The sequence below is a fragment of the Hyla sarda genome, chromosome 7 (assembly GCF_029499605.1).
Source record: "Hyla sarda isolate aHylSar1 chromosome 7, aHylSar1.hap1, whole genome shotgun sequence".
Taxonomy (NCBI): domain Eukaryota; kingdom Metazoa; phylum Chordata; class Amphibia; order Anura; family Hylidae; genus Hyla; species Hyla sarda.
This window is the reverse complement of record NC_079195.1, coordinates 175867930-176156287: the sequence shown is the minus strand read 5'-3', so window position 1 is coordinate 176156287 and position 288358 is coordinate 175867930. Positions and strand designations below refer to the sequence as shown.

At 43.6% G+C, this 288358-nt stretch overlaps 1 protein-coding gene and 1 long non-coding RNA gene across 3 annotated transcripts; one reads left to right on the top strand and one right to left on the bottom strand.

Annotated features, from left to right (window-relative positions):
- Positions 1–67032: 67032 nt before the first annotated feature.
- Positions 67033–219292, top strand: ZCCHC24 (zinc finger CCHC-type containing 24). 2 transcript variants are annotated; one of them, XR_008846522.1, is made up of 5 exons: positions 67033–67453; positions 109257–109457; positions 191191–191355; positions 211912–212148; positions 213542–219292. XR_008846522.1 is itself a non-coding variant. In XM_056531388.1 (4 exons), exons 1-4 carry the CDS (start codon positions 67214–67216, stop codon positions 212023–212025), a joined length of 720 nt encoding a protein of 239 aa, XP_056387363.1. In that variant the 5' UTR covers positions 67033–67213; the 3' UTR covers positions 212026–219292. The 2 variants fall into 2 exon arrangements, 1 of the variants encoding a protein (XP_056387363.1); XM_056531388.1 differs by having other exon boundaries at positions 211912–219292.
- On the bottom strand, positions 69255–86744 carry LOC130282759 (uncharacterized). Its single transcript, XR_008846523.1, has 3 exons — positions 86680–86744; positions 80610–80833; positions 69255–69493 (listed from the first exon to the last, which is right to left on the bottom strand). It is a non-coding gene; the product is annotated as an uncharacterized LOC130282759 (long non-coding RNA).
- Positions 219293–288358: the final 69066 nt, after the last annotated feature.

The following is a 288358-nucleotide window of genomic DNA, read 5'->3' as shown; positions in this document are numbered from 1 at the left end:
TGTTTTTTTAACATGAGAGTCAATGGGAACCGTACAGAATTGTATGTGCGTAGGATTCCATCCGGATTTAACCATACGGTTTTTGACTTTGCACAGTTTCTTTCTTGGTATTTCAATCAAACAAGTGAAACTTTATTTATATAGTGTAAAAAGTAAAAAACATATATGTTTTTTTCTTTAAACATTTATGCAACCGGACATCATTTTTCAAATCGTATACAGATTAAAATTTGCACACACATTTTGATATAGTTTAGTCCGATTTTGAGGAATCCGTTTTTTATCAAAAACCTGATATGGGAACTGTATTGCAAAAACGTGGTGTGAACCCAGCCTTAGCCATGACATCTAAATAGTAAAAAAAGTGGAATAATAATTATATAATATCATTATTGCTATTACTATTTTTGATATTACTTATTTACTGTGTGTGTGTATTTACTTAAATGACTCGGATACATTTACTTATGCTAAAAACTGTTGCTGGTATATGCCATACAGCACAATCAGTTTTGCATTGACTTACATCATTTAAAATCACTGGCTATAACAAATCAATTTTTTTGGCGCACACAATAGAGTGTTTGACCACATCTTTGCATGCAAATTTAAATAGACTGTTATGGAAACAATGAAATGGAGACAAATACCTGGTGTGAACCTAGCCTTAGTGACAAACTTAAAGGGGTACTCCGGCGCTAAGACATCTTATCCCCTATCCAAAAGATAGGGGATAAGATGTCTGATCGCGTGGGTCCCGACGCTGGGGTCCCCAGCAATCTGTCATGCAGCACCCACCTGTGTCAGCAGCACAGAGCGATGATCGCTCCGTGTCTGAAGGGTCACATCTCCAGGGCCGGAGTATAGTGATATCACGACTCCGCCCCCTTATGATGTCACGTCCCGCCCCATCAATGCAAGCCTATGGGAGGGGGCGTGAAGGCAGTGGGTGCTGCATGACAGATTGCTGGGGTCCTTTGGATAGGGGATAAGATGTCTTAGGGTCGGAGTACCCCTTTAACTGTTATTGTAGGTCTTCTGAACTGAAGGTTTCACAGATATCTATCATTCAGATCTATGATGGTGTAAGTTCAGGTCATTAGTCCCGCAGTCAGAATGGTTCCTTATGCCATAATACAGATTCAGAAATGCAGTCATTACACTTGTGTAGCGGTGTACCTATGGAAGGCGTCAGGTGATGAAGTGCTGCATTTAGCTTACGGTTAATTTTGTTCTGAAAAGCAGATGGTAAGCCAAATAAACTTGGGAAACTCTTTTTGGAGTGTGGGACCCTGTGATCTTGAGAATGGGGTCTCAAGCCATTTGGTGGAATTAATCTTGGTTCTCAAGGTTACAGGGTGTCAGTGTTATTGGCTGGAATTCCCCTTTAACTAAAAAAAAATATTAAAAAGAGGAGACAGTAAGAAAAATGTAGTAGCTTAATGATAATGAGATGCTCCAGAAGGTCTTGGCTCCTCTCTTTAATGCTATACTTTGCATAGTTAAAGGGGTACTCCGGCGGGGGAAAAAATGTCACATCAACTGGTTCCAGAAAGTTAAACAGATTTGTAAATTCCTTCTATTAAAAAATCTTAATTCTTCCAATACTTATCAGCTGCTGTATATTCCAGAGGAAGTTGAGTTGTTCTATTCAGTCTGACCACAGTGCTCTCTACTGACACCTCTGTCTGTATCAGGAACTTTCCAGAGTAGGAGCAAACCTCTCCTTCTCTGGACAGTTCCTGACATGGACAGAGGTGTTAGCAGAGAGCACTGTGGTCAAACTGAAAAGAACTTCCTCTGGAGCATACAGCAACTAATAAGTACTGGAAGGATTAAGATTTTTTTAACAGAAGGAATTTACAAATCTGTTTAACTTTCTGGAACCAGTTTATTTGATAAACATTGTATTCCACTGAAGTACGCCTTTAAGGAGTTTTGTACAAAGGTGTAGCCTCTGTGTAAAGGAACAGCAGGACTCTGCCTTCCATGGTAAACACATGGTCCTATTTCACACCTAGGGAAATCCTTGATGAAGACAAATGAAAAAATACAGTCCTTATCAGTAAACATCTCATCTAAGTGTATATTTCCCGTCATTCTCTAAATCAAAGAAATAATGCATTCTGCTAGGCGTTAAGGCCACAGCCAGAATCTGAAAATGATCAAGCCTCTAGTTGTTTGTGTCACAATCCCACTTCAGCAGATTACTTAGTATTGTCTTTCAAACATTTGGTTTATGATTTAGAAATTGAGACCTACAGTATTATAAGGACCAAAACAACCAAATGTTTATAGGTTAGCATCAAAGCCTAAGGCTATGTTCACACGGTGCAATGTCCGTGCGTAATTCCACATGGACATTTTTCTGCAGCAGAGTTTCATTGATTTAAATAGGATTCTGCAGCACTGTGCACAGGGCAAAATTTCCCCGGGAGATGTTTCTGCCGCAGAAATCTTGATTCTGATGTCCGCAGAATGAATAGACTTGTCTATTCTTTCTGCAGACTCCATTCGGAAATGCATTGCTTTCTATGAGACACTATGAGGCACATTTCCCAGCGGTCCTGAGCTATCCGAATCTGACAAATCCAAATTCATTACGAATTTCCTGAAAAATTTGATTCCTAACAAATCCGAATATCGCCACGATTCTATAAAACGAATCGCTTCGTTAAACTCCATTTAGTGCAGTCCAGGCTCCAGGGCATCTAAAATGGCGGCTCCATGTGTGAGGACATGGGGCAAGGAACTCTGGGAAGGCGGGTAGGCGGGATCACCCTGAATGACATGCAGCATGTTGCCAATCAGCAGCCAGCCCTGTGATGTCACAGCCCAATATAATCGGCATCCATTGCTGCAGCAAGTCATTTCAGCGTTTTATTACAGAGAGAGTAGTGTGTGTGTTCCACAGAAAAACAGCTCTACAGCAGAGATTCACCACAAGCCAAAATCACTGCAGAAAAGCAGTGACAGGGAAGGGAGAGAGAAAGTACACTTTTGGGTATATTACACAGCAACTCTGTACTGCTGCACTGGGGTGTACAACAACTCTAAAGCTAATAGTGGCCAGTAAGGGTGAGCACTGAAAGCCATAGTCACCTGCTTTTAGTGCCTAATAATACTGTACTACACAGCGACTCTGTACTGCAGCACTGGTGTGTACTACAACTCTAAAGCTAATAGAGCCAGTTAGGGTGAGCACTAAAAGCCAAAGTCACCTGCTTTTAGTGCCTAATACAGGTAGGGGAGTTGTGGAAAGTATTGTCCTCCTCTCATAAGTGTAAACTGTACGAACATCTACGTGGTGTACATTTTTTTTTCTTTTTAACCCCTTAACCTCTTCAGGACACAGGGCGTATGGATACGCCCTGCATTCCGAGTCCTTAAGGACCGAGGGCGTATCCATACGCCTGTGGGAAATCCGGTCCCCACCGCTAGCCGGTTGGGGACCGGAGCCGGATGCCTGCTGAAATCATTCAGCAGGCACCCTGGCACATCGCCCAGGGGGGTCCTGAGACCCCCCCCATGTCGGCGATCGGAGAAAATCGCATGTCAATTCAGACATGCGATTTTCTCCAATTCCGGGCTGATCGGGTCTCTGGTGACCCGATCACCCGGAAAATAGGGCTGATCGGAGTTGTCAGCAACAGCCCCGATCAGCCTAAAGGATAGGAGTGAGGTCGCAAAGCTGCGATCTACTCCTATCCCCTGGCATTAGTCAGAACAGAGTTCTGACCAATGGCAGCGCAGGACAGGGGGTTGCCATGGCCACCTCCCGTTCTGCCCGCCCCTGGATGTCGAGGGGCTCTGGAAAGAAGATGGAGGCCGTACCTGCAGGAGAAGACGCCTGGGGACCTGGGATCTTCGCTGGAGCCTGCAGGATCCTGATCAGGTAGGGAATCGACAGTGGGGGGGAGGGGGGATTGAAAGTGAAAGTAAATCGTTCTTTACTGTGGCAACCACTAGGGGGGCCAAACTGCAACTCCCAGCATGCCCAGAGAGCCAAAGGCTGTCTGGGCATGCTGGGAGTTGTAGTTTTGCAACATCTGGAGGGTCACAGTATGGAGACCACTGTTACAGTGGTGCCCAAACAGTAGCCCTCCAGATGTTGCCAAACTACAACTCTCAGCATGCCTTGACTGCCCAGGCATGCTGGGAGTTGTAGTTCTGTAACATCTGTCCCTTCAGATTTAGCAATTTTCATGACATTTTTGAAAATTGCTGCTCTACTTTGAAGCCCTTTAATTTTTTCAAAAAGCAAAAGTATGTCCATTTTATGATGCCAACATAAAGTGGACATATTGTGTTTGTGAAGAAAAATAAAATTTATTTGGAATATCCATTTTCCTTACAATTAGAGAGCTTCAAAGTTAGAAAAATGCAAAATTTTCTAAATTTTCATGAAATTTGGGGATTTTTCACCAAAAAAGGATGCAATTAACGCCGAAAATTTACCACCAAAATAAAGTAGAATATGTCACCAAAAAACAATCTCAGAATCAGAATATTCGGTGAAAGCGTTTTCGCGTTATTAATTTGTAAAGTGACGGTGGTCATAATTGCGAAAAAGGGCTCAGTCCTTAAGGTGAAAAAGGGCTGCGTCCTTAAGAGGTTAAGGACGCAGGACGTAAATGTACGTCCTGGTGCGGTGGTACTTAACGCACCAGGACGTACATTTACGTCCTGTACATAACCGCTGGCATCGGAGTGATGCCCATGTCATGCACGGCTGATCCCGGCTGCTGATGGCAGCCAGGGACCCGCCGGCAATGGCTGACGCCCGCGATCTCGTTTGCGAAATGGGTGGTTTTAATAGTCATCTGACAGGAGAAGAGGAGCAGGAGCAGCCTGAGAAGCTGCAGGGTGATGAGGAAGACGAGACAGAGGACCCAGACACACCGTGGCATTATGCAGTGGAGATGGAGGCAGGGAGTCCCTTCGAGTCACTTGCACAAATGGCACGATGCATGCTCACTTGCTTGCGTAGTGACCGCCGAATTGTCACCATTCGGCAGTGGGATCACTTTTGGCTCTCCCCCTTGTTGGACCCTCTCTACCAGCACAAAAAAGGGGGCCTTTTTTTTTTTACACCCACTGAGACGGAGGACAAAGTGACCTACTACAGAAACATCCTACGTAGTCAGTGGGCCAATGCCTATCTGTGCCATCATCCATCCTCTTGCAGGTCTAACTCGGGGGGCCCTTTGCGTTCACATTCCACTATTGCTGCTGGAGAGGGGTGGGGTGGCAGGAGCAGTAGCAGCTCCATCAGCAGCAGCCTGAGTCTACAGTCACTGATAAGTAGCTTTCTTCACCCGCACAGTGAAGCAACTCATCAGCAGCAGGTAGAACTGAAGCAGGACCTGAACCAGCAGGTGGTGGCATACCTTGACATGACCCTGCCAACACACTTTGAAGATGGATTTGTGGCCGCAACTAGCAGAGTTTGCCCTTGAAAAGCTGTCCTACCCGGCCAGTAGTGTGCCATCAGAGCTGGTGTTTAGTGTGGAAGGGGCGCCATAGTAACCTCAAGGAGAACTTGTCTGTCCACTAAAAACACTGCCATTTCCCTGGGTTTTTAGGTGGAAATAGGGAGAGGCTCCTGTGGGGGGCCGCCCTTTTTAGGGCGAGTAATACTTGCCGAGAAGGGAATTAACAGGGCGAGAGTAGGGCTTACAGGGGAAGTTTTTACAACCACCTGTTACAATGGACCATACATTGTTCCCTTCCACCTTTTTGAGGTCTTTGCATCACATCAATATTTGGTGGTGTAGGTGGCACATGGTGTTTTTTGCACACCTTTCCTTTTGTTTGATTTAAAAAAAAAATTTGGGTCCATATATTTTATCCTAAGAATAATATTAAAAGTTAAGTTTTACATAATGCATATCCTCAATACTTACTTGTGCACACCAACACTGACAAAAGAGACCATTTTCTTCTGCCTACCTACCTCAACTACTATTCTGATCCTGCCACCCACCTTCATCACTGGGTACTGGTATTGCCACCCACCGCCCCACTCTGTCACCGGGTCACCTTCAGGACTCCTGATGCTGCTAATGCCACCTCCAAGCTGTGTCATTCTGCCACTCTATGGTCTCCTCATGCTGCCGCCACCTCCTGGCTGCGTCATTCAGCCACTATATGGTCTCCTCATGCTGCAGCCACCTTCAGGCTGTGTCATTCTGCCACAATGTGGTCTCCTCATGCTGCTGGCACATTAAATTAAAATGTTTATGTCCATCATCTATTTAACATCTTCAATTGACATTTAAAAAAATATCTTTAATCTTTTCAATTGTGAGGCCCTATGGTCTCGTCAGGCTGCTGCCACCTCTAGGCTCTGTCATTGTGCCGCCATGTGATCTTGTTATATTGATCTTGTAGTGGTAATTAGACACTATTGGAGCTGGAATTACTGCGACTGCTGCTGCCACCTCTAGGCTCTGTCATTGTGCCACCATGTGATCTTGTTATATTGATCTTGTAGTAGTAATTATACACTATTGGAGCTTGAATTACTGTGACTGCTGCTGCCACCTCTAGGCTTGGCCCTATGGTCTCGTCAGGCTGCTGCCACCTCTAGGCTCTGTCATTGTGCCACCATGTGATCTTGTTATATTGATCTTGTAGTAGTAATTATACACTATTAGAGCTGGAACTCTTTTTATTATAAAATACCAAAACTTATACAATACAGAAAACAAAATGAAACAAGCGTAACCAGCTATAACATAATTACAAGAACAAAAACCCTGCCTAACCGGCCAGCCCAGCTTTACTGAAGTGCTAAACTAATCCTACTTTCCTAACCAAACTATCAACTTATCAAATCAACACGCCCAAACATACTGAAAAAGAACATAAAAATAGCCCAACTTGGCTTATGTAAACATAAAAGCTAGCTTTACCGGCTTTAACTGAAAAAAAAAAAAAATTTATAAAAACAACTCACAGAAACCTAACAAAAACATAACACACCACTACAAACTTCTCTTTTTTTTTTTTTATTATATATTTGTATATGTAACTAAAATAAAATTTTGCACTGCCCAGCTATAACTCATACCATAAATACTAGGAAAAAGACAAAAAATAAAAAAATAAAAAAATAAATAACAACATAATAACATACAAAACCACACACACGTAACGAAAGTACCAACCAAAACATGACAGATCCTGGACAAACAAAAGTATAACAGATAATCATAAAAATATTTGTGACACCGCACACACACACATATTAACTTAACATCAGGCCCGAGTGCCTTATCTACTATAATGTATAACATACAAAACAAAATATACATATTAATATTTTTTTCCTTCCTCTACAATATAACATAAATATAATATAAATGTATTTATAAATATAGTATAATATATACAGCAGAAACTTACAAAACAATAGAAAACCCATAGAAAAACCCTACACTAAAACTGTCCCCTCCCCCCCACACCTCCTGTACATGGTTCAGAGTCCATAGTGTCCATACAGTTCACATAAACCCATGTCAGGTCGCTCAACTGCACACAAATACACCCACCCCACCTAGCACTCCTCCCAACCAACTTATACACAAACTTAAACACAAAAACACAACCCACTTTAGGCCCAATTTTGGTTGCCTGTAAGTCCTTCATACCATGTCAACCTAAAACAAAACAAAAAGCTAGCGTGTGCATGCACTAGCCCACCACCAGGAAGAAGGATGGCAGACTTGATAAATAAAATATGAACTCTTCCCCTCATTTTCCCCTACAATTGTCCCTAATTCTATCCCTCCATTAAAACTAACCCTGCTCTCACCCTATCTCTATCCCTATAACACTGCCCCTAACCAAAATAAAGGTACTCTACCCAAAAGGTCTAGTACCTAGGGCACATCCAAAGAAAATCCTCTCCATAGGAGAGATGACCTACTGGTACCAAGTCTGCCATAGACCTGATCTTCCCAAGGTCACCAGTGATGTTCCTACACACCTCCACCTCGGAGAGGACCTTCTGCTGAGTAGACACTAGACACCGTGCATTCCACGTGTAGTACCTAACCACTAAACTGACTAGAAACAAAGTGCACCAATCTCGCCACCCAGGTTTTTGAATGCCCCATAAGCCCACTTAGAATAAACAAGGCCGGCAAGTTGACTGCAGCCGATGGAAGCGCCCACCCGGTTGTAAACCCCTATATTAAAGGGACAATGAAGCAGGAAGTGGTCCATGCTTTCCAGCGTGCCCCTACACTCTTCTCGGGGACAATCCCGGTCATCAGAGTTCCTGTACTTAAAGTTGTCCCTCACATATAGTTTCCCCTGAAAGCAGTGCCAGGCCAAGTCCCAAAACTTCAGGGGGATCCTTTTCATGTTTAAAAGATACAACCCTACCTCTAGATCCAGACTTGGGCAGTCCCTGAGCGCCAGAGGCTTATGGAAGTGGGTCAACAGAACTCGTTTGTCAAGGAATTGCCTTGACTGAGTCCTAATCTCCCACACTCCCAGACCCCACCGACATAACACCTTCAGAGTCAGGGTAGCATAAGCCGGTAGATGCCCATGGGGCATACGGAGGTCCTTCACTCGCCCTCCTGTCTCCCATTCCTGGAAGAAAGGCCAAAATCATTCCCTGCAGGAGAGTACCTACGGAGGAGCCCTCTCTGACCAGAGGTGAGAGATGTTAGCTTTCAAAAAGGTGTTCAATAAGAACACCACAGGGTTTACCATAGATAAACCCCCTAGTCTCCTCGTGCGGTACGTAACCTCCCTCTTGAGTAGGTTCATCCTGTTCCCCCATAACAGTTGGAAAAACAGGCTGTAGATCCTAGTATAGTAAGCCTCTGGCAAAATACATACACTGCCCAGATAGATAAACAAAGGGAGCCGGTACGATTTGATCAGGTGTACCCTTTCCCTGAGGGTCAAAGACCAACCCTTCCACTGGTTGACCCTCTGAGCGGCATCCTTAAGCTTACCATCCCAGTTTTTGGAGCGATAATCATCCTGGCCAAAAGTGATGCCCAGAATTTTTGCTGAGTCCTGGGGCTCTGGAAGGGTGTCCGGGAGATCAAACGTGGGATCCCCCCTCCCAGCCAGAGACTTTCACACTTATCCCGGTTGATCTTAGACCAGGAAGCCTCCGAGTAGCGCTACACCTCCGACATCACCACATCGACATCCTCTCTCGAGGACACGAAAATGGTGACATCATCAGCGTATGCCACCACTCTCCGGGCGACACTCGGCTCCGCCAAACTCATCCTGACTCCCGCCAACGGACCGCGATCTACCCTCCGGACGAAGGGATCGACACGTATAAAAGCGGGCTCAAAGGACAACCCTGACGGACTCCGGACCCCACCTCAAAAGAGCGGCCAGACCATCCGTTCACAAGCGGGAAACTCTCTGCCACTGCATATAAAGTCACAAGCCAATTCACAGAGGTACCCGGTAAGCCATATCTCAGAAGGACAGACCAGAGGTACTCATGGTTCACCTGATCAAATGCTTTGGCCTGATCCAAGGACAGCATGTACCCCTTCCAAAGGCCAGCCATACCCCGCTCCACTGCTTCCCGGACACCGAGAACAGCACTTAAGGTGCTACGGCCTGGAATGGAGCAGTGCTGAGCCCCCGAAAGGAGCCGGGGTGCAAACTTGACCAACCGATTAAACAGTATTTTGGCCAGAAGCTTCCTATCCGCATTGAGAAGAGCTATGGGCCTCCAGTTCTCAATACGGCTCGGATCTTTACCCTTTGACAGAAGAATGAGGGCTGACCTCCTCATTGACTTTGGCAGAGTAGCCGAGGAAAGACACTCATTAAAGACCTCGGTTAAGAGGGGAGCTAAAGACTCCTTAAAGGTCCTGTACCACTCAGATGTTAAGCCATCTGGACCTGGCAACTTCTTAGGGGCAAGCCCCTCGATCGCCAGTCTCACTTCCTCTTCCCTGATTTCCTCAACCAAAACGCCAAGAGAGGAGTCTACCCCTGGCTCAGGAACGGTTTCAGTCAGGAAAGCCGACATCCTGTCTCGATTTAGATTCTTCCTTCCCAAGAGGTGTGAGTAGAAGGATCTGTCAACCTCCAAGATCCCTGATCTGGACCAATTCAAGGATCCTGTACTATCAACCAGTCCCGGAATGAACTTACTACTCACTGACATCTTGCAGTTTCTGTAAGGGTCGGGCGAGCGGTACCTCCCAAAATCCCTCTCAAAAACCAAAGATGTGTGCCTATCATAATGACACTTCATCAGCAAGGATTTCACTCTGGAGATATCCTCCTGGCTACCTCCAGTCGAGACAAGGAGCTCGAGTTTCCTCCTCAGACCCCGATACAGCCGGTACCTGTTCAGGGACCTGAGGCTCGAGAGCTGGCGGAAGAACCCCGCAACTCGATTCTTGAACATCTCCCACCACTCCAGCTTATTACTACAAAGGCCCAGCAAAGGTACCTGACTCTGAAGAAAATCCTCAAAGGACTGTCTTATCTCTGCTTCCTCCAGGAGAGAGACGAATTAAGCTTCCAGTAACCTTTGCCAATCCGAGGAGTTTCTGAAACATTCAAAGAAAAAGAAATCAAACAGTGGTCGGAAGATTCTACCTCAACTGCGGACACTGTAGAAGAGACAGCTTCCTCCTTTAAATAAAACCTGTCTATTCTAGACCTGCAGCTACCTCGATGATAGGTGAAACCTGCGTGACCTGAGGGACTCCGGATGTGGGCATCCTCTAGGCGAGCTTCCCTAACTATACTATTGAGAGCTATGCTATCATAAGCCAACCGATCATTGGAGCCTCTCCTATCTTGGGATCTCGTGACATTATTGAAATCCCCTCCAAAGATCACCTGTCGGCTCGTAAAAAGGAAGGGCTTAATCCTCATAAAGAGATCCTGTCGCCCCCACTTTGTCCCTTCATGAGGACATCCAAGATCAGGCACCTCCCCATTTCTAACTCAATAACCCGTCGGCATTCAGCCGCTGCGGAAAAAAGGACCGCCACCCCACTATACGGGTCAGCCGCAAGAGACCAGTGGGAGGGACCGCACCTCCACTCTCTCCTGGCTTTAACCAGGGAGGCAAGATCTGACAACCTGGTCTCTTGTAAAAAGGAAATGTCGGCTTCAACACAGCCGAGAAAATCAAAGGCTGCAAATCTAGCCGTATCAAACTTAATACTGGCGCAATTAATGGACGCCAGCATCAGTGGGGTGAGTGCCGCCATCATTGGTGATTGAGTTAGACGGCCTTAACCCCCTCATTTTTGCCTTTTCTTGGCCCCTTCATCCCCAGACAAAGAGGCCTCCTTGTTTTTGGCCCTTTTTTTGGATTCTGTTTGATCCATTTTCGGGTCCCTGTCTATGCCTGGCTCCAGGTTTGCCCCACCCCCAGGGGAAACCCCCCCCTGCAGGACAGGGCCCAGTTCCCCCCAGAGGCTCCCCCACTACAGGCACCCCATCCCCGCCCCCCCCCCCCTCCAAGGAGGGGGAGGAGATGTTTTCAAGGACGGAATACCGGTTAGAGAGGCCAATCAGAGGGGGGCGGTAGGCTTCCGCTCGGGACCCGGTCTGCAGCATAGGGCTTTACAGAGGACACAGACCTCTTCTTCCCCTTCTTCCCCTTTTTATTGCCCTTCACTTTTGGCCTCTCCTCCCTCTCCTCATCCACACTTTCATAGTGGGAGGAATCAGAAAGAACGGCCCCACCACCTTCCTCATTGGAAATTCTCCTCATCTCCTCATCCAGAACGTCATCCTCCAGAGCCTCAGCGATTACAGGACTAACCTCAGGAGCAGGACCAGGAGCCGCCTCTGGTTCTTCACCCCTTTTACGGCTATCCTCCTGCCTTGGCTTAGCGGGATCTTTCCTCCTCACTGACCCTGTTGTGTACTCGAGCCCTCCCCAGCCGGGGCAACATTAACGCTCTCCCCGGCCAAGGCGACCGTCGCATGGGAAAAGGCGCTAGGACAACGACTGAACGGGTGCCCTAAGACACCACACAGGTGGCAGCTGATCTGCCTACAAGATGCGGCAAGATGACCTACCCCACCACACAGTGCACAGACCTGTACAGTACAGGCCGCACTAAAGGGGGTGGGGCTGCCACACCTGTGACAGACCTTGGGCTGCCCCTGGTAGAAGACCTGGATCCTGTCTTTCCCAAGAAAAGCAGCCGAAGGGATGTGGGCAACAGTGCTCCCCGAACACTTTAATTTGACAGAAAACGTCCAGGCCCCAGACCAGATCCCATACTCATTTAAATTATTTTTAGGCATGTCCGTCACATCGCCGTACCTCCCAAGCCAGGTCATGATATCATAACAAGAAAGCGACTCGTTACGAGTCAAAACGGTCACTTTCTTGACTAGGGTCTGGCGCGAAACCACCTTTACGGCAAAATCACGCCAGCCGGGCTCACTCTTCACCGCCAGCCCCTCCGGCCAAATGAAGCTGATATCGAACTCGGAGGTACCATAGAGGTGAATCAGGGCAAAGATGTCATTTGCCCTGAATTCCATCTTGAGGAGGAGCTCAACCACCTTACCCCTAGGTGGGCACACATCTTTGCCCCTCCAAAACAAGCGGACCTACGACCACTCTCTGGCCCGGGTGTCGGGAGGGACCAGACCACCTCCCCATTCTGCTCTCGGAAGGCCCCCAACCCGTGTCTCTCTATCCAGAAAGACAGGTCAACCGAACCCCTCCCCTCTACCTTGATTGACCTATCTCCCCTACGCAGAGCCTCTAGGAGGCGCTGTTGCAACTGACCGTTCCCAGAGCCAGATGAAGACGGGGACCCCCCAGATCCCCCGGCAGCGACGCTGGCATAGCTTCTTGGAGAAGCAGACGCCACCGGGGGGCAGTCGTACCAGACCCCAAACCTGCAAACGCATCAAAAGCCTCGCTAACCATTTTCTTGTCTTTGGCATCACAAACACCCCTCTCATTCACTCCACTAACACCCCTCTCATTCGCTCTACTAGCGCCCCTCTCATTCACTCCACTAGCACCCCTCTCATTCACTCCACTAGCACCCCTCTCATTCACGCCACTTGCACCCCTCTCATTCACGCCACCAGCACCCCTCTCATTCACTCCACCAGCACCCCTCTCATTCACTCCACCAGCACCCCTCTAATTCACTCCACCAGCACCCCTCTCATTTGATCCACTAGCACTCCTGTTATCCATACTGCTGGCACCCATTATTTGCAAACTGCAATCACTCCTTCTACTCCCAGTGGCCATTTTCCCTTTATTAGATTCACTGCTCTTATTTACACTTTCACCTTTGTTAGCTGGGCCGTCCTCCGTCCTCATCTGTTTAGATGCAGCAGGCCTATTAGGCCTATTTTCCTTCCTTTTTTCTTTCTCTTCTTTCCAGTCTTGTCAGGACCCATTTCATCACCAAAGGTAAAGTTCTCAAACCGAGAGGGGGACTCCTGCATGACAATGGCACGGAGCACCCCACCCTCCAGGAGACCGCTGCTACTATCTGACTCATATTCACTCTCATCCGAGGAAGGCAGGGCGACCCTCTGGGCTGCGTCCAGGTGATCCTCACTGAGGGGAAAACTGGGGGTTGGGGTGACACAGGCACCAACAGGCACAGCATCAACAGTCACTGCTGAACCCCCCTTACTAACCCCAGCCACTTCACCACCTTCTCCACCTTTACTGCCATTATCTTCACTGGGGGGAAAAGCAGGGATGGGGGTGACACAGACACCAGCAGCCACACTATCGCTAGCCACTGTATTAGCTTCTGCACCCCCCTCACTTCCCCCAGCCACTTCACCATCTTCTCTGCCATAACTATCTTCCATAGCCTCCACCTGCTCCTTCACCGACAGCACTTCATCTTCACCACCACTACTCTCCCCATCATCCTCCACCACAACCTCCTTACCTGGGGTTTTCATGGTGGCGAATCTGTTTTCGTTTAGCAGCTTCTCCTTGAAGATACCACTGCCTTCCACCAGTTCTTGCCTCCTCTCCTCCAGCTTTTTAATTTCTAGCTTTAAAGAGTCCATGCGTTTTTTTTTTAAATCTGACCCCTTCTTTTTGGATCCAGTGTTATGGAGGTTAATTACCAGCTTCAGGTCTTCTCTTGCTGCATGAAGCTCTTTACCGCAGGCTTCGTATTCCTTGAACCTCGCTGTCGTACGGGAACAGAAGGTGTCCGTTGATTCCCTGGGCCCTCTGTTCCCCCACATCTCCACATCAGCCACAGTTTTCTTGCTTTGCTTTTTCTTTGCCATTGCCTGGGAAGCAGAGCCTGTATTGCTACAGACTCTGCTAGATCTTCTCCCACAGGCCGGAATGTTGGCTGTAGCAGGCTGCTCTCCACCCCCCGCCAGCCTAGAACGGGGAGTGGAGGCCAGGCATTCCATGCAGGAAGCTCTCCCAGAGAGGCTGCCACACTCCTGGAAGATGCTAGTTGGAAACTCTGCTGGCTTTGGCCTAGTTCCTGGAAATCTGGAGATCTGGTAACACACAACCTCCCTCTAGCTGTTGGAGCTGGAATTACCGCGGCTGCTTGCACCAGACTTGCCCTACAATGGGTCCTCAAAAACGGATTTAAAGTTTGCTCATTCCAATTACCAAGCTCTGTCATTGTGCAGCTGTGCGGCAGGGATTCTAATAGCGATGCCTGTAATCTGCATGTCATACTGAATAACAGTATTATTTCACTAACACAGCGCACTCCCTATGCGTGTTCTGACAAGGTAAAGTGTTCTACACCCCTATTGAGGCTCTCTGTAGCCCGGAAATAGCCATATTTAATAGCAATTTGCCGCAAATAAATTTGGATCAAAACAAATTTTTTCGGAAAATTTGGCGAATCGACCAAATCGAATTCTTCAAAAATCGCTCATCTCTAGTCCTAGTGCGTGATGGATCATTCAAATTTTCCAGGTGGACATTCTGCATATTTTCAGCCATGTTAACCCAGCATTTATTGGCAGATTCCTCAATCCTGTCTAAAACACCATTAACCATTATAGTTTAGCTTTCATAATACCTGATCAGAAGAAAAAATGAAAGTTGCTCTTTAGCTTAAAAAGTTAGGGTATGTTTACACCGCATAATGAGGCACTGATTTCTAAAGTGTTTTTAATTTTGAAGGTGTTTTATTTTGTGCATTTTGATATATAGTTTATACACATGTATCAATAAATTTGTATGAAATTTTTATAGAAATGAATAAAGACTTTTGACTGAAGACAATATACATGAGAGCAGATCTCTAAAATGTTCCTACTTGGAACAGCGGTGGGTTAAAAATGTTGTACCATTTGACATTTAAATATTAGGACATATGGTTTAGGCTTCCAGTAGTATAATAGAGCAATATCTGTCACTTTTCCTACCTTTTAATGATGATGAGATGACTCTGCTGAAACCGTCCCAATCTACAAAGCAAAGCTGAAAATATAGGTACAGAAATTTTTAAGATTACAGTGTAAGATCCAGTGGCTAGTGTCAGAGTTCTTGAAGCATCTTGAAAGTAAACTGAAAAATGGGAAAACTACATGACTATACAAACTTCTGGTGTGGTGAAAGTGTCCTGCCCTAGGGTGAACAGCTCTGGTGAAAGGATGAACCAGGTTTGCCTCAATGCTTGAATGAGCCATCCACAGGTATCAGATGATCCCCACACCACTACATCACTCCCCTTGCCTAAACTGTTGTCATCTGACAGAAAGGATTTATCGATACATGCTACTTGCCCCACATTCTGACCCTCCCATCAATGGGGTGCAACAGAAATCTGGATTCATTTGACCAGGCAGTGTTTTTTTATTGCTCCATGATCAATTTTGCACTCTTTTGCTGGATGGAGTCTTGTCTTTCTGTTTCCCTTAAACAGTAATATCACACAAAATGGTCATCTGCTCTTATAGCCTATTTGTGCTAAGGGACAATGAGATGTGCACCCTGACACGTTCATCAGCAACAGCATTGTAGCCAGCCGCAAGTTTCTTGACTGTGCAACCCCTGCTAGAATAATTTTTGATATCTTCTATAGTGATATCTTCTATAGTGCATTGCCCATATTAAAATTAGCGATATTTCGCAAATATATAGACGAATATTCGCATATTCCTGTAGTCGAGGAAACAAACAGTGAGGGGGTGGGCAACTTTACTATTGGTTGCTAGGGATGTTGTTGATAACCTCTGACAAGTGTATTTGCATCATTTTAGTTGTCCCACAAGTCAAAAGAAGAAATATGCGAATATTTGCTTATGCGAATATTCACATATGCGAATATTCACATATGCAGGAAAAAGTAAATATTCATAATTTCAAATATACAATAAATTTGAAATGCGAATATTCGCACCCAACACTATTGAGTGGGTGTAAGCTGCATGCGTATTACTATATCAATTCTTGGTTACCAGCTTGGTCATCTATTATTAATTCTACTTGCACTATTATTTATATTATCTACTCAGTGTTCCCCCACTGTGCTATTTTTTTTTATCTTGTCTGAGTGTTATGTGTTTTTTATGGGGGTTTATTTGTTGTCATATTGATTATAGATATTTAATAAAGATAATATATTTTTTGATACCATATGTGTATATTTATTCTTCAAAGATCTATTCTATATTTTTGCTTTTCATTTTTTGTATTGGCCTTTTGCCTGGCCTTTCACAGTACTGTATTTATCAGCGTATAACACGCACTGGCATATAACACGCACCCCCATTTTAACAGGGAAATTTAAGTTAAAAAAATAAAATGTTAAATAAATGACTTAGACTAAATGCCACATCATCCCCCCAACTTCGTTTTCTTCTGCACCTCAGTTTGGTCCCGTCCCCTCCAGTGCCACATGATTCCTTCCCTTTTATCAGTCCCTGTGCCACATTTACCCTTCTCATCGCCACCCCCCATGTCTCATCATCCCCCCATGTCTCATCATTTCCCCCTGTCATAGACCACCACTAGCCATACAGACTTTAAGCATTTAGTGCCTCCCCCCACCATCATTTCCCCCTGTCTCATCATGTCCCCCATTATTCCCCCCTCATCATCCCCCCACCCTGTCTCATCATCCCCCCACCCTGTCTCATCATGTCCCTCATCATTCCCCCTCATCATCCCCCCACCCTGTCTCATCATGTCCCTCATCATTCCCCCCTCATCATCCTCCACCCTGTCTTATCATGTCCCCCATCATTCCCCCCTCATCATCCCCCACCCTGTCTCATCATGTCCCCCTCATTCCCCCTCATCATTCCCCACCCTGTCTCATCATGTCCCTCATCATTCCCCCCTCATCATCCCCCCACCCTGTCTCATCATGTCCCTCATCATTCCCCCCCCTCATCATCCCCCCACCCTGTCTCATCATGTCCCCCATAATTCCCCCTCATCATCCCCCCCACCCTGTCTCATCATCCCCCCACCCTGTCTCATCATGTCTCCCATCATTCCCCCTCATCATCCCCCCCACCCTGTCTCATCATCCCCCATCCTGTCTCATCATGTCCCCCATCATTCCCCCTCATCATCCCCCCCACTCTGTCTCATCATCCCCCCATCCTGTCTCATCATGTCCCCCATCATTCCCCCTCATCATCCCCCCACCCTGTCTCATCATCCCCCCACCCTGTCTCATCATGTCCCCCATCATTCCCCGTCATCATCCCCCCACCCTGTCTCATCATACCCCACCCTGTCTCATCATGTCCCCCATCATCCCCCTACCCTGTCTCATCATCCCCCCACCCTGTCTCATCATGTCCCTCATCATTCCCCCCTCATCATCCCCCCACCCTGTCTCGTCATGTCCCCCCATCATTCCCCCCTCATCATCCCCCCACCCTGTCTCATCATGTCCCCATCATTCCCCCCTCATCATCCCCCACCCTGTTTCATCATGTCCCCCATCATTCCCCCTTATCATCCCCCACCCTGTCTCATCATGTCCCCCATCCTTCCCCCCTCATCATCCCCCCACCCTGTCTCATCATGTCCCCCATCATTCCCCCTCATCATCCCCCCCACCCTGTCTCATCATCCCCCCACCCTGTCTCATCATCCCCCCATCCTGTCTCATCATGTCCCCCATCATTCCCCCTCATCATCCCCCCCACCCTGTCTCATCATCCCCCCACCCTGTCTCATCATCCCCCACCCTGTCTCATCATGTCCCCCATCATCCCCCCACCCTGTCTCATCATCCCCCCACCCTGTCTCATCATGTCCCTCATCATTCCCCCCTCATCATCCCCCCACCCTGTCTCGTCATGTCCCCCCATCATTCCCCCCTCATCATCCCCCCACCCTGTCTCATCATGTCCCCATCATTCCCCCCTCATCATCCCCCACCCTGTCTCATCATGTCCCCATCATTCCCCCTTATCATCCCCCACCCTGTCTCATCATGTCCCCATCATTCCCCCCCCTCATCATCCCCCCACCCTGTCTCATCATGTCCCCCATCATTCCCCCCCTCATCATCCCCCCACCCTGTCTCATCATGCCTCCCATCATTCCCCCTCTCATCATCCCCCCACCCTGTCTCGTCATGTCCCCCCATCATTCCCCCCCTCATCATCCCCCACCCTGTCTCATCATGTCCCTCATCATTCCCCCCTCATCATTTCCCCCGATCTCATCCCTCCTCATCATTTCCCCCTGTCTCATCCCCCCCTCATCATTTCCCCCTGTCTCATCCCCCCATCATCATTTCCCCGTCTCATCCCCCCCTCATCATTTCCCCCTGTCTCATCCCCCCATCAACCCCCCCCCCATCATTTCCCCCTGTCTCATCATCCCCCCATCATGTTCCTCCTATGGCATCCAGTGGTCTTCAACCTGTGGACCTCCAGATGTTGCAAAACTACAACTCCCAGCATGCCCGGACAGCCTACTGCTGTCCGGGCATGCTGGGAGTTGTAGTTTTGCAACATCTGGAGGTCCGCAGGTTGAAGACCACTCTTCCCCTTTCCTTACTTGTCTGTGCTTTGGCTGTCTTGCGGGGTCAGTGAAGCAGATGAGTTACGTCCTCTCCCGGCTTCTCTGTGCTGCATCACGGATGTCACTTTTCGGCGGGTGACTACAGGAAGTGAAGTGATGCCGCACAGAGAAGCACGTAACTCATCTGCTTCACTGACCCCGTAAGACCCCATTTTTCCGTTTTTGCATTTTCATTTTTTCCTCATCACCTTCTAAAAATCATAACGCTTTCAATTTTGCACATAAAATTAATTCCATATGATGGCTTATTTCTTGCGCCACCAACACTACTTTGCAGTGACATTAGTCATTTTACCCAAAAATCCAAAGCGAAACGGAAAAAAAATTCATTGTGCGACAAAATTGAAGAAAAAATGACATTTTTTAATTTTGGGGGCTTCCGTTTCTACGCAGTACATTTTTCTGTAAAAATAACACCTTATCTTTATTCTGTAGGTCCACACGGTTAAAATGATACCCTACTTATATAGGTTGGATATTGTCATACTTTGGAAAAAAAATCATAACTGCATGCAGGAAAATTTATATGTTAAAAATTCTCATCTTCTAACCCCTATAACTTTTTAATTTTTCCACTTACCGGCCGGTATGAGGACTCATTTTTTGCGCTGTGTTCTGAAATTTTTTTTTAGTACCATTTTTGTGTTGATCGGACTTTTTGATCGCTTTTTATTCATTTTTTCATGATGTAAAAAGTGACCAAAAATAAGCTATTTTGGACTTTTTTGTGCGTACGCCATTGACCGTGCGATTTAATTAATGATATATTTTTATATTTTGGACACTTCCGCATGCGGCGATACCACATATGTTTATTTTTATTTACGCAGTTTTTTTTTAATGGGAAAAGGGGGGTGATTCAAACTTTTATTAGGGAAGGGGTTAAATGACCTTTGTTTACTTTTTTTTTCCACTTTTTTTTGCAGTGCTATAGCTCCCATAGGGGGCTATAGCACTGCACACACTGATCTCTTATGCTGATCCCTGCAAAGCCATAGCTTTGCATGGATCAGCGGGATAGGGGCTCGATGGCTCAAGCCTGTAGCTCCAGCTTGGAGCAATCAAACCCCAATCGGGCAAGAAAAAGGAGACCTTATATCCTATTGCGCACAGTGGCTGATAGATACCTTTGGCTCCCAAAATTTCTCACAAAATTTTGCTTTTGAGCATGCCCATAAGATTCCCACAAAACCCCTTCTACCTGCCATGCCCCTAAGGACAGTATTGGTCACATTTTTGTGCTCACAGGACAGAGACTTATTATTGAGGAAATCAAGAGAACAAGGGGAAATCCCTTTGAATAACAACAAAATCTCTATATATCCTGATTTCTCTAAAGAGACTCAGAAGATAAGGGCCTCTTTCAAAGACTGTAAATGTCGTAAGGGTGCTGCAGGGATACGTTTCTCCCTGCTGTTCCTATCCATGTTAAGATGCGTACATAAGGATAAAGTGTTCTTTTTCAATACTGCGCCGGAAGCTGCGGCATGGTTAGATAGTGAGGGCTTATAATATTTAGTACTATAATTGATCTGTTATGGGGTGGTGGATGGGATGGGAGGGTTTAGTTGTGGTGCAAGTAGAGGTTAGTGGAATGCACTTCTTCTATCCAGTTAAGGGGAGGGGGGGGGGGGAGTGGAAGGGAGGTATGGGTGGAAGTGGGGTCAGACTGGGGCTTTTTTTTCCTTTTTTTTCTCTCTCCCTTAGTTGGTTATGCACATTCTCTTTTGGAAAGTAAGAGGTTTGGGGGTCCGACTTAATAGGTGCGCAGTGTTTGACTCCATTTCTAGATCCCTTCCTGACATAATTTGTTTAGCAGAGAGGCATGTTGGTCCAGAAACTGTTTCCAGGATCAAAAGAAGATGGGCTGGGTCCGAATATCTTTCTTTTTTTTCCCCCACATTTTTCTGCAGAAGTTTCTCTTTACGTTCTTAGGTATATTAATTTCACTGAAAAAGAAGGTCGTCATCGACCCGCTAGGCAGGTATATTTTTGCCTCTTATTAGTTAATCAACATGAAATGATCTTAGCCTTCTTTTATGTCACTCCCCCCCCCCCCCCCTTCAAGAGCTGAAGGGACTGGAGGGCCTCCCATTATATGTAATGGGAGACTTTAACTGCCCCATGGATCTGGTCAGGGACAAGCGGAGCGGGGAGGCCTCTCAAAATTTACCACAAGGCAAACAATCTCAGCTTAGTCGTATTGTCACAGAATTAAACTGGATGGATATTTGGAGGGAACTCCATCCAGAGGACACGATAAACCTAGTGCTTCTTAGGCTAGGTTCAGACTACGGAATCTTCGAGCAGAAAATTTCTGCACGGAGATTCCGAGTGTGGCCAGCGCTGACTGAATCAGTCGGCGCTAGGACCGCGCGGACACTGCAGTCTCCAATAGACTGCAATGTGTTCTGCACGGGCTTCCACCTGAAGAAAGGGCAACACCATTCTTCAGGCAGAAATTTCCATGTGGATTTTCTGTTCACAAATTCCACTTCTCAAATTCCGAAGTGTGAATTTGTGAATGGAAACCCATTCACTACACTATACATTTTAGCAAGCGGAATTTCCGCCTGCAATTTCGAAGTGGAATTGCAGGCGGAAATAGAGCTGCCTCACGGATCGATGTGGCATTCTGTAACTTATTGGCATTCAAATTTATAAAGAAAAAAAAAATCTTGTACGGTAGTAGAACAGTATCCGACCATGTTCCATTGCTGATTGATATCCAAGTGGAGGAGAGGTCAAGCACTAGAAAAGCCTTTCGACTGAATCCCCATTGGCTCTCAATCATTGATGGTAAGGAGCAAATTTTAAAGGAACTAAGGGTATTTTTTGAAAACAACACTGACTCAGCAACACCCAAAATAATTTGGGACACGTGTAAAGCTGTCTTGAGGGTCCTTCTTATCCGTGAAATTTCATATAAAAAAAATTTAGGCAGGAGGAAGAAGGCTTAAGACAGAAGGCTGGGAAAGCGGAGCACGTGTTGGACCCTGGGCCAGATACATTGAATATAATGAAAGAATCTTATGATAAACTTTCTAATTTTTTGACTAAAAGGTCCAACACAGGCTCTTCTTCTAGGGGCAGAAATAGCTCTGTGAAGGGGGTCGCCCGGCTAAGCTCTTAGAGAAGGTTATCAAGACACAACAAAATAAGACTTATATAGGGGCCCTTCGTACTGAGAGAGGAGAGGTCACTAATAAACAAGAGCAGATTGAACAAATAATCAAGACCTATTTAAGGATTTATACATCTCTGAGGTCCTGGGGAACAGGTCTCTTATAAATTATTTTCTCAGTTTTTTCTACAGGACCTGTCCCTCCCTAAGCTGAGTCATGCCCAAGCCGAGGTGTTGGATTCCCCGTTTACCCTGGAGGAGGTAGGGCAGGCTATTACGGATCTTCCTCATGGCAAGACCCCACGTTTAGACGGGTTAGTTGGAGATTGGTATGGGATGAACAGGGAGCGCTTGTCGCCTATGCTCCTTCAATAGTTTAAATCGGTCGCTGAGGATGACTCTCTTCTGGATTCTATGAGGGAAGCACTGATAGTGGTACTCCCTAAGCCTGGGAAGGATCCTCTGCTACACGATTCTTACAGGCCTATCTCTCTCTTGAATGTTGATATTAAGATCTTTGCAAAAGTTCTGGCTACTCGCCTGTGTGGGGTTATTGGCTCTGTCGTTCACCCTGACCAAACCGGGTTTATGCCAGGTAGGGCTACTGATGTTAATTTAAAGCCCCTGCAGTTGAATGTTGTGGCAGTGGGGGAAGGCTTCCCTTCAGGGGTAGTGGTTAGTCTTGATGTCTATAAGGCTTTTGATTCAGTCCTGTGGCCATATCTTTGGGAGGTCTTGGGAGTGTTTGGGTTTGGCCCTAGGTTTTGTGCCTGGGCAGTGGCGTTGCTAGGGTTGGTGTCACCCGGTGCGGTAGAAAATGGTGTCACCCCATACCCCCCCCCTCCACATAATAAAGTTTTTAGCCTGTTGCGACGGATACTACTAGTGTAGCGCATTGTGAGAAATTCCAGTATAATAATTAAATATACCAATTGCCACAGAATGGAAAAGCGCTAAAGAGGTTTTCACCATTTAAAACTACAACTCCCAGAATTGCTTAAATGGGTACTCCACTGGAAATGATTTTCTTTGTAATCAACTGGTGCCAGGAAGTTAAAATCTGAATCCTTCAAGTAAGTAATTTACAAACCTGTTTAACTTTCTGGCACCAGTTGATTCAAAAGAAAATGTTTTGCAGCTGAGTACCCCTTTCAGCAGTGGTGAGGTTATGCTGGGAGTTAAGTTTCACTCATCTTAACTGCAGAACTTACAAGTGACTACAGCTCTGATAGGACATAGTGAGGAGAATACACAATGATATCAGTGATTACAGGTGACGTCTTCTCTATAGTGAGGAGAATACACAATGATATCAGTGACTACAGGTGCCGTCTTCTCTATAGTGAGGAGAATACACAATGATATCAGTGATTACAGGTGACGTCTTCTCTATAGTGAGGAGAATACACAATGATATCAGTGACTACAGGTGACGTCTTCTCTATAGTGAGGAGAATACACAATGATATCAGTGACTACAGGTGACGTCTTCTCTATAGTGAGGAGAATACACTGATATCAGTGACTACAGGTGACGTCTTCTCTATAGTGAGGAGAATACACAATGATATCAGTGACTACAGGTGACGTCTTCTCTATAGTGAGGAGAATACACAATGATATCAGTGACTACAGGTGACGTCTTCTCTATAGTGAGGAGAATACACAATGATATCAGTGACTACAGGTGACGTCTTCTCTATAGTGAGGAGAATACAGAATGATATCAGTGACTACAGGTGACGTCTTCTCTATAGTGAGGAGAATACACAATGATATCAGTGACTACAGGTGACGTCTTCTCTATAGTGAGGAGAATACAGAATGATATCAGTGACTACAGGTGACGTCTTCTCTATAGTGAGGAGAATACACAATGATATCAGTGACTACAGGTGACGTCTTCTCTATAGTGAGGAGAATACACAATGATATCAGTGACTACAGGTGACGTCGTCTCTATAGTGAGGAGAATACACAATGATATCAGTGACTACAGGTGACGTCTTCTCTATAGTGAGGAGAATACACAATGATATCAGTGACTACAGGTGACGTCTTCTCTATAGTGAGGAGAATACAGAATGATATCAGTGACTACAGGTGACGTCTTCTCTATAGTGAGGAGAATACACAATGATATCAGTGACTACAGGTGACGTCTTCTCTATAGTGAGGAGAATACAGAATGATATCAGTGACTACAGGTGACGTCTTCTCTATAGTGAGGAGAATACACAATGATATCAGTGACTACAGGTGACGTCTTCTCTATAGTGAGGAGAATACACAATGATATCAGTGACTACAGGTGACGTCTTCTCTATAGTGAGGAGAATACACAATGATATCAGTGACTACAGGTGACGTCTTCTCTATAGTGAGGAGAATACACAATGATATCAGTGACTACAGGTGACGTCTTCTCTATAGTGAGGAGAATACAGAATGATATCAGTGACTACAGGTGACGTCTTCTCTATAGTCTTTCCTTATCTAATTCAGATGTAACATACTGTTACGCCGAGCGCTCCAGGTCCCCGCTCCTCCCCGGAGCGCTCGCAACATCCTCGCAATGGCAGCGCCCCGGTCAGATCTGCTGACCGGGTGCGCTGCGATACCTCTCCCAGCCGGGATGCGATTCGCGATGCGAGTGGCGCCCGCTCGCGATGCGCACCCCGGCTCCCGTACCTGACTCGCTCTCCGTCGGTCCTGTCCTGGTGCGCGCGGCCCCGCTCCTTAGGGCGCGCGCGCGCCGGGTCTCTGCGATTTAAAGGGCCACTGCGCCACTGATTGGCACAGTTGGCTTAATCAGTGTGTTCACCTGTGCACTCCCTATTTATACCTCACTTCCCCTGCACTCCCTCGCCGGATCTTGTTGCCATTGTGCCAGTGAAAGCGTTTCCTTGTGTGTTCCTAGCCTGTGTTCCAGACCTCCTGCCATTGCCCCTGACTACGATCCTTGCTGCCTGCCCCGACCTTCTGCTACGTCCGACCTTGCTCTTGTCTACTCCCTTGTACCGCGCCTATCTTCAGCAGTCAGAGAGGTTGAGCCGTTGCTAGTGGATACGACCTGGTTGCTACCGCCGCTGCAAGACCATCCCGCTTTGCGGCGGGCTCTGGTGAATACCAGTAGCAACTTAGAACCGGTCCACTAGCACGGTCCACGCCAATCCCTCTCTGGCACAGAGGATCCACCTCCTGCCAGCCGAATCGTGACAGTAGATCCGGCCATGGATCCCGCTGAAGTTCCACTGCCAGTTGTCGCCGACCTCACCACGGTGGTCGCCCAGCAGTCGCAACAGATAGCGCAACAAGGCCACCAGCTGTCTCAACTGACCGTGATGCTACAGCAGCTACTACCACAGCTTCAGCAATCATCTCCTCCGCCAGCTCCTGCACCTCCTCCGCAGCGAGTGGCCGCTTCCGGCCTACGACTATCCTTGCCGGATAAATTTGATGGGGACTCTAAGGTTTGCCGTGGCTTTCTTTCACAATGTTCCCTGCACTTGGAGATGATGTCGGACCAGTTTCCTACTGAAAGGTCTAAGGTGGCTTTCGTAGTCAGCCTTCTGTCTGGGAAAGCTCTGTCATGGGCCACACCGCTCTGGGACCGCAATGACCCCGTCACTGCCTCTGTACACTCCTTCTTCTCGGAAATTCGAAGTGTCTTTGAGGAACCTGCCCGAGCCTCTTCTGCTGAGACTGCCCTGCTGAACCTGGTCCAGGGTAATTCTTCCGTTGGCGAGTACGCCATCCAATTCCGTACTCTTGCTTCCGAATTATCCTGGAATAATGAGGCCCTCTGCGCGACCTTTAAAAAAGGCCTATCCAGCAACATTAAAGATGTTCTGGCCGCACGAGAAATTCCTGCTAACCTGCATGAACTTATTCATCTAGCCACTCGCATTGACATGCGTTTTTCCGAAAGGCGTCAGGAGCTCCGCCAGGATATGGACTTTGTTCGCACGAGGCGTTTTTTCTCCCCGGCTCCTCTCTCCTCTGGTCCTTTGCAATCCGTTCCTGTGCCTCCCGCCGTGGAGGCTATGCAAGTTGACCGGTCTCGCTTGACACCTCAAGAGAGGACACGACGCCGCATGGAGAATCTTTGCCTGTACTGTGCCGGTACCGAACACTTCCTGAAGGATTGTCCTATCCATCCTCCCCGCCTGGAAAGACGTACGCTGACTCCGCACAAAGGTGAGACAGTTCTTGATGTCAACTCTGCTTCTCCACGCCTTACTGTGCCTGTGCGGATATCTGCCTCTACCTTCTCCTTCTCTACTATGGCCTTCTTGGATTCCGGATCTGCAGGAAATTTTATTTTGGCCTCTCTCATCAACAGGTTCAACATCCCGGTGACTAGTCTCGCCAGACCCCTCTACATCAATTGTGTTAACAATGAAAGATTGGACTGTACCGTGCGTTACCGCACGGAACCCCTCCTAATGTGCATCGGACCTCATCACGAAAAAATTGAGTTTTTGGTCCTCTCCAATTGCACTTCCGAAATTCTCCTTGGATTACCGTGGCTTCAACGCCATTCCCCAACCCTTGATTGGTCCACAGGAGAGATCAAGAGCTGGGGTACTTCTTGTTTCAAGGACTGTCTTAAACCGGTTCCCAGTACTCCCTGCCGTGACCCTGTGGTTCCCCCTGTAACCGGTCTCCCTAAGGCTTATATGGACTATGCTGACGTGCTTTGCAAAAAGCAAGCTGAGACTTTACCTCCTCACAGGCCTTATGACTGTCCTATTGACCTCCTCCCGGGCACTACTCCACCCCGGGGCAGAATTTATCCTCTGTCCGCCCCAGAGACTCTTGCTATGTCTGAATACATCCAGGAAAATTTAAAAAAAGGGTTTATCCGCAAATCCTCCTCTCCTGCCGGAGCTGGATTTTTTTTTGTGTCCAAAAAAGATGGCTCCCTACGTCCTTGCATTGATTACCGCGGACTTAATAAAATCACGGTAAAAAACCGCTACCCCCTACCCCTTATCTCAGAACTCTTTGATCGCCTTCAAGGTGCCCACATCTTTACCAAACTGGACTTAAGAGGTGCTTATAATCTCATCCGCATCAGGGAGGGGGACGAATGGAAAACTGCATTTAACACCAGAGATGGACACTTTGAGTATCTGGTCATGCCCTTTGGCCTGTGCAACGCCCCTGCCGTCTTCCAAGACTTTGTTAATGAAATTTTTCGTGATCTCTTGTATTCCTGTGTTGTTGTGTATCTGGACGATATTCAGATTTTTTCTGCCAACTTAGAAGAACACCGCCAGCATGTCCGCATGGTTCTTCAGAGACTTCGAGACAATCAACTTTATGCCAAAATGGAGAAATGTCTGTTTGAATGTCAATCTCTTCCTTTCCTAGGATACTTGGTCTCTGGTCAGGGATTACAAATGGACCCGGATAAACTCTCTGCCGTCTTAGATTGGCCACGCCCCTCCGGACTCCGTGCTATCCAACGTTTTTTGGGGTTCGCCAATTATTACAGACAATTTATTCCACACTTTTCCACTATTGTGGCTCCTATCGTGGCTTTAACCAAGAAGAATGCCAATCCCAAGTCCTGGTCTCCCGAAGCGGAAGACGCATTTAAACGGCTCAAGTCTGCCTTTTCTTCTGCTCCCGTGCTCTCCAGACCTGACCCATCTAAACCCTTCCTATTGGAGGTTGATGCCTCCTCAGTGGGAGCTGGAGCGATCCTTCTACAAAAAAATTCTTCCGGGCATGCTGTTACTTGTGGTTTTTTTTCTAGGACCTTCTCTCCGGCGGAGAGAAACTACTCCATCGGGGATCGAGAACTACTGGCCATTAAATTGGCACTTGAGGAATGGAGGCATCTGCTGGAGGGATCAAAATTTCCAGTTATCATTTACACCGATCACAAGAATCTCTCCTATCTCCAGTCTGCCCAACGGCTGAACCCTCGCCAGGCCAGGTGGTCGTTGTTCTTTGCCCGTTTTAACTTTGAAATTCATTTTCGCCCTGCCGACAAGAACATTAGGGCCGATGCTCTCTCTCGTTCCTCGGATGCCTCGGAAGTAGAGGTCTCTCCGCAACACATCATTCCTCCTGACTGTCTGATCTCCACTTCTCCAGCCTCCATCAGGCAAACTCCTCCAGGGAAGACCTTCGTTTCTCCACGCCAACGTCTCGGGATTCTCAAATGGGGTCACTCCTCCCACCTCGCAGGCCATGCGGGCATCAAAAAGTCCTTGCAACTCATCTCTCGTTTCTATTGGTGGCCGACTCTGGAGACGGATGTTGTTGATTTTGTGCGGGCCTGTACTGTCTGTGCCCGGGATAAGACTCCTCGCCAGAAGCCTGCTGGTCTCCTTCATCCTCTGCCTGTCCCCGAACAGCCTTGGTCTCTGATTGGTATGGACTTTATTACAGACCTACCCCCATCCCGTGGCAACACTGTTGTTTGGGTGGTCGTTGATCGATTTTCCAAGATGGCTGTTACGCCTAGCGCTCCGGGTCCCCGCTCCTCCCCGGAGCGCCCACGGCGTCTCTTTCCCTGCAGCTCCCCGGTCAGTCCCGCTGACCGGGAGCGCTGCTCTGTCATGGCCGTTGGGGATGCGATTCGCACAGCGGGACGCGCCCGCTCGCGAATCGCATCCCAGGTCACTTACCCGTTCCCGTCCCCTGCTGTCATGTGCTGGCGCGCGCGGCTCCGCTCTCTAGGGCGCGCGCGCGCCAGCTCCCTGAGACTTAAAGGGCCAGTGCACCAATGATTGGTGCCTGGCCCAATTAGCTTAATTTGTTCCCACCTGTTCCCTGGCTATATCTAGTCTCCTCCCTTGCACTCCCTTGCCGGATCTTGTTGCCTTAGTGCCAGTGAAAGCGTTCTTTGTGTGTTTATACCCTGTGTACCAGTACCTTTGCTATCTCCCTTGATTACGAACCTTGCCGCCTGCCCCCGACCTTCTGCTACGTCCGACCTTGCTACTGCCTACTCCCTTGTACCTCGCCTATCTTCTGTATCTTCAGCAGCCAGAGAGGTGAGCCGTTGCTAGTGGATACGACCTGGTCACTACCGCCGCAGCAAGACCATCCCGCTTTGCGGCGGGCTCTGGTGAAAACCTGTAGTGTCTTAGAACCGGTCCACTAGCACGGTCCTCGCTATCCCTCTCTGGCACAGAGGATCCACCTCCTGCCAGCCGGCATCGTGACAGTAGATCCGGCCATGGATCCCGCTGAGGTTCCCCTGCCAGTTGCCTCTGATATCACCACGGTGGTCGCCCAGCAAGCCCGACAGATCGCCCATCTAACCCACCAGATGTCAGAAATGTCCACCATTGTGCACCAACTTCAGTCGCAACTTCTTCAGCAATCATCTCCTCCGCCAGCTCCTGCACCCCTTCCGCAGCGAGTGGCCACTCCTAGCCTCCGCCTGTCTTTGCCGGACAAATTTAATGGGGACTCTAAGTTTTGCCGTGGCTTCCTTTCGCAATGTTCTCTGCACTTGGAGATGATGTCGGACCTGTTTCCTACTGAAAGGTCTAAGGTGGCTTTCGTAGTCAGCCTTCTGTCTGGAAAAGCCCTGTCATGGGCCACACCGCTCTGGGACCGCAATGACCCCGTCACTGCCTCTGTTCACTCCTTCTTCTCGGAAATTCGAAGTGTCTTTGAGGAACCTGCCCGAGCCTCTTCTGCTGAGACTGCCCTGCTGAACCTGGTCCAGGGTAATTCCTCCGTTGGCGAGTACGCTATACAATTCCGTACTCTTGCTTCTGAACTTTCCTGGAATAATGAGGCTCTCTGCGCGACCTTTAAAAAAGGCCTATCCAGCAACATTAAAGATGTTCTGGCCGCACGAGAGACTCCTGCTAGCCTGCATGAACTCATTCATCTAGCCACTCGCATTGACATGCGTTTTTCTGAGAGGCATCAAGAGCTCCGCCAGGAAAAAGACTTAGATCTCTGGCCACCTCTCCCACAGTCTCCACTGCAATCTGCGCCTAGGCCTCCCGCCGAGGAGGCCATGCAAGTGGATCGGTCTCGCCTGACCCTGGAAGAGAGGAATCGCCGTAAGGAAGAGAATCTTTGTCTGTACTGTGCCAGTACTGAACATTTTCTGGTGGATTGCCCAATCCGTCCTCCACGTCTGGGAAACGCACGCTCGCACTCAGCTCTCGTGGGTGTGGCGTCTCTTGATGCCAAGTCGGCTTCTCCACGTCTCACGGTACCTGTTCGGATTTCCACTTCAGCCAGCTCTCCCCTCTCAGCCGTGGCCTGCCTGGACTCTGGAGCTTCTGGGAATTTTATTCGGGACTCCTTTGTGAATAAATTCCGTATTCCGGTGACCCGTCTTGTCAAGCCACTCCACATTTCCGCGGTCAACGGAGCCAGGTTGGACTGTACCATACGTTTCCGCACGGAGCCCCTTCTTATGAGCATCGGATCTCACCACGAGAGGATTGAACTTTTGGTCCTCCCCAATTGCACCTCGGAAATTCTCCTTGGACTTCCCTGGCTTCAACTTCATTCCCCAACCCTGGATTGGTCCACTGGGGAGATCAAGAGTTGGGGGTCCTCTTGTTCCAAGAACTGTCTAAAACCGGTTCCCAGTAACCCTTGCCGTAACTCTGTGGTTCCTCCTGTATCTGGTCCCCCTAAGGTCATTAAGGACTCTGCCTGCCACAGGAAATGCCCCTCCCCCCCTCCCAGTTCCATCAGGCAAGCTTCTGTGTCCCCTCATGGCCCTCGTCCTGGTGTCACACTGCCCCGTGCCAGGTCCCGCCCTCTGCCCTCTCTCCCCATTCCTACTCCTGCGGTTCTGCCTGCCGTTGAGGAATCCCTCCATCCTTTCCCGGTGTCCTCATCCCAGGGGAGGCAGTTACCCGATAAAGAGAAGGGGAGACCTAAGGGGGGGGGTACTGTTACGCCTAGCGCTCCGGGTCCCCGCTCCTCCCCGGAGCGCCCACGGCGTCTCTTTCCCTGCAGCTCCCCGTTCAGTCCCGCTGACCGGGAGCGCTGCTCTGTCATGGCCGTTGGGGATGCGATTCGCACAGCGGGACGCGCCCGCTCGCGAATCGCATCCCAGGTCACTTACCCGTTCCCGTCCCCTGCTGTCATGTGCTGGCGCGCGCGGCTCCGCTCTCTAGGGCGCGCGCGCGCCAGCTCCCTGAGACTTAAAGGGCCAGTGCACCAATGATTGGTGCCTGGCCCAATTAGCTTAATTTGTTCCCACCTGTTCCCTGGCTATATCTAGTCTCCTCCCTTGCACTCCCTTGCCGGATCTTGTTGCCTTAGTGCCAGTGAAAGCGTTCTTTGTGTGTTTATACCCTGTGTACCAGTACCTTTGCTATCTCCCTTGATTACGAACCTTGCCGCCTGCCCCCGACCTTCTGCTACGTCCGACCTTGCTACTGCCTACTCCCTTGTACCTCGCCTATCTTCTGTATCTTCAGCAGCCAGAGAGGTGAGCCGTTGCTAGTGGATACGACCTGGTCACTACCGCCGCAGCAAGACCATCCCGCTTTGCGGCGGGCTCTGGTGAAAACCTGTAGTGTCTTAGAACCGGTCCACTAGCACGGTCCTCGCTATCCCTCTCTGGCACAGAGGATCCACCTCCTGCCAGCCGGCATCGTGACAATGGCACATTTTATTCCTCTTCCTGGTCTTCCTTCAGCGCCTCAGTTGGCAAAACAATTTTTTGTACACATTTTTCGTCTTCACGGTTTGCCCACGCAGATCGTCTCGGATAGAGGCGTCCAATTCGTGTCTAAATTCTGGAGGGCTCTCTGCAAACAACTCAAGATTAAATTAAACTTCTCTTCTGCTTATCATCCTCAATCCAATGGGCAAGTAGAAAGAATTAACCAGGTCCTGGGTGACTATTTACGGCATTTTGTTTCCTCCCGCCAGGATGACTGGGCAGATCTTCTACCATGGGCCGAATTCTCATACAACTTCAGAGTCTCTGAATCTTCTGCTAAATCCCCATTTTTCGTGGTGTACGGCCGTCACCCTCTTCCCCCCCTCCCTACTCCCTTGCCCTCTGGTTTGCCCGCTGTGGATGAAGTGACTCGTGATCTTTCCACCATATGGAAAGAGACCCAAAATTCTCTTTTACAGGCTTCATCCCGCATGAAAAGGTTTGCCGATAAGAAAAGAAGAACTCCCCCCATTTTTGCTCCCGGAGACAAGGTATGGCTCTCCGCTAAATATGTCCGCTTTCGTGTCCCCAGTTACAAACTGGGACCACGCTATCTTGGTCCTTTCAAAGTCTTGTGCCAGATTAATCCTGTCTCTTACAAACTTCTTCTTCCTCCTTCTCTTCGTATTCCCAATGCCTTCCATGTCTCTCTCCTTAAACCACTCATCATCAACCGTTTCTCTCCCAAACTTGTTTCTCCCACTCCTGTTTCCGGTTCTTCTGACATCTTCTCCGTGAAGGAGATATTGGCCTCCAAGACGGTCAAAGGAAAAAGATTTTTCTTGGTAGATTGGGAGGGCTGTGGTCCAGAAGAGAGATCCTAGGAACCTGAGGACAACATCCTAGACAAAAGTCTGGTCCTCAGGTTCTCAGGCTCCAAGAAGAGGGGGAGACCCAAGGGGGGGGGGGTACTGTTACGCCGAGCGCTCCGGGTCCCCGCTCCTCCCCGGAGCGCTCGCAACATCCTCGCAATGGCAGCGCCCCGGTCAGATCTGCTGACCGGGTGCGCTGCGATACCTCTCCCAGCCGGGATGCGATTCGCGATGCGAGTGGCGCCCGCTCGCGATGCGCACCCCGGCTCCCGTACCTGACTCGCTCTCCGTCGGTCCTGTCCCGGCGCGCGCGGCCCCGCTCCTTAGGGCGCGCGCGCGCCGGGTCTCTGCGATTTAAAGGGCCACTGCGCCACTGATTGGCGCAGTTGGCTTAATCAGTGTGTTCACCTGTGCACTCCCTATTTATACCTCACTTCCCCTGCACTCCCTCGCCGGATCTTGTTGCCATTGTGCCAGTGAAAGCGTTTCCTTGTGTGTTCCTAGCCTGTGTTCCAGACCTCCTGCCGTTGCCCCTGACTACGATCCTTGCTGCCTGCCCCGACCTTCTGCTACGTCCGACCTTGCTCTTGTCTACTCCCTTGTACCGCGCCTATCTTCAGCAGTCAGAGAGGTTGAGCCGTTGCTAGTGGATACGACCTGGTTGCTACCGCCGCTGCAAGACCATCCCGCTTTGCGGCGGGCTCTGGTGAATACCAGTAGCAACTTAGAACCGGTCCACTAGCACGGTCCACGCCAATCCCTCTCTGGCACAGAGGATCCACCTCCTGCCAGCCGAATCGTGACACATACCACCAGGTCCAGCTAAATGTTCTCTCTGCAGAACGTGACGCCCAGACGGCTCCTCACTATGTCAGCGCATTCTCATCCTCTATATGAAAATAATTATTATTATTATAAACCTGCCAGACACTGTATCCTCTAAATATAATAAACTAGTATACACTAGGGCTGCACGATATATCGCAAAAACAATCGAATCGCGATTTTTTGCCATATATCGATATGACCCCCGGGAAAATTTGCGATTATCTGCCCGGGCGGATCCCGTGTGTGGCTGCAGCGCGGGCCGGCCAGGGCAGATAAAAACAAATTTAAATATTAAAAGTCTGTGTTTCCCATCCAGGGTGCCTCCAGCTGTTATGAAACTACAACTTCCAGCATGCCCGGACAGCCAAAAGCTGTCCGGGCATGCTGGGAGTTGTAGTTTCACAACAGCTGGAGGCACCCTGGTAGAGAAACACTGATCTAAGTAAAGGGCGCAGGGATAAAAAATATTAAAAACATTATGCTCACCTCTTCCCGATCCCTGCATCTGTGCACCTCCGTGCGGTTCCGGTGTCTCTATACAAGCTGTAGGACCTTTACCTTCAGCCAATCACTAGCCGCAGCGGTGTCACATGTCAAGCCAGTGATTGGCTAAAAGGTAAAAGTCCTCAAAGGTCTGCAAACACACACATACCTAGCGTGTGTGCTGCCGGGGAGGAGGAATGTGACGGGAATATGTGACAAGGGGTGGAGGGGGCAGAATGTTAAAGGGGGGGAAAGGGGGAATGTGACAGGGTGGCAGATTGTGATGGGGGGGCAGAATGTGACAAGGGGGGGAATATGTGACAGGGGGAGCAGAATGTGACAAGGGGGGGGGGAATATGTAACAAGGGGGGGATATGTAACAAAGGGGGGGCAGAATGTGACAAGGGGGGGAATATGTGACAAGGGGGGGGGAATATGTGACAAGGGGGGAGGGTGAATATGTGACAAGGGGGGGAGGGGGAATATGTGACAAGGGGGGGGAATATGCGATAAGGGGGGGGAATATGCAATAAGGGGGAGGGGGAATATGTGACAAGGGGGAGGGGGAATATGTAACAAGGGGGAGCAGAATGTGACAAGGGGGGGGAGATGTGAAATGGGCGGTGGGCATAAAATGGGTGAATAGTTGTAAAATTTAGGAGATTGAACATGACATAAGGGGATTTCACTATTTATTTATTACATTGCATCACATATCGAAATCACAATATTTAGGCCATAATCGCAATCGCACATTTTTCCCATATCGTGCAGCCCTAGTATACACTACACTCTATGAATATAAACCTCACACACCGTGCCCCCAGCAGTAGCACCCCCATCATCCACCAGCTGATGCTATTACCACAGAACAGGGGGATAGGGGGAATGGGGGGCGGGGGTGCCCTGGCAACACCCCCCAGCAGTAGCACCCCATCATCCACCAACACCCCCCCATTCCCCCTATGGTAATAGAATCAGCTGCTGGATTATGGGGGTACTACTGCTGGGGGAGGGTGCTGGTGGATGATGGGGGTGTTACTGCTGGGGGGGCGGGTGCTGGTGCATGATGGTGGTGCTACTGATGGGGGGGGGTGCTGGTGGATGATGGGGTGCAGCCTCATCATCCACCAGCAACACCTCCTCCCCCAGAAATAGCACCCCCATCATCCACCATGATCAGCAATACCTCCCCCCAGAAATAGCACCCCCATCATCCACCAGCACCCCCCCTGCTGGATGATGGTGGTGCTACTGCTGGGGGGGGGTGCTGGTGTATGATGGGGTGCAGCCTCATCATCCACCAGCAACCCCCCCCCCCCCCAGAAATAGCACGCCCATCATCCACCAGCAACCCCCCCCCCCCATTCCCCCTATGGTAATAGAATCAGCTGCCGGATTATGGGGGTGCTACTGCTGGGGGAGGGTGCTGGTGGATGATGGGGGTGTTACTTCTGGGGGGTGGTACTGCTGGGGGGTGCTGGTTGATGATAGGAGTGCTACTGCTGGTGCACGATGGTGGTGCTACTACTGGGGGGTGCTAGTGGATGATGGGGTGCAGCCTCATCATCCACCAGCAACACCTCCCCCCAGAAATAGCACCCCCATCATCCACCAGCACCCCCCCCTTTCTGGTTGATGGTGGTGCTACTGCTGGAGGGGGTGCTGGTGTATGATGGGGTGCAGCCTCATAATCCACTAGCAACAACCCCCCAGAACTCCCACAGCACCCCTTTTTCTCTCTACCTGGCTGACTGGTGCAGACTGGTTGCTGGCTCGGCTGCTCCAGCTGTCCCCGGGCTCACTAGTGTGGGCGGCGGCGCGTCATGTTAGCGCCGTCCATCTATCTCCGCCCGCTGACGTCCCGTCACAAGCCGGGACGTGTGCCGGAGCTAGGGTGGGGGTGGAGTTTGGTGCTGTCAGCGGCTGAGGATCGGGGGGGGGGGATGGTGCTGTCAGCGGCTGAGGACCCGGGGGGGGGGTGCTGTCAGCGGCTGAGGACGGGGGGGGTGCTGTCAGCGGCTGAGTGAGGACTGGGGGGGGGGTGCTGTCAGCGGCTGAGGACCGGGGGGGGGGAGGCTAGGTGCTGTCAGCGGCTGAGGACCGGGGAGGGGGGCTGGCAGAGTGGTGTCACCCCATCAGCCTGGTGTCACCCGTTGCGGTCCGCACCCCGGTCGCAACGCCACTGCTGCCTGGGTCCATTTGTTGTTTGATTGCCCAAGGGCCCGTATTCGTACCAATCTAGATGTTTCTGCCCCTTTTCTGCTGGGTCGGGGGTCTAGACAGTGCCCCCTTTCACCCTTCCTCTTTGCGCTGGCGATTGAGCCCTTAGCAGCGCCTATACGTAGAGATCCCACTATCTGCGGCATCCCTAGGGGATCCATTGTGGAGAAGGTTTCTCTCTATGCAGATGACAAACTAGTGTATTTGGTGGATACTGGGGGTTCCTAGGTCTCTCTGATTGACCTTCTGGGTTTAGCTCTATCTTGGGCCTGGGGGCTAATTGGGGTAAATCCTCTCTCATGGCTTTCTCACCTGACATTTTACTTCCCTCTCCTCTTCCCGCGGGAGTGCAAGTGGTTTCCCGATTTAGATATCTGGGGGTTGAGATTACTGCGTCTGTATCAGACTACATGTCCCTGAATTTAGACCCACTTTTGAATTCCACATCAGATAGATTACATGCCTGGTCTTCCCTACCTCTCTCCCTTTATCTTTAAAATTATTTATCTGCCTAAATTCTTTTATCTATTCCATCTGGCTCCCGTGGTCCCCCCTAGGAAATACTTTAATACATTGTGTGGTGCTCTGGGATCCTTCTATTGGCAGGGGGAAGTCTCCCAGACTTGGTCAGGCTCTCCTCCAGGGTTCAAAAAGACATGGTGGCTTAGCTGCTCCAGATCTCTATAACTATTTTCTTGCCTCTTATTTGGTCTATGCAGCATGGTGGATCGACCTGGATCTGTCGAATTGGCTTGGCTGGAGCGCTTATGGGTTCGTATGAAGCTCTTACTAACTCACTCTACAGGTATCATTCTCGCTCCTCTTATCCTCTTCCTTTGCAAACTATAGCTAAGGTGTGGTCCGTGGTGTCAAGCAGGTTTCCGCAACCGTTGGTATCTCCTGGGGCACCCCTGTGGGGGAATGTCCATTTTCCTCGCCTACAAGGGTTACAGGAGGCCGGGTTCTGGGGTTCTCACGGAGTCAAGTTTGTGATTCACTTGTTCCGGGAGGATCAGGTTTTCCTCTCCTTTGCGGAAATTAAAGAAAGATATGATATCCCTGGCAGTGCCTTTATAGATATCTCCAGCTTCGCCATGCGGTCCAAATGCAGTTTGGCTCCCTGACATTTACTCCTGTGTTTTCTGAAGTGGAGATTCTCCTGGGCACCGCGGACCTCAGTAAACCTCTCACCCAGTCCTATGCTCTAACGCTTATAATAAATGGGTGGCCAATATACCTGACCTGTCCGAGGGCCAATGGAAGGAGGTTGAGGGCTCCTATTATTCCTCTGTGTTGAGTAGTAGGGACATGCTGATTCAGTCACGGTTTTAAGGTTATATTATACGCCTGCTAAGCTGAAGCTTATAGGGGTGTCTTCCTCGGATTTATGTTTCCGTTGTTCTGTGGAGGTAGGTACTTTTCTACATGTGGTTTGGGAGTGTCCTGTTATAGCCTCTTTTTGAAGGGAGGTGATGAGGTTCTTGGTGGAGTCATTGGGATGTGTGGTAGTGTGCATGTATGCTTGTTTGTTATTGTGGGGCCTCCCTGGATGGTGCTGAGGATGCTTCCTTCCATGATAGAATGCTACTATGACATACTCCTCCTGTTGATGTGAGGGCGTCGACTTATGGACCTACAGGGGTACTGGTTGTGGGTTGCACTTTTCTGTGCTGTTTGTTTATTTTATGCAAAATTAATAAATAAATACTTTTAAAAAAATGATTTTCTTTCAAAATGTGATGTACAAAATTTAGATCCAGAAGAGATTGCAGCCATAAATAGCCCTATCACTATCCAGGAAGTTTAGAAGGCCCTGGCTACTATGTCGAAGGATGGCCTTCCTTTTGGGGTATATGTAGAATTCAGAGTGGTGCTCCTGCCATCTCTCTTAAAAGTGTTCAATGAATCCTGTATTAGTAAGTCTCTCCCATTGACTGTGTGTGAAGCAAACATAATTCTGCTGTTAAAAAAGGGAAAGGACCCTCTTTCAGCTGATTCATATAGACCCATCTCTCTATTAAATTCAGATGCCAAAACTATTGCCAAGGTTTTGGCAATGAGATTGGCCAAGGTTTGTAACAAAATTATTGCTACTGACCAAACCGGCTTTGTACCGAGCCGAAATATTCATGATAATTTGATTAAGTTGTTTTCTAATATTCATATGCCGGAGGAGGGGCTCCGATCTATCCTGTCGATAGATGCCATGAAGGCCTTCGACAGGGTAGATTCTAGCTACCTCAGGCAGGCGATGGAGAGGTTTCGGTTGGGTGGCAGATTTTCGGAATGGGTCAGGGTCCTGTATGATCAACCTTCAGCTCAGGTTATAGTCAATGGGAACTATACAGAAACATTTAGTTTGGAGAGAGGGACTAGACAGGGGTGCCCCCTGTCCCCCTTCTATTTCTTTTATACATTGAACCCCTTGTAATGGAGGAGATAGGGGGGGTTTGGTATTTACGGTAAGGATAGTAAACTCTTGCTCTATGCAGACTATCTACTTCTTACGCTTCAAAATTCTGAAAAATCTATCCCGAAAGCTATGCAGACAATTGAATGTTTTGGGAATTTTTCTGGATTGAAGGTTAATTGGTCCAAGTTGAGCCTACTACTGTTTGATATAGTTAGTAGTTGAGTTGGGGTCGGGCTGAAAGTCTTGGAGCCTGACAATACTATTGAGTATCTTGGGATATCAGTTAGAATTAACCCAGGCCTTTTTCCTGAACAAAATGTATCCCCTTTAATAAATAAAATTAAAAATTAAATTGATACATGGCTTAGACTTCCCTTTGCAATGGCAGACAGGGCCTCTATCATCAAGATGATATTACTCCCACAGATTCTTTATATGGTAAGGTATGTCTTTTTGCTGATTACACAAAGATATGTAACAGGGTTGATGTTCCTGGAGGGATACGCCAAATGGAATAGGATTTAGGGAAACTAGAAGAATGGTCAGAACTCTGGCAACTGAAATTTTATGTGGCTAAGTGCAAGACAATGCACCTGGGGTGTAAAAACCCTCGGGCAGAATATAGAATATTTGACACAGTCCTGACCTCAGTATTTGTGGAAAGGGATTAAAGGGGTATTCCATGAAAAAACTTTTTTTTTATATATCAACTTGCTCCAGAAAGTTAAACAGATTTGTAAATTACTTCTATTAAAAAATCTTAATCCTTTCAATAATTATCAACTGCTGAAGTTGAGTTGTTGTTTTCTGTCTGGCAACAGTGTGCAGTTCCCGAGACAAGCAGAGATGTCAGCAGAGAGCAGAGTAGAAGAGGTTTGCTATGGGGATTTGCTTCTAAACTGGGCGGTTCCCGAGACACGTGTCATCAGAGAGCACTTAGACAGAAAAAAACTGCTCAATTTCAGCAGCTCATAAGTACTGAAAGGATTAAGATTTTTTAATAGAAGTAATTTAAAAATCTGTTTAACTTTCTGGAGCCAGTTGATATATAAAAAAAAGTTTTTTCCTGGATAACCCCTTTAAGGAGAAATTATTTCAGAAGACTTAAAGGTAGGAAGACAATTTAATAGAGCAGCAGGAAATGCTAGCAGAATGTTTGGATGTATAGGGAGAGGTATAAGCAGTAGAAAGAGAGAAGTGCTCATGCCGCTGTACAGAACACTGGTGAGACCTCACTTGGAGTATTGTGCGCAGTACTGGAGGCCGTATCTCCAAAAGGATATAGATACTCTAGAGAGAGTTCAAAGAGCTACTAAACTAGTACATGGATTGCAGGATAAAACTTACCAGAAAAGGTTAAAGGACCTTAACATGTATAGCTTGGAAGAAAGAAGAGACAGAGGGGATATGATAGAGACTTTTAAATACATAAAGGGAATCAACACGGTAAAGGAGGAGAGCATATTTAACCCCTTAACGACCGGGGGGTTTTCCGTTTTTGCATTTTCGTTTTTTGCTCCTTGCCTCTAAAAAATCATAACTCTTTCAATTTTGCACCTAAAAATCCATATGATGGCTTATTTTTTGCGCCACCAATTCTACTTTGTAATGACGCCAGTCATTTTGCCCAAACATCTACAGTGAAACGGAAAAAAAAATCATTGTGCGATAAAATTGAAAAAAAAACGCCGTTTTGTAAATTTTGGGGGCTTCCGTTTCTACGTAGTACATTTTTCGGTAAAAATGACACCTTATCTTTATTCTGTAGGTCCATACGATTAAAATGATACCCTACTTATATAGGTTTGATTTTGTCGGACTTCTGGAAAAAATCATAACTACATGCAGGAAAATTTCTAAGTTTAAAATTGTCATCTTCTGGCCCCTATAACTTTTTTATTTTTCCGTGTATGGGGCGGTATGAGGGCTCATTTTTTGAACCGTGATCTGAAGTTTTTAACGGTACCATTTTTGCATTGATAGGACTTATTGATCGCTTTTTATTCATTTTTAAATGATATAAAAAGTGACCAAAAATGCACTATTTTGGTCTTTGGAATTTTTTTGCGCGCACGCCATTGACCGAGCGGTTTAATTAATGATATATTTTTATAATTCGGACATTTATGCACGCGGTGATACCATATATGTTTATTTTTATTTTTATTTACACTGTGTTTTTTTTTTTATTGGAAAAGGGGGGTGATTCAAACTTTTAATAGGGGAGGAGTTAAATGATCTTTATTCACTTTTTTTCCACTTTTTTTTTTGCAGTGTTATAGGTCCCATAGGGACCTATAACACTGCACACACTGATCTCCTATGCTGATCACTGGTTTCTCATAAGAAACCAGTGATCAACGATTCTGCCGCATGACTGCTCATGCCTGGATCTCAGGCACTGAGCAGTCATTCGGCGATCAGACAGCGAGGAGGCAGGTAGGGGCCCTCCCGCTGTCCTGTCAGCTGTTCGGGATGCCGCGATTAGCCGCGGATATCCCGAACAGCCCGACTGAGCTAGCCGGCAACTTTCACTTTTAGCCGCGCGGCTCAGCTCTGAGCGCGCGGCTAAAGGGGTTAATAGCGCGCGGCGCCGCGATCGGCGCTGCGCGCTATTAGAGGCGGGTCCCGGCTTCACCATGACGCCGGGCCCGCCGTGATATGACGCTGGGTTACTGTGTAACCCCGCGTTGTATCGGGAGAGCAGGACCAAGGACGTACCGGTACGTCCTTGGTCCTTAAGGGGTTAAAAGAAGAAAAACTACCACAAGGGGACAGTTTTAAATTAGAGGGGCAAAGGTTTCTGCAGTAATATCAGGAAGTATTACTTTACTGAGAGAGTAGTGGATGCATGGAATAGCCTTCCTACAGAAGTGGTAGCTACAAATACAGTGAAGGAGTTTAAACATGCATGGGATAAGCATAAGGCTATCCTTCATATAAGATAGGGCCAGGGACTATTGATAGGATTCAGATTATTGGGACTAGATAGGCCAAATGGTTCTTATCTGCCGACACATTCTATGTTTCTATACTAAATGCATCTCCTGCGACAAAATCGGAAAAAAAACGCCATTTTGTAACTTTTGGGGGCTTCCGTTTCTACGCAGTGCATATTTCGGTAAAAATGACACCTTATCTTTATTCTGTAGGTCCATACGGTTAAAATGATACCCTACTTATATAGGTTTGATTTTGTCGCACTTCTGGAAAAAATCATAACTGCATGCAGGAAAATTTATATGTTTAAAAAATGTCATCTTCTGACCCCTATAACTTTTTTATTTTTCCATGTACAGGGCGGTATGAGGACTCATTTTTTGCGCCGTGATCTGAAGTTTTTATCGGTATGATTTTTGTTTTGATTAGACTTTTTGATCACTTTTTATTCATTTTTTTAATGGTATAAAAAGTGAACAAAATACGCTTTTTTGGACTTTGGAATTTTTTTGCGTGTACGCCATTGACCGTGCAGTTTAATTAATTATATATTTTTATAGCTCGAACATTTACGCACGCGGCGATACCACATATGTTTATTTATTTATTTTTTTACACTGTTTTATTTTTTTTATGGGAAAAGGGGGGTGATTCAAACTTTTATTAGGGAAGGGGTTAAATAACCTTTATTAACACTTTTTTTTTTACATTTTTTTTGCAGTGTTATAGGTCCCACAGGGACCTATAACACTGCACACACTGATCTCCTATGCTGATCACTGGCGTGTATTAACACGCCTGTGATCAACATTATCGGCGCTTGACTGCTCCTGCCTGGATCTCAGGCACGGAGCAGTCATTCGTCGATCGGACACCGAGGAGGCAGGTAAGGGCCCTCCCGGTGTCCGGTCAGCTGTTCGGGACGCCGCGATTTCACCGCGGCGGTCCCGAACAGCCCGACTGAGCAGCCGTGTCACTTTCAGTTTCACTTTAGAAGCGGCGGTCAGCTTTGACCGCCGCTTCTAAAGGGTTAATACCGCACATCGCCGCGATCGGCGATGTGTGGTTTTAGCCGCGGGTCCCGGCCGTTGATGAGCGCCGGGACCGACGCGATATGATGCAGGATCGCGGCGCGATCCCGCTTCATATCGCGGGAGCCGGCGCAGGACGTAAATATACGTCCTGCGTCGTTAAGGGGTTAAAGGGGTTATCTAGGCAAAACCTTTTTTTTATATATATCAACCATCTCCGGAAAGTTAAACAGATTTGTAAATTACTTCTTTAAAAAAAATCTTAATCCTTCCAATAGTTATTAGCTTCTGAAGTTTTCTGTCTAACTGCTCAATGATGATGTCATGTCCCGGGAGCTGTGCATGATGGGAGAATATCCCCATAGGAGCTGGACAGCTCCCGGGACGTGAGTCATCAGAGAGCAGTTAGACAGAAAACAACAACTCAACTTCAGAAGCTAATAACTATTGGAAGGATTAAGATTTTTTAATAGAAGTAATTTACAAATCTGTTTAACTTTCCGGAGCCAGTTGATATATAAAAAAAGTTTTGGCCTGGAATACCCCTTCAAATCACTACTTTGGGGCAGGAAACGCACGAGAATGAAATATGTTTCTTTAACGTTAGCTGAGCACGATGTGGGTTCGGCACTTCCATTTTTTTTATTTTTAGGTACTTTTTAGCACTAAAATTGCAGAATATTTTGAGAAGGAGGGAAAACATAGTCCTATTTTTTTTCTCTAATGGGTCGTTATAAGGATAGTTTTGAGATTTTGGAAGCTGGGATACTCACTACACCCATGCATATCTATATATTAAAGTGGGTGGAACTTAAATAATGTTTTAAAATCACATGGGGGGAGATTTATCAAAACCTGTGCAGAGGAAAACTTGCCCAGTTGCCCATAGCAACCAATCAGCTTTCTGCTTTCATTTTTATGAAGGCCTGTGAAAAATGAAAGAAGCAATCTGATTGGTTGCTATGGGCAACTGGGCAAGTTTTCCTCTGCACAGGTTTTGAGAAATCTCCCCCATGGAGTTTTGACTTTACTCCATTATGGTCGAATAAAGCACTCAAAGAATTCCTTAAAATTAAAGATTCACACTTTTGGGTGAAAAGGGGGCTTATTTATGTAAATCAATTATACGCTTTAGGTCAAATAAAGTCGTTTGAAGAGATAGCCCATAAGTGTGGGTAGCATAAAATCAGAAACATTGTTTTTTTACAAATAAGTAACGCAGATTATAAATCAATAAAAGGAGAGTTGAGGACAGTACATTCACATCCCCTTGTTGAATTAATGAGAGGGCCCCCTGTCCCTAAACCCATGACAAAAATGTATAAAATGTTGATGCTATGAAGGTTAGATGGGAAAGGGACTTGGGGGGGTTTACATTCAGATTCATGAGGCAGGGCCATTGTAAACTTGAAATTTACATCATATAATAAGGCCCATGTAATGGTACTGTTACGCCGAGCGCTCCGGGTCCCCGCTCCTCCCCGGAGCGCTCGCTACACTCTCCCCACTGCAGCGCTCCGGTCAGTTCCACTGACCCGGGGCGCTGCGATTCCGCTTCCAGCCGGGATGCGATTCGCGATGCGGGTAGCGCCCGCTCGCGATGCGCACCCCGGCTCCCGTACCTGACTCGCTCTCCCTCGGTCCTGTCCCGGCGCGCGCGGCCCCGCTCCCTAGGGCGCGCGCGCGCCGGGTCTTTGCGATTTAAAGGGCCACTGCGCCGCTGATTGGCGCAGTGATTCCAATTAGTGTGTTCACCTGTGCACTTCCCTATATCACCTCACTTCCCCTGCACTCCCTTGCCGGATCTTGTTGCCATTGTGCCAGTGAAAGCGTTTCCTTGTGTGTTCCTAGCCTGTGTTCCAGACCTCCTGCCGTTGCCCCTGACTACGATCCTTGCTGCCTGCCCCGACCTTCTGCTACGTCCGACCTTGCTTCTGTCTACTCCCTTGTACCGCGCCTATCTTCAGCAGCCAGAGAGGTTGAGCCGTTGCTAGTGGATACGACCTGGTCACTACCGCCGCAGCAAGACCATCCCGCTTTGCGGCGGGCTCTGGTGAAAACCAGTAGTGACTTAGAACCGATCCACTAGCACGGTCCACGCCAATCCCTCTCCGGCACAGAGGATCCACTACCTGCCAGCCGGCATCGTGACAGGTACAGTCTAAGATTTTGTATAGGATGTATTATACTACATAGAGATTGAAGCGTATGGGCCTCAGACAGGATGCAAGCTGTCCAAAATGACAAATGGAGGATGCTAACTTTCTGTATCTTGTATGGAATTATTCCTATATTCATACATTTTGGAATCATCAGTGTTATTAAAAAAAGGTATAACATTAAGATCGAACGAGACCCTTAGAGGCTTATCCTTGGAGATGTCTGGGATTCTATATTTAAGAAAAGTTTAAATAGACTATTTCTTTATGCAAAGTTTCTGTCCGGGCATGCTGGGAGTTGTGGCTTTGCAGCGGTTGGGGGTTCACAGCTTGGAGACCACTGCTATAGAGGGTGCAAATGTATCTGAGCCCTGGAACTCAAATAATGTGAAATATGAGATGGTCAAAATGGAGCTGCTGCACTAATTACTTGGGTTCTGGGGTCTGTAAGGTCTATAGTAGAAAAATCTGGTTATGTCCATAGCAGATACTAAATCATGGCAGCTCAAGAAACAAGCAGTCATTGTGACATGTGATGTCATAGACAGCTAGAGGCCTGACATCCCACTGACAGCTGTCCTAGCCTTCAGTCTGTAGATTGTTACAGTGAGATTAGCATCTTCTTCTTGTCTGAGATGGTGATCAAAGGTTTGGGGTTCGTCCCCCTCCTGTTGGCGTTTTGGTGTGCGGCTTGGCTTGCCACCAACTACATCGTGACGGTCGTCCTCGGCCATGCCACCTCACCACTGATGCAAATCAGGTAAGATGGACGAGCACAAGATTCTTATTTCATGGGTTGGGAGTGAGGAAATATCCATAATAACATTGGTCTCTTTTCCTTCACAGTGACGTGGGAAATTTCTTTCCTGAAAACATATTATTGAGAATTGGATTCATAGGGACATCAATTCGAACTTTGGGACTAACCCTTCTTGTTTTTAAGTATATAGTAATGCATACTGAAGAGTTCAGGGGTCATCAGGTCCTGATCCAAACGATCCTGCTGGCCATTGTGTGGGCCTCCTGTTTTGGCACAGCTGTCATGCATGTATTTTCCCCCAAAGAATATCCCAGGATACACTTTGTCAGCACGATCATTTCAATTACATGTGAAGCCTTATACTACCTTGGGCAATCCATCCAGATGTATAAATTACCAGGAGCAAAAAAAGTCATTCGCCATTGTAGATGCACGTGCTGTGGCCTGACTTTTGTCTGCACAATTTTCTATTTTGGATATAAAACATTAACCCCTTAAGGACGCAGGAAATGTACATCCTGGTGCGTTGGTACTTAATGCACCAGGACGTACATTTACGTCCTGTGCATAACCGCGGGCATCGGAGCGATGCCCGTGTCATGCGCAGCTGATCGCGGCTGCTGATCGCAGCCAGGGACCCGCCGGCAATGGCCGACGCCCGCGACATCGCGGGCGTCCGCCATTAACCCCTCAGGTGCCGGGATCAATACAGATCCCGGCATCTGCGGCAGTGCGCAATTTCAATGAATGATCGGATTGCCCGCAGCGCTGCTGCGGGGATCCGATCATTCAGAACACTGCACGGAGGTCCCCTCACCATCCTCCTTCCGGCTCCCGGCGTCTTCTGCTCTGGTCTGAGATCGAGCAGACCAGAACAGAAGATGACCGATAACACTGATCTGTTCTATGTCCTATACATAGAACAGATCAGTATTAGCAATCATGGTATTGCTATGAATATTCAAGTGTAAAAAAAATTTTTTTTAAATGTAAAAGTAAAAAAAAAGTGAAAAATCCCCTCCTCCAATAAAAAAGTAAAACGTCAGTTTTTTCCTATTTTACCCCCAAAAAGCGTAAAAAATTAATTTTATAGACATATTTGGTATCGCCGCGTGCGTTAATGATCCCGTACGGTGAACGGCGTGAACGGAAAAAAAAAAGTCCAAAATTGCTACTTTTTTAATACATTTTATTAAAAAAATTATAAAAAATTTATTAAAAGTTTTTTATATGCAAATGTGGTATAAAAAAAAAAGTACAGCTCATGGCGCAAAAAATGAGCCCTCATACCGCCACTTATACGGAAAAATAAAAAAGTTATAGGTCATCAAAATAAAGGGATTATAAACGTACTGTCACGATGCCGGCTGGCAGGAGGTGGATCCTCTGTGCCAGAGAGGGATTGGCGTGGACCGTGCTAGTGGACCGGTTCTAGGTCACTACTGGTGTTCACCAGAGCCCGCCGCAAAGCGGGATGGTCTTGCTGCGGCGGTAGTAACCAGGTCGTATCCACTAGCAACGGCTCAACCTCTCTGACTGCTGAAGATAGGCGCGGTACAAGGGAGTAGACAAAAGCAAGGTCGGACGTAGCAGAAGGTCGGGGCAGGCAGCAAGGATCGTAGTCAGGGGCAACGGCAGGAGGTCTGGAACACAGGCTAGGAACACACAAGGAAACGCTTTCACTGGCACGATGGCAACAAGATCCGGCGAGGGAGTGCAGGGGAAGTGAGGTATACATAGGGAGTGCACAGGTGAACACACTAATTAGAACCACTGCGCCAATCAGCGGCGCAGTGGCCCTTTAAATCGCAGAGACCCGGCGCGCGCGCGCCCTAGGGAGCGGGGCCGCGCGCGCCGGGACAGGACCGACGGAGAGCGAGTCAGGTACGGGAGCCGGGGTGCGCATCGCGAGCGGGCGCCACCCGCATCGCGAATCGCATCCCGGCTGGAGGCGGTATCGCAGCGCACCCGGTCAGTGGATCTGACCGGGGCGCTGCAGGAGCGAGAGTGTAGCGAGCGCTCCGGGGAGGAGCGGGGACCCGGAGCGCTCGGCGTAACACGTACTAATTTGGTTGAAAAGTTTGTGATTAAATTGTCTGAGTCCTTAAGGCCAAAATGGGCTGAGTCCTTAAGGGGTTAAAGGAATTATTCTATAATGATGAAGACTGGGACCAGATCCGTGAAATCACCACCATAATCATCGAGTGGGTGATGCTTCTACTGATCCTGATAAACATCGTGACCTATTATTCCACCATGCAGAGGTTATTGTTAACCGTCTCCAGAAACAGCTGCACACTCTCTCTTAGAGTAAAAATTGATGACTTCGGGGTGTAGACCACCATGTGATTCCAAGTATGTTCGGTCGGCACTTGGATCGGTGCGGGTGCCAGGGATAAGAGATCCAGTAAGAGTATAAAAGAATCCCGGCACACCAGTCTTTGATGCAAATAGTTTTCCTTTTTATTAAGGCATAAGTTAACGCAGCACGCATTCCGGCCTATACAGCCTTTTTCAACTGCATAATAATACAATGAACAGTGGCGCTATTTAAAGGCGCCAAATATTACAAATACACGTCATAGCATTAATCAACGAATCCCCAGACAGAACGTGGACACCTCCCCCTGTGGCGTCATATTCCCACGTGGAGCAACAAATTAAAACAAACAATGCGTTTTCATGAATGAGAGCATAGTAAAGAGGAGGTGCTTCAAGTTGGGCGTTGTAGCTATAGAGAGAGAGAGCGAGAGAAACAAATCAGTTAATCTGTATATACAATGTGATCAGTACAAAAGACTTGACAATTCATACTCGCGATTTAAATAGCGCCACTGTTCATTGTATTATTATGCAGTTGAAAAAGTCTGTATAGGCCGGAACGCGTGCTGCGTTAACTTATGCCTTAATAAAAAGGAAAACTATTTGCATCAAAGACTGGTGTGCCGGGATTCTTTTATACTCTTACTGAATCTCTTATCCCTGGCACCCGCACCGATAGCAGAAGGTCGGGGCAGGCAGCAAGGATCGTAGTCAGGGGCAACGGCAGGAGGTCTGGAACACAGGCTAGGAACACACAAGGAAACGCTTTCACTGGCACGATGGCAACAAGATCCGGCGAGGGAGTGCAGGGGAAGTGAGGTATACATAGGGAGTGCACAGGTGAACACACTAATTAGAACCACTGCGCCAATCAGCGGCGCAGTGGCCCTTTAAATCGCAGAGACCCGGCGCGCGCGCGCCCTAGGGAGCGGGGCCGCGCGCGCCGGGACAGGACCGACGGAGAGCGAGTCAGGTACGGGAGCCGGGGTGCGCATCGAGGGGGCCGCCATCATCGGCGAACCAGGGGGACCAGTTCTAACCAGGTCACAGGTAGGACCGACTCTTTAGTTATTAACATATCATCTAGATGTCTGTCTCCAGTGGAGATTGCAGTACTCCAGAAAGGCCTCTCATTTAGCCCTACACAGAAGTTAGATACGTTTCAACTAGATTTAGATCTATAGAGACTGTTTCGTTTAGTCCGTCTTAAAACACATTTTTCGAGAGGAGAATCAATATCTGAGACTGCAACCTCCACATATGAGAATACTGGGGAGAACAAAATGACTTTGGAGAGCTTGAACCTACGACTCAGGAGTAGGTACAATCCTCCAAAATTGTACCATCCTGTCGAGACTTTTGTTAATCTTGTTAAGAAAGATGTGGAATCACTTACCAGAGAAATTGAACGTGGAAAATACCCTGTATATAACAACCTATTGTTACGCCGAGCGCTCCGGGTCCCCGCATCCTCTCATTCGCAGCGCCCCGGTCAGACCTGCTGACCGGGTGCGCTGCAATATCACTCCCAGCCGGGATGCGATTCGCGATGCGGGAGGCGCCCGCTCGCGATGCGCATCCCGGCTCCCGTACCTGACCCGTTCTCCGTCTGTCTTGTCCCAGCGCGCGCGGCCCCGCTCCTTAGGGCGCGCGCGCGCCTGGTCTCTGCAATTTAAAGGGCCACTGCGCCACTGATTGGCGCAGCAGGCTTAATCAGTATGTTCACCTGTGCACTCCCTACTTATACCTCACTTCCCCTGCACTCCCTCGCCGGATCTTGTTGCCATTGTGCCAGTGAAAGCGTTTCCTTGTGTGTTCCTAGCCTGTGTTCCAGACCTCCTGCCGTTGCCCCTGACTACGATCCTTGCTGCCTGCCCTGACCTTCTGCTACGTCCGACCTTGCTCTTGTCTACCTTGTACCGCGCTTATCTTCAGCAGTCAGAGAGGTTGAGCCGTTGCTGGTGGATACGACCTGGTTGCTACCGCCGCTGCAAGACCATCCCGCTTTGCGGCGGGCTCTGGTGAATACCAGTAGCAACTTAGAACCGGTCCACCAACACGGTCCACGTCAATCCCTCTCTGGCACAGAGGATCCACCTCCAGCCAGCCGAATCGTGACACCTATCCACCCTTGAAAAACGAGCTCTCGATTTACGGTCCGCCGATAAGATTACAATTAAACCGGCCGATAAGGGCGGATCCATAGTTATTATGGACACGGTTAAGTATCAAAAAGAGATCCTAAGACAATTGGCGGACAGTGAAACGTATCAAAGTGTTGATAAGGATCCCCTACCATATATCCAGAAGCTTATCTCCACAACAATTGAGAAATATAGGGAAATGGAAGTGATTGATGAAAAGTTAGCTATCTACTTACAAAAACAGCACCCCATCACCCCGGTATTTTACATCTTGCCAAAAGTACATAAAGGGTTAACAGACCCCCCGGGCCGTCCAATAGTCGCCTCAACGGAGTCGGTCCTTTCCCCCCTATCGATAACACTGGAGAAATCACTTACCCCATTGGTTAAGGAAACCCCTGCATTCCTTTTGGACACCTCTGATTTTCTTCGGATTATAGGATCAATCCGAGAGATCACGAGTGAGACACTGCTGGTGACAATAGACGTGGTGAGTCTTTACACGTCTATTGATCACGATAAAGGGATTGAGGCCACTAAATGGCTACTTGATAAAAGTGACTTTACCACCCACCAAAAACAATTTCTGGAAGATATATTGAACATCGTATTAAGGGAGAACAATTTTCTATACGAAGATTCTTTTTACCAGCAACGGAGAGGTTCGGCGATGGGGGCGAATGTGGCCCCCCCCGTATGCTAATGCATACATGGCTTTTTTTGAACATCAATTTGTATACCAGAACCCCCTTTTCTTGAGACACTCCAGACTATGGCATCGTTATATTGACGACATTGTATGCATATGGGAGGGGCCACAGTCGTCACTACTGGAATTTTTTGACCACCTTAATACCATCCGCCCGGAACTTAAATTTACACTGACCTATGACAAAAGAAGTGTAAGCTTCTTGGACACACAGCTATTAAAAAATGAGGAAGGTGGACTCACCACAGACCTCTTAAGGAAATCAACCGATAGGAATAGCTTGCTACACTTTTCAAGTGCCCACCCACCCTCCGTAAAAAAGTTGATTCCCCAATCACAGAGACAGCGCATCACTAGGATCGTGCAAGATCCTACGTTACGGACTAAAAGACTCCAAGAACTAGATGACAAATTCAGGGAAAGGGGTTACCCTGAAAGTACTCTTGGGACTGCATCAGAGATAAGAAGTTCATCCACATGTAGAACACAACCCAAAAAAAATTCCCTTTGTCCGCACCTACCACCCGCTTAGTTTTAAGGTTGACAAGATTGTCAGACAGCACTGGGACATACTGAAGAAATCCTACCCTGGGGTGGAAGAATTTAATGACCCCCCCCCCCTCATCTGTAACAAGAGAGCCCCAAACATTAAAGATAAGGTGGTACGGGCGGACGTGGGCAGCAAAATAAAAAAAAAGCAGACAATCTTTTCTCTGTACCCAGAAGACAGGTACATACCCCTGTTTGAACTGTGCACAGTGTTCCAATGTGATGCGGTCCAATAAAATTACTCACCCCCATTCCGGCAAAACGTTCCCGATCAATAAATTTTTTACTTGCCAATCAAAAAATGTCATATATCTAATAAAATGCCCGTGCGGTCTCCTATACGTTGGGGAAACTACCCAACGTGTGGGGTACCGCATCAACCGTCATAAATCTACAATCCGTTGCAAAAATCTCCTCTTTCCAATCCCTAATAATTTTCACAAACAGAGCCATAATATCTCTCAACTGCAGTTTCAGGTTATTGACGAGGTGATTCCACCACGACGAGGTGGTGATATCAAAAAACTACTTGCCCGAAAAGAAGCTTATTGGATACATAAGCTCGATACATTGGAACCTCGCGGCCTTAATCGCGAGTATGAACTGTCAAGTCTTTTGTACTGATTACATTGTATATACAGATTAACTGATTTGTTTCTCTCGCTCTCTCTCTATAGCTACAACGCCCAACTTGAAGCACCTCCTCCTTACTATGCTCTCATTCATGAAAACGCATTGTTTATTTTGCTTTGTTGCTCCACGTGGGAATATGACGCCACAGGGGGAGGTGTCCACGTTCTGTCTGGGGATTCGTTGATTAATGCTATGACGTGTATTTGTAATATTTTGCACCTTTAAATAGCGCCACTGTTCATTGTATTATTATGCAGTTGAAAAAGGCTGTATAGGCCGGAACGCGTGCTGCGTTAACTTATGCCTTAATAAAAAGGAAAACTATTTGCATCAAAGACTGGTGTGCCGGGATTCTTTTATACTCTTACTAGACCACCATGTGGGCCATCAAGTGAACTTCTGGGAGAAATACTGCACAGGGCATGGAAAAACCATCTAAAGAAGAATAACTGGGGGACTACATATGGTGCCAGCAATCAAAGTGAATTTACCTATACAAAAAAAAAAAATATTGGTGTGTGAAGTGTAATACCTAGTTAGAAAAACAGAATCAAATTCATCAATATAGCCACCCTCTGCATTACCCTGTTTATTATTTTTCAAGCAAGCACTTTGTTCTAATTCGTCCACTCTCTGATGTTCTTGTTACGCCGAGCGCTCTGGGTCCCTGCTCCTCCCCGGAGCGCTCGCGGCGTTCTCCTCTCTGCAGCGCACCGGTTAGACCCGCTGACCGGGAGCGCTGCACTGACACTGCAGACGGGGATGCGATTCGCATAGCGGAACGCGCCCGCTCGCGGATCGCATCCCAATCCACTTACCTGTCCCGGTCCCCGGCTGTCACGTCCTGGCACGCGCGGCTCCGCTCTCTAGGGCGCGCGCGTGCCAGCTCTCTAAGATTTAAAGGGCCAGTGCACCACTAATTGGTTCCAAAAAATAATAATAAAATAGCAACAAAGTATCGGGGTATAAATGTATCAATGAGGCATATACTATGTCTAAAGCACATCCCCGGTACAAAAGGGCTTCATATATGGCCTCCAAAAATTGTTAAACAAAACACCAAGAGAACTGAGTCATTTAAATAGAATTAAAACATGATTGCTTTTATTAGTTACATAAAAACATGGAAATGGGGGAAGGACAAACTAACTGCGGGAGGAAAGACAAAAAGGGGCGACACTACCTGCTCATGTGCATAGACAATTTAGTTCAATAAAGGTGCATGGTGCATTAGATAAAGTGCATACATCAAAGGGTCGGGAAAAGACCTCTATAAAGTGCACATAGCTAAAAATACAGACATGCATACCACTCGTAAGAGGTGATTGATAATACCAGCAGCAGAGCAGGAGCGACGCCACCCCTACAGGTTAGCAAAAAAATAAAAAATAGGATGGTGGGAACTACCCTTTAACCCCTTAAGGACACATGACGTACTGGAACGTCATGTGTCCACTCCCGATCTATAACGCGGGGCCACGGCGTGGCCCCGCGTCATAGCGGTTCGGGCCCGGCCTCTAACAACGGCCGGGACCCGTGGCTAATAGCGCGCGGCATTGATCGCTGTGCCGCGCGCTATTAACCCTTTAGACGCGGCGTTCAAAGTTGAACGCCGCGTCTAAAGTGAAACCGAAAGCATGCCGGCTAGCTCAGTGGGCTGTTCGGGATAGCCGCGGTGAAATCGCGGCATCCCGAACAGCTGACAGGACAGCGGGAGGGCCCCTACCTGCCTCCTCGCTGTCCGATCGCCAAATGACAGCTCAGTGCCTGAGATCCAGGCATGAGCAGTCATCCGGCAGAATCATCGATCACTGGTTTCTTATGAGAAACCAGTGATCAATGTAAAAGATCAGTGTGTGCAGTGTGATAGGTCCCTATGGGACCTATAACACTGCAAAAAAAAAGTGCAAAAAAAAAGTGAATAAACATCATTTAACCCCTTCCCTATTAAAAGTTTGAATCACCCCCCTTTTCCCATAAAAGAAAAAACACAGTGTAAATAAAAATAAAAATAAACATAAATGGTATCGCCGCGTGCGGAAATGTCCGAATTATAAAAATATATCGTTAATTAAACCGCACGGTCAATGGCGTGCGCGCAAAAAAATTCCAAAGTCCAAAATAGTGCATTTTTGGTCACTTTTTATATCATGAAAAAATGAATAAAAAGCGATCAATAAGTCCTATCAATGCAAAAATGGTACCGTTAAAAACCTCAGATCACGGCGCAAAAAATGAGCCCTCATACCGCCCCATACACGGAAAAATAAAAAAGTTATAGGGGTCAGAAGATGACAATTTTAAACGTATACATTTTTCTGCATGAAGTTATGATTTTTTCCAGAAGTGCGACAAATTCAAACCTGTATAAGTAGGGTATCATTTTAATCATATGGACCTACAGAATAAAGGTAAGGTGTCATTTTTACCGAAAAATTTACTACGTAGAAACGGAAGCCCCCAAAAGTTACAAAATGGCGTTTTTTTTCTCAATTTTGTCTCACAATGATTTTTTTTCCCGTTTCACCGTAGATTTTTGGGCACAATGACTGACGTCATTACAAAGTAGAATTGGTGGTGCAAAAAATAAGCCATCATATGGATTTTTAGGTGCAAAATTGAAAGAGTTATGATTTTTTAAAGGCAAGGAGCAAAAAACGAAAATGCAAAAACGGAAAAAACCCCGGTCCTTAAGGGGTTAAGGACTTTTTTGCACATCTGACCACTTTAACTTTAAGCATTAATAACTCTGGGATGCTTTTACTTTTCATTCTGATGCCGGGATTGTTTTTTCGTGACAAATTCTACTTCATGTTAGTGGTAAATTTTTGTCGATACTTGCATCATTTCTTGGTGAAAAATGCAAAAATTTGATGAAAAAAATGAAAATTTAGCATTTTTCTAACTTTGAAGCTCTCTGCTTGTAACGAAAACAGACATTCCAAATAAATGATATATTGATTCACAAATACAATATGTCTACTTTATATTTTCATCATAAAGTTGCCATGTTTTTACTTTTGGAAGACATCAGAGGGCTTCAAAGTTCAGCATCAATTTTCCAATTTTTCACAACATTTTCTAAATCAGAATTTTTCAGGGACCAGTTCAGTTTTGAAGGGGATTTGAAGGGCCTTCATATTAGAAATACCCCACAAATGACCCCATTATAAAAACTGCACCCCTCAAAGTATCCAAAATGACATTCAGTAAGTGTTTTAACCCTTTAGGTGTTTCACAGGAATAGCAGCAATTTGAAGGAGGAAATTCAAAATCTCATTTTTTTACACTCGCATGTTCTTGTAGACCCAGTTTTTGAATTTTTACAAGGGGTAATAGGAGAAAAAGACCCCCAAAATTTGTAACCCAATTTTTCTAGAGTAAGGAAATACCTCATATGTGTATGTCAAGTGTTCGGCGGGCACAGTAGAGGGCTCAGAAGGGAAGGAGCAACAATGGGATTTTAGAGAGTGAATTTTGCTGAAATGGTTTTTGGGGGGCATGTCACATTTAGGAAGCCCCTATATTGAAAACCCCTACATGGCATACCATTTTGGAAACTACACCTCTCAAGTCACGTAACAAGAGGTCCAGTAAGCCTTAACACCCCACAGGTGTTTGACGAGTTTTTGTTAAAGTCGGATGTGTAAATGAAAAAAAAAATTTTTTTTCACTAAAGTGCAGTTTTTCCCCCCAAGTTTACCATTTTTAAAAAGGGTAATGGGAGAAAATGCCCCCCAAAATTTGTAACCCCATCTTTTCTGAGTATGGAAATACCCCATTTTAGGACATAAAATTCATTGCGGGCGAACTACAGAAGAGACGGAGTCACATTTGGCTTTTGGTAAGCAAATTTTGCTGAAATGGTTTTTGGGGGGCATGTCACATTTAGGAAGCCCCTGATGTGCCAAAACAGCAAAAAAAGCACATGGCATACTATTTTGCAAACTACACCCCTTAAATAACGTAACAAGGGGTACAGCGAGCCTTAACACCCCACAGGTGTTTGACGACTTTTTGTTAAAGTTGGATGTGTAAATAAAGAAAAAATGTTCACTAAAATGCTGTTTTTGCCCAAATTTTACATTTTTACAAGGGGTGATAGGAGAAAATTACCCCCAAAATTTGTAACCCCATTTCTTATGAGTATGGAAATACCCCATGTGTGGACGTCAAGTGCTCTGCTGGCGCACTACAATGCTCAGAAGAGGAGGAGCGCCATTGAGCTTTTGGAAAGAGAATTTGTTTGGAATGGAAGTCAGGGGCCATGTGCTTTTACAAAGCCCCTCGTGGTGCCAGAACAGTGGACCCCCTCACAGAATTTAATAAGGGGTGCAGTGAGTATTTACACCCCACTGGCGTTTGACAGATCTTTGGAACAGTGGGCTGTGCAAATGAAAAATAAATGTTTTCATTTTCCCGGACCACTGTTCCAAACATCTGTCAGACACCTGTGGGGCGTGAATGCTCACTGTACCCCTTATTACATTACATGACATGAGGGGTGTAGTTTCCAAAATGGGGTCACATGTGGGGGGGTCCATTGTTCTGGCACTATGGGGGCTTTGTAAACACACGTGGCCTTCAATTCCGACACATTTTCTCTTCAATGTAGTGCACCCGCAGAGCACTTTACATCCACATATGCAATATTTATATACTCAGAAGAAATGGGGTTATAAATTTTGGGGGGCATTTTTCCTATTTTACCTTGTGTAAATGAAAAATTTTGGGTAACACCAGCATTTTAGTGAAATTTTTTTTTTTTTTTCATTTTCCCATCCAAATGTAACGAATATTTGTGAAACACCGGTGGGGTGTTAAAGCTCACTATACCCCTTGTTACATTCCGTGAGGGGTGTAGTTTCCAAAATGGGGTCACATGTGGGTATTTATTTTTTTTCCGTTATGTCAGAACCGCTTTAAAATCAGCCACCCCTGTGCAAATCACCAATTTAGGCCTAAAATGCACATGGTGCGCTCTCACTTCTGAGCCTTGTTGTGTGCCCGCAGAGCACTTTACGCCCACATATGGGGTATTGCGTTACAAATTTTGGGGGTCTTTTTTTGCTTTTACCACTTGTGAAAATAAAAGGTATGGGGTAACAAAAGCATGTTAATGTAAAAATTTACATTTGTTTACACTAACAGGCTGGTGTAGCCCCCAACTTTTCCTTTTCATAAGGGGTAAAAGGAGATAAAGCCCCCCAAAATTTGTAGTGCAATTTCTCCCGAGTACGGAAATACCCCATATGTGGCCCTAAACTGTTTCTTTGAAATACGACAGGGCTCCGAAGTGAGAGAGCGCTGTGCGCATTTGAGGACTACATTAGGGATTGCATAGGGGTGGACATAGGGGTATTCTACGCCAGTGATTACCAAACAGGGTGCCTCCAGCTGTTGCTAAACTCCCAGCATGCGTGGACAGTCAGTGGCTGTCCGGAAGTACTGGGAGTTGCTGTTTTGCAACAGCTGGAGGCTCCATTTTGGAAACACTGCCGTACGATACGTTTTTCATTTTTATTGGGTGGGACAGTGTAAGGGGGTGTATATGTAGTGTTTTACCCTTTATTATGTGTAGTGTTTTTAGGGTACATTCCCACTGGCGAGTTTCCGGCTAGGAGTTTGCGCTGCGGCGTAGAATTGGCCACAGCCCAAACTTGAAGCAGAAAACTCACTGTAAACTCGCCCGTGTGAATGTATCCTGTACATTCACATGGGGAGGGGGGGGGGGCAAACCTCCAGCTGTTTAAAAGCTACAACTCCCGGCATGCACTGACAGACCGTGCATGCTGGGAGTTGTACTTTTGCAACTGCTGGAGGCACACTGGTTGGAAAAGCCTCAGTTAGGTTCTGTTACCTAACTCAGTATTTTTGAACCAGTGTGCCTCCAGCTGTTGCAAAAGTACAACTCCCAGCATGTACTGATCGCCGGGAGATGTAGTTATGCAACAGCTGGAGGTACACAACTACAACTCCCAGCATGCTGAAACAGCTGTTTGCTGTTTGGGCATGCTGGAATTTACAGTTTTGCAACATCTGGAGGGCTACAGTTTAGAGACCACTGCACAGTGATCTCCAAACTGTGGCCCTCCAGATGTTGCAAAACTACAAATCCCAGCATGCCCACACAGCAAACAGCTGTCTGGGCATGCTGGGAGTTGTAGTTTTGCAACATCTGGAGGGCTACAGTTTAGAGACCACTGTATTGTGGTCTCAGACTGTAGCCCTCCAGATGTTGCTAGGCAACTCACCGGCTTCTGTAGGATCCAGGGAGCCGCATCGCCGTCCTCTTCTTCTGTCGATCCCCTCCACCGATCGCTGCCTGCTGCCGCCGCTGATGGGTGAGAGGACTTTGGCGCCAGTCCTCTGTCGGTTTCCACATTCTGCCCAGCCTATTGTCGGTGGGCAGAGTGGGGAAACTGAAAGTTAACCCTTCCGCCCCCAATCTGCTATTGGTCATCGCTTCTTGACGTCCAATAGCAGGGATAGGAGGGGTGGCACCCCTGCCTCCGCACTCCTATCCCTTTAGGGGGATCGTGGGTGCCTTGGACAACCGCGATCCCCCTTATATTCAGGGTCACCATAGACCCGTATGACCCGGAATCGGCTCAAATCGTCGTTGTGATTTCACCGGCAATTTGCGGCGATTGCCGACATGGGGGAGTCTGATGACCCCCCTGGGCAGTTGCGGTACCCGCCCGACGGGGAGCGAAATTCCCACAGTATGCCCTGGGTCCTTAAGTACCAGGGAGCGAAGGCGTACCTGTATGCCCTGGGTCCCTATGTGGTTAATGACAATTAATAAACATATTTGGTATTGCCAAAATTGCTGCATTTTTGTCACATTTTATTCCCAAAAAATTTATAAAAAATAAATAAAAAGTAAAACCTAAGCAAAAGTTGTACCAATAAAAACTAAAGATCACAGTGCCAAAAATGAGCCCTCATACCGCCTCGTATACGGAAAAATTTTAAAGTTATAGGTGGTCAAAATAGGGCAATTTCAAATATGCTAATTTTTTTTTTAAATAGTTTTCGATTTTTTTTAAGTGGTACAATTATAGAAAAGCATATACCATGGGTATCATTTTAATCGTATTAACCCACAGAATAAAGCATGAAAACATGCCATTTTTAGTGATGAGCAGCATAGGACATATTCGAATTCGCGATATTTCGCGAATATATCGACGAATATTCGTCATATGTTTTCAAAATTCGCATATTCGTTGGTTTTTTTATGCGCATATATGAAAATGTACTAGCCCATGAGTTCCCTATACCAGTAAAGAAAGGTGGTCTCAATGTTCGCGAATATGCGCATATGCGCATATATTTGCGCATATGCGCATACATTTTCATATATGCGCATATTCGCAAACATTGAGACCACCTTTCTTTACTGGTATAGGGAACTCATGGGCTAGTGCATTAACTCTGTGATTTTTTTGCCTGTTGAAACCAATAGGCCAATTGTGGTCTATGGGGATCTCACAGTATGTAAAACTGTAAAATAAGCAGGAGGGTCTCTGCAGTACAGTGGATGGGAGACCCTGGTGGTGGTTTGAGTCCCAGGGTGGGACTGAGTGTTACAGTCTTGTGATTAAACTTTATTCGTGATTGACAAATGTAGGTCAATTGGTAATTAAGAAAGCCTTTGAACCATGGGAACTAGGTCAATTTGCAATTAACTGAGTGTTTGAACCATGGGAGCTAGGTTAATGTAATGGGGTACCAAATATGGGTATTGGGGTTAATTGAAACTGGATTTAATGTTTAAGGCTGGGTATGAATGAATGGGAGGTTAAGGAACATAGGGGGAGATTTATCAAAACCTGTGCAAAGGAAAAGTTGCCCATAGCAACCAATCAGATCACTTCTTTCATTTTTAACAAGGCCTCTGCAAAATGAGTGATCTGATTGGTTGCTATGGGCAACTGGGCAACTCTTCCTTTGGACAGGTTTTGATAAATCTCCCCCTATGTTCCTTAACCTCCCATTCATTCATTCATACCCAGCCTTACACATTACATCCAGTTTCAATTAACTCCAATACAAATTATTTGGTACCCCATGAACCTAGTTCCCACGGTTCAAACACTCAGTTAATTTCTCTAAAGAGAGCGAGCTAGCTCCACCCAGGGCTTATATGGGGACCCATTGGTCACTCTTGGGGTCACCTGGTCACTGATACCTCCTGGGTAACAATCACATGACATATCACATGGTACAACTCTTAAAGCAACAAGAAATGTTATAATACATTACAATGCAGAACATATGTACAGGGGGGGGAAACAAGGACAAGGGATCCCAGAGGACACTGAAGGGAGGCTGCCGGACAGGGCAGCAAGGATACGGGGTAATACCTCCACTACTGGGCCACCACATTTTGGAACCTGACATGTCAAACTGTCACTCATCTAATCGCTGGCCACAGATATATCCCACCTTGGCTGGTGATTGGCTGGATGCAGGGGTGGAATAGGTGCTCCGACACTTTGGACACTGTCCGAGATCCTAGACTTAGTAAGGGCCTGCCTCCCGCCAGCCGTCATCAGGGCAGTACTAGCTGTTAAGGGCCTTGGCCATGTGACACACAGAAAGGGGTCATGCTACAGGCTCTGTCATCCACCTGCAGTATTCCACTCACCACTGTGTATATGCTGTATGTGTGTGTTAGTACTGTGGTTGTATATGTTCAATCTCCAAATGTGGATCAGTATGAAATATGTGTGTATATAATGTGCTTGTAAGGTGTACAGTGTTGTAAGTGTGAAGTATGTATTTTCAATGGAAAAAATATGCTTGGCACAACTCTTTTAAAGGGGTACTCCAGATTTCAAATTTTTTTTAAAATCAACTGGTGCCAGAAAGTTAATTATTTTTTATAATGTTAAGCCTTTTAGTATTTATCGTTTTTATGTTCTAGACAAAGTAGTTCTTTCTAGTCTGACCACAGAGCTCTCTGCTGCCTCATCTGCCTGTGTCAGGAACTGTCTGGAGCAGGAGCAAATTTCCATAACAAACCTTTCCTGCTCTGGACAGGCTCTGATGTGGTTAGCGGTAGCAGCAGAGAGCAGTGTGGTCAGACTGGAAGGAACTACACAACTTTCCCTTAAATGGGCACTCTCATTAAAACAAATTTTTGCTATTGCACTCCTTATGGTAAATAAAAAAGATTTCTAATATACCTTGTTTTAAAAAAAAAATATGAAATTTACTATGTTTTATTTGTGCTTAAAAAAGCTCAAGAGCACATTTTCCCCCATCTTATACACATACTTAGGACCAAAGCCCAAACACAGGAAGTGCAGCCTGGAGTGCTGAGGGGGGGGGGGGGGGTCCAACCAACAGCATATTGCAGTTAAGAGTGAGAGGAGCTATGATTGGATGAGCCTGGACCCCCCCCCCCCCCCTTCAGCACTCCAGGCTGCACTTTCTGTGTTTGGACCTCGGTCCTAAGTTTGTGTATAAGATGGGGGAAAATGTGCTCTTGAGCTTTTTTAAGCACAAATAAGACATAGAAAACTTCATTTTTTATAAACAAAGAATATTATAAATATTTTTTATTTACCATTATTTACCACGGAGTGCAATAGCAAAAATTAATTTTAATGAGAGTTACCCTTTAAGCATACAGCAGCGGTGGTGCTCTGCTCCGTCAAGCACAGTAGATTAATCTCATTAAATAAGAAGACATTGATAGGGGCACTCAGCATGGAAGACTTCTTTAGCTTTATTTCATAGGTGCAGATAAAGACATGCAATGAGTAGCAGCAGACAAAGGGGGCGATACCTGGCAACAGCTGTTTCGTGTGTTAGAAAACACTTCTCTTAACAATATTTAGCTGGTTAAAGGAAGTGCATGTTGATGAATGAAACAGCCGTCACCAGGTAGTGCCCCCCTTCGTCTGTCTGCAGCTTGACGCTATATATGAGTATCTGCATCTATGGAATAAGGCTCAAGAAGTCTTCCACACATGGTGAGCGCCATTTGTAGTTGGGGATCTGCATAGTAAAGGTAGTTCTTGACCCCGGGCAGAGGCGGACTGAGCGGTCGGGCACTTCTTGCCAAAGGAAGCGGTAAAGAGGTGAGGTCAGGGAGTCGCACAGAGAGCCCATGCTTAATTTTGTCTAAGGGCTCTAAGTGATGTCTGTCTGCCCCTGGAAAAGCAGCAGTTTGATGTATCTGGCCCAGGCACCAATAAGAAGACTGGAGCCGGGCCCAATAAATCACACTGCCACTCACCCAATCACTGGCTAAGGCGGAACATGACTGCGGCCAGCGATTAGCTCAGTGCGCTGTGTGTTGTGTCGGTGTGTGTGTTAGTGTGATGTGTCGGACCCTAAAAGCAGGAAGAAAAGACCACACCAGAGGACGGGAGAACGATTCCTGTGTCACCAGGGAAGCGGTGTAAAGTACGACAATGTTTATTTTATGAATTGCAGCAGCCCGGGCATAATCAGACAATATAACATTTTTCCGGAGTACCCCTTAAAGTCAGGTACAGGTACGCCCTGGAATGGTAAGTAACTTTGAAATGAGTGCAGGAGCTGCTGCGATCTCTTCAAAGAGGTGAGTGTCGGCTATTATCAGTAGCCAGACATCCATCCCGGCTTGCTCAGGGCGCTCATTAGACCCCCGCAACATTGGTTCGATTATATAAAATGGTGGCGGAGGGTCCCTGGGTCCCCTTACCTGCCTCCCCCCACCTGCTTGTCTCTCCAGTGATGCTGCCTTAGCTGTATCAGTGGAGCACTAATCTCACTGTCCAATGCTATACTAGAGGCACAGCATATGAGAACTTAAGCATAGTTTAAAAATAAAAGGCGTAAACGTAAAAGAATAGCAAACAGCAAAAATACAGATTTTTGATCTCATCATATATCAGAAAAAAATGTAAAAAAGCGATCAAAATATCCCGTCAAAACAAAAATGGTACAATAAAAACTACAGATGAGCTCTTGTACAGCCCTGTATATGAAAAAATTATACAGTTATAGGGGTCAGAGAAGGACAATTTTTGGCATACAAATTTTGTTTAAAAAAAAGTTTGACTATTTTTAAAAGTAGTACAAAAATAGAAAAATTATATGAATTGGCTATCGTTTTAAAAAAAGATAACGTCATTTTTACCATTGCAGTGCGTAAAAACAAACCCCCAAAAATGTTGAAAAATTGTAGGTTTTCTTATAATTTCCCCTCACAAATAATAATATTTTTGGTTTCACTGTACATTTTATGGTGAACTAAAGGTGACATTACAAAGTGTAACTGGTCATACAAAAAACGAGCCCTCATGTGGTTCTGTGGATGGAAAAATAAAAGTAATGTCTCTTAAAAGAGGAGGAGGAAAAAACAAAAACGCAAAAATGAAAATTGGCTTCAAGTAGGGTTGCCACCTTTCTAGCAAAAAAATGACCGGCCATGCTAATTTGCATAATTAATTATATATGCGTCACATAACAGGATACACATATGTGGAGGAAATTTTGTCCTATAATAACTTTTTTATTTCTCCTTATAGCAGCCAGTATGAGGGCTAATTTTGTGCGCTGCGATCAGTAGTTCTTAACAGTACCATTTTTTATTACTTTTTTAGGAAATTAGCAAATTCAGGAGTTGCAGTTAGCTACTAAATACAATGCCACAAATGAAAACTACAACTCCCAGCATGTTGGACTATATAGTAGTTTATAGTATAGGTCAGGGTTTTCCAACCAGGGGTGCCTCCAGCTGTTGCAAATCTACAACTCCCAGCATGCCCGGACAGCCAACGGCTGTCCGGGCATGCTGGGAGTTGTAGTTTTGCAACAGCTGGAGGCGCTCTGGTTGGGAAACCCTGGCATAGCATATGGTGCAACATTCTGGGAGTTGGAGGATTGGTTGGATAAATACCGGCAATTGCATTGCCGGTATTTTTATTATAAAAATACCAGCAGGGTTGCCAAAGTACCAGCTGTGCTGGTGAAATACGGGCCAGGTGGCAACCCTAGCTTCAAGAGGTTAAAGGAGAACTCCAGAATATAAAAATTGTACCCTATACTGCCGGCAGTAAAAAAAATTAAGATGTACATACCTTCCTCTGCTCCCCCGGGGCCTCCGGTAACCGTCTCCGGTCTCCACCGCGATCCTCTTCCTGGTTGCCGGAGGTCGGCGAGTCATACTGCACTCAGCCAATCACCGGCTGCAGTGAAGTATACGACTCGGCCGGCGATAGGCTGAGCGGCAGTGTGAGAACGCTTCAGGACACAAAATTCTTCAGTACGCTGGCTCCTGCTGCCGGGGCCAATAACGTCACATTGCCGCTCAGCCTATCGCCGGCCGAGCCGGGATTTCACTGTAGCCGGTGATTGGCTGAGTGCAGTATGACTCGCCGATCCCTCCGGCAACCAGGAAGAGGATCACGGTGGAGACCGGAGCCGGTTACTGGAGGCCCTGGGGGAGCGGAGGAAGGTATGTACATCTTTATTTTTTTACTGCAGGCAGTATGGGGGACAATTTTTATATTCTGGAATTCTCCTTTAATAAAGTATTGAAACCTTTCTTAAAGGAGTCTCCGTTCCATCAGGAGCTTGAATTAAGGAAAAGGACCCTTAACCGGTTGCCGTTTAAGGACGAGCCGGCTCGTCCTGAGACGGCAACCGTTGTTTGGCGCGGGCTCCCGACTCGAGCCCGCGTCATACCAGCCGGCCCCAGCTTATTCCTGTAGCTGAGGGCTGGCGTTAATAGCCGACATGCGGCGATTGCCGTGGCCGGCTATTAACCCTTTAGATCGTCGAGGTCAAAGTTGACAAGCAGTGTCTTTAAACCATCCCTGGTGGTCCCCCCTGCAGCACGATCGCATGGGGGGGGGGGTCGGGTCGATTCACTGCTGAGGTAGGCGGAGGGCTTACCTCTCCTTCTGTGCTGGCTGCTCCACTTTGAATGATAAAGCCTGGCAGGACCAGGCTTTATCAATCGAGCGCAGAGCACACAGAACAATGTGGTTCTACGAAACCACATTGATCTGTATGAGGAATCTAATGATTCCTCCTAAAAGTAATTCCGCCATTATTAAAGTTTAAATCACTTCCCTTTTCCCAAATTTCATATAAAAAATATGTAACCATAATAAAAATAAACATATGTGGTATCGCCGCGTGCGTAAATGTCCGAAATATAAAGATTTATCATTAATTAAACCGCATGGTCAATGGCGTACGCAAAAAAATTCCAAAGTCCAAAATAGCATATTTTTGGTCACTTTTTACATCATGAAAAAATGAATAAAAAGTGATCAAAAAGTTCAATCAATACAAAAATGGTATCACTAAAAACTTCAGATCACGAGGCAAAAAATGAGCCCTCATACTGCCCTGTACACAAAAAATTTAAAAGTTATAGGGGTCAGAAGATTTTCCTGCATGTAGTTATGATTTTTTACAGAAGTACGACAAAATCAAACCTATATAAGTAGGGTATCCTTTTAATTGTATGGACCTACAGAATAAAGAAAGACAAGGTGTCATTTTTTACCGAAAAATGTACTGCGTAGAAACGGTAGCCACCAAAAGTTACAAAATGGTGGGTTTTTTTCTTCAATTTTGCCGCACAATTATTATAATTTTTTTTTTTTTGCCGTAGATTTTTGGGTAAAATGACTGATGTCATGACAGAGTAGAATTGGTTGTGCAAAAAATAAGCCATCATCTAGATTTTTAGGTGCAAAACTGAATGGGTTCTAATTTTTAAAAGGTAAGGAGGAAAAAGCAAAAGTGCAAAAACGGAAAAACGCTTGGTCCTTAAGGGGTTAAAGAAGTACTCCGGTAAAAAACAATTTTTAATTATTTATTTATTTTTAAATCAACTGGTTCCAGAAAGTTAAACAGATTTGTGAATTACTTCTATTTAAAAAATCTTAATCCTTCCAGTACTTATCAGCTGCTGTATGCTCCAGCAGCTTGAGTTGTTAAATTCTGTCTGACCACAGTGCTCTATGCTGACACCTCTGTCCACATCAGGAACTGTCCAGAGTAGGAGCAAATCCCCATAGCAAAACACGCCTGCTCTGGACAGTTCCTGACATGGACAGAGGTGTCAGAAAAGAGCACTGTGGTCAGAGTGAAAAAAAACGATTCAACTTCCTCTGGAGCATATATACTATAATAGAAGTCATTTACAAATTTGTTTCACTTTCTGGCATCAATTGATTTGAAAAAAAATATTTTTCCACCAGAGTAGTACATGAAACCTCCTTTAATGCAGACAGACATCAGTATAAGAATATATGTACAGTAACCTCTCAACTTACAAAGGCCTCAACATACAATAGTTTCAACATACAATGGTCCTTTCTGGATCATTGTAACTTGAAACCAGACTCAACATACAATGCTATGGAATCTACGAAACGTGTCAAGGGCTGGAAGAACTGATCAATCAGAATGGACATTTCACTGGTAAAACCCCCATATTCCTAAAGTGTATGCACTGACTGGTGTCTGGTAGCGCCCCCTACAGTACAGAGAGGTATTACATGTTCTGTACTCTTTACCTGTACCAGGGTTAGCTGCTCCTTTGGACACCAGGTGAGGGCGGCTCCATTTTCCTTTTTTTAGGACACTGCGTGTACTGTACAGAATCCTGAAGAAGCTTCTGTCCTCTACATAGACCAGTGTTTCCCAAAGAGGGTGCCTCCAGCTGTCGCAAAACTACAACTCCCAGCATGCCCGGACAGCCGAAGGCAACAGCTGGAGGCACCCTCTTTGGGAAAAACTGAAATAGACAGTGATTTACAGCTCCCAGCAGATCTTTCTTACTTTTATATGTAAGGATTTGCTTTATCTATATTAGTTATCTACTTATTTTTCTTTAATTCTTTTCTTTAATTCACATTTTCCTATTTTTGGAAGACATTTTGGGGCTTCAGAACCAATTACCAGGTTCCCATAGAGTTCTGGTCTCAACATACAATGGTTTCAACATACAATGGTCATCCTGAAACCAATTAATATTGTAACTTGAGGGACCACTGTATATGAGAACAAGTGACTCCTGGTTACTCATTGAGAATTCCTAGAAAAGAGAGAGAGAGAGAGAGAGGGTGACACCACAGGAAGAAAGCTGTCTGTCCTGGATATGCAGATGAGCTGCCGGCTCTGGCCAATCACAGCAGGGGGTGGGAGGGGCAGCAGAGTCACATAGCGGATTGCAGTGAATAAGGGAAAAGTTGAGCAGAAAGAAGTTTGCAGCAGCAATGCCCTTACTGAGCCCTCTGCCAGATCCCTATAGGAAGGAAAGATAGGGGGCAGGAAGAAGGGAAGGAGAGGAGGAAGAAGAGAGTGCAGAAGAGAAGCACAGGAGGGGGCTGGAGGCTGCAGGGGATCCCTCTTGTAACTGGGGGGGCAAGATGAGCCTGTTGTCAGCCATAGACACAACTGCTTCAGTATACCAGCCTGCCCAGCTCCTCAATTGGGTCTACCTATCCCTGCAAGACACACACCAGCCAAGTGCCTTTGATGCCTTCAGACCAGAGTCCAGTTCTGCCTCCCATCATGAGCTCAACAACTACTCCAAGAGCCCCTCAGATCTGAACAACTCCATCCACTCCAGCTATCTCAGCAGCTTCCTGCAGCTCCAAAGGACTGAGGTGTGTCCCTCACTTCCCAAAATCCCCCCTCTTCCTTCTGTCTGTCATAGCTGTAGCCACTGTACATTGTGCCCTCTGTTGTCTCTTTTACTTCGTGCCTGTCTCTTGTATCAGATTCACTTGCCTTCCAGGAATGTTTACAGCTGTTTATAGAACATTTCAGAACATGATTGTTGTTATTTATTTATTTATGTTTATTTATTTATTTTTGTTTGTTCATTTATTTATTTTTGTTTATTTATTTATTTTTGTTTATTTATTTGTTTGTTTAGATGAAGCGTGTCTTTTTGTTTCCTAAATCACACTTTGTTAACGTTGTTAGTGTTTCCCAACCAGGGTGCCTCCAGCTGTTGCAAAACTACAACCCCCAGCATGCCCGGACAGCCGAAGGCTGTCCGGGCATGCTGGGAGTTGTAGTTTTGCAACAGCTGGCGGGACCCTGGTTGCGAAACAGTGACTTAGTTTAGCCCTTCAGGCATGTAGTGAGAACTGCATTGTGGTCAGATGCTATTAAAGGGGTACTCCAGTGGAAAACTATTTTTTTTTCTAATCAACTGGTGCCAGAAAGTTAAACAGATATGTAAATTACTTCTATTTAAAAATCCTAACCCCAAAAAAGTAAAAAAAAAAAAAAAAAAACTAGAGACAATGAATGCATTTATCGCTGTGTCACGATAGGTGACTGGGCTTTTTATTTCCCTTCAATATAGCCTTTAAATAAAAAAAAACTACACAGGCAAGCACACGACTATTTAGGAATCTATACATTAAAGGGGTACTCCGGTGGAAAAAAAATTTTTTCTAATCAACTGGTGCCAGAAAGTTAAACAGATTTGTAAATGACTTCTATTTAAAAATCTTAATCCTTTCAGTACTTATCAGCTGCTGTATGTTCCACAGGAAGTTGTGTACTTCTTTCCAGTCTGACCACAGTGCTCTCTGCTGACACCTCTGTCGATGACAGGTACTGTCCAGAGTAGGGACAAATCCCCATAGCAAACAATCCTGCTTTGGACAGTTCCTGACGTGGACAGAGGTTACAGCAGAGAGCACTGTGGTCAGACTGGAAAGAACTACACAACAGCAGCTGATAAGTACTGGAAGGATTAAGATTTTTAAAAAGAAGTAATTTACAAATTTCTTTAACTTTCTGGCGCCAGTTGATTAGAATTTTTTTTTCTTCCACCGGAGTACCCCTTTAATGTATAGATTCCTAAATAGTTGTGTGCTTGCCTGTGTAGTTTTTTTTATTTAAAGGCTATATTGTAGGGAAATAAAAAAGCCCATTCCCCTATCATGACACAGCGATAAATGCATTCATTGTCTCTTTGTTTTTTTTTTTTGTTTTTTTTGGGTTAAAGTTTTGGAGGTTACTTAAAATGTCCATAATTCTTCTGAAAAGTGATATAAAAAAAAAAAAAATGAAAGAAAAAAGTCTTTATGCTTTTGCCGAGCAAGTATCATTTAAGGGCATCTGGAATTGCTCTGTGCAAAAAAAAAAAAAAATTCCTTTATTTGCTTTAGATCTGCATGAGTCCAGGGAAGTGTAAGGATACTATTGTTGACAGTGCGATTAACCCAATCACTGCCGACTTGTCTGAATCCGACATATCTAACAAACCACTGCCCCCCTACACGGCGGCAGCTGCTGCAGACAAATGGTTACACAAATTTGCCTTTGAGTGATCCCAGACTGTAATATCTATCCAGGCCCAGCCGTAAAGAGAAGAAGAAAAAAAGAAGAAAAAAAAAAAAAAAAAGAAAGGACTAAAATTCCATAAGCTGTATCCAAGTGCTCTATAACAGTTTTAATAACAATTTCAGAATACATATTTGTCTCGGTGCACTTCAAAGTATCCCTGGAAAAGAATCTTCCAAGCCACAATTTAATAACACTAAAATTTCCATCCAAAATCTGTTCGGAACATTGAATATGTAGGGCAGCAGTGCACGTAGAGGTCAGCTGGGCCTCCCATGGCAGACATTTTTCCCATACTGTCATTCGTCATGGGGTTGGTGGGATGGCGTCACCGTGTTATCCTAAAAAGTACACAATAAATAAACTAGTAAATGGCCTCTTGGAGATTGTCACATAGAATGATACTGATAAAGTTATTTTCTGCTTTGCTCGTGTGTACGTAGATGTATTATTCAATCATTTGAATAATGAAATAAAACATCTATGCGCCTATGTAGCGTTCATCCAGATTAAAGGGGTACTCCACTGGAAAACCTTTTCTTTTAAATCAACTGGTGCCAGAAAGTTAAACAGATTTGTAAATTGCTTCTATTAAAAAATATTGACCCTTCCAGTACTTATCAGCTGCTTTATGATACAGAGGAAGTTATTTTCTTTTTTAATTTCTTTTCTGTCTGACCACAGTGCTCTCTGCTGACACCTCTCTCCGTGTCAGGAACTGTCCAGAGCAGGATAGGGTTGCTATGGGGATTTGCTCCTACTCTGGTAGGACAGACAGAAAGGAAATTCAAAAAGAAAAGAACTTCCTATGGAGCATACAGCAGCTGATAAGTACTGGAAGGATTAAGATTTTTAAATAGAAGTAATTTACAAATCTGTTAAATTTTCTGGCACCAGTTGATTTAAAAATAAATAAATAAATAAAAAGTTTGCCAGTGGAGTACCCCTTTAAGGCATCAGGCCTTCATGTCGGTAGTCATTTTATGGCAGACATCAGCCTGTGGCTTACTGTCGCAAAACTACAACTTCCAGCATGCACTGAGAGCCGCAGGCCGACAGGGCATGCTGGTATTCGTTTTGCAACAGCTGGAGGACCACAGGTTGGAGAATACTGATCTGGTATATTGTAAATTAAGCCTATTAGACTATATCGTAGGGGATGATGTATTAGTATATAAAGTAATGTTTATGACATTTAGGTTTTTAATCAAACGACCATTTTTATACTCTCTCATACTACAGGTCTCAGCATGCCCTGACAGCGGCATGCTGGGTCTTGTAGTCACCAAGTAAAGATACAATACATTGGCATATGCCATTTGGCAGGAAGATACTGTGCTGGATTTTTGCGTTCGGTTAAACTATAAAAGCCTTGTGTATTTTATGTATGCCGGAAATGTCGTCTCTGTTCAATCCTACACACAGCTCATTGTATGCTTCCAGTATTGTAGACTTTACTTACTTTAGATGAGTGTTTCTCAACTAGTGTGCCTCCAGCTGTTGCAAAATTACAACTTCAAGCATGCCCGGACAGCTTTTGGCTGTCCGGGCATGCTGAAAGTTGTAGTTTTGCTACAGCTGGAGGCACACTGGTTGGGAAACACTGCTGTAGATAGAATGCTTCCAGTATTGTAAACTTTACTTACTTTAGATGAGTGTTTCTCAACCAGTGTGCCTCCAGCTGTTGCAAAACTACAACTTCCAGCATTCCCAGACATGCTGAAAGTTGTAGTTTTGCTACAGCTGGAGGCACGCTGGTTGGGAAACACTGCTGTAGATAATATTCCAAATAGCTCAAATGTTGCTTCCAACTAGTGTCAACAAAGTTAACTGCAAACCACCCATATCAGATTTGTTACAGAAACAGCAGAGCTGACTTTGTGGTTTTTAACTTTTTCGGGCCACATTGTTCTTTGGGAATGGAAACTCTCTGAATTAAGAGGATTCATTTCTGCAGTCCTGTGTAAAACCACACAAGGAGCTGCGCCAAGTTTTGCTACATCTAGATGTTTTTTTCTTACTTTGTAGCACGTTACCCAATACAACACTGTGTAATATTGTATCCAATCACCCACTCACACATAGGCGCTTCTCTCAAAGCTGATCCTGTCCTGCTATACAAATAATGGCTGCTACACATCAATCGGCTGATAGGAACCTAGGGTTAAATTTGGGTCTTTGTCTACAGTCAATAGCAATAGTGGCACCCACTGCATTCGGAGCTGGATTTCATGAAAACCTATCTAAATAAGAGTGAATGGAGCATACACATTGATAACTCCTCTTTAACACAACTCATGATGCTGTCAGAATACAAATGGCCCTTAACAGTTAAACTATTCAGTATTCCTAGTGTGCTGGAGAGTGGGGAGTGCACAGAGCTGGCCCTAATGATACAGAAGGGGGGATGGTTGGCATTTTATGTGCTGGGGGACTTTTGTACGTGGTTTAATGTGGGCCTGAAAGAATCAGACTCCTTCCACCCACTTTAACGCCTTCAAGACTTGAGCTCTTGAGGTTGGTTGTGCAGCTGACTCTTGCTTAGCAGGTATTTGCGAAGCCATGTAAACGATAATGGACTCATGAAGTGTCACCTCCAAATAACATAAAGAGGTCAATAGAAGTGCCCGTCCAAAGCAAACTGAGCATGGTAACAGGGTAATAATCTTGTCTATGACGGTATTTGGATGCGTCCATTATTGTCATGTGTATTGGTTGTAAAGCGTTGTTGACAGTGTTAATAGCCCTTGTGTATCAATAAATGAGAGACCACGACCGTACATTGTCACCGTAATGCCTAATCCCGGATGGCTCAGACATGGAAGGATTAATATAATTCTGTTTTGTTACTAGAGGACTTGTTGACGTGGTCTGTGCATTTTCTTTTTCGGGCTTGTGGGGTTGTGGGGGGGGGGGGGGGGGGGACTGTATGATCAGAGGCAAAGTTTTTCTTCTTCTTCGGAGGAAGTTAGTTTGTAGATGAGCCCTTGGTTTTAGTATATTGTGTTAAAGGGGTACTCCGGTGGAAAACTTTTTTATTTTTTTTTAAATCAACTGGTGCCAGAAAGTTAAAGTGTACCTGTCGTCAACAAAAACTTTTTATATAACGGAGAGAATACCATTATATGTATATTTGGAATGTACATTGGTTAAAAAATGTGCATATTTTTGTCCCTGCTTCTATTGCCTGTGTGTCTCTATGAGGAGTCCAAATACAGGAAGTGATGGTGGACAAGTAGGATTCTGTGCACTAAGGAAAAGCAGGACAGTGAGCACTGAGGCTCTATAACATGTTCCCAGCTCATATATCAGGATGACTGATAAGCCAAGAGTCTGCACAGAGCCCTGCTTGTCCTACTCTTACTTCCTGTATTTGGACTCCTCATAGAGACACAGACAATAGCTGCAGGGACAGCACTTTTCCACCAAAAAATATACACAATTTTTTACCAATGTATATTACAAATATACATATAATAGTTTTATCTACATTATATAAAAAGTTTTTGTTGACAACAGGTACACATTAAACAGATTTGTAAATTACTTCTATTAAAAAATCTTTACCCTTCCAGTACTTTTAAGCAGCTGTATGCTACAGAGGAAATTCTTTTCTTTTTGAATTAGCTGCTAAAAAGTACTGGCAGGGTAAAGATTTTTTTAATAGAAGTAATTTACAAATCTGTCTAACTTTCTAGCACCAGTTGATTTAAATAAAAAATGTTTTCCACCGAAGTACCATCTATCTTCGAAAACTGTTGTTCGGTAATGTTCCTATTTATCAGCAAGACAGAGCTTTGTCAAACTAGGAGAGCCTGTAGAAATTGGAGAGATCGGGGTCTCTGCTGACACTATTCCTCTTTGTAAGCGATTGTTTAGGAGTCTTTCAGATTTTGGATATTGTTGACCCAAATACAGTGACATCTACATGTTCAATAAACAGGCTGGTGGCAGAATACCAGGAGCTTGGTGGCCAGTGCCCAAAAATCTGTCACTCATGCTGAACTTTTAAGGTTATTTTCTATTGAAGACTATGGAAGTTCTTTTTGCTGGCCACCAACAAGAAGCCAAATTGGCTCCAGGAGTGATCTGTTTCCTCCAGTGCAACTGCTATCTAGGTCATGTAAATCTATTTACCATGGCTTTTTAGTTTCAGGCAGTGCTGCTCAACCAAAGGGTCAAGCACAAGGTTTCCATTATTTTTATTTTTTTTATAGTAATTTGTGAAATCCCAGCATATTCTGCAACAAATCACATATCACATTGTAGAATCTGTAGAGAAAAGAAAAGAAAGGACCGACGGACGGCGCCTCGTGTATTTACCCTCAATAGATCGGGTGGTGGGTGGGGGGGGAACCCCACGGGGCTTATAGATGGCCGCTCACCTTGAGATCTATGCAAAAAAGCATATCACCCACGATATAATCTGGGTACTGTAGTACGAGTCGCTGCTATGCCGATGGGTTGCAGGAGGAAACAAGTCGTCCTGGGAGTCAATATTAGAAGTAGAGCAGGAAAAAACCCTCAGGTATGGCGCTGCAGACTCTTGTAGACAGATGAGGCGGATGCCAAAGGTAATAGGAAAGTCCTCAGCAGGACATTTTATTAAAAAAACAATAAAATGGACAAGATTACGCGTTTCGGGAGGATCCCTCCCTTCCTCAGATCAGGATCTGATCTGAGGAAGGGAGGGATCCTCCCGAAACGCGTAATCTTGTCCGTTTTATTGTTTTTTTAATAAAATGTCCTGCTGAGGACTTTCCTATTACCTTTGGCATCCGCCTCATCTGTCTACAAGAGTCTGCAGCGCCATACCTGAGGGTTTTTTCCTGCTCTACTTCTAATATCACATTGTAGTCCTTCACTTTACTTGTCTTACTGTATTGGATTTACTGCAAGGTTTACAAGGGTACACAGATTTTCGGCTCCATAAGACATCATGTGTTTTTGTGATGTTCCAGTACGGGATATAGTCCCGTACAGTACTTAGGCCCTGTCAGGTTGAGGCCCTCTGTGTCCTAGGGGCTCTCCTGCAGTGTCTCCCCCATAGTGATATATATATATAATGTATAGTGTTATGGGTGTTATGTATAAAGGACCTTTAAGGACCTTTGAGTTGTCACATGATAATGTGTTCACATGATGTGTTTGTTACCCAGAGAGCACCAGCTAACCAGGTTACCTGCAGCTTGATCTATGGGCTTCGGGCTCAGCCCCCTTTATAAGAGGGGGAGCCATTACAATCTCTCTCTTATCACTTCTGCTGAGGAACAGTTAAGACCAGACGTCTCAGAGCCAGTGTCCAGCATATCTGGAGGCCTCAAGCCACCTACAGCCACATTCCAGTAAGTCAAGTCTACGTCTGCTGTCACTATCTACAACCCAGTCCAGTCTAATGTCAAGCCTAAAGCCAAGTCTATTATAGTCTACGTGGCTGAACTAAAGTCTATCAAAGTCACCACAAGTCCTGGCCTAGCTGTAAAGACTTTCCCTCTGTCTACCTCAGTAAAGCTACTGTTAACCCTTACCTGGTCTTGGACTATTATTGCCCTGCCTAACATTGGGATAGCGGTACTACTGTTCGGGTGGTAACCGGGAAAACCATCCCCTGGCATCACGAACATTTAGGGATGGACTACAAATGTCCATGGATGAATATAGCTATGTGCCTTCCCCTTCTCAAGAATGCAACCAAAAATGTAAATAGGTGATATTTGCTATTTATGGAGTAAGGTCTGTTTGAAAAATGATGATATATCTTAGCTTACAGTATAACCACCTAGTGATCACTATGTTGTGCCTCTAACATAGTGTTTGCCAACCAGGGTGCCTCCAGCTGTTGCAAAACTACAACTCCCAGCATGCTGGGACAGCCTTAGGCTGTCCGGGCATGCTGTAAGTTGTAGTTTTGCAACAGCTGGAGGCACCCTGGTTGGGAAACACTGCTCTAATAATTGTGCAACCATTGTTGACTTTTCAGGCTTTATAACTGTGTATGGGGTTGTGACAATGAAGACACCCAGCTGACAGTGTATAATTGAGAGGTGACCTCGCATCGCCCAAAATAGAAACAGATTAATAACTGATTGCGTTGCAAGCTTCAAAAATACTCCGGCTTTGGATGGGGAGTGTTCATATCTCATACAGTGAAGCCTTCATTATTCACATTCCGCTTGTTTAAACGTATTTGAGCACATGTTACAGGATTACTGTTTTATTTTTTTAGGTTTTTTTTGGGGGGCATTAAATGTTTTAGATTTTAATACCATGATTTTTAAAACTAAAATTAAGCGTTTGTATGAACATTTAACACAGATCTGGCAGTTATGTTATTATAGATGGCTGCAATATTTAGGACTTGAAAAGAAAATCTTCTGGATATTCATGCTGTTTAACATGATCATCAGGGGCACTTTTTTAAGGAACAAGTCCAAAGATTGCATATAAAAATTAATTTGTATTTTCACACGTAGTTTTCAGCTTTTTTCCCCATTGGAATCATTGGGGGAAAAAATGCAAATATCCTGGCTCAGAAGGGCCGCTACCTCCGCCTTTGTGCAAGGAGGAGCACTGCCAGAGCCCTGCAAAATGACCTCCAGCAGGCCACAAATGTGCATGTGTCCACTCAAAGGTCAGAAACCGACTCCATGAGGGTGGGGGTTGTGCTTACAGCCCAACACCGTGCAGGACTTTTGGTATTTGCCAGAGAACACCAAGATTGGCAAATTCGCCACTGGCGCCCTGTGCTCTTCACAGATGAAAGCAGGTTCACACTGAGCACATGTGACAGACGTGACAGAGTCTGGAGATGCCGTGGAGAATGTTCTGCTGCCTGCAACATCCTCCAGCATGACCGGTTTGACGGTGGGTCAGTAATGGTGTGGGGTGGCATTTCTTTGGGGGGCCGCACAGCTCTCCATGTGCTTGCCAGAGGTAGCCTGACTGCCATTACGTACCGATATGAGATCCTCCGACCCCTTGTGAGACCATATGCTGGTGCGGTTGGCCCTGGGTTCCTCATAATGCAAGACAATGCTAGACCTCATGTGGCTGGAGTGTGTCAGCAGTTCCTGCAAGAGGAAGGCATTGATGCTATGGACTGGCCCGACCGTTCCCCAGACCTTAATCTGGGACATCATGTCTCGCTCCATCCATCAACGCCACTTTGCACAGCAGACTGTTAAGGAGTTGGTGGATGCTTTAGTCCACCTCACCAGGAGCATGCCCAGGCGTTGTATCGAGGTCATACGGGCACGTGGAGGCCACAAACACTTCTGAGCCTCATTTTGACTTGTTTTAAGGACATTATATCAAAGTCGGATCAGCCTGTAGTGTGGTTTTCCACTTTGATTTTGAGTGTGACTCCATATCCAGACCTCCATGGGTTTATAAATTTGATTTCCATTGATAATTTTTGTGTGATTTTGTTGTCCGCACATTCAACTATGTAAAGACGAAAGTATTTCATACGATAAGTTCATTCATTCAGATCTAGGATGTGTTATCTTAGTGTTCTCTTTATGTTTTTTAGCAGTGTAATTTGAAATCAATCAAACAAGTTACAACCCATAATCACAGTACTTTTTATCACTAAAAATGGCCATTAATGGAATCCTGTCATCACTTTTATATTGCCTGAACCACAAGTCATTGGGGTGGTCCCCAGCAGCTTCTACCTACCACACTGTCCTTGATTGATAGCATTCTCCCTGTTTGGGTATAGGGAGAGATTTATCAATCAAGGCTGGTAGGGCAGGTAATAATTTATGTTGGGGACCACCCCAATGACTTGTGATAGTGATGACCAACAAAATAACTTGTGAAAGTGATGTCCACCTCAATGACTTGTGATAGTGATGACCTCCCCAGTGACTTGTGAAGGTGATGACCTCTTCAATGACTTGTGAAAGTGGAGACAAGTTCCCTTTAAATTATAATTTTATAGTAACGTTTTTGAAATAGAGCAATTTTTACCAAACCAGTGACAAATACATTTGAACATAAACTAGAGGTAGAAAACTAGGGACAGCCATCAGTCTAATCCTTGAGATGACAGTCTGGTCACATTCATACTAAGCCAAAGTAATTATATTATTTCTCCTTCTCTTGTCCAATTCTTTCCTTTATATCACTTTCTGGTTGGTTTCAGATTAGCAAATACAGTGGGGACCATGACCCAACCTGGAAACTTATTTGATCTTTGATCACAATTATGTTGTTAGTATAGGTCAATAAACCAGTGGTTGGGCCAGGATGTGCAGCCATATTAGCGGACACAAAAAATGACTGTATTATGCCCATTTGTTATTTTGAAAAGGGCCCATTTATCTTATCATGGTACATCCTAAAGTCTTACTATTTTCAATCCAAACCTTTTAATTCACAATATATGTGAATTTGGCGTGTTTACATTTATATTAACAGCATATGTGTACAAGATACCACATGCTGGTTAAAAAAAAAAAAAAAACAGAAAGCCCTAAATAACACATGTTACATAGTATATGACCTATAGGGGAGCAGCAATGTATTGCTGAAAGAAAACATATGTAACACAATGCAAAATGGGAAGGCTCCTAAAGATTATTGCTGTGTATTAATATATCAGGATTAACCTAATAATAACTTCCAGGAGAGACGCTCAGATTTCTTACAGCTACTCTGCTACCTATTTTCAGAGGGTTGAATACTAGTATCTTATCCAGATATTCAGTAATGTCTTAAAAAATAAAAGGGCCATTTTATAGCGTATAGCGTAAGGACCCCTTCATGTCTATGGGGGCAATCACGCCCCCTCCCACAGACATGAATGGAGGGGGCATGGCGTGACATCACTAGGGGAATGACTGTGACGTCACGTTCCCGTCTCGGAAGCAGCGCCCGTCACAGAATGCCGGGGGCAAGTATAAGGATGGAAATCCTTAAAGGAGTACTCCGGTGGAAAACTTTTATTTATTTATTTATTTTTTAAATCAACTGATGCCAGAAAGTTAAACAGATTTGTAAATTACTTCTATTAAAAAATCTTAATCCTTCCAGTACTTATTAGTGGCTGTATACTACAGAGGAAATTCTTTTCTTTTTGGATTTCTTTTCTGTCATGACCACAGTGCTCTCTGCTGACACCTCTGTCCATGTCAGGAACTGTCCAGAGCAGGAGAAAATCCCCATAGAAAACCTATACTGCTCTGGACAGTTCCTGACATGGACAGAGGGGTCAGCAGAGAGCACTGTGATCAGACAGAAAATACATTAAAAAGAAAAGAATTTCCTCTGTAGTATACAGCCGCTATTAAGTTCTGTAAGGATTAAGAATTTTTTATAGAAGTCATTTACAAATCTGTTTGACTTTCTGGCACCAGTTGATTAAAAAAAATAAAAAGTTTTCCACCGGAGTACCCCTTTAAGGCTAGACAACTGGGTCAGAGCATCTACAAAATGACAGGTCTTGTGGGGCATTCCTAATAGGAAGTGATTAGTACCTACTAATCACTTCCTAAAAGTGGCCCAAATAAAGGTAAACCAGTGGACGAACGAGCAACCAACGTATAGGCAGCCAAGGCTCAATGATGTGCATAGGTTGCTAAGCTGAGGCCTTCTGGTTAGATCCCATAGAGCTATTGTAGCTCAGATTGTTTAAAATGTTCATTCTTGCTACAATAGAAAGTTGTCAGAACACAAAGTGAATGTATAGACTAGCATAGCCACAGACTAGTCAGAGACAAGGGTCTGAGTCAGCCCATGCTGATCTTTGTCCACTGCCAAAAATGCTTACAAAAGAATAGAACTTGACATGTAGCAATGGAAGAAGATGGCCTGGTCTGATGAGCCACATTGTATATTACATGATGTGGACACACAGTGTCAGGCGTATCTCTAACCTGGAGACGAGGTGGCGGATCCATGCTTTTAGCAGTGTTCTTCTAGAAAGTATTAAGTCCTGGAATTCATTTTGATATGACTTTGACACATACCATATTTTTCGCCATATAAGACGCTCCGGCATATAAGACGCACCCAATTTTAAAGGGTGAAAATCTAGAAAAAAAGATTCTGAACCTTCAACCTTCGGACCTCCAGATGTTGCAAAACTACAACTCCTAGCATGCCAGGAGTTGTAGTTTTGCAACATCTGGAGGTCCGCAGATTGAAGACCACTGGTATAGGAGGTAATACTCACGTGTCCCCGCCGCTCCGGACCCATCACCGCTGCCCGGGATGTCGCCCTCCATCGCTGTCGCCGTGTCCCCGGGGTGTCCCCGTCGCTCCGGAATGTCTCTGCTGCCGGGTATCCTCTCTGTCAGGATTCGGCAGGCTGTTGGTGGATCCTCTGTGTCAGTGAGGGATTTGCGTGGACCGTACCGGAGGACCGGTTCTAAGTTGCTACTGGTTCTCACCAGAGCCCGCCGCAAAGCAGGATGGTCTTGCTGCGGCGGTAGCAACCAGGTCGTGTCCACCGGTAGCGGCTCAACCTCACTGACTGCTGAGACTGGCGAGGTACAGGAGGACTAGACAGAGGCGAGGTCAGACGTAGCAGAAGGTCAGGGCAGGTGGCAAGGTTCGTAGTCAAGGGCAACGGCAGAAGGTCTGGAAACACTGGTAAGGGCAAATACAAAACACTTTCACTAGGCACAAGGCAACAAGATCCGGCAAGGACAGGAAGGGGAAGTGAGTTTATATACACATGAGCAGGGAAGCTAATTGACACAGATTGGGCCAGGCACCAATTAGTGGTGCACTGGCCCTTTAAATCTTAGAGAGCCGTCGCGCGCGCGCCCTAGAGAGCGGGGCCGCGTGCGCCGGGACTGAGCAGACAGAGGACGGCGCAGGTGAGGAGATTGGGATGCGACCCGTGGGCGGGCACGTCCCGCTACGCGGATCGCATCCCCGCCGGTGACACTAGTGCAGTGCTCCCGGTCAGCGGGTCTGACCGGGGCGCTGCACGGAGACGAACACTGCGAGCGCTCCAGGGAGGAGCAGGGACCCGGAGCGCTCGGCATAACACTCGCTCTCCGTCGCCGCCATCACGTCGCTACGCACGCCGCTCCTATTGGATGACGGGACGATGTGCACGACGACGTGATGACAACGGAGAGCGCCGGCCATGTAGGGGATCCCGGCACGGAGCAGACACCGAGGAGGCAGGTAAGGTCCCTCCTGGTGTCCTGTAAGCTGTTTCACCACAGCGGTCCCGAACAGCCCGACTGAGCAGCCGGGTTAGTGTCACTTTTGCTTCAGGCGCGGCGGTCAGCTTTGATCGCCGCATCTATAGGGTTAATACAGGGCATCACCACGATCGGTGATGTCCTGTATTAGCTGCGGGTCCCGGCCGTTGATGGCCACGATAGGACAGGTTTTAATGTGTATTGCCGTATAAGATGCACCAACTCCCCCCCCCCCCCCCCCCCCAGTTTTGGAGAAGAAAAAGTGCGTCTTATACAGCGAAAAATACGGTACCTGAAAATATTTTTCCAGACCAGGTATGCTCCTTCATGGCAACAGCATTGGCAGGGGTTCTCTTTCAGCAGGCTAATGCACCCTGCCTTAGTGCGAAAATTATTTAGAATTTAGAATAGTTTGTGCAATGTGAGGCCATTGGGCCCCAAGAAGAATCAAAAACCTGGGACCGCCTCCACCAGCTTGTTCCTTAGATGGTCAGGCCTCAGTGGTTTTTCTATGGTCTAGGGGCAAACAAGACATGCGTTATACTGTATGAATTATATTTCTACCTCTAAATAGTCGTCATACAGTTTCCAAATAATACTTATATACAAGGAATAAATATTATCACCATACTGTTACAGAGAAAAAAAACAGTATACTAAAGCAAAAATGACCAATATTGACAGACATTTATCAAGTGGTTTAGTTAAATTTTTTTTACTAAAAATGTTGCACAAATGTCGCACCTGCGACTACGCGATTTTCCATGCGACATTTTGACTGGAAAGCGAGAAAAGCAAGTTTTCCAAAACTTAACTACATAGTAATAATTTTAAAATGGACTACGGGTAGTCTGGTATTTATTAACTGCGACAGTCGCAACTGCGCAAAAAAAGTCGCAACAAGGTTAAAAATTATCTAAATTTACTCCGGCTCAAACATGGAGCAGAAAAAGCTACTACCAAAGTAAAAAAGAAGAAATTGCTTACGTGAAAGAAAATTATCAACAGGCTGAAACCAGTTGATAAATAAGTCACACATAAGCAAAAAAAAAAGTAAGGAAAAAATTACTAAAAAAAAGGAAGACATAAGCAAACACTGATAATTGTCCCTCATTATCACTATGCAAAGTAAAAAAAAGACTACAGCATCATGACCACATATTATTACCACAAACTTGTTTTATAGTTGTCCATAGCATCCAATCAGAGCTTCTTTTTCATTTCTTATATTGCTTTGGTAAAATGTAATTTAACCCCTTAAGGACTCAGGGTTTTTCCGTTTTTGCACTTTCGTTTTTTCCTCCTTACCTTTTAAAAATCATAACCCTTTCAATTTTCCACCTAAAAATCCATATTATGGCTTATTTTTTGAGTCGCCAATTCTACTTTGCAGTGACATTAGTCATTTTACCCAAAAATGCACGGCGAAACGGAAAAAAAAATCATTGTGCGACAAAATCGAAAAAAAACGCCATTTTGTAACTTTTGGGGGCTTCCGTTTCTACGCAGTGCATATTTTGGTAAAAATTACACCTGATCATTATTCTGTAGGTCCATACGGTTAAAATGATACCCTACTTATATAGGTTTGATTTTGTCGCACTTCTGGAAAAAATCATAACTACATGCAGGAAAATTTATACGTTTAAAAATGTCCTCTTCTGACCCCTATAACTTTTTTATTTTTCCACGTACAGGGCGGTATGAGGACTCATTTTTTGCGCCGTGATCTGAAGTTTTTATCGGTATGATTTTTGTTTTGATCGGACTTTTTGATCACTTTTTATAAATTTTTTTAATGGTATATAAAGTGACCAAAATACGCTTTTTTGGACTTTGGAATTTTTTTTTTTTGCACGTACACCATTGACCATGCGGTTTAATTAATGATATATTTTTATAGTTCGGACATTTACGCACGCGGCGATACCACATATGTTTATTTATTTATTTTTTTACACTGTTTTATTTTTTTTTATGGGAAAAGGGGGGTGATTCAAACTTTTATTAGGGAAGGGGTTAAATGACCTTTATTAACACATTTAAAAAAAAAAATGTTTTGCAGTGTTATAGGTCCCATAGGGACCTATAACACTGCACACACTGATCTCCTATGCTGATCACTGGCGTGTATTAACACGCCTGTGATCAGCATTATCGGCACTTGACTGCTCCTGCCTGGATCTCAGGCACGGAGCAGTCATTCGTCGATCGGACACCGAGGAGGCAGGTAAGGGCCCTCCCGGTGTCCGATCAGCTGTTCGGGACGCCGCGGCGGTCCCGAACAGCCCGACTGAGCAGCCGGGATACTTTCAGTTTCACTTTAGAAGCGGCGGTCAGCTTTGACCGCCGCTTCTAAAGGGTTAATACCGCACATCGCCTCGATCGGCGATGTGTGGTATTAGCCGCGGGTCCCGGCCGTTGATGATCGCCAGGACCGAAGCGATATGATGCAGGATCGCGCCGCGATCCCGCTTCATATCGCGGGAGTCGGCGCAGGACGTAAATATACGTCCTGCGTCGTTAAAGGGGTTATCCAGGAAAAAACTTTTTTTTTTTATATATATCAACTGGCTCCAGAAAGTTAAACAGATTTGTAAATTACTTCTATTAAAAAATCTGAATCCTTTCAGTACTTATGAGCTTCTGAAGTTTAGGTTGTTCTTTTCTCTCTAAGTAATCTCTGATGACACGTGTCTCGGGAAACGCCCAGTTTAGAAGAGGTTTGCTATGGGAATTTGCTTCTAAACTGGGCGTTTCCCGAGACACGTGTCATCAGAGATTGCTTAGACAGAAAAGAACAACCTTAACTTCAGAAGCTCATAAGTACTGAAAGGATTAAGATTTTTTAATAGAAGTAATTTACAAATCTGAATTCGAGTAGAATACAGACATAGCGCACATCTACAATCTTGTATAATGATCTGGTTGCTTCTCAGCATAATATCAAAAACTAACAGGTTGTTAGTATACATTTTTGATCAAAAAGTACAAGCCCACTCGCCACGTCAAGGCCACCTATTCAGAGTGGGTCCCTAACGTCCCTAGCATAAAATGGCGTAGCACCGGGCGGCGACCACCACCGCCGCGACACAGATGCCCACGGGGGGGGGGGAGCGACCCACTGGCAGAGCGGCCCCAATGCCTCTCAAACCAGTCTATGGGCCGCACCCGCCCGCAGACACAGCGCCACGGCAGCAACGGACGCCACCCCGCACCACACCAGTGTGAACAAGGTGTAAAGGCTCACTTACCTTGCTCTCCCAGTCTGACTGGGAGGCTGCTAGGAGTGAAATGGCCCTAGTGTGGCTAATTACCACCTATATAGGTTTGGGCTGAGGGGGTGGGGAAGAGTGCAGCACATGTAAAAAAAATAAAAATAAAGAAAGGATAGAAATCACAATATGAATTCGAGTAGAATACAGACATGGTGCACATCTACAATCTTGTATAATGATCTGATTGCTTCTCAGCACAATATCAAAAACTAACAGGTTGTTAGTATACAGATTTACAAATCTGTTTAACTTTCTGGAACCAGTTGATATATAAAAAAAAGTTTTTTCCTGGAATACCCCTTTAAGCTCAGATTGGTTGCTATTGGCAAAAAAGAGAGTCTTGTATATTGTTATGAATCATGAAGTGTAGCGGCAGTATGTGGTGATATCACTCCCAATATTTGTCAGCATCAAGCCATTGAGTTCGTATCATGTCTTTAAGTGTTTTTCACCTCCTGTAACCTTACCACAGATGTAACCCCACCAAAAAAGTAAAAATTCCAATAGATTCTATTACGATAGATTCTACATATAAATGGTAGTTAGTGGGTTTACCTTCCCCTTGAACAGATAACTATTTTCCTTTTTAAACATTGGAGCAAACACGTATTGGTAACATGGAGTGGCCAAAACACTTAATGGTTACACTGAGTGGTTCAATAAGCTTTGTGGTTGCAGGTCACTTTTTTTCTCTGTTGCAGAAGTTAAATGGGCACTGTCAGATTAAAAAACGTTTTATATGTTGTACATCTTGGCAAAACATTAAACTTTCTAATATACTTCATAAGAAAATTGGATTTTCTTTTTATAGAAATCATGGCTTATAAAGTCATGCCTTTGTCTAAGCTGAAGCACAGGCATTGACAAAGTCCAGTAAGTGAGGGTGGGCTAGTACTCCTCTGTGCTCTCTCCTGTCTGATAGGACTCCTCTGTGCTCTCTCCTGTCTGATAGCACTCTTCTGTGCTCTCTCCTGTCTGATAGCACTCTTCTGTGCTCTCTCCTGTCTGATAGCACTCTTCTGTGCTCTCTCCTGTCTGATAGCACTCTTCTGTGCTCTCACCTGTCTGATAGCACTCCTCTGTGCTCTCTCCTGTCTGATAGCACTCCTCTGTGCTCTCTCCTGTCTGATAGCACTCCTCTGTGCTCTCTCCTGTCTGATAGCACTCCTCTGTGCTCTCTCCTGTCTGATAGCACTCTTCTGTGCTCTCTCCTGTCTGATAGCACTCTTCTGTGCTCTCTCCTGTCTGATAGCACTCTTCTGTGCTCTCTCCTGTCTGATAGCACTCTTCTGTGCTCTCACCTGTCTGATAGTACTCCTCAGTGCTCTCTCCTGTCTGATAGCACTCCTCTGTGCTCTCTCCTGTCTGATAGTACTCCTCTGTGCTCTCTCATGTCTGATAGCACTCCTCTGTGCTCTCTCCTGTCTGATAGTACTCCTCCGTGCTCTCTCCTGTCTGATAGCACTCCTCTCTGCTCTACGATTTCTATAAAAATGAAATAGAATTTTCTTTATGAAGTATATTAGAAAGGTTGATGTTTTGCCAAGATTTACAACATATAAAAAGTTTTTGAATATGACAGTGCCCATTTGACTTTTATGTCCTCTTCTATCATGTACATTACTGTGCATGGTTAGTCAGCCTTCACAAGACTACCTTTACAGGCTTTTTGTTTGCCTCCGTCCCACCAATCTTCCAGTATACAAACTTTGGAATTTTTACTCTGACCATAATTATTACAGAAATGAAAAACAAAATAGAGCATGTGGTAGTCAATCTCTCTCTATATCCACTGGTCAGCAACATTCCTACCCAGTTCAACGGAGTCCACATTGGCCCAGCTATGATTTCCCTCATGGCTGAACCCTTACACATCCAACAATCCAGTCTACAAGACAGTGTCCTAAGTCATCTTACAGTCTTTGTCACAGCACCCATACTTTACTGCGCTTTATTACTCTGGAACTTCAGAACCTTTGGGTCTCTGTATTGACTTCAGTAGACCCACTGCACAGTTTCCATCCCATTGGATCGCTGCTATCTCAGATTTTTAACAGGTCCGCTTAGCACCTCATGTGGTCTCTATGCACATTCCCCCTCTGTCAGCAAAGATTTCTCCTAAAGAGACTTTCTATTGACCCTCTCATATCAGCAATGTGGTTTAAAGCTTCAGCAGCACAAACACACACACCTATGATAGCAGTCAATTCTATGTGGGCCTGCACTAAAATCATCTTTTTAGTTCTTAGCCAAGTATCAAGGAAGTAGGGTCGAGCAGCTCAAGTGTCAATGCCTGGCACATCTCCCCCTTTCCCCCCACCTACTAAACATGTTCTTTTTTTCTAATATGTTTTTATTTTATGTTTGTAAATTTTATCTATTTAATTTTTATGTACATTATTGTGGGGTGGCCATGTTTCCTGAGCTTCTGCTCTACGCATTTATACCATTTGGAGTTTTTTTATTTTTAGGTATGCTCTGTGACCTGTGTAGAGGTCAGTGTGTGGGGAGGCGAGGTAATTTGAGCTGTGACATCACCTATTGTGAATGGTTTGATCCATTCTTATCTAGATACTGATATCACCTTTCACTGTAATGCTGTCTGTGATGACAATTAGGAGACTGCTGAATAGTTTTCTCTATAGAAAAGGAAGTGTCCGCTCATTATTAGTATTAATGGGAAGTCTGAAAGTGCAAGTGCAAGATTTCAGAACTGTGTTGCTAGTAAAGATCTCCAAGCCTGCCATGTTAATTCTCCTGTCACACACTGCCACAGGCCCTACTTTTAAAAGTAGAAGAACATAACACGATAAGTCAATTTAGTGTCATTATAGCACAGTTGCGCTGTTAAAACGAACATATTTTTTCATTCCACGCCTCAAATAATCTTTTAAAAGTTTCTCAAGAAATTTTTGTAAGTTAAATTGTACCATTAGAGTGTATTCTGCAAAAATCAACAGTGTATACAACAGAGGTGGCTATGATAGCATGACACCATACTATTCACCAATAAATAATAAATAAAAGATGCCTGACACATTAAATTGGATAAATATACTCTGAATGGGGGAGATATATCAAAACCTGTGCAGAGGAAAACTTGCCCAGTTGCCCATAGCAACCAATCAGATGGCTTCTTTCATTTTTCACAGGCCTTCATAAAAATGAAAGAAGCAAGCTGATTGGTTGCTATGGGCAACTGGGCAAGTTTTCCTCTGCACAGGTTATGATAAATCTCCCCCAATGTTGTTTAAAGACTGGATTCACACACCTATATTTTATGTTGATGGATATCATATTGAGTGAACCTGGCCTTATGATAACTGTAATACAATGTTATAAATAATAGAGTAATAATAATATAAAGACTAATTGCATAACCTTTTTTTTTTTATCAACAATCACTTAAAGAGAATAGATTATCTAGACTTTTATTGATTAGACCTCCTCTAGGCTCCAGGGCCACCATGCCTCTGTCCCTCACACCTGCTCCCCCTATCGATTGACTCCACGCATGCGCCATCAATGAGAGGGCATGACGTAAGCGTTGCATCCCCAGACAATAGAGGACCCTGGAGCGACACCACTCCAACGCGGCGTTTCAGCAGAAAGCTTTAATGAGCCTTTAAAGGCTTTCTGCCGAAACGCCACGTTGGAGTGGTGTCACTCCAGTGTCCTCTTGCCTCGTGACTGATGTATGGTGATGTAGTAGAGCCTTAGTATATTGTATGCTGTAACCTTTATACATGTGATTCTGCCTTTATGCACTTGCACTTTTGAATAGTCTATGGTCTTGTAGGTGCTACAGTATACAGTGCTCCCTCAAGTTACAATATTAATTGGTTCCAGGAAGACCATTGTATGTTGAAACCATTGTATGTTGAAACCATAACTCTATGGAAACCTGGTAATTGGTTCTGAAGCCCCAAAAAGCCATCCAAAAATAGGAAAAAGTGAGGATTAAAGAAAAAGTAGATAACTAATATATATAAAGCAAATCCTTACATATAAAAGTAAGAAATATCTGCTGGGAGCTGTAATCCCTGTCTATGTCAGTGTTTCCCAGCCAGGGTGCCTCCAGCTGTTGCAAAACTACAACTCCCAGCATGCCCGGACAGCCTTCGGCTGTCTGGGCATGCTGGGAATTGTAGTTTTGCAACAGTTGGAGGCACCCTCTTTTGGAAACACTGCTCTATGTAGAGGACAGAAGCTGTACAGAACACACAATGTCCTAAAAAAAAAAAATTGTAAAATGGAGCCGCCTTCACCTGGTGTCCATAGGAGCAGCAAACCCTGGGACAGGTAATGAGTACTGAACATGTAATACCTCCCTGTACTGTAGGGGGCACTACCAGACACCAGTCAGTGCATGCACTTCAATAATACAGGTAAAGAGTAGTACAGAACATGTAATACCTCACTGTACTGTAGGGGCCGCTACTAGATACCAGTCAGTGCATGCACTTCAGTAATACAGGTAAAAAGAGTAGTACAGAACATGTAATACCTCCCTGTACTGTAGGGGGTGCTACCAGACACCAGTCAGTGCATATACTTCAGTAATACAGGGGTTTTACCAGTGAATGCCCATTCTGATTGGTCGATTCTTCCAGCCATTGACACGTTTCGCAGATTCCATAGCATTGTATGTTGAGTCTGGTTTCAAGTTACAATGGTCCAGAAAAGATCATTGTTTGTTGAAACTATTGTATGTTGAGGCCATTGTAAGTTGAGGGATCACTGTATATGTTTGTATAGGCATATAAAGACGCTGGAGTGACACTTGTTCATTTGTTTTTTCCTGCATCTGGGGAAGAGTTCCACCATTTTTTAAATATTTTTAATAAAGATTATTATTATTCACAACATGGCCGACATTTATCATTGTCTTTAGACTGTTTTTTTGTGTCTAGAAAAGGCGCAAAAAAGGCGCCAGCAGGGTTTATTTGCGCCTTTTGGTTTACACATTTCTGATAATTTTGAGTTGCAATCCACTGATTTTGGCAATACACATGATATGGAAGAGTTTTATGAATTGCACCTTTTTGTGAAAATTCACCAAAAAAAATGCCTCAAAGCCACTGAAAAGTCTCTAAAACTACACCGGCCCAGACTTGGCTTAGCTTTTTGGTGTATGTGAAGAGAGAAATTTCAGAAAATGTGACCTGCACAAAATTTATCAAATGCTCTGTGACCATTTAATAAATTTGGCGCTCGTACACATTACCAGCACACAAAAAAAAGTGTAGAAAAATGCTTCACTTACACCTACAATGATAAATGCTTCACTTACACCTACAATTATAAATGCTTCACTTACAGCTATAATGATAAATGCCGGTCCTTATCTTTGGAATGACTTAATTTTTTCTCAATTTTTTTGTGTATCTTTTTGGAGGTCATATAGCATTATAATTGTATGGGGGGGGGGGGGTTGGACACAGATGTGTGCTGATTGGACACTATTGAGGAGATATTCCTTATACCCCACAAGTCTGAGACTGTTTGTTTGTGTCTCCTGCACATAGTACCGTATATACTCGAGTATAAGCCGACCCGAATATAAGCCGAGGCCCCTAATTTCACCCCAAAATCCCAGGAAAAGTTATTGACTCGAGTATAAGCCTAGGGTGGGAAATACATCATCCCCCCCTGTCATTAACAACCTCATCATTATCACCCTGTCATCATCCCCCCTTCATCATCACCGCCTGTCATCATCCCCTTGACATCATCCCACACCCCCCTTCATCATCCCCTTGTCATCATCCCACCCCCCTTCATCATCCCCTTGTCATCATCCCACACACCCCTTCATCATCCCACTGTCATCATCCCACACCCCCCTTCATCATCCCCTTGTCATCATCCCACACACCCCTTCATCATCCCACTGTCATCATCCCACACCCCCCTTCATCATCCCCTTGTCATCATCCCACACCCCCCCTTCATCATCCCCTTGTCATCATCCCACACCCCCCTTCATCATCTCCTTGTCATCATCCCACACCCCCCTTCATCATCCCCTTGTCATCATCCCACACCTCCCCTTCATCATCCCCTTGTCATGATCCCACCCCCCCTTCATCATCCCCTTGTCATCATCCCACCCCCCTTCATCATCCCCTTGTCATCATCCCACAAACCCCCTTCATCATCCCCTTGTCATCATCCCACACCCCCCTTCATTATCCCCTTGTCATCATCCCACCTCCCCCTTCATCATCCCCTTGTCATCATCCCCTTGTCATCATCACCACATGTCATACTCCCCCCTTTATCATCATCGCTTGTCAATGTCTGATACAGTGGTCTTCAACCTGCGGACCTCCAGATGTTTCAAAACTACAACTCCCAGCAAGCCCGGGCAGCCATAGGCTGTCCGGGCTTGCTGGGAGTTGTAGTTTTGAAACATCTGGAGGTCCGCAGGTTGAAGACCACTGCGGCCTTCGACATCATACAGCCCCCCCCCCCCACCCCCACCCTCTCACACCCTTTAGTTTTGTACTCACCTTCGCTCGGCGGGATGTTAGGGTGCGCTGGTCCAGTGCTTCAGGACAGTCCGGTGGGGAGGTCGTCCGGTGGGATAGTTGTTCTGGGCTGTCCATCTTCACCGGGGGGCCTCTTCTCCGCGCTTCGGGCCCTGTAATAGAGGCGTTGCCTTGACGACGACGCAGAGAGACGTTGCTAATGAACGTCCCTGTGCGTCGTCGTCAAGGCAACGTGACTATTTCGGGGCCGGGCCTGAAGCGCGGAGAAGAGACCCCCCGGTGAAGATGGACAGCCCGGAACGACTATCCCACTGGACGACCTCCCCACCGGACAGTCCTGCAGCACCGGACCAGCGCACCCTAACGTCCCGCCGAGCGGAGGTGAGTACAAAACTAAAGGGGGTGGGGGGGTCTGGATGATGTTGAAGGCCGCAGTGGTCTTCAACCTGCGGACCTCCAGAGGTTTCAAAACTACAACTCCCAGCAAGCCCGAACAGCCGATGGCTGCCCGGGCTTGCTGGGAGTTGTAGTTTTGAAACATCTGAAGGTCCGCAGGTTGAAGACCACTGAGGGCGGAGAGTTCACTCGAGTATAAGCCGAGGAGGGTGTTTTCAGCACGAAAAATCGTGCTGAAAACTCGGCTTATACTTGAGTATATACGGTACATACTAAGGCCAGCCCCCATCTTGTTACTAGAGACAGATTGATATTAACAACAGACAATGGATAGCAGTTTGCAGGGAAGTGAGACACCTAGTGTCAAAGATTTTAGAGCTAGATTTCTTGGGTAAGGAGTCATTTTTGGTAAATGAAGATATTTACGAATATTTTATAGCTCACATAGGCTATCACATGAAGGGAAGTTGCTTTAAATGACAGTGACCATATGCTTAGCAAATGTCATGGTATTGGAGCTCTTGTATGCATAGTATCAGAGAAATGCATAAAAAGCCATTTAATAAACATTATTAAAACATTTGTAGATCTGTGATTTTTTGGGCTCTAATAGCATACAGAATGCTAAAAACTATTAGTTTACAGTGTGCAGCCATGGTAGATTTAAAAGTTGCCCTGAAGTATTCTAGCATAACTTCTGCTTCTGTTGGGAGACATTCCATCAATAACATTATGTCTTTGCAGTACCCTCTTATTTTATCTCAAGAACTTTCATGCCAGAGGTGCTGTTTAATAACATGACTGGTGCAGCAAACAAACTGTATTGGTTTTGATGAGTAGGTTGTTGGTTTGGATTCTTGAATCAGAAGCAGAGGATGTGGCTTATACAAGGAGGATTGAGAGAATTATGAAATGAAAAATGGAAATGAGAAGAGTGGAGTGAGAAGAAACAGGGAAATGAAAACCAGGAGGAATATGAGACTACAGAAGTGAGCAGGAGAAGGCTGCTAGCTGCCGGCCTCCTTCCTGTACAATGAGAGCCTTTTGGAAAAGTACGAAACAGAAAACAGCTGTTTGTGTAGGCCAGCTGTTTCCCTGTGCAAACTCCCTTTGTGCCCTGAAACATGTTAGAATACAAGCCTCATCTGTAAGGGAACAAAGGCACAGAGTGTGTCCAGTGTCAGCTCAGGAGAACTCATAGCTCCGAACAATTTGTTCTTGCAAGTTGGGGTTTAACCATTTCACTCCACCTATTTAAAGATGCATTGACAAGTCGTAAAAGAGTCAAGTGTTGCAACAGCATGGTCACAGTATGTTCCAATATGGTGATCATTGTTATACGACACCTTTTGTAGGTGTTAGGTATACATTTGCCTATATGAAGACGTGTTTGAAGTTTAATAAATGACACCTTTTAGATGGGGCTTTATTTTCCACTAGGTACTGGAGGGATATCTAATGCTTAGAGAAAAAAGTAAGAAAGGTGTCAGAACCCGTAGGGTTAATCGGTTCTGAGGTTTCTTTTGTTTTGTTTGGGCTACGCCCAGCTGCCTGGTCTGGTCAGCTGACCTTGATGAGAGCACCTGGTCTGGGCCTATTTAAGCTGGCAGTTTGCTCTCATTCCTCGCCTGCGAAAGAGCTCTTACTCCTAGCTAGTATCTGTATTGTATCTTGTATTGTTGGCATATTTGACCCGTTGGCTCCGCTCTCTGACTCTTCTCCTGTTTCTGGGATTTGGCATTTCTGTAATCTCTTGGTATTGGCTTGTGGACTGTGATTTATTGTGTGTGTGTATGTTTAGTTATTTAGTTAGTGTGTGTGTTTCCATACAGTTTCCCGACCTCTGTCTGTATTATAGTTTATTTTGTTGATGTTAGACTCCCTGCACTCATTCAGGCAGGGACGGTCACCATGGTTGTGGACCCATTGCTTAGAGCTGGTACGCAAGTAGGCAGGGCGGGTGGGAGCGGGTGAGTTTAGGGCTTCACTCTTCCCTTCCCATATGTGACAGAAGGACAGCCTTTTCAGCATATTATTTTGCCCAGACAGCCAGCTACCTACCTCTTCCCTGTAATGAGGAGTTTTCTCATTTCTTAGGGCAGCAGGAGCTATAAATACAGTCCTGCTTGTAGAAGTCAGTATTACAGTCAGTCTGATTTCAGCATTGGCTTTGCACCAGCACTCAGTCTGGTTTTGCACTATTTGACTACAGTATGTCGAATTGGCTATTATTAATCATTACTGCCAAAACAGTGACCTCCTGTGCAGCAGAAGATACCCCCCACCTGCTTATATACAGAGGTTGGAGATTCTGTTGAAATCTAATCTCTGTTTTTCTGTTTGGCTGTATATTCTTTTTGTGTCTGGTGCCTATTATTAAGTGGATTCTACAATACCTTTTGATATGTCATAGAGACATGTGAAAAGTTTTGATTGGTAGAGGTCTGGGTGTTCAGCCCCTCACTAATCATTAGAACGGGTGAGGAGAAGTTTCACTCCAAAGCTCACAGCGAACTCTGTCCAGTTTTGTTCTTTTATAAGTCTATGGAGCCTTCCTTATGAAACTGGACAGAGATCACATTGAGCCAGGGAGTAAAGGGCACAGCTTCTCCCCACTATTCAATGATGTGTTGCTCTAAACATCTAGGAGTCGGGAAGGAATTTTTACCTCTAGTTTGAGGGATTTTAGCCTTCCTCTGGATCAACTCAGTAGGGACTCATTAGGGATATAGGTTGAACTTGATGGACTCTGGTATTTTTCCAACCTTATAAACTATGTAACCCAACCGATCAAAGCTTTTCACGTGTCTCTGTAATATGTCAAAAGTTTTGTTAAATGACTGGGACATGTACGTTTGCATTTTTTATAGAAGCTGTACATGCTCTATGTGTATTATATTAATTCAATCATTATTATTGTTATTCTTATTATTTTAAGTCAGAAAAGACTGATAACAATTGTATAGATTCTATGTACTTGTTTAGTGTAAGCTTAACCGCTTACAGGGTTAGTCCAGGGAACTGTCTAAAAGTTCAGTTCCATGGACTAACCCTTTAAAGGAATATTTCGCCCCCTAGCCATCTTATGTCCTATCCTTTGGAGAAGGGATAACATGTCTGATCGCGGGGGGCTCGTCTACAGGGACCCCTGTGATCTCTGGGCCAGCGCTGCAAAGTTAAGGATGCGGAAGCTTGGGGTACGCCACCCCCCCTCTATTCATGTCTATGGGACATAGTACATATCCCCAGATTTCCGTAGCCATAACGCTGCAGCCAGACCCCTTGCAATCAGACATGTTATCCCCTATCCTTTGGATAGGACATAACATGTCTAGAGGCGGCGTACCCCTTTAATATCATGGCCTATTTTGGCCTTTATGTGGTAATAACTGTGGAATGCTTTTAGATATCAAAGTGACTTGGAGATCAGTTTTTTGTGACATATTGGGGGTAATTTAGGGGTAAATTTTGGTTACAGTCAGCATTTTTGTGAAAGATGCCCACAAATTTTGAAAAATTGGAAAATTCTAGATTTGAAATTCTCTGCTTTTAAGAGAAATAGTCATGCCAAATAAATTAGTTATTAGTTCACATCTACAATATGTGTACTTTAGCTTATGTTAGCATAATTTATTAAATAAACATTATTTTACTTTTTAAGGGACTACTTTAGTTCTGAAGTAGATTTGAGGGGCCTATAAATCGCCCCATTTTTAAAACTGCACTCCACTTATTATTTAGAATGACATTTACACATTTCATTACCCCTTTACCATTTAAATTTAATTTTTTTTGCAAATTTTTTATTTCAATTATTTATTGTAATGTTGCAGGTATCAACACTGGCTGACTAATCAAAGTGAACTGCTCTGATTGGTCACCCCAGCGTTTAAGCTGCATATACCAGCACACAGTGTCATTGTAAGGTACCAAGCAATGCATGACATAAATATCCATCCGATCCCACGAACCTCATTCTACCCATGACATGAATATATGTCACTTAACATTTATATTTTATTTTTTGCTGGACAAGCTGTTATTTTATTGGTACTATTTTTGTCATACATGTTACCTTTTTGATTATTTTTATTCCACTTTTGTGGAGGCAAGGTGACCATTTGCAGTTCTGATTTTTTTTATTTATCTTTTTTATGGTGTTTACCAGTTAGCAGTTTATCAGTATGCAGGGGCGCTGGTAGGTCTTTAAAAGACTGGGGGCTAGTGCCCATAGCCCCAGCCATGTCCTCAGTCATTCCCCTAACAATGCCCTCATCCATGTTAATGCCACCCAACCTCCTCCTTCACTCCTCCTCCTCCATACTCACCAATATCAGTGGGCAACCATGCAGTGTGGTTGCATCAATCACAATTATTTCCCCCTCAGATCATGCATACTTTGCTGCCTGAGAGTAATAGGAGTGAGATAGCTGCAACCACACTCCTGTCACCCTTATACAACCTGTACATGCTGAGATCTCACAGATCAAAACAATATTTCTTACTTTTTAGGTAAAAAGGATCTAGTAACCTTTTCAAGACATACTATGGATGTTCCCCACTCCCACTGTTTTTGTGTTATCCTGCACAAAAAATTAAGAGGATTACGTGATTGAGGTTTCCCAAAAGGCAGGGGCCAGGGAAGGAAAGAATAGCATGCACTGTGTTCCTATTCCTCCATATCTGTGAGTTATAATTTGATGCATCAGTAGTAAGTTACCTTATTAGGTAGTCCGTCCCCCCGATAGGTAATTCCTTCTTTAAGTAGATACATTGGCAGGTAGGTAGGTAGCTAGCTAGGTAGCCAGGTAGTCAGGTTGGTAGGTAGCCAGATAAGTAGGTTGTCAGAAGGTAGCCATGAAGGTAGCCATGTAGGTAGGTAGGTAGCTTGGAAATTAAGTAGCCAGGTATGTAGGTAGTCAGGAAGATAGCCATGTATGTAGGTATGTAGCTTGTTAATTAAGTGACCAGGTATGTAAGTAGATAGCTAGTTAGGTAGGCTGGTAGATAGATAGGTATCCCAGCAGTCGGTAGCTATGTATAAAGGTAGCAAGCTAGGTTAGTATGCTGTCAGGTATGTAGATATCACTATGCAGGGAGCGCCGATCCTTTTCATAAACAGCAGAGACCATGGTAATTTTCAAAGAACTCTTTTATTAGGGATGATGCGTTTCAAGGGATACAACCCTCTTCTTAAGATCAATAAACATGTAATGTGTATATATTTGTTGATCTAAAGAAGAGGGTTGTGTGAGGACAGTCAGCCTTTTCTTGCTGATGCTGCTGTTACTATTACCATGAAGCCAAATGGGTGGTGCCCACAGAGCTGCTACTGCCACCAACATACTTACTGGCAGAGAACATGGCCATTCAACTTTCGCTCTCAATCTAAGTTTTTTTTTTTTTTATATATATATAATATAAAGTTTTATTTGGAAAGGGTCATTTTTTAACACAATTTATTGTACAACATTTTGCCCAGAGTTATCAAATCGAAATAGAGAAAAAGTGGTGTGATTTTCCCATAGCAACCAATCACAGCTCTGCTTTAACTTTACCAGAGCTCATTAAGATATGAAAGCTATGAGCTATGATTGGTTGTTTTAGGAAAAAAAAATAAAAAATTTCTCACAGTTTGATAAACCTGGGCCCATATTTTGACATTTAAATTTTTTTCTGATCACAAGTATAGTATACAGCAGTACATCTGTCCTTTTAGAGGGTTGTGTTGCACAGGGCCCAGTCAGGCAGGCAGAAGAGTGCACCAATTGGCAGGGAACACCCCCAGTGCACCACAACACTTAATTTACATATGTGGATTTTCTGGCATAACTCGGGAAAGAAGCTAGTAGGAAAAAAGGTAAACAGTGTTGGAGTCAAAGTCAGAAGTGGATCCATAAGAGAGGAGAAGTGTAAGTTCTTCATTTAAATGTCCTATTCCTTTTGAATACACTTCTGGCTTTGGCTCAGAAACTTCAGTGGCAGATATCCAAAAACTGCCAGAAAAAAAACAAGTGGAAACTTAGCCTAACAGTAGGTTAGTACAGGTGATACTGGGGACAGATTCCCTTAAAATTCTAAATGACATCCAGACAGCAGTTTTCAATGTACATGTGTGTATAAGGTATGCCTGTCAGTCCCTATCAGCATAGGAAAACAAGATTGTGTATGTTTGATACTAAGGCTAGGTTTCCACTTGTTTTTTTTTTTCTGGCAGTTTTTGGAATACTGCCGCTGCAATTTTTGAGCCAAAGCCAGAAGTGTATTCAAAAGGAATAGGACATATAAAGGAAGGACATACACTTCTCCTCCCTTATGGATCCACTTCTGACTTTGGCTCAAAAACTGCAGTGACAAATATCCAAAAACTGCCAGAAAAAAAAAAAACAAGTGGAAACTTAGCCTAACAGGGATATTTTGCACCTACTTATTTCCTATTTTCCATTGCAATAAACATGCATGCTCGGCTGATCCAGGAGTGCATATTTTTGTAGGCAGTAAGGAGATAGCATTCAGCTAAGAAAGTGTTCAGCCAACAGCTTTCTAAAGTTAATAACTAAACTTAATATATTGCAATACATATCCTGTATTATAGTCCGGAACTTATTTTACAATTTTATAAGGCTGCAAAACTTTTCCAATATTGTGATACAAATTCCAGAATGTTTAGAATATACCCCAGACACTGGCACAGATCTTACACGGTCTAGTTCTCAGACAGTATAAACCTAAACTTGGCAGTCTAAGAATGTGCCAAATTTATCACAGTGGCTCAGGTCGTTTGATAAGTTTGGCGCATCGTTAGACATTGCTAACTTTAGACCAGCTATTATCTTCTTTTCTTTTTTTTATGCCAATCATGCGTGCCAAAATGCACATTTGGCACACTGCACCATATTTCTGACCACAGCCCTTTTTTTGCTAAGCTACACCTCACCCAGAGGGAGCGCAAACAGTTCCCAAAACACACACACAATCACAAAAAAGGGTCTAAAAAATATAACAACAGTATCCCAAGTCACGATCTCCAGTATTTTGTCTAAAATGTAATCTAAAATTCTGTTGCAGTTGTAATATGAGGCATCTAGCGTTACCACTTCATTATATTCCTTTAGCTAAGCTTTTAGAGATATGACTGTCAAGAAGATTAACAGTCCCCCCAATGCAACAAGTAGATCATTTGCATAAACTGAAGAACCAGGATTGCGGTAGAATGGAGGCACAAAGTGTGTGTATACGTGTCATTGTCATCAGTGTTCCCCGCACTGCAAGCCTTTTAGTGCGGGTGATATTGATGCCCTTTAAACTGAAACCAGGACTGGATCCTAAACATAGAAAAAGTATAATGGAAGGATAAATACTATTCCTTACTTTCCGTCAACTGATTTTTGCTTCAAAACAGATGCAAAATACTGACCAAATCTGCAGTGTGTGTAAGGGTCTATTCACACGGCAGAATTTCCCCTTGCGGAATTCCGCCTCAAATGAAAACTTATAGACTTCTATGGGATTCCGCTCTCCCATACACTTCTGAATTTCCGCTTGCGGAAATTCAGAAGTTTGAATGGGAGTACGGAATCCCATAGAAGACTATGGGCTTTAACCCCTTAAGGACCGAGCGTTTTTCCACTTTCTTTTTTTCCTCCTTACCTTTTTAAAAATCATAACCGTTTCAACTTTGCACCTAAAAATCCATATGATGGCTTATTTTTTGCACCACCAATTCTACTTTGTAATGACATCAGTCATTTTACCCAAAATCTACAGCAAAAAAAAAAAAATCATTGTGCTACAAAATTGAAGAAAAAACATAATTTTGTAACTTTTGGGGGCTTCCGTTTCTATGCAGTATATTTTTCAGTAAGAATGACACTTTCTCTTTATTCTGTAGGTCCATACGATTAAAATGATACCCTACTTATATAGGTTTGATTTTGTCTTCTGGAAAAAAATCTAAAGTACATGCACAAAAATGAATATGTTTAAAATTGTCATCAACTGACCCCTATAACTTTTTTATTTTTCCACATACTGGGCGGTATGAGGGCTAATTTTTTGTATTGATCAGAATTTTTGATCGCTTTTTATTAATTTTTTCATGATATAAAAAGTGACCAAAAATACGGTATTTTGGACTTTGGAATTTTTTGTGCGTATGCCATTGACCGTGCGGTTTAATTAATTATATATTTTTAAAGTTCAGACATTTACACACTCGGCAATACCACATACGGTATTTTTATTTTTATTATGGTTACATATTTTTTATATTAAAATTTGGGAAAAGGGGGGTGATTCAATCTTTTAATAAGGAAGGGATTAATGGGTGTTTTTTAAAAACTTTTTATTCAACTTTTTTTTCTTACACATTTAGTCCCTTTAGGGGAATTTTTAGGAGGAATCATTAGATTCCTCATACAGATCAATGTGGTTTCATAGAACCACACTGATCTGTGTGCTCTGCGCTCGATTGATAAAGCCTGGTCCTGCCAGGCTTTATCATTCTCAGTGCAGCAGGCAGCACAGGAAGAGAGGTAAGCCCTCGCAGCACAGGAAGAGAGGTAAGCCCTCTGGCTTCCTCAGCAGTGGATTGCCCACCGCGACCGCACTGCGGGGGGGGGGGGGGGGGGGCAATCCACCCCACTGGACCACCAGGAACAGATTAAATCTCCCTTTAGACATCGCTGTCAACTTTGAGGAGGGCTCAAGTCGGGAGCTCGCACCATACAACGGTTTCTGCCTTAGGACAAGCGGCTCATCCTTAGACGGAAACCGGTTAATATGAGGCGGAATTCTGCAAGCGGAAATTCTGCCGTGTGAATAGACCCTAAGGCTAGGTTCAGACTGTGGAATCTCCAGATGGAAAATTTCCGTCTAGAGATTCCGAGTGCAGCCAGGCTGGGACCAGGCAGACATTGCAGTCCCCAATAGACTGCAATGTGTTCCGCGAGGATATCCACCTGAAGAAAGGGCACCACGATTATTCAGGCGGATATTTTAAAGCAGATTTTCCGTTCACAAATTCCGCTCAAAAATTCCGAAGTGTGAATTGGTGGATGGAAAACCCATTGACTAGCTTGTACATTTTAGTAAGCAGAATTTCTGCCTGCAATTTCAAAGTGGAATTGCAGGCAGAATTTCCGTAGTCTGAACCTAGCCTAAGAGTCCTAGCGTGAAACATGTAACACTGATTGCATAGACAACGGACCCTTCTTCTGTTATGGTTACTGTTATAAAAGCAAAACTTTACAAGATTCAGGGATAACTTCTGCCACCTACGGTTGAAACCTTGTACTTTATGGCTTTTGTCACTGCCATTCTCTTTGTGAGCTATCTATGTATACAGCTCCTATATCTCTCTACAGGGACAGCCATATCCTTAGGGATTCTCACACCTGTTAGATTGCAGAGCTGACTGATACCAGATGTTGCTAAGCAGACAGAGTGTAATTCTCATACGAGACAGCCTGTAAATGTTTCAGAATAAGAGGACAAAAAAGCTTAAGATAAGTATTGTGAGACTGTGACAGGAATGGTCATCAGTGATCTCTATATTTCTCCAAGGTACCTGTCGTATGTGGAGACTAGGTTTCAGGAAGCGCATATGCCATCCAGAGAAAACTGGGTGAGATATGGGGAATCCAGGAAATAGTTAAAATCCCTGATGAGACTTAGCTTGCTAGGGAATTTGTTAGGTCTCGTTATCAGGCTTATCATTTTATGGGATGAAAGGCAGGTTTGGTAGTGGTGCCTTTCATCCCTTTCCTGGGCCACAACAGATTTTCAGGATGGCCCCAAGTCTGCGCAAGTACTGAGGCCAATCAATACTGTGCATACAAAAAGTGTAACCAAGTCTGCACTGAGAGGCTGTGAGGAGCGTCTGATGAGAGTTGGGGTCCTAAGGTGGGCAGCCTTGAAAAGAGGACAACACAGAGCAACACATTATGGATGACTGTCTTGTTGGGTGGATGTAGTCCCCTGTACAGAGAGGGAAGATTTTGTGTAGTTAGTGCTGAACATTCAGGATTTATTTCATATTTGTTTGTGCCTAAAGGTAAAGGGTTACTGTCATTAGAAAAAAAACTTTTGACATGTTGCGCACGCATCTTTGACCTGATGCAATTGCTAGTTATCAGCCAGGGAAGTGAGCGGCAGCGTGCCTTTCACTTTCCAACCAGCCGGCAGATCTGACCATTTTCTGTACAAGTCTCTATGCAGATTGGCTGATAACAAGCGATTGTAGCAGGTCTCAGGCGTGAGACTCAGTGCAATTTAAAACGTTATACAGTTTTTCTAGTGACATTAACCCTTTAAAGGCTGCATTTGTTTTTTGTTTCTGAAAAAAGTCTTATTTAAACGTTACTTCCATATCCCTGTCTTTGACTGCTATTTGGCTGCTATTCGAGTACAGTATTACATGCATTTTTCAAATAAAAATTTAAAGCTTAAAGTCTATATGCGTATAACACACAGCTAGACTTTAAGCTTAAAATTTTTATTTGAAAAACGCAGATAAACTCTTTCTGGCCCCGCAGAAGCTGCTGCAGTTCAAAGATTTAAAGCAGCCTCTTTAAATCATGTAACTGCTGCGGCTTCTGCGGGGACAAGAGTCCCGCCGCCGCCCGATTCCCATCATATTTACCTGTCCTGTCGGCGCGCTCCTACAGGCTCCAGCGACGTCCTGTGCTGTCGCTTTGCGCTATGCACTGACGAGTGACGTCGCGTTGAGGACATCACTCGTCAGTGCACAGCGCACAGCGACAGCACAGGACTATTCAATTTTAAATTTTAAATTTTTTTTAATTATATGAATTAAGGAACAGAAAAACAAGGACCATTAAGTCCTCTTCAAAATGTATAACAAAACCAGAAAAAAAGGAAAAGCCAAAAGTGCAGAGCCGGGATTGTGTGTAAAGGCTACATATAAAACAGTGCACTTAGGGCAATAACATAGCTGAAATATATGGAAGCTCGAGAAGAGGGAGAGATGGGGAAGAGGAAAAAAAATGATTGGGGGCTCTGGGGAGTGGAACATGGAGTAAGACCAAGTCTTTATTACATTTAGGGGTATAAATCATTGACATTTCACATGCTAAATGCAACATGGGTATCACTGAAAATCTAAAACACCAACCACCTGCTGCTGACAAAGGAATATCCATTTACTGGGGACACAATAACCTTAGATATCCCCAAATATATGTGCCTCTGGGCACTAAGTCATGTACTGAAGGGGGCGACTAGATTGTCTACTTCCTCTCTACCGTAGTGGGCAACAATAAAAGGTGTCCACCAGTCTTTGGTTCCCTTTCTTTGTGATGCTCAGTTCCTATTCTCTCTATGCCAGACAAGTTTTTCAGATGTTATATCAGTTTGGGGATAGAGGGCAACTTCTACTTGAAAAACAATATGCACCATCTTCACAGTTCCAGCTGTGACAAATCATGAATATTGTGCAATCCTAGTTATGACTTGGGAATATTTTTATAACCCCCCCCCCCACCACCACCACCACCACCACCACACACACACACACACACACACAATTTTATTGAATTATACAACTATACACATTCAAATTAAACCCTGGAATAAATTACCCTTTCTCCACAGGAATTTTATTATGACTCTATAATAATACCCCCAACAAACCAAATCCCCCTACATAACTGCTGCTTGACATTGAACACTGCTGCTTAGTGCACCTGTACCCAAATCTTTTTGATGTTCAGTTATTCCCAGTTTTATAGCATACAAAAGAAACACAGTGTGTGCTCCCCTGGGTGGAATCCGTTGCAATTCGGGCTAGTGGAAAGGCTCAATCAAAATGCACTCACCTGCGAATGGAGGCACAACACTCAGAACGCTTGAATCAAATTCCTGTGGCGGCGGCTGCTGTGACTCCCTGCGTCCCAGCGCACAATAAAGGTTCAGAAGATTCCAAGAAAAAGGAGATCAAACGCGCTGCCACAAGACATAGACTCGAATACTAGATAAGTAGATTTTATTGCACACATAGGATTCATGCAACGCGTCAGGCGCGGTTACACACTGTTAACAGGACATTAGAATACACAGAGGAGCTGGTAGACCCTCCTCCCGGAAGTGACATAGCGTAAGTTCACATAATCAAAATCAAAGTACCTGATTTACAAATCAAACAGAAGACATTTATACATAAACACTCTAAAAAACTATAAGAACATGTACAGTCATGGCCGTAAATGTTGGCACCCCTGATATTTTTCTTGAATATGAACTATTTCTCACAGAAAAGGATTGCAGTAACACATATTTTGCTATATACATGTTTATTCCCTTTGTGTGTGTATTGGAACTAAAACAAAAAAGGGAGGAAAAATTTTGTCCAGCCCATTTTTGGAGTTTGGTGTGACATTATGCCCAATATGCTTTTATGCCCAAACATGTGTATAGCAAAACATGTGTTACTGCAATCCTTTTCTGTGAGAAATACTTCATTTTCTAGATAAATTTTAGGGGTGCCAACATTTATGGCCATGACTGTATATCAAATTCGAACAGTCCGTTTCAATAATTTCATTTAAACCTGCCGGAAATAAAGTATTAAAACTATGTATCCAAAGGGATTCCCTATTTATCAGCCTCTGGAATCTATTGGGAGCCTCGTTCGGAATAGTTTCAATCACTAGTACAGACAACCCTTCAGCACTTCCATCATGCTTCAAAGCTATATGCCAAGATACATTATGATGCATGAATTTCACGTGGTTGTTATGCCTATGTTTATTCATTCGTACTCTCAGCATTTGGACTGTGCGGCCAATATACTGCGGGCCGCAGCTACATGTTAGAAGGTAAATCAAATAAATAGGAGAACAATTGTTCACTTCTCTCAAGGTGAAAACTTCACCCATAGAGAAAGACTTCACCTTTCTCGAGTCATGCTGGGGAATCCGTTTGCGGCAGACACCTGGAGATATTACATGTAAAGGTTCCTACCTTGTCCATATTCACCACAATATTTTCTTAGTTTTTTTACTGTCTCAGACGACTGGATGCAAGATGATTACGTAGACTCTTTGCTTAGGGAATCCTTTTGGATATATAGTTTTAATACTTCTGGCAGGTTTAAATGACATTATTGAAAAAAAATGACTTTTAGAATTTGATATACATGTTTTTATAGTATTTATGAGTGTTTATGTATAAATGTCTTCTGTTTGATTTGTAAATCAGGTACTTTGATTTTGATGATATGACCTTACGCTATGTCACTTCCGGGAGGAGGGTCTACCTGCTCCTCTGTGTATTTTAATGGACTGTTAACATTGTGTAACCGCGCCTGACAAAAAAAGCCAGAGTGGCTTTGAAACACGTTGCGTGGATCCTATATGTGCAATAAAATCTACTTACCTAGCATTCAAGTCTATGTCTGGTCTATGTCTGATGGCAGCGCGATGAACTCCTTTTCTTGGAATCTTCTGAACCTTCAGTTTTATAACATGTTATCCTAGGTGTATTACTTAACACTTATCTACATTAAAGTGTTACTGTCATTGAAAACATCTTTTGACATGTCAGTCAGAGACTCGCTGTGATCGTGAGTTATTAGCCGAGGAAGCGGGCCACATTGCACTAGAAATCTATGCAGAGAAATGTATTTTGGCTGGCTGGGGAGCGGAGAGCAATGCTGACTTCTTCCCCTGCTAATTACTCATGATCACTGATCGACATGTCAAAAGTTGTTTTTAATGACAGTAACGCTTTAAAATTCATCTACCATGTTGAGTTTACATTGTCTTGGGAATAATTTTTATATGTAAATGTGGCCAGTTATTGACATTTTATCCCTTTATAGTTGTGGTTAATTGTACTTTCTTAAAGGGGTCATCCAGGAATGAAAAAACAGAGCTGCTATCTTTCAAAAACCGCTTCCCATCTGTCTCTAGGTTGGGTGGGGTTTTGCAGATCAGTTCCATTGAATGGAATGGAGCCATGTTGTAATACCACACAACCTGTAGACAGACATGGAGTTGTTTTTGAAAGAAATTAGCTGTGTTTTTCTATTCCCGGACAACCCCTTTAATATCATTTTTACATTTCCTATTGAGATCTCTGCACAGGAGGTTTCTTTGAAAGTAACACCAACCTGAGGTCTTTGTTGTGCTTATGTCAACCTCCATGGAGTTAGAGTTTATTTATAAAAGGACTTTTATCGTTGTTTTTTTTAGAATGTTCCAGTGTTCTGTACCTCCAGAAGTGCTCAGCAATTACTAAGCATACAGTAAACAGTAAAATAAACAGTAACTTTTTTGTCCTCTAATGTGAACTGTAACCATCAAGCATTCTGTGCCACTCTAGTGTGAAGAAAAGTAAACAGCAAAGTTTTTTAATTTTTTTATTTAAATGTATTTATTTATATTTCAGATGGTTTATAACTGTTTCGTTAAAGGGGTACTCCGGCGCTAAGACATCTTATCCCCTAACCAAAGGATAGGGGATAAGATGCCTGATCGCGGGGGTCCCGCCGCTGGGGACCCCCGTGATCTTCCACGCCGCACCCTGTTAGAATCAGCCCCCGTGCTCACTCCGGGTCTGATTACTGGCGATCACAGGGACGGAGCATAGTGACATCACGGCTCCGCCCCGGTGTGACGTCACGCTCCGCCCCCTCAATGCAAGCCTATGGAGGGGGCATGACAGTGGGGTGCGGCGTGGAAGATCACGGGGTTCCCCAGCGGCAGGACCCCCGCGATCAGGCATCTTATCCCCTATCCTTTGGATAGGGGATAAGATGTCTTAGTGCCGGAGTACCCCTTTAAAGTAGAACCTCTTGACCACCTCTTACATGCCACTGAGTTTCTCTTTGTTAAGGTGCCCATACACCTACTTCTGCCAACTGCAGGTTCATCTGACTCTTGGACATATTGGTTTTTCGTCATTCGACCTTTATGTTCAGGGAGTGATAAACCGAAACCAGAGCTGTCTGGTTGCAGGTACCCTTTTCCATAAAATAAAAAACATGTGTATCCAGAATTCAGGAAAGATAACTGTTGGTCAAATTAAAGGGGTACTCTTGCCCAAATACATCTTATCCCCTATCCAAAGATGTCTGATCGCGGGGGTCCCACCGCTGGGCCGTCACACCCTCTCCCATAGACTTGCATTGAGAGGGCGGGGCGTGACATCACGATACTCCGGCTCTGGCATGCTGGGAGCCTCCAGCGCTACGGAGAGCTCGCAAAGGTGGGCGCTGAATGACAGATTGCGGGGGTCCCCAGCAGCGGGACCCCCGCGATCAGACATCTTATCCGCTATGCTTTGGTACCCCTTTAATGTTTTACCAACACCTTTAGCAGTTGTATCAGAGCTGCATGCTATATGGTTTCTTGGGGGTGTAGGATAGGTAGGGTGTAGCTGTGCAGTGATGAAAGGGTGTTTTATTAACCCTTAACTGTCGTGACGCCAGGGATCGGGTTCCTCTCTGTATATGTATCCTACCGCCACCCGTCCCAGGAACGATAGGGAGGAATAAAGGATTGTCCACAACCGGAATTTTAGTAAATTGAAGATAACTTTACTGCAGATTTTATGCAGGTTAAACATAGTAACAGTATTTACAGAGGACCGGACTTTAGGCTCCTCACAGGTTTGGTTGGGACCTTGTAGGGAATAAGCTTGAAGGATTTGCGTTACGCTGTTCCACTGGATTTAGGGGTATTGTTTAGGTCCAGCAGTCACGTAGGATTAACGGAATTTGGATTGAATAGACTCACGGTTTAGTAAACTTTGGATTGATAGGCTTCAGGCTTAATTTGTCTTGTCGGTAAGCACAGAGCTCCGCTCGCTGTCATATCCCAAGAGAAGGAGCCGGACAAGAGAGCGAGGATGGGATAACAGTGCCCTTATATCTAAAGGGGCAGGCTTAAAGCTTATTGGTCCCCCAGACCTGTCAGTCCTAATACAAAGCATTGTGGTACATCATGTGACATTAGCACATAACCTGGAAGGTCCTTAACCTTAGCAGAACAACATAATTATTCATCATGTGACCTAAGGTCCTGGAAGCAACATTTACACTATACAATATATAAAATATATACATAAAACTAAAGAAGGAAGAGTCGACTAGGGGTTATCCCACTAAGAGCATCCCATCAGTACGGAGGATCTCTGACTTTGGGGACTTATTACACAAGGTACAGTACACGTACAGTACCGGGACACCACAATACACTCTGTCTTGTTGCTGAAACTGCCTTGAAAGCACTTGAGGGAACTAGAAGGTAGAGAGACCCGCTATGTGGTGGAGCCCCATAGGAATTTGACGATTTTACCCTCCTACTATTTCATCTGTGGATGGATCTAACTGCACAGAGTACTATTTTATTCACTGGCATCTGACTTCTATCATTAATAATCTTTTATTAACTTATAGCTTATAATCGCCCCCTCGCCAATTTGTGGTCCTCCTATATTTAAAAATGTTTCTTTGAGGTTATATCAGGAATCCACACTAGTCTGCTTGTCTGTACAGAGCTGTGAATGGGAAAGTGGAATCTCAAAATGGCTTTAAATAGCCACACACGAATTCTGCATCCTAGTCTATTTCAGATCTAGCCAAGCCCTCTGTATCAATGCACTGCAAAAGATAGCTACACAGAGTGTTATTTCAAGGCCCTGTCATAAAGCCTAGCATCTGCTCTTTTTTTATCTACCTACATTGGGGCCAACATACTCAACAGCCCCTGACCATGTTTCAGGCTTGTATCTCTCAATCGTGAGAAACGTTTTGTAAAAAAGTCAGTAAATAAAGACTGTGTTGACTTGATACAGAATGTAACCTCGAGGAAACCTTAGAATTTTGTCAAAAATTGTTATTTTCAAGTTGTCTATTGTTTGCAATGTTTTTGGAGATTTACCTGATTGGATGACCTGTTCCGAAGGGGAGGAATTCCCTAAGTCATGACATCATATAAAAAAGACTTATACATTAGTCAACCACGTCTACAGTCCTCATGGTTTAAATGTGAAAACATATTGAAAACCGGAGAAAAATGCATTTTACACAGGGCAGGGTCATCAAAAGTCTTCTAAACATTTCCCGCCATGGAAGAAACTGTTTTATGCTATTCCCAGGGATTCACCAGATAATGTTAAACGGGTACTTCACTGGCCAGGGTTCGGAAGTAAATGTTCCGAACGCTGTTTTTGCGCTGCGGGGGTCGGCCACACCACTCGTGACCTCGCGGTCATGCCGTCCTCAATGCAAGTCTATGGGAGGGGCGTGACTGACCTTAGCAGCACGTAAACAGCATTCGGAACATTTACTTCCGTACCCTGGCCAGTGGAGTACCCCTTTAACCCCTTAACAACCACGGACGTATATTTACATCCGTGGCCGGCGATATAATAACGCGCTATTAACCCTTTAGACGCAGAGTTCGAAGTTGAACCCCGTGTCTAAAACGAAGGTAAAACCTTCTTGTCTGCTCAGTGGGGCTGATCGGGACCACTGCAGTGAAAATGCGGTGTCCCGATCAGCTAGGATGCGAGCAGAGGGTCACTCACCTTCCTCCGGCGCGTCCAATCAGATGAGATGAGATGCAGGCTTGAGCAATCGACCGCCTATAACACTGATCAGTGCAAAGCTATTGCTTTGCAGTGAAAAGTGCTGGCAATCAGTGTATGCAATGTTATAGCCCCTATGGGGGCTATAACATTGCAAAAAAAAGTGTAAAAAAAGTTCATAAATGTGATTTAGCCCTTTCCCTAATAAAAGTCCAAATCACCCCCCTTTTCCCATAAAAAAAACCCCCATGTAAATAAAAAAATATATAAACATTTGTGGTATTGCCGCAAGCGTAAATGTCCGAACTATACTATAAAAAAATATCATTAATGAAACCACAGGGTCAATGGTGTATGCGCAAAAAAAATCCAAAGTCCAAAATAGCATATTTTTGGTAACTTTTTATATCATGAAAAATGAATAAAAAGTGATCAAAAAGTCCAATCAATACAAAAATGGTACCGATCAAAACTTTAGATCATGGCGCAAAAAGTGAGCCCCCATACCACCCCATACACAGAAAAATAAAAAAGTTATAGGGGTCAGAAAATGACAATTTTAAACGTATACATTTTCCTGCATGTAGTTATGATTTTATCCAGAAGTGCGACAAAATCAAACCTATATAAGTAGGGTATCATTTTAATCGTATGGACCTACAGAATAAAGAGAATGTGTCATTTTTACCGAGAAATGTACTACGTAGAAACGGAAGCCCCCAAAAGATACAAAATGGCATTTTTTCTTCATTTTCGTCGGGCAATGATTTTTTTTTTCCGTTTCGTCGTAGATTTTTTGGTAAAATGACTGATGTTTTTGGTGTAAAATTGAAACAGTTATGATTTTTAAAAGTGAAGAGGAAAAAACGAAAGTGCAAAAACTGAAAAACCTGTGGTCCTTAAGGGGTTAATGATGCAGAAAGTGACTTTATTTCATTTTATTATCAGCTACAAAGAGACTTATTTTGTGCTAACATTGCTTGTGTTTAAGAAAGGATACATTTTTATGTGAAGTGCGGTGTAACCTCAAACTCCATAAGGCAATTTTTTCCTTGCTCCAGAGGTCTTATCAAGCTCTATGAAGCATATGCATTGTTAGAGTAATGGGGTCAGCCAAGGCGATGATGTCAATTAAACCAAGAAAAGTTTTAGAATTTAGAAAATATATGAAGACGTTTTTCTTTAAAAGTCTCAAACTGTTTTCTATGTCCCAAACAGGCACTGGGCAGTGGCCTTTATAAAAATGCGTCTCCTTACGGATCTTTGAACAACATTGTGGATGGGCTGAGCTCTCTTACCGAACACTTCTCAGAAATTTCCCTCACCTCGGAGAACCGGAAACCCAGCAAGAGGCCCCCTCCAAACTACTTGTGTCACCTCTGCTTCAACAAAGGTCATTATATTAAGGACTGTCCACAGGTAAGAGATATGTGTACATCCTTATTGCTGAATATCATGGGAGAGTGCAGATTTGGATATTGTCTGTCGAGAAAGGTTGGGTAGCAAAGGATTTCATAGCCTAATGTGGATCTAAATCTAAACGATCTTTTGGGATTTTTTATATTTTGACTTATTATTGATGATCACTATTGTCAGACACCAGTTACTATTACCCAACAAACCATGTTGACCAACAATGAACCATACTTTTTACCCCATGTAAACCCTTTGACCTAATAAATCTATAAAAGGCAGCACACACTATTCCATATGCATCTACTCTGTTAATATTTCATAATCGCTGATCTTCACAATGTATTGTGAGCAAAAACTTCCTTTTACACAGTGAAATTTGCTCAGATTTTGTGATGCCGTTTTTATGACTAAAATCCGTTGAATATCATTATGAATTAGATAATATAAAGAACAGATGCCACGTTTACTGTTTTTTTTAATTTACTCTGAAGTAGGATTGAATTCTAAGTTACTTTTGGTTTTGTAAAGTTTCATGTCATTTGTATTTGGTCAGTAATTGTAGCGTAGCCGTAAGCTGTGTACTGTGTAACTCCAACCAAATGCATTTCATGCAGTTTTAGGGTAGGGTCACACATAGCCCATCCGTAGCATATTTGACACTGCAGATGCACTACTGACCATCCCTAGAGTGAGCCTCCTGCTGTGCCTGTTCATCTGTTTGTCTGCTCGTAGCAGCAATCTGCCACTATGAGCAAACACACAGTGATCTGCGTGTCGCCACGTGCATGCGCGATGTACTCACAGACATAGCGGTTGCTCCCCCTGCTCCCTGAGCTAGGCCGAGAGGGGCCATGATGCGTGTGTGTGAGTACACTGCGCATGCGCGCGGCGACTCACAGATCACTGTGGGTCTTCTTGTAGTGCCCACTTTAAACATGCGAGCATCAAAACTGGACCATGAAGCAAGGGTAGAATATGTTCTGGTCTGATGAATCATGTTTTCTTTTACATCATGGATGGCCAGGTTAGTGTCACTTAAAGGGGTTCTCAGGTGAAAAACTTTTTTTTTTATTTTTTTTTTAAATCAACTGATGCCAGAAAGTTAAACAGATTTGTAAATTACTTCTATTAAAAAATCTTAATCCTTCCTGTACTTGTCAGCTCCTGTATACTACAGAGGAAGTTCTTTTCTTTTTGAATTTCCTTTCTGTCTGACCACAGTGCTCTCTGCTGACACCTCTGTCCATTTTAGGAACTGTCCAGAACAGTATATATTTGCTGTGGGGATTTCCTTTTACTCTGAACAGTTCCTAAACTGGACAAAGATGTCAGCAGAGAGCACTGTGCTCATGATGTCAGCAGACAGCTCTGTGTTTCAAACCAGAAAAGAATTTCCACTGTAGTCTTCAGCAGCTAATAAGTACAGGAAGGATTAAGATTTTTTAATAGAAGTAATTTACAAATCTGTTTAACTTTCTGGCATCGGTTGATTTAAAAATAAATAAATAAAGGTTTTCACCGGAGTACCCCTTTAACTAGGGAAGAGGTAACACCACCAGGATGAATTATGGGATGAAGACAAGCTGGCAGAAGCAGGATGGTTGTGGGTATTACTTTGACATGTTAAACCTACCTAAACTTGGTTGCAGACACCTTAAAAGGGTACTCCGCTGCTCAGCATTTGGAACAAACTGTTCTGACCGCTGGAGCCGGGAGCTCGTGATGTTATAGCCACACCCCCTCATGATGTCACGCCCCCACCCCTCAATGCAAGTCTATGGGAGGGGGCGTGACAGTCGTCACGCCCCCTCCCATAGACTTGCATTGAGGGGGCGGGGTGTGATGTCATGAGGGGGCGGGGCTATGATGTCACGAGCTTCCGGCTCCATCGTTCGGAACAGTTTGTTCCAAGTGCTGGGCTGCGGAGTACCCCTTTAATGACAACAGTATTACTTTGATTACTTATGTCTCTATCTAAGCCAAGAGTCCAGATAGCTCACTTAGGCTAAATAAAATTAAAATAGGATTTACAGGTCTGTTTCTGGCAAGTTTTTAGATCTGACCCTCTATGTATTCTATAAAGATGAATGTTATTCATAGGAAGGGTATGGAGAGGTGAATAAATTATTCATTGCTGCCAGCGGAGGTCTCCTGTAAGTCAAAATGAGGTCTATACACGATGGAAGGTCAATGTAATGGGGCCTTATGGAATTGCCCAGGTCCAGAAAAAACATGTTATGTGATGAAGGGCAGGCAAATAATTCTAGCAGATTTATTTCATTGGTTTGCTAGTGGTTGCAGAATAAGCAAACATAAAATGACATGTATGGTAAACAGTTCAGAGTAGAAGCTTTTGCTTACTTTGTGTAAGCATTGTGGTTAGAGGGCTCCTATGGGTACCAAAGAACCTTTAATACTATAAAATAACATAAGAAAAACGTTGTCCAAAGTGTAATAATAACAATAATAATAAAATATAGTGCAAACGTATGCTGCCAGCTTTTTACATGTAAGCAAGACATGACCTTACAAATGATAGATAATAAAAATAAATCATCACAAACATCAACAAACAAGAGGGAACAAAGCAAGAAATGTAATGTTTATTAAGTCATCATTAAACCCTATTAAAGGGGTACTCCCGTGGAAAACTTTATTTTTATTTTTTTAAATCAACTGGTGCCAGAAAGTTGAACAGATTTGTAAATTACTTCTATTAAAAAATCTTAATGCTTCCAGTACTTATTAGCTGCTGAATACTAAAGTGGAAATGGTTTTCTTTTTGGAACACAGAGCTCTCTGCTGACATCATGACCACAGTTCTCTCTGCTGACATCTCTGTCCATTTTAGGAACTGTCCAGAGTAGCATATGTTTGCTATGGGGATTTTCTCCTACTCCGGACAGTTCTTAAAATGGACAGAGATGTCAGCAGAGAGCACTGTGGTCATGATGTCATGATGAGACCTCTGTGTTCCAAAACGAAAACCATTTCCTCTGTAGTATTCAGCAGCTAATAAGTACTGGAAGCATTAAGATTTTTTAATAGAAGTAATTTACAAATCTCAATTCAATACTGAAGATGTAGAAAAAGCGGAGCACTCACCCAAGCTTCTACTGCAGTGGTAGTTTATTACAAACTTACAACATGAGGGTACACGGATCAGGGAGCTGTGTTGGAGGACGCGGGGGTATAGTATCAGTGACGGACCGTTGCGCGCTTCTGCGCTTCGTCACTCCTGGTCTGATGAAGCGCAGAAGCGCGCAACGGTCCGTCACCGATACTATACCCCCGCGTCCTCCACCACAGCTCCCTGATCCGTGTACCCTCATGTTGTAAGTTTGTAATAAACTACCACTGCAGTAGAAGCTTGGGTGAGTGCTCCGCTTTTTCTACATCTTCAGTATTGAATTGTGAATTGCTTTACCTTCAGCGAGTCAGCACCGCATACAGAGCTCTCACAGCAGTTAAAGGGGCCGTGCACTATTCCCATTCTGATACCTACCCGTTATTCCTAGTGGTGCCGAGTAATCTCCAATAACTGTCATTTACAAATCTGTTTAACTTTCTGGCACCAGTTGATTTAAAAAACTGTTTTCCACAGGAGTACCCCTTTAAAGCAACTAAACGGACATCGAAGCTAGACAGCCACTTATACATTTCATTTAATTGAAAGAGCTGTTAATGCTATATTCCTGCCATAGCCTCTGATCTGCTGCTTTTCTGGGGCATCATTTCTGTTAACCCTTTTAGATCTAAAGCAATCTACACAGTTCAGCAGTTTCTCTTGTAAAAATAATTCAGCATTCAGCTTTAAAGATACTTCAAATAAAATCCATATGTTTCTAAAACCCCCACTTTACCTTCCTATAATAATAACTCCCCCCTCCCTGTATCAGCTGGATTGGGTTACCAAAGTGAAATCAAGAGGAATTCCGGGAACAGCTGTAACCCTACCCTCCCGTGTGTACATACTCAGAAACTAGCTGCATGCCTGATAGGTTCATGAGTTTTTCATTTGTGGACTGTGCTGTAATGTGCATTGGCGAAGAACCCAACCATGCTACATCGTCTTCTGTTTTCATGTTTACTTACTGTAACAAAGAGGCTTGAAGTAAAAATGATGGTTGAACTGATCTGTAGCTAACTGTAGTATGTAGAGCAGTGACCATTGTAGCCTTAACATCGCTTAAAGGCAAAATATGAGCCCCCCCCCCCCTCCCCTTTCACAACGCACTTTGAAAACAAAAATCTACATAGACGATTGCAATAAAACCCCTCTAAGGACACTCAAGCGCTTCTCAAATTTTAAAATCAATCCCCCACCTTGGCAGCCTCTTTAATGGATATATATTACTAAACTGAATAATATGCAATATAATTTGATTATCAAAATTGTTCACTTAAGCAATATGAGAATATGGTTTAAACTAGTAGAGCTGTGATGGGTTTAACATTTCCAACTATTCTAGAAAGTTTTATAATTGCATTGAGCACTACATTCACAAAAACGGGAATTACTATTGGATAGTCACTTAGAATAAAACAGAGCACTGCCCAAACTATATCCAAAACTAATGACAGATAGAGTCATGGCAATTGTTCCCCTTTATATAGTAAACTGAGATTAGGCTTTGTTCGTAATGGACCACCAAGCCTGACACAAGTGTCTCATTCAAATTTCCTGGTGGTACCATTAGCGGTCTGGAAGGACAATAGGGATGGTGGTGGCACCTACATTTGCAAATCAACTGGTGCCAGAAAGTTAAACAGATTTGTAAATCACTTCTATTAAAAAATCTTAATCCTTCCAGTGCTTATCAGCTGCTGTTATGATCCACAGGATGTTCTTTTCTTTTTTAATTTCTTTTCTGTCTGACCACAGTGCTCTCTGCTGACACCTCTGTCCATTTTAGGAACTGTTCAGAGCAGGATAGGTTTTCTATGGGGATTTGCTCCTACTCTCGACAGTTCCTAAAATGGACAGAGGTGTCAGCAGAGAGCACTGTGGTCAGGCAGAAAGGAAATTTAAAAAGAAAAGAACTTCCTGTGGATCATACAGAATCTGATAAGTACTGGAAGGATTAAGATTTATTAATAGAAGTAATTTACAAATCTGTTTAACTTTTAAAGGGGTACTCCGGTGCTTAGACATCTTATCCCCTATTCAAAGGATAGGGGATAAGATGCCTGATCGCGGGAGTCCTGCCGCTGGGACCCCCGTGATCTTGCACGCGGCACCCCATTTGTAATCAGTCCCCGGAGCGTGTTCGTTCCGGGACTGATTACCGGTGACTACAGGGCAGGCGGCGTGTGACGTCGCGTCCCCGCCCGCGTGTGATGTCACGCTCCGCCCCTCAATGCAAGCCTACGGGAGGGGGCGTGACAGCTATCATGCCCCCTCCCGTAGGCTTGCATTGAGGGGCAGAGCGTGACATCACACGGGGGCGGGGGCGTGACGTCACACGCCGGCCGCCCTGTAGTCGCCGGTAATCAGTCCCGGAGCGAACACACTCCGGGGACTGATTACAAACGGGGTGCCGAATGCAAGATCACGGGGGTCCCCAGCAGCGGGACACCCGCGATCAGGCATCTTATCCCCTATCCTTTGGATAGGGGATAAGATGTCTAAGCACCGGAGTACCCCTTTAAGCACCATTTGATTAAGAAAAAAAATGTTTTCCAGTGGAGTACCCCATTAAATCGCATAAGATCTTTTCTACTAGTAACCCCTTAGCCAAATTAAATGAGATGTCCAGCGTAAAGGTGCGGTAAAAACACAAACTTCTTCATTAAGTCATCCAAAGTAACACAAGTCATAGAACAAACACCGACGTGTTTTGGACCATGAAAGGTCCCTAATCATGGCAAATATATAGCACTCTTTTTATGATATATAGATGATATACTGGAAGTCTGAAGAGGAACTGAGGAGGACTTCCAGAGGTTTGTCTCATTTATTAATGACCATAACGAAAATACGCAGTTCACTAGTAATTTTGGAGACATGCAATAGGAATATCTACATGTCCTCATCCAAGTTGCAGATGGAAACTGGATAGCAAAAGCCTATCATAAATCTACTGCCACTAACTCCCTGCTTAATTTTGACAGTTATCACCCCAGCTACATTAAAGAAGTTATACTGTATGGACAATTTGTACGGTCACGCCGTATCAATAACACAACCACAGTTTTTTTGGAACAAGCTGAGGCTCTCCAAAAACATTTATATAAACCTAATCTAGTTGCTGTGATATCTAAAGCTAAACATGAAGCTATGACAATAAATTGTAATTCCCTGATTTGGTGAAGGAGTAAAACTAAGAATAAGAATGAAAAAAGATTTACCGTCACGTTCCATCATAGCCCTATAAGTGGAACGACTTGCGCGGCCATAAATAAAAACTGGACTTTGATAGAAAATGAATACAATATAAGTGAAGCGGCAAAGATAAAAACACTAGTTTTGCTTAAATTGTATAAAAACTTACAAGACCACTTGGTTGGGGGGCAATGAGGACTGGTTAAAGGCAATTTTCAATGCAGAGGATGTAATTATTGCAATGCTCTTCCCAACACTAATGCGATACAACCAGGTTCCCATGTCATCAAGATCAATGATTTCATAACATGACAAAGTGCGTGTACATGTGGTGTATGTATTTATTATTACATGGACCCTCTGCATAAAGGTTTCTTGGAGCACGTCAGGTTAGTACGTACAGGAAGGGGACTCAAACTCATCCAACACATGTACAGTACCCAAGGGTAACACAACAGGTACAACACTACATTTTGTGCTAGGATAATAGCCTTAGCTTATTTCAGGGGGGGGGGGGGGGGGATTACACAATGGCATAGGGGCCAGGGGAAGTGCATGGAGCATTTGGATTGTCTGTATTTATGACCATATGAACTAATAGATGCTAAGTTTTTAGGGAAACAATCTGTTGGACAATGCCTGGAATGGACTTGTGTGTGTTGTATACCGTATATACTCGAGTATAAGCCGACCCAAATATAAGCCGAGGCCCCTAATTTCACCCCAAAAACCCAGGAGAAGTTATTGACTCGACTATAAGCCTAGGGTGGGAAATAATCCATCCCCCCCTGTCATCATCCAAACCCCCGTCATCATCCAGACCCCCGTCATTAACACCCCCATCATCATCACCCTGTCATCATCACCCTGTCATCATCACCCTGTCGTCATCACCCTGTCGTCATCACCCTGTCGTCATCACCCCTTCAATCCTTCCAGTGGTCTTCAACCTGTGGACCTCCAGATGTTGCAAAACTACATCTCCCAGCATCGGCTGTGTGGGCATGCTGGGCGTTGTAGTTTTGAAACATCTGGAGGTCCGCAGGTTGAAGACCACTGCGGCCTTCGTCATCATCCAGACCCCCCTTCATTTTTCTATATTCACTTCCCCTCGGTGGGAGGGAAGGGTGAGCTGGTCCGGGCCATCTATGCTGCAGGGACCGTCTGGTACGGAGGGTCAGTCGTTCCGGGCTGTCTATCTTCACCGGGAGGCCCTCTTCTCCGCTCCGGGCCGGCCGCGGACTGGTGACGTTGCCTTGACGACGGCGCATAGGGACGTTCATGTGCAGGGACATCACGGACGTCTGCTGCGCACGAATGACCATGTGCGTTGTCGTCAAGGCAACGTCATTAGTCCGCGGCCGACCCAGAGCTGAGAAGAGGGTCTCCCGGTGAAGATGGACAGCCCGGAACGACTAACCCTTCCCACCGGGTGGTCCCTGGAGCATAGATGGCCCGGACCAGCTCCCCCTTCCTTCCCACCGAGGGGAGGTGAGTAGAAAACTAAAGGGGGGTCTGGATGTTGACGAAAGCCACAGTGGTTTTCAACCTGCGGACCTCCAGATGTTTCAAAACTACAACTCCCAGCATGCCCGGACAGCCGATGGCTGTCTGGGCATGCTGGGAGTTGTAGTTTTGCAACATCTGGAGGTCCGCACGTTGAAGACCACTGACTGAAGGATTTGACAGGCGAAGAGTTCACTCAAGTATAAGTCGAGGGGGGCGTTTTCAGCACGAATAATCGTGCTGAAAAACTCGGCTTATACTCGAGTATATACGGTAACATTCAGATTTATAACAGTTTTCCCTACCTCAGCCAGAGAAGGAACAATATGGAGGAGACAATATAGTGACATCAGTAGGATGCCTCCCCCCTTCACTGAATTATCAATGAATTAGTAGCAAAGTAACAGGGTTGGATGGTAAAGGTGGTAGAGGATCCTGACACTACTTCGCCCCAGCCACAGCTGAATTAAAGAATCGGGAGAACTCGCTGGATCCCACCCATGTACTGATGGTATAAGCCTTTTTATGAACTTGATGTATTTGGCCAATAAATCTCTGCATCTAACTTTGGATGCAAATAAGGTATTAACATTTTGATACATTTGGATTCCAAAAATATACCAAAACTGTATTCCAAACCCTCAGCTATGGTTGTTTTTCTGATGAAATTAAGACTAGCAGTAAACAGGAATGAATCAACAAGATACTCTTTGCTGTAAAGTCTTACAGTAATTCAGGGGGGACCCTCTGTCGAGTATATTTAATATTCAGCTTCAGGTCACTTACACAGTCATATTCCACATGCCCTTCCCCCATGAATTGTTGTAACACTTGCGGAATTCTGCCTCAAAATAAAGCCCATAGACTTCTATGGGATTCCGCACTCCCATTTCACTTGTGGAATTCTGCAAGCAGAAATTCAGAAGTGTGGATGGGAGTGTGGAATCCCATAGAAGTCTATGGGCTTTAATTTGAGGCAGAATTTTGCAAGCAGAAATTCTGCCATGAGAATAGACCCTAGGACTTTATAACCAAGTGCACCTAGTTGATTCATTCCTGATTACTTCTTTGAATCTAGTTGGACATGTTGCTTTGTATCTGGCTTTATTACTTAAAGTTCCTAAAATAGACAGAGGTGTAAGCAGAGAGGACTTTGGTCAGGCAGAAAGGAAATTGAAAAAGAATAGAACTTCCTGTGGATCATAACAGCAGCTGATAAGTACTGGAAGGATCACTATAACGTAGAAACTGATAGGGTGGTTCTACATGGACCACTGTTTACATAAACTAGTCATCCAGCATATAAATATCAAAAGAAGGAGAAAATGAGGGTCTCCGGATGTGCTTTAAAATGTAACTTTTACTAGTAGCAATTAAAATTATTAAACTATTATAGGTGTTGATTCATGAATAGCCAAATGGCAAAAATAAACAGAAGAAAGTGCTAATTATTGGAAAATTGCTGAGCCCAGCCAATATCCCTACAGCACAGTCACTGTTAAAACATTAGATAAATACACAGCCAGCGCAGTCACGGGAAAAGGTACATAGCAAAACAAGGTATTATGATAGAATTTCCACCAACGCGTTTCTGCCACCGTTCACGGTGGCGTCATCAGGGAGGAATATATAGCTATCTTCTATTTGTCCAAATCGGTACCACAAAGTATATAAAGATCAATTAATGTATATGCCAAAGAAACCTAAAAAGGAAAGCATAATACCAATCTTATATACAGACAGTGGAATCAGGCATGTAGCATATTGCCCCAGGTAACTTGTAGTCAGTGACACCGCCTGTAGGGAAAAGAAATATGCAGATCCACTGTCTATGTTCATAATCCGGCGATCCACCTACAAAAAAAGGGCAGGAGAAAACTCTTTCATAAATGTGTCCTGTAAAAGAGCAAGGTCCATAGAGCTGTACAGTGACAGTCTATAGTACTCACGGTTTCAACGGATCAGTAGAGTGACCGCGTGAGACACCTGCAATCCTGCAGGGAGCCGGGGATTACCGGCTCACTCGCGGGTTCCAGCGAGGAGATGGCGTCTGACATCACATCCGCCCAATGCCGATTAAATACGCGCTCACCACGCCCACCGAGTGACACCATTACTAGAGGGGCGTATGCATTCTGATGCAATTGAAAGCGCAGAATAGTCCCGGCTCGGGCGGTATACATAGAAAGTGAAGTGTCAGGTAAGTCTGACCTTGGACCACTTAAAGCAACCGCATCACAATTACTATTAAAAGGCATAAGAGGCAGATTAACCCAATCGTGCCTAATATAGTGTATATTTAGAGAGAGGAGAATTAGATATTATCACAGCACCAAGCACAATGACTTCGCAACAGGGATTCCAGTTAGTAAGGGACTGATCATAAGAGAGGTAAAGTCCAATTTTAGCCACCATGATCATGAATAGGATAATGTAAATAGCTTGATAGGGCAAATAGAATACTAGCCATAGTCATTGCTAAAGGACATTAAGGATCAAGAACATGGTAGTACTATTAAAAAATATAATCAAAGATAGAATTAATATTTTACTTTTGTAAAGAAAAAGGGGAGTAAATGGGCAAATGAAGGAGAGACAAGGGGGGGGGGGGGTTATTTTTTGCTCAGAATGTTCCACGTAGGTCCCACACACCGGGAGGAGTGGGCTAGCCTAGTTGGATAGGGAGGAAGAAATGATTGCATGGCTCTAGGGAACCTATGATGTCCCTGGTATACCCTAAATAATAGGGCCCTGAGCCTAGGCGGGGTGGCCGCCCTAAGAAGGGCGGTCCCGCACAGGAACCTCCTAGAAACCACTAGTTGACCCTAATTAGAATGGATGACCGCTCACTCCTAACGGCTGACTACAGCTGTCCCTGACTACCTACAGGTCATCCTGTGTGGGACCAACTGGAACAATGTAAACAAAAATTTATTAAAAAAACATCCATATTGAATCTGCTCGTTAAGACCCGCGGGGGTCACTGTATTATATATACATTTTTTAATAGTACTACCATGTTCTTGATCCTTAATGTCCTTTAGCAATGACTATGGCTAGTATTCTATTTGCCCTATCAAGCTATTTACATTATCCTATTCATGATCATGGTGGCTAAAATTGGACTTTACCTCTCTTATGATTAGTCCCTTACTAACTGGAATCCCTGTTGCGAAGTCATTGTCCTTGGTGCTGTGATAATATCTAATTCTCCTCTCTCTAAATATACACTATATTAGGCATGATTGGGTTAATCTGCCTCTTATGCCTTTTAATAGTATGTGATGCGGTTGCTTTAAGTGGTCCAAGGTCAGACTTACCTGACACTTCACTTTCTATGTATACCGCCCGAGCCGGGACTATTCTGCGCTTTCAATTGCATCGGAATGCATACGCCCCTCTAGTAATGGTGTCACTCGGTGGGCGTGGTCAGCCCGTATTTAATCGGCATTGGGCGGATGTGATGTCAGACGCCATCTCCTCGCTGGAGCCCATGAGTGAGCCGGTAATCCCCGTCTCCCTGCAGGATTGCAGGTGTCTCACGCTGTTACTCTACTGATCCGTTGAAACCGTGAGTACTATAGACTGTCACTGTACAGCTCTATGGACCTTGCTCTTTTACAGGACACATTTGTGAAAGAGTTTTCTCCTGCCCTTTTTTTGTAGGTGGATCGCCGGATTATGAACATAGACAGTGGATCTGCATATTTCTTTTCCCTACAGGCGGTGTCACTGACTACAAGTTACCTGGGGCAATATGCTACATGCCTGATTCCACTGTCTGTATATAAGATTGGTATTATGCTTTCCTTTTTAGGTTTCTTTGGCATATACATTAATTGATTTCTATATACTTTGTGGTACCGATTTGGACAAATAGAAGATAGCTATATATTCCTCCCTGATGACGCCACCGTGAACGGTGGCAGAAACGCGTTGGTGGAAATTCTATCATAATACCTTGTTTTGCTACGTACCTTTTCCCGTGACTGCGCTGGCTGTGTATTTATCTAATGTTTTAACAGTGACTGTGCTATAGGGATATTGGCTGGGCTCAGCAATTTTCCAATAATTAGCACTTTCTTCTGTTTATTTTTGCCATTTGGCTATTCATGAATCAACACCTATAATAGTTTAATAATTTTAATTGCCAGTAGTAAAAGTTACATTTTAAAGCACATCCGGAGACCCTCATTTTCTCCTTCTTTTGATAAGTACTGGAAGGATTAAGAATTTTTAAGTGAAGTATTTTACAAATCTGTTTTAACTTTCTGGCATCAGTTGATTTAAAAAAATGTTTTCCAGTGGAGTACCCCTTTAAATACAGTCATGTGGCCCACCTCCTGCTTTTGTTGCATCTCCTACTCTGAGCACATGATTACCTTCTCATTTCCTCTCCCTAAAGAATTGGACAGCACATGTTCTATCCTGTACCTGCTATCTCCACTATTGCCCGATCCCCCCCCCCCCCTTCTCTAGATGGGTATGTTTCACATACTGGGCAGCAGACAGCAGATCATGTTATTGCAGAGCAGTGTCTTAGTGTGTTGTTTTTGAAGACATTGGCCCTCATTTACTAAGAGTGTCGGTTTAATCTCTGAGTGTTTTCCCTGAATTCTCTGAGTGAAAATCTCCATATTTACTTATCTGTCGCCCGACAATTTTTTTTTTTTTTGGCGCACGGGTTGGAAATTGTGTCGCAAATTGTATATATGTCCCCGCACAGCGCATGTATATGCCCCGCACAGCGCATGTATATATGCCCCGCACAGCGCATGTATATATGCCCCGCACAGCGCATGTATATATGCCCCGCACAGCGCATGTATATATGCCCCGCACAGCACATGTATATATGCCCTGCACAGCGCATGTATGTATGCCCAGCACAGCGCATGTATGTATGCCCCGCACAGCGCATGTATGTATGCCCCGCACAGCGTGTTATATATGCCCCGCACAGCGCGTTATATATGCCCCGCACAGCGCGTTATATATGCCCCGCACAGCGCGTTATATATGCCCCGCACAGCGCGTTATATATGCCCCGCACAGGGCGTTATATATGCCCGCACAGCGCGTTATATATGCCCCGCACAGCGCGTTATATATGCCCCGCACAGCGCAAGTTTTATATGCCCCGCACAGCGCGTTATATATGCCCCGCACATCGCGTGTATATATGCCCCGCACAGCGCGTTATATATGCCCCGCACAGCGCGTTATATATGCCCCGCACAGCGCGTTATATATGCCCCGCACAGCGCGTGTATATATGCCCCGCACAGCGCGTGTATATATGCCCCGCACAGCGCGTGTATATATGCCCCGCACAGCGCGTTATATATGCCCGCACAGCGCGTTATATATACCCCGCACAGCGCGTTATATATGCCCGCACAGCGCGTTATATATGCCCCGCACAGCGCGTATAATGCCCCGCACAGCGCGTTATATATGCCCCGCACAGCGCAAGTTTTATATGCCCCGCACAGCGCGTTATATATGCCCCGCACATCGCGTGTATATATGCCCCGCACAGCGCGTTATATATGCCCCGCACAGCGCGTTATATATGCCCCGCACAGCGCGTTATATATGCCCCGCACAGCGCGTTATATATGCCCCGCACAGCGCGTTATATATGCCCCTCACAGCGCGTGTATATATGCCCCGCACAGCGCCTTATATATGCCCGCACAGCGCGTTATATATACCCCGCACAGCGCATTATATATACCCCGCACAGCGCATTATATATACCCCGCACAGCGCGTTATATATGCCCCGCACACAGTGGCGTTGCTAGGGTTGGTGTCACCCGGTGCGGTAGAAAATGGTGTCACCCCCATACCTACCCCTCCCCCCAGTAAGTTTTTAGCCTGTTGTGACAGACACCACTGTTGTAGCGCATTGTGAGAAATTCCTGTATAATAATCAGATATACCAGTTGCCACAGAATAGGAAAGTGTTAAAGAAGTTTTCACCATTTAAATATACAGCTCCCAGAATTACTTAAAGGGGTACTCCACTGGAAAACATTTACTTTTATATCAATTGGTGCCAGAAAGTTAAACAGATTTTTAAATTACTTCTATTTAAAATCTTAATACTTACAGTACTTATAAGCTGGTGTATGCTCCACAGGAAGTTGTGTAGTTCTTTCCAGTCTGACCACAATGCTATTTGCTGACACCTCTGTCCATGTCAGGAACTGTTCAGAGCAGGATAGGTTTGCTATGGGGATTTGCTCCTACTATGTACAGTTCTTGACATGGACAGAGGTGTCAGCACAGAGCACTGTGGTCAGACAGAAAATAAATTAAAAAAGAAAATAACTTCCTGTGAATCGCTTATACAGCAGCTAATAAGTACTGGAAGGATTAAGATTTTTAAATAGAAGTAATTTACAAATCTGTTTAACTTTGTAGCACCAGCTGATTAAAATTTTTTTTTTTCCAGTAGAGTACCCCTTTGAGCAGTGGTGAGGTTACGCTGGGAGTTGTAGTTTCACTGACCTAACTGTAGAACTGACAAGTGACTACAGCTCTGATAGGACATAGAGAGGAGAATACACAATGATATCAGTGACTACAGGTGACGTCTTCTCTATAGTGAGGAGAATACACAATGATATCAGTGACTACAGGTGACGTCTTCTCTATAGTGAGGAGAATACACAATGATATCAGTGTCTACAGGTGACATCTTCTCTATAGTGAGAATACACAATGATATCAGTGACTACAGGTGACGTCTTCTCTATAGTGAGGAGAATACACAATGATATCAGTGATTACAGGTGACATCTTCTCTATAGTAAGGAGAATACACAATGGTATCAGTGATTACAGGTGATGTCTGCTCTATAGTGAGGAGAATACACAATGATATCAGTGACTACAGGTGACGAGTTCTCTATAGTGAGGAGAATACACAATGATATCAGTGACTACAGGTGACGTCTTCTCTATAGTGAGGAGAATACACAATGATATCAGTGATTACAGGTGACGTCTTCTCTATAGTGAGGAGAATACACAATGATATCAGTGATTACAGGTGACATCTTTTCTATAGTCAGGAGAATACACAATGATATCAGTGGTTACAGGTGATGTCTGCTCTATAGTGAGGAGAATACACAATGATATCAGTGACTACAGGTGACGTCTTCTCTATAGTGAGGAGAATACACAATGATATCAGTGACTACAGGTGACGTCTTCTCTATAGTGAGGAGAATACACAATGATAACAGTGACTACGGGTGACGTCTTCTCTATAATGAGGAGAATACACAATGATATCAGTGACTACAGGTGACGTCTTCTCTATAGTCTTTCCTTATCTAATTCAGAAGAAACATACCGCCTGGTCCAGCTAAAACTTCTCTCTGCAGAATGTGACGCCCAGACGTCTCCTCACTATGTCAGCGCATTCTCATCCTCTATATGAAAACAATAATTATTGTAAACCTGACAGACACTGTATCCTCTAAATATAATACTACTATACACTATACTCTTTGATTATAAACCTTCCATACACCATACCCACTGAATATAATACTACCACACACTGTACATTCTGAATATAATACCAACACATACTGTACACTCTGAATATAAATCTGCCACATACTGTACCCCTGAATATAATACCGCCACACACTGTACCCACTGAATATAATACTACCACACATTGTACATTCTGAATATAATACCAAGACATACTGTACACTCTGAATATAAATCTGCCACATACTGTACCCCTGAATATAATACCACCACACACTGTACCCACTGAATATAATACTACCACACATTGTACATTCTGAATATAATACCAACACATACTGTACCCTCTGAATATAAATCTGCCACATACTGTACCCCTGAATATAATACCGCCACACACTATACCCTCTGAATATAATACTACCACAAACTGCGCCCTCTGAATATAACGTTGCCATACACTGCCCCCTCTGAATATAATACCACAACCAAAGTAACACCCCTCAACATCCGTTAGCTGATGCTATTACCACGGGAGGGGGGTATTGGTGGTGTTGCTAGTGGATGATGGGGGTGCTACTACTGGGGGGGTGTTGCTGGAGGATGATGAGGGTGCTACTGGCCATCCCCCCTGGCAGTATCACCCCCATCATCCATCGGCAGGATCATCCTCCTGGCAGGAGCACCTCCATCATCCACCATCAGGATATGTTGATGGAGGTGCTGCTGGGGGGGGGGGTGTTGCTGGTGGATGATTAGGGTGCTACTGCCAGGGGGGGGAGCATTAGGTAGGCAGCAGTGCCCCCACATTAGGCAGCATAGATTCCCCACATTTGGTACCAGTTCCCCCACATTAGGTAGGTACCAGTTACCCCACATTAGGTAGCAATTTCCCCACATTAGGTAGCAATTTCTCCACATTAGGTAGCACAGATTCCCCACATAAGGTAGCATAGACTTCCCACATTTGGTAGCACAGATTCCCCACATTAGGTAGCATAGACTCCCCACATTAGGTAGCATAGACTCCGCACAGCGCATCTATATACACATGCCTCTGAAGCGCTATCAATGACCAGTACAGTGGTCTCCAACTTGCGGACCTCCAGGAGGCCAGAGGAAGCACGGTCATCGTGCAAAACGGAGCTTGGTTGCCACCCTGTGTCCCCCCACTACCCTCTTCCCATGTAACACAGTTGTGAGTATGCAATAAAGAAGATTTCTAACAGCTGACTGCGTTGAGTTGCTGATTTTCATTTCTACTGTCTCAAGACGTCTATTTGCACTATTGCCAATCAGAGCACCACCTTCAGCGATCTAAGTCTGTACCTGCTATTTCTACACCGTTCCATACACAAAGGGGATGCAGTGCCGTGCTGACTGTCTATGAACTGTGTTTATCAAAAAAATAAAGGGAAGACTAAGATAACACATCCTAGATCTGAATGAACTAATCGTATGAAATACTTTCATCTTTACATAGTTGAGTGTGCTGACAACAAAATCACACAAAAATTATCAATGGAAATCAAATTTATCAACCTATGGAGTTCTGGATATGGAGTCACACTCAAAATCAAAGTGGAAAACCACACTACAGGCTGATCCAACTTGATGTAATGTCCGTAAAACAAGTCAAAATGAGGCTCAGTAGTGTGTGTGGCCTCCACGTGCCCGTATGACCTCCTTACAATGCCTAGGCATGCTCCTGATGGCGGTCTCCTGCGGGATGTCCTCCCAGACCTGGACTAAAGCATCCGCCAACTCCTGGACAGTCTGTGGTGCAACGTGGCGTTGGTGGATGGAGCGAAACATGATGTCCCAGATGTGCTCATCCGGACTCAGGTCTGGGGAATGGGCGGGCCAGTCCATAGCATCAATACCTTCCTCTTGCAGGAACTGCTGATACTCCAGCCACATGAGGTCTAGCATTGTCTTGCATTAGGAGGAACCCAGGGCCAACCGCACCAGCATATGGTCTCACAAGGGGTCTGAGGATCTCATCTCGGTACCTAATGGCAGTCAGGCTACCTCTGGCAAGCACATGGAGGGCTGTGCGGCCCCCCCAAAGAAATGCGATTACTGACCCACCACCAAATTGGTCATGCACAGGGCACAGGGCACCAGTGACAAATTTGCCAATCTTGGTGTTTTCTGGCAAGTGCCTAAAGTCCTGCATGGTGTTGGGCTGTAAGCACAACCCCCACCTGTGGACACATGTACGTTTGTGGCCTGCTGGAGGTCATTTTGCAGGGCCCTGGCAGTGCTCCTCCTGCTCCTCCTTGCACATAGGTGGAGGTAGCAGTCCTACTGCTGGGTTGTTGCCCTCCTACGGCCTCCTCCTGATGTACTGGCCTTTCTCCTTCAGCCAGGAAGCATAGGAACTGAGAAGTGGTCTGTGGTCACCACCGGCAGAACCACTCCTTTATTAGGGGTGTCTTGTTAATTGCCTATAATTTCCACCTGTTGTCTGTTCCATTTGCTTAACAGCATGTGAAATTGATTGTCAATCAGTGTTCTTCCTGAGTGGACAGTGTGATTTCCCAGAAGTGTCATTGACTTGGAGTTACATTGTGTTGTTTAAGTGTTCCTTTTATTTTTTTGAGCAGTTTATATATATGTGAGGAATATGCAAAGGGGTTCATCACACCACCTTCACAGGTAGCATTCCCTAAAGTCAGCTTTAGCTCCAGTTATGGAGCTATCTTTGATGGTGGTGTGATGAGCTGCTTTGCATATTCCTTTTCCTAGAAAGCCCATGGAGTGCTAATGGCCTTTTTCGAATCTCCATACACTGGAAGCGGTGCTCTTTTTCACACACACACACACACACACACACACACACACACACGTATATATATAGTGCCCGTTTGCACACTGCAACAGGACCTGGTCAGGGACCCTTTCCCTTGCTAAGGGTGCATGCACACCACATTTTCACTGTACGGGTGCCGGATCCGGCTGGGGGAGGGGAAAACCGTGCATAGTATACTACGTTTATAGATCCGGTCAGAAAACCGGATACGGTTCAAAAATGAGCCGACCGGAGTAAAACGGTGACTCCGGTCGGCTCATTAAAGTCAATGGATTTCAGTGCTGGTCCGGCTGGGGTACTGGAGCGTACGATTTTCCCCTCCCCCAGCCGGATCTTGCACCTGTACAGTGAAAATGTGGTGTGCATGCACCCTAATACAGGTTACAGATGATCAGTGGTACTACAATATTTATTCATACAATTGTGATGAGACGTTTCGGCTGGCTGTTTGAAAATGGCTGGGTGAGCAACAAAAACGTTGCATAAGGTTTGTGTGAATAAAGATCCCTTTTTTACTCCATTGGAGTGCCACTGTTCATCTGTAACATATACAGGTCCTTCTCAAAAAATTAGCATATTGTGCTAAAGTTCATTATTTTCCATAATGTAATGATAAAAATTAAACTTTCATATATTTTAGATTCATTGCACACCAACTGAAATATTTCAGGTCTTTTATTGTTTTAATACTGATGATTTTGGCATACAGCTCATGAAAACCCAAAATTCCTATCTCAAAAAAATTGCATATTTCATCCGACCAATAAAAGAAAAGTGTTTTTAATACAAAAAAAAGTCAACCTTCAAATAATGATGTTCAGTTATGCACTCAATACTTGGTGGGGAATCCTTTTGCAGAAATGACTGCTTCAATGCGGCGTGGCATGGAGGCAATCAGCCTGTGGCACTGCTGAGGTGTTATGGAGGCCCAGGATGCTTCGATAGCGGCCTTAAGCTCATCCAGAGTGTTGGGTCTTGCGTCTCTCAACTTTCTCTTCACAATATCCCACAGATTCTCTATGGGGTTCAGGTCAGGAGAGTTGGCAGGCCAATTGGGCACAGTAATACCATGGTCAGTAAACCATTTACCAGTGGTTTTGGCACTGTGAGCAGGTGCCAGGTCGTGCTGAAAAATGAAATCTTCATCTCCATAAAGCTTTTCAGCAGATGGAAGCATGAAGTGCTCCAAAATCTCCTGATAGCTAGCTGCATTGACCCTGCCCTTGATAAAACCCAGTGGACCAACACCAGCAGCTGACATGGCACCCCAGACCATCACTGACTGTGGGTACTTGACACTGGACTTCAGGCATTTTGGCATTTCCTTCTCCCCAGTCTTCCTCCAGACTCTGGCACCTTGATTTCCGAATGACATGCAAAATTTGCTTTCATCCGAAAAAAGTACTTTGCACCACTGAGCAACAGTCCAGTGCTGCTTCTCTGTAGCCCAGGTCAGGCGCTTCTGCCGCTGTTTCTGGTTGAAAAGTGGCTTGACCTGGGGAATGCGGCACCTCTAGCCCATTTTCTGCACACGCCTGTGCACGGTGGCTCTGGATGTTTCTACTCCAGACTCAGTCCACTGCTTCCGCAGGTCCCCCAAGGTCTGGAATCGGTCCTTCTCCACAATCTTCCTCAGGGTCCGGTCACCTCTTCTCGTTGTGGAGTGTTTTCTGCCACATTTTTTCCTTCCCACAGACTTCCCACTGAGGTTCCTTGATACAGCACTCTGGGAACAGCCTATTTGTTCAGAAATTTCTTTCTGTGTCTTACCCTCTAGCTTGAGGGTGTCAATGATGGTCTTCTGGACAGCAGTCAGGTCGGCAGTTTTAGGCTGGGTTCACACTACGGTTTGTAATTACAGTTCCCCTATACGGCTGGGAGGAGGGGTGGGCGGGGCTTAATTGCGGCACCCGCACTCAGCCGTATAGGGAACCGTAGTTAATGTATGTCTATGAGCCGACCGGAGGCTGCGGTTCATTCCGGTCGGCTCATAGACATACATTAACTACGGTTCCCTATACGGCTGAGAGGCGGGTCGACCACGTTTTTGCCTGCGGTCGGGAAACCGCATACAGCCGAAAAAGCAGCCGACCGGAGGCTGCAGTTCACTCCGGTCGGCTCATAGATATACATTAACTACGGTTCCCTATACGGCTGAGTGCGGGCGCCGCGATTAAGCCCCGCCCACCCCTCCTCCCAGCCGTATTCGGGAACCGTATTGACAAACCGTAGTGTGAACCCAGCCTTACCCATGATTGCGGTTTTGAGTAATGAACCAGGCTGGGAGTTTTTAAAAGCGTCAGGAATCTTTTGCAGGTGTTTAGAGTTAATTAGTTGATTCAGATGATTAGGTCAATAGCTCGTTTAGAGAACCTTTTCATGATATGCTAATTTTTTGAGATAGGAATTTGGGGTTTTCATGAGCTGTATGCCAAAATCATCAGTATTAAAACAATAAAAGACCTGAAATATTTCAAATGGCGTGCAATGAATCTAAAATATATGAAAATTTAATTTGTATTATTACATTATGGAAAATAATGAACTTTAGCACAATATGCACATTTTTTGAGAAGAACCTGTATGTGTGTGTGTATATATATATATATATATATATATATATATATATATATGTTGGAAAATGTATATTAAATTATTGTGATCTCACTAATTGATGGAATCTCTTTGTGTAAGGACCTCGCATGTGTTTTTTTTTTTTTTTTTTTTAATATTGTGTATAAACAACTAAATGTTTGAATTTTACAAATTCTATCCATGCAAAACAAACTTGTCCTCTATTCACAGGACACAGGATAAGGGATAAGCATCTGATGAGAGTTCTACAGTCTCCAGAATGGGGCCCCAGCTCTCCCTGCTGAATGGAGCATTAGACAGCAAGTGTATGGGAGTGCAGGAGTTACCTGAGCACAGGGAGAACCACAGACACTTCTTAAAGGGGTATTCCGCCCCTAGACATCTTATCCCCTATCCAAAGGATAGGGGATAAGATGTCAGATCGCCGGGGTCCCGCTGCTGGGGACCCCGGGGATCGCCCCCTGCAGCACCCCGCCATCATTACTGCACAGAGCGAGATCGCTCTGCACGTAATGACGGGCAATACAGGGGCCGGAGCATCGTTACGTCACGACTCCGCCCTCGTGATGTCACGGCCCGCCCCATCAATACAAGTCTATGGGAGGGGGCGTGGTGGTCGCCACGCCCCCTGCCATAGACTTGCATTAAGGGGACGGGCCGTGATGTCATGAGGGGTGGAGCCATGATGTCATGCTGCTCCGTCCCCTGTATCGCCCGTCATTGCGCACAGAGCAAACTCGCTCTGTGCAGTAATGATGGCGGGGTGCCGCAGCGGCGATCCCCGGGGTCCCCAGCATCGGGACCGCGGCGATCTAACATCTTATCCCCTATCCTTTGGATAGGCGATAAGATGCCAGGGGCGGAGTACCCCTTTAAGATAACTGATTTGCAGGGGTCCCAGTGGTTGGACCCCCCCTTGCCGCAATTAGATGCTTATCTCCTATTTAGAAATTTCTTAACTTCTGTTTTTACTTTGACATTATGGGATATTGAGTGCAGATTGATAAGGGATTTTTTTTTTACTTTTAACTCAAGACCCCAACATAACAAAATGTGAAATAAAGGTCTGCAGGGTCAGAATGCATTATATATAATAATTGTATATATTACAAGGTTTTCGTCTGGTATATGTTGAATACTTCTGAGTATGCTGTAGACCAGTGGTCTTCAACCTGCGGACCTCCAGATGTTGCAAAACTACAACTCCCGTTGGCTGTCCGGGCATGCTGGGAGTTGTAGTTTTGCAACATCTGGAGTAGAGATGAGCGAACTTACAGTAAATTCGAGTTGTCACGAACTTCTCGGCTCGGCAGTTGATGACTTATCCTGCATAAATTAGTTCAGCTTTCCGGTGCTCCGGTGGGCTGGAAAAGGTGGATACATTCCTAGGAAAGAGTCTCCTAGGACTGTATCCACCTTTTCCAGCACACCGGAGCACCGGAAAGCTGAACTAATTTATGCAGGAAAAGCCATCAACTGCCGAGCCGAGAAGTTCGTGACGAATCGAATTTACTGTAAGTTCGCTCATCTCTAATCTGGAGGTCCGCAGGTTGAAGACCACTGCTGTAGACTATCCTGCACAGTATAACCTTCTTGTAAGAAAGGCCAAAGCCTGGATGTCCAGCTCTCCAGCACCACACCACACCAAATTGGGGGGGGGGGGGGGGGGGGGGGGTCTCATCACTCAGACTAACACTGATGAAAACTTTTGACATGTGTTGATGACATGACGGAAGTTATCTAAAACGGCAGCCACAGTATAGTTTAAAGATCCTCTTTCCATTCTCCTGTACAGAATATCATAGATATACAGTATAGGAGCTGACCATGCACAGGAAGAGTCCTATTAGAAGGGCAGACCCGTGCCCTTACAAGTGCTAATCTAGCAGGTTGGCACTTATTTAAAGGGGTACTCCACTGGAAAACATTATTATTATTATTTTTTAGTCAACTGGTGCCAGAAAATTAAACAGATTTGTAAATTACTTCTATTTAAAAATCTTAATCCTTCCAGTACTTATCAGCTGCTACATGCTCCACAGGAAGTTCTTTTCTTTTTGAATTTCCTTTCTGTCTGACACATCTATTCATGTCAGTAACTGTCTGGAGCAGAATAGGTTTGCTATGGGGATTTGCTCCTACTATGGACAGTTCCTAAAATGGACAGAGGTGTCAGCAGAGAGCACGGTGGTCAGACAGAAAGGAAATTCAAAAAGAAAAGCACTTCCTGTGGAGAATAAAAAGCAGCTGATAAGTACTGGAAGAATTAAGATTTTTAAATAGAAGTAATTTACAAATCTATAAAATTCGAGATGCAAAAAGCTTCAGCACAACAAACTCCCATGCAATAGGTCTTCAATAATGAGGATATCATTCACTCCCCCTCTGGACGTATTCAGGTGGTGCAAACTCATGGAGAATAGTTCAGGGAGCTAACGTTCAACAAAGTGTAAATGAAAGCACTCACCACGTCATTAAGCAGAAACTGTTCTTCAGACTTTATTCATAGAACTTGGTGCAGGGGAAAAGCACGGGACGCCGGGGTGACGTTTCACACCAAGGGCTTGAGAAAGCACAGTTTGGTGTGAAACTTCGCCCCGGCGTCCCGTCCTTTTCCCCTGCCTGTACCATCCTGCCGCCCTGCACCTTCAACCCTTCCGTTTATGTTCTATGAATAAAGTCTGAAGTTTTTGCATAATGACGTGGTTAGTGCTTTCATTTACACTTTGTTGTAATTTACAAATCTGTTTAACTTTCTGGCACCAGTTGATTTAAAACAATATATATATATATATATATTTTTTGTTTTTGTTTTTTTTTCCAGCGGAGCACCCCTTTAATGAGCCTTTTACATGGTTCAGTGATTGTGCAACTAAGGCCACATGAACGATCACTGGATTGTTTGTGTGGCACTTTTTATCATTGTCGGCCCTACATATCCTGTTTACACACGAAAATGTGTAGCTGATCTATGATGATTTTTATGACTGCGCAATTTTAGCGATCACCTGACAAACAAGCGATAATAGTCCCATGTAAAAGGTAATTATACATGGGTTCTCTAAGACATCTCTCCGCTGTGCTGACACCATCTCTTTTTCAGTGAGGAGTCAAGTTTTTTATTAGAGGCTTTCTTAACATTTATAGTTATATTCCCACATCCAGCAGATACTGTATACTGAAATAAGCTTTAGCTGGAGAGCTGAAACAAAATTGCCTTGTCAGCATAGTACTCAAAGAACTCAGTGTTATGATCTACAGTGGATCTGAAGGCCCTGGCTTGACCTTTGCTTTAGATTGCCATTTTCTATATCCAGATATAGCATTTGATACATCTTTCCCAGCACCCTGAGCAGTGTAGGTCCTGGTGGCTGGAGCTGTGTCTCATAAGGGCTTATTGTCCGGATGTGTGACTGATTAGTCCTGCTGTTTGCTAAGGAATGTGAGCCACAAAGAAGCTTCTTCATCGGACAGGACTGTACTTCTTCCTAGCCCCAGCTTGCTTTCTTCTGCAGGCACAGAGGCTGTTTGTGTGCATGCATGTCTTCTCATCATGTGTTGCTGCTATGTCCAAAGCCAATAAGCCAGACTTGTTGAAGACACTTTTTTTTTCCAATCTGGAAAATGTTCTACATTTGCAGCAATTTTTTGGGTGGCTTTTGCCTTGTTCAGGTATTCACAAACCCTACTTCCTTCTATCGGACCCCTATTCCTTGGCATCATTAAAGTACGGTAGGTAGTGTTGAGCGGCATAGGCCATATTCGAATTTGCGATATTTCGCGAATATATGAATGAATATTCGTCGTATATTTGTTAAATTCGCATATTCGTAATATTCGCGTTTTATTTGCGCATATGCGCAAATTCGCCAGTCTCACACAGTAGTATTACAGCCTTCTTTACACAAGACAAGCTGGAAGCAGAGAGGGGTGATCACTGTGATGTGTAAATGAAAAAACAAAAAAAAAAATAAAAAATAAAAAAAACATTCGTAATTATGAATATATAGTGCTATATTCGCGAATATGCGATATTCGCGAATAAAATTTGCATTGCGAATATTCGCGAGCAACACTAACGGTAGGTAAGCAAAAAAGAGAGTATAGAAGTAAGGAAGTGGTTTCAATCTGGATACAAGGGAAGACATAGGTCTTCTATGGAGCGTTATACACAAAGTAGTAAGGGTCTATTCACACAGCAGTATTTCCGCTTGTGGAATTCCGCCTCAAATTAAAGCCCATAGACTTCTATGGGATTCCGCACTCCCATTCACACTTCTGAATTTCCGCTTGCGGAAATTCAGAAGTGTGAATGGGAGTGTGGAATCCCATAGAAGTCTATGGGCTTTAATTTGAGGTGGAATTCTGCAAGCAGAAATTCTGCCATGGGAATATACCCTTAGGCTAGGTTCACACTACGGAATCTCCAGGCAGAAAATTTCCGCCCGGAGATTCCGAGTGCGGCCAGCGCCGGCTGAATCAGTCGGCGCTAGGACCGCGCGGACACTGCAGTCTCCAATAGACTGCAATGTGTTCCGCGCGGATTTCCGCCTGAAGAAAGAGCACCGCCTTTCTTCAGGCGGAAATTTCTAAGCAGATTTTCTAAGCGGATTTTCCGCTTCACAAATTCCGAAGTGTGAATTTGTGAACGGAAACCCATTCACTACACTAGACATTTTAGCAAGCGGAATTTCGGACGGAAATCTTACGACTGAATTTCTGTCGGAAATTCCGTAGTCTGAGCCTAGCCTTAGGCTAGGTTCACACTACGGAATATCCGCCTGCAATTCTGCTTTGAAATTGCAGGCAGAAATTCGGCTTGCTAAAATGTACTGTATAGTGAATGAGTTCACGTTCCCAAATTCACACTTCGGAATTTGTGAAGCGGAATTTGTGAACGGAAAATCTGCTTGAAAAAAAGTGGAAACTTAGCCTTAGGTTGTGTTGCAATTGCTTTGCATTTTGCAACCGGAAACATTTCTAGTTTCCATGCTGTTCAATAGGAAATTGTATGAGCAATCCTGAGGGTGCGTTCACACAAGCGTATTTACTTTCCAACTCGCAGTTCCCTGGAAATCATGCTGCTGATTTGAAAGAAAGTGGGAACACACCCTGAAGGTGCATCGCGGTTATTTCTGTGATCAACCGCAAAGTATTTGTTATAGCTCCACATGATTACTGACCTAGTGTTCAATTATATTTTATATACCCTGTCTTAGTATGAGAAAGTGCTAACAACTGTGTTTTTTTTTCTTCATTTAGTTAAAAAAAAAAATTAAAAAAAAGCTTGACACCTCCCAAGCACTTGTGTGGTTAATAAAGTAAAATAATGCGGTCAATATCCTCTGTGTTAACACTGCACAAAGTACTTGCAAATGACCACAGAAACAACTGAGACGCACCGCTAGGATGGCTCATAAAATTTCCCATTGAAAAGCATGGAGAATAGAAATATTGCCTGATCGTGTGGTGCCGCCCTAAGACATTGGTAATCAAGGATATTTGTAAAGCTTTATTTAAGAGCAATAAAAATATTTGCAATATTTGTACATTGTATACATAGTAGTAGTACATAGTATATTTGTACAAACCAGCTATTTCATAAGGCAATTAAGTGCACCTCACGTAATATTACATCAAATAAGTGTCTCTAAAATCAAAGCAAATGACATCATGGGACTAGCGTAAGCGCTACCTTGATAAATAATCTCATTAGTGAGAATTATAGCTTGGCAACAAGCCAAGTAAATAAATGTGCCATTGCAACAGTTCAAATCCAAGCACAGAGGGAAATATAAAAGTACGAGAACCAATGCTACACCTAAGAAGCCCGAATATTAAACATGAGAAATAAATGCACAATGAGCTCATACAGCTTGTACATTTTATGCTAATTGCTAATTAGTAAATTCAGTTCTGTTAATAAGTTCTTAGACATACGGCCCACACATCTGGGGGTTTATATGCCCTTTGGCAGGCCAATGTTCCATGTATGTGTAGTTATTCCTGGCTATTGGCAATGTACAACCAGTGGATTCAAGTAGGAATCCAAGAACATGATGCAAAAAAGAAAGTGTCATTTCTGTCACTTTATATATATATATATATATATATATATATATATATATATATATATACATATATATATATATATATATACATAGACACACATGAAATGTCAATAGTTATATTCTACATGAAAGCCAAAAAGACCTGGTAGGCATAACTGTTGCAAAAGTTGCAAAACTTCTCTGTGGAAGCTGCATCCAAGCCAGAAGCGTAACTTGTAGCATCCGAGCCCCAAAATCTGCAACATGGCCCCATGTGCCAATTATAATACTGGTCTCTTATAGGGCAGATGTGCTTTGGGCCCCCTTAGGCACCATGGCCCCAATGAGACCTCTGCACCCCCTATAGTTACGCCCCTGATCAAAGCCTATCTTGAGGATCGTGTTGTATGGAGGTTTCTTTGTTTTTACTGGTGCACCATCAGAGTAACTGGATCCAACAGTATGTCCTACACACCCCACAGCATGATGCTGCCACCACCATGCTTTACTGTAAGGATGGTATTGGGCTGGGGTGAGCAGTGCCTGGTTTTTTGCAGACATAATGTTTACAATTAAGGCCAATTCAGGTTAGTGCAGGGGACACAGACGACAGATTTCCTTTAAAGGGGTACTCCACCCCTAGACATCTTATCCCCTATCCCGGGAACGGAATATCGCGACGTCACGACTCCACCCCGTTTGACGTCACGCCCCGCCCCCTCAATGCAAGTCTATGGGAGGGGGCGTGACGGCCGTCACGCCCCCTCCCATAGACTTGCATTGAGGGGGCGGGGCGTGATGTCACATGGAGGGGGAGTCATGATGTCACGATCTTCCGTTCCCAGGGTCGGGACCCAGACCCTCCAGCGCTTCAGTAACAGGTGGGTGCCGCATGCTATATTGTGGGGGTCCCCAGCGGCGGGACCCCTGCGAACAGACATCTTATCCCCTATCCTTTGGATAGAGGATAAGATGTCTAGGGGTGGAGTACCCCTTTAAAGAATTATGGAGTCCACTGCTCTTTCACTGAACCCTGAGTGAAGCATACATTTTTTGTTCCCTATTCTTGATCTGTCAATCTGTGCCTCCACAAAAAAACATGGAAATAAGCAATAGAAAAGTCTAATCTACTTTTAAAATGTTATCAATAAAATCTACAGATCAAAGCGCAGACCATTAGCCCTCATACAGCTCCAAAGAGGAAAAAAATAAAAATGTTACAGGGGTCTGAATATGGCAAAGCAATGTTCATAAAGTTTTTTCTTCTAGTAAAAAATAACAAAAACTGTTTAGATGTGTTATTATTGTAATTCCACTGGCCCCCCCAGAATAAAGTTTTAATTTTCATTTATTTACTGTGAACAGTGTAAAAAACAAACAGTGTAAAAAAAAAAAAAATATCCTGAATTGAATTTTTTCACCTAACAAATGTCTTTGTTTGTTTCTAAGTACAGTTTGGGGTAAAATGAAGGATGTCATTAAAATGTACAATTGGTCCCACAAAAAACAAACCCTCACCTGTAGATTGAAAAATAAAAGACAAAACAATAATTGGCAACGTCCTTAAGGGTTAAAGGGGTATTCGATCTGGGACATTTATAACATATCCCCAGGACTACTCACAGAGTTTGTTTGTGGGGGTTACACAGTTTGCTCAGCTCCCATCAAACTCAATGGAAGTTACGTAAATTGTGTAACTTACCCGGTTCGGCCGTTTTTGGTTTCCCTACCACCTCTGACTTCCACACATACTACATGAATGATGAGCACACATGTAGTTAAATGGGCACTGTCAGAATCAAAAATGTTTTATACGTTGTACATCTTGGCAGAACACTAACCTTTATAATATACTTCATAAACAATTATATTATAGAAATCATGGCTTATAAAAAAAAAAAAAAGACCACTATCACTATCACCATCATTTTTGTCCTACCTGAAGCACAGGCATGGACAAAGTCAAGGAAGTGAGGGTGGGACTAGCATTCCTCTCTGCTCACTCCTGTCCAGTCTATCAGAATCCTGTCCGAAAACTGAGAAAAGAGGGTTACAGAATAGCTTGCTGTGATAAAGAGGATAAAGAGACACAGGGGACTCAGGAAGGAAGCACATGCATGGTGAGTGGGGGAGGGCTCAGTTTTTGCCTTGGACACACCCCTTCCTGAGCAGTGGATGTCAGAATGAGTGAGCAGCAGAACAGAGGGCTTTGTGAGCCAAATGCAGAAGCTAGATACTTAAAAAGACATGTAAAGCATCTTCATGACCTAGTGAGTAACCTATATAAGAATCATTTTTTTCTGTTATATGACGGGTACATTTTAAAGCTCTGGACGTGAATCTTCTGAATATCTATCACTCTTAAAGATAAGTACATGGTGATGGAAGGAATGGTAGACCATTAGAGCCAGGCATAATATGACCTCTTTCTGTAGGAAGGGCTAGTCTATCATTTTTGGTTGTTTGAAACTCTGCACCTCTTGCAGCTGTACAGATCATTATACACTAGAATGTGACGGGAGGGGGTTAAATAACATTTGCTAGTTTGTTTCTCACACCCCTCACCACAAACAGCAGACCAATGTGAAGTTCTGCCATAAAGACTACTATAAAACTGCTACAACCTTTTGGGGCCACAAATAAGTATAAATGTCACCCTTATCAAGGGAGGATTTAACTGCTATTGTTCATGTGTAACTTACTCCACAAATTAAAGGGGTACTCCTGTGGAAAACTTTTCTTTTTTTTAATCAACTGGTGCCAGAAAGTTAAACAGATTTGTAAATTACTTCTATAAAAAAAATCTTAATCCTTCCAGTACTTTTTAGGGGCTAAATACTACAGAATAAATGCTTAAAATGGACAGAGATGTCAGCAGAGAGCACTGTGGACGTGACATCAGAGAAATACAAAAAGAAAAGCATTTCCTCTGTAGTATACAGCACATAAAATGTATTGGAAGAATTAAGATTTTTTAGAAGAAGTAATTTACAATTCTGTTTAACTTTATGGCACCAGTTGATAAAAAAAAAAAAAAAAAGTTTTCCACAGGAGTACCCCTTTAAATGGGCACTGTCAGATCCAAATACGTTTTATATGTTGTTACTGATGGAAATTAATGACTTTTTTGAATATTTATTTAATAAAAAAAAAACGGCTCCTGAAAACCCCACTTCTAGGGGTCCCCATACCTACTGGGACTAACCAGTCCTGCAGCAGCATCAACTTGTCCATCAATCATGGACAAGAGATGACTCATGGACAAGGCTGCATGAGCTGACATACCAGTAACCTCCCACCCCTGAGAGGATTTCTAACACTGTGAGACAATGAAAAGAGGTATTTTTTTTTATAATAAATAAAGGTGATAGAGGCATAAAAATTGGATGTACATTGTCAGGATTAGATAGTGAGTAACATGATTTTTTTGTGGGATCTGTGAGGTACACTTTAAAATTGTTTTTTCCGGGGTGCAATGCATCAGGCTTATTACCTCCGTATTATGGCCACAAGTCCAGATATAAGAACTGCGGACAGGTTGGTACTTGAGGCGATCATACAAGCACAAAAAGCAACCATATAACGCCCTTGTAAAAAGCGCTTTGCCTTACAAATCAGGCTCATTTGACACTTCATTCTGAGTTTACCTGTTACAAGAAAGTTGCTGGCGTATGCGATAAATGTATCCATAGACCCCATTACCTGACAGACCAAAAAGGTGTCATTGTGGGCTTAGTTCAGATTGGTATATTTGCTCTATTGAATAAGTTAGAGAGCTGCGATATTCTATAGACCAATGGTCTCCGCACTGTGGCCCTCCGAATGTTGCAAAACTACAACTCCCATCATGCTGGGAATTGTAGTTTTGCAACATCTGGGGGGACACTCCTATAGAACATTATAAAGCAAAAAAAAACAACAACATACACTGCATGGTATATGTTTATCATGTGTGCCTACATAGGATGTATGTCACCAAGCGAAAAGAGTAAAAGTCCATTCATTATAAACATTATATTTTCCTTACGTTCAGGATTCTGCCAAAAATCTGACCACTGATGTCTTACTGCTCATATGTCAGTCTCTGTTAACAATGCTGCAGTGTCCTGTCAATCCGTGTAATTATTCTGGGTGGGGGGGGGGGGGGGAGCTAATTCGGAGAACCCCACTTATCAGCTGATTGAGGAGGAGCACTCCATTATTTACTCAGGCACAAGACCAGTGTGTCCTGGAAGACCGGTCTCTTATGGCTTAATAAAGACGCCTGTTGCGCCTCATTACAGCCGCATGTCATTGCTTGCCAGCAGTCATTTTGTCTATCAAAAATGAGGTCAGGCCAGAACTTGTAACAGTAATACAGATGTAAAAATGTCACTGTGGTAAACCAGTGTGAAACCAGCTTAAAAGGGTACTCTGCCCCTAAAAATCTTATTCCCTATCCAAAGGATAGAGGATAAGATGTCGGATTGGGGGTTCCAGTCGTTGAGGACCTCCGCGATCTCCAGTGCGGCACCCCAGTCATCCGAGACACAGAGCAAACAACGCTCCATGCTGGGTGACTGGCGACCACAGTTGTCATATATTGTATAGTTGTATAAATGACACTCCTGATATAATTATATGAATAGCCATGGTAATGTTCCAATAATAACCTGCAAGTCTGGAAGGAATTTCATGCACTGTAGTGTATGAAGTAGCATACTATTCATAGCATTCTATTCATGAACTAGGATGAGGAATTCTATGGGTTCAGGCTTCATAGAATGTTTTTACTGTGCTGTAGTGAAGGCAAAAAAATTTAAAACACAGTTGGAGATTTATCAAAGCCTTTGCTGAGGAAAAATTAACCTGTTACCCATAGTGCCAATAATGACTTAAGGCATTCCTGTCTTTCAAAAGATTTTTATAATCCTTCATGGTTATTTTAGAATAACCCTTCTGAATGTTTTTCAGGCTCTCACTGCTGTGACTGAACCCTGAGGGCCCCCTCCGTGGTGCACAGCTATTTCTCATTCTCTCCATTCCAGGGGGCAGCATCAGAGCTGGACTATTTGCCAGTAGTGCACACACCAGCACTTCCTTTCATAGTTCCCTAGCCATTCATAGCCCAACACTGTTTACTTTACTGTTATGCCATGACATAAGGCTGGTGAAAGTGCACTGAACAGGCTGACTGTGCTAGGGGATGAGTTACACAGTAAACCACTATAGATAGTAGGGAAGGACAGTCCTGGCGTTCAGGTCCCAACAGTTCACACGTAATATTGTCCCTCGATATCATGTGTAATGTCCCAGTACAGGACATGGTCCTGTACTACCCTTAGGCCCTGTCAGGTTGAGACCCTTAGTGACCTGGGGGCTCCCCTGCAGGGTCTCCCCCTGTTGTTTCCAGAATGTTGTGTATACTGCTTTAATGTATAGACAGGATCCTAATGTATAGATATAGCAGAAGACCTGTGAGAGCTTGTCTCAAGGACTTGTAAGTCTGTCACATGTTATGTTATGCAGTCACATGATTTGTTGTCACATGTTCTCCCAGAGAGCACCAGCTTAACCTATGACCCCCAGCTTGACCAATGGGCCTTAGTCCAGCCCCCCACTATATAAAGGGGCGGCTATTACAATTCACTCTCTTCTCTTCCTTTACTGAGAACCAGCCAGTGCAGATGTCTCAGTGCTAGGGACCAGCATCTGGAAGACCACGAAGCTACAGTCATTCCAGTAAGTCAAAAGTCTATGTCTTCTGTCACTACAAGTAGTCAAGTCCTGCATATAGTCAAGCCTCAAGATAATTGTCTCAAGTCTATTACAAGTATAATTGGTCCCAGCAAGCTGTGAGGTCCTTCTGGGTTCCTGGCCACCTCTCTGGGAATCTGGCATAGCTGTGAAGATAATACCATCTGTCTTAACTCAGTAAAGCCTCCGTTAGACCATAACTGGTTGTGGACTCTCCTTTCCTTAACTAGCCATTGGAATAGCGGAGATACCGTTCGTGTGGTTCCTGTACCAAAAACCACTCTGGCATCACGAACACTAGGGGTTAATAACATCTTGCCCCAGGGGTTAATACCATCTGGCCCCACCACCTACACTGCTAAACCAGTGGTCCCGCCATACACTGGTGGTCCACCACACATGGAAAAAAAAAGTGTTGTGCACTCCCTGCTGCGCGGTGCTTCTGGGTTTAGGGACATGATGTCACACGCCTACTCATCCAGTCAGCGTCTGCTGTGACGTCCTGCCTCAGCCAATCATGTGACATCACTCTCCTTAACCCAGAGGCACCAATCAGAAGGGACCAGGGCTCTGTTATGCTGGCAGCAGCTTAGGAGTGAGGAAGGGAAGAGAGTTGTTTTTTTTTTTTTTTACTTACCTCCTCCCTGACCAGATTTTGAACAGATAAATTTACCTCGACAGCCCTTTTAAGTAAAATTCTAGATGCTATATAATGCTGCAATATTCTTTTCAATGTACATGCCTTTGTATGAGGGCAGTGAAGTAGTTTTCTCCTGCAATGTATTTCTGTCTTCTATCATGCCTCACTTGTCTTCCTTTATCTGATCCCCCTGTCTGACTGTTCTGTCCTCTGCTCCCTGTATATGGGATTGGGATTAGAATGCTTATATCAGAACAAGGGAAGCAGCCAGCACCTCCGTCCCCATGAATACTGATCGCTGAAGTGCACTGAAGGTTTACAACGTTTTTTTTCTAAATTAGAATTTTCTTTTTTTTTGTGAGAGCTCATAGAAGAGTTTCCAATGGAGCTTTTCAGAAGAAAATCCTGTCTATGAACCAATACAAATGAATGCATTTGGCCTTTGATTACAACTACCGTGTGACCATCCTTGTGCCAAGAGCACAAAGGGGTACCATGACCACAGCCGAATGTCTGGGACCAAACTTGGCACAGATCCCGAATCTAGTCAGACAGGATGCCTCGTTCTTGCATCTGTGGCCAGCTTAAACCCTCTTGGCAACTGTGTCATTAACAGAAATAATATGGTGAGGATAGTTCTGTCATGCCAACATGTAACCCTCTTGTTAAAGGGGTACTCCCATGGAAAACTTTTTTTTTTTTTAACCCCTTAAGGACCGGGGATTTTTCCGTTTTTGCATTTTCGTTTTTTGCTCCTTGCCTTTAAAAAATCATAACTTTTTAAATTTTGCACTTAAAAATCCATATGATGGCTTATTTTTTGCGCCACCAATTCTACTTTGTAATGACGTCAGTCATTTTGCCCAAAAATCTACGGTGAAACGGAAAAAAAAAATCATTGTGCGACAAAATTGAAAAAAAAAAACGCCGTTTTGTAACTTTTGGGGGCTTCCGTTTCTACATAGTAAATTTTTCGGTAAAAATGACACCTTATCTTTATTCTGTAGGTCCATACGATTAAAATGATACCCTACTTATATAGGTTTGATTTTGTCGGACTTCTGGAAAAAATCATAACTACATGCAGGAAAATTAATACGTTTACAATTGTCATCTTCTGACCCCTATAACTTTTTTATTTTTCTGTGTATGGGGCGGAATGAGGGCTCATTTTTTGCGCCGTGATCTGCAGTTTTTAACTGTACTATGTTTGCATTGATAGGACTTATTTTGGACTTTGGAATTTTTTGCGCGCACGCCATTGACCGAGCGGTTTAATTAATGATATATTTTTATAATTCGGACATTTCCGCGCGCGGTGATACCATATATGTTTATTTTTATTTACACTGTGTTTTTGTTTTTATTGGAAAAGGGGGGTGATTCAAACTTTTAATAGGGGAGGAGTTAAATGATCTTTATTCACTTTTTTTTTTCACTTTTTTTTTGCAGTATTATAGGTCCCATAGGGACCTATAACACTGCACACACTGATCTTCATCATTGATCACTGATTTCTCATAAGAAACCAGTGATCGATGATTCTGCCGCTTGACTGCTCATGCCTGGATCTCAGGCACTGAGCAGTCATTCGGCGATCGGACAGCGAGGAGGCAGGTAGGGGCCCTCCCGCTGTCCTGTAAGCTGTTCGGGATGCCGCGATTTCGCCGCGGCTATCCCGAACAGCCCACTGAGCTATCCGGCAACTTTCGCTTTCACTATTAGCCGCGCGGCTCAGCTCTGAGCGCGCGGCTAAAGGGTTAATAGCGTGCGGCGCCGCGATCGGCGCTGCGCGCTATTAGAGGCGGGTCCCGGCTTCACTATGACGCCGGGCCCGCCGTGATATGATGCGGGGTTACTGTGTAACCCCGCGTTATATCAGGAGAGCAGGACCAAGGACGTACCGGTACGTCCTTGGTCCTTAAGGGGTTAATCAACTGGTGCCAGAAAGTTAAACAGATTTGTAAATTACTTCTATTAAAAACTCTTAACCCTTCCAGTACTTTTTAGGGGCTGTATACTACAGAGGAAATGCTTTTCTTTTTGGATTTCTTTTCTGTCAGGACCACAGTGCTCTCTGCTGACCTCTGCTGTCCATTTTAGGAACTGTCCAGAGCAGGAGAAAATATGCTGCTCTGGACAGTTCCTGGAATGGACAGCAGAGGTCAGCAGAGAGCACTGTGGTCCTGACAGAAGAGAAATCCAAAAAGAAAAGCATTTCCTCTGTAGTATACAGCCCCTAAAAAGTACTGGAAGGATTAAGATTTTTTTAATAGAAGTAATTTACAAATCTGTTTAACTTTCTGGCACCAGTTGATTTAAAAATAAATAAATAAATAAATAAAGTTTTCCACGGGTGTACCCCTTTAATAGCCTGTATTTAATTATTTGACCAGAGGACCATACTTTTGTTTCTTTTGTATAGTGTGGGTCTTTTCCAGTTTCATATATATATATACATTATATATATATATATAAATATATATATATATATATATATATAAATATATATATATATATATATACATATATATATATATATATATATATAAATATATATATATATATATATATATATATATATATATATATACCGTATATATATACCAGGACCACTAGGCCCCCTTGGATGCTAGTTCAAACTAAATGTATATTACTTTTCTTTGGTTGTTGGAAGGCATACATTTCACATGTATCATTGCCAAAATGGTATATGCTATGCTATTGGGAGATGTTTTGGACTACAGACAATGCTGTTACAATACAGACAATGCTGTTACAATTCTGTTGCTTTGTTCTTGAAGGATTCTGTATTTTGCAATGTAATATATCACATAAAATTCACTTACAAGCATTACCTCCAAAAGATGGCTTAAAGGGGTATTTCCATCTGCGACACGTATTGCACATGCACAGGATATTCCATAAATGTCCCCAGCACGTGGGTCCCACCTCTGAAACCTGCATCCATGTTTAGATCGAGGGCTCCCTAGGCCCCTCCAGCCTGGCTGCATGGGCCCAAGGTTTTTGGAAAACTGCAGTAGCTCATATTGCTACATTGTTTACGCATTGACAATTAAAAACAGTAGGAGTAAGGCAAAATGCCTCCGCAAAACCATCAGCAAAGAGACAGGTATCATCTCCCCATGTCTCCATCTCTTAACATTCTATAGAGTTGACAGATTCCCTTTAAAAAATGCTGCATAAAATGTGAGTTTCGTAGGGAATACTGCACATAGAGGCAACTGGTTAAACAAAATACAGTGGTCCCTCAAGTTACAATATTGATTGGTTCCAGGACGTCCATTGTATGTTGAAACCGTTGTATGTTGAGACCATAACTCTATGGAAACCTGGTAATTGGTTCTAAAGGCACCAAAATGTCATCCAAAAAATAGGAAAAAGTGAGAATTAAAGAAAAATAAGTAGATAACTAATACAGATAAAGCAAATCCTTCCATGTAAAAGTAAGAAAGATCTGCTGGGAGCTGTAAATCACTGTCTATGTCAGTGTTTCCCAATCAGGGAGCCTCCAGCTGTGTCAAAACTACAACTCTCAGCATACTGGGAGTTGTAGTTTTGCAACGGTTGGTGGCACCCTGCTTGGGAAACACTGGTCTATGTAGAAGACAGGAGCTTCTTCAGGGTCCTGTACAGTACACACAATGTCCTAAAAAAGTTACATGGAGCCGCCCTCACCTGGTGTCCAAAGGAGCAGCTAATCCTGGCACAGGCAAAGAGTAGTACAGAACATGTACCTCTCTGGACTGTAGGGGGTGCTACCAGACACCAGTCAGTGCATACGCTTCAGTAATACAGGGGTTTTTCCAGTGAATGCCCATTCTGATTGGTCAGTTCTTCTGGCCATTGACACGTTTCACAGATCTGGACTGTGTACATTGTATGTTGAGTCTGGTTTCAACTTACAATGGTCCAGAAAAGACCATTGTATGTTGAAACTATTGTATGTTGAGGCCATTGTAAGTTGAGGGATCACTGTATATTGAAACTTCTTCAAAAGATCACCTCTCTGAGAAGACCACACCTCGTTTAGATATCCCATAATAGATATTTCATTTCACCATAGATTATGCATATTGGTTCTCTGAGAAGACCACCTCCTGAAACACCACTTTTAGCACAATATTGGGATGGTCGTCTTAAAAGATTTCATTTTTACATATGCGGCTGCATATCTGCTGTGTCAGTTTTCTCCGAGACACAGGGTAATAGATTGTTCATCCCTCTGTCTTCTTGTTGTTCTCTTAACTTTTGGCAGACGCCTGTAAACTTTCTCTGGGGTCAGTGGGGAGTAGTACATTTCCTGAACAGGATTTATATCAACTTGGAATTGCACCAAGAAAAAAAAAAGAAAAAACATAGAAATAATGCATGAAGTGTTACAGTGATATTCAATCCCCTTGTGTCTGTATATTCAGGCCAACATATATACAAATGTATATGATCTACTTATATAGCTCATTTACAACTGTTCTGGCTTGCCAACCCCTGTTAGTACATAATGCTGAAACCATAGCTGTAAGGAGCAGACCTGACAGAGTAATGAGTAGGAGTTATGGCCCTCCAGCTGGCTATCCTCCTCCATGTAGTTGTCAGAAGGTCTCCCATCTCATTGTTATGGCGGAGCCTTGCAATGATCATTAAAGTACTAGGATTTCACCATAAATGGTTACTAAACCTAAAATCTATATTTGCTATACAATTACATGGGCTCTGCTGTTACTAATCATCTGTTATTTTAGAATAAGAGATTCACCTCCAGCTTTAGGCTATGCTTTCAATCAGTTTTTTTTTTTTTTGAGCCTTTGTTTGTCCCCATTTTGGTGAGTATTTTTACCAAAACAAGAAAAGGGTCCAAAACACAAAAAAGGTGCAAATCTTTCCATTATTCTTTTTTTCTGTGTCTGTTCCACTTCTGGTTTTGGTAAAAGCACTGACCAAAATGGGGACCAAAAGCTTTGTGGAATAAAACTTTTAAAGATTCCAAGAAAGTATCCTGAACTGTTTACTTTTTGCTTCTCAAATTGCTCACAATGCTCCATAATTTGTAGAAAAATCTAATTTGTACAAATTATATATCATATTTCAAGGATATGGAATTCCTATCGCCCGACGCCCGGGACATGTAGGGCTGGACCTGAAAGCCCCCGACAAGCGCGACGGCGCTCAGAGGAGTGTATGGAGTGGGCTCCAGACTCGTGTCTGCTGCATACCCAGTGGCCCCCAGCTGTTTTCAGTAGCTGGGGGCCGCCACTAATAGCCAGCATGCAGCGTTTGCCGTGGCTGGCTAAAAGCGAAAATTGGCCCAGACAAGTGGATCGTCATGAGGGACAAGTAGATTTTGCTTCATTTTAGTCCCGTGGACAAGTAGTTTTTTAATACATTTCCACACCACTGTATTTACATATAAGTTCAGACCCTTTACTTTGCTGTAGCCCATTTTGAAGCATTTACAACCTCAGGTTTTCTTTAGTATGATACTTCATGCTTGGCACAACTGTTTTGGGGGATTTTCTTCCATTCTTCTCTTCAGATCCTCTTAAACTCAGTCAAGTTCTTAGGGGACCTTTGTGGCTCAGCTGTTTTCAGGTCTGCTTTATGGGGTTAAAGTCTGGGCACTCTCTGAGCTACTTAATGACATTCACAGATCTGTTCATTCCTGCAATGTCTTGGCTGTGTACTTCGGCCTGAGAGCTTACCGTGAATCAGGACCAGTCTTCTAGATCCAGCTGCTGAAGAAAATCCCCTCAGCAAGAGTCTACCACCACTCTACTTCACTATTGGGATGGTATTGGCCAGGAGGTGAATGGTGCTTTGTTTCTTCAAGACATGACACTTGGCATTTAAGCCAATGAGTTTTAAGCAATTTCTCATTGTGCCTTCTTCTGATAAGTGGTTTCCCTCTGGCTACTCTACCGTAAATGCCTGACTCTACTGACCAAGGATCATATAGTCCATTGCTCAGTTTAGCCTAGCATCCAGGTATTAATGGTCTTTGTAGTTCCAAATTCATTTCAAATATAATAGTAGACACAGTAGTCTGTAGGACATCCATGCTTTAGTATTTTTGTACCCTTCCCCAGATCTGTACCATAGTACATTCCTGTCTCGGTTGTCTTCATGGCTTAAAGGAAATCTGTCATCAGAATCACCCGCACTAAACCTGTTACACAGGCTTGTAGTGCAGGTGATCCTGATTAAAACGCTTCTTACCTCATTAAAAACTGTGCAGCGGTTCGCCAGATATCTTCATTTTTAGTTATATGGTATTCCCAGGCTTGGGACTCAGTGGGAGGTCCGCAGCATCAGCACGGACTCGCTTACGTAATTTTCGCCGGGCGGAGCGGCTGCCCGACTCATGAATATTCATGGCTGCCTCATTGCAGTCTTCCTCCTGGTGTAGGTCATGTGGGTAGCGCCACGCGTCGTACACCCGGAAGCGGCATTCTCCTGCATAGATAGATATGCAGGAGAACGTCGCTTTCGGGTGTACGGCGCATGGCGCATGCACGGTGCTACCCACGTGACCTACACCAGGAGGAAGACTGCGATGAGGCAGCCATGAATATTTGTTACGCCGAGCGCTCCGGGTCCCTGCTCCTCCCCGGAGCGCTCGCGGCGTTCCTCTCTCTGCAGCGCCCCGGTCAGACCCGCTGACCGGGAGCGCTGCACTGACATTGCCGGCAGGGATGCGATTCGCATAGCGGGACACGCCCGCTCGCGAATCGCATACCAAGTCACTCACCTGTCCCGGTCCCCGGCTGTCACGTCCTGGCGCGCGCGGCTCCGCTCCTTAGGGCGCGCGCGCGCCAGCTCTCTAAGATTTAAAGGGCCAGTGCACCAGTGATTGGTGCCTGGCCCAATCAGCCTAATTAGCTTCCACCTGCTCCCTGTCCATATTACCTCACTTCCCCTGCACTCCCTTGCCGGATCTTGTTGCCTTGTGCCAGTGAAAGCGTTTAGTGTTGTCCAAAACCTGTGTTCCAGATCTCCTGCTATCCTCTTTGACTACGAACCTTGCCGCCTGCCCCGACCTTCTGCTATGTCTGACCTTGCCTCTGTCTAGTCCTTCTGTCCCACGCCTTCTCAGCAGTCAGCAAGGTTGAGCCGTTGCCGGTGGATACGACCTGGTTGCTACCGCCGCAGCAAGACCATCCCGCTTTGCGGCGGGCTCTGGTGAAAACCAGTAGCATCCCTAGAACCGATCCACCGACACGGTCCACGCCAATCCCTCGCTGACACAGAGGATCCACATCCAGCCTTCCAAATCGTCACAATATTCATGAGCCGCTCCGCCCGGCGAAAATGACGTAAGCAAGTCCGTGCTGATGCTGCGGACCTCCCACTTAGTCCCAAGCCTGGGAATACCATATAACTAAAAATGAAGATATCTGGCGAACCGCTGTACAGTTTTTAATGAGGTAAGAAGCGTTTTAATCAGGATCACCCGCACTACAAGCCTGTGTAACAGGTTTAGTGCGGGCGATTCTGATGACAGATTTCCTTTAATTATGTTCTGGAATGCACTGTTTTCAGCTGTATTTTATTTATAGAAAGGTGTATGCTAGAGAGAAGATGCACTTAAAGGGAATCTGTTATTAGTGTCATCCACTCTTACCTGTTGATATAGGAGTGTAGGGTGGTTGACACTGATAATAACGATACTTACCTACCCTGATACTTACCAAGCCTGCTGCCCGAATGCGGAGGCTAACGGGCGAACAAGATCCTGGATCAGGGGTAGGTAAGTATTGTTATCATCAGTGCCAGCCTGTACCAACCAGTAATTTTAATATTTCTTTATTAGCATAATTTTGTCATTACAGAGCTAAATTTACTTCAAATTTACATCATAGATATTATCAAATACTCTGTACCAGATAATAATACCATATTTTGTTTAGTTTTTTTGCTTTTTTTTCCCACCCTCCTCCATTTGCGCATCAGATGAAAGAAAATTAAAGAAAAAAAAGTGTGAAAATGCATATATCTCCATAATTAAATCCTATCTATCCAGTATTGCATTTAATTTCCAATTTGTCTTTTAAATAGCTGTACGGAGAGGTAGTTGTCCCTTATAACTATGCATTGGGAGATAGAGCTTCCTGCAGTTATTTTTAATGACAGTGTAGTTTTGCAGGCAAAGGGGCTGTTTACCTGCAATATCATTCCACAAATGCATTGCAAATTTAGGTAAGTGATAAAACATTGCATCAACAAATGCATTGGTGAAATAAAGAATAATACACATTATGCATAGAAATACAGGGTGGGCCATTTATATAGATACACCTTAATAAAATGGGAATGGTTGGTGATATTAACTTCCTGTTTTTGGCACATTAGTATATGTGAGGGGGGAAACTTTTCAAGATTTGTGGTGACCATGGCGGCCATTTTGAAGTCGGCCATTTTGAAGCCAACTTTTGTTTTTTCAATCGTAAGAGGGTCATGTGACACATCAGACTTATTGGGAATTTCACAAGAAAAACAATGATGTGCTTGGTTTTAACGTAACTTTATTCTTTCATGAGTTATTTACAAGTTTCTGACCACTTATAAAATGTGTTCAATGTGCTGCCCATTGTGTTGGATTGTCAATGCAACCCTCTTCTCCCACTCTTCACACACTGATAGCAACACCGCAGGAGAAATGGTAGCACAGGCTTCCAGTATCCGTAGTTTCAGGTGCTGCACATCTCGTATGTTCACAGCATAGACAATTGCCTTCAGATGACCCCAAAGATAAAAGTCTAAGGGGTTTAGATCGGGAGACCTTAGGGGCCATTCAACTGGCCCACGATGACCAATCCACTTGATATGTTTCCCTCTTTATGCACTGAAGCTGGAACGTTCCCTGAGTATTTCCAGCAAGATGGTGCACCACCTCATTATGTGGTGTCAGGTCCGAGCATTCCTAGATGAACAGTTTCCTGGAAAGTGGATTGGTCGTCGTGGGCCAGTTGAATGGCCCTCAAGGTCTCCCAATCTGACCCCCTTAGACTTTTACCTTTGGGTCATCTGAAGGCAATTGTCTACGCTGTGAAGATACGAGATGTGCAGCACCTGAAACTACGGATACTGGTATGTGCTAGTATTTCTCCAGTGTGTGAAGAGGGGGAGAAGAGGGTTGCATTGACAATCCAACACAATGGGCAGCACATTGAACACATTTTATAAGTGGTCAGAAACTTAACTCATGAAAGAATAAAGTTAGGTTAAAACCAAGCACATCATTGTTTTTCTTGTGAAATTCCCAATAAGTTTAATGTGTCACATGACCCTCTTCCTATTGAAAAAACAAAAGTTGGATTCAAAATGGCCGACTTAAAAATGGCCGCCATGGTCACCACCCATCTTGAAAAGTTTCCCCGCCCTCACATATACTAATGTGCCACAAACAGGAAGTTAATATCACCAACCATTCCCATTTTATTAAGGTGTATCCATATAAATGGCCACCCTGTACATTAAATAAATGACTGAAATATTAAATGTAAGGAAAGGTCAAACAATAGTTAAAGCTGTGGCGTAGGCTAATTTTGTTTTAGACATTCTGTGTATCTTGAAGTCAGCAAAGTTTCATGTTAACCTATCAGAAATGTTACTCTAAGTTTTAAATAACTGTCCATAGCTAACTGTACATGTATATATATAAACTAGTTGGGAGCCCAGTGGTATAGATGTAGCTAAAAGAACTTAGTCCAGTGTTATCTCAAGTCTTTGGCTAAACCCCAGGGGTTTGGCTCTCGCTGCCTGGAGCATCTGGAAACAATCATTATAAACAATGGACACCCCCCTCTCCTCAAACCAAATTTTGTGAGACAGTACAGGCAGAACATGAGAACCTCTAGCCTCCCGTGGACACCATGTGGTCTATTCCTTCAAACTAACAAACCTGTGTGACTTACTCTCTCTGCTGTTTTACTTGGCACTTAGATACCCCTTTCCGCAATAGAATCCAGCTGTCCTTACATTAGGCATTAAGCTTCTCCGCCTTCACCTAACCGTGCCTTGTGCTTATGTTAATATATATATATATATATATATATATATATATTATAGTTAAATGTATTACTGATTACCAGACAGCTATAGTACGCCTTCAATAGCATAGGAAACTCCATTCAAGGGCATTAAAACTAAATCATAATCTAAGATATGATAAACATTATTGCATAGACTTTGAGAAATATCTGTGAACTTTTAAAACTTTAAAATTTAGAAAAAGTTAAAATGTTTATTTTTTTACTTTAAAGGGGTACTCCAGTACTCCAACTGGTGCCAGAAAGTTAAACAGATTTGTAAATTACTTTGATTAAAAAATCTTAATCCTTACAGTACTTATCAGCTGCTGTATACTACAGAGGAAATTCTTTTCTTTTGGGATTTCTTTTCTGTCAAGACCACAGTGCTCTCTGCTGATACCTCTGTCCATTTTAGGAACTGTCCAGAGCAACATATGTTTGCTAGGGAGATTTTCTCCTGCTCTTGTCAGTTCCTGACATGGACAGAGGGGTCAGCAGAGAGCACTGTGGTCATGACAGAAAATAAATCCCAAAAGAAAAGAACTTCCTCTGTAGTATACAGCCACTAATAAGTACTGGAAGGATTAAGATTTTTTTTTTTTAAATAGAAGTAATTTGCAAATCTGTTTAACTTTATGGCATCCTACCAAAAAACAGCTGCCACTGAAAACAAGATGCGCTCCACTAGATTTACAACAATATCTTTATTGGTACAAAACAGCAGATCAAGTTAACAGAAATATTAAAACCATTTAAAAGGCTCCTAAAGAGCCACAACACAGCCTCAGAGCAGGGCCATGACCCCCCCCCCCTGCTCCGGGTAAATGACCCCGTCCTACTGAAGATGTAATATTAATAAATAGTGTCAGCTCAATGTGGCTACAAAAGACAAAATAAGGGCAGTATGGTAGTATGATGTATTGCACCCACATCTATATATTATATTGCGGTGAGCCCCCCACACATTGCTTTTTCTTGTTAACTTTCTAGCATCAGCTGATTTAAAAGAAAAAAAAGTTTTCCACCGGAGTACCCCTTTAAGGCTAGGTTTCAACTTGGCAGAATATTTTAAACCTGCCACTGCGTTTTTGGTGTTTTTTCTTTGCTTTTGGGTGTTTTGGGGATCACTGGTAGTTTCCCAAAATTGCAACATGCCAAAACTATGATGTTTTTTCAAAACAAATCTCAGCGCTTCTCTTCCATAGAAGTGTATGGGAGGAAATGAAATCGCCAGGAAAACCTCGATGTTAAGCATTTGCATTTTATGGCATTTGCAGCTGTATCAGCACCTACAGAGAAAAGCAGTTATGCATAGCACCACTACTTACCTCTGCCGGCTGTACAGTATACAGCGGTGAATAGTCCACCGCTGTATACAATCCCTGCTGCTAGCTGGGCTATTCTGTGCCAGTGGCTATACAGCTGCAGGTACAGCTCAGGCTGGACAGGAGGTATACATTGTATACCTTCTACCCAGCAAGAACATACAGTAATGCAGCAATCTGGTTTACTGTAACCCATTCATGGACTGTGCCAGCCTAACAATGAAAGAGTTAAAGGGTTTATCCACCATAAGGTACCTGGCAGACAGGTGTGGACATGCTTAGGAAGGATCTTCACTTGTCTTGGGGCTAAATGGCTATGTTGTGAGATTACCATAATACTGTGGCTAGCTGTTTGTGAACTAGTAGTTCCTGTTTGACTTTTCTTTTTTTTTACTACAAATCCCACAATTCCATCTTCCTCCCTCCCACACATCAGCCACCCCACCCATTAAAACTTAAATGAGCTGCATCCATTCAAATCAGTGTGGTTTTCAGTCAGGGTGCCTCCAGCTGTTGCATTAGTTGCAGATTGATCTCTCCTCCCATTGAAGCAGACAGGCTCCCTGTCATCAGCTGACTAGTGAGTCAGGTCTCGGCCGCATTGCAAGCTGGGAAAAATCCGAGACAACAGTCATTTTGTATGCTGTTAAAAATAAATATTGGGCTGAAAATCACAGAAAAATTGTGAGAAAACCGTCACACACAGGTACAGACACTATATTATGAACTACACTAACTTTACAGCCCCTGTAGCATAGTCAAATAAAAAAAATTCCTGGAATACCCCTTTAAGTTGCACTGCTATGCAGCGCTAGTTAATTGCTTAGGGTATATACATAAAGTAGGTTACTTTGACCGGTTTCATAAGCCAGTCTTGGTATAAAGATATAAAGATTACTGGCATAGGATGCATCATAATTAGCAAGAGGCAAACTTCTCCTTATAAATTTGATCCATGCACTACATTCTATTAGACATGTGCAGAACCAAAAATTTAGTTTTTTTCGTTTTGTTCGTTTTCTTTTTAAATTTTCGATTCTGTGAATATTCGGAATGCTGTGCATTCGTCATATTCGTTTTTGGGATGCACCCGCAATTTTTTTTTTTCGTTTTCGGATGCATTCGTCAATAACATTGAATGCATTTGTTAATTTGGATCTTTCGTTATATCTGTAAAATTCGTTAAATTTTGCATTCGTTACTAAACGAAATGAACATTAGTTTCACTTGCTGATCCTCTTTTGTAATAAATAGCAGGTGTTACCTTAGGATTCACCCTTTTCACCCTTTTTTGCAGTTTTCTCTGTATAGGAAGGCAAGTTTTCCTCAGGTAAACCCAATGAAAAAAATCTAATTCATTCCTTACATTCGGTTTACTGATAACGAATGCATTCGTTAACATGCATTATTCGTTATTCGTTACTTAACGAATGCATTCGTTAACTGTATATTCGTATTCTTTTTCTGAACTATTCGTTTGTTTTTTTTCTGCATTCGGATTGTAACGAACACCCGAAAACGGGAAAATTCGTTAAGTTTAGTATTCGTTCCGAAATGAATTGCCCATGTCTACATTCTATAACAGCTCTGATCTGACATAGATATCTCCTATAATTTACACCAAATTTCTGGTGGGACGTATAGTAAATCTCTTGAGCCTTTCCCTCCTGCTAAGCCCCAGCTATTTTTTCCAAAAGTGGCTCGATGAGCATGGTAATGGTAAAAGTCACACATATTTGTAGAAAATGGGTCTCCCACAAAATTTTTTATTCAGCGTGGTTTTGAATTCGCCGGTGCCAAGTTATTGTATCCTGTGGTGATATGGTGTCATCGCTGTATCTACCAAACATACTGTACAATTAAAAGACTCTTTCAGGGCTTCTTGTATAAGTTGATAGAAACTACTCACAATTGGTTAATCACATTCCAGACATTTGGGCAGACTTATCAAAACCTGTGCAAAGAAAAGGTTGACCAGATGCCCATAGCAACCAATAAGATCGCTTCTTTCATTTTCAAAAAGGCCTCTGCAAAACTGAAAAAGCAATCTCATTGGTTGCTATGGGCAACTGGTCAGCTTTTCCTCTGCACAGGTTTTGATAAATCTCCTCTATCGTCCAGTTTTATTTCTGGATTTGACAGTTCACCCACCCCATACAGATAACATTGAATCGTCTCATGCAGATTCCCTCCATCACGTGACATATGAGAAAGGTGACTCCCCCAAAAAGTGACATGATGGAAGGTCTCTGTGTGTGAGACTGCAACCTTCTCTGTATGGAGAATGAATTAATGTGTATTGCCAAAGCCAGAAAAAAAGTGTCTAGAATCTGTAGTTTAATTGTAATATAATTGTCAGTAGTTTCTATCTATTGATCTAAAAAGTCTTAAAAGGGTACTCCTCCCTTAGACATCTTATCCCCTATCCAAAGTATAGTGGATACAATGTCTGATCATGGGGTCCCGCCACTGGGAACCCCCGCGATCTCCTACTGCATCTGGCGTTCATTTAGAGTGTCGGGTGCAGCACCGGAGGTTCGTGACATCACGGCCGTGCCCCGTTCGTGACGTCACAGCCATGCCCCCTCAATGCAAGTCTATGGGAGGGGGCATGCCCCCTCCCATAGACTTGCATTGAGGGGGCATGGCTGTGACGTCACGAGCGGAACAAGACCGTGACGTTACGAGCCTCCGCCCTGCATCGCCATTCATCCGGCACGGAGCGAAGTTTGCTCTGTGCACTGGATGTCATGGGTGCTGCAGCCGAGGTCATGGGGGTCCCCGGCGGCGGGACCCCCTCGATCAGACATCTAGGGGCGGAGTATCCCTTTAAAGGCTTCAAGATTCCATATCAAAGTTGGGGAGGCTCCTGTGTATTGACATTGATAAGAAATCCTTTTTTTATTTAGGTCATTTTCACTTTTATTATTTTTAGAAGTTGGAAAGCACCTATCAATGTTGAGGTATTAAAACCTGAGAAGCCTTGTAAGTGATGAAATGAATACAATATCTAGTCATTCTTTGTGATTTATCAGCTTCGTTAGGCCACATAAATAAGTTTGCAAACTTCAGCCAGTACAAGCTGCCAAAGAATGAGCCCTAGGAGATTCTTCTCAACCTACACTTGTCCCTGTCGGTCTTAGGACGCTTCCTCTCCAACCTTTGCTGTGTCTCCCTGAAGGCTCCACAGGCTGTGTGTGGGATGAGATGGTTTATTTCGTTTTTTGGCTATAATGAGCACAGTAGAGGAAGATCATCATGTCTTCTGACTCAGAACACTTTGTTTATTTGAAAGGAATTGTGATAATGAGTGTAGCACGGGAGGTGAATACTGGAGATGGTTCCATATTTAACAATGTAGGAAGGAATAATATTTGTTTTCACTTTAGAACTCACGGGCCCCCAAAATTCTGCACTTGAATGCTGTGTAAATTATGAAGTCTATCATGGACAGAGACCACCAGTACAGGGCCCCTGTGCAATAATATATAGCATGGGCCCCTGTATGTTTTCCATGTGGAACACTAGTCATAAACAATATCATTCATGGTTCTCCAACCAATTGCCGGCGTTCAGTGACCTGATTCTTTTGTTATCAGAGAGATAACTTAGTCTGACAACAGCTTATCTCTCCATTCCTTAAAGGGGTACTCTGGTGCCAAAAAGTTAAACCGATTTGTAAATGATGTCTATTTAAAAATCTTAACCCTTCAGCTGCTGTATACTACAGAGGAAGTTGTGTAGTTCTTTCCAGTCTGACCACAGTGATCTCTGCTGACACCTCTGTCCATGTCAGGAACTGTCCAGAGCAGGAGAGGTTTGCTATGGGGATTTGCTCCTACTCTGGACAGTTCCTGACATGGACAGAGGTGTTAGCAGAGAACACTGTGGTCAGACTGGAAAAAAAACTCCACAACTTCCTTTGTAGTATACAGCAGCTGATAAACACTGGAAGGATTAAGTAGTAAGAAGTAATTTACAAATCTGTATAATTTTTTGGCAGCAATTGATTAATAACTTTTGTTTTCCACCAGGGTACTGCTTTAACCGGCCGAGTGTCCATGTGTATTAGGTGGTCAGGAGAGATAGCTGTTGCACTGCTATGGCTACCTTAACACTATGTGTGTATATCTATATATCTATATATCTATATATACATACATACAGTGGAATCTCCCAATAGTGGACACTCACCGGGAATAAAAAAGTGTCCACTATTAGGAGATGTCCATTATTGGGAAGAAAGCCTTAGGCTGGGTTCACACCACGTTTTGTTAAATACGGTTCCCGTATACGGCTGGGAGGAGGGGAGGGGGCTTAATCGCGGCGCCCGCACTCCGCTGTATTCGGGAACCGTATTTAATGTATGTCTATGAGCCGACTGGAGTGAACCGCAGCCTCCGGTCGGCTTAGTTTTCGGCCGTATGCGGTTTCCCGACCGTAGGCAAAAATGCAGTCGACCACGTTTTTGCCTGCGGTCGGGAAACCGCATACGGCCGAAAACGAAGCTGACCGGAGGATGCGGTTCACTCCGGTCGGCTCATAGACATACATTAAGTACGGTTCCCAAATACGGCTGAGTGCGGGTGCCACGATTAAGCCCCGCCCCTCCTCCTCCCAGCCATATACGGGAACCGTATTTAACAAAACATGGTGTGAATCCAGCCTAAAACATCTTTCTAAATGACGGAATACTGTTCTGTACTCACTCCAGAGTGTAATTACCCACAAAGCACGATAAAAAGCTAAATATAAATAAATAATTTTGCACTGTAATGAGGCTTTAAAAAATCTCAACAATATAATTAATTAGGAAAAGTAATGCCTAATCATTCATGCCGAATGATTCCCCCTGCAATGCCAAATCATTCCCCCATTCCCTCATCCCCCTGTTCTTCTTACTTCTTACCTGGCCAGCAGGCAGTGACGAGTGACATTCCTCTGGCTTCACTTAATGAGGGCAACGGGCTGCCAGCAGTGAGCAGTGACATTCCATACGTCACTCATCATTTCAGACAGCTGCTGCTGCCCTCAGTGAGTGAGGCACTGAGGAGCATCACTTGTCACTTTTAGCATCCGCCGCTGCTCACGACCATCATTCTCCTCACTGAGTGAAGTGCAGAGGAGCGTCACTCATCACTGCCTTAATAAGTAAGAAGAATAGGGAGATGAGGGAATGGATGAATGATTTGGCATGGGGGGGGGTGATTTGGCAAGGGGATGAGGGAATGATTTGGCACGGGGGGGGGGGGATGATTTGGCAGAAGGGGTGTGTTGGGGCTGCTACAGGGGATCCAGCAGGGGCCAGGTCCCCCTGGGAACCCAAGCCACGTACTGGGGTATTGGCTGTAGCCCCCTGACGGCAGCCCTAAGTACAAGGTAGGGCGGTACATAAGCCTGGTCCCCTAATGGGAGTGCTTTGTCCCCTATTGGAAGTTTTTTGTCCCAATGGGAGTGTTTTGTCCCCTATTGGGTGTGTCCACGACCACTATTGGGAATGTCCCTTATTTGGAGGGTGCAAATACATTAAGGCCTATGGGACTGGGGAATTAAAAACTGTCCACTATTGGGAGGTGTCCCCTAATGGGAGGTGTCCACTAAGGGAGATTTCACTGTGTATATATGTATATATATATACATATAGTGTACAAAGGAGAGTCAGCACACGAGAGACCCTGCTCATTTGCAAGTGTCCAACCAGCGTGCCAATGCTGGATCAAGTAAATCCCACTCCAAATGAAGACACAGCAAAGGATGGCGGTATTCAGAGTGAAAAAAGTGGCAAAAAAAATTAATTGCACCAATGAAAAGTACATGCAATGTTTCGGCCTGATGGCCTTTCTCAAGCTTGAGAAAGGCCATCAGGCTGAAAGGTTGCATGTACTTTTCATTGGTGCAATACACTTTTAGCCACTTTTTACACCATGAATACCGCCACCTTTTGCTGTGTCTTCATTTTAGTGGTATATATATATATATATATATATATATATATATGTGTATATATACAGTCATGGCCGTAAATGTTGGCACCCCTGAATTTTTTCTAGAAAATGAAGTATTTCTCACAGAAAAGGATTGCAGTAACACATGTTTTGCTATACACATGTTTATTCTCTTTGTGTGTATTGGAACTAAATGAAAAAAGGGAGGAAAAAAAGCAAATTGGACATAATGTCACACCAAACTCCAAAAATGGTCTGGACAAAATTATTGGCACCCTTAACTTAATATTTGGTTGCACACCCTTTGGAAAACATAACTGAAATCAGTCACTTCCTATAAACATCAATGAGCTTCTTACACCTCTCAGCCGGAATGTTGGACCACTCTTCCGTTGCAAACTGCTCCAGGTCTCTCTTATTGGAAGGCGCCTTTTCCCAACAGCAATTTTAAGATCTCTCCACAGGTGTCCAATGGGATTTAGATCTGGACTCAGATGTATGTTTGGGGTCATTGTCCTGCTGGAAGACCCAAGATCTCGGCCGCAATCCCAGCTTTCTGACACTGGGCTGTACACTGGGACCCAAAATCCATTGGTAATCCTCAGATTTCATGAGGCCTTGCACACATTCAAGGCACCTAGTGCCAGAGGCAGCAATACAACCCTAAAACATAATTGAACCTCCACCATATTTCACTGTAGGTACTGTGTTCTTTTCTTTGTAGGCCTCATTCCGTTTCCGGTAAACAGTATGATTTGCTTTACAAAAAAAGTCGATCTTGATCTTATCTGTCCACAAGACTTTTTCCCAGAGGGATTTTGGCTTACTCATGTTCATTTTGGCAAAATGTAGTCTTGCTTTTTTTATGTCTCTGTGTCAGCAGTGGGGTCCTCCTGGGTCTCCTGCCATAGTGTTTCATTTAATTTAAATGTTGATGGATTGTTCACACTGACACTGATGCTCCCTGAGCCTGCAGGACAGCTTCAGTATCTTTGGAACTTCTTTTGGGGCTGCTTATCCACCATCTGGACTATCCTGCATTGACATCTTTCATAAATTTTTCTCTTTCATCCATGCCCAGGGAGATTAGCTACAGTGCCATGGGTTGCAAACTTCTTGATCATGTTGCGCACTGTGGACAAAGGCAAATCTAGATCTCTGGAGATGGACTTGTAACCTCAAGATTGTTGATATTTTTCCACAATTTGTCCTCAAACAGTTCTCTTCTAATTTTTCTGTTGTCCATGCTTAGTGTGACACAGACACACAATGCAAAGACTAAGTGAACTTCTCTCCTTTTTATCTGCTTTCAGGTGTGATTTTTATATTGCCCACACCTGTTACTTGCCCCAGGTGAGTTTAAAGGAGAGTCACATGCTTGAAACAATCTTATTTTTCCACAATTTTGAAAGGGTGCTTATAATTTTGTCCAGACCATTTTTGGAGTTTGGTGTGACATTATGTCCAATTAGCTTTTTTTCCTCCCTTTTTTGGTTTAGTTCCAATACACACAAAGGGAATAAACATGTGTATAGCAAAACATGTGTTACTGCAATCCTATTCTGTGAGAAATACTTCATATTCTAGAAAAATTTCAGGGGTGCCAACATTTACAGCCATGACTGTATATTTGTATATATATATTAGAGTTTTAAATCATTATAATTTTTTTATTGTAATCTGCCTCCCCCTTATTATAATCTATGAAATATGACAAGTCGTGTTGGACCAGTATAAATATTAAAGGGTAACTGACAGCTGGTTCACCTGCACTAAACCCGTTACACAGTTCAAATTCACAAAATGAAATAAACAATAACAATAGGCAATGTAAATCGGGATCAACAACAAACGGTGCTGCGGGGCACCACATGCACATAAACCACATATGGGTGATGCAGAAGGACCATGTACATAAGCCATTATCAAATCAGGTAAAAATTAGATATAACTCCAATCTGTGCCGCCGTTCAGGAAATAAAAAAACGGCTAATATGCTAATGCCATCCTTTGCAAAATGGAGTCGGCATACAAAACTTCTCTGCCACCATCTCTTCTGCTCCCATATGTGGGTGAATATGCTGTCAGTTTGCCCTTAAAAAGAAAAAGTGCATTAAAGGGGTACTCCAAAAGATAGGGGATAATATGTCTGATCGTGGGGGTCCCGCCGCTGGGGACACCCGCGATCTCTCCTGCAGTATCTCCGTTTCTCAGGGGATGGAGTATTGTGACGTCAAGGCTCCGCCCTCCTCATGGCGTCACGCCCGCCCCCTCAATGCAAGTCTATGGGAGGGGGCGTGACAGCCGCCATGCCTCTTCCCATAGACTTGCATTAAGGGGGCGTGACGTCACGAGGGGCGGAGCCGTGACATCACAATACTCCTTCCCCTGCATCGCTCTGTGTGCAGCTGAGAAATGGGGATGTTGCAGGAGAGATCGCAGATGTCCCCAGCAGCGGGACCCCGCGATCAGACATCTTATCCCCTATCCTTTGGATAGGGGATAAGATGTCTTGGAGCGGAGTACCCCTTTAAAGATATGATCAAGTATATGGCAGTAGTGTTCACTGCAATATCACTAGGGCATAATATTATTGGCTAGCTACGTATAAAAGGTGCAAGACTCACATGTGACTATTTTAGCATCTATTTTACTTTATTTCAACTTTTTCCACAAGTTTCTTTGTTTGCAAAATAAACAAAAAAGAATTCCCCATGTGAAACTTGTCGTTTTAAGCAATCCTTTGGTTTTCCCTGAAAACCGAGGAGCAGGTCGCCCTGCATCTGGAAAATGATGACTCGTACATAGCGGTATTTCAGGGTGAGCTGTCGGCCTCGCGCATGCTGTTGCAGCTTTGCATGCTTTGGGCCTCTGTTGTCATTCCCATGGGAGTGTGACTGGCTTTTATTTGCAATGTTCTATGGCTTGCGTGTGTGTGTGTGTTACAAGCTGTGATTCTAGAATCCCCCCCCATAGAATCTCTTACCACTTCATACCTCAGACCTTCTTTCATACTCTGTAGGATTTGTAGCCTACTCAGAATTGATGTAGTGAAGTTTAAAAAAAAATAAACAATTTAGATTTTTTTTAGGCAACTGTATGATTTTCATACAGTTATGTAAGAATAGTATATCACTACTTAAAAGGTATTTAGAAACTTCTAAAGAGGCTTCTAAAAACGTGTGGAGAAGTTCGTGTTCCTCAATATATTGAGTAATGTGTGAGTTAAAGGGAATCTGTCATGTGTAGTGCGGGTGACACTGATGATAATAATACTTTCCTACCCCCGATCCATAGCCCCGTTCATCTGTTATCTTCCTAATTCTAATAAGGAAAATAACAAATGAACTGGACAACAGTTTAGGGGTAGGTAAGTATCATCATCAGCGTCACCAATTCTGTCTGCCTGTACCAACAGGTTAGCGGGGGTGAAACTGAGGATAATGATACTTACTTTCCCCCGATCCATGGTCCTGTTTGTCCATTATTTTCCTTATTATGGCAACAGGCTTGGTGCACGGCAGGAGCACGTTGCCTTTACTGATGCTGCTTCTCCACTGGGCCCCGTTGCTCCTGCCCTGTACCAAGCCTGCTGCTGGAATAAGGAAGATAACAGATGCAAGGGACCATAGATCAGGGGTAGGTCATTTTCATTATGATTAGCATTACCTGCACTACTTGCCTGTACCAACTGGTTAGTGCGAGTGACACTGATGACAGATTCCCTTTAAAATGGCACTGTCATTTGAACAAACTTTGCATAGTTCAGCGGTGCAAGTGAATATATACAATTTTATAATATATATTACCAGACAATTATCAACCCGAACACCCCACTCCCACCCCTCTTGCTGCTAAAATCTTCTCTAAAAATCAGCTCAGCATTGTACTGTGTCTGCAAGACGAGCAATACAAGTCTATGGAGAACACCCACAAGCTCTGGGAGAACTGCTAAATATAATTGACTGTGCTTCAATTAGAAATTAATTAATTTATTAAAACCGTATAATTAAATATAAAATGTTCAGTCCTTTCACAGGGCCCTTGTGGCAGGATAAAACAAATAATACTTTAAAACAATATAATACACACTGCTCCAGCTCAATCCAGCATTTAGTGAGTTAGGCGATCTGATAATGAGTTCGTAATAATACAGGGTCTCCCCCGTATAGGATGATGTCAGGCATCTATTGCCGTTTTAGACACGTAGTACCTTCAGATTCAGACGGTGTCATATAGGATCTGATGGAGCTATGCTCTTTAAAACCAATACTGCATGATGAATGCGCTGACTAGCGCTGCTGCGGCTGATCTGTAGGCACTGTGCGTGGGAGCGCTGGCAAGCGATGCTGCGGCTGGTCCGTGAGCAGGGACCTCGTGATTACCACAAGTGGTTGAGGCTCCGGCAGAGGGGACTTTGTCAGGTCCAGCAGAGACTGTGACAGAAGCACGGGCTTGCACTGTGGTTCCGATAGTGGTGGAACAAAATGGTGCGACAATGTGACCATTTGTTCCACCTGTTGTATCTGTTTGAACTGAGACCATGCACATCTAAAAAGGACATTTTATTTATCAATGTATCTACTGAGAAAAGGGTTGTTTCTATGCACATGAAACGCGTACCCTGAAACGCGTCTAGTTAATTTTATAGACGCACAACTACTTCTATTCTATCCAGCAATCAGTTTGGTCCAGTTTTCCATATATTAGGACTTTACTTGGCGATCCTGAGATCACTGCCGACGTCAGACACTGAAACCACTAGGATCCTGTATACTGCTGTGCATGCTGCTTCCTTCTTCCCAAGTGTCGCACCATTTTGTTCCACCACTATCGGAGCCAGAGTGCAAGCCCGTGCTTCTGTCACAGTCACTGCTGGACCTGACAAAGTTCCACCTGCCGAAGCCTCGACCACTTGTGGTAATCACGGGGTCCCTGCTTACGGACCAGCCGCAGCAGCGCTTGCCAGTGCTCCCACACACAGTGTCTACAGATGTGCTGCAGCAGCGCTAGTCAGCGCATTCATCATGCAGTATTGGTTTTAAAGAGCATAGCTCCATCAGATCCTATATGACACGTCTGAATACGTGTCTATAACGGCAATAGACGCCTGCCATCATTCTATATGGAGAGAGGAAGGAAGGCGCCTCATGTGCGGGATCAGCAGATCTTGTTAGTGGGGGTGGGGGACGGTAATTCCCAAGCCGCTTACCAAAGTTGGTTGTGCGCCCACACACAACAAGGTAAAGAGCAGAATAAATATAAGTGTAGGTCCACTGCAGCCCTCCTGGGTAGAAGTAGAATCAAAACAGGGTGACCGTAGGTTCAGGAGTTAGTCAGGCGCAGAGAGGAACCATCAGGGAGCCAGATAAAATCAATGGGTTTATTAGATGCAACGCGTTTCGCTGCACATGCGCAGCGAAACGCGTTGCATCTAATAAACCCATTGATTTTATCTGGCTCCCTGATGGTTCCTCTCTGCGCCAGACTAACTCCTGAACCTATGGTCACCCTGTTTTGATTCATCATTTTATATGGGGGAAACCCTGTATTCTTATGAACTCTGTCATTATCAGATCGCCCTAACTCACTAAATGCTGGATTGAGCTGGAGCAGTGTGTATTATATTGTTTTAAAGTATTATTTGTTATATCCTGCCACAAGGGCCCTGTGAAAGGACTGAAAATGTCATATTTAAAGGGGTTATCCAGGAGAAAAAAAATTTTTATATATATTTTTTATCAACTGGCTCCAGAAAGTTAAACAGATTTGTAAATTACTTCTATTAAAAAATCTTAATCCTTTCAGTACTTATGAGTTTCTGAAGTTAAGGTTGTTCTTTTCTGTCTAAGTGCTCTCTGATGACACGTGTCTCAGGAAACGCCCAGTTTAGAAGCAAACCCCCATAGCAAACCTCTTCTAAACTGGGCGTTTCCCGAGACACGTGTCATCAGAGAGCACTTAGACAGAAAAGAACAACCTTAACTTCCGAAGCTCATAAGTACTGAAAGGATTAAGATTTTTTTTTAATAGAAGTAATTTACAAATCTGTTTAACTTTCTTTCTGGAGCCAGTTGATATATAAAAAAAAAGGTTTTTCCTGGAATACCCCTTTAATTATATGGTTTTAATAAATTAATTTCTAATTGAAGCATGGTCTCTTAAACTATTCATCATGTACCAATAACTCTGGTATTATCCTTGAGGTTTATGGTAACTACTATTTCTTAAACAATTTCTTTTCTACCACCTAAGATATAGGTGTATAACCATAATATACCTTGGATAATTAATTGTGAGCTGCACTATCCATTTTTATTTCTAAATATAACTGAAGTCTGCAGAGCAGAAATCTGCAGAGCAGAAATCTGCAGAAAAATACCATATATAAGTGATATAATGGCCAGAAATAGTGCTGCTCCTCATGTACACACACAGGGCTGCCTTTCCTGAAAAGTCACTGGAAATGACAGGTATGCTTTAAAGCAGTGGTCCCCAAACTGTGGCCCTCCAGATGTTGCAAAACTACAATTCCCAGCATGCCTGGACAGCCGTTGGCTGTCCAGGCATGCTGGGAGTTGTAGTTTTGCCACATCTGCAGGGCCACAGTTTGGGAACCACTGCTTTAAAGCAAACTTATCATTTCAAAAGATTTTTTTAAACCTACATGGTTTGTTATAGTGGTGACCAGGTGATTTAAAGGGGTACTCCGGTGAAAAACTTTTTTTTTTTTTTTTTATCAACTGGTGCCAGAAAGTTAAACAGACTTGTAAATTATTTCTATTAAAAAATCTTAATCCTTCCAGTACTTATTAGCTGCTGAATACTACAGCGGAAATTATTTTCTTTTTGAAACACAGAGCTGTCTGCTGACATCATGAGCACAGTGCTCTCTGCTGACATCTCTGTCCATTTTAGGAACTGTCCAGAACAGCATATGTTTGCTATGGGGATTTCCTTTTACTCTGGACAGTTCCTAAAATAGACAGAGATGTCAGCAGAGAGCACCGTGCTCATGATGTCAGCAGACAGCTCTGTGTCTCAAACGGAAAAGAATTTCCACTGTAGTATTCAGCAGCTAATAAGTACAGGAAGGATTAAGATTTTTTTAATAGAAGTAATTTACAAATATTTTTAACTTTCTGGCACCAGTTTATTTAAAAAAAAAAAAAAATTCTTTTCACCGGAGTACCCCTTTAAGAGCTTTTGTTGTTGTTATTGAGCTTTACTATGCTATACTTTTCACATTACCGTAGATTGAAAGAACTGATATATAACCACATCTTGATCCACACTAGAGATGATCGAACTTACAGTAAATTTGATTCATCACGAACTTCTCAGCTCGGCAGTTGATTACTTTTCCTGCATAAATTAGTTCAGCCTTCAGGTGCTCCGGTGGGCTGGAAAAGGTGAATACAGTCCTATGAAAGAGTCTCCTAGGACTGTATCCACCTCTTCCAGCCCACCGGAGCACCGGAAAGCTGAACTAATTTATGCAGGAAAAGTCATCAACTGCCGAGCCGAGAAGTTTGTGACGAATCGAATTTACTGTAAGTTCGCTCATCTCTAATCCACACCATTGAGCTTCTAGTGAAATACATTGTTGTTTTCAGCATTATGCAGTTTCATTAGAATTAATGTTTCACCTTTCATCTACCGGATTTTGCGTTAAACAATGTTGAAAGATGTTTAATTGAACCAAACTAAATCCCAACCAGATCTGTGTAGATCCTGTGTACTTCCCTCACTGCACTTCTGCCTCAGGCTTTGTTTCTGGACTGCAGTGGAAGGAATCTTTGTAAACTCGAGCGGAAATAATGTGGTCTGTGTATGTAACAGAATTTTTCCTGGAGATTTACATTCATTCAACCTCTTTTAATATGTTTAACCTCTTCTGAAGACATAAAAAGAGAGCAGTATTTTTTACTTGAATATGTCTCGACTTATGGACGATATGGATATGAACGTATACACAGTACTTTCACCACTTGTTTAAAAAAATATATATACTTACAGAGAAAATACACCTTGAGGCTAAGTTTCTACTTGTTTTTTTGTTTTGCGCTTTTTATTTTGAAAGAAGAATAGAAGAAAAAACGCCTTAAAAAATGGCAGTGCAATTTCCTGCCTCTGGCGTTTTTTCTGGCGTTTTTTCTAGGGATCGACCGATTATCGGTATGGCCGATATTATCGGTTGATAATCACGATTTTGGGCATTATCGGTAACGTCAATTACCTTGCCGATAATGCCACGCCCCCACCGCACCGCGACCACCCCCAACCCACCGCATTAAACCGCGACCGCCCCCCAACCCACCGCACCGCGTCGCAAACCCCCCCACCCCCCCGGTCGTAGTGCTGGGTGGTATACCGGTGTGAACCGGATACCGTTTTTTTTTTCTCCCACGGTATGGATTTTTGCCCATACTGCTATACCGGTCGGGCCCCTCCCCCACCCTCCGAGTCAATAAAAAAAATTAAACTTACCCGTAATGGGGGTGGTCCGGGCCATCAATCCTTCCTTCCTGTAGTGTCCAGTGGCATTCCGGGTGGAGGGTGAACCGGTCCGGGCTGTCCTTCTCCAGGGGTCCTCTTCTCCACTCCGGGCAGGCTCCGGCCTAGTACGCTGCATAGACGCCGCTACGCCGTGACATCAGATGCGTCGCTGCGCAGCGGCGTCTATGCAGCGTTACTAGGCCGGAGCCTGCCCGGAGTGGAGAAGAGGACCCCCGGAGAAGAAGGACAGCGCGGACCGGTTCACCCTCCACCCGGAATGCCGCCGGACACTACAGGAAGGATGGATGGTCCGGACCACCCTCCCCGGACGGGCCCTGCAGCAACTGGGAAGGTGAGTCAGGGTTCTGGGATGGACAGGGGTCTGTATAATATACTATACCTACAGTAGGCCCTCCAGCTGTTGAGGCCCTCCAGCTGTTGCAAAACTACAACTCACAGCATGCCCGGACAGCCAACGGCTGTCTGGGCATGCTGGGAGTAGTAGTTTTGCAACAGCTGGAGGCACCCGTAGGCGCGGCGGGGGGAGCGGTGGCGGTGATAGGTCTCAGGACCCCCGGACAGGCAGGGGGAGAGAAGCGGGTAGCGGCAGCGGTCTATGGCACCGCAAAAGCCACTGCAGTGCATTGATTTAAAGCGCCCGCTTTAAATCAATGATCTGCAGCGGTGTTGCAGGGCGATAAATAGCCGATAACTTAACTTAAGTTATCGGCTATCGGTCCTAACCGCCCCAGAATATCGGTATCGTATCGGCCCTAAAAAAACGATATCAGTCGATCCCTAGTTTTTTCATTTGTGTGGAAATTGCACCTTGGCAGCTTTTTTTGGTACCCAAAATTTGTTGGGAAACAAAAAAAAAAAAGGATGCACTAGTGATGGAAAAAATGTATTTAACAAAATTTATATATTTTATAACAAAATTTTTATTAATTTTTAATAAAGTGTGTATGTGTTTCACTTTTTTTCATTGCATTAATAGACAGATTGCAGCCAGTGTAATATCTGACACCTGCTGCGATCTGTCTATTAATGCAAGTACTACAGCTCCCAGCATGGAGCAAAGTGTGCTCCATGTTGGGAGTAGTCGTACCTACAGTTAAGGAAAGATCACAGTGGATGTCTCTCCTGACACCCGCTGTGATCCTCCTGTATAATGTATAGATGCAGCGGCCGCTCTCCTATGGTCCCCCGCACTGACGTATATATACACATATTCCTATTTCCCAGCTGTGATTGGCTGGAACCATCTGGCCAATCACAGCTCTCTGCGGGAAATATGAATATGTGCATATATACGTGAGTGCAGGGGACCATAGAAGAGCGGCCGCCGCATCTATACATTATACAGGAGGATCGCAATGGGCGATCTGTCAATCAGTACAGGTAACTACTACTCCCATCATGGAACAGTGTGTTCCATGCTGGGAGTAGTAGTACTACCTAAAAAAAATAAAGGAAAAAAGTACTACATTTTTTATTATTGTCGGCTACATTCTTAGGTCCCCGCCCGCCCACATAAATTGATCCCTGTTTTAAAAATGAATACAAATTTTGATTTTCCATCACTACTGTACCTTTTTTTATTTTCTAAGGATACCCTACAAAATCTTATTAAAAAGGTATCTCCATCACTTTTTTGGTCCAAAAGAGAATAAAAACCGCCTGAAAAAACTCCAAAGTTAAAACCCACATGGCATTTTTTTGGGCGTTTTTTTTTACTCCCATAGCCAGTGGCTCAACATGCTGCGATTTAGCAAAACCGTCAAGGAGCTGAAAAACACCAAAAAAGAGTGAAAAAACGCCAAAAGGATTAAAAATACGCCAAACTGAAAAGCGCCAAGTGGAAAAAGAATTTAGCGATTTCTCATTGATTTACAGCTAACATCTGGCCGCAGCGTTTAAAAAAAAAAAAAGTAGAAACTTTGCCTTAGGGTGCATTCACACACACAGTTGCAATTGAGGATTCACAACTGCAGATTTTACAAAGCAATTCTTATGTATTTCTGTTTGCATTGTAGAATGTGCAACTACGAATTTTACAACTGAGGATCCGCATCGGATGCGGCGTGTGTAAATACACCCTTTAAAAAGAAGTTGTCAGTGATCCTGACATGTCAGTTTTAGTCCTTGCCTTTAACATTAAATAATGCTTGAGGATCTTTTCTTAGAACTTTGCATTATGATGTTCCTTTGTTATTCTTCCTGGAAATTTATAAATTCATTGACAACTTCCCCTTGTCAAACGAGGTGCCCATAGCCAGTTTGTAAGCGGTAAGAGGGGAACAGTACAATCCACAGTTTTAGAAAAAGATGCTTTAAGGTGTATATATTATGGGGAGTACCAGTATGACAATACAAGGCTGAGAATTCCTCTTTAAAGGGGTATTCTAGGAATTTTTTTTATTTGACTATGCTACAGGGGCTGTAAAGTTAGTATAGTTCATAATATAGTGTCTGTACCTGTGTGTGACGGTTTTCTCACAATTGTTCTGTGATTTTCACCCCAATATTTATTTTTAACAGCATACAAAATGACTGTTGTCCCAGATTTTTTCCAGGTTGCAATGCGGCCGAGACCTGACTCACTAGTCAGCTGATGACAGGGAGCCTGTCTGCTTCAATGGGTGGAGCGATCGCTTGGTGGCCAACAGCTGTAGGCACCCTGATTGAAAAACACAGGCTTATTGAATGGATGCAGCTCAATTATGTTTCAATGGGTGGGGTGGCTGATGTGTGGAAGGGAGGAAAATGGAATTATGGGATTTGTAGGCAAAGAAGGAAACTCAAACAGGAAATACCAGTTCACAAAAACATAGCCACAGTGTTATAGTAATCTCACAACATAGCCATTTAGCCCCAAGACTAGCCCAGATCCTTCCAAAGCATGTCCATTACTGCCTGCCAGGTACTTACTAAAATCACCTTATGGTAGATAACCCGTTTAAGAGTCTTCAGAGATAAAGCTGGTAGCATTAGTAAATTTATCTGGATTTCTCTATTAAAAGGAATAATTGTTACACTGGATAAATTGAATATCAAGCTTTTATGTTAAAGCGTACCTTTCATATCACAAAAAAATTATGTTTATATATGTCATTCACTAGGTCATGCAGATGCTTTACATGCCTTTGCTATGTGTTAAGTTTCTGTATTTGGGTCACAAATCCCTCTGTTCTGCTTATCACTCATTCTAACATCCACTGCTCATGAAGGGGCATATCCAAGGCAAGAACTGAGCCTGCCCCCACTCACTATGCTTGCTCCTCCCTGAATCTTCTGTGCAGTGCTTGCTCTCGTCTTCTAATCACTGCAAGCTGCACCCCTTCCTCTCTGTTTTCAGACAGGAGTCTGATAGGACATGATTGAGCACAGAGGAGTGCTAGACCCCTAGTGGCCTTTTTTCTTTTTTTTTTTAAGCGATGATTTCTACAAAACAAAACATTTTATTTAAAAAAAAATAATAATAATAATTAAGTATATTGGAAAGGTTTAAGTTTTGCCAACACATTAATGTCATTAGTTTTGACTCTGGCCTCTGAACTCAAGGCTGCCATCAGAGCAGCACTGGTGGTACTGCCATCTGGAACCCCGGTCAACTTAAATATAAAAAGTGAATTCAAATAGAGAAAAAAGACATGGTTGCACATCCACAACATGCACCTTCATCCAATGCTTTTCAGCAACATTTATTAAACTAACAGGTCGTTAGTGTACTTACTTTATGATCATGAAGTGCAAGCCCGCTAGTCACGTCAAGGCCACCTGTAAGTAGCGGGTCCCTAACATTCCTAGCATAAAATGGCGCAGCACTGAGCGTTGACCACCACCGCCGCAACACCAGTTCGCACAAGAGTAACGATCAACTGGCAGAGCAGCCCCAGTGCCACTCGAACCAGTCCCTGGGCCGCGCCTCCCCACAGACACAGCATCACGGCAGCAATGGACGCTGCACAGCACCACACCAGTATGAACAGATGAAAAAGCTCACTTACCATGTGCTCCCAGTCAAAAGAGACTGCCAGAAATAATAGGGCCCTATACTTCTTCCTGCCAATATATATATATGCCTGGGCTGAGGGGGGGGGGGCAGAGTGCTGATCAAGTAAAAAAAAAAAAAACGAGGTCCAACCTGGCTTAAAGAAAGTGCATACTTCTGCAGAAAAGGAAATTAACACCCACTTTAACAACTGCTCTTGTTTTGCATCATGAAACAAAGCAACCTCCTACATTAATGTTAATTATAGAAAAAAATGATTGTATAATTTATAACTATTCATTTTAAGGTTGAAAATACACTGCACACGTTGTCAGTTTTAGGACACGTACATGCTGGCGTACCCACGAAATTTTAAAATTAATATTGTGTTAACCTCTTGGGGACGAAGGGCGTATAGGTACATCCTTGCTCCCTGTTACTTAAGAACCAAGGGCGTACATGTACGCCCGTGAGAATTTCGGTCCCTGCCTGCAGCGGGCATCCCGTGCAAATGCCTGGGGGGGTCCTGAGACCCCCCCATGTCGGCGATCAACGCAAATCGAGGATCAATTCAGACGGGCGACTTGCAGCGATTCCAGGTTACCCGATAGCCCTGAAAATAGGAATGATCAGAGCTGTCAGAGACAGCTCCGACAATCGTGAAGGATAGGAGTGAGATGGCAGGGGGGCCACCTACTCCTATCCCCTGCGATTGGCCGATCAGGACTGATCGGCGAATCGCAGGGGTGGGGGTGAAAGTTCAATTGGATGTCGGGGCAGAGCAGGGGAAGATGACGGCGAGGTGCGGGGGCCGTGGATGTGGCAGGGACAGGTGGCAGTTACCTCCGATCACGTGGGGTCCAGGGACCGGCGGCAGGCAAGTGGTGCGGCAGCGGTGTCAGATGCTGCAGTAAAGATCGCCGTAAAGTCTAGGAGTTTCAAAACTCCAACTCCCAGCATGCCCAGACAGCCTTTGGCTGTCTGGGCATGCTGGGAGTTGTAGTTTTGCAACATCTGGAGGGCCACAGTTTGGAGACCACTGTGCAGTGGTCTCCAAACTGTGTCCTTCCAGATATTGCAAAACTACAAGTCTCAGCATGCCCAGACAGTCCAGGCATGCCGGGAAATGTAGTTCTGTAACATCTGGCCCTTCAGATGTTGCAGAACTACAACTCCCATCATGCCTGGACAGTCTCAGCATGCTGGGAGTTGTAGTTTTACAACATCTAGATGGGCACAGTTTGGAGACCACTATACACACTTTACAGTGGTGTCCAAACTGTAGCGCTCCAGACGTTAATTCAAAGCATGCCGAGACTGTCCAGGCATGGTGGGAGTTATAGTTCACCAACATCTGGCCCTTCAGATGTTGCCGAACTACAGCTCCCAGTATGCCTGGGCAATCTGGGCATGCTTGGAGTTGAAGTTTTGCAACATCTGGTGGGCCACAGTTTTGAGACCACTACACAGTTCTCCAAGCTGTTCTCCTCCAGTTGTTGCATAACTAAAACTCCCAACATGTCCTTCGGCTGTCTGGGCATGCTGGGAGTTGTAGTATTGCAACAACTGGAGGCACACTGGTTGGGAAACATTGTCTTTTTCCTAACTCAGTGTTTCCCAACCTGTGTGTCTCCTGCTTTTGCAAAACTATAACTCCCAGCATGCACTGACAGACCATGCATGCTGGGAGTTGTAGTTTTGCAACAGCTGGAGGCACACGGGTTGGGAAACACTGAGTTAGGAAACAGACAGTGGTGCGGAAACACTGCGGTAGTCTGTTACCTAACTCAGTGTTTCCCAATCCCAACCAGTATGTCTACAGCTGTTGCATAACTACAACTCCCAGCATATACGGTCTGTCAGCTCCCTGTTTAAAAATTGATAAAAAAAATTTGTTAAATGCAAATTTTTCCATCAGTACTGTATCTTTTTTATTATTTTTTTAATGGTACCCTACGAAATTTTGTTAAAAAAGGTATCTCAATCACTTTTTTGGATCGCTAAAGTCTAAAAAAGAATAAAAAAACACTGGCAAAAACGCTAGTTAAAACCCACATGGCATTTTTATTGCTCGTTTTTGAAAAACAAGAGGTCGTTTTTGAAAAACTGCCAAGGAGCCAAATATAGCTGAAAAACGCCAAAAGGATTAAAAAAAAAAAAAAAAAAACGCCAAACTGAAAAACGCCAAGTGGATATGGCATTTTGCAGTTCCCTATTGACTTTCATAAAAAAAAAAAAAAAAAAACACCATGCGGCAGAATGGGCGTTTTTATTGGCGTTTTTGCAGAAACCTAGCCTAAGGGAAAACTTTTCTGCTTTAAAAAATGATTTTGTAAGCGGGTTTCCCGGGTTTTGCTTGCGCACGATTTATTTACTAAGGTCGTGTGACTATTTGATAAATAGATCGTATGTTGGCAAAAGTAAGTTTAAAAAAAAAATTGTCATATAAAAGCCATACGTTTGAAAAGAATGATAAATCTTCTTCAGTGTAAATAAAATAGAGAAAACAGACATGGTCGCACATCCACAACATGTACCTTGATCTAATGCTTCTCAGCAACATTTATTAAACTAACAGGTCTTTAGTGTACTTTATGATCATGAAGTGCAAGCCCGCTAGCCACGTCACAGCCACCTGTAAGTAGTGGGTCCCTAACATGCCTAGCATAGAATGGCGCAGCACTGAGCGGGTCCCCTTACTGCTTGGTCTGCCTTCTTCCGCTGCACTGCTTATCTGACTTGTTCAGTAGAAAAACATTTCCTCATCATCACAGGCAGGATTACAAGCAAACATAACACCTATGTGTTGATAACATAAATCCAGAATTCACAATAGGTGATTGCCATAGCCCCCCAACCCCCCCCCCCCCCCACATCCTCCTGTACTATGAACTCTACACAGGTCACAGAGCATGCCCACTCTCCTCTAGAAGTCAATGAGTCGGCTCCAGACCAAGGTTTCCTATGTTCAATTTGGCTGCTGTAAAATAAATCTCTGAATGTTGTTAACAACAACTCTGGCAAAATGGCCGCACCCATAATCGGGTAGAAAACAAATGAAAACAGATTTCAAGTAAAGAACATGTATCACAAAATAAAGGTGATATGTATCCTTTAAAGGGGTACTCCACTGGAAAAAATTTTTTTTTAAATCAATTGGTTCCAGAAAGTTAAGCAGATTTGTAAATTACGTCTATAACAAAAATCTTAATCATTGCAGTACTTATCAGCTGCTGCATGATCCACATGAAGTTCTTTTCTTTTTAAATTTCCTTTCTGTCTGACCACAGTGCTCTCTGCTGACACCTCTGTCCTTGTCAGGAACTGTTCAGAGCAGGTGAGGTTTGCGATGAGGATTTTCTCCTACTCTGGACAGTTCCGGACATGAACAGAGGTGTCAGCAGAGAGACCTGTGGTCAGACAAAAAGGAAATAAAAAAAGAAAAGAACTTCCTGTGGAGCATACAGCAGCTGATAAGTACTGGAAGGAGTAAGATTTTTTAATAGAAGTAATTTACAAATCTGTTTAACTTTCTGGCACCAGTTGATTTAAAAAAAATATGTTTTCCAGTGGAGTACCCCTTTAATGTAAACACCAGAATGTTTCTGTAGCATATTCAAAAGATACCACAGCAAAAATCTATTATTTTACATGACTGAATATCATCCAGTTTTGGAAACTGCCCAAAACCTCAAATATTTGGCACATTACTGACTCTTATACAGTAAATGAGCCACAGAGAGAAGTCAATAACATTTGTGCTTGTTCCAAGTTATTAACTGCTTGTATGTTATAGGGCATTGTAAGCAGGAGAATGTAAAGGGGTATTCTGGTATATAAAACTTATTTCTTATGAAAAGTACCAAGTAAGAATCCTCAGTACTGTATAAAGTAATTTGGTCTTGTAGTTGCCCATATAATCCTTTTTTTTTTTTTTTACTAACCCATAATGTGATGTTTAAAGCTGGTCACCTAGGGCTACAACCTGTAATTCAGCTTTGGCTTGCTGGTCGCACATGCTCAGTTTCAGCACTTAGGTCGGGTTCACATATATCAGTTGCATCAGGCTCAGGTGTTTTTATTCCAGACTGCAGATGGCAGAAGTGCATCAGTTGTCATCATACTTTTTGTTGTTGGTTAATACCATCTGTTTTTAACCTGTAGAGGGCAGGCAATAGACATGTATGCCGCTGTGCCCTTGTACACCACGGTGGGTTTACCGTCTATGAAGTGAGCACCGGAGCTGCACTCCCTTCATATACTGGGTGCTCTTTCTCCTATGACGGAGAGGTCACCTACCCTCTTTCTGCAGGCTGATCGTTGCTCCAATGATTTAGGCTGACAGAGCCAGGTTGTACGAGTGGAGCACTGATCTTCCTGTACAAGGCTATGCAGTAGCATAGCATTGTACAGTGAATGCAATCCAATGATTGCATATAAAAGTTCCCTATGGGGACTTAAAAGGTGTAAAATAAAAAAAATTAAATAAAATACCCCCTTTTCACAAAAAATTAAATTTTTAATAAAAGATAAATAAATGAAAATTTTTTGTATCGCCACATGCAGAATTGTCTAAACTATTAAAATATTTTTATGATTCCCCATGGTGAACAGCATAAACATAACTAAATACCAAATGCCAGAAATGATGATTTTTGGTCACATAGATCAAAATTTTTCTTTTATAAAAAGTGATCCAAAAGTCCCTTTAAAATAAAAATAATATTGATAGAAATGACAGATCCCTGTAAACAGAAAATAAAAAGTTATAGGGATCAGAGTTGAACAATTTTACGTAATACTGATTTTGATTTTTTTAAAAAAAGTTTACTCTTTTTAAAATCAGTACAATAGTAAAAAGAGAAAGAAAAAAAAGTTATGTAATCATGGTTATCATTTTAATCTTAAAGGACATCTTCAGCAATAAAAACGTATCCCCTATCCACAGGATAGGAGATAAGTGTCTGATCGTGGGGGGGTCCGATCGCTGGGACCCCCTGTGATCCCCTGAATGGGGCCCCGGCAGTGCCACGCTGTGCTCCGGCTTATGTGTGTAGCGTCGAGGTCACTGAGCTCTACACACATGCCCCACCCACCTCCATACAGCTCTATGGGAAAGGCAGGATGGCACGAATGCTGCGTCCCTGCCTCTCCCATAGAGATACATAAAGGGGGCGTGTCAGCAGCACCGTCCTGCTGCGGCTGACACTCCTCCTGCACAGAAAAGCTGCGGCAATGCTGGGGCCCCGTGCAGGAGATAGCTGGGGGTCCCAGCGTTCGCCCCCCTGCGATCAGACACTTATCCTCTATCCGGTGGATAGGGGATACTTTTTTTTTCCCTGCAGATTTCCTTTAAAGGGGTACTCCACTGCCCTGCTTCAGGAGCTCCACTCCCCAGCGTCTGGAAGTTTATTGTTCCGAATGCTGTGCGCAGGCTTCCGTGTTCAGGGCCGCCCCTCTTGACGTCACGCCCGACCCCTCAACGAAAGTCTATGGGAAGGGTGTGTGACCTTCAGATAAAGCTAATCTGTCAGTGGCATCATGCTGCCTGAACTACAAGCCACATAGAACAGGGAGAATAAACTATGAAGTCAGTGTTTTGATTAACTAAGAATTTTCCGTGATTAAAATTTTTGCGCCAAAATTGCAGAATTATAAATTAACCCCTTAACGATGCAGGACGTATATTTACGTCCTGCGCCGGCTCTCTTTATGGGAAGTCCCTGATCGCTCATCACACCCTCTGGGTCCCGGTTGCTATCAGCAACCTGGACCCGCGGCTAATACCGGACATCGCCGATCGGGCTGATGTATTAACCATTTAGACGCCACAATCAACTTTGAAAATGAGAAAAAACAGTTGCTGGCTAGCTGTTTGGGACCGCCGCGGTGTCCCAAACAGCTGAGAGGACAGTGGGAGGCTTCGTCTGATCCGATCGTCGCTCTGCTGCTCCATGCCTGAGATCCATACTGGAGCAGCAGAGCACTGATAACACTAATCAATGTTATGCTATGGCATAGCATTAAACAGTGTATGCAATCAAAGAATTGCATGTAATAGTTCCCTATGGGGACAAAAAAAAAGTGTAGAAAAAAAAAAGTTAATAAATGTGATTTAACCCCTTCAGTAATTAAAGTGTGAATCACCCCTCTTTTCCCATTTAAAAAAAATAAAAATATGTAAATAAAAATAAACATATGTGGTATCGCCTCGTGCACAAATGTCTGAACTATAAGAATATACTGTTAATTAAACCGCAAGGTCAATGGCGTACACATAAACAAAATTCCAAAGTACAAAATTGCATATTTTTGGTCACTTTGTATACCCTTAAAAATTTTTTATAAAAAGCAATCAAAAAGTCCTATCAAAACAAAAATGGTACCGATAAAAACTTCAGATCATGGCGCAAAAAATGAGCCCTCATACTGTCCTGTACATGGAAAAATAAAAAAGTCCTTGTAACCGTATGGACCTACAGAATAAAGATAAAGTGTCATTTTTAAAGAAAAGTGCACTGCGTAGAATCGGAAGCCCCCCAAAAGTTACAAAATGGTGTTTTTTTTCCAATTTTGCCCCATACATTTTTTTTTTCTGGTTTCACCGTAAATTTTCTGGTGAAATGATTGAAATCATTACAAAGTACAATTGGTGGTGCAAAAAGTAAGCCCTCATAATTAGAAAGGTTGATGAGGAAAAAATGAAAGTGCAAAAACTGAAAAACCCTGCGTCCTTAAGGGAGTTAAAAATGACGGTGAAAAAAAAAATTTGTGAGCCAACAAACAAACAAAAGTGGCTCGAAAATGAACTCTCACATATTTTCATATTTTCAAAGCAGAAAAAGAGACCTTTGAAAATGTAAGGATAAAAAAAGTGTGATTACTATTGCTGGAACTTATAATTATAATAGTTTTTTTAATATCTCCCGCGTGTGTCCATATCCACTCCTAATGGAATATCATAGGTCAAGTCAGCTGCTTGAGTTCCTTAGCCGGGGGCATGGAAAGAACAATGCTAGACTGGGCAGCAGATCTGTAACTTGAAATTTCTGAGCTATAATGTAAAAACTGCCCCCTTGAAATGAATAGTACACTATAGTTTCCTCTAATATGGTTGAAGGAAGGACGGTCTCAGGTGCAAATGCAATCACCGCACTTCATATACTTATGCCACTGAAAATGGACACAGTCATGTTACTGACTAAATGACATTGATGTTATAAAACATGGATAAAGCACACGATGCTATCCCACCACAGAGACAATAAAGAGTGATTGTGCAGTGATAACTATTCATGTGACAGTACAGATATAATACATACAGTAATGATAATACAGAGATAACAGTCATGTCTATAAAGGAATCATATTAAAGGGGTTCTCCCATCTGACAAAGTCATCCTGTATCCACAATATAGGTGATAACTGGCTGATCGAACACTGTAGTCTGTGGCTTCCATAGAGGATAAATGGAGCGGTAGCACATATGCGCGACCTGCTGTTCCATTCTAACAGGAGACTGGGGTCTTTGTTTTCAAAATCGCAGGGGGGGTCGTTTCAGAAGCGCAGGATGGGGTCCCAATGGTTGGACTCAGGATAGGCATAAATTTGTCAGATGGAAAAATGTAATGGATCTGTAGCATATTTTATGCTGCGGATCCACTGATGCCGACCCTAGAGTAAGCTTTCTGCATGTTCTCATGTGTCTGCTCATAGTAGCAATCAGTTGCTATGAGCACACACACACAGGAAATCTGCAGTTAACAGTGCACGCATGCGCAGTTTACTCACAGACAGAGTAACTCGTAACTTCTGGCCCCCGATGCAAAATCTGCAACAGGGCCCCAGATGCCAATTACAATACTGGTCTCTTATGGGGAAGATGTGCTTTGGGGCCCCCGTAGGCAACAGGGCCCCGGTGCGACTGCTACCTCTATTGCTATGCCCCTGCTCACAGACCCCGCGGACGCTCCTCTGCTCCCTAAGCTAAGCAGAGAGCGGCTGCGAGGTCTGAGAGTAAACTGTGCATGTCTACACAGTATACTACAGTGGCGCAGATCCCTGTGTGTATGTGCTCATTGCAGCAGATTGCAGTACAGTGATCACAATGATATCACTGTGTATGGATGATGCACACAGTGATGTAACAGCATATGGAATATTGTGGAGTCACAGGAAAGAGCAGCTCACAGTGTTGTCACAAAATAAGAATAATGTGTATAATGTGAAGTAGGAGAACAGAGGGAGCCCTCACGGTTAGACGGTAACTTCAAGTGGTATCTTTATTCTTTAAAAATCAGTGCAGTGCATATACTCCATGGAGCGGGACGCCAGAAGTCCGCAGACAGACAAGGTGAACAGCTGCTTTTGCGCCGAACAGGCAGCGCTTCTTCTGACCAACCCCTTCCGCTACCTGGGGACAGGTAAATACACCCACTTGCCCCACGTCACGGAAGAGGGCGTTACACTATCATTCATCAAAGCAGTAAGATAAAAACACAGTTGCAAAACCCATTTACAAGCCTGCAGGAGCGATTAAACAAAAGCATTCATCTCCGATCTGTCATTTAATCCTAGATTTCCTAGGGCATTTGTTTTAAGTATCCAGAAGCCTTCTTTCTTCAAGAGACTCGTGCGTGTGTCCACGCCCGCCGCTGCAGCTACTCGTTCAATGCCCAAAAAGTGCAGTGCTTTAGGGTCATTATTGTGCACCTTCTTCACATGCTGCATTAGTCAAGGGGAGCCTTTACTCGTTTTAAAGGGGCACTTTTTTATTTATTTTTTTTAAATCAACTGGTGCCAGAAAGTTAAACAGATTTGTAAATTACTTCTATTTAAAAAATCTTAATCCTTCCAGTACTTATTAGCTGCTGAATACAGTGCTCTCTGCTGACATCATGACCACAGTGCTCTCTGCTGACATCTCTGTCCATTTTAGGAACTGTCCAGAGCAGCATATGTTTGCTATGGGGATTTTCTCCTACTCTGGACAGTTCTTAAAATGGACAGAGATGTCAGCAGAGAGCACTGTGGTCATGATGTCAGCAGAGAGCTCTGTGTTCCAAAAAGAAAAGAATTTCCTCTGTAGTATTCAGCAGCTAATAAGTACTGGAAGGATTAAGATTTTTTTTTTTAGAAGTAGAAGTAATTTACAAATCTGTTTAACTTTATGGCACCAGTTGATAAAAAAAAGGTTTCCACTGGAGTACCCCTTTAAGGGAATTCACATGCTCCTGAAATCTAATATTAATAGGCCCAGGTAGTACACCCGATATACACACGATATAGAACCTTTGGCAACTGCAGTGAGTGGCATAGGCCACATTTTTTGTCTGGCAACATACAAAGTCCCTACAACAAACCTCTACACCGCCTAGCGTAACAAATTTATTGGTGCAGCAAAAGTGTAACGCCCTCTTCCGTGACGTGGGGCAAGTGGGTGTATTTACCTGTCCCCAAGTAGCGGAAGGGGTTGGTCAGAAAAAGCGCTGCCTGTTCGGCGCAAAAGCAGCTGTTCACCTTGTCTGTCTGCGGACTTCTGGTGTCCCGCTCCATGGAGTATATGCACCGCACCGATTTTTAAAGAATAAAGATTCCACTTGAAGTTACCGTCTAACCGTGAGTGCTCCCTCTGTTCTCCTACTTCATTGCATGCCTTGAACTGTTCTCATTAAGGGGTTGAGCACGGGGAGATCTGTATCAGTGGTTCCGCTTCCGAGTACTGCTGCTGTTGCTAATGAGCATACTGGAGAAATCACACCGGGGATTACGGTAGTGCCGGCCGCTGTTCCTTCACCACATTATAATGTGTATAATGATGTCACAGAACAGGAATAATAAACAGTAATAGCACAGATAATACCACAATCACTTTTTATACCACAAAAAAGTGAATAAAAAGTCTGATCAGAACAAAAATTGTACCAATAAAAACTTCAGATTACGGCACAAAAAATGAGCCCTCATAGCGCCCTGAACACAGAAAAATAAAAAAGTTATAGGGCTCAGAAAATGACAATTTTAAACGTATAAATATTCCTGCATGTAGTTATGATTTTTTTCTAAAGTAATACAAAATCAAACCTATATAAGTAGGGGATCATTTTAACTGTATGGACCTACAGAATAATGATAAGGTGTCATTTTTACTGAAAAATGTACTACGTAGAAACGGAAGCCCCCAAAAGTTACAAAATGGCATTTTTTCTTCAAGTTTGTCGCACAATTAATTTTTTTTCCCGTTTTGCCGTGGATTTTTAGCTAAAATGACTAATGTCACTGTAAAGTAGAATTGGTGGCACAAAAAATAAGCCATAATACAGATTTTTAGGTGCAAAATTGAAAGGAAAACAAGGAAGGACGGATCCAGCTCAATGCAGGTAAAATCAGTTTTAAAGGGTTATGATTTTTTAAAGGCAAGGAGGAAAAAATGAAGATGCAAAACGTGAAATTGCTCAGTCATTTAGGGGTTAATGCTAAATGAGCTAATAATCCATAATAATGACAACTAAAATGTTACTTACTGTGCAGGCTAAGAATCAAACAATACACCCAATAAATCAGAGATGCTATAACTCAAGCCGTATGGCTGCGGCTGATATTCCCTGATATTATCTATGAGATAAAATTGTAACCTAAATCTGGAAAGGGGGGCGGAGGGGGTTAAGGGATTTAAATGGATTTTAGCATGCATTCGATTTTAGTACGTCTGTAGAAGAGATATGTTTTAATAATTTTTTGTTGTGGCTTTTTATTTTTTACTTTTTAGGCTGTATTTTCACTTGGCATTTTACTTAAAGGGGTATTCCAGGCAAAAAAAAATTTTTTATATATCAACTGGCTCCGGAAAGTTAAACAGATTTGTAAATTACTTCTATTAAAAAATGTTAATCCTTCCAATAGTTATTAGCTTCTTAAGTTTTCTGTCTAACTGTCTAAATGATGATCTGTCTAAATGATGATGCCACGTCCCGGGAGCTGTGCATGATGGGAGAATATCCCCCATAGGAACCGCACAGCTCCCGGGACGTGAGTCATCAGAGAGCAGTTAGACAGAAAAAAAAACAACTCAACTTCAGAAGCTAATAACTATTGCAAGGATTAAGATTTTTTAATCAAAGTAATTTACAAATCTGTTTAACTTTCCGGAGCCACTTGAGATATATATATATATATATATATATATATATATATATAAAGTTTTGGCCTGGAATACCCCTTTAACTTCAGAAATGTATTTGAAAGGAATGGGGAGTATAAGGGAAGGACACATACATCTCCTTCCTGCTGGATGCATTTCTGGCATGAGCACAAAACCTTCAGTGACTAGATGAAATATTCTCTGTCCATTTGGAGTATTGTGTGATATCAAATCTCTAAATAGTGTTTACACATTTGAATTGTGTGATATGTGGTATGTGTTTCTTTAAGATCTTAAAACTTTAAGATCCAGAAATACAGTCTTATCAGAGCAGTTATATACCCTGTTTGGGTGAAAAGTGAACTCTCTGCGGTCGTTGTTTAGATGTTTCCCAAAGTCCAGTGCAGTTTATTCACTGCCGGAAAAAGATTATTCATGTATACATGGTAATGTATGATATTTTATTAGAATTGTGTTTAAAACATATACCAGGACTCAAATCAGACCATAAAGAGATTTACACAATGCGGGGCAACTCAAGTCTCTGCACACTGCTGGTGGTAGAGTTTGCCTTGAAAGGAGATATGGTATGTATTAATATGAATTTTAAATAGTTTAGTAACATTGTTTTTTATTTTTTTTTTATTTTTTTTTTGCTATGTGGGGAGCTTTGGTGTTCATTTGTAGGTAGAAAATACTAAATTTAGAAGGTTAACAGATGTCTCTGATTTTAACAAAAAAACTCTGAATGCTGCCTAACATACCTAACACTACTTACTTTATGAGAGATGGCTGCTCTTCTGAAGCCAATGCACTCACCTCCTCTGGGTGTAGAGTGGAAGCAGCGCATGCGCAGGGATACTGCAGGCCAGCCTAGCTGGAGTTTTGACAGTGCTTGCGCGGGATCTGGGCAAGGGGTAGCTACATGCTGCCGGGGGGAGAGTTATGGATATATATATATATATATATATATATATATATATATAAAGGGAGCTTTGCTTAGTGATCAGCCAGGCAGGAGTATGAGTGCACAAAGGGTCTAGGGAATGCCTTCAGTGCATCCAAGGACCAATTTGCATATGACTATGTTAAAAGGGTTCTACTGTTTTTTGTTATTATGTTTGTGTGTTATGTGTGTATAAGTATGTGTTTTTTTTTTATGTGGGTTGTGAATATCTATATATGTTTTTTCTTACCTTTTGTGAAGATCCGGAAGCTGGTCCCTTTTTCTTCCAGTGGCTTGCTGTGTACCTCGGTCTCCGCCATGTTGTGTTCGGTATGTGGGATGTCGGGGGTGTGTTCTTGCTTCTGTCCTGCCTATCTTCTGACGTCCGAGGCAAATCTTTTCTTCCTGTTTCTTCCGTGGCTCAGCAACGAATCTGCGGCCTCTTCCGGCGCATGCGCAGGTAGTTTGTTTATTTTGTTTACCAATAAAGTTTTTTGTCTAATTGACAAACTGTCTGCGCATGCGCCAGTACGCAAGTGCTATGCTAACAGCGTAGCGTACGTTAGGTCTACGCTAATAGCGTAGCTTTGCGCAAGCGCAGACAGTTTGTCAATTAGACCAAAAAAACTTTATTGTATACTAAAAAAAAACTACCTGTGCATGTGCCGGAAGAGGCCGCAGATTCGTCGCTGAGCCACGGAAGAAACAGGAAGAAAAGATTAGCCTCGGACATCAGAAGATAGGAAGGACAGAAGCAAGAACACACCCCCGACATCCCACATACCAAACACAACATGACGGAGGCCGAGGTACACAGCAAGCCACTGGAAGAAAAAGGGGCCAGCTTCCGGATCTTCACAAAAGGTAAGAAAATACATATAAACATAATCACAACACACATAAAAAAACACATACTTATACACACATAACACACAAACATAATAACAAAAAACAGTATAAACAAGGGAGAACCCCTTTAACCTATATCTCACCAGCAGCGCATAGAACAGAAACACCGAAAACACCCTTGTAATCAGTGTCATAGTCAGTGTCATGTATTAGGCAATGCCAGCAGGTTAGTGCAGACGACAATATTAGTATTGTGCTTCAAGCGTTGGACAAATTACTAGAATAATTGGATCAGAGGTAAACTTATTTAATATCTTGCGTAAGAAGAAATGAAGAAGTTCCAGGCAATGACCATTCTGGTGTATGTGATAAAAATGAATTTAGCTTCCACCTCTTGGTGGACTAAATAATCCAAGGCTGTAAGGAATACCTTTTAAACAGTACATTAGGAAATATACCCTTGTAATGTTAACATACTGACAGTATTATTAGGATTTAAAAAAATAAAAAAAACATGTTTTTTCTGAGTTTGATTTAACTTTAACCAGACTGAATTTATTTTTGCACAGTGCCTAGCTTGTTAAACTGAAGATTTTCTCAATTTTAATTTATTTGTCTTTAGGTTTTTGCTCTTGTTCATGTGAACGCCTCATTTTTTTAAATAAAGATTTTAGGGGGTTTAGTGAGATGAAAAATGTTGGTGCTTTTTGTTTTGGAATTTCCAAAGGTGGTGGGTTTTCTAACAGGTACTTTGGTTTTTGCCCACACTTCAAAACTATACTGAAATATTAAAGGGGTATTCCAGGAAAAAACTTTTTTTTATATATCAACTGGTTCCAGAAAGTTAAACAGATTTGTAAATTACTTCTATTAAAAAATCCTAATCCTTTTAGTACTTATGAGCTTCTGAAGTTAAGGTTGTTCTTTTCTGTCTAAGTAATCTCTAATGACACGTGTCTCGGTAAACGCCCAGTTTAGAAGCAAATTCCCATAGCAAATCTCTTCTAAACTGGGCGGTTCCCGAGACACATGTCATCAGAGATTACTTAGACAGAAAAGAACAACCTAAACATCAGAAGCTCATAAGTACTGAAAGGATTAAGATTTTTTAATAGAAGTAATTTACAAATCTGTTTAACTTTCTGGAGACAGTTGATATATATATAAAACATTTTTTTTCCTGGATAACCCCTTTAAGTGGATTCCTATGAAAATGTACCCAAGTATGTGTCTAAAACAAAGATAATAGCACCTTGCTAGGGACAGAGACTGTTTGTAATATTCAAGCTCTATATAAGCTACAGAAAAAATAAGAAATAATAGAATTGGGATTTGTTCTAACTATATATTCCCTGGAGTAGAGCTGAAGATAGAAGACCTTTACGTGACTGTACCTATGGTAAAAAAAAAAGGTGTTTCAAAAATTCTAAAGAAAAGGGAAATTCCTTACCCCTAGGTTGGTAAATGGAGCAGTCGGGTAAAAAACAAAAAGGCCGAATGAGAATGATTGCTGTGGTACAAATAAAATGATTTGTAAGACCCCCAAGTGGATCATTAGACCCAACCACCCAATTCTTACATGGTGTAAAAGTGATTGATTTTATTATTTGTTTTGTTTGCATTTCACCATTATTATTATTATTTTTTATTTATCATGATTATAATCACTTGAGGTGACATTTTTTATTTGTCACATCTTTCTGAAAGTTTCTTCTTTACTTACTCATCTTATTGTAAGTGTTATGTTTATTTGGATGTTTTCTACTCTTGTTAAATATTTTTTGGCAGATGTCTTTGAAACAGCAAGACCTATGGCTCTATAGTAAAAAAAAAAAAATAAGAGATGTTTTTTTAGAAGAAGAGGGGAAAAAAACAGCTGCAGTAGAATGGTTAAAAAATTCATCTAAGAAATAAAATTATTTAATTCCATAGTTAAAGGACCACAAATCTTATTCATTTTTTTTTATGTACAGTCACTGGAATATAACCTCACTTCAAAAAAAAAATAAAAACATTTTATAAAAGAATATTTAAAATTCGTTCACCACCAGTCACTACCTTCATATACCTTATCAAACAAACAAATGAGTAAGAGTCCTCCTTACGTTGGAAACAACCAGACCATCCTACAAAATCACAACAAAGGATATATATATATATATATATATATATATATACACAGTATATTTAACACAGTCTCTAGTGTCCTCTGGGAAGGCTGAGGTGACATGAATCCTCATGTTTCTGTGAATTTGTTCATTTTCCTTGAACTTTCTAGGAATAATGGCCTAGATTTACCAATCTGCCTGAGGACGAAAACTGGTTTTCCCATACAAACCAATCACAGCTCAGCTTTCTTAATGAGCTCCGATTAAATGAAAGCTGAGCTGTGATTGGTTATATGAAAATCTGTCAGTTTTGTCCAAAGACAAATTTTGCCAAGCATACCGTATTCACGCTATATGTAATTTCCATTGTGAACCCAGCCTTAAATTTGAGGACTAAATCTTAGTACCTTCATAGCAACCCCAATGAGCAGCTCTGATGATCTGATCTTATGAGATTGTTGGGTCTGATAGAGGAAGCAGTGCTGCTACTTCTGTACATACAGGGGAATGTTTATAAAACCTTGTGCAAAGGAACATTGGAGCAGTTGCCCATAGCAACCGATTAGATTTCTTCTCATATTTTTTAAAAAGGCCTCTGAAAAATTAAATATGGAATTTGATTGGTTGCTAGGCAACTGCTCTACTGATTCATTGCACAAGGATTGATACATTTCTCCCACAGAGCTTATATACTGTTATACAACTATGTAGTCATAAAGGCTAAATAGAAAAACTTTCCTGGTGATGGCCATATTGGAGGCACTTACTTTCTTTGTATGATCTGTTTAGATCAGGGGGGTGTGCTTTATGGCAGCTGCAATGGTTGTGAATTGACCTAACCAGTATCCAAGGAGTGAGGGAGTCCTCTGATCCTTATAGACCAAGGAGTGATAAAAGAGATGTACATCTGTGTATAGTGTCCCTGTCCTGCTTTTTCTAGGCTAGTCATTATATCACCCACCTTTTGGAGATTTTTGAAAATAATTAAAAAAAAATATGCATATAATGGATACCTCATTAGCCACTATTGTTTTTTTTTTCTTTGAGAATCTTAATCTAAGGCTGGGTTCACACCACGTTTTTGCAAAACAGTTCCTGTATCAGGTTTTTGATTAAAAAAATGGATTCCTCAAAACCTGACTAAACTGTATCAAAACGTGTGTACAAATTTTTATCTGTATATGGTTAAAAACCATATACGGTTTGAAAAATGATGTCCGGTTGCATCTGTTTTATATTAAAAAAAACGTATGTGTTTTGAACTTTTCACTCCATTATGAATAAAGTTTCACTTGTTTGATTGATATTCCAAGAAAAAGAACTGTGGAAAGTCAAAAACCGTATGGTGAAAACCAGATGGAACTGTCCGCACATACGGTTCTGTACGGTTCCCAATGACTCCCATGTTAAAAAAAAAAAAAACGTATACGGTTTAGTACAGTTTTTTACCCCGGCCAAAAAACGGGGTAGGCCACGTTGTTCTGTCCCGAAAAAAAAAAAAAGTTAAAAACCGTATGGTTTGAAAAATGCAGACAACCGTATACAATATGGTGCATACGGTTTTGAATGGGAAGTCTATGGGCACGGTCTTCTGTTTTCTACGGTTGCATACGTTTTTTTTAATGAAACCGTATGCCGAAACCGTATAGCAAAATCGTGGTGTGAACCATTTAATATCCTGTACATGAGTGGTTATTTCACCACTATCCAAAGTCGAAATGAGAGATGTGTTATAACTGGTGTAAAGGAAAACTGGAGTTGTTGCCTCTGGTAACCCATGGGCTTTATCTAATTCAAAATTCAAAGCATTTTACTTTTCTTTACACCAGATGTCAAACATATCCCAGAATTATTACATTTTGGAGTTATTCAACTATGCTTAAAGGAGTTCTCCACTTTGGACAATTCCTACTTGTTAGAAGAGTTCCTTGGCAATAGGTTGATCACTGAGAGTTGCCTGGTTGGGATCCCACTGAATAATAACACAAACTTATAATGGCCTCAACATACAATAGTTTCAACATACAATGGTCTTTTCTGGACCATTGTAACTTGAAACCAGACTCAACATACAATACTACAGACAGTCCAGATCTGTGAAACGTGTCAATGGCTGGAAGATCTGACCAATCAGAATGGGCATTTTACTGGTAAACCCCTGTATTACTGAAGCGTATGCACTGACTGAAGTCTGGTAGCGCCTCTTACAGTACACTTTACCTGTGCCAGGGTTAGCTGCTCCTTTAGATACCAGGTGATGGCGACTCCATGTTACTTTTTTTGGGTCATTGGGGGGGTATTTATCAATTTTGCCTGTTGAAAGTTTCTTTTTACTCTTTTTTTTTTTTTTTTCACTTTGGTTTTCGTGGACATAAACCACATTTTCATTTGTTGCAAGTTGTTAGTAATTTTGGTGCAAATGTTGAAATCAGCTGTTCACAGCGCCTTTTACACAGAACTTACCACCACAGAGGACGCGTATTTTACCCTGTAGAGCAGCCATTTCGGAGTCCCTCCTGCAGTATATCAGCAAGCGACATGAGGTATTTCTCTTGTGGGGTTTATAGTCACCATGTGAAATGGATTTTATTTTCAACTTGGGTAGTTTTTTTGTTTTTGTTACTTTAGTGCAGTGGTCTTCAACCTGCGGACCTCCAGATGCTGCAAAACTACAATTCCCAGCATGCCCGGACGGACAGCCGTTGGCTGTCCGGGCATGCTGGGAGTTATAGTTTTGCAACATCTGGAGGTCCGCAGGTTGGAGACCACTGCTTTAGTGCTTACCTTTCCTGAACCTGTGTGGCCATGTCCAATGCTGGCTCAACGGAGGGTGAAGGTCCCTCAGAGACAACCATGTCGCAGGATAGTATTGAGCAGCCCTGGAGGCGTCGCTGCTTTCCCCAAAAAATGTTTTTATGTATTTTGACGCCTTTACATTTTCTGACATTGGTAAGTGGTTTTTCCATGTGCAAAATTTCTTGGCGGGGATTTGCGCCAAAATTGCGCCAAAGATCGATTGGCGCAAATGATGAATTACTGACTAAAGTTGAAATCACACACAGGACCATGTGATTTTGAGAAAGTTGTAAAAATGACAGTGGAGAAGATGCGCCAAACTTTGGCGCAGAAAGACACTGCGCCAAAGTATTGCACCAAAGTTACGTGAAAAATAACACATAAATACTTTGATAAATACCCCCATTGTGTGTAGCCCAAAGAAGCTCCTGTCCTCTACATAGACCAGTGTTTCCCAAGCAGGGTGCCCCCAGCTGTTGCAAAACTACAACTCCCAGCATACCCAGACAGCCTTCGGCTGTCCGGGCATGCTGGGAGTTGTAGTTTTGCAACAGCTGGAGGCTCCCTGCTTGGGAAACACTGACATAGAAAGTGATTTACAGCCCCCAGCAGATCTTTCTTACTTTTATATGTAAGGATTTGCTTTATCTATATTAGTTATCGACTTATTTTTCTTTAATTCTCACTTTTTCCTATTTTTGGATGATATTTTGGTGGCTTCAGAACCAATTACCAGGTTTCCATAGAGTTATGGTCTCAACATACAATGGTCTCAACATACAATGGTCATCCTGGAACCAATTAATATTGTAACTTGAGGGACCACTGTACTTCCTATTCATTCATATTATATACTGTACTTAACAAAGACGTCTTTGTTTTAAATTTCTTTTGCCAGGCTCGTCCAAAAGGTGAAGGTCTGACCCCCTATCAAGGCAAGAAAAGATGTTTTGGAGAATATAAATGTCCGAAGTGCAAAAGAAAATGGATGAGTGGGAACTCCTGGGCTAATATGGGTCAAGAGTGTATAAAGTGCCACATCAATGTCTACCCTCACAAGCAGGTTGGTCTCAATGTTATGTGTCACATGGGAATGTTTCTTCTTTTCATATTGCTATATCCATTAATGGTTATTACAAAAGCTAAGTATTAAAGGGGTTATCCAGGAAAAAAAAACTTTATATATATATATATATATATATATATATATATATATATATCAACTGGCTCCAGAAAGTTAAACAGATTTGTAAATTACTTCTATTAAAATATCTTAATCCTTTCAGTACTTATGAGCTGCTGAAATTGAGTTGTTCTTTTCTGTCTAAGTGCTCTCTGATGACAATTGTCTCGGGACCTGTCCAGAGTAGAAGCAATTCACCTCTTCTACTCTGTGCAGTTCCCGAGACAAGCAGAGATGTCAGCAGAGAGCACTGTTGTCAGACAGAAATGAACAAATCAACTTCAGCAGCTGATAATTATTGGAAGGAATAATATTTTTTTATAGAAGTCATTTACAAATCTGTTTAACTTTCTGGAGCCAGTTGATATATAAAAAAAAAAAAAAGTTTTTTCCTGGACTACCCCTTTAAGCTTTGTTACCATGAAATGGGGGGGGGGGGGGCCTTGTACCTTCTAAAATACTGTTCCAGAGGCATAAATGCAACTCTACTGGGGAGTTACTCTACTTTTTGCACTTAAGCGGATTATTGATCAACTTTTTCTGTCTCCACCCAAAAAGACCCTTCCCAACCTTACACTATTTCGTCTCTTAGCCTCTACTTTCTCTGGCTTTCTGTATGGCCTCTTATGTATTTCCCTAACATAAAACCCTGGTTAGTTGCTACAGGTTTCTGATAGTTACATCATCACTATATAATGTGAGCGCTAGAATAAGTAACTAATGTGAGGAGAGACATGACAGCTGGTTTCCATTTCCAGTCTTGTGCGTTTTAGATCCTCTTGAGACGACTAATTAAAAGGAAAAACATTATTTAATAGTAAACTTAGGATCCTAAACTGACTACGAATCAAAAATCTGCTGTTTTTTGGAAAACAACTATGGAGAATCTTGTATAATAAATGATCCTATAATGCGGTGAAGCTGACAACAATGTTTAGCATTAGTTAATACATAAATTCTAGAGTCAAGAATCGCTCTTTGCAGTTATACAGTGGGAACCTTCATTTTTACTTCTAGTGGCTGAAGATCATTCAATGGAGACATAGATTGCACAGGTCAATAAAGGACACAGCTCCGATAACTACTGGGACCAGGTCTGCACTAGAAGTAAACATCGAAGATTAATATCTCATAACTGGAAACAGAGATCTTAACATCTGTGAGGAATTGATACAGAAAGTGTTTTTGAAAAAATAAATAATTGCTCATCATTCAGGAAATAACAATTGGTAAACTGCAATACCCCTTCAAAGTACATTAGAACAAGAGTTTTTTAATACTTCAAAACCCTGGAGACACATGGATAAATATATTACATAGTTAGTATGGTTGAAAAAAAGATACATGTCCTACAAATTCAACCAAGGGGAGGAGATGGATGAAAGGAAGGGGTACGGGTGCGGTTTTTAGGGTCTTTAAATCAAGTTAAAGCGGTTATCGAGGAAAAAAACTTTTTTTATATATCAACGGGCTCCAGAAAGTTAAACAGATTTGTAAATTACTTCTATTAAAAAATCTTAATCCTTTTAGTACTTATGACCTGCTGAAGTTGAGTTGTTCTTTTCTGTCTAAGTGCTCTCTGATGACACGTTTCTCGGTAATCAGCCAGTTTAGAAGCAAATCCCCATAGCAAACCTCTTCTACTCTGTGCAGTTTCCAAGACAAGCAGATGTGTCAGCAGAGAGCACTGTTGTCAGACAGAAAACAACAACTCAACTTCAGCAGCTGATAATTATTAAAAGTATTAAGATTTTTTTATAGAAGTAATTTACAAATCTGTTTAACTTTCTGGAGCCAGTTGATATAAAAAAAAAGACTTTTCCTGGAATACCCCTTTAATACAAATGTTGTCCCATCTATTGGGCATAAACAATATAGTAACTCACAATTTGTCAGCATCTACAGTAGGCTATGGAGGTCCATGCATGTCTAACTCCTCATGTTTAGTAGTTTTGTTCCTCGGGCATGTCCTGGTGTCCTCTAGTTTACAACTCCTCTTCCTGGTGACAGCTTTAGTGCCTGAGTCTACAACACACTCAAAACTTTACATTTAATATATTTCAATTAACAAACCGTCTAGAGAGAAATACAGTGATAATGTCAGGGAAGACATATACCATGTATCTTTAAAGGGGTACTCCGGTGGAAAACAATTTTTTTTAAATCAACTGGTGCCAGAAAGTTAAACAGATTTGTAAATTATTTCTATTAAAAAAACTTTGCTTTCCAGAACTTTTTTTTATAGCAGCTGTGTGCTACAGAGGAAAGTCTTTTCTTTTTGAATTTCTTTTTTGTCTTGTCCACAGTGCTCTCTGCTGACACCTCTGTCTGTGTCAGGAACTGTCCAGAGCAGCATAGGTTTGCAATGGGGATTTTCTCCTGCTTTGGACAGTTCCTGATATGGGCATCAGGTGTCAGCAGAGAGCACTGTGTACAAGACAAAAAAGAAATTCAAAAAGAAAAGAATTTCCTCTGCAGCATGCAGCTGCTAAAATGTACTGGAAGGGTAACGATTTTTTAATAGAAGTCATTTACAAATCTGTTTAACTTTCTGGCACCAGTTGATTTAAAAAAAAAAAATGTTTTCCACTGGAGTACCCCTTTAACTTTAGAGCTTTGTTTTTCTAATAATAAGAGTTAAATCCTCCTAGTTGGGGGATCTTGAGTGCCCCCCTGTCTATGATGTTCATATTCCTTAAATAAGGCCCATGGAAGAGAATTATCCACCTGAGAGAACCCATGTAAAAAGAATATTTGTGACTAACCAGAAAATCCATGGGTTTTTGTGTCTCAGGAAGTGGTCTGTCCAGGGCCAGTTGACTTCCTGTGCACTACAGAATGATGTCACCACCTATCAAAACCCCACAGTCCTCAGTGTCCTACCTCAAATAGTATATGATGGACTTCGGCAATATGTAGCAATGAGTAGCAATGATTTAATCTCATCACATATAAAAATATGAATAATACAACTAGAAATAATACAGATAAAATCTAAAAATAATCTGCAGGGCCCATGCGGTTTATAGCAACCGGACTTAATATTGCACCCACAATGTAGACAAAGAATGATAAGATAAAATGTACAATATAGGGTTAATAGTATATCATCATTTTGCAAATGGTTATGTGGCAGTGTTTATATATACCAGCAATAAAAAACGTCCACCTGTAAACAGAAAATGAACTAAAGTTCCACTTGAAAATGTTAAATGTCCACCTGTAATGAAAAATCCACCTGAAAGGAATGAAAATCTCCACAAATATGTCCCCCTTTGATATGATAAATATTCCCCCTTCACATAAGGGCATATAGTGTCCTACAGATGGAGATTGCAGTTCCACTTTCTGTATTGCCAATAGGCGAAGATGGTTTCGGCACTGAGTGTCACTCACCGCTCCACGTCGGGGCTCCTAGTCCTTCTCCGGTGCTCCAGCCAGCGGCGATGTGACTTGCAGCGGGCCGCGCGCCTGCTGGCGTCTGTGATGTTCCTCGCGGCTGCACGCTGGCGAGCTTCCGGTTATTACGGTCACCTGTACTACATACACGACTGAGGAAGGGGTCTGGATACTTCCTACAATACCCCGAAACGCGCTTGGTGAGGAGTTTTTGCCCAGACGCACTATCGCTACAACTACCGCACTGTTAGACCCACATTCACACGGAGCTTTCATCTGCCAGATTTCAAATTGTCTTCTGGATCAGAAGGGGTTAACTGCCATCTCCCCAACTGTCGGACATTCATCTTCATCCTTTTCCACCTATTGATTGCCATCTAAACACCTATGTTGGACTTTGTCATCGCTACCACAGTTTCATCCAGGGAGCGATCAGCCTACAGTCAGCTGATCTGCAGTCAGCTGACGGCAATAACCGGAAGCTTGCCAGCGTGCAGCCGCGAGGAACATCACAGACGCCGGCAGGCGCACGGCCCGCTGCAAGTCACATCGCCGCTGGCTGGAGGACCGGAGAAGGACTAGGAGCCCCCACGTTGAGCGGTGAGTGACACTCAGTGCCGAAACCATCTTCTTCCCACAGGCTATCCACGCCTATTGGCAATACAGAAAGTGGAACTGCAACCTCCATCTGTAGGACACTATATGCCCTTATGTGAAGGGGGAATATTTATCATATCAAAGGGGGACATATTTGTGGAGATTTTCATTCCTTTCGGGTGGATTTTTCATTACAGGTGGACATTTAACTTTTTCAAGTAGAACTTTAGTTAATTTTCTGTTTACAGGCGGACGCTTTTTATTGCTGGTATATATAAACACTGCCACATAACCATTTGCAAAATGATGATATACTATTAACCCTATATTGTACATTTTATCTTATCATTTATCATTCTTTGTCTACATTGTGGGTGCAATATTGAGTCCGGTTTCTTTAAACTGCATGGGCCCTGTGGATTATTTTTAGATTTTACCTGTATTATTTCTAGTTGTATTATTCATATTTTTATATGTGATTAGATTAAATTATTGCTACTCATTGCTACATATTGCCGAAGTCCATCATATACTCTTTGAGGTAGGACACTGAGGACTGTGGTGATTATTTTTTCTTTTTGATTCTTTTTCTCTCCCCACGTGCCCTCTGTTGTGATCTCCACTTCCCTTTTTTACCAAAACCCTTCAAAACCCTCCTGATGCCTCCCCTCCCTCCTCTCTATCTGTATGCTGCTGCTGCTATCTCTGCTATCTCTCCACTGTGCTCTCTGCCGACACCTCTGTCCATGTCAGGAACAAATACCCATAGCAAACCTCTCCTGCTCTGGACAGTTCCTGACATGGACATAGATGTCAGCAGAGAGCACTGTGGTCAGACAGAAAAGAAATTCAAAAAGAAAAGAACTTGCTCTGGAGCATTCAACAGCTGATAAGTACTAAAAGGATTAAGATTTTCAAATAGAAGTAATTTACAAATCTGTATAACTTTTTGGCACCAATTGATTTAAAAAAAATAGTTTTTCACCAAAGTACCCCTTTAAGGACCCGGACAATTTTCTTTTTTTCCTCCTCCCATTCTAAAAATCATACAGTGGGGATCAAAAGTTTGGGCACCCCAGGTAAAAATGTGTATTAATGTGCATAAAGAAGCCAAGGAAAGATGGAAAAATCTCCAAAAGGCATCAAATTACACGTTAGACATTCTTATAATATGTCAACAAAAGTTAGATTTTATTTCCATCATTTACACATTCAAAATAACAGAAAACAAAAAAATTGGCATCTGCAAAAGTTTGGGCACCCTGCAGAATTTATAGCATGCACTGCCCCCTTTGCAAAGCTGAGACCTGCCAGTGTCATGGATTCAATCATCATCTGTGAAGACCAGGTGATGTCAATCTCAAAGGTTTCAAATGCCCAGACTCATCTGACCTTCATCATCCTCTTATCATCCCACACCCCCCCCCCTTCATCATCCTCTTCTCATCATCCGCCCTCAGTGGTCTTCAACCTGTGGACCTCCAGAGGTTTCAAAACTACAACTCCCAGCAAGCCCGGGCAGCCATCGGCTGTCCGGGCTTGCTGGGAGTTGTAGTTTTGAAACCTCCGGAGGTCCGCAGGTTTGAAGACCACTGCGGCCTTCGACATCATCCAGCCCCCTCTCGTCCCCCTTTAGTTCTGTACAGTACTCACCTCCGCTCGGCGCTGGTCCGGTGCTGCAGGGCTGTCCGGAGAGGAGGTGGTCCGGTGGGATAGTGGTTCCGGGCTGCTATCTTCACCGGGGGCGCCTCTTCTCCGCGCTTCCGGCCCGGAATAGAGGCGTTGCCTTCACAATGACGCAGAAGTACGTTGGCAATGAACGTACCTCTGCGTCATTGTCAAGGCAACGTGACTATTCTGAGGCCGGGCCCGAAGCGCTTAGAAGAGGCCTCCCCGGTGAAGATAGCAGCCCGGAACCAGTATCCCACCGGACCACCTCCTCTCCGGACAGTCCTGCAGCACCGGACCAGCGCCGAGCGGAGGCGAGTACTGTACAGAACTAAAGGGGGTGAGAGGGGGCTGGATGATGTCGAAGGCCGCAGTTGTCTTCAACCTGCGGACCTCCGGAGGTTTCAAAACTACAACTCCCAGCAAGCCCGGACAGCCGATGGCTGCCCGGGCTTGCTGGGAGTTGTAGTTTTGAAACCTCTGGAGGTCCGCAGGTTGAAGACCACTGCGGGTGGAGAGTTCACTCGAGTATAAGCCGAGGGGGGTGTTTTCAGCACGAAAAATCGTGCTGAAAAACTCGGCTTATACTCGAGTATATACGGTAGCAAAACGATTTCAGATGTCAATATCCTCTGTTCGGAATATAATTAAGAAATGGCAGTCATCAGGAACAGTGGAAGTTAAAGCAAGATCTGGAAAATCAAGAAAAATATCAGACAGAACAGCTTACTGGATTGTGGGAAAAACAATTCAAAACCCATGTTTTGACAGACACTGGAGTTGTGGTACACTATTCCACTATAAAGAGATACTTGTACAAATATGGTCTTCATGGAAGAGTCATCAGAAGAAAACCTCTTCTACGTCCTCACCACAAAAATCAGCGTTTGAACTTTGAAATTGACTATATAGACAAGCCTGATGCATTTTGGAAACAAGTTCTGTGGACCGATGAGGTTAAAATTAAACTTTTTGGCTGGAATGAGCAAAGGTACGTTTGGAGAAGAAGGGGAAAAGAATTTAATGAAAAGAACCTCTGTCCAACTGTTAAGCATGGGGTGGATCAATCATGCTTTGGGGTTGCATTGCAGCCAGTGGCGCAGGGACCATCTCATGAGTAGAAGGAAAAATGGATTCAATAACATTTCAGCAAATTTTGGATGCTAACTTGATGCCATCTGTGAAAAAGCTGAAGTTAAAGAGAGGATGGCTTCTACAAATGGATAATGATCCTAAACACACCTCGAAATCCACGGGGGGATTACATCAAGAGACGTAAACTGAAGGTTTTGCCATGGCCTTCACAATCTTCTGACCTCAACATAATTGAATATCTATCGATAGACCTTAAAAGAGCAGTGTGTGACAGACAGCCCAGAAATCTCAAAGAACTGGAAGACTTTTGTAAGGAAGAATGGGCAAAGATACCTCAAACAAGAATTGAAAGACTCTTGGTTGGCTACAAAAAGCGTTTACAAGCTGTGATACTTGCCAAAGGGGGCAGTACAAGGTATTAACTCTGCAGGGTGCCCAAACTTTAGCAGATGCCATTTTTTTGTTTTCTGTTATTTTGAAAGTGAAAATGATGGAAATAAAATCTAACTTTTGTTGACATAAGAATGTCTAATCTGTAATTTGATGCCTTTTGGAGATTTTAACCGTCTTTCCTTGGCTTCTTTATGCACATTAATACAAATTTTTACCTGGAGTGCCCAAACTTTTGATCCCCACTGTAATACTTTCAATTTTTCACCTACAGACCCATATAAGGGCTGTTTTTTTGTGTAACCAATTGTAGGTTGTAATGACATGACTTATTTTTTAACAGAATCTGAGGCTAATCACATTTTTTAACATAATCAAATTTATGTAGGTTTTATTTTATTTTACGACTTTAAAAAATTATAACTACTTGCATCAAAATTAGCATGTTTAAAATTGCCATAATCTGACCCCTTTAACTTTTTTGCTTATCCACATATGGGGCTATGAGGGCTAATTTTTTGCGCTGTGCTCTTTAGTTTTTATCGGTACCATTTTTGTTTTGATTGGAAATTTTGATCGCTTATATGATTTTGATATGGTATATAAAGTGACCAAAAATGCACAATTTTGGACTTTGTTTTTTTTTTTACATGTATCCCATTGACCGTGCAGTTTAGCTAAACTTATATTTTAATAGTTCGAACATTTACGCACGTGGCAGTACCACATATGATTATTTTATTACATTATTTTATTTTAAAAAAATGGGAAAAGGGGGATTCAAACTTTTATTAGGAAGGGGTTAATTCACTTTTATTAACTTTTTTTTTTTTTTAGTCCCCATAGGGGGCTATAACATGCAATCTTTTGATTGCATATACTGTTCAATGCTGAGCTTGGGCTCTACATTGATAAGTATTATTGGTGCTCTGCTGATCCAGCCGGCAGGGCCTGGCTGGAGCATCAGAGGACCGATTGGATGTCGAGGATGCAGGTAAGGACCCCCTCTCCATCTTCTCAGCTGATCGGGACATTGCGGTTTCACTGCAATGGTCCCGATCTGCTCCACCGAGCTGCCGGGATCATTTTACTTTTGTTTTAGACGCTGCAACTTTGATCGTGATGTCTAAAGGGTTAATGCCGGGCATCGGCCAGATTGGCGATGCCCGGCATTAAGCCTGGGTCCTGGCTGCTGATAGCAGTTGGGACCCACCGAGTTTGAAGCGTGCTCAGCTTGTGAGCACGCTTCAAACCCCGTTAACGGAACCAGGGCATACAGGTACCAGAACACATGGGCGTACTCATACACCCTGCGTCCTGAACAGGTAAAACAACCTGTACAGGTGTTTGCTATGGGTTCCTTTGTTCTTTGTATGTGTATAAGCTTCAAGTAACAGGGAGAAAAAAAGACAGGATAAAGTTGTATCACATACAGTGTAATACTCCACTCTATAGTGTAAGGGCCAGACCTTGATCTGTTAGGTACTACTCATAAGACTCAGCAAGTGCAGTGGTGAGACTTCACCACATCTCTCTGCAAAGCCAAAAGCATTATGGGAAATATAGATAGCATTAGAAATCCGGTAGAAGACAAATGTATTCAAATCAACTGGTTCCAGAAAGTTTAACAGATTTGTAGATTACTTCTATTTAAAAATATTAATCCTTCCAGTACTTATCAGCTGCTGTATAATACAGAGGATGTTGTGAAGTTCTTTCCAGTCTGTTCAGAGTAGAAACAAATCCCCATAGCAAACCTGTGCTGCTTTGGACATTTCCTGACAGGAACAATGGTGTCAGCAGAGAGCACTGTGGTCAGACTGGAAAGAACTTCACAACATCCTCTGTAGCTGATTAGTACTGGAAGGATTAAGATTTTTAAATCGAAGTAATTTACAAATTGGTATAATTTTCTGGCACCAGTTGATTTGAAAACATTTGTTTTCCACCGGAGTACCCCTTTAAAGCTCTCCTGGCATGTCACTGTATTTACTGACATTTCCATACACTTGCGCACTCTGTCAAGCATACATTTGTTTCCAGAGAAAAGAGTGGAATAAGCCAGTGCCAAACATCAGCTTTCCTGCTATGGAAACAAAGTATCAGGCATGTTAAAGGGGTTTTCCAGTCATTATAAAACAAATGATTTGGCTTCCAGGGAGGGACAAGGCAAAAGAAAACACTTAGTTTACTCCTGTACTACCAACACACCGGACTGTACAGCCGAAGTGCCCGATGATATCCCTTTGCACAGCACCTGCAGCCAATCTCAGTCACATGCATAGCTAAATACAGTATCAAAACATCTTGTGGGGGAAGAGGTAAGTATCCCCTTTAAAACACATGTCTTATCTTTCTTCCTGCCAGTATCTTAGTATCTTTCCCATAAACATAAGATAGTTAGCAGATAACTTTCCTCTAATATGTGTGGACGCTTGAGGTTGATAGCTGTTCATATTGTTAAAGAGTTCCTGCCATCATCTTAATCATCTGATTCCATTCCTCTACTATGTTCCACTCTGGATTCTGGTTCCTCCACTGTTTTTTTTTTTTTTTGTAAATCCATCCAGTATTTTAATTTTTACAGCTATTTTTATTTTGCTCACAGACTGTGAGCTTTAGCCAGCAGGAGGGGTCGTTACCCGGCAAGCGTGATGTAATCTGAAGCCTGCCGAGTAACACTTCCGCCCTTCCCTGTTCTATGCTGTACTCGGGCTCGGGAGCATGCATAGAACAGGGAGCCAATCACGGCAGGCATGCTGTGATTCCCCTCCCTTGTGCACAGCACAGGGCATACAGAGAGGAGGTAGATCGGAGCCTGTCCTGCCTGCCATGCACAGCCAGCCAATCTATATGTAACAGAGAAGATGGTGAATCAAACTATTATTAAAAAAATAATAATAATAATAATAATAGTTAAAAATTATTAGAAAATTTAGAATGAATTTACTTACAATAAGGTAGAGAAGACCTCAATCAGAGCTTCTTTGGAGCCTGTCTGTGCCACTGTGCTAAGACCATCAGTGCTGCAGTGAGCGCTGACGATTGAGTTTTTTATTTGTAAGGTGGTGGGGACAAAAGGCAGGGGGCTGGGGACAAGAGCCCATGTCTTCTTTAGTCTGTGGGCACCGTGCAGCGCACACAGATCTTGCTCCCGCCTGCCTGATTGACAGGCAGGGAGCAAGAGCTGTGCAGGGCCGTGCTGATATCCCGCCCCACCAGTCCAGCACAAGCCCAAAGCCTATGCGCACAGTGAGGGGAGGGAGAGAACAGAGACCCCTAGTGGTCTAAATTTCAATGCTCAAAAAAAATAGAAAGAGGGATTTTTTTTACAGAGTCTAAATCACAAAGAGTTATTAATTTACATGAAGACCAACATATCAAAAGTTTTATTTGATGACAGGCGCTCTTTAAAATACATGGCTAACTGGTGTACATGCATGTTGTATCTTAGTGTGTAACATATATGTAAAGTGTATACAGTTGTGCTAGCAAAGGATAGGACAGTTGGATTTAACCAGGAAAATAAGCTGCTGCCAGAGGAGTCTGGCAGCAGATTTTTTTTTCACTACTAGCTTAATACCTGGCGTTGCCCGGTTTTTCCTTTCTAATCCTTGTTGGGGAGGAAAATAAACAAAGGAGGAAGCTTTTGACTTCATATCCCGTCCTCATATATTGTTGTCATATCCCAAACCCATATCCTGTTCTCATATCCCGACCTCCTATCCCGTCATCATATCTCGACCTCATATCCCGTCCTCATATTCCGACCTCCTATCCCGACCTCCTATCTCAACCTCCTATCCCGACCTCCTATCCCGTCCTCCTATCTCGACCTCCTATCTCGACCTCCTATCCCGACCTCCTATCCCGACCTCCTATCCCGTCCTCCTATCCCGACCTCCTATCCCATCCTCCTATCCCGACCTCCTATCCTGACCTCCTTTCCTATCCTGACGGGATAGGAGGACCGGGATAGGAGGACAGGACAGGATAGGAGGTCGGGATAGGAGGTCAGGATAGGAGGACGAGATAGGAGGACCGGGATAGGTGGACGGGATAGGAGGTTGGGATAGGAGGTCAGGATAGGAGGATGGGATAGGAGGACCGGGATAGGAGGATGGGATAGGAGGTCAGGATAGGTCCTGACCTCCTATTCCATAAAAATCCACAATACATAGGCCCAGATTTATCAAACTGTGTGAGAGAAAAACAGGAGGGATTTTCCCACAGCAACCAATCACAGCTCAGCTAACAAGCTGTGGTAAAGTGAAACCTGAGCTGTGATTGGTTGCTGTGGGAAAATCCCTCCTGTTTTTCTCTCACACAGTTTGATAAATCTGGGCCTATGTATTGTGGATTTTTACTTTGTACCACATACTTCCAGTAAACGTTTGCATTTCGGAATACCACTTTAATTTTCTTTAACCCTGCAGAATGCCTTATATAAACGGTGGATTATGCAGGTACTTTGCGGATCCCGCAGTTTATATAAGGCATTCAGTTAACCCGGCAATGCGCAGCATCGCACGGGTTAACCGGCAGAAGTCCCGTTGTTACCGGCGGGAGACAACTTCTATCTGTCATGCCAGGACCATCTGTGATTGGTCCTGGACAGGGAGCTCTGTGATTGGTCCCTGTGGACCAATCACAGTGTATCAGCTTCTTTGTTACAGTAACGTTGACTCCAAAGCTCTCACTTCTGTCCAGGGCCGGACTGGGTGTGAAAACCAGCCCTGGAAAAAATTTAATACCAGCCCCATAGTGTTGCGTCATTATACCAGCACTTCGTCATTTTCTTGTTCATAAAAGGTACAATATAGTTCCCCCACATTAGGTGCAGTATAGTCCCCCACATTATGTGCAGTAAAGTTCCCCACATTAGGTGCAGTATAGTCCCCCCCACATTAGGTGCAGTATAGTTCCCCCACATTAGGTGCAGTATAGTTCCCCCACATTAGGTTGGCAGTAAAGTTCCCCCACATTAGGTGCAGTATAGTCCCCCCCCACATTAGGTGCAGTATAGTTCCCCCACATTAGGTTGGCAGTATAGTTCCCCCACATTAGGTGCAGTATAGTCCCCCCCACATTAGGTGCAGTATAGTTCCCCCACATTAGGTGCAGTATAGTTCCCCCAAATTAGGTGCAGTATAGCTCCCCCACATTAGGTGCAGTATAGTTCCCCACATTAGGTGCAGTATAGTTCCCCACATTAGGTGCAGTATAGTTCCCCACATTAGGTGCAGTATAGTTCCCCCACATTAGGTGCAGTATAGTTCCCCCACATTAGGTGCAGTATAGTTCCCCCACATTAGGTACAGTATAGTTCCCCCACATTAGGTGCAGTATAGTTCCCCACATTAGGTGCAGTATAGCTCACCACTTTAGGTGCAGTATAGCTCACCACATTAGGTGCAGTACAGTTCCCCCACAGACATACAGCCTTCAGGCCTTCAGCCATATACAGTGTATGGCTGGAGGCTGTATGCCTGTTTACTGCCCCACTTCAGTATTCTGACCACCGCTTCGGGGTCCCGATCTACTGCTATGGCCTTTGGGTAGATCTTGACCCCGGAGAGGTGGTCGGAATACTGAAGATGACGTGCCGCTGGTCACTTACCATGCGCGCGTCCTCTTCATCGCTCGGCTCCGCTCGGCTCTGTTACTATGGGCGCACGCAAGGGACTTCAGTGACGTCCCTTCATGCGCTACCTCCCGACGGGCCCTGCATTTTTAAAGTTAACGAAGGGCCGGCGGCCGCAGAGAGGTGACCTGGGCATCCTTGTGTCCCGAAAAGATTTTTCGTGACACAGGGATATCCCTAATGTGATTCAGCCACATCTCAAAGCGGCCCCAGGTCCGGCGGCCCACCGGGAAATTTCCCGGTATCCCGGTAGGAAAGTCTAGGCCGGCTTCTGTCTGAGTAGCGATCAGAGCAGGAGTTAGTTTAACAGAAGAAGAAAGAAGATACAGTGTAGAAAAAGCTTTTATAAAAGTTGATGAAAAAGTTGTAAAAGAGTTATAAAACTGTGTCCCTGCAGTGCCCCTTACCACAGCTCCTGTCCTCCCCATCTCAAGTCTGCAGTCTGTGTGATCTCACAGGCTGCAGTGAAGATTCTTGTCACAGATAACAGTGACAGTACAGTGCCCAGCAGTGATCAGCAGTGCCCAGTGTCCTTGCAGTGCCTCTTACCCTGCTGCTGTTCTCCCTGCCTGAAGTCTGCAGCCTGTGTGATTTCACAGGCTGCAGTGAAGATTCTTGTCACTATCACTAAAGATAACAGTGACAGTACAGTGCCCAGCAGTGCCCATCTGTGACAGTGCCCAGCAGTGACACAGTGCCCAGCAGTGTCCCTGCAGTGCCCCTTACCCTGCTGCTTTCCTCCCTGTTTGAAGTCTGCAGCCTGTGTGATCTGACAGGCTGGAGTGAAGATCTGTGTGACTGTCACTGAATATAACAGTGACAGTACAGTAATAAAGTGTCACAGTGCCCAGCAGTGCCCAGAAGTGTCACAGTGCCCCTTACCCTGCTGCTGATTTATTCATTCATTCATCAGCTGCTGTAACCTGTGATCAGGTCACATTTGCAAAAAAATGGCTTGGTCCTTAACCCCTACAGGACCCATGACATACTGGTATGTCATGAGTCCGCTCCCGTTCTATAACGCGGGGCCACGGCGTGGCCCCACGTCATAGCGGGTCGGGCCCAGCCTCGAACAACGGCTGGGACCCCTGGCTAATAGTGCACGGCACTGATCGCTGTGCCGCGTGCTATTAACCCTTTAGACGCATTCAAAGTTGAACACCGCGTCTAAAGTGAAAGTAAATCATTGCAGGCTAGTTCAGGGGGCTGTTCGGGATGTCAACGAACAGCTGTGACACAGCTGGAGGGTCCCTTACCTTTCCTCCTGGTGTCCAATCGCCGAATTACTGCTCAGTGCCTGAGATCCAGGCATGAGCAGTCAAGTGGCAGAATCATTGATCAATGGTTTCCTATGAGAAGCTATTGATCAATGTAAAAGATCAGTGTGTGCAGTGTTATAGTCCCCCTATGGGAGCTATAACACTGCAAAAAAAAAAGTGGAAAAAAAAAGTGAATAAAGATCATTTAACCCCTTCCCTAATAAAAGTTTGAATCACCCCCCTTTTCCCATTTAAAAAAAAACAGTATAAGTAAAAATAAACATATGTGGTATCGCCGCGTTCGGAAATGTCCGAATTATAAAAATATATTGTTAGTTAAACCACATGGTCAATGGCGTATGCGCAAAAAAATTCGATAAATGAGTCCCATGAATACAAAAATGGTACCACTAAAAACTTCAGATCATGACGCAAAAAATGAGTCCTCATACCGCCCCATACGCTGAAAAATAAAAAAGTTATAGGGGTCAGAAGATGACAATTTTAAACATATAAATTTTCCTGCATGTAGTAGATTTTTTCCAGAAGTACGACAAAATTAAACCTATATAAGTAGGGTATCAATTTAATAGTATGGACCTACAGAATAAAGAGAAGGTGTCATTTTTACCGAAAAATGTACTGTGTAGAAACGGAAGCCCCCCAAAAGTTACAAAATGGTGTGTTTTTTTCAATTCTGGCTCACAATGATTTTTTTTCCGTTTCGCCGTAGATTTTTGGGTAAAATGACTGATGTCATTAGAAAGTAGAATTTGTGACGCAAAAAATAAGCCATCATATGGATTTTTAGATGCAAAATTGAAAGAGTTATGATTTTTTAAAGGTAAGGAGGAAAAAACGAAAATGCAAAAACGGAAAAAACCCTGGTCCTTAAGGAGTTAAGGGCAAAATTATCTCAGTCCTTAAGGGGTTAAATAGAAAAAAAAATCTAAATCAAAAGCTACAGAAAAAAAAACCTGACTGTCTTCTATCAATAAACATGAGAAACACGAACTGCAGATCTGTGGCTTGGAGTCTCTATATGGGCTGTAATCCAGCCAGCTGTATGTCTCCCTGCATTGATGCTGTGATTCCCACTGACTAACGCCAAGTTTTGTACGTAAAAGGAGGACTGTGCGGAGCTAGGTAAAGCGTATGATCTCGGACTGATTTATAATGTAGGATTTTGTAATGTTTCATCACTTCAGTAAAACACATATAGGACAATAGCTTGTACAAATGACATCATATAAAAAGTTTGGTGTTTTGTGCTCAATGTATGCGCTTAGGAGTCCAGTGGGTGGTCCTATTCAGTGACTGACACCTATCAATCTCTATGCTCTCCCAGAGAAGGCCAATGCCGATGCGCTTTATATCATGTTGGTGCTCCAAGCAGTAGATCACATCACCCTATGTGGTGAGACTGATATATTATGGATCCAGGCCTGGTGAATTTGAAGAAATTGGACCTTGACCCAAAAACTAAACTATTTAATTTGTTTTAACATTAATTTCGGACCGATAACAGATATAAAAGTGGATAAGCCATCATCCCAATGTATATTTATTCACCAGATATATACAAATGGATGGAAAATCCCCATCAATTTGTTTCTTTTTTACTTTCATCAGTGAAAAAATTAAAATAAAAAAAGCGTTTTAGAAAATATAGAAGTTTCTAGTCTGTATATATCATTGATAGTCAGTACATCTGACTCTCCCCATGCAGAAAGCTGCCATGTTTCTCCAGTTATTTTCCAGCTACACCCAACAACCTCACATCTGGTTTGTTTGGCTGCCAGAAACATTATTGGTATGTCATGGCATACTTTAAAGGCCAAAAACATGATGTCACACACAAGGAGCACTGAAGTGATCTGGGGATACTTCATAGGATTTGTTTTTTCAATACAGCCATTTCAGTACCGGTTTCTGCTTGGTGTGCTTACAAAGGTTAAAGGGCAACATTACTTATAGTACTTATAGTCCAACATGCTCCTTATCAACATGCTGCGAATATACAGTAGGCTGAAATCTGTTGCTGAGGAAGAAAAGGGAGAATTGTGTTATTTAGATCTTACAAAAGATATTGGGGGAGATTTATCAAAACCTGTGCAGAGGAAAAGTGGTGCAGTTGCCCATAGCAACCAATCAGATTGCTTCTTTCATTTTCCACAGGCCTCTTTAGAGGCCTGTGGAAAATGAAAGAAGCAATCTGATTGGTTGCTATGGGCAACTGCACCACTCTTCCTCTGCACAGGTTTTGATAAATCTCCCCCATTATGAATACCACCAATTAGTAGTAGGGAAACTACTTTCCCAATTCCCAACTCTATTCAGAATAGAGTTCCTTGCTTCATCAGATCAACTCACAAATGATGAGGAATAGCATAATAAAATAGAACTTTTATTTAGACCAGTTAAAAGATCCTATGGACCAAATATTCAAAAATCAAACTGTGATAGACAAAAATGATTAAAAAAAAAAAAAAAAAACACACACACAGTGACATGTTAGTGGTCAGGGCCTGTCGTGGGGCGAGTACAGGTAAGTCATATAGGCAGACTGTCAGTAGCTATACTTGCCCTATCAAACTTGCCCTAGACAGCCCTCCTTGGCAAGTGTTGCTTTGCCCTGAAGAGGGCGGCCCCACACAGGAACCTGACCCTATTTCACCATATTTCACCCTATATCTTCCCTACATGTTCCTATAATATTTTTCTTTATTTGCCTTGTCTAGTATTTACAAAACACCGATCTAATTTTTATTCCGTTCATTAATTTTCAATGTCTTGCTCTTCATCTGCTATTTGGCTGCCCCTGGTTTTTGTTTACCTTTCATCTCCTCTATACCTGTGCACTGTGCATAATTGGTACTGCAATCTTTTCTGTAGTTTTGGAAATATACATGCCATTAATCCCTGTTGCTTACACATACTTACCATCACTTAAGGGTTAACTGTGTTAGCTCAGACACTCCCATGGGGCGGGATCACCAATCGGAGTGAGCTGTGGCCGTCTATGATGCGTTGGGACGGCGCGCGGCATCTGACCTCTTACCAGGATGTGACGTCAGACGCCGTAACATGTTATAACTCAAAGCGAATCTCCGAGTAGTTATCGCTCTGCCCGCTACCACTGTGCAGGGAGAGCGGGGATCTCCCCTCCTGTGAGCACCACTGTGCAGGGAGAGCGGGGATCTCTCCTCCTGTGAGCACCACTGTGCAGGGAGAGCGGGGATCTCTCATCCTGTGAGCACCACTGTGCAGGGAGAGCGGGGATCTCTCCTCCTGTGAGCACCACTGTGCAGGGAGAGCGGGGATCTCTCCTCCTGTGAGCACCACTGTGCTCTACAGCACTCTGCGACCATGGCTTTCAGGTATACACCCCGGTCACACTGGACGGGGATTTTGTTCGTGGCCATCAAGGTATTATATCTCCCGTGTTAATTATGCTTTTTCATTTTAGGTTTACCTGCCGGGTCTGCGACTTAAAGCCCCACATCTGGGTATTGGGAGTACCCCTAGGGGACACTGAGTGACATTTTAATAGTACCAATAGCATGGTTGTGTAGGCAGTCTTGCTATTTGTTACCACCTTATGGTGTACCTTGTAATTAACTTAGGTGTACTGCCTTTTATGCGTTGTGGATACTAGGAGAGACATGTGTTATTATTTGAACAGTGACATCTATGCTGTTCCAATACTGATATTGTGCACTATACACCTATGCACTTTAGTCAGGACCATATAACTTCCTCACCTGTATACTAATCATTTAATGTATTTGTTCTACTCTTTTCTTACTTTAACATCCTTGAATATTGCCCTGAGGAGGGCTGTCTAGGGAAGTTGGATAGGGCAAGCAAAGCTTCTGACCGTCTGCCCATACTGGCCCCATGACCGGCCCTGACTACTTACATGTCACTGTGTGGTTTTTTTGTAATCATTTTTGTCTATAACAGTTTGTTTTTTGAATATTTGGTTCATAGGACCTTTTAACTGGTCTAAATAAAACTTATATTTTATTATGCTATTCCTCATCCTTTGTGAGCTGAAAAGACAAAAGATGCCCTAAAGGAAAACTGATAGCAGGATCACCCACACTAACCCGAATATACCGGTATATAGTGCTGATGATCCTTTACCTGATTCTGATACATTCAGGGAGTCTTGATATCTTCCTTGTGGCTCCTATGCTATTTTTTAGTTCTGAACAATGGAGGAAACTCCTGTGCCTTTAGCAAGCTGTTTCCAATCGCCTGTATCCCCCTCTCTACCGTCCCACCCTGCCTGCGCATGGCTGACGTTAGAGTGAAGATCTCATGCATATTCATGACAGGGAAAGAGAGAGCGGGTGATCCTGCTGTCAGTTTCCCTTAAAAAATACAGTAGATTTTGATAATGTAGGGGATTGGTAAAATAGATGCTTACAGCTATGGTTTACTTATGAGTGAATCCAAATTTTTGACAATACCATTAACTTAACAGCAGTTGAAATCTCAGTGTTGTCACTTGGAATGGATGTAATCTGGTAGTAGGACATAATGTCCGCTGTCCTAGATTGATGCAGTCCTCATTTTATAAAGTGCACATTGACCTTTCATAGCTGTTGGTCTAATGTTCATTTGGCTAACAGCTACTGTATAGTGGATATAAAAAGTCAGCATGGCCTTTTGAATGCCAGGTTCATGTGATGTTAAAGAATGAGACAAAGATAAATTATGTCCAAACTTTTTCCACCATTAATATAACCTATATCTTGAACAATTAATTGCAAAACAAACTAAAATAAACAAAAAAAAAAGATAACACACTATAACACACTGGTTTCATAAGGGTGCACATACTTATAACTGTGGATGTGGTATTCAAATTAATGTTAAATAGATGTTGTATGTTCCAGAGGAAGTTGTGTAGTTCTCTCCAGTCTGGCCACAGTGCTCTCTGCTGACACCTCTGTCCATATCAGGAACTGTCCTGAGCAGGAGAGGTTTGCTATGGAGATTTGCTCCTACTCTGGACAGTTCCTGATACGGACAGAGGTGTCAGCAGAGAGCACTGTCATCAGACTGGAGAGAACTACACAACTTCCTCTGCAGCATACAGCAGCTGATAAGTACTGAAAAGATTAAGGTTTTTAAATAGAAGTAATTTACAAATTTACAAATCTTTGTAAACTTTTTACATCCACTGTATCTCACATGATCCTCCCCTACATATACAGAAAGCACATAAATAGGTACATATAAGTACACCTCCCATACATTAAAATGTTAGGCGCAGTCAAAAGTTATTGTGTTCTGCATTGAGAGAGGAGGGCTAGGCTGCTGCCAGACTCCTGTGCTAGTAGTATATCTCCGGCAATTGAAATCCAGCATTATCGTCCCTTCTCTCCCCTAAAGTCATCTGTCGAGGGAAAGTTGGGAGGCCGCCATACACATTACACAGTTAGCCGGGTCTGTCAAAGTTTTGATAAATGTGTATGGGGGCCTTTAAAACATTACAGAAAAGAAAGGAACAGGTTCTTTCAGACCCTACCCATTGAAGCCATCTATGCATGCTGCCAGAGGATATAGTACTAAGGGTAGAATGGTGGCCTTGATTTGACCACTAACGGAAGGTGACTGTGCAATAATTGCACCAAGGTAAGAACCCTGTTACTACTAGTGTGGTGGGGCTGCTGGGACATCTGAGGAATTGGAGGAGGGGGGTGATCTTGCTGTGACTATAATTCTGTGCCCACTATAGAAATTAAGAGGGGGACTGCCGGGACTTAGGCTGCAGTGGAGAAGACTGCATTTACTACAGTAATGAGGTGGGCTGCTCTGATGACTCAGGAAATGGGGAAGAAAGTGGGGAACACAAAAGGAAATCCTCAAGGACTTTTAAGGCTCTGTTCACAGTGAACTCCATTTTTTCATCTTTTTTAATAAATGTGCAGCAATCAATCCTCAACCAGGTCTGTGGCCCCAGCCTCACTACATGTCATTGCTGGCTCCAAACTTGTGGAACTGGTTCCAAGACCTGGCTGAGATTTGTACAGGCCTGGAATAACGCCAAGCACAAAGATATGTTTTTTTTAAAGATGTATTTGAAATCCAGATGGTGATTTATGGTATTGGAGTTAGGTTCAGATTCTATACTATGCAGCTTCTTTGTTAACTAAAAATACAAATGGTTGACACTCATATAGCATGTAGAATTATTACCGCATTAGAGGAGGTGAGGGCTGAGAGAAATGCTCTAGTAAGCTCTGCTGCCAGCGCTGAAGGACAGGGTTAAGGTTCACCTGCCGCTGTGGAGTGACTGCAGTGTCTACACTTGCTATTTAGATACAGACACATTTATTAATTCTTTGTTCCTTTCTCTCCCATTAACAGCGACCTTTAGAGAAACCTGATGGTCTGGACGTATCGGATCAAAGCAAGGAGCACCCCCAACATCTGTGTGAGAAGTGCAAAGTTCTTGGCTATTACTGCCGTCGTGTCCAGTAAACAGCACACAGATCCTTGGCTGGAGAGCTGAGGCATGACAAGGGAATGACATCGATGACACAGTGACTAGCGGATACACTAATAATATGCCTTATGAGTATTAGAATGTTACATTCTTCCTGTGTATGTGTACTATTTGTATTTATGAAGTATTAGGGCTGTTTAACTGTTAACACCGTTGTCATCTGCCTCCAGATTTTCCCCATTTTTCTTGGGGTTTAAAAACTTGGGAACTGGATATTTCATGATGCAGTTAATATTAATTATTCTCTATAATGTGATATAGCTAGAGGTCTTCAAATGGTTCAGATGTCTTTGACTTCTTTTCCATATGGAGATGAGATGAGGAAAATCAAATGGCTTGTTCTTTCCGTTGGTATGAATCGGTTAACTAAAAGTGTTCAAATAATGTAAATTTGGATGCAGTTTTTTTTCCTAAACGCAGCAGTGGACACAAAAGAGATGAGAAGCTTCAGTCCTTTCATTATTCTTTTCCTTCCTCTTGCATCCACTATTGGATTTGACTTAAAAAAGCTGCATGTGTGAATGCAGCCTAAAACAACCAATATGGAGACAATGCAGTCTCTCTGCAGCCTTTAACATGCCAAGGATTAGACCTAATATATGGTCAACAAATTAGATTATTTTCAGATTACAAAACAGATTGCCCAAAGGGTAAAGGGCCAACATGGTCACCATTTTCAGCCTGAGTGCAGATCTCATGACCTCGACTAACAGCATTATAGGGATCTTTGATGCTGTCAGTTCAGGTTAAGAAAACCTGTGGTCATAATATAGGTGCAAAAATAAGCCCATATTACACTCACCTGAAATTAGTCCCACATGTTTTATCTTCAGGACTGGTTATTTCTACAAGAGAGTTTAAGGTTTTCCATTTTTACTTCTTTTCTAATTTTTGAAGAACATTTTTGTTTTTATGAACTTACTGCAAATAAAGAAAAAAAATCTGGATGCAGATGGCAACATTACGTTACCAATAATAAAATACCTGCTCCTATTTGGGGAAGTAGGAGACTTTTGTTTACATGTACTTTAACCTCTTTGCTACTGGAAAAATATAAGAAGATGTCCACAGCAGCAAAATGGGGTGGAATAAGGAGAAAAATTCTGGCCTAGGTGCAGAAAAGAAGAACACACAACAAACAATAATATTGCGTCAGATGGAAACAGTGTTACTTGTTGTGTCTTCAACTTCTTTTTCTGTAGGCCAAAAGCACACGTAAAATGATAACTGTGAATAAGGGGTTGTCCATGGATGAAAATTGTCTCATATCCCTGAGCTAGTGATTTGCAACAAAAAATATTTATAATTTGTTCTTTTTAAGCCACTTTGTAGATTTTGTTTGTGTGTTTGTTTGTGTATTTTTATTGTGGTGTACTGGATTCCTCTTATTTACCAAACCGGAGCTTGCTCAATGACATCCCTGTTTTATACCGCTCCATGTAGTCAACATTTCATTGCACATTGATACTTTTCTCTATTATTCCTGCACAGTGGTCTCTGACCCTTCGTATGAAAGCAGCATTGCCCACATCTCAAGATACGTATGGAAGGATTTTATAAGCTGTAGAAAACTGCCAAACACTGTATGAGACAGCGCTGCACAATGCATCTAAAGGGTGAAGGGCTTGAGATGTTCACAAATATGTAACTTTTTGCACTGAATGCTTTGTAACCTATCCCAGCTATAATGGAAGACTTTAGGACTGCCGATCCTTACTGTCAATTAGATAGATTAAAATTTTAACAAGATTTGGCATAATGGACTAGAAGTTATTTGGCATAAGGACAACATTTGAAGGTTAAAAGTAAAATTGGATTAGATTAAGGCATAACTCTGACTTTTTATCTTAAAAGTTTAAATGTTCCCCTCAGAATTGTAATCTTTTATTCTTTTACCACGGCAAAAGGACACTTCCATATTGGAAGTACCACTTATATAAGAAATGCAGAACATGGAATATTTTTTTGCACAGATTACAGAAATTGTTTCTTCATCACTGACAATAGCTGCAAACCCAAACAATGTAGATGAAAAGACATAGTAACCACAAGGACTATCAGGTCACCACTTTCTTAAGCTTTTCTTAGCAGCAGTAAAATAGTACGGTACATGTACTAGGCAGTTTACTTGGTACAAGTTCATTGCTTTTAGGTTTATGTTAAATTGCTCAGAGGCTGGTGCTTTACAGACTATATTACTATTGAGTGAAGGTAGTGGCGATATGCAAGTGCAGGTATTGATGTTGGCCGATTATATGTGGTCACCACAAGTGCCTATATTCTGGTTTGGCAGAAGAATGTTATAATATGAGAGCAGCATAGCCATCGTTGTACCAACAGAGACAAATGTTGGAGAAGCCTTGTTTTACAGGATTATATGAGTCATATCTTATGGTGGCCATACACATTTAAGTCCACATTGGCCAATAAAATTGTCACACTAGCTGTAAGTGTGAACGGAGGACTATTATTCTGGGAATATTCTGAGAATATTACAGTATTTGCTAAATAGTCATATGTGAAAGAAAGTTCTTGTGTTCATGAATGATCTTTCGTTCGACTATCACCAGATAAAATTTCAAACATGGCCAATGATAACATCGGTCAGCTACAACAATTGTTTATTGTTAAGGAATGATTGTTCTTGTTGTAGTCATCCACTTTCATAAACTTGAATTGAAGATGTATGGGCACCATTAGAAACAGGACTTACTTCTAACATTTATCGTAGGTCAGGGCTAATACATCAATTATACTATCAGTTATTTATATTTTGGTGGTTTTTGTGCATTTTCTCTAGACCAAGTCTTACCTTTTTACCCACATCCAGATTTTGATTGGTCAAGCTCCTTTTTTTGTGGCTTTGTCTTTTTCAGTTCAGCCCTTGGTATCTATTGTGAGTTATTACCATAATTTATTGATGATGCGTTCATTCGAAAACTGACATTTATAGTCTTCATTTACAAAAAAACATTACCATTCATTATTAAATTATCATGACCAATGTGGAGGTGACCGTTTAGCGTAGCTAAGCTAAACCATTAGTTAAAAATTGAGAATAAGAAATAAAAGGGTCCGTATTTTACAAGAGACTGTGCCACTCTTGTCTGTGCAAGTTTCTAGTATTACAGTTCAACTCAGTTTACGATACTGCATTGGTGTTAGGCTGTAGTACCAGAAAATGACTTACTGACTAGAGTGGAATTGTTTTTGGGAGAAAACACAGACCCTACTTAAAGTTAGTCCATGTTAACCCTTTATGCCAGTTGCTATTGATGCATATTAAAGCTTTATGCTTCAATACAGTTTTCTTCATTTTGATGGCTGGAAAGTTAAGTAGTTTAACAAAATATGTTTATTCTGTAGAACATCTGGTAATTCCATCTCAGATTTTTCTTTAAATAAATTACAACCACAGGGTCAAAAGGGTTATAAGAAATAATGATACAATGTAATATCCTCTACATCCCACACTCCCTTCTCAATATAGTGCCATGGGCTGAACATAAAAAAAGTTAAATGGAACCTGTCACTATCAATGACATTTAATATATTATAGATTGGCCTATTTAAATTACTTTTCTAATATACTTCTTGATAAAATTTTGTAACTTTATTTTTTAAATTCATCTCTAAAAGTTTGACCTTTTTCTGGTCCTGCTTGCAGAATGTCTCCTGCAGCAGCCTGGCAGAGAAAAAAGTCTTGAAATGCAGGTGAGGCCTCAACTCAGCACAGTGTATAGAGTGTACAGTAGGATTCAGAGAGCTGGGGGGGGGGGGGGGCCTCAGCCAATCACAGCTCATCTCTTACTTAACTGCTCTGTGCTTTAATTAGTAACATCAATGGTAAGACATGTAGAAGAAAAATTAAGTCGCACTCACCCAAAAAAATCTTCAGCATGATGAATACTTTTATTCCAACATTAATGCAGCAAGAAACAGGAATACAATTCAATGGCGGGGAGTGAGAGCCGGCAAGCTCTCAGACGCGGGGCATACCACTGATTGGCTACTAGTTTTGCGTCACCTGCGGACGCTTCTTCCTGCCAAGGTATACCATTTTTCTGCTACGTGTCTTACTATTGATGCCACATACGTCTTTGAAGTTTGCACCCAAGAACACAGCTAGCTGCAGTATATAGCGTAGCTCTCAGGAGCCACTTTCTGGGATTACGTGTTTTTAGAGCAGTGCATGGTTTAGATTCTACCTTTCCCATTACATTGAACATTGCTGTATTTAGTACAGTGAGGGAGGAAGTTCTCCCCTGTATGGCTTCAGATGATATTACACCTGCTGGGTAACGCCCCCTCCTAGTCTGTGGAGCTGACTGAGACTAAGCAGAAAATACAGAACCATATCAAGGTAGAAAACTAAAAGATAATAAAAAATAAAGGCAGGGCGTGGTTTATCATGATAGGGGGAGTAAATTGGGAGGATTGCAAAATGTATCAACTTCATGACAGGTATTCTTTAAAAGACTACAAGTTCACAAGTTATTCAACTTCTTTGGTGTTTCTTGGTATCATTGGTAATGACATGGACTAGAGCATCTAGCACTTCTAAAACAGGTCAGGTGTGGAGATCTGGTAATTCAGTTCGGACAAGTCATGGACTGTAAGGCTTTGTAAATAGTTGACGATATGTAAATGTTTGCTACATACCTCATTACAGATGATCTATTGAGTATTGTTAGGGAATCAGAGGGCTAGAGCATGTTATGCTAAGATATAAGGATCAGGTCAGAGATTTACATCTGGAACATGAACAAGTTTGCTGCACACCTGTATTAAGAACTCTCTGGATTTATAACTGATCTGACTACTCTCTAAGAAAGATACTGGCAAGTTCTGTACATGTGGTTGGGGTCTGAAAAGAATAAGTTTGATTTCATGCCATGTAAATGCCATGCACGCTTTAGGTGAGCCTCGAAGTAGAACTATACCCTACAATGTTTGATTTCTTGGTTTTATGTGTACTTTAGTGCTAGCATGGAAAACTTACAAAAATGGAAATGGTTAACCATAGTAACGTGTGCTTATGAGGTCCATATTTGGTGGTCTGTCAGGAGAATTGTCCCATTTATGTTCAGCCTTTGATGACATCAGTGTGTCATATGACTAAAGTCATTTTTGGTGATCTTTCCTTCTTCTCAAAGATTTTGGGAATGATAGGTGTTGGTGAATCATAGGTGTTGTGAGACAGCTTATACGACCAGCTTATTTGTGCAAAAAAACATCATTTTGTCAGTTAACAAAATGTTGCTTACATTCTATTAAAGTGGTTGTCCGATCACTTACATAAAAAAAGAGAAACAGCTCACAATGATGTAAAATAATAAAACTAGTAGAACTCACCTTACACCTCCATTTCAATGCTTTCCAGTGATTGGCTGCAGCAGTCACATGTCCATTTCGAAAGGGACCAGGAAGTAGAAACTGGTTGGGGACCCTAAATGTGTTAAAATAGGAGTGGTTGGGAATCAGTCTTCTTGCTGTGACTGCATTCTGAGGTGTTTTTTTTTTTTTAAGAATGTAAGTGGGTTAAAACCATTGTCTCTTAAAAAGACCTGTATATAAAGACATATGGATGTTATACCTGTAAAGGGAGGTCCCCTGCTCTTTAAAGGTGACCATACATTTTCAATAACTGTCAGCCAAACATTCCTTCAGCTAACAGTTATCTACCCCAATCTACATATACACTTGACAACTCGGCACATTAAAACATAACTGGTTATCGATGGCGAGGGGTAAACTGAAGCCAAACAGCTCTGACACTGGCTTATCCCTCCCAGAACAATAGACACAGGCAGAAAAAAACAACAACATGCCCAATCCTCCTCTTCACCGACCGAATCTATTGGAAGAGAGTTGAGAGGCCTCCATACATGTGGCGGGTTTGGCCTTCTTAAGTATGAGGCGCATGGACAACTCAAGAGCAGCTCCTACTCTTGCAGACTTTATTAGAATAGTTGCATTTTAATACTAAAGCTGTTTGCTGGAGGGGCCAAGACTCAAAGACTTAATTTATCAAAAGTTGCACGGCTCTTGATAAATTCTGCGCAAAGACTTCGGGATCTACAGTTTAGACTGTATTTAAATCTGCTTCAGTATGGTCTGACATTTCAGCGTATTTTCGGCCAATGTGACTTTTTAGCCGAAAAGTCGCTATTGCTAAATTCAGCACCAATGCATTTTTTCATCTAAAATAGACTAGAATGCATCATGTTCTGAAAATCCTCTAAAGCAAAAGTTGCAAAAAAGTTACACATATTTAGACTTCGAATTTCTGTGCGACAATTTTAGATGGGAAAAACCAGTCTAAATCCTCTAATAAATCTCCACCTTTGTCTCTTATTAGACTCTCACTTCTGTTCAGCTGTAAAAATCCAATGTCCTGTATTGTGGCATAACTATAGAGATAGAATCCCAGGTCCTGGACACTGAGGTTTCCACAGATTTTGGAATTCTGCCACTGCAGTTTTTGAGCCAAAGTCAGAAGTGGATCCATAAGGGAGGAGAAGTGTAAGTCCTTCCTTTATATGTCCTATTCCTTTTGAATACACTTCTGGCTTTGGCTCTAAAACTGCAGTGGCAGTTTTCCAAAAACTGCCAGAAAAAAAAAAACTAAGTGGAAACTTAGCTTGAGCGACACCAGTTCTATGAAAGACATTTTTATTTAGAGTGCCTATTCACAGATTTTGTATTGGTGCCCAGGAGAATTAACTTATGCTGCTAATAGTTCTATCCCTGACTGTTATTTGTTAGTCAATAACTATGGTCAGAGGACAGTTAATATCAGTATACGAATATGGTGAGTAATATATGGTATACTCGCTTAATACCCGGCGTTGCCCGGTTTTTCCTTTCTAATCCTTGTTGGGGAGGAAAATAAACAAAGGAGGAAGCTTTTAACTTCATATCCTGTCCTCATATATTGTTGTCATATCCCAACCCCATATCCCGACCTCCTATCCCGTCATCATATCTCGACCTCATATCCCGTCCTCATATTCCGACCTCCTATCCCGACATCCTATCCCGTCCTCCTATCCCGACATCCTATCCCGTCCTCCTATCCCGACATCCTATCCCGTCCTCCTATCTCGACCTCCTATCCTGACCTCATATCCTGTCCTATCCCGACTTCCTATCTTGTCCTCCTATCTCGTCCTCCTATTCCGTCCTCCTATCTCGTCCTCCTATCCCGTCCTCCTATCCCGTCCTCCTATCCCGTCCTCCTATCCCGTCCTATCTCGACCTCCTTTTCCCGACCTCCTATCTCGACCTCCTTTTCCCGACCTCCTATCCCAACCTCCTATCCCGTCCTCCTATCCCGGTCCTCCTATCTCGACCTCCTATCCCATCCTCCTATCCTGTCCATCTATCCCAACCTCCTATCCCGTCCTCCTATCCCGACCTCCTATCCCGTCGTCCTATGCCGACCTCCTATCCCGGTCCTCCTATCCCGGTCCTCCTATCCCGGTCCTCCTATCCCAGTCCTCCTATCCCGACCTCCTATCCCGACCTCCTATCCCGACCTCCTATCCCGGTCCTCCTATCCCGTCCTCCTATCCTGACCCATAGTATGTGTACCAGGTATTGAAATATCTCCAGCCGTACAGAAGTTATGTGAGAACATACAATTCCCATTGATTTGCATGGGACTTAAAACAAAAACCCTAACACTCACAAATGGGGGTAGTAAAGGGTTAAATTAACTATCCTACATTTTAAGTGGCCATATAAGTAACATGTGACCAAGTATTATCGAAATATCTCCAGCCGGTATGCAGTAACATATATTTCCCATTGACTTGTATGGGACTTTAAACATAAACCCCGCCCCTGGCAAATGGGGGTGAGAAAGGGTTAAATCACCTATCCTATGTTTGTTGTTGACATATGAGTAACATGTGTGCCAAGTTTCATGTTAATATCTTTAGCCGTTTGGAAGTTTTTGTGGAACATACATACATACATACATACACACATACATACATATATACATACATACATACATACATACACACACATTGAGTTTTATATATATAGATTACATAGGGAATATTGACTGCTGCCAATCATCAGAACAGCTAAATATTACACAGATAGTGAGTATAAGAATGGGCAGAACATCTGAACATGCATGGCCATTATAGCCTTCTTTATATCTACCAGATATCCAGCTTTAGAGATGATGTACCTCAGTGTCCTATTATTTCTGTTTATTTTGCTACATGCATAACCCACTGTGATAATTGACTAATCTGTTTGGGAAACCTCCACTCCCCTGAGTGGTACTCTCTTTCTTTACATAAGTGCAGGGATGGATTACCAAATGGGTGAAGGCAGTATATAATGTGTGTATATATGATTATCTCAAGTGTTCCTCTTTATTTCCCATGTCAGTTTACTTGCATGTATTTTACTATGGTATCTATGGGAGCTGCTGAAGGGCAACAAACAAATCATGGTTTGCTACAAGGTCTTCTCCAAGCCATTGATCCTGCCTCTTGTATTTAGACTAAGTATTTGAAGAGACAGATCCCATTATTCAGATTTATTTTTCTTTGTGTGTATCTTGTATAATATTACAAAAGGGACAATCGTATATTTCTCTTGTTTAACCAGATTTTCAACAATTTTGCTTGCAGATACCTATTTATAACCAGTATTACTTGACATAGCATATCTGTTATCTTTTTGTATTTTTATTTTAATACTATTTGTGTATTTTGAAAAACAAAAACAATTTTGTAGATGTTAAATTTTATTTGGAACTAGCTACAATTAATGATCTGAGAAAGGAACAGTTTGCAACAATGTTTTATTCTGTATATATTTTGGGGCCTATCAGTTTACTAAAACATTTTTAAGCTTTTTTTTTTTTTCCTTTTTCAAAAAATATGTTGGAACTTTTTAAAGGGCCTTTTTATTTCACTATTTGAACACTAATGAAGAAGTCATCTTTTCGTACCTATTTTACGAGTTAAGGATTTATCCTATAGGAAATATTTATGGAAGATTTTGTTTGTTATTATTTTCATGTCTGTATAAAGTGTGTAACCAAACGTCATCGAGATGAACATATTATCTGCAGTAAAGTATTATATTAAAGTTGGTACATAATTTCTAAAGAAAGACCTTTACCTTTATGTAAGCGATATGTTATTGTTTTAATGCCTATTCTCCTTAATTCTAATGACTGAATATATTATCAGAGCAGGCCAAGTGCTTGCTGCCATTGTTGCCTTAATGCTTTGTTTTGTATTGTATTAAATATGGAAGCTTTAGGTTTTTATTAATGAAAAAGAAATAGCTCTTAAAAGGGAATTTTTGCTTTGTGTTGTTTGCAATGTAAGATATTACTCTCTGGTTGCCATGTTCTTTAATATAGGCCATAGGAAAACATTATGAGTATTAAACTCAGTGACTTGCCTGATATTCCATAGTCAGTCTAGCAGGACACATTATGGAGCTTTGTGATATTAACTCTAATTTAAAGCTATATAACATGGAGCATTGATGTCAGCCTCAGCCACATTTACTAACTAGAAGTGTAATGTGTCCATAGAGCCAAGGGGCAGTTACAGAAAAACACAATAATACAGCTGATGGTATTGCTTCATGTAGTTATACCCTTCCATCCTAGGACAGGAGGGCTTAGAGCTATGCGTTCCATTAAAGTCTATGGAAAAGCAGCCAACGGTGTACATAGGAGACCAGTCTCTCCTGCATAACTAACTTCTTTTGAACTACATTATTACGTCACTTATTAGATCCATCAACATTTTAAAACCTCCCTTGACCTCCAACCTCTGCCCGTTTTGTGCCCTCCATTATATAAGTCCCTACAATAATTGGCTGCAGATTTATACTCCTGACCTACACTGTCTCATAATGTCTCTATCTGCTGTGTGTACAATCTCCAGCATAATCCTGTGACTTGCTGCTAAACACTACTGTTTCTTACCTCCAGCTTGTTAGATCTGAAAGAATGAAACTTATCAGAAGGAGATAGGCTGAAGCTGCACCTCATAGGAATGCACCAAGACTCTGCAGTGTAAGTTAGAGGACAGAGGTTCTATGTCACTGATCCATCCCTTGCTGCACTTAGGATTTAGAGGAGAGCTGGCGTAATCTAAAACCAGAGACATCATGCACACTGCATAAGGAAAGCCATATTAGGTTAGAAGCAGGAATTAAGATGGCAGACTATCCATAACTGGTACATTAACTAACTAGATATACACAGGAGCCTTATTCTTTAATAAAAGGTAACACTACCCTGCTCTATATAATCTTTAAAACAAAAGAAGAACAGGCGCTCCCTTGTGGAGAATCAACGGGATCACAGGTGTGTGAGGAGGGAGGGTAAAATGAAGGCTCACCCTGCCAAGTTGTGCAAATTCCCACACAACAAGGATCTGCATTTTGGTGTAGTGAACTAGGTCTGCAGCCTTCCTGGAATCGATAGAGATGCGAGGGCAAAAACTTCAGGGGTGCAGGAATACAGGCGCTGACCAAGAAGGGGACCAGTGACGCCAGGTAGGTAACAAACAGCTTTAATCCAATGCGACGCGTTTCACCGCGCTTGCGCGGTTTCATCAGGCATCTCCAATGCGACGCGTTTCACCGCGCTTGCGCGGTTTCAGGCATCCCAATGCGACGCGTTTCACCGCGCTTGCGCGGTTTCATCAGGCATGATGAAACCGCGCAAGCGCGGTGAAACGCGTCGCATTGGATTAAAGCTGTTTGTTACCTACCTGGCTTCACTGGTCCCCTTCTTGGTCAGCGCCTGTATTCCTGCACCCCTGAAGTTTTCACTCTGCTCTATATAAGTATAATATAACATTTCTAGATTGCTTTTTTAAGACTTATAAAAATATGACAGCTGCATGCTACAGTAGGATGACTCCGTGCCATAATTGGGAAGATGTATAAACCTAGAGGAGTGCAAATTGCAAACTTTCCATTGTTCTTTTGAAACTTTAAACTGTAATTTGACTGGTTGCTTTATATTGCTTTATTCTTCCTTAGTTTAAAGGGGCAGGGCCTCTTTTGCTCCATACTAGAGAATCCCAGGCACCCCATGGGCCTCAATATGATGCTGTTTTTTGGGATATCTTAGGGGAGATAGCTCTATCATACAGAATATGATAGAGTGTGCCACTATTTCCACAGTGGGCACCAGATAGGTACCCACTTACAGGTCTGCAGAACAGTGAAATATAGAGCTGCTATGCATCATGAAGCCTTAGTCTGTATACATCTTCCACACATTGTGCATGTGGTCATGACTATACACACAATTACAACACTAAATAAACTTGATCTATTCCCCTTTAAATATATTATAATAAAGTTGGCTGTGGCACTTATAAAGCTCCGTGTTACATAGTTTTAATCATGTCTTCATCATGTTCCTAAAGTGCCAAGTTTTAACGGTAAACACTAATAGAAGAAACTGGGCAGTCATGCCAGAGTCTTGCACGGGTTCATACAAGAGACTTAATGTAGAACTGCCGCTATTCTTTAGCAATAATGCAAGCACTAATAAAAAGTATATTTTAGTATGTATAAGTGAGAATGTAGACAGTAGGACATTTCTCATATATTATGACTTTATGATTGTACTGTTTTATAATGTATAGATTGAGTAAACTGTTACTGGGTAACCATATGTAGCGCTAAAAGGATGGGAAGAGCTCAAGATCCAGTGGCCACAAAGTGACATTATCTGGATTTGGCTCTGTTCCCATATTGGCATTCCGACTTGTGCCTTAAATGCTTTGCCTTCTTTGTAGTGCTCTAGTATTTTAACTAAGAATAAAATTTTTCAAAATAAACACTGTCTTTTGTGTTTCTTTTTAACTTTTTCAGATATATTAGAACAATTGAGTGCCAAATGAAAATAAAAAGTATCTATAATATCTAACGCTATAGTGGGACATAAAGCCAAAAAAGGAGTTTCTGATAGTAAACTGCAAGTAGTACCACCTGTAAAGACCTCATATTTTCTGTTTAAGTGCAGGAAGATCACCAGAAAAATGCTTGGAATGGTAACAAAAATCATAGCGCAATACTAGATTAAGTAATTCTACCAATGACAATCCAAACTGTGTCAGTGTGTCTAGGGGCATAACTAGAAAAGGCTGGATCCATAGAAAGGACAACAGAAGTCCAATATAAGGAAGCGCCTTTTCATTTTGTTTCAGAGCAAATAATTATGTTTTTCTGTTAAACTACCGTATTTTTCGCCGTATAAGACGCACTATTTCTTCCCCAAAACTGGGGGGGAAAAGTCGGTGCGTCTTATACGTCGAATACACCCCTATCGCGGCGGTCCCTGCGGCCATCAACGGTCGGGACCCGCGGCTAATACAGGACATCACCGATCGCGGTGATGCCCTGTATTAACCCTTCAGAGGCAGCGATCAAAGCTGACCGCCGCGTCTGAAGGGAAAGTGACACTAACCCGGCTGTTCAGTCGGGCTGTTCGGGACCGCCGCGATTTCACCGCGGCGGTCCCGAACAGCCCGACTGAATAGCCCGGTTAGTGCTTACAGGACACCGGGGGGACCTTACCTGCCTCCTCGGTGTCTTCTCCGTTCAGGGATCCCCTGTATGGCCGGCGCTCTCCTTCCTCGTCATCACGTCGTCGCGTACGTGCGTCGGCGTGCGTAACGACGTGATGGCGGCGACGGAGAACGAGGATACCCGGCCAGCAGCAGAGACGTTCCAGAGCGACGGGGACACGGCGACAGCGATGGAGCGACATCAACCGATGGAGCGACGGGTCCGGAGCAGCGGGGACACGTGAGTATTACCTCCTCCTGCAGTGGTCTTCAATCTGCGGACCTCCAGATGTTGCAAAACTACAACTCCCAGCATGCCCGGACAGCCGTTGGCTGTCCGGGCATGCTGGGAGTTGTAGTTTTGCAACATCTGGAGGTCCGCAGGTTGAAGACCACTATTGGGTTCAAAATCTTTATTTTTTTAGATTTTGCCCCTAAAAATTGGGTGCGTCTTATATGCCGGTGCGTCCTATAGGACAAAAAATACGGTAATTTTCTAAGGATTTTCAGAGACTTTAAAAAAATCTATATGTATAGTTTAAAGTGGCCAAACACATTATAAAAATGCCGGTCAAACATGGCAATTTATGACCATCTATTGTCTTTAGGGTTTTCCATGATCTCCCCTGATGGCAGATTTATGGGGGGAAAAGGATTGTGCCTTTGGATTTCAACATGCTCAATCCTTTTGTTCTTGGAAGTTAAGCTGTAATATATGTCTTGCAGTGGTTTATTCCCCTTTCCTTATTGAGAATACAGCAAAACTCAGCATATTCAGTCATGTATGTGTATGGGGGAGTTGAAAGGAACAGCTGCCAAAGGAGTGTTCAGCTAAGTTGTATGACCACCTTTAAGAGAAACTGTTACCATATGAGCTTTTACGGGTCCCAGAGGTTGAGGAGTTTACTCAAGCGCTAGAATGTTTCAGCTTTTTTTTTTTTTTTTGTAGAAAATAACATGTTGGTGGCTCTCCGCTATATAGCACTGCTATGTGGGCTCTCTCATATGTTGCATTGTTTCAGTTTCCTGTCATTAAATGGTGGGCACCATCTGACTTTGCTATGGGGCCCTATAAGTTCTAGTGATGCCCCTTACTTCTAAGCAGTCATCTTATAGTCACAGACAAGATTACATTGAAAGGTAACACCTATATTGTAAAACTGGAGGCAATTCTCCTCTTCCCCTCCCTGCTTTGTGACCTATAGATAAGTCAGCAGGTTTAAAATACTTTCCCATAGAAGTCAAAGACTCACCTTCAGACTACAGGTCCGGCCTTGTGGCTGCTGTAAAACATATCTCAGAATGCATATAACAGAGCATTGCAATAGCTCAGTCAAGTTGGTCGCCTTCATAATCATTTAAAAAAAATTGAATAAAAAAAAAACCAATATATATTATGTAGGTCCCCCTCATCCACCAAAATAGCTCAGACCTATTAAGCTTTGGGCTCACCAAGACCTCTGAATATTACATGAGCAAGGGCCTGACTCCCAACTCCTTCCAATGATCAGTTGTTTGAAGAAGCCATGGAGCTTGTGGGAGTGCTATAGACACTTTAAAGGAGATATTTGGCGGAACAAACTTCTCCCCTGTCAACAGGATAGGGGATAAGTGTCTGATCACAGGGGCTCGAGACCGCTGGGACACCCCATGATCACCCGGCTCGGCCCCAGTTCTGCTTCAGTAATGATGTCTCACCGAGCATGGAGGCTGGACGAAACACGCCCCCTCCTTTTATCTCTATGGGATTGGGACAGGCAGAGACACATGAACGCTGTGTCTCTGCCTTTCTCATAGAGCTGAATGGAGGGGGCGTGTTTTCACCAGCTTGCATGCTTGGTACGACACGTGCATTAGAGGAGCAGAGCAGGGGCCGAACTGGGGCTCTGTACAGAAGTTCACAGGGACGATAAGACTCTTCTTCTCTATCCTGCTGATAGGGGATAAGTTTGTTCTGCCGCATATCTCCTATAACATTTATATGCGCTCTGCACCTGTTATTGTCATACTCTTATTAGTGCAGTACTACTAACAGTACAACTATTGCAGGTACAGAGTACATGTAAACATTGAAGAGGCTGCACTTGCCCAAGCACCACGGCTCGTTTAAATAGCTGATCATACAGGGTGCCAGGAGTCAGACCTCCACCAATCTAATATTGATGGACTGAGGACAGACCATCAGTTTTTAACCCCTTAAGGACCAGGCCATTTTATACCTTAAGGACCAGAGCGTTTTTTGCAATTCTGACCACTGTCACTTTAAGCATTAATAACTCTGGAATGCTTTTAGTTATCATTCTGATTCCGAGATTGTTTTTTCGTGACATATTCTACTTTAACTTAGTGGTAAAATTTTATGGTAACTTGCATCCTTTCTTGGTGAAAAATCCCAAAATTTGATGAAAAAAATGAAAATTTAGCATTTTTCTAACTTTGAAGCTCTCTGCTTGTAAGGAAAATGGATATTCAAAATATATATTTTTTGGGTTCACATATATAATATGTCTACTTTATGTTTGCATCATAAAATTTATGAGTTTTTACTTTTGGAAGACACCAGAGGGCTTCAAAGTTCAGCAGCAATTTTGAAATTTTTCACAAAATTTTCAAACTCACTATTTTTCAGGGACCAGTTCAGTTTTGAAGTGGATTTGAAGGGTCTTCATATTAGAAATACCCCATAAAAGACCCCATTATAAAAACTACACCCCCCAAAGTATTCAAAATGACATTCAGTAAGTGTATTAACCCTTTAGGTGTTTCACAGGAATAGCAGCAAAGTGAAGGAGAAAATTCAAAATCTTCATTTTTTACACTCGCATGTTCTTGTAGACCCAATTTTTGAATTTTTGCAAGGGGTAAAAAGGAGAAAATTTTTACTTGTGTTTGAAACCCAATTTCTCTCGAGTAAGCACATACCTCATATGTCTATGTTAATTGTTCGGCGGGCGCAGTAGAGGGCTCAGAAGGGAAGGAGCGACAAATGGTTTTTGGGGGGCATGCCGCATTTAGGAAGCCCCTATGGTGCCAGGACAGCAAAAAAAAAAAACACATGGCATACCATTTTGGAAACTAGACCCCTCAGGGAACGTAACAAGGGGTAAAGTGAACCTTAATACCCTACAGGTGATTCACGACTTTTGCATATGTAAAAAAAATATATATATATTTTACCTAAAATGCTTGGTTTCCAAAATATTTAACATTTTTAAAAAGGGTAATAGCGGAAAATACCCCCCCAAAATTTGAAGCCCAATTTCTCCCGATTCAGAAAACACCCCATATGGGGGTGAAAAGTGCTCTGCTGGCGCACTACAGGTCTCAGAAGAGAAGGAGTAACATTTGGCTTTTTGAAAGCAAATTTTGCTCTGGGGGCATGCCGCATTTAGGAAGCCCCTATGGTGCCAGAACAGCAAAAAAAAAACACATGGCATACCATTTTGGAAACTAGACCCCTCAGGGAACGTAACAAGGGGTAATGTGAACCTTAATACCCTACAGGTGTTTCACGACTTTTGCATATGTAAAAAAATATATATTTTTTTTACCTAAAATGCTTGGTTTCCCAAAATTTTTACAATTTTAAAAAGGGTAATAGCAGAAAATACCCCCCAAAATTTGAAGCCCAATTTCTCCCGATTCAGAAAACACCCCATATGGGGGTGAAAAGTGCTCTGCTGGCGCAATACAGGTCTCAGAAGAGAAGGAGTCACATTTGGCTTTTTGAAAGCGAATTTTGCTCTGGGGGCATGCCGCATTTAAGAAGCCCCTATGGTGCCAGGACCGCAAAAAAAAAAACATATGGCATACCATTTTGGAAACTAGACCCCTCGGGGAACGTAACAAGGGGTAATTTGAACCTTAATACCCTACAGGTGTTTCACGACTTTTGCATATGTAAAAAAATATATATTATTTTTACCTAAAATGCTTGTTTTCCCCAAAATTTTACATTTTTTAAAAGGGTAATAGCAGAAAATACCCCCCAAAATTTGTTAGGGAATTTCTCCCGAGTACGGCGATACCCCATATGTGACCCTAAACTGTTGCCTTGAAATACGACAGGGCTCCAAAGTGAGAGCGCCATGCGCATTTGAGGCCTAAATTAGGGATTGCATAGGGGTGGACATAGGGGTATTCTACGCCAGTGATTCCCAAACAGGGTGCCTCCAGCTGTTGTAAAACTCCCAGCATGCCTAGACAGTCAACGGCTATCTGGCAATACTGGGAGTAGTTGTTTTGCAACAGCTGGAGGCTCCGTTTTGGAAATAGTGGCGTACCAGACGTTTTTCATTTTTATTGGGGAGGGGGGCTGTGTAGGGGTATGTGTATATGTAGTGTTTTTTACTTTTTATTTTATTGTGTTAGTGTAGTGTTTTTAGGGTACAGTCGCACGGGCGGGGGGTTCACAGTAGTTTCTCGCTGGCAGTTTGAGCTGCGGCAGAAATTTTGCCGCACCTCAAACTTGCAGCCGGATACTAACTGTAATCCTCCGTCCATGTGAGTGTACCCTGTACATTCACATTGGGGGGGGGAACATCCAGCTGTTGCAAAACTACAACTCCCAGCATGTACGGTCTATCAGTGCATGCTGGGAGTTGTAGTTTTGCAACAGCTGGAGGCACACTGGTTGTGAAACACCGAGTTTAGTAACAAACTCAGTGTTTTGCAACCAGTGTGCCTTCAGCTGTTGCAAAAGCTACAACCCCCAGCATGCACGGACAGCGGAAGGGCATGCTGGGTGTTGTAGTTATGCAACAGCTGGAGGCATACTATTTTGGCTGGGGATGCTGGGGATTGTAGTTATGCAACAGCTGGACACACACTGGTTTGCTACTTAACTCAGTGTGCCTTCAGCTGTTGCAAAACTACAACTCTCAGCAGTCACCGACAGCCAACGGGCATGCTGGGAGATGTAGTTATGCAACCACCAGATGCACCACTACAACTCCCAGCATGCACTTTAGCTGATTGTGCAAGCTGGGAGTTGTAGTTATACAACAGCTGAAGGTACACTTTTCCATAGAAAGAATGTGCCTCCAGCTGTTGCAAAACTACAAGTCCCAGCATGCCCATAAGGGAATGCTGGGAGTTGTGGTGGTCTGCCTCCTGCTGTTGCATAACTACAGCTCCCAGCATGCCCTTTTTGCATGCTGGGAGCTGTTGCTAAGCAACAGCAAGAGGCTGTCACTCACCTCCAACGATCCTCGCCGCACAGGTCAGTCCCTCGTCGTCGCCACCGCCGCTGCTCCTGGGGCCCCGATCCCAAAATTGACGCCAGGGATCGGGGTCCCCAGCACCCGGGGTGCACGTCCCGCACCCGCTCACGTCCTCCGGAAGAGGGGCGGAGCGGGTTGCGGGAGTGACACCCGCAGCAGGCGCCCTGATTGGTCGGCCGGTAATCCGGCCGACGAATCAGGGCGATCGTGAGGTGACACCAGTGCCACCTCACCCCTGCTGGGTCTGGCTGTTCGGGGCCGTCTCTGACGGCCCCGATCAGTAGTAATTCCGGGTCATCGGGTCACTGGAGACCCGATTGACCCGGAATCCGCCGCAGATCGCTGGACTGAATTGTCCAGCGATCTGCGGCCATCGCCGACATGGGGGGGTCATAATGGGCAATATGCCCCGATGCCTGCTGAACGATTTCAGCAGGCATCGGGCACCGGCTCCGCTCCAGATGGTTGTGGGGGGCCGGTAAAACACATGACGTTCTCATACGTCATGTGTCCTTAAGGACTCGGAAATGGAGACGTATGAGAACGTCATGTGTCCTTAAGGGGTTAAGGCCGGATAAACACTTTAAAAGGGAACCGTTCAAGGAGCTGAGCAGATTTTTATATAGCTTTGTGGGAAAAGTTCCAGGATAACTTTATTCATGTATCTCTCTGCTCATTCTGTGCTAAGTAGTCATGTAGGAGGTGCTAATGTATAACTATGCATATAGAGTAGGCTGTCAATCACTGAGTAGGACCTCCCATATTGCTAATTAGCCCAGAATAAGCAGATTTACATGTATAAATGACAGGTTATTCTAGACTTTTCACCACCATCCTATGTGTACATTTGCTTAGCTCCCCCTGCTCTGTAACATGAGGCCTTCAGATTGGACAGCATTTTCAATTGTTTCACTTGTTTTCCAACACATGGTGAAATCGGAGGACCAATTCATTATCAAAAACTCTTAGTCATGTTCATTAAAGTATCCCTGAACATTTTTTGCATTTTTTGCGTGTAAAGCCAGATACAGCAGTCGGCACAACCGTGGGTTGTAAATCTAATCTATGAAGTGAATCTTAATTGGTCAATAAATAGGTGGACGGAATTAGGTGCAAATTCCGGCATGCTCAGTCTCTGTACAGTGACCCCCCGACCTACGATGGCCCGACATATGATGAAATCGACATACGATGGCCTCTCAGAGGCCATCGTATGTCGATGTCAGCATCGACATACGATGCTTTTTTATGTCGGGGCCATCCGGCAGCGCCAAATGCTTAAGCTGCTGCCGGATAGCAGCTTAATGTTCCCCGTGTGGTGCGGTAAGTATTACTTACCCCTCCACGATGCTCCGGGGTGCCCTCCGGGTCCAGCGCTGGTCTTCCGGCGTCTTCTCGGCCCTCTCCAATGACGTCAATACGCTGCTGCGCACGCCATCCAATAGGAATGGCGTACGCAGCGGCGTAATGACGTCGCTACGCAGGCCCAGTAAGGCCTTGCGGAAGACAAAATAGGACCGGAGAAGACAGAAGAGGACCGGAGAAGACAGCAGAGAGCCCAGCGGAGGCCCGGGATCACCATCGGGAGCGGTGGGGACACCATTTCGAGTGGCGGGGACAGGTGAGTACAGCTTCCTATACTTTACATTGCACGGATCCCTCAACATACGATGGATTCGACAAACGATGGCTCGTTTGGAACGAATTACCATCGTATGTTGAGGGACCACTGTACACGATTACAGTCTTTAAGCAATATGAACATGAAAAGGCTTAGAGAGGCTCTATCGTGCCTGATGGAAACACCATGATGGTGTGAAACAGCTGTCTCTTGCATAGTTCTAGCTGTACAACCCTGCTGGATTGTATTACTGCACATGAATTAAAGTTCACCACTTTCTGCACATCATATGGTGAAGGCCTCTCTAAGCCATTTCCTGTTCATATGTTTTGCAGTGTGACAAGGCATATCATCCTGCTGAAAGAGGCCACTTTCAGTCCCACAGGCATGCTTCAATGTACTGTGTGTGTTGAAATTTTTCCATGAAAGACAAAATTTGCTTTCTCGGTAATTTGTGTTACAGTAGCTCTTCTATGGGATTAGGCCAGACAGCCTAACCTTTGCACATAAATGAGCCTTAGAAGCCCATAACGCTGTTGCAGATAACTGGTTATACTTTGTTGGAGCACTTTTTGAAGATACTAACTGCTACATACCAGGAACACCCAACACGATGTGCCCTTTGGAGATGCTGTGGCCTATTTGTCTACCTATCCGTTTGATCAAGTTCTTCTGCATAAAACACATCAACTTGAAGAACTGACTGATCATTTGGTGCCTGAGTTCCTAGCAAATTTACTGTCCATAATAGGTGCTGATCTATGGTATAGCTATGCAATTGGTGATTGCTTACTTTAATTTTTATGGACCAGTGACCGTAAGGTGGGTTTGTAGAAGTGGCCATTAATACGATTGTTCTCGCAAGCCACTTTACATTATGATTGGCTGCACATCCTATGTTTACACAAGACTATATGCTGCTGCAGTGCCAATCAACATTAATTTGCATGCCCAAATAGAAGATTCAATCAACAACAAAGAAGAAGCACTTTATCTTTTGTCGTGTGGTCACTGGAATATTTGCACTGGGCAGTGATCAGGAATAAACATTTATATGAACAACACTTTGTGTGGTCATCACCCTCTGTAAAAAAAACTTATAATTTTCCACTTCTTGACAAGTGTTGTGGTCTCAGCATCCTCCATGTTATTCACTTTATCTGCCATTAGTTTTATTGTAATGGCTGATAGGTATACTCATACATGATAAATACTTTTTTAGTAAGTGATCACTTCTGTGATCCTGTAGTCCATTATCACTGAGGGATGTGTATAGTTTATATATATTAGATCCTAGCATTGCAATTTCCCCATGATGAGCTCTCAGGAAACGGATTGGAGTGGACTTCCTGCACCGTTTTGAAGTGATACATGAACACTATATAAATAGAAGTGAAGCTGTACCCACAACACGTTCAATTCTTACAATACCATCTACAATGAGTGTAACATAAACAAAAAATGTTAACAACTATTAAAGGGGTACTCTGCCCCTAGGCACCTTATCTCCTATCCAAAGGATAGGGGATGAGATGTCAGATCACCGGGGTCCCGCTGCTGGGGACCCCCGGGATCTCGGCTGCGGCACCCTGCTATCATTACTGCACAGAGCAAACTCACTCTCTGCATAATGATGGGCAATACAGGGGCCGGAGCATCGTTACGTCACGGCTCTGCCCCCTCATGACTTAACGGCCCGCCCCCTCAATACAAATCTATGGGAGGGGGCGTGGTGGCCACCAAGCCCCCTCCCATAGACTTGCATTAAGGAGGCGGATCATGACGTCACGATGCTCCGACCCCTGTATCGCTGGGCATTATGAACGGAGCGAGTCTGCTCTGTGCAGTAATGATAGTGGGGTGCCGCAGCCGAGATCCCGGGGGTCCCAAGCAGCGGGACCCCGGCGATCTGACATCTTATCCCCTATCCTTTGGATAGGGGATAAGATGTCTAGGGGCGGAGTACCCCTTTAAGATATGTTCTTCCTGTCCATTCACCCTGACCTGAACATTTCAACCCTCCTCACCAGTGCCAATAACACATGTCAAAGTTTGGGGAACAAACATGATCCGGTGGTTGACTTGTGTATGGCTAGGAGGTAGTTTACTTCAGAAGAATCCCTACTCCTCTCCACTTTACTCCTTGCATCAAAGTCTCCCCAGAGTTATTATTATTTATTTGACTATGCTACAGGGGCTGTAAAGTTAGTGTAGTTCATAATATAGTGTCTGTACCTGTGTTTGATGGTGGTCTCGCAATTCTTATGGGATCTTTGCCCCAATGTTTATTTTTAACAGCATACAAATTGAGTGTCCTCAGAACAGTCTGTTCCATACAGGGACAGTAGTAGTAGTACCTAAATAGAAATATACAGAATAAAGTTGAACAGTAGTTAAAATCACACACACTTTATAAAACACATTATTAAAATTCATTATTAATAAAAAGGTTTTACTAAATGTCTAAAAAAATTTATTATTTTTAAAATGACATGGCCCCTTTATCCATTTTTAATATTGTCAACTACATTTATATGTCCCTGCCCTCTCACGTAAATTGGATCTCTGATTGAAAATTAATAAAAATTTCACTCAAAATAATATAAATTTTGTTCCCTACAATTTTTTCCATCCCTACTGTTACACAATGCACTCTGGCCACTTGTGTTGGCTGTGAGCGCATTGCTCCCCTCTCCCTTGCTGCCGGCGGGGCTGGGATTCGCATCGCGGGACGCGCCCGCATGCAAATCCAAGCCTGTCACTTACCACGGTCCTCTGCCGCCTCCACTGTATCTCAGCTCGAGTGCACATGTCCCCGTTTCCTAGGGCGCACGTGCCAGAGCTGTGAAATTTAAAGGACCAGTACGCCCATAATTATGTGTAACACCTGACAGTACTCTATAGGTCCCTGCACCTCCCACACTTCCCTGCCAGATCTTCAGTGCCCCTAGCCTGAGATTAGGCATTCCTATTGTCTGTTTCCTTGCCCATATATTTGACCCTTCCGCTACACTATTTGACTACGCTTCTTTGCCGCCTTCCCTGACCTTCTGCTAAGTCTGACTATGCCTGTGCTTCAACCTTCTGTACCTTGTCTTGCCCTGTTACCTGTGTGGTCAAGTCGTATCGGGGGTAGCGACCTGGGCACCTTAGACTCTGCTCCCCGATACGGCCCGTGTCATCTGCCACACAGGTTGGAGGATCCACATCCAGCAGCACTATTACCACTACCATGAGTGTTACAGAAAGATTCGGCCATGGATCCCACTGGGGTTCCGCCTCCCGATAATCTGGATCTCGCCTCTATCGTGGCTCACCAGTCGCAGCAGTTGGCCCAGCAGGCACAACAGTTAAACCAATTGTCCACCATGATTCAACAGTTGCTATCTGCTAAAAAAAAACAGCCGCAGCAGCCACAGCCTCCTCCTGCTCCAGTGGTGCATCTCGCTCCTGCAGTCGTCACGGGGTCTAAGCTCCGTTTGTCTCTTCCTGAGAAGTATGAGGGGGATCCCAAGTCTTGCCGTGGATTCGTGACACAGTGCTCCATGCACATAGAACTAATGGTGGAACAGTTCCCCATGGAACGAGCAAAGGTGGCCTTTGTCCTCAGTCTCTTAACTGGAAGGGCCCTGGCCTGGGCAACCCTGCTATGGGATCATAGTAATCTCCAGGCTTTTCTGTCAGAATTCCGAGGAGTCTTTGAAGAACCTGCACGAGCTTCCTCCGCTGAGACGGCTTTGCTGAGTCTTTCTCAGGGCAACTCCTCTGTGGGCGAGTATGCCATCCAATTCCGTACCCTGGCATCGGTGTTATCCTGGAACAATGAAACTCTTTGCGCTACTTTCAAGAGAGGACTATATCAAGGATGTCCTTGCTGCCCAGGAATTGCCCACCATCCTGAATGAACTTATACAGTTGGCATCTCAGATTGATATTCGTTTCTCTGAATGACGTGAGGAACTACGTAAAGAAAGGGAGTCTGTTCGACCTTGGCACTTTCTTCGCCTGGCACCATCGAGCTTGGAATCTTTGCCTTTACTGCGCCAGTGCAGATAATTTCCTCAGAGATTGTCCTCTACGTCCGCAGTCACAGGGAAACGCTCGCACCTAGGGTTTGTAGGTGAGGCCTCCCTAGGTGAGAATGCCTCCTCTCCACGCATTAATTTGTATCGTCTTCTGAAGCCTCTGTACATCCCATCGGTAAACAGAGAAAATCTGGACTGTACTATCTTATTCCGCACAGAACCCTTATCTATGCAGGTTTGAGTTCTGCATAAGGAAAAATTGTCCTGCTATTTACTTCCACATTGTACCTCCACTCTTCTTCTTGGCCTTCCTTGGTTAAAACTACATGCCTCGCATCTTGATAGGAAGACTGGAGAAGTATTTAGTTGGGGAACCTACTGCTATAACAATTGTATTCAAACTCTTCTGTCCAAGTTGCTGTCTCCTTCTACTCCCCTGCCCGGTCTGCCATTGTTCCTTCAGGACTTTGCTGATGTCTTCGCTGACGTCTTCAGTGAGAAACAAGCTGAAGTTTTTCCTCCACATCGTCCCTACGATTGTCCTATCGACTTATTGCCCAGGACCACACCTCCTCGGGGCAGTATTTACCCTTTGTCTGTACCCGAAACACAGGCCATGTCTAATTACATCCAAGAAAATCTACAGAAAGGATTTATCAGAAAGTCATCCTCCCCTGCCTAAGCAGGATTCTTCTTTGTGGAAAAAAAGGACGGATCTTTGCGACCTTGCATCGACTACCGTGGCTTGAACAAGATTACTGTCAAGAACCGCTTCCCACTTCCTTTGATCTCAGAATTATTTGATCGTCTGCGTGGAGCGAGGATCTTCTCCAAACTTGACCTTCGTGGGGCCTATAATTTGATTTGCATACGAGAAGGAGAAAAATGGAAGACTGTTTTTAATAATCGTGATGGACATTTCGAGTATCTTGTGATGCCATTTGGACTTTGTAATGCTCCAGCAGTCTTCCAGGAGTTCGTCAATGAAATTCTTGCGATCTTATATACTCATGTGTCGCTGTCTACTTGGATCTACTTGTTCAGACTCATCGCTCCCACCTCCGCCATGTTTTACAACATCTCTGAGACAACCATCTCTATGCTAAGCTGGAAAAGTGTACTTTTGAGAAAACCAGCCTTCCATTCCTGGGGTATATCGTCACCAGTCAAGGTCTTCAAATGCCAAAGTCCCAAGAAGGTCGGCACTGCAATCAATAGTTGGTGCCCGAGGACCAATGTAATGATAATCCAGAAGAAGAAAGGGTCCCGGCACTCAGAAGCTTATGAAATCTCAAAGGTTTTATTTATGCAACATGCATAGCATACAGGGTAGGTACGCGTTACGGCACAATAGCCTTTGTCAACCAGTACAGGTAATGGTTAGAATGCAGCTTATATAATTACATCCGGTTCACAGGTACCACGTCATTAATTACTATCATTCAAAGCACATGATGTACTGTGAAGATGTATACATATTGAAAACAATATAGAAAGAAAAAAAGTGAGAAAACGAATCATTAATGAAAAACTTTCGTAGCGGAGATTTCCGTAAAGTGCAGATTCATTTCCCGCTCTGTAAAAAAATTAGCAAATATATACATTAACTCATGCCATTCAGGTCAACATATATCTATAATAATCGTGAAAGTTCATAATCGCGGTTCATACCGCGCGGCTCCAGAGTCCCTAAACGGTGTATCCAAAACACTTTTTTGTTTTCCACCGATGTCTGCTCTTATTAAGGTATCTTTGATGTTTTTAGATCTGGGGTTGATCTCCAACAAACGATCTAAAAACATCAAAGATACTTTAATAAGAGCAGACATCGGTGGAAAACAAAAAAATCGTCAAAGTTTTTTAGCAACACAACGCACCGGTACATATCTGTGTTTGAACTGCGCCCAATGCAGCAATGTGATCAAAGGTAATCAAATTACACACCCATATACTGGAAAAAAATTCCCCATTACCAAATTTTTCACATGCCAATCTCGCAATGTCATTTACACAATAAAATGCCCGTGCGGTCTCCTATACGTTGGGGAGACCACCCAGCGTGTAGGAGACCGCATCAATCGCCATAAATCGAGTATCAGATGCCAAAACCTTCTTCTTCCTATCCCTGCACATTTCAGAAATAAAAATCATTCTATATCTCAATTACAGTATCAGGTGATTGATGAGGTCGTGCAACCACGGAGAGGGGGTGATATTAAAAAATTGCTCATCCAGAAGGAAGCGTTTTGGATACACCGTTTAGGGACTCTGGAGCCGCGCGGTATGAACCGCAATTATGAACTTTCACGATTATTATAGATATATGTTGACCTGAATGGCATGAGTTAATGTATATATTTGCTAATTTTTTTACAGAGCGGGAAATGAATTTGCACTTTACGGAAATCTCTGCTACGAAAGTTTTTCATTAATGATTCGTTTTCTCACTTTTTTTCTTTCTATATTGTTTTCAATATGTATACATCTTCACAGTACATCATGTGCTTTGAATGATAGTAATTAATGACGTGGTACCTGTGAACCGGATGTAATTATATAAGCTGCATTCTAACAGTTACCTGTACTGGTTGACAAAGGCTATTGTGCCGTAACGCGTACCTACCCTGTATGCTATGCATGTTGCATAAATAAAACCTTCGAGATTTCATAAGCTTCTGAGTGCCGGGACCCTTTCTTCTTCTGGAAGGTCTTCAAATGGACCCTAACAAGTTGTCCGCTGTACTGGACTGGCCTCGTCCTTCTGGCCTGAAAGTTATTCAGCGCTTTCTCAGCTTTGCCAATTACTATCGGCAATTTATTCCTCATTGGTAGCCCCATTTTTTCTTTCACCAAGAAGACTGCTAATCCGGAGGTTGTGACTCCAGAAGCTGAAGAAGCTTTCAAACTGTTAAAATCTGGCTTCGCTGCTGCTCTGGTTTTGTCAAGACCCGATCCAAGTAAGCCATTTCTTTAGGAAGTCGATGATTCTTCTGTTGGAGCTGGTGCAATTTTAACACAAAAGTCCTCTAATGGAAAAATTGTAACCTGCAGTTCTTTCTCTAAGACCTTCTCTCCTGCGGAGAAAAATTATACCATTGGAGATTGCGAGCTCTTGACAATAAAGCTGGCTTTGAAAGAAAGGCGTCATCTCTTGGAGGGCTTGGTACATCCGGTTACTATTTATTCTGATCACAAAAACTTGCTCTATCTACAGACTGCCCATTGTCTCAACCTTAGGCAGGCTCGTTGGTCTCTGTTTTTCTCCAGATTGGACTTCTTCACTTCTGTCCAGCAGAAATGAATTCATGAGCTGATGCTCTATCCAGATCCTCTGATGTTCAAGACCAGGAATCTCTTCCTCAACATATTATTCCTCCTGAACATCTCATCTCTGCAGCACCAGCAAGTCTTCAACACCTGCCTCCTGGGAAGACTTACGTATCTCCCCGTTTAAGACTCAGAGTCTTGAAATTGGGCAATTCCTCTCTTCTGGCAGGTCATTCTGGAACTCGGAAGTCCCTACAGCTCATTTCCAGACAATATTGGTGGCCTAGTTTAAAACAGGATGTTGTCAATTTTGTCCATTCCTGTTCAGTCTGTGCCCGGGATAAGACCCCTCGTTCTAAACCTGCAGGTCTTCTACAGACTTTGCCTGTCCCAGAGCTCCCCTGAACCGATTTTGCTATGGACTTCATTACTGACCTTCCACCTTCCAGTGGTAATACAGTCGTCTAGGTGGTTGTGGACAGATTCTCTAAAATGGCTCATTTTCTGCCGCTGCCTGGACTTCCATCTGCAATACAGCTTGCTAAACTTTTCCTTTGCCACATCTCCCGTTTACATGATTTGCCTTCACATATTGTATCTGACCGTGGAGTCAAGTTCGTTTCTAAGTTCAGGCAGGCTCTCTGCTCACGTCTCCAATTCAAGCTGGATTTTTCCTCAGCCTACCACCCTCAATCCAATGGACAGGTTGAGAGGGTGAATCAAGTCTTAGGAGACTATCTCTGTCATTTCATCTCTGCTCGTCAAGACGACTGGGTCGATTTGCTTCCTTGGGCAGAGTTCTCATACAACCATAAGGATTCTGAATCCACTGGAACTTCACCTTTCTTGGTAGTTTATGGACTTTATCCTCGTCCTCCTCTTGTCCTCTTCTTCCGGAGTTCCTGCGGTTGACGACAAGTGCAGAATTTTTCCACCATCTGGCAGAAGATAAGTTCCTCTTTTCTGCATGCTACGATTCGTATGAAGTCTCAAACGGACAAGAAAAGACGTTCTCCTCCCAAGTACTCTCCTGGTGATAAAGTCTGGTTGTCAGCAAAATATATCCTCTTCAAAGTACCCAGTTGTAAACTGGGCCCTCGCTTTCTAGGTCCCTATAACATCAAGAAACGGTTAAATCTCATGGCCTATTCTCTCCATCTGCTGTCCTCTCTCCGGTTCCTGAATTCCTTCCATGTTTCCCTCTTGAAGCCTGTCATCCACAACCGCTTTTCTAAAAAAGACATCTCACCTACTCCCATCTCTGGTAACTCTGATGTTTATGTGGTTTAAGGAATTTTGGACTCCCCTCCTTTTGAACCGCAAAAGGAGGGGAAGACCAAAGGGGGGGGGGGGGTACTGTTACACGATGAGTTCCGGCCAATTGCGCGGGCCATGAGCACATTGCTCCCCTGCTGCCGGCGGGGCTGGGATTCGCATAGCATTCCCATTGGTCCTCTGCTGCCTCCTTCACTATGTCTCCGCTTCGGCGCATGTGTCCCCGTCTCCTAGGGCGCGCGTGCGCCGGAGCTCTGGAATTGAAAGGGCCAGTACACCCATAATTATGTGTAACACCTGACACTACTCTATAAGTCCCTGCACCTCCCACACTTCCCTGCCGGATGTTCAGTGCCCCTAGCCTGAGATAAAGCGTTCCAATTGTCTGTTGCCTACGCACCTTTGCCGCCTGCCCTTACCTTCTGCTAAGTCTGACTACGCCTGTGCCTCAACCTTCTGTACCTTGTCTTGCCCAGTTACCTGTGTGGTTGAGTCGTATCGGGGTAGCTACCTGGGTGTCGCCTGCCGCAGCAAGCCCATCCTGCCCTGCGGTGGGCTCTGGTGAAGATCAGTGGCACCTTAGACTCCGCTCATGTCATCTGCCACACAGGTTGTAGGATCCACATACAGCGGCGCTATTACCACTACCGTGTTACACCTACTGCATTATTTATTTATAAGGTTACCCAACAAAAAATTCCCACACAAAGAAAGAAAGCCAGAAAAGAAAACAAGTGAAAACCTAGCCTTAGACTGGCTGGTTTCTGGGATCTATGCTTCATGCCAGCCTTAGTTTGCAGTAAATCTCAGAAAGATCATGTAAGCTGGTCTGTAGCAGTAATGTGTAAAGATACATGTATCATCTGAAGCAGTGACTGCAAGCGACAGGAGATGGCATGTAAGGCTGGGTTCACATATGTGCGGCGTCTGGCACTGTTTCCCACCAACGTACACCAGAGGGAAACTGATGCTAGAACTGATCCCATTAATTTGGATGGGACAGTTCACAATCATCCAGCGTCTCAATTTTGATGCCGGATGGTTGGACACACCGGAGGGCTCCGGGCAGGGGACCACAGCTTGCTGCATTCCCCTGTCCGATGCCTAGAAACAATGGACGCCAGATGCCATACAACTGATGACAAGTTGTCATCAGTTGTGGCATCAGTTGCTTCAAGATTTAGGCTGAGTTCACCTATAGCGGATGCCGGACATATGTGAACCCTGCCTTACTTGTCCTAGGTGGGTTAGTTGGTAGACTCTCTGTTGTAGTGCTGTCACATAATCTTTTTATAACCAGGACTCTATCTATAGCCAGGGGCATCCTCTGTGCCTAAAGGAGAGAAGGTTTCTACATCAACAGAAGATTCTTTACTTTAAATAACTTTATGTGGTTAAAAAACGGCCCAACTTTGGTGCTGTCACAGCACTTCAAGAACCTCTAGATCTGTGGTCTCAAACTGTGGCCCTCCAAATGTTGCAAAACTTCAACTCCCAGCAAACCCTGACAGCCATTGACTGCAGCCAATGGCTATCCGGGCATGTCCAGGCATAGTGGGAGTTGAAGTTTTTCAACATCTGGAGGGCCAAAGTTTAATGCCACTGTTCTAGAGATATCTTCAAGTTTTATTGATGTAGCAGTAACATCCAACAGAAATAATGCATTTTAAGGGCAATCTCTTCCTCAGATTGCCTGGAACATTGTGGCAGCACAAAACTTGGGCCATTTTCTTAACCTTATGGTCATTTGTGTACAACAAGTTCAGCTCCTGAATCCTAGTCCAGTGTTTCCCAACCAGGGGGCCTCCAGCTGTTGTAAAACTACAACTCCCAGCATGCCTTCGGCTGTCCGGGCATGCTGGAAGTTGTAGTTTTGCAACAGCTGGAGGCACCCTGGTTGGAAAACACTGTCCTAGACTGACCACCACAAGGCTTACACATACAAACATCTTTTGAACCCCTATGTGGGTGATATGCATGCATACAAAGAAAACACCAGGTGGGAGCCCTAATATACCAGGGAACGTCACCAATTGGACCCAAACTTGTGATCCACAGGGATTCAGAAGGTGCAGTCCTCTTGTTTTTATTTTTCCCCCTTTATACATCTTTACTGTAAGGCCGGGTTCACATTTCAGAATTTATGGCCTGACGAAATCTTGCCGTCTCCATAGGTGGCAATGTCCATGGAGCTGAAATCCACCAGGACAGTGAACAAATTCAGTGTTCTGCTGGAATTTTTTCGAGCAGGTTCTCCAGGCGGAAAATCCACCTCGAAAAAACTCTGCAGTGTGCACTGTGCAGCAAAATCCCATTGCCAGCAACGGGACTCTGCATTACCTGAACTTCCATGTGGAAATTCCATACTGTGAACCCCGCCAAAGAGTATTGAGTCTCTATGCCAAAGGAAGTTGTCATGGAGAACTCACTAAGGCTAAGTTCACATTGCCGTTGTGCTCCGTCCCAGTCTTTCTCCGTATAGTTTTTTTTGCGCTGGGTCGTAGTACAACTGACACCACTGGGTCCTGACAGATCCCATTGACTTGAATGGAGTCCATCAAGGATTCAGTATTTTACCGGAGTTTAGCAGAAAAATGAAAAGGACATGCACTAACTCAATGTGAAGCCCTATGGGGCTTGGATGCATTTCTGGAGTGTAAGACCATTAGAGGTATAGTTAATAGGATCTGGAGAAGGGTCATTGATCCAGGAATTTATTTGGATTGCAAGATTTGGAGTAAGAAAATAATTTTTAGTGAGGAAAATTTACTTCTACCTCAAGTTTTTTATCTTTTGCCTTTGCAGAATAATAGGCTGCACTGGATGGGATATGCCTTTTTTTTTTTTTAGCTGTTTCTCTGATCTGGAGTTCTGAATTGCCTGCATAATCATGGATTTAAATGATAATGGGAGAGATTTATGAAAACCTGTGTTTCTTGCAATTGCCCATGGCAACCAATCAGATTGCTCTGAAAAATTAAAGAGGCAATCTGATGCATTGCTATGGACTGCACCATTCTTTACTAAATCCAATATTCTGGCTTCCTACATCCACCACTAGAAGGAGCTTAAGAGCTTACTGCATACTGTAATGCACTATGCAAAAAGCTCCTATGCTCCACCTAGTGACTATTTTTTGCACATAACAAAATTTTATATATATATATATATATATATATATATATATATATATATATATATATATATAGGATTCCAAGCTCTTAATCTGAAAAATGGACCTACAACTGCAATAAAGATGTCAAAAATAACTTGACTGTAAAGAGTAAAGGTCTTTTTTATATTTTCTTCAGAGCTGCAAGTAGCTCATAACTCATTTTATATATGATCTGAAATAGAAACATTAGAAATTGATTAAAAAAAATACTCTTGTGTGAGAACAAAAACCCTAAAATGTAAAATATTCTTTTTAAGACGCCAGTTAAAATAAAAAACGGCATTATTATGACTACCAATCCTGAAAATCTGGAATTACTAAAAAAATTTAAAACCTAAAAAAATAATTGGCAGTTCACCGGTAGGATAAAGAGACAAGTTTACCCTGGAATGATAGAAGAAAATGTTAACGTTTAGTGTCCAAACATCTAACCACAATATGAAGTCTGAACAGTAATATCTCACATTGGACAGACAGGGTGGGGATCCAGCCAACCAGAACTAATGTGTCAGCTTTAAAAATGTTAGCAAATCAATTATTAGGCTGTTGCCTGCCAAAGACAGGTAAATGTATCTAAGCAAAATAATGTGATCCAACCCAGAGGCTGTCCAGGCATGCTGGGAGGTGTAGTTTTGCAACAGCTGGAAGCACCCTGGTTGAGTGTGATATAGATGTTCTCTGTCTGGTCACATTAGAAAAAAGGGGCAGGAAAATCAACCACTCCAGGGCTAGGGGTGGTGTTAAAGCGGCTAATCAGGAATAGAAAAACAGAGCTAATTTCTTCCAAAAACAGCACTACACCTGTCCTCAGGTTGTATGTGGTATTGCAGCTCAGTTTCATTTAGGTGAATGAAGCCCAGATGTAATACCACCCACGACCAGAAGACAGGTGTGGTGCTGTTTTTGAAGTAATCCACTCTGGTTTTCTAACCCTGGGTAACCCCTTAAGGGTAGGGTCATACGTAGTGTAAACGCTGCATATTTGATACACGTGTGTTTTTCAGTACTAGCAAAGTATATGGGTGTCTATGTAAGACTCACCGCAGACAGCAGGTACCCAGGGAGTAGTAGATCCGTAATACCACAGTTGTCTGGAACAGGTGATGTAGTTGGTCCGCTGGACCTGTGGCAGATGACGTGGGCCTCGACAGGGAGTGGAGTCTAAGGGGCCGCTGGTTTTCACCAGAGCACGCCGTGGGTTGGACTTGCTGCAACAGGCTACCCCTGGCAGGACTCGACCACACAGGCAGCTGAGGAGAAGCATGGCACCAAAGGAATAGGCAGGACGTAGTCTGGCAGGCTAGAGGTCAGGGCAGGCGGCACAGGAGCGTAGTCAATAGGGTAGCAGAAGGTCAATAGGCTGGCGACTAGAAACATGGTCGGGTCACGGAATACAAAGGTCTGGTACACGGCAAGGAATTACAAGGACTGCTTTCTCTAAGGCACAAGGCAAACAAAGATCCGGCAGGGGTACTAGGGAGGAGCAAAAACTTATAAAAAGGTACAGGTGCTAACATTAATTACGGGCGCACTATGCGGCGGGGGCGCGCGCGTCAGAGCTGAGGGACAGAGGCCGGGGACGGAGGTGAATGACGGGCTGGGACTCGCATGCGAGCGCGTCTCGTGATGCGAATCCCAGCCCCGCCGGGAGCAGACACACGGGGGAAGATGCGTTCACGGCCGGTATGTCCGTCTGGAGCGCACCTCGTTACAGTTTATTATTACTCCCATAGACTTTGTTAGCAAAGAAAAAGGTATGTGCGTCAAAAACGCAGCATTTACGCAATGTGTGACCCTACCTGCCCTTAAAGTAATAACCATGCTATGCTCACCTCCACCGGGCCCCCTGGTTATCAATTCATGTCCACTTCTTCTGGGTTTTGTCTCATCCTGATCCCATAGGACTTGACTGCTCATATCTGTAGGGTTTGGAAAGACACAGAACCCTATAGAGCGGAGACTGGCAGAGGACTGCGAGAGTCGGCATGGCAGCTGCGGGGGACAGTACGAGGTGAGTATAGTTTGTTTATTATTTTTATACAACCCTCAGCCCAGGAGTATATTTTGCTTTTGTTGGAGAACCCCTTTAAGTGAATGATGTGCCAACCTTCCCACCTTCAGATGATGTCAGGGTAGAAGTGGAGCATGCATGCTGAATTTCAGCGCCTAATTTTCTGTTCTTCGGCTTATTACCATCTTCCCTTTTGAGAATAAATACATACTTGGGCGTGCATACTGTATGTATTGGGGAGGGAATATGGGAATAGCTGTCAGACAAACAGTTGTTTGGACAGCAACTATTGAAGCCTTTAGTCTTAGATATACTACATTTGGCTTTAGTTACAGAATATTTAGGTTCTATTTGGCCTTTTAACAGAAAAAATCAAAATGGAACATAGACTTGTACATATACAAAGTACATAAAAGTTTTAAAAAACACAAGTCTACTGTAATATTTGAAGTTATCCTTCATTCCACAGCCATCGTTTCCCCAGTCATATTTCTGTCTCCATGATGCTGTGTATAACTCGTCTCCGGAACACCCCAGGGAGTATTCCCAGAAAGTAAACCTCTACTTGGCAAGGTGTGTGGCCAGGACACTGACCCCTGTGCTTCTAGTCTGAAAGGCCCTTTATTTTTAATCTGGTGCTTGCCCTTCCTGCAAAACTTTTGTAAGGATAACAACTCTTTCACACTTATTTTGCCGAAGGGATTTGGAAATGTAAACATTTTATTAGTTCTCCATTAGCTTTGGGTCCTAAGAACGTTCACTTTTGTAGTACAGTATAATGTATCAATTCCATGTCTTGTATGTAGAGTCTGTTAATATTGCTTTAATGTTGTAGAGCTAAGTTTTTTAAGCACTTCGCATGCACAGTATTATTGACTGTCTACAAACATTCTGCTCTGGCAGAGGGATACTTGCTGAGACTTAAAGGGAATCTGTCAGCTACAATTCATGTCCAAAACTACTGATACTGTTAGATAGTTGTTAGGGAATAAAAACACATGATTTATGCCATAGATATGTCAGTGCTTTCATAACATAGAAACATGCTTTAATTCTCTGATGCAAGGAGTTAAAGATGCACTACAAAGCCACTGAAGTGCTGCTCACAGGACCACCTTCTCGCTCCTCCTCCCCCCATCCCTGTCCCTGCTTGATTGACAGTCAGGACCTACAAATAGTGCTCAGGTGTGAGATTTGGAAACAGGGCTCTGCTTCCAGCTGGCTGTCAATCATGTATGGATAGGGATGAGAGAGAGAGAGTAAGGAGGCATTCCAGCCCTATGTGCTTCAAGGGCTTGGTAATGCCTCCTTAACACTTGGCACCAGAGAATAAAAGCATTTTTCTATGTTATAGAAGCACAGGCACATATATGAAAGGTACTATGTATGTCCTTGTCCTAATAGTTATCTAACAGTGTCAGCAGTTTGAAATATGATAGATTCCCTTTAACCTCCTCAGGACTTGGCATCAACATATCACAATTGCAGGTTTTTTTCAATTACTTAAATAATGTTCTGATTACACAATAAATTGAAAAAATAGAAAGTGTTATTACAAATGACAATAAGTTGCACAAAAAAGCCCTTTATGGCCCTTTATGGCCCTTTTGGCATGTCAGCGAATCAGGTGAAAAGTTTTTAGTTTTTTTTATAAATTTTATTCACATGTAACATTATCAGTAATGTGAGAAGACGGTACAATAATATCACATTACGGAGAAATAGGCAGTCAAAATAGCATATAAAATGATACCAATCAAATTGAACACATGTCTATTTTCCGAGTTTTACATTTAGAGAAAACTAACCTGAAAAAACAACAAAAACAGAACTCCTCCTATGGAAATAACATAACATTCACAGAATACATCCAATGATTGCTCTTGATGTGAAAAGTTCTTATTGGTTGGGGTCTGATCAGAAAAACTAGCACGGATAAGCATGCAGTAACACACTTTCCTCTCCAGTTCACAGTGATCTCTGTCTCGATGCTTCATTATAAGTCTATAAGACAGTGAGATAAAGGTTTCTGAGAATCGGGGAGTAAAGCATTGAGACCCTGACTGATAAAAACTTTGGATCTCTGTAAAATGTCAAGAGTCTTTTAAATGACAGATACACTTTAAAGTGTTCAAATTTCATTTTTCCTTCCCTTGTTGACATCTCATTGTCTAGGTTACGAACCACCGCTTAACTCTAGGAGTAATTGTTTGGCTAATACAGTATCTGACATAAGTGAGCACACCTAAGCATGGCCAAGCATGTCTCCAGACCTAAACTTTATTGAGCATCTGTGGGGCATCCTTGAATGAAAGGTGGGGGGAGCACAAGGTCTTTAATATCCACCAGCTCCGTGATGTCCTCATGGAGGAGTAGAAGATGACTCCTGGCAACCTGTACAGCTCTGGTGAACTCTATGGCTTAAGGTGCTGGAAAATAATGGTGGGCAAACAAAATATTAACACTTTGGGCCCGATCTGGACATTTCCACTAAGGGTGTTCGTACTTTTGTTGCCAAGATTTAGACATTAATGGCTGTCTGTTGAGTTATTTTGTGGGAACACAACATTAAAGACTGTTATACAGACTGTGCACTCACTACTTTACATTGTAGAAGAGGGTCATTTCTTCATTGCTGTCTCATGAAACAATATAATAAAATATTTACAAAAATGTGAAGGGTGGACTCATTTATGGGAGACACTGTTTATAACACACACACAGACCACAGTAACCAAAACAAGCTGTCAACAACCGGAGGAAAGGTTCAAGTATTTCAGGAGAAGAAGGCAAGTTTGCTTAATGAATATCTTTGCAAAAATGTTTAACTTGACATTCCCCTTTAAAAAAGTCAAATGCCACTTCTTTTCCTCTGAGTCCTACTGTGTGCTCAAACCCTGATAATGGCCTGTCAATAGCAAAAAAGGAAATGTGCAGCACAATGTAGAATGCACTTAAAGGGGTACTCCGGCGCTCCAGCTTGCTGAACATTTTGTTCAGAATGCTCGGAGCCTGAGGCCATGACCGTGACATCACAGCAACGCCATCGTGACGTCACACCACACCCCCTCAATTCATGTCCATGGGAGGGGACATGTCGGTCCACACTCCCCCTCCCATAGACATGAATTGAGGGGGCGTGGCCATGACATCACGACCACTGCCGCAGGAACCCGGCATTTGTTTAGAACGCTGGGTGCTGCGGGAGATCGCGGAGGTGCCCCAGCAGTGGGCCCCCGGCAATCAGACATCTTATCCCCTATCCTTTGGATAGGGAATAAGATGTTTAGCAGTGGAGTACCCCTTTAAGGAAACTCTGTTTATTGTGTAGATCTTGTTGAATACATAAAATCAGGAAAACAGGGAAAAGCAGGTAGCTTCCTCGTCACAAATTTAAATAAAATTAAGAGGGTCTGAGGAAGCGTGAAATCTACACACGCAATAGATGTTTTTTTTTTGTTCGAACTGAAATGATGTGTCCAAGTCTGTTTTAAGCCAGGTTTGCACCTGTATTGTTGCACCTTAAGAAATAATAAGGATTAATACCTGCACAAAAATGGTGAGTGCTGCCTGCTACTTCTATGGATATGTAGTACCTAACATTAACCTGTTTCTATCAGCCTTTTATCTGGAGAATCCTGCAATTTCTGATCGCCATCTCTCCCTTTTGCAGCAGCAGCTGTATGATTTCCATGCAGCTGCAGACTTTGCAAGGACATTCAGGAACATTCTTGCAGAGTCACTTCTGGACCGGTCAGACATTTTTAGTCGTTTGGTGGCTATAGGTTCTTAAAAATAATTCCATTAAAAAGAATCCCAAAGAACACAAATAAGGCTGTATCCTGAAAAAGTAATAATAATAGATTGCAATTGTTTTGTGGTCACTTACAGTAATTACAACCCTATATTAACCCACAACTTTATATTTCCTGTCCTTGACTATTCTTTCTTGTCAGTCATCCAGCTTTCCTGAATTTAGCTACTAGTAACCTCTTCTTTATACTTTGTATAAGTCTTTATTTGACTATACTCTAGAAATGTAAGCAGAAACTGTTAAAGAGAATCTGACACCCTGTTCACCCGCACTAAACCCAATATACTGGGTACGGGTGAACAGCTTTACAAAGAGGGGTCACTTACTTAAATCTGTTTTGTATATGCACTGTAATCTTCAGCTGCATTGCATTTCAGTGGGGTGAAATATGGAGGAGGCAGGGGAGCTGGGTGAGCCGTCTCCCTGCCTCCATTGTGTACTGGATAGCAATGAAGCTGAAGATTAGACTGCCAGAACTGAACATGCATATACTGAATGGATTTAAGTTAGTGACCCCTCTTTGTAAAGCTGTTCACCCGCACTATAACCAGTATGTAGTGTCATATTCTCTTTAAAGGAACTTTTGTCTCATGACGAGGGTGTGCAGGTCCTCATGACACAAGAGGACAGTAGTGCTGTTGCTTTTTAGGCAGTTTGTGGTGCAGCAGTCCAGCCTCACGGAGAGTGAGAGACAACGCACCACAACTCACCTTTGTGCAGGACAGGCCTTCTGTCTGCAGTGACGGCATAAAGAGCCAAGGAATTGGACTGGCTTATTAAGGTGAGCTGGTATTAGAGAGGGTGAGAGGGTTCTGGGCAGCCTCACAAGGTTAACAATTACAGCCTGAAGTTTGAAGATGGTGTGAGCTAGGAAGAGGAGCATTAAAATCGGGGTGCTAAGAAGGAGGCCACAAATAAGACAGAAGGAATATGTCAGTACGTTCCAAACCATGAGGAGTTCTTTTTTCCAGGTATCTGAATAGCCCCTTTAAAGGGGTACTCCGGTGGAAAACTTTTTTTTTTTTTTTTTTTTAAATCAACTGGTGCCAGAAAGTTAAACAGATTTTTAAATTACTTCTATTAAAAAATCTTAATCCTTCCAGTACTTGTTAGCTGCTGAATACTACAGAGGAAATTCTTTTCTTTTTGGAACACAGTGCTCTCTGCTGACATCTCTGTCAATTTTAGGAACGGTCCAGAGCAGCATATGTTTGCTATGGGGATTTTCTCCTACCCTGGACAGTTCTTATAATGGACAGAGATGTCAGCAGAGAGCACTGTGATCGTTATTCAGCAGAGAGCTCTGTGTTCCAAAAAGAAAATAATTTCCTCTGTAGTATTCAGCAGCTAATAAGTACTGGAAGGATTAAGATTTTTTAATAGAAGTAATTTTACAAATCTGTTTAACCTTCTGCCACCACTTGATTTAAAAAAACAAGTTTTCCACCGGAGTACCCCTTTAACCTCTTAAAGACCAAGGACGTACCGGTATGTCCTGAGTCCTTTCCCTTTCTATAACGCGAAGCCACAGCGTCATAGGGGGTCGGGCCCGGCCTCTAACAACGGCCGGGACCCGTGGCTAATAGTGCGCATCACTGATCGCGGTGCCGTGCGCTATTAACCCTTCCTATGAGAAACCAGTAATCAATGTAAAAGATCAGTGTGTGCAGTGTTATAGGTCCCTATGGGAGCTATAACATTGCAAAAAAAAAGTGGAAAAAAAAGTGAATAAAGATCATTTAACCCCTCCCCTAATAAAAGTTTGAATCACCCCCCTTTTTCCAATTAAAAAAAAAAACTGTGTAAATAAAAATAAACATATGTGATATCGCCGCGTGCGGAAATGTCCGAATTATAAAAATATATCATTACTAAACGGCACGGTCAATGACGTACGTGCAAAAAAAATTCAAAGTCCAAAATAGTGTATTTTTGGTCAATACGTCCGATCAATACAAAAATGGTACCGCTAAAAACTTCATATCATGGTGCAAAAAATAAGCGCTCATACTGCCCCATATGCAGAAAAATAAAAAAGTTATAGGGGTCAGAAGATGACAATTTTAAACGTTTACATTTTCCTTCATGTAGTTATGATTTTTTTCAGAAGTACGACAAAATCAAACCTATATAAGTAGGGTATCATTTTAATCGTATGGACCTACAGAATAAAGAGAATGTGTCATTGTTACCGAAAAATGTACTGTGCAGAAACGGAAGCCCCCAAAAGTTACAAAATGGTGTTTCTTTTTCAATTTTGTCTCGCATTGATATTTTTTTTTCCGTTTCGCCGTAGATTTTTGGGTAAAATGACTGATGTCATTACAAAGTAGAATTGGTGGTGCAAACAATAAGCCATCATATGGATTTTTAGGTGCAAAATTGAAAGAGTTATGATTTTTGAAAGGTAAGGAGGAAAAAAATTTGTGCAAAAGTGCAAAAACGGAAAAAACCCTGGTTCTTAACCCCTTAACAACGCAGGACGTATATTTACGTCCTCCGACGGCTCCCGTGATATGAAGCGGGGTCGCGCTGCGACCCCGCATCACATCACGTCGGTCCCGGCGCTCATCAACGTCCGGGACCCGCGGCTAATACCACACATTGCCGATCGCGGCAATGTGCGGTATTAACCCTTTAGAAGCGGTGGTTTTCTTAAGCGAAAGTGAAACTATCCCGGCTAGTCAGTCGGGCTGTTCGGGACCGCCGCGGTGAAATCGCGGTGTCCCGAACAGCTTACAGGACACCGGGAGGGCCCTTTCCTGCCTCCTCGGTGTCCGATCAGCGAATGACTGCTCCGTGCCCGTCAAGCAGTCAAGCGCCGATAACGTTGATCACAGGCGTGTTAATACATGCCAGTGATCAGCATGAGAGATCAGTGTGTGCAGTATTATAGGTCCCTATGGGACCTATAACACTGGAAAAAAACGTTTAAAAAAAGTGTTAATAAAGGTCATCCTAATAAAAGGCCCTTCCCTAATAAAAGTTTGAATCACCCCCCTTTTCCCATAAAAAAAATACAGTGTAAATAAAAATAAACATATGTGGTATCGCCACATGCGTAAATGTCCGAACTATAAAAATATATCATTAATTAAACTGCACGGTCAATGGCGTACATGCAAAAAAATTCCAAAGTCCAAAAAAGCGCATTTTTGGTCACTTTTTATACCATTAAAAATGAATAAAAAGTGATCAAAAAGTTCGATCAAAACAAAAATCATACCCTCATAACGCCCTGTACGTGGAAAAATAAAAAAGTTATAGGGGTCAGAAGATGACATTTTTAAGCGTATACATTTTCCTGCATGTAGTTATGATTTTTTCCAGAAGTGCGACAAAATCAAACCTATATATAAGTAGGGTATCATTTTAACCGTATGGACCTACAGAATAATGATAAGGTGTCATTTTTACCTAAATATGCACTGCGTAGAAACGGAAGCCCACAAAATTTACAAAATGGCGTTTTTTCTTCGATTTTGTCGCACAATGATTTTTTTCCCGTTTCGCCGTGAATTTTTGGGTAAAATGACTGATGTCACTGCAAAGTAGAATTGGTGATGCAAAAAAATAAGCCATAATATGGATTTTTAGGTGGAAAATTGAAAGGGTTATGATTTTCAAAAAGGTAAGGAGGAAAAAACGAAAGTGCAAAAACTGAAAAACCCCTTAAGGGGTTAATCATATATTAGAACAATTTATAATTAAAACTTTGGAAAGTTGCTTCATTTTGCATTTAGGAAACAAATGAACAATAAAAGAAATTCAGTGCAAAGGAATCCATAGCTTTATAAATGAAAAAACATATTTTGGTGTTCTGCTATCTTTCTGTACAGCAGGCTTCCTGTGTATGAGATTACTGCAAGACACTGCAGGAAGAAATATTACTGATTACAAGGTACAATAGTTTACCCTCCAGCCCGGTTAGATTGACAGAATCTGAAGACCTCAGCAGCACAGAGCAAAATGCCCTTACAGGCCATATAGTTTACTCCCCTGCATCTCATCTCAGTCCTGATGGTCTGGTAAGTAAAATGTATCACATGGCGCTGTCTACTTTGAATATTGTGTGTGAGATACATTTTAGCCCTGGCTGATGATAAGTGGCATAGCGTGGGTTAGCAGCACCCAAGGCAAGACAAAATATTGGGTTTAGGCGGAGAGCGTGAAGGTGGTTAAGCAGGTCTCCAATAGCTTGCTATCCTCACAAAATAACTCAACACACAATCATTAATGTATATGATTTAGCAACAAAAGTGAGTCCACCACTAAGTGGAAATGTCCAAATAAGTCCCAAATAGCCATTTTGTCTCCCCAGTGTCATGTGACTCATTAGTGTTACAAGGTCTTAGGCGTGAATGGGGAGCAGGGGGTCTTAAATGTGGTTGTATAGCTTTCAGACTTTCCAACACTGGTCACTAATTGACAGGGCGGGCTCTTGGTTCAGGAATTAATTGGCGCTGATCGGCATAAGGACACCAAACAGGTAGTATACCTTCCAAGAGGGATTTATTGTAGGTAATGCAACGCGTTTCACCACGCATGCGTGGTGAAACGTGTTGCATTACCTACAATTGCGGGCTGTCCATTTTCACTGGGGGGGGGCCCTCTTCTCCGCGCTTCGGCCCCGGCCCTGAAGTAGTGACGTTGCCTTGCCTTGACGAAGACCACTGATGAAGGGATTGACAGGCGGAGAGTTCACTCGAGTATAAGCCGAGGGGGGCGTTTTCAGCACAAAAATCGTGCTGAAAAACTCGGCTTATACTCGAGTATATACGGTATTCTCCGCACAAGGTGCAGCTAAATTACCTATTTCCCCACATATTGCACAGTGCAACTGGCATTAAATTGTGTGGGGTCACCACATCTTTGAATTGACAGAACTTTGGCTGAATCTGGATATGATCCCTTCTGAGGAAGGTTGCTGATGGTACATTGGTAACAGTGTTTCCTGAATGCTTAAACTTTACCATCAACGTCCAGGCCTTTGCCCAGTTGCCATATTCATTCCGGAGTTTTGTTTTAGGTCCTCTACCACTTCTCTGTACTGACCAAGCCACGTCATGATGTCAATATAAGTAAGTGATTAGTTACGGCTCAAAATGGTCTCCCTCTTGATGTTATTGGCGAGACACCACCTGAATAGCAAAGTCTTGTCAGCCAGGCTCATTCTTTACCAGCTCATAATTTGACCAGAGGAGCTCAAGCTGGCATTGAACAAAGCTGGCATTGAACTCAGGGGTATCATAAGGATGTATGAAGGCATAGATCTCAGTTGCAGTGAAGCCCAACTTTAGCAGAAGATTAAAGGGGTACACTGCCCCAGGACATCTTATCCCCTATTCAAAGGATAGGCATAAGATGTCGGATAACGGGGGTCCCGCTGCTGGGGACCCCCCCGCGATCTTGGCTGCAGCACCTCGCTTTCATTACTGCACAGAGCAAACTCGCTCTGTGCGTAATATGGGAGATACAGGGGCCGGACCAGTGCAGGCAAGAGATGGACACACCCCCTCTCTTTGACAAGATGGAAAAGACATTCCATTTCATATAGATCATGGGTTATAAAATCATGTCTTTGTCCAAGCTGAAACACGAGGCATGTTAGCACTATGTTTGTCTGATAGTACTCCTCTGTGCTCTCTCCTATCTGATAGTACTCCTATGTGCTCTCTCGTGTCTAATAGCACTCCTCTGTGCACTCTCCTGTCTGATAGTACTCCTCTGTGCTCTCTCCTCTCTGATAATACTCCTCTGTGCTCTCTCCTATCTGATAGTACTCCTATGTGCTCTCTCGTGTCTAATAGCACTCCTCTGTGCGCTCTCCTGTCTGATAGTACTCCTCTGTACTCTCTCCTGTCTGATAGTACTCCTTTGTGCTCTCTCCTGTCTGATAGTACTCCTCTGTGCTCTCTCGTGTCTAATAGCACTCCTCTGTGCGCTCTCCTGTCTGATAGTACTCCTCTGTGCTCTCTCCTCTCTGATAGTACTCCTCTGTGCTCTCTCCTGTCTGATAGTACTCGTCTGTGCTTTCTCCTGTCTGATAGTACTCCTCTGTGCTCTCTCCTGTCTAATAGCACTCCTCTGTGCTCTCTCCTGTCTGATAGCACTCCTCTGTGCTCTCTCCTGTCTGATAGCACTCCTCTGTGCTCTCTCCTGTCTGATAGTACTCGTCTGTGCTCTCTCCTGTCTGATAGCACTCCTCTGTGCTCTCTTCTGTCTGACAGCACTCATCTGTGCTCTCTCCTGTCTGATAGCACTCCTCTTGGCTCTCTCCTGTCTTTTAGGACTCCTCTGTGCTCTCTCCTGTCTGATAGCACTCCTCTGTGCTCTCTCCTGTCTGATAGTACTCGTCTGTGCTCTCTCCTGTCTGATAGTACTCCTCTGTGCTCTCTCCTGTCTAATAGCACTCCTCTGTGCTCTCTCCTGTCTGATAGCACTCCTCTGTGCTCTCTCCTGTCTGATAGCACTCCTCTGTGCTCTCTCCTGTCTGATAGTACTCGTCTGTGCTCTCTCCTGTCTGATAGCACTCCTCTGTGCTCTCTTCTGTCTGACAGCACTCATCTGTGCTCTCTCCTGTCTGATAGCACTCATCTGTGCTCTCTCCTGTCTGATAGCACTCCTCTTGGCTCTCTCCTGTCTTTTAGGACTCCTCTGTGCTCTCTCCTGTCTGATAGCACTCCTCTGTGCTCTCTCTTCTGTCTGATAGGACTCCTCTGTGCTCTCTCCTGTCTGATAGGACCCGGTCCCTGTATAGCTAACTTAGTCCACAGACCCAGCCGGATCCGGTCCCTGTATAGCTAACTTAGTCCACAGACCCACTTTATAAGATGGGACTGCAGTTACAACTGGGGAGGATTCCATCATTATGGGTTCCCTCTGCATGATTTCCTGGCCGGGGATGCATACACCATCCCCCCCCCCTCGAACCCTCGATTCCTATGCCCATGTGTTACATTATGACAGGCATATGTAGCAAATAGCATGAATATCTGAAATCTTGCCAAGTCAATATGTGGCTCCAGGGAATCCTTCAATTTTAATGGATTTATTTTATTGTAAGAATATTTTACTTAGCAAAAGAAAGAAACATCCAAAATACCTACTGTGTTTCTGATTGTCTTTCCAAAGATGAACTGACCGGTGTTACAGAAGCAGAACTCTCCCACATATTTTCTGGGAATGTGCTTGCCTCAGACAATTTTGGTTGGAAGTCCAAAATTAAATCAGTAGGATTTTGGGTGTTCTTATTCCCCTGAATCCTGTAACGTGTCTACTCAACTTTCCACCCAGAAATTTTACTAAGGTTCAAACTAGGCTCCTTTTATATATTCTTAATGCCTCTAAGTGTTTTATAGCAGGGTGATGGAAGAGTACAGAATCTCCGAATATTCCAGCATGATTAGACAGGATTCGTGATGTAAGACGAATGGAGTATCTCTCTGCCACTATTGAAAATAATCTTCAACAGTTCTGTAAGATTTTAACACCTGTGGAAGGTATTTGAAGCCAGATCCACCTCCGGGTAGACAAGATCATATCTACCGCAAAGAGCAGTGCAGGATCTTACTTCTCTTTTCTCCTTTCTTCTCTCTCTATTTTTCTTTTATTAAACCTGATCATATCCTCTTTCCTTGCTTCTTGTCTGTTTCAAGTTTTCAGTTTATTTCTTTGAATGGCCACCCTGCTACGGAGATTGTATACCAGGTCGAAAGACGTGACGCTTATTTAGAAATTATGCAGACCTGCTTATTATGGATAGTATAACCGTAACATGGGGCATACAGACATCTACGATTATACCTACATACTGACTGCCTTAACTTCTCGTCTTTTCATTTATACCTATAACGATTTGATACTGTGAAACCGTGATGTGGAATTAATGCGAATTAGAAAGACATAGCTGCTTTCTTCCAAAAACAGTGCCAGACCGGTCGACGGGTTATATGTGGTATTAAAACTTCTAAATTTACTCAAGTGGTACCTACCAACTATATCAACTGAGGACAAAAGTGGCGTTGTTTAAAAAAAAAAAAAAAAAAACGGACATTTTTGGAATTTTTTATTATGATTTCAACGCTTTTAACCTTGCATCCTACTTATTCTATCAATGTTAAAGTTGTCCAATGTAATGTACATATTGTACTCAACAATAATGTAGTTTAAATGGAAGGATTATGTGCCATCTGGTGGATCTTATTGAAATTGCTACAGTCATGGTCATAAATGTTGGCACCCTTGAAATTTTTCTGGAAAGTGAAGTATTTCTCACAGAAAAGGATTGCAGTAACACATGTTTTTCTATACACATGTTTATTCCCTTTATGTGTATTGGAACTAAACCAAAAAAGGGAGGGAAAAAAAAGCAAGTTGGACATAATGTCACCCCAAACTCCAAAAATGGGATTGACAAAGTGGAGAAACAATTTAATATGGCAAACAAAAGGATTCAGGGAAGTAACTTTCTTTCAAATACCGCAAGAAAAATATTTGCATAAGTACCAGAGATGGGTGTAATTTTTGTCTTAACCATTGCTCGCCATATTAAAAGATATTGGCCCAAATTTATCAAAGTTTGTAGAGCTTATTTTCCCGTATATTTGGTGCAACTTTGGCGCAACTCCACTTATTTGCGACCTTTTCTTTTTTCACATCCCACCGCTCATCTTGATATCTTTCTCACGTAGACGTTTTTTCACTTTTCACTTTCCAGTGCACCCTGATTTATCAACTGCGACTGGCACAAATCTAGGTGCATCTGATTAAAAAGCTCCAGGAATCTACACCAGCTTGAACCTTGTTTGGGTTTCTGCTTTTCTGACTACCTGATCACGGATCACACTGATTTACATCCCCACCTTGTCTCCCACCTGCCCGCGCCGCACATCTCCCATCTGTCTGCTACCTGTTGCAGGACTACAACTTCCAGCATGCCCTCACTGTGAGAGTTTTAGTCTTGTAGCAGGCAGCGGGTGGGAGATGTGCGAGGCGGGCGAGTAGGAGACAAGGGGGGATGTAAATCAGTGTCCCCGTCATAAAGTGAGGGTAGCGGGGATAGAATCAGACAGAGCCCGGGCGGCGGGTGCAGAGTGATGCCAGCCTAGACTCCTTTAATATACCTCGGCGCCGCTGAGTTTTTGGAGTCCCTAATGTAATTTCAAATTCCTCGCTGGGTCCCGTAATTGGCTGGGACCGAGCAGCCAATCAGGGGATCGGGCGGTAAATTTGATCTTACAGTAGGGACTAAAACTCTGCGGCTCTGTTATATGTTAAAAGGAGTCCAAGCTGGCATCACTCTGCAGCTGCCCGGGACTCCTGCAGACGGGCTGGGAGATGTGCAGGAGCCATCCCTGCCATCCCTCAGTGCTGCGGTGCAGAGTTATGTCAGGCTGGGCTCCCTTTGCAACGGCGCCACGTAGTTTACTGTCATTTTAAATTTCTCGCTGGGTCCTGTGTCACGGGACCCGGAGGGAAATATGAAATTACAGTGGTTTTCTGATCACCGCCGGCCAGGGAGCAGAGTGCTTTACCGCCCGCTTCCCAGGCTTGCTCGACTACAACTCCCAGCGTGTCCTTACAGCAAGGACATGCTGGGGGTTGTAGTTGTGCGGCAGGTGCGGGTGACAAGCTTGTCACCTGCCCTCTGCAGCACAACTATAACTCCCAGCATGCCCTTACTGTAATGGCATGCTGAGAGTTGTAGTCATGCAGCAGGGTGGGGGGGTAGGTGACAAGCTTGTCACTCACCCGCACATCTCCCGCACCACATGACTACAACTCCCAGCATGTCCTTACTGTAAGGTCATGCTGGTAGTTTTCGTTGTAGGAGATGGGCGGGCGACATACATGTATTAGAGTGAGCCGGAAGAAGCACTTGGCGAAGCGCTGCTCTGTTTGTACGCACCCGCACGCACCTTATCCCGTGGAATAAAGCTGTTTACACACAAGTGAGTTGCCATCTTATTCCTTCTATCTTGGATGTGACATACATGTATTAACCTATTTTTCTTCTCTTTTTTTCTCATTTCAGATCTGTGTTTCCTGTGGACTACTTCGGATTCGGTGGACTGCGTCAATGATCAGCGTTTTTTTTTCTTTCCGTTTAATGTTAATAAAATAGCTTTTGGGGGAGTGTTTTTTTTTAATACATTTTTTTTAAACGTGTTTTTCTTTTTATTTACTTGACAGGCTTAGTAGTGGAAGCCATCTTATAGACAGAGTCCATTACTAAGCCAGGGCTTAGCGTTAGCCCCCATTACAGCTAGCGCTAACCTCCATTTATTACCCCGGTACCCACCGCCCCAGGGGTGCCAGGAAGAGCCGCTACCAACAGGCCCGGAGCGTTAAAAAAATTGCGCTCCTGAGCCTAGGTGGTAACAGGCTGGCGTTATTTAGTTTGGGGAGGGCCAGAAACAATGGTCCTCGCCCACCCATGTAACATCAGGCTGTTGCAGCTTGGTTGGTATTTGGCTGAAAATAAATTTTTTATATTTAATTATTTATTTTAAAAAAAGCATAAGGTTCCCCCTATTTTTATTCCCAGCCAAATACCAACCAAGCAGAAACAGCCTGACGTTACCAGGGTGGGCTAGGACAATTGTTACTGGCCCTCCTCAGCCTAAATAATGTCAGCATGTTACCACCTAGACCCAGGAGTGCCATTTTGATGCTCCGAGCCTGTTGGTACTGGCTCTTCTTAGCACCCCTGGGGCGGTGGGTACCTGGGTAATAATTGGGGGTTAGCGCTAGCTGTTTTTGTGGCTAACACTAAGCCCGGCTTAGTATTGGACTCCCTCTATAAAATAGCTTCCACTACTAAGCCTGTAAAGTAAATAAAATTAAAAAACACAACACGTTTAAAAAAAATTTATTGCAAAAAAACACTCCCCCCACAAGTCCTCATTAACCATTTTATTAACATTAAGCAAAAAAAAAAAAAAAACACTGGTCACCATAGTCCTCCGGATCTAAAGTAATCCACAGGATACACCGATCTGAAATGAGAAGTAAAAAAAAAAAAAAAAAATGAGTTAGTGCATTTAGGGGGAAAAAAAAGTGATAACTTTTTTTATAAACACACACACACACACACACACACACACATATATATATATATATATATATATATATATATAAAACACTTTTTTTTTCAAAGCTGCAAATTGGTGTTCTGAAGTCATTTATTGGTTTTTGCTTATGTGTGCTAAAAAAATGGTATTCAAAAGTGACTTATTGGTTTTTGCATATGTAAGCCAAATTTATCAACCCCCCTTTGATAGTATGATAAATGTGTCACACATAAGCAAAACTAAAGCAAAAAAATATGCCTACAGAACTCGCGTGATAGCCTTAGGGATGTAGGGTATGGGGAGTGTAGCTGTGCAGTAATTAAAGGGTGCTTGTTAACCCTTGCTATTCGTGACGCCAGGGTGGGGGCTCCTCAGTAACACTTGTCCTACGGCCACCCTTCCCAAGAGTGATAGGGAGGTAGAGAACAATAGATTCTCCACAACCAGAGAGTTTTCTGAAACAGTATTAACTTTTACTGAAGGTTTTCTGCAAGCTTCAATAACACAACAGTTTAAGCATAATAACGGCTTTCCTTGGAGATTGACAAAGGTTGGGACTTTAGCATTTAGAGTCTTTTAGTACTGTGCGTTGCTCCACTGGATTTAGGGGAATTAGTTGCGGTCCAGTAGTCACGCTAGCATTAGCGGGGATTTAGATTTGAACTCACGGTTTTAGTTCTGCTGAGGCCGGCAGGTTATTTGTGGCCTAACGTGTCTTTGAAAATTGCCTATCATCCTGCTAGTCTGGCATCCACGAGAGCAACAACCCAAGAGAGCGATAATTGGACGCAGCTCCCTTATATGGGCAGGGGCTGGACTAGTGCTAATTGGTCCATACTGATGTCAATCACCATTAAAGAGATTTGTGGGTAACACGTGACCCAAGGACCTCCTAAGGTCCTACAACATACCATAGAGATGACTAGCATGGTCACATGACCCGAAGGTCCTGCGACGCCAAACAAGGTAAGTACTATACATTACTATAAAATATATATAGTTATTAAATATATAAATATATTATTATTAGAGATATGGTACCGGGACACCACACTCGCTTACCAAAGAAATGATGATAAATGTCCCCCATTAGTTTTCAGTATGAGGGTCAGGGCTTCAGTAAGACTGAAACTCTCCTGCTACTCAAGGGTGTCTAGTGTCTTGATCAGATCACCTGTGTCTTTCAAGAGAGACAGCATTTTTTTGAGGAGCGGAGATAGAAGACAGAAATAAGTACCCAAAAAAGTCCTCTGTCACTGTAACACCCTTCCCCACACCCCCACCCACAAGCGGGCTGCCAAGGAGTATGCACTTTCTTTAAATATATAATATACTTGGATCAGGAGGTAGAAGACGTTCTAGTTTGTTGCTGACAATTTATTTAAATTAGGTACATCTAAATTAGGTACATAAGGTGTATAGAATCCTAGAAGTAGAATCACCCTCAAGTTTCTCATACACCTCAGTTTCATCTAACTGCTTGGAAACTGCAAAACCATGATCCTCCATGTACAAAACAACCCCTCCCCACACCTTTATGGTCACTGTATAGGGGTAATATTGATCTGTGTATATGCTGTTTTGTTTAATAATAGTTAACAACAGGGCCGGACTGGCCATCTGGTCTGGGCCGTCCATCTTCTGGCACCAGACTTGTTTTTTCAATAAAACAAATGCGGCCCTTGCCACTCCCTCTGCACCCCCAGCCTCCCCCTCTGGCGTGCGCAAGGCCCCCTTCTAAGATCACGCTGAAGGGGGCCTTGCTCCTGGCCGGTCTCCTGGCCCAAAGAACTCCTGAGTTAGCCGGGGCAGGGACACTGCTGCTTTAAAAGCAACAGACGTCTGTGCGCAGGCACACCCTGACGTCACGGACGTGTCCCTGCCTGGCCGCTCCGAGCAGACGGTACAATTGCTGGCGCTGCAGCCTGCTGATCACGTCCTGCATAAGATAATGAATAGTAAAAGAAAAGGGAAGAGTATTTAGGGCAGAAGGGGTCCGGAATGGGGCAGAAAAGTTGGATGGAGGTGGATGGGGGGGGGGTTGGGGGAGTTGGTATGGGTACAAAGGTTGGAAGGACGACTGACGGCCTGGGGGGGAGAAAGGGACAGAGGGGTCTGGGGAGGAGAATGGGCAGAGGGGTCTGGGGACAAGAAGGTCAGAGGGGTCTGGGGACAAGAAGGGGGCAGCTGGGTCTGGGGAGGAGAAGGGGGGAGAGGTGTCTGGGGAGGAGAAGCGGTCTGGTGGGCAGTAAGAAAGTATGAAGGAGGATGACTGAGGCTCAGGGGGAGGGGAGAAGGTAACAGAGGGGTCGGGGGTAATGAAAGTGTAAAGGAGGATGATTGAGGGGTCTGGGGGGGGGGATGTAAGGGATCTGAAGGAGTAGGGGAAAGATGGGTCTGGAAGAGGACTAAGGGGTCTGGGGGGACTTAAGGCCCATCCCCATTGAGGACATTGTGCCAGCAGAAATCCTGTGCACATTGTAGAAGCTCCGCAGCAGAATTTCGCCATTGGAATGGACGTTCACCCAAAAAATTTATGTTTGTTTTTTGGGTTGATGTCCACTCTGAAGGCAGAATTCCGCCAGACTGCATTACCAGCTGTCACGATTCGGCTGGCTGGAGGTGGATCCTCTGTGCCAGAGAGGGATTGGCGTGGACCGTGTTGGTGGACCGGTTCTAAGTTGCTACTGGTATTCACCAGAGCCCGCCGCAAAGCGGGATGGTCTTGCAGCGGCGGTAGCAACCAGGTCGTATCCACCAGCAACGGCTCAACCTCTCTGACTGCTGAAGATAAGCGCGGTACAAGGGAGTAGACAAGAGCAAGGTCGGACGTAGCAGAAGGTCAGGGCAGGCAGCAAGGATCGTAGTCAGGGGCAACGGCAGGAGGTCTGGAACACAGGCTAGGAACACACAAGGGAACGCTTTCACTGGCACAATGGCAACAAGATCCGGCGAGGGAGTGCAGGGGAAGTGAGGCACAAGTAGGGAGTGCACAGGTGAAAATACTGATTAGGCCTGCTGCGCCAATCAGTGGCGCAGCGGCCCTTTAAATGGCAGAGACCCGGCGCGCGCGCGCCCTAAGGAGCGGGGCCGCGCGCGCCGGGACAACACAGACGGGGAACGGGTCAGGTACGGGAGCCGAGATGCGCATCGCGAGCGGGCGCGTCCCGCATCGCGGATCGCATCCCGGCTGGGAGTAATATCGCAGCGCACCCGGTCAGCAGGTCTGACCGGGGCGCTGCAAATGAGAGAACGCTGCGAGCGCTCCGGGGAGGAGCGGGGACCCGGAGCGCTCGGCGTAACAGTACCCCCCCCCCCTTGGGTCTCCCCCTCTTTTTGGAGCCTGAGAACCTGAGGATAAGACTTTTGTCCTGGATGTTGTCCTCAGGTTCCCAGGATCTCTCCTCAGGGCCGCAATTCTCCCAGTCAACCAAGAAGAATCTTTTACCTCTGACCGTCTTGGATGCTAAAATCTCCTTCACAGAAAAGACGTCAGAAGATCCGGAAACTGGAGTGGGAGAAACAACTTTGGGAGAGAAGCGGTTAAGGATGAGTGGTTTAAGGAGAGAGACATGGAAGGCATTGGGAATAGGGAGAGGGAGGAAGAAGGAGTTTGTAAGAGACAGGGTTGATCTGGCACTTGATTTTGAAAGGACCAAGATAGCGTGGTCCCAGTTTATAACTGGGGACACGAAAGCGGACATATTTAGCGGAGAGCCATACCTTGTCTCCGGGAGCAAAAATGGGGGGAGTTCTTCTTTTTTTATCAGCAGATCTTTTCATCCGGGATGAAGCCTGTAAAAGAGAATTTTGGGTCTCTTTCCATATGGTGGAAAGATCACGAGTCACTTCATCCACAGCGGGCAAACCAGAGGGCAAGGGAGTAGGGAGGGGAGGAAGAGGGTGACGGCCGTACACCACGAAAAATGGGGATTTAGCAGAAGATTCGGAGACTCTGAAGTTGTATGAGAATTCGGCCCATGGTAGAAGATCTGCCCAGTCATCCTGGCGGGAGGAAACAAAATGCCGTAAATAGTCACCCAGGACCTGATTAACTCTTTCTACTTGCCCATTGGATTGGGGATGATAAGAAGAAGAGAACTTTAATTTGATCTTGAGCTGTTTACAGAGGGCCCTCCAGAATTTAGACACGAATTGGACGCCTCTATCTGAGACGATATGTGTGGGCAAACCGTGAAGGCAAAAAATGTGTACAAAAAATTGCTTTGCCAACTGAGGCGCTGAAGGAAGACCAGGAAGAGGAATAAAATGTGCCATCTTGGAAAATCGATCAACGACCACCCAAACAACTGTGTTGCCACGGGATGAGGGCAAGTCCGTAATAAAGTCCATACCAATCTGTGACCAAGGCTGTTCAGGAACAGGCAGAGGATGAAGGAGACCAGCAGGCTTCTGGCGAGGAGTCTTATCCCGGGCACAGACAGTACAGGCCCGCACGAAATCAAAAACATCAGTCTCCAGAGTCGGCCACCAATAAAATCGAGAGATGAGTTGCAAGGATTTTTTGATGCCCGCATGGCCTACGAGGTGGGAGGAGTGTCCCCATTTGAGAATCCCGAGACGCTGGCGTGGAGAAACGAAGGTCTTCCCTGGAGGAGTTTGCCTGATGGAAGCTGGAGAAGTGGAGATCAGACAGTCCGGAGGAATGATTTGTTGCGGAGAGACCTCTACTTCAGAGGCATCAGAAGAACGAGAGAGGGCATCGGCCCTAATGTTCTTGTCCGCAGGGCGAAAATGGATTTCAAAGTTAAAACGGGCAAAGAACAACGACCACCTAGCCTGGCAAGGGTTCAGTCGTTGGGCAGACTGGAGATAGGAGAGATTCTTGTGATCAGTGTATATGATAACTGGAAATTTTGATCCCTCCAGCAGGTGCCTCCATTCCTCGAGCGCCAATTTAATGGCCAGTAGTTCTCGATCACCAATGGAGTAGTTTCTCTCCGCCGGAGAGAAGGTCCTAGAAAAAAAAACACAAGTAACAGCATGCCTGGAAGAATTTTTTTGTAGAAGGACAGCTCCAGCTCCCACAGAGGAGGCATCTACCTCCAATAGAAAGGGTTTAGATGGGTCAGGTCTGGAGAGCACGGGAGCAGAAGAAAAGGCAGACTTGAGATGTTTAAATGCGTCTTCCGCTTGGGGAGACCAGGACTTAGGATTGGCATTTTTCTTGGTTAAAGCCACGATAGGGGCCACAATAGTGGAGAAGTGTGGAATGAATTGTCTGTAATAATTGGCGAACCCCAAAAAACGTTGGATAGCACGGAGTCCGGAGGGGCGTGGCCAATCTAACACGGCAGATAGTTTATCTGGGTCCATTTGTAGTCCCTGGCCAGAGACCAAGTATCCTAGGAAAGGAAGAGATTGACATTCAAAAAGACATTTCTCCATTTTGGCATAAAGTTGATTGTCCCGAAGTCTCTGAAGAACCATGCGGACATGCTGGCGGTGTTCTTCTAAGTTGGCAGAAAAAATCTGAATATCGTCCAGGTAAACCACAACACAGGTATATAGGAGATCACGAAAAATGTCATTAACAAAGTCTTGGAAGACGGCAGGGGCGTTGCACAGGCCAAAGGGCATGACCAGATACTCAAAGTGTCCATCTCTAGTGTTAAATGCAGTCTTCCATTCGTCCCCCTCCCTGATGCGGATGAGATTATAAGCACCTCTTAAGTCCAGCTTGGTAAAGATGTGGGCGCCTTGTAGGCGATCAAAGAGTTCCGAGATAAGAGGTAAGGTTTTTTACCGTGATTTTATTAAGTCCGCGGTAATCAATGCAAGGGCGTAGGGAGCCATCTTTTTTGGACACAAAAAAAAATCCAGCTCCGGCAGGAGAGGAGGATTTGCGGATAAACCCCTTTTTTAAATTCTCCTGGATGTACTCCGACATGGCTTGGGTCTCTGGAGCAGACAGAGGATAGATTCTGCCCCGGGGTGGAGCAGTACCCGGGAGGAGGTCAATAGGACAGTCATAAGGCCTGTGAGGAGGTAAAGTCTCTGCTTGCTTTTTGCAAAAAACATCAGCATAGTCCAGATAAGCCTTAGGAAGACCAGATACCGGGGGAACCACAGGGTCACGACTGTGAGTACTGGGAACCGGTTTAAGACAGTCCTTGTGACAAGAAGTACCCCAGTTCTTGATTTCTCCTGTGGACCAATCAAGGGTTGGGGAATGGCGTTGAAGCCACGGTAATCCAAGAAGAATTTCTGAAGTGCAGTTGGAGAGGACCAAAAATTAAATTTTTTCGTGATGGGGTCCGATGCACATTAGGAGAGGTTCCGTGCGGTAACGCACGGTACAGTCCAATCTTTCATTGTTAACAGAATTGATGTAGAGGGGTCTGGCGAGACTGGTCACCGGGATGTTGAACCTGTTGATGAGAGAGGCCAAAATAAAATTTCCTGCAGATCCGGAATCCAAGAAGGCCATAACAGAGAAGGAGAAGGTAGAAGAAGATATCCGCACAGGCACAGTAAGGCGTGGAGAAGCAGAGTTCACACCTAGAGCTGTCTTATCTTTGTGCGGAGTCAGCTTATGTCTTTCCAGGCGGGGAGGACGGATAGGACAATCCTTCAAGAAATGTTCGGTACCGGCACAGTACAGGCAAAGATTCTCCATGCGGCGACGTGTCCTCTCTTGAGGTGTCAAGCGAGACCGGTCAACTTGCATAGCCTCCACGGCGGAAGGCACAGGAACGGATTGCAGAGGACCAGAGGAGAGAGGAGCCGGGGAGAAAAACCACCTCGTGCGAACAAAGTCCATATCCTGGCGGAGCTCCTGACGCCTTTCGGAAAAACGCATGTCAATGCGGGTGGCAAGATGAATAAGTTCATGCAGGTTAGCAGGAATTTCTCGTGCGGCCAGCACATCTTTAATGTTACTGGATAGGCCTTTTTTAAAGGTCGCGCAGAGGGCCTCGTTATTCCAGGATAATTCGGAGGCAAGAGTACGGAATTGGATGGCGTACTCGCAAACAGAAGAATTACCCTGGACCAGGTTCAGCAGGGCAGTCTCAGCAGAAGAGGCTCGGTCAGGTTCCTCAAAGACACATCTCCGTGAAGAAGGAGTGTACAGAGGCAGTGACAGGGTCATTGCGGTCCCAGAGCGGTGTGGCCCATGACAGAGCTTTCCCAGACAGAAGGCTGACTACGAAAGCCACCTTAGACCTTTCAGTAGGAAACTGGTCCGACATCATCTCCAAGTGCAGGGAACATTGCGAAAGAAAGCCACGGCAAAACTTAGAGTCCCCATCAAATTTATCCGGCAAGGATAATCGAAGGCTGGAAGCGGCCACTCGCTGCGGAGGAGGTGCAGGAGCTGGCGGAGGAGAAGGTTGCTGGAGCTGTGGTATTAGTTGCTGTAGCATCCCGGTCAGTTGAGACAGCTGGTGGCCTTGTTGCGCTATCTGTTGCGACTGCTGGGCGACCACCGTGGTGAGGTCGGCGACAACTGGCAGCGGGACTTCAGCGGGATCCATGGCCGGATCTACTGTCACGATTCGGCTGGCTGGAGGTGGATCCTCTGTGCCAGAGAGGGATTGGCGTGGACCGTGTTGGTGGACCGGTTCTAAGTTGCTACTGGTATTCACCAGAGCCCGCCGCAAAGCGGGATGGTCTTGCAGCGGCGGTAGCAACCAGGTCGTATCCACCAGCATCGGCTCAACCTCTCTGACTGCTGAAGATAAGCGCGGTACAAGGGAGTAGACAAGAGCAAGGTCGGACATAGCAGAAGGTCAGGACAGGCAGCAAGGATCGTAGTCAGGGGCAACGGCAGGAGGTCTGGAACACAGGCTAGGAACACACAAGGGAATGCTTTCACTGGCACAATGGCAACAAGATCCGGCGAGGGAGTGCAGGGGAAGTGAGGCACAAGTAGGGAGTGCACAGGTGAAAATACTGATTAGGCCTGCTGCGCCAATCAGTGGCGCAGCGGCCCTTTAAATGGCAGAGACCCAGCGCGCGCGCGCCCTAAGGAGCGGGGCCGCGCGCGCCGGGACAACACAGACGGGGAACGGGTCAGGTACGGGAGCCGAGATGCGCATCGTGAGCGGGCGCGTCCCGCATCGCGGATCGCATCCCGGCTGGGAGTAATATCGCAGCGCACCCGGTCAGCAGGTCTGACCGGGGCGCTGCAAATGAGAGAACGCTGCGAGCGCTCCGGGGAGGAGCGGGGACCCGGAGCGCTCGGCGTAACACCAGCTATAGAGATGGTGCACATCTGTCAATGGGTTCAGTGATGCCAGCTGCAAGCAGACATTCTGATGCCAGAATGTCCACAGTGTGGAGGAACCCTGAGGATGAGGGGAAGGATGAGTCTGAAGGAGACAATACAGGGGTGGGATTCAGCCAATCTGAAGAAACGGCATCTAGTAGTATAATTTTTAGGGGTCATGATGTAAGGCAGTATTGTCTTCATACAGAGGATGTGGATTTGCTGACAAGTGAGGAGTCAATGATGTCCGGGCCTCAGACTCTGCAGAGGACGGGGTAGCTGGAAGAAGACACTCCATCTTGACCAAATGAAGAAGAAAAGAAAAAAGGAAGACAACAAAGAAGACGGTTTCTGTGAGTCATTATACCATTGAGTATTCTGCCTACCAGGGAAAACCGTACCCCAATCTGTGGCTCTCCAGCTGTTACAAAACTACAACTCCCATCATGCCTGAACCTTTGCAGTCATGATGGGAGTTGTAACTTTTAGACTATGCAGCCCAGTTTATTTTAATGGAGGTCTGTCTGCTGCGACCCTCACCCAGAAAAAAAAATGGGCTGCATAGTCTAATATGCCCGGGCTTATTTTTGGCACCAGTCCGGCCCTGGTTAACAGTATGGAGGTATAAATCCAGACACTATGTTCTGCTATGTGGTCATCATGTGGTGATATTATGTGTCCCGTGTATAATGGTATTATTGGTGATGTTGGTCTTGATATACTGTTTTCTGTTCAGTAACAGTATGATGGTATTATTCAGTCACTTTGTGGTGGTCATGGTTGTCATATACCATAGCAAAATATGTATTCATGTTGCATTGTGATTGCTTGTCATTCATTACTGGAGGTACATGGTCTGCCAAATGTCATCGGTATGCACACTGTTAATTCCATTACACAGCTATCTGTATCGCTGAACATTTCAAAAAATCCCTTCAGTTTGGTCTAACTGTCCGGAGATGACAATCTGAGCAATAGCATCCAGTGGCCAGTCGGGGGCAATTAATTCTCTTTTGATCAGGGCACCATGGAGCCTACATGTCTATCCAGCCTGGGTATAGGTGTGACTAATCCTAGCAGGGGGTTCATTAACACAGCTGCTCTATGACAGGAAAGGTAATACCTTCACAGCCAAGCAGACTCCAAGGCCTCATGTCAATAGATCAATTGATGAAGATGCCATATCTTCCAAATATGAAATATGGGGGTCAGGGTAGTATGTATGCCGCCCTATATTATACGGTTAGATTCTCCATCATAATACCTATAAAATGAGTCCTCATCTGACCCTTGTGTATTAATCCCTGCCCGAACTGTTTGCGCTGGGTAAATCATACACAATAAGGGGGTCATGTCAGGTACCCCTAGAAAGAGGATTTAATGGAGAACCCAAATATAACAAAATAATGTGGGTGCCTGACCCATGATAAAAGTTAGGGGTAATTTCCTATTCTTTGGGCATAAAGTTATCATGCGGAAGTGGGCAACATCTATCACTCCTCCTTGTCCCGCCCAGGGGCTGAACATGGAGGTGTCTCCTATCCATAGCAGGGCATAAAACTGCAGACCTGGGGAGACTAGGCGCGCTTGCATGGGGGACAAGATCTAATTTTGGATGCCAGATGCCATTTCCTACCAGACCCCATGGATAGAACTCTCTAACTTTTGTAAGTAAGGATTCTATATTTTTTCCCTTTTATTTTATTTTCTGTGTGGTGAAACTTTGTCTTGTTAATATCTGTTTTTATATGTACTGTGAATATTTTTCTTTCATAATAAATCATTCATTTATTAATTACCGCCTTATGTCTGGTAAAACGGACGTACATTGTCCTTGGAGAGATTGAAGTTATAGTCTTAAATGTACTTACCTGTTTGGCTACATTATAGATTTGGATTAATCTTTTTCCTGTTTTATATACTACTGGGGATAGTAGATTATATTTGGGAATTGTAGCATATCCAGATTGGATTGATAGCTTCCTGTAGGCTTAAAACAGGCAGGTGGTGGCAGCGATATCATTTAATTGGGTGGTGTAAGAGGGATTTTTTATCATTATTTTCGGTCTAGTGTAGACAAATAGTGATTTGGTGTGTCAGGATTGTGTGCCACTTGTATACCCAGGGATGTGGAAATTGTATCGCCCGACGCCCAGGACATGCAGTTCCAGGTGCGGGGCAGGTGAATTCTTCAGGCATTTAGCCCTGCTTTGAGCAAACAGGGCTGTATGCCTGAGGAATTCACATATAACGTGGCAATCATTCTCGCCCCGTCACTAAAGCTGTATCCTGCAACCTATAGCGGTCTGTGCAGGACGTCGGTGTCCTGCACAGGACGCGCACCTCTGTCAGGACCGAGGATGCGGTCCAGCAACGTAACCGCCAATCCCTTAAGCCTGCAGGAGAGCACATGGGGATGGAGGACAGGTAAAAGCAAAGGGACGGAGGACAAGTAAAAGCAGTGAAAGGCGGTTTGCTGAATCAGGGAATGATGTGGCAAAGGAGGGGAGGGTGAAATATAATGGCACAGGTGGGCCGAAATATGATGGCACAGGGGGGTTGAAATAAAATGGCAGAGGGGAGCTGAAATATAATGGCAGAGGGGGGAATGAAATATAATGGCAGAGGGTGGGCTTAAATATAATGGCAGAGGGGGGCTGAAATATAATGGCACACAGGGGGCTGAAATAGAATGGCACGGGGGCTGAAATAGAATGGAACGGGTGTGCTGAAATATAATGGCACAAGGGGGGCTGAAATATAATGGCACAGGGGGGGCTGAAATATAATGGCACGGGAGGCTGAAATATAATGGCACGGGGAGGCTGAAATATAATGGCACGGAGGGAGGGGCTGAAATATAATGGTGGGGGGGCTAAAATATAATGGCACTGGGGGGGGGTCTGAAATATAATGGCACAGGGGGGGCTGAAATATAATGGCACAGGGGGGGGCTGAAATATAATGGCACAACTGGGAAGGGGGGGCTGATCTATAATGGCACAGGGGAGGGGGGGCTGAAATATAATGGCACAAGGGGGAGGGGGTGAAATATAATGGCACGGGGGGCTGAAATATAATGGCACAGGAAGGCTGAAATATAATGACACAGGGGGCTGAAATATAATGGCACAGGGGGGCTGAAAATTGATGGCACACAGGGGGCTGAAATATAATGGCATGTGGGGCTGAAATATAATGGCACGGGGGGGCTGAAATATAATGGCACAGGGGGAGGGGGACTGAAATATAATGGCATGGGGGGGCTGAAATATAATGGCATGGGGGGCTGAAATATAATGGCACGGGGGGGCTGAAATATAATGGCATGGGGGGCTGAAATATAATGGTATGTGGAGGCTGAAATATAATGGCACAGGAGGAGGGGGGCTGAATTATAATGGCACAGGGGGAGGGGGGCTGTAATATAATGGCACAGGGGGAGAGGGGACTGAAATATAATGGCACAGGGTAGGGGGGCTGAAATATAATGGCACAGGGGGGAGGAGGGGCTGAAATATAATGGCACGGGGGGCTTAAAATGGCACGAGGGGGCTGGAATATAATGGCACAAGGGGAGGGGGGCTGGAATATAATAGCACAAGGGGAGGGGGGCTGAAATATAATGACACAAGGGAGAGGAGGGGCTGAAATATTATGGCACAGGGGGTGGGATGGGGCTGAAATATAATTGCACAGGGGGAGGGTGGCCTGAAATATAATAGCACAAGGGGGAGGGGGGCCGAAATATAATGGCACAGGGGGAGGGGGGCTGAAATATAATGGCACAGGAGCATCAGAGAAGGGGGAACATAATGGTACAGGGGAATGATATAGTACAGGGTGTGATAAAGGGGGGGGCTGAAATATAATGGCACACAGGGGGCTGAAATAGAATGGCACGGGGGCTGAAATATAATGGCACGGGTGTGCTGAAATATAATGGCACAAGGGGGGCTGAAATATAATGGCACAGGGGGGCTGAAATATAATGGCACGGGGGGCTGAAATATGATGGCACGGGGGGGCTGATATATAATGGCACGGAGTGGGGGACTGAAATATAATGGCGGGGGGGCTAAAATATAATGGCACGGGGGGGGGCTGAAATATAATGGCACAGGGGGGGGCTGAAATATAATGGCACAAGTGGGAGGGGGGGCTGATATATAATGGCACAGGGGAGGGGGGGCTGAAATATAATGGCACGGGGGGCTGAAATATAATGACACGGGGGGCTGAAATATGGCACAGGGGAATGGGGGCTGAAATAAAAGGGCACAAGGGGGAGGGGGGTGAAATATAATGGCACGGGGGCTGAAATATAATGGCACAGGAAGGCTGAAATATAATGGCACAGAGGGCTGAAATATAATGGCACAAGGGGGCTGAAAATTGATGGCACACAGGGGGCTGAAATATAATGGCACAGGGGGGCTGAAATATAATGGCATGTGGGGCTGAAATATAATGGCACGGGGGGCTGAAATATAATGGCACAGGGGGAGGGGGACTGAAATATAATGGCATGGGGGGGCTGAAATATAATGGCATGGGGGGCTGAAATATAACGGCACGGGGGGGGCTGAAATATAATGGTATGTGGAGGCTGAAATATAATGGCACAGGAGGAGGGGGGCTGAATTATAATGGCACAGGGGGAGGGGGGGCTGTAATATAATGGCACAGGGGGTGGGTGTCTGAAAGATAAAGGCACCGGGGGAGGGGGGACTGAAATATAATGGCACAGGGTAGGGGGGCTGAAATATAATGGCTCAGGGGGGAGAAGGGGCTGAAATATAATGGCACGGGGGGCTTAAAATGGCACGAGGGGGCTGGAATATAATGGCACAAGGGGAGGGGAGCTTGAATATAATAGCACAAGGGGAGGGGGGCTGAAATATAATGACACAAGGGGGAGGAGGGGCTGAAATATTATGGCACAGGGGGTGGGATGGGGCTGAAATATAATTGCACATGGGGAGGGTGGCCTGAAATATAATAGCACAAGGGGGAGGGGGGCCGAAATATAATGGCACAGGGGGAGGGGGGCTGAAATATAATGGCACAGGGAGCATCAGAGAAGGGGGAACATAATGGCACAGGGGAATGATATAGTACAGGGTGTGATATAGGGGGGGGGAATGAACTGGCACAGGATGGTAGCAGCTTTTCTAATGCTGATACTGGTACAACGTTGTGCACGTTGTCGACGTGCAACGCGATGCATGCAATTGGCACTATAGCAAGGAGTATGTCATCAAACTATGTAAGGGCGTCACCATGAAAAGTTTGGAAAACTCTCACTTAGGGAGTATGATTGTTTATATGGGAGCCCTACCTGCCTACCTGATGGGGGTCATATCTATCTGGGGCTTGTCTACCTACTGGGGGAGCTCTACCTAATAGGGGTCATTTCTATCTGGGGCTCAGTCTGGGAGCCCTACCTATCTACCAACTGGGGGGACATTTATATCTGGGGCCCTATTTACATACTAGGGGAGCACTTCATGCCTGCCTATGTGATGAGGGGACGTACCTACTTGATAAAGGGACATATCTACCTAAATGGGGGACTACCTATTTAATGGGGTGGACTTATCAGGGGCCCTATCCACCTAATAGAGTGATATACTGGTCTGCCTATTAAGTTTCTATTAATAAAGACCTTATTTGCAGACTATTTGGATTGAAATTATTTTATGTTCCAAGTCAAGTTGATCGTCATGAGGGACAAGTACGGTAGATTGTGTTCCGTTTTAGTCCCTTGGACAAGTATTTTTATTTTTTTTAATTTCCACACCCCTGTATACCGGTGTTATTTAGTAGCTGTTTGACTATTATTTAGAGGTATACGGTAGTATCACTGGACTAGTAGTGCTAATTGGTCCATACTTGTGTCAATCACCATTACAAAGGCTTGTGTGTAACACGTGACCCAAGGACCTCCTAAGGTCCTCCAACATACCATAGAGGAGATTAACATGGTCACATGACCGAAGGTCTTGCAACGCTAAACAAGGTAAGTACTATATATTATATTAGATATACATTATTATTAAATATATACACGTATTAACATTAGAGAAATAGACTTAAGGAGAGGCAACAAGGCTGTCCCACCTGAGGGACCCTACCTGAGCATAGTTACTCAGACTTTGGGGACCTCTACACTAGGTACGGTATGTAATACGGTACGGGGACACCACACTTACAATCCCGCTGTAACATGAACTGGTCATTTAATGTTGACTCATTTCGTTACATACATTTAAGGAAAAAAGGTCTCAGGTTCCTATACAACTTATTAGAATCATCAGACAGCATATCTTCCTATGCTCCATATAGAACTTTGGGAATCCGAACTAAACTGCTCAATATCTCAGGTGGAGTGGATTAGTTCTTTCGGTTTGGCACGTAGGGCATTGCCCTGTATCTCCCACCTGGAGGCGGCAATGAAATCACATCTCCGATGGTATATGACCCCATCAAGATTGCATTCAATATTCCCCACATCTTCTCAGATGTGTTGGCGATCATGTGGTCATAAGGGCACTTTATTGCATACTTTGTGGTCATGTCCCATATTGCACGACTACTGGAAAGAAGTGACCTTGATTGTTCAAACGTTATCCATCACCACACACGCTTTGACTCCTTCTGTTGTCATACTTCTATTAGATATAAATCAATATCCTCCCAACACTAGACTGATAATATGCAAAGTACTTGTCCTTGCTAAACTGGTAATCACAAGACACTGGAAATCTAAGACACCCCCATCAAGTGAGGGACTTGTTTCTCTACTTAATCAATCTTATAGGTGTGAAAGGGCAGTAGCATACAGAACTGATAGGATTCATTCCCTAGATAAATGATGGCAACCTTGGCTACAATTTCACCGTAGCAACACTGATACTTCCATTCATTAAGTCGGCTCAGGTTCACATTATAATGGGCTACCAGACTTGCTTTCCTTTCTTTCTCCCCTTTCCACTTTCTTTTCTTTCCCCTCCGTGTTAACTGGTTTATTTGATTCTATTATTCACTATATTGTGACACTTAATGTTTCGTTATTATGAACAGTTACTTGTTCAACATAATCCAACTAATTACCAGAGATATGTATGGTATTACACAACCTAATGTATCATTGGAGATGCGAACCATCTGGGCCTTATACCAAGTCATGTCTCTATTATGGTTGATAAGCCAAAAACTATATGTTTTTAAGTTTTCAGACATTACTGTATATGTCTATATTGTTTACTTGTACTTTAAAATGTTTAATAAAAAGATTGAAACAGGAACATTTGTATTTTTTCACTAAAATGCTGGTGTTATCCCAAATTTTTCATTTTCACAAGAGGTAATAGGAAAAAAGCCCCCCATAATTTGTAACAAGGAAATACCCCATATGTGGATGTAAAGTGCTCTGCTGGAGCACTACAGGACTCAGAAGAGAAGGAGCGCCATTTGGCTTTTGGAGAGTGAATGTGGCTGGAATTGAAGGCCATGTGCATTTATAAAGCCCCCATAGTGCCAGAACAGTGGAACCCCCCCCCCCCCACAACAAAAAACATTTCAGCAAAATTTGCTTTCAAAAAGCCAAATGTGGCTCCTTCTCTTCTGAGCATTGTAGTGCGCCAGTAGAGCACTTGATGTCCACATATGGGGTATTTCCATACTCAGAAGAAATGGGGTTACAAATTTTGGGGGGCATTTTCTCCTATTACCTCTTGTAAAAATGGCAAATTTGGGGAAAAAACTGCATTTTAGTGAAAGAAAATGTTTTTTAATTTACTTTAAATTTAATTTACAATCTGACTTTAACCCCTTAAGGACACAGGGCGTATCCATACGCCCCCGTTTCCAAGTCCTTAATGACACAGGGCGTATGGATACGCCCTGCGCATTTCCGGCCCCCGCCGCTAGCCGGAGCGGAGCCGGTGCCCGATGCCTGCTGAAATCGTTCAGCAGGCATCCCGACATATCGCCCAGGGGGGTCATGATGACCCCCATGTCGGTCATGGCCGCAGATCGCTGAACAATTCAGCCCAGCGATCTGATGCAGATTCGGGGTCAATCGGGTCTCCAGTGACCCGGTGACCCGGAATTACTGGCTGATCAGGGCCGTCTCTGACGGCCCCGAACAGCCATAGCCAGCAGGGGTGGCCGGCCGACCAATCAGGGCACCTGCTGCGGGTGTCACTCCCGCAACCCGCTCCGCGCCTCTTCCAGAGGACGTGAGCGGGTGCAGGACGTGGACCCCGGCAGCTGGGGACCCCGATCCCTGGCATCCCTGTTGGGATCGGGGCCCCAGGAGCGACGGCGGCGGCGAGGGACTGACTTGCTGCGGCGGCGTGGATCTGAAGTTGGAGGTGAGTGACAGCCTCCTGCTGTTGCTTAGCAACAGCTCCCAGCATGCAAAAAGGACATGCTGGGAGCTGTAGTTATGCAACAGCTGGAGGCACATTTTTTCTATGGAAAAGTGTACCTTCAGCTGTTGCATAACTACAACTCCCAGCTTGCACAATCAGCTAAAGTGCATGCTTGGAGTTGTAGTGGTGCATCTGCTGGTTGCATAACTACAACTCTCAGCATGCCCGTTGGCTGTCGGTGACTGCTGAGAGTTGTAGTTTTGCAACAGCTGGAGGCACACTGGTTGTGAAACACTGAGTTAAGTAGCAAACCAGTGTGTCTCCAGCTGTTGCATAAATACAATCCCCAGGCAAAGTAGTATGCCTCCAGCTGTTGCATAACTACAAGTCCCAGCATGCCCTTCCGCTGTCCGTACATGCTGGGGGTTGTAGCTTTTGGAACAGCTGAAGGCACACTGGTTGCAAAACACTGAGTTTGTTACCAAACTCTGTGTTTCACAACCAGTGTGCCTCCAGCTGTTGCAAAACTACAACTCCCAGCATGCACTGATAGACCGTAAATGCTGGGAGTTGTAGTTATGCAACAGCTGGGGGTATTTCTCCCCCCCCCCCCCCCCAATGTGAATGTACAGGGTACACTCACATGGGCGGAGGTTTACAGTAAGTATCCGGCTGCAAGTTTGAGCTGCGGCAAATTTTCTGCCGCAGCTCAAACTGCCATCGAGAAACTACTGTGAACCCCCGCCCGTGTGACTGTACCCTAAAAACACTACACTACACTAACACACAATAAAATAAAAAGTAAAAAACACTACATATACACATACCCCTACACAGCCCCCCTCCCCTCCCCCAATAAAAATGAAAAACGTCTGGTACAGCACTGTTTCCAAAACGGAGCCTCCAGCTGTTGCAAAACAACTACTCCCAGTATTGCCAGATAGCCACTGACTGTCCAGGCATGCTGGGAGTTTTACAACAGCTGGAGGCACCCTGTTTGGGAATCACTGGCATAGAATACCCCTATGTCCACCCCTATGCAAATCCCTAATTTAGGCCTCAAATGCACATGGCGCTCTCACTTTGGAGCCCTGTCGTATTTCAAGGCAACAGTTTTGGGTCACATATGGGGTATCGCCGTATTCGGGAGAAATTGTGTTGCAAATTTTGGGGGGTATTTTCTGCTATTACCCTTTTAAAAAATTTAAAATTTTTGGGAAACCAAGCATTTTAGGTAAAAAAAAATTTTTTACACATGCAAAAGTCGTGAATCACCTGTGGGGTATTAAGGTTCACATTACCCCTTGTTACGTTCCCCGAGGGGTCTAGTTTCCAAAATGGTATGCCATGTTTTTTTTTTTTTTTTTTTGCTGTTCTGACAACATAGGGGCTTCCTAAATGCCGCATGCCCCCAGAGCAAAATTTGCTTTCAAAAAGCCAAATGTGACTCCTTCTCTTCTGAGACCTGTAGTGCACCAGCAGAGCACTTTTCACCCCCATATGGGGTGTTTTCTGAATCGGAAGAAATTGGGCTTCAAATTTTGGGGGGTATTTTCTGCTATTACCCTTTTTTAAAATGTAACATTTTTGGGAAACCAAGTATTTTAGGTAAAAAAAAATATTTAGTTTTTTTTACATATACAAAAGTCGTGAATCACCTGTGGGGTATTAAGGTTCACTTCACCCCTTGTTATGTTCCCCGAGGGGTCTATTTTCCAAAATGGTATGCCATGTGTTTTTTTTTTTTTTTTTGCTGTTCTGGCATCATAGGGGCTTCCTAAAGGTGACATGCCCCCCAAAAACCATTTGACGCTCCTTCCCTTCTGAGCCCTCTACTGTGTCTGCCAAACACTTTACATGGACATATGAGGTATGTCCTTACTCGAGAGAAATTGGGTTTCAAATACAAGTAAAAATTTTCTCCTTTTTACCCCTTGCAAAAATTAAAAAATTGGGTCTACAAGAATATGCGAGTGTAAAAAATGAAGATTTTGAATCTTCTCTTTCACTTTGCTGCTATTCCTGTGAAACACGTAAAGGGTTAAAAACACTTACTGAATGTCATTTTGAATACTTTGGGGGGTGCAGTTTTTATAATGGGGTCATTTGTGGGGTATTTCTAATATGAAGACCCTTCAAATCCACTTCAAAACTGAACTGGTCACTGAAAAATAGTGAGTTTGAAAATTTTGTGAAAAATGTCAAAATTGCTGCTGAACGTTGAAGCCCTCTGGTGTCTTCCAAAAGTAAAAACTCATAAATTTTATGATGCAAACATAAAGTAGACATATTGTATATGTGAACCCAAAAAAATTATTTTGAATATCCATTTTCCTTACAAGAAGAGAGCTTCAAAGTTAGAAAAATGCAAAATTTAAATTTTTTTGATCAAATTTGGAGATTTTTCACCAAGAAAGGATGCAAGTTACCACAAAATTGTACCACTAAGTTAAAGTACAATATGTCATGAAAAAACAGTCTCGGAATCAGAATGATACGTAAAAGCATTCCAGAGTTATTAATGTTTAAAGTGACAGTGGTCAGATGTTCAAAAAATGCTCTGGTCCTTAAGGTGAAAAAGGGCTCAGTCCTTAAACCCCTTAAGGACGCAGGACGTAAATGTACGTCCTGGTGCGGTGGTACTTAACGCACCAGGACGTACATTTACGTCCTGTGCATAACCGCGGGCATCGGAGCGATGCCCGTGTCATGCGTGGGACCCGCCGGCAATGGCCGACGCCCGCGAACTCGCGGGCGTCCGCCATTAACCCCTCAGGTGCCGGGATCAATACAGATCCCGGCATCTGCGGCAATGCGCGATTTGAATGAATGATCGGATCGCCCGCAGCGCTGCTGCGGGGATCCGATCATTCAGAACGCCGCACGGAGGTCCCCTCTCCTTCCTCCGTCCGGCTCCCAGCGTCTCCTGCTCTGGTCTGTGATCGAGCAGACCAGAGCAGAAGATAGCCGAAAACACTGATCTGTTCTATATCCTATACATAGAACAGATCAGTATTAGCAATCATGGTATTGCTATGAATCCCCTCCCCCAATAAAAAAAGTAAAACGTCAGTTTTTTCCTATTTTACCCTCAAAAAGCGTCAAAAAATTTTTTTATAGACATATTTAGTATCGCCACGTGCGTAAATGTCCAAACTATTAAAATAAAATGTGAATGATCCCGTACGGTGAACGGCGTGAACGAAAAAAAAAAGGCCAAAATCCCTACTTTTTTAATACATTTTATTAAAAAAAAAATTATAAAAAATTTATGAAAAGTTTTTTATATGCAAATGTGGTATCAAAAAAAAAGTACAGATCATGGCGCAAAAAATGAGCCCCCATACCGCCGCTTATACGGAAAAATAAAAAAGTTAGAGGTCATCAAAATAAAGGGATTATAAACGTACTAATTTGGTTAAAAAGTTTGTGATTTTTTTTAAACGCAACAATAATAGAAAAGTATGTAATAATGGGTATCATTTTATTCATATTGACCCTCAGAATAAAGAACACATGTTATTTTTACCATAAATTGTACGGCGTGAAAACGAAACCTTCCAAAATTAGCAAAATTGCGTTTTTCGTTTTAATTTCCCCCAAAATAATGTTTTTTGGTTGCGCCATACATTTTATGATATAATGAGTTATGTCATTACAAAGGACAACTGGTCGCGCAAAAAACAAGCCCTCATACTAGTCTGTGGATGAAAATATAAAAGAGTTATGATTTTTAGAAGGCGAGGAGGAAAAAATGAAAACGTAAAAATTAAATTGTCTGAGTCCTTAAGGCCAAAATGGGCTGAGTCCTTAAGGGGTTAAAGGGGTATTCCAGGCAAAAACTTTTTTTTTATATATCAACTGGCTCCAGAAAGTTAAACAGATTTGTAAATTACTTCTATTAAAAAAGCTTAATCCTTCCAATAGTTATTAGCTTCTGAAGTTCAGTTGTTGTTTTATGTCTAACTGCTCAATGAGGACTCACGTCCCGGGAGCTGTGCAGTTCCTATGGGGAAATTTTCCCATCATGCAAAGCTCCCGGGACGTGACATCATCATAGAGCAGTTAGATAGAAAACTTCAGAAGCTTATAACTATTGGAAGGATTAAGATTTTTTAATAGAAGTAATTTACAAATCTGTTTAACTTTCTGGAGCCAGTTGATATATATATAAAAAAGTTTTTGCCTGGAATACCCCTTTAATGAAAAGTTGTCAAACACCTGTGGGGTGTTAAGGCTCACTGTACCCCTTGTTACGTTCCTTGAGGGGTGTAGTTTCCAAAATAGTATGCCATGTGTTTTTTTTTTTTTTTTTTGCTCTTATGGAACCATAGGGGCCTCCTAAATGTGACATGCCCCCCCTAAAAACCATTTCAGCAAAATTCACTCTCCAAAATCCTATTGTTGCTCCTTCCCTTCTGAGCCCTCTAGTGCACCCACAGAGCACTTGACATTCACATATGAGATATTTCCTTACAAGAGAGAAATTGGGTTAAAAATTCTAGGGTGAGTTCTCTCCTTTCGCCCCTTGTAAAAATTCAAAAACTGGGTCTACAAGAACATGTTAGTGTAAAAAATGGAGATTTTGAATTTTCTCCTTCAGTTTGCTGCTATTCCTGTGAAACACCTAAAGGTTAACAAACTTTCTGAATATCATGTTGTATACTTTGAGGGGTGCAGTTTTTATAATGGGGTCATTTATGGGGTATTTCTAATATGACGACCCCTCAAATCCACTCATAAACTGAACTGGTCCCTGAAAAAATCCGATTTTGAAAATTTTGTGAAAAATTGGAAAATTGCTTCTGAACTTTGAAGCCCTTTGATGTCTTCCAAAAGTTAAAACATGTCAACTTTATGATGCAAACATAAAGTAGACAGATTGTATATGGGAATCAATATATTATTTATTTGGTATGCCTATTTTCCTCACAAGCAGAGAGCTTCAAAGTTAGAAAAATGCTAAATTTTCAAATTTTTCATGACATTTTTGAATTTTTCACCAAGAAATGATGCAAATGAAAATTTACCACTATGATAAAGTAGAATTTGTCCCGAAAAAAACTATCTCAGAATCAAATTCATTAGTAAAAGCATCTCAGAGTTATTAAGGCTTAAAGTGACAGTGGTCATATGTGCAAAAAATTGTCTGGTTCTTAAAGGAGTAGTCCAGTGGTGAACCCAGGATAGGGGATAAGTTTGAGATCGCGGGGGGTCTGACCGCTGGGGCCCCCTGCATTCTCCTGTACGGAGCCCCGACAGCCCCCGACACGCGGCCGACATGCCTTCGGCAATCTCCGGCTCTGCCATAGAGATGTATTGAGAGGGCGTGTCGGCCAACGCTTCGTGCGGAGGTCGACACCCACTATCTGGCCGGAGAGCCTGGCCCCCGTACAGAGAGATCGCAGGGGTCCCCAGCGGTCGGACCCCCCGCGATCTCAAACTTATCCCTTATCCTTTGCATAGGGGATACGTTTTTCACCACTGGACTACCCCTTTAAGGTCAAAATGGGTTTGGTCCTTAAGGGGTTGATATGGGCACTTTCTTGGCCTGTGTAAAAGGCCTTTCATTAGGAATGAAAAAAATTGAGATGTGCCTGGGTGTTGAATGCCATATGGTTGCTGTGGGAAAACCAGATAGTTTTGTTTCAGGCAGATTGATAAATATGGGCCGATGTTTTGCCTGGTATGGAGCTTGTAGAAGGAGCCTGTGGGAGGGTTTAATAGGAGCCTCCTTGTGAGCAGTATAGTAGAAGTAGTAGGAGTGGTAGTAGCAGTTGTTCCTTCAGTTAAACAGTGTCTGCAAGATACATAGGAAAAGGAAGTAACAGCGCTCCGTAGTGTGATAAAAGAGGATTATTTCAATAAATATAGCCTGTATAAAATGCTCACCTGATGTAGTTGTGTAACCACATACAATAGTCCCTCAAGTTACAATATTAATTGGTTCCAGGATGACCATTGTATGTTGAAACCATCGTATGTTGAGACCAGAACTCTATGGAAACCTGGCAATTGGTTCTGAAACCCCAAAATGTCATCCAAAAATAGGAAAAAGGGAGGATTAAAACAAAAATAAGTAGATAACTAATATAGATAAAGCAAATCCTTACATATAAAAGTAATAAAGATCTGCTGGGAGCTGTAATCACTGTCTATTTCAGTGTTTCCCAAACCAGGGTGGCTCCAGCTGTTGCAAAACTACAACTCCCAGCATGCCCGGACAGCCTTCGGCTTGACACCCAAGCCCTACTATAGGCATAACACAGAGTATCAAATTTGCTAGCAGTGTTCTGTCAAGGGGTACTTCGGTGGAAAGCTTTATTATTTCTTTATTTATTTTATTTATTTATTTTCAAATCAACTGACTCCAGAAAGTTAAACAGATTTGTAAATTACTTACATAAAAAAATCTTAATCCTTCCAGTACTTATTAGCAGCTGTATACTTTTTGGGGGGGGATTTCTTTTCTGTCCACATGACCACAGTGCTCTCTGCTGAAACCTCTGTCCATGTTAGAAACTGTCCAGAGCAGTAGTGGTTTGCTATGGGGATTTTCTCTTACTCTGGAAAGTCCCTGACATGGACAGAGGTGTCAGCAGAGAGCACTGTAGTCATACTGGATAGGACAACTCAGGAGCATGCAGCAGCTGATTAGTACTTGAAGGATTAAGATTTTTTAATAGAAATAGTTTACAAATCTGTTTAACTTCCTGGAACCAGTTGATTTGAAAAATAATAATAATAATAATGATAAATTCCACCGGGGTACTCCTTTAATGGTAGGATCTGCTATCAGCAGACACACAAGGCTACCTGGCCATAGCCCTCAGTGTGCAGTAAGGTTTGGAGGCTGGATTGTGTGTCACAGTCACCAGAAGCTCACTCTAGTGACTAACCTTGGCACACATCTGCAGCATGAAATATGCTGCAGATGCAGTATGTGTGACCTACCCTTAAGGTGTTTTGACATAGTATCCTTAGACTGCTGATTTTCCACACCAGATTTGAGTACAGAAAATCATCAGCATAATATAGTAACAGAATTGTAAACGAGATCCAGTTCACTTGTTTTGAAAATCTGCAAAAATTGACCTGCAGTGTGAATTTTAAAGGGGTACTCCACTGGAAATCATTTTTTTTTATTAACTGGTGCCAGAAAATTAAACAGATTTGTAAATTACTTCCGGACAGTTCCTAGAAGGATTAAGATTTTTTAATAGAAGTCATTTACAAATCTGTTTAACTTTCTGGCACCAGCTGATTTAAAAAATTAAATCCCAGGGGAGTACCCCTTTAAGTCCACATTATGTCAATTTATATCCTGTATATGCTGAACTTTTTTTTTTTTTTTTTTTTTTTACCTTGACTTCAATGGTTAGGTTAAAATCTTTCCATAGTTTTACAGATTTTGATGCTTCAAGTAGCCAGAAAAATCTGCATCAGTGGATTTTAAATACATTTACATTTTCCACTGCAAAATCAGCAGAAATAAGAAACTGCATTCCAGCACCCTTAAAGCGGTACTCCGGTGAAAACCTTTTTTCTTTTAAATCAACTGGCTCCGGAACGTTAAACAGATTTGTAAATTACTTCTATTAAAAAATCTTAATCCTTCCTGTACTTATTAGCTGCTGAATACTACAGAGGAAATTCTTTTCTTTTTGGAATGCTCTCTGATGACATCACGACCACAGTGCTCTTTGCTGACGTTATTATAATAATAAAAATAAGTCTTTATTTATTGTTGTCCTTAGTGGGATTTGAACCCAAGGCCCCAGCACTGCAAGGCAGCAGTGCTAACCACTGAGCCACCATGCTGCCCTTAGCATACATCTGCTATGCATAGTTGCTAAAATGGACAGAGATGTCAGCAGAGAGCACTGTGCTCGTGATATCATCAGCGTTCCAAAAAGAAAGGAATTTCCTCTGTAGCATTCAGCAGCTAATAAGTACTGGAAGGATTAAGATTTTTTAATAGAAGTAATTTACAAATATGTTTAACTTTCTGGCACCAGTTGATTTAAAAGAAAAAAAGGTTTTCACTGGAGTACCCCTTTAAAGTATAATAACATGGATGAGTGCCATTCATTTATTTCTGCATGCTGGTATTTACATGGACATTTTTTAGAATGAGCCCCACAAGCATCAGCATAAACAGAGCCTGTGGACTGGTTTACTTATGCCCTATAAGCAGTGTTTACAGTGTAGTACCGACACATATTTCTCTTTCCCTCTAGTGCAGTGGTCTTCAACCTGCGGACCTCCAGATGTTGCAAAACTACAACTCCCAGCATGCCCGGACAGCCAACGGCTGTCCGGGCATGCTGGGAGTTGTAGTTTTGCAACATCTGGAGGTCCGCAGGTTGAAGACCACTGCTCTAGTGTATAACATGAGTAGTTAGATAATAGATTAATACATGAAAGTAATAAATAATATGTAAGATTTATATTGTTAATAAAGTATGGGGGTTATCTACTCAGTGACAGATTAAAAGGAAAGTATTAAAAGTATTAAAAGTATTAAAAGAAACCTCTTTTAGAGTTAAAGAGTTAATCTATTAAAAAAAATGAATTCCATTCTATAAACAGAAATATATTTCTTTTTCATTTTGTGACTCACTAAGGGCGTCTCCATGTCCAGTTAACAAAGTTATAAGAAGCGTACAGTGAGTCTTGCCTGCAAGGATTTCCACTGTAAATAAAGTCTGTTAAATGTTCCTTTTTTTTATAAGAACTCGGCTTAAGAAGCACATGTAATGACCCCTGGGAAATCAGTGCATGACATAAGAGGACTAAGATTTCTAAAAATCTTGGATGCCTGTACTGGGGACTTGAAGACCAGGGTTATCCAAGATTTCAATCTTTCGCTCAGTAATTGTTCTCAGATGGGCTCAGCCTCAATAGCTCAGACATTTCCATCTCGAGGTTGATTTCACGCACAGCGTCTTCCTGAAAAACACTATTTTTGGTTAGAGTTTTTTTTGTAAAATTTTTGTGTTGGCTTTTATTGGGTACAAATTTGCCACAAATAAGGTACTCTTCTTTAAGGCTGGGTTCACACTACGGTTTGTAACTACGGATCCCGTATACGGCTGGGAGGATGGGTGGGCGGGGCTTAATGCGTTTTTGGCCGTATGCGGTTTCCCGACCGCAAGCAAAAAAGCAGCCGACCGGAGGCTGCGGTTCACTCCGGTCGGCTCATAGACATACATTAACTACGGTTCCCGAATATGGCTGAGTGCGGGCGCCGCAATTAAGCCCCGCCCACCCCTCCTCCCAGACGTATACGGGAACCGTAGTTACAAACCGTAGTGTGAACCCAGCCTAAAACGTATTCTTTAAGACTCCCCGCAACCTCCGCCCATCTCTTCCTGTGCATGAAGCGGTGGGTGTACATGCGCTCCATGCGGTCTCTGCGGGAGAGCAAGAGATACACGAGTGCTGTACTCAAGTATCTCCGACATTACCATAGGCAGTGCATGGGTAGATTAGATAGATAGACTAGATTTTCCCTGTAGACAACAGCAAAGAGCAGCACTTCCAATGAAATGTATAAAAGGGGATTTTATTCAGCACGTAAGGTTCAAAGTAGCAATTTTACAATCACTATTGCAAACCTTATGTGCAGAATAAAAGCCACATTTTCACATCCTTTGGAAGTGGTGCTGTACTTCTTTGTTGTTATCTACATTGTGGGGTTATTGTCAGGAGCGGCACCTGGTACTTTGCCTTTAAAATGCCATGATCGCTATTGATCTTGCAGCATTTAAGGGGTTACTTGATTGACATCAGCTACTGAGCTTGCTTTATAGTCCTTTAGAACGTAGCTGCCAGGCATGAACTGTAGTCTGTGTTAAGGGGTTAAGGGAGGTTTCTGGGTTTAGATTTTGATAATTAATGCATGATCATAGGACCCCATCAAAGAACAAGGGGCAGTGTGAACCACCAGAACTTGGATACATGGGCAGCTGTATCTGGTATAAAGATCAGTGTCGTTGCATACCTCCCAACTAGAGATGAGCAAACTTACAGTAAATTCGATTTGTCACGAACTTCTCGGCTCAGCAGTTGATGACTTTTCCTGCATAAATTATTTCAGCTTTCAGGTGCTCCGGTGGGCTGGAAAAGGTGGATACAGTCCTAGGAAAGAGCCTCCTAGGACTGTATCCACATTTTGCAGCCCACGGGAGCACCTGAAAGCCAAACTAATTTATGCAGGATAAGTCATCAACTGCGAGCCGAGAAGTTCGTGACGAATTGAATTTACTGTAAGTTCGCTCATCTCTACTCCCAACCCTCCTGGATCCGGTTGGACATTCATGTTTTTGGGGTTATGTCCTGCCATCCCAGAACAGCCCCCTTATGCCCCCCTTCTTAATTAAACTTTCCATCTCTGCACGGTTTGCTTGCAGAGCCAGGATTAGCTGCAGATTGCAGCCAGTACTCATAGCCAACAAGGAGGGTCTGGAAGGAGGTGGGTCACCTGATCCTCAATAACAAATGAGGAAGCAACAGGCGGTCTCTAGTGTTTGCGCCACCTGTGCGTTTAGGAGTTGTTATTTTGTGAGGGGAAGTGGCTGTCCAGAGCCATCCATCAATACAGAGCCAGGAGCTTCAGCAGTGACCCCACTATCATGACCAACTTGATCAAGTTGCCACCAAACTGTAGATATAAAATGCTTAAAGCAGCACAAATAGGTCTACAAAAAAAATCTGCAATCAGGTTGCTATGGGCAACTACTTTTCACTCTCAAAGTTCTCTATGCCCCCAACAGTCCTGATTTTACACCCCTCTCTTCCACCATCCTTATTTTTTTTTGGGACTGTTCCAGACAATTTAAATGTCCCTGCAAAAACGGGACAGTCAAGTCAGTCTCATGCTTCCCCAGGCCTGCAGCCGCTATTCATTTACTTTATTAAGGGCGCAGTGACTGCTGGAGATAGCATAGCAAGACATACAGCATGAAGGTCCGCAAAATATAGCAGTAAGACGGTCTGCCTAGAGGACCGCACTGTGAGTGATCCTGAGGAGCAAGTCTGGCTATCTCCGCCTTGAAATGTTACAGGCAACAGCATCTGCAGCTACTGTGCTCAACTGCTCCTCTATTGCCCATAAAAGTCAGTCCCAACCTTGCATCAGACAAGCAATGAAGCACAGAAGCATAAATGGTTGCTCGTACTCCAGGGGGGGGGGGGGGGGGGGGCAACTATCTACAGGGGGACTGTTACCTACAAGGGAACTACTATCTAGAGGGTTCTGCCTACAGGGGGGGGGGGGCAACTATCTACAGGGGGACTGCTACCTGCAAGAGAACTACTATTTAAAGGGTTCTGCCTACAGGGGGGCAACTATCTACAGGGGGACTGTTACCTACAAGGGAACTCCTATCTAGAGGGTTCTGCCTACAGGGGGCAACTATCTACAGGGGGACTGCTACCTGCAAGGGAACTACTATCTAGAGGGTTCTGCCTACAGGGGGAAACTATCTACAGGGGGACTGCTATCTACAAGGGAACTACTATCTAGAGGGTTCTGCCTACAGGGGGGCAACTATCTACAGGGGGACTGTTACCTACAAGGGAACTACTATCTAAAGGGTTCTGCCTACAGGGGGGGGCAACTAT

Bases quoted from the DNA above. Each gene is read 5' to 3' on its own strand.
- ZCCHC24 (XM_056531388.1), top strand. From the start codon at position 67,214: ATGAGCCTGTTGTCAGCCATAGACACAACTGCTTCAGTATACCAGCCT. The intron at 67,454-109,256 runs GTGTGTCCCTCA...TGTCCCAAACAG, and splicing joins TGCAGCTCCAAAGGACTGAG to GCACTGGGCAGTGGCCTTTA. The intron at 191,356-211,911 runs GTTGGTCTCAAT...TCCCATTAACAG, and splicing joins ATGTCTACCCTCACAAGCAG to CGACCTTTAGAGAAACCTGA.